This window comes from Amblyomma maculatum, chromosome 2, assembly GCF_055883805.1.
Source record: "Amblyomma maculatum isolate TAMU_Amacu chromosome 2, ASM5588380v1, whole genome shotgun sequence".
Lineage (NCBI taxonomy): Eukaryota > Metazoa > Arthropoda > Arachnida > Ixodida > Ixodidae > Amblyomma > Amblyomma maculatum.
Genome location: NC_139345.1, coordinates 46,150,955 through 46,425,428, shown reverse-complemented (window position 1 = coordinate 46,425,428; position 274,474 = coordinate 46,150,955). Strand labels below are relative to the sequence as shown.

Genomic DNA, 274,474 nt, shown 5'->3' with positions numbered 1-274,474 from the left:
GCAAATAACTCGCGTTGCGCCAACACTAATCTGTGAAACAGGGACACGTGGTTGCGTTGTTCTGGCGTTGTAAACAATGAACCGCTCTTTTTTAATCTGTGTTTTTATCTTGATAAAACTATTCGTAATTTGTTTTGCAATACCCCCATTTTCTCTTTCTTGACTATCTTTTTGCGTAGCACTGCCATTACAACAAACCATAAAAAATGAACAGGCGGCATTTTTATTGGCTTGACAGCTCCCTTTTAAGGCGAAGAGATTAATGAGAACTGGTTAAGAGGAAATTATAGGAGGGAACGCTAAAAGAGAGCTGTTAAAGGCATCTTTTGACGTGCGAGCTTTAAGGACACTGTTCCTCAGAAAATCTGTTGTCAATGTCGAGTTGTCGACGATTTCGCGTAGGAGTTGTGAACGAAAAATCACTGGCACTCATCTGGTAGGTGTTAGTTGGTAGTTAATATGGTCGTACATTGATTTCTGGTTGCGTTGCGTCATGTCACGAGACCGATGTCGTTGGCGAGTTGGCAGGTGCTGCGAGAGGTCGCTTTCTCTTTGAGTTGGGCGAAGGGGGAAGATTGGAATGTAACCCTTGAATTCCGACTTGTACACCTCCCCCTAAGTAACCTGGGTACATTATTTCCGCTATGGTTAAAGCAGGGCTCTATATCTATATCGAGTTGTCTTTTATATAAACTGGTAGCGTACGACTACTTCATAGTTAGTATACTTGAGTAAAGGCTTCCCACGTTAAAGGACTAGCGAATAACGGCCGGCAATGTGCATTTACGCGGACGAGGATCCGCAACGGGAGGCGACATACGGGTGTCATTAACGCTGTCCCGTCTTACGTACCCATTAATGACGGAGCTTAAGAGTACAAATATTTGTTTTATCATAATTGTGCTGACAGTTCTCTTTGAGACTTATTCCATGGAAGTATGATACACAAATCGTAATTCAGTGTTTCTTCAGTATCGAAGAGTTAAAACATAATAATTGTGGACACGTCTCTATATCAATGTCGAACTCAATTTTAATCACATCTCAGAATTGAAAGGGGCAACAGAAGAATTCGAGAATAAGTGCAGTAATAAGTGTTTTTTTTTTTTTTTTTTTTTTTTTCAAGTGAGAAAATGTGTGCTGGTTTCGGAGCACAAAGATGCAAAACCTTTACGTGACACTGAAAGGGGGCTATAAGAAATTCTGGACTAGCGCACTTTTTCAACAGGAAGTTGTATATTGACGCGATATTGCCGCGAACTGTTTAAATCTATTCGTTCTTGTTGGACAGCCTTATCATTGTGATTCTAGCGCGCTTATCGATTCTGTATTCCGTGTTTGTTCGTGCTCGTTGTGGCGAGACGACGCGTTATCATTTTCTTTGCCGCGAAAGATGCGTCGGGACGTATCTCGAAGGTTTAAGCCGCTCTCTTGTGTTTCTGCAATGTTCCAGGTCAGGCTAGTAACATTTGCGGCTTTATTTAGATCTTTTCTCGCCGCCTTTAAATTGAGCGCTAACAAGTGTAACGGTCATTCAAAGTTCGACGATCGTCGAGCACGTTGGTTGCTATCGCCGCCGCCGAGTTGCTTAGTTCTTTTGCGGGCGCAAGTCAGCCCAATGAAGAGTTAAGTTCAGTACCATCACGCCTGTGTCTTCTTTTGGTGTGTATGGCCTTGTCACCACTACATGACAATATATTCGCATATCATATTACTGCATGATAACCAGCACTACATTCTTAGGTCCGCCGTCGGGACGCTTTTTATTTTTTTTTGTTATGTATTGTCGAAAACGCACAAATGTGAAATGTATGCCTACGCTTCAGGAGGTCACATCAATAGTTTCAAAACAGTACTGTAAAATATTCAAGTTCTGCTTCAAGAGCATGCATGCGATGTCAAATGTTGGTAACGATCGCCTTGAGTTACGTTCTACCTCGGTCGCTTTTTTCTTTGCGTGCTTGTTCATGCAGAAACTGCCGAATGTACCTGGCTCATCACCTTGGCATCGAACCTCGCACCCGAACTCGGACATTGCTCACGGTCAGTGGACCTACGAACTTCGAGATAACAACAGTGAAGATATACTTAGAGCCAGAAGGCATACAACTCAATTACTACCACTTCAACCTTCCCTCCGCCACCGTTTCTAACATAACAAATATGTAAACGACTTCTTATGACAAGTTATTCATTTACCTACCATGGCTTCCCGTTCTCAGGTCCCAATAGGAAATTGAAAACGGTGAGCAAAGATTCCGTTATACTTTCCAGAAAAATGGTCCGTTGGGGCCCCGAAAAATTTTACCCGGTCCTAAATGTACTTTGCTTAAGCGTACCAGCCCAGACAAAATTCCAAGCGTGAGATGACAAAAACGCTCAAGTTTCTCCTCGGAAAGCTGCCGTGGAGCATAAATTTAAAGAGAATGAATTGGCAGGTATTGTCACAAACGGAAGAGCCGAGCTCTTCAAGCATTTGCGTACTATTCGTATTTTAAATAAAACTTGAAATTTCTCCAACCAACACTTTTATTTTATAAAACCCGACGTTGAAATTAACCCAACCAGACAGGCAAATCTGTCGAAATGTTTAGCTATGCGTATTTTAAAGCTCTCTTCCTTGATCGGAACCTCAAAACGACGAAGCAGTAAGTTAATGCAACTTGTTTCTGCAGCGTTCGCGAGGAATCGCTCTAAGTGGTGCTGACATTTCTCATCTACCTGTCATCTTATATAACGCATTACAAGAACGTTGCGTACTTTGTTCGGATCCGCACACTCAGAGGAAACTCGGACACCTTCGTAAAGTTTTCTTCATTCAGTTCCTAGTGCTCGTATTTCCTTTCAATAATTTGTTTCTGTTCTCTTTTTCAATATCTTGCCCCCAGATTATTCGTCATCATGATTTATTCGTTTCTCTCTCACGCACTTCTATTTGGCTCTATGTTTTACAGTGATTCGTTCCCATCGCTGTGAGGGAGAGGAGGGAGAGAGAGAGAGAAAGAAATGCTTTGGTTTCTCAACGCTAACAGCCCTACCCTCTATAGGGAGCTCTATAGGGAGCGCCTGCATGAAAAGTAAGTAAGGAGAGAAAGGAGAGGTAGGGGACAGAAACGAGCACCATCGTTACATCAGTTGGGAATTTGCCTGCTTTTCATGATTTGTCCCTTTTTAGCCAGTTCAAATGAATTTACTTATTGAAGCTCACATACGGGCACCGTGCAGGAGTAACGTCAAAGAGTAAATGGAAATCTGTTCTCGATGGTTGCGTCCGGCCTCGCCGCCGAGGCGCGGCGGATCTGCTGTGCATTGGTCGCATTCGCCGTTTGTTTTTTGTATTCGTGGCACTCTATGGACAAAAACTTAGTTGTTTAACTCTGGGTAAACTATAGTTGAATTGCGATAGCAACGGCGGAAACTTCTTTTGCCTGCTACGTTATTCCCCTATCACCCCTATCAGTGTAAGGTGCTACATTATGGGGGACACTTAAGCTCATCCTTTAAGAGTATGACGCGAGAGCGTAAGCTTCCAGCCCACATATAAATGAGAAGGGTTAAACGCTGCTGAACCGAATATGGAGCGAAAGCATTAGCTGACGGTGAACGAGTGTTCTTTTTCTTCGCGGCTGTTCAAGGTCAAACATGGTCCCTTCCCGGACCTAGGGGCTGGCCGAAACCTGGCCTAGTATTGCTATCGCAATAAAATGAATTGCCGGAATGCAGTTCCTGGGCCGCTGGCTTGCACACATTTTCACTCGCCTGATACAATGTTTTTCACGTCCCCAAACGAGCTTTACGAAGCTAAGCGACGCGAAATTTGCATAGCTACCTCCCAATAAACAATCTGGCAATCGCCCATATTTGCCGCGTTCGGATTTTCCACAAAGCTTTTTTACTACAAGAGGGCAAACTGCCTTCACCTGCGTCCGCTGTCTTTCCCAATACAGCAAAAAAAAAAAGAAAAGAAATCGGACAACTCATAGGCATCTGCAACATCTGGTTCCAATTAGGCATTCCCGTCAAAAGGAATACACGTGCGCTAGGACCACAGTGAGAGCCCAATGAACGGCGCTCGTGGACACAATTGATCTTTGCGTACTATTTATTAATCCTGTCCTGACCTCAACATCCCCCCCCCCCCCCTTCCGATAGTGCGCACTTCTACTTGTAAACATTGCCTCTTGCCTTGCCTGCCCTAGAAGTGTTATTACCCCATAAGGTTTTCCACTATTCGCCTTTAGCTAGCCACGTTTCATTGGGCTTCCGGCACGCCAGTGGCATCCTTGTGTCGTTGTCGCACCACATGCTTGAGGGGCTTATGGTGAATTTTTTATTTCTTTTTTTTTAGTAGCTTAAGCGCAACCAGCACAAAGCATCGTTACACGCCATCCTTGTCCAAACAAGTGGTCGAGCGGCTTGTTGCCACCTGTTACCTTGCCCATCCTAACCTAAGTCTGCGGCAGAGGACTTGTAATTAAGATCAAAGAACTTGCATTCAAGCCCGGATTTTAGGCAGGACGTTCTTTCAATGAAAGAGAAAAGTAGGCAAGTTACAACTCTTTATGTCTTTTGGCACCACTTCAAAAGCATCCAGTGGTGGGCCCGCATTAAGCTTTGAAGACGTTTTGACCTCTCATGCAGTAACAAAGCATGCATGTGTTAATTAGAACCAACGATCGCTTTTGTGTCGTGCTATAATGCAGTTTTTTTTCTCATAGCCGGGCAGCTGTATCAGCGATCACGTGCGCGAGGACCGCGTGGACAGAGTGATCAATGTGAATCTGCCATCCTTTCCTTTATTATCAAGAAAAGCGGCCAGAAATATAGCTAAAGCGTTACAGAAGTGTTCTGCTTAATAAGAGTTCTCAGTGGCAGTCCCGGTAATCGTTCTTGAGTTTTCATGCTTTTCCCATTTCGATCATATTTGCTTTTTGAGGGCGCTTTTTTCTCCTTTTCAACTCCCGCTTCAATCATTCCTATTCTTCTCCCATACTTATTCCAACCGCCGCTGAATCCCCCAAAGTGTTTCCTTTTTTTTTTCTTGGCTTAATTAGCCAGTCTCTATTGAAGCATTTGAGGCTGGCGGTGTATGAAGCAGGTGCACCAGACGTGGGAAGAGGGGGGCCTGCCCCAAATCTTGGTTTCTATTTTTTACTTTTTATCTTGTTTTTTATCGCCTACGATTTATTTATTTGCTCGGCCTTTCCTAACTACGCGCGCTTCTCCTGCTGTCGTTTCCTTAAAGAAATAAACGCTCAGCAGGCGTCAGGGCTCGTCCGTGTATGTCCGTCTTGTGCCGTGTGGCCCCCGCATTGTTCATACTTCCCTGCAACGCTCTACCTAGCCATAACTACCACAATGTCGTGGCACAGACTCTGATTACATTCCCATGGCCGCATATTTCAAGCACACTAACCGCCCAGGCGGCCGCGCCAAAAGTCCCCCGGCGTCCACTCGTGGCGCTGCCTTTTCGCCGCGAGTGCTGCCCTCTGGGTTTCTGCATGGTGCCCATACACGACATGTGTTCAGATAACTAGCTGGAACAAAACATTTTCGGCCATCGCCATCCTCATGAGGGCGAACCCTCATGAGAGCATCCTCTCCCTCAAGTCATGAGGATTTGATTCTGTGAGCTGAGGGAGGTTTGGCGCTGAAAGATTCGCGGGGCGAGAGTGAGAGATGGAAGAGGGGGTGAGGTGGGAAAAGGTACAGAGTATGAAGGCGAGGGCAAATGTTCCACAACAAGCGTAGTTTTTGTCGAAAGAAAATGTACGCGGGAACACGAAAGGCAAGGATGACCAGCACTACACTTTCTTTTCCGGTGGCCCTGTGTTGTATAGAAAACAGATATAATGAAACGAGGCACAATGGGTACAGCTAGGCTTTGAATAGAAAGAAAAACATACTAGAAACGGCGAAGAAGCTTGAACGAAAGCCACAAAATTGCCCCGGTGTTCGTGATGAAGAAAAATCTAAAAACCAGCCAAGGGAGCTGCACGAAGTCATCGAGAGCGATGTCGCTGTTTCGAGCCTTACGAAACACGACGGGACCTGCGGACTACGCAGGACCATTGTTTCTGACTGTAATGCTTCCTTGCCACACAGAGAAACAATGAAGACAGCAGGCCCAGGAAAAGGGTGCAGGAAAAAAGTCACAAGAGGAAATAAACAAGCTCACCCAAAAGAGAGGGGATGCGCAGCTGTAGCTTTGAACACGAAAGACCGAGGTGGGGTGACCTTATCTGCTGCGTCCCTGCCACGCGTTGGTTTTCTTCGGCCAGATTTCGCCTCGCCCGGAGTAGCTTTTATGATTATAAGTCGACGAATGAGGTGTTTATTTACTGTCTGGGGAACAAGACATTACATACAGCTTGCATAAATTGTGTAAAATACAGTTCGCAACAAAACCAACGGGAAATACAGCAACAGTAGTGATTTTTGCTGATAAATGTCCGAATAAAATAAACTGCACTTCAACATCCAATGGGTTATTTGCCAGGTGTTTGCAGAAACAGGTATATTTTCTTTTTTTTATCAATTTTTTCTTCGCTGTGAATTGGCGAAAATCATCATATCGTGCGTTAAATATCTTCGGCACGTAATTACAACACAATCTCTTCATTCGGTAAATTCTATAGCCATTAAAGTTTAGTTTTTAAACTTATCAAGACAGTTTTCATCAGAGGTGTTTTAATATCGCTGTTTGAATAGCGTCTGAGTAGTGAGCGCAATGCAGCGAAAGAGTTGTTTCATTTCCAGCATCCAAAGTCAGGTGTGTTCCCATTTTGCGTTAACCTGTTAAAGTCCCGCACCGGAGTAAGGTTCTTTAATGTACTCAATTCAATTTATGGCATCCGTTCTGTAGTCGTAATCAAGAGTTCGACGAAACATCATCTGGTCAAGGGGTGACAAAGAAAATTATAGGGTCACTGACCAAGTCAAAGTAATGAAAACGAAATGACGTTTCGGAAGCCCTACGGCTTCCTTGCTCACAATGGGGAAACCAGACATAAAACATGCGTTTATAGCTTCTTCAAAATGCATCGTATTGATCTTGCATAATCAGAAGGTAGATTCCCTTGCGTCCGATTGAGCGTGTCATGAGTGGTCTGAATCATCAAAAACTCTAGATACAATCATCTAGTAGTGATCCGTTCTCTGGCAAGCACACGTGCCCCGTCCCAACTGATGGCGTGTCCAGTTTCTTGCACATGTTCGGCCAGAGCGTTAGTAGCACTGTGTCCTTTCGCCACATCATTTTTGTGCTGCTGTATACGTTTGCACCAGTTTCCTGTTTATCTTATATAACTGCGGTCGCAATCTGCGCACGGAATCTTGTACACGACCCCAGGATAACTCTTAAGGGGAGGGGGTCTTTCACATTGATTAGCTCGTGCCCACGTTTGCTCGTTGGAACGTGGGCAACTTGCACGCCGTACTTTCGGAATACCCGACCAAGCGCTTCAATAATCTGTGGGATGTAAGGGATGCTTGCTCGTTTTGGCTTAGAGGCATCGGAAACGTCCGAAGGTGGCGGTCGCTGTAGAAGTTTCTTTTTTGTGTTTGCCACAAAGCTTCTTGGATAGCCATTTCTCGTCAAATCCTTTTCGACAGTCTTCAGCTCTTCCTTGAGGGATTTCTCGTTAGAGCACGTGTTTATTGCTCTTTTGTTCAAGGAGCAGACAACAGATCGCTTGTGTGCCATCGGGTGGACAGAATAAAAGTCAAAATAACGACCTGAGTGTGTAGGCTTTTTGTACACGGTGGAAATACAGGCTCGTGGGTTTTCGGATCACACGAGTGTCGGGGAACGATATACAACCATTCACCTCCTCTTCTACGGTGAAATTGATTGAGGCTTATATGCCGTTCAGGTGGTTCAAGAAACGCTGGACGTGTTGTTTCTTTAAGATGCAGTTGGCGTATGTTGATGCAATCAAGAGTTCGTCGAAACATCGTCTGGTCAGGTGGTGACAAAGAAAATTATAGTGTCATTGACCAAGTCAAAGTTTAATTAACACGAAATGACGTTTCGGAAGCCCTGCGGCTTCCTTGTTCACAATGGGGAAACCAGACATAAAGCATGCGCTTATAGCTTCTTCAAAAGTGGTCAGTGACCCTATAACTTTCTTTATGTCACCACCTGACCAGATCGATGTTTCGTCGAACTCTTGATTACATCAACATACGCCAACAGTATGGGCAGCCAGTCATTACAAGCATTCGCCATTTCATTCGTACTTCGTCCAAACTGGCGGCTTTCCGGACGCGTCTGCAATTCAACATGGCTTGTAAGGTTCATCGTGTGACGCCGAGATCGCTGCGTCTGCACCGACCCGTAAGATCTTCGTTCGGACATCAAGGGATCGACAAAGCGGAGCGCCTTCTCGACCAAGCCCGCATTGAAGAGTGCAAACTTGCTCTGAAACGCCTTGAAAACGATGTGTTCTGTGAGAGGCGCCTCCTAGAGCTTGCAGCTCCTGATGTTTTCCACGAAAGTGAACTGACTGCAATCCAAGAAGCCCGCTTGACGAAAGAAAAGAACGAAAGAGCTCGACAAACTCACCTCTGAGAAAAGGAGCATACGGGCGACACCAATGTTTGGGGTACGGAACCTTTCGTCTTACACTCTGACTCCGAGCGAAGCCCAGGTTCTAAGTCACGGACTCACCTTCAGCCAAGGGAAACCACCAGATTCACGAAAAGTGATTTCTGCTGTTGAAAGCGCTGTTCAACTTTTAGACGTTGGTCTCAGGGATGAAGTCCGTACGAAGGCAATAGGCATACCTTCACGTATGCGCAAATCTAACCCTCAGAGCGCTCTATCCCCAGAAGAGCGGAAGTCATTAGAAAAGCTACGCAACAACCAGACGATTGTGATACTACCAGCTGACAAAAGAAATGTCACTGTTGTTCTCGACCGTGAATCTTATAAAGCCAAAATTAAAGACTTGCTGCAGGACCCGACAACTTTCCGCCGCCTAGCCAAAGACCCCACTTCTAAAATTCACAGGGACCTTCAAAAGATGCTTTCAACGATTTTTCAATTTCTTCCGCCGTCACAAAGAAGCCTCTATTACAAGCTACTCTGCACAAACGGATCGGCTCCAGCTATCTACGGGCTGCCGAAAGTTCATAAGGAAGGGGTTCCTTTGCGTCCGAGTGTGGATTTTACAAGGTCACCACTGCAAAGTTTGTCTCGCTACTTGCACAGTATTTTATCGCCTTTAGTTGGCAAGACCGAGACGCATATACGGAACACGTTGGACTTTATTAACAAAGTGAAAAACGTCGCACTTGAAAGCGATGAATGTTGGATTCCTTCGATGTTTGCTACCTTTTCACGAGTATACCGGTTAACCTGGCGGTGGAAACCTGCAAGCTTCGTTTGAACGAGGACTCCTCTCTTGAAGAGCGCACACCTTTCGATGTACCCGACCTATGTAAGCTTCTTTCTTTTTGCCTAGCAAATAGCTATTTCTCGTACGGTGGCAAATATTATCGGAAGACCTTCGGCACAGCCATGGGTGCAGCAATTTCAGTGACGGTGGCTAATCTGACAATGGAAGCCATCGAGACAAAACCCTTGAAACATTCGAGCCAAGGCCTAAATTATTCGTCAGGTACGTGGACGATTGTTTCTGCATCTTAAAGAAACAGCACGTCCAGCGTTTCTTGGACCATCTGAATGGCATAGAAGCCTCAATCAATTTCACCGTAGAAGAGGAGGTGAATGGTTGTATATTGTTCCTCGACACTCGTGTGATCTGAAAACCCACGAGCCTGGATTTCACCGTGTACAGAAAGCCTACACACTCAGGCCGTTATTTTGACTTTTCTTCTGTCTACCCGATGGCACACAAGCGATTTGTTGTCTGCTCCTTGATCAAAAGAGCAATAAACACGAGCTCTAACGAGAAATCCCTCAAGGAAGAGCTAAAGACTGTCGAAAAGGATTTGACGAGAAATGGCTATCCAAGAAGCTTTGTGGCAAACACAAAAAAGAAACTTCTACAGCGACCGCCACCTTCGGACGTTTCCGATGCCTCTAAGCCAAAACGAGCAAGCATCCCTTACATCCCACAGATTATTGAAGCGCTTGGTCGGGTATTCCGAAAGTACGGCGTGCAAGTTTTCCACGTTCCAACGAGCAAACCTGGGCACGAGCTAATCAATGTGAAAGACCCCCTCCCCTTAAGAGTTATCCTGGGGTCGTGTACAAGATTCCGTGCGCAGATTGCGACCGCAGTTATATAAGATAAACAGGAAACTTGTGCAAACGGATACAGCAGCACAAAAATGATGTGGCGAAAGGACACAGTGCTACTAACGCTCTGGCCGAACATGTGCAAGAAACTGGACACGCCATCAGTTGGGACGGGGCACGTGTGCTTGCCAGAGAACGGATTGCTACTAGACGACTGTATCTAGAGTCTTTGATGATTCAGACCACTCATGGCACGCTCAATCGGATGCAAGGGAACCTACTATCTGATTATGCAAGATCATTACGATGTATTTTGAAGAAGCTATAAACGCATGCTTTATGTCTGGTTTACCCATTGTGAAAAAGGAAGCCGTAGGGCTACCGAAACGTCATTTCGTTTTTATTAAACTTTGACTTGGTCAGTGACCCTATAATTTTCGTTACGTTCTGTAGTCATAATAAGTTTCATGTATGGTATAGCCCGACTATCATAATGCTGTATGTTATGACCGACTCACGAATGAGGGGGTTATGACAGCGGTGAACCGGGTTCTATAACTGTTCGCCGAATGCGCTTTCGGGTTCGGCCTCACTATGAGATGTCCGCGCAGGAATGCTTGAAGTTCTTAGATTTATGTATTGTTCGCAAAATACAAGTCTGCTGGAGGTATTAGCTTTTTCAAAAAATAAGTTATTTTAAACCACCAGTCAGCTTATTCCAGGCTACTTAATAAGGCTATTGCAAAGAACTACCTTTGCGGCGCTTGAATAACCTTGCCTATATCAAGTGACAAATAGCGGGGGTGTCCGGCTGCAAACACTGATCAGTGCAGGATTTCCCGATGAAGTGGTCACCGCTCGTTTAGAGGCTCTTGCCAATGACGCTAGGAATGCAGAGGAGCACCGCCACAGTGAAGAAGCGCAAGGTACAAGACCCGCTGCCACCGCTCAAAAAACGTCGCTTATGAATGTGATGTCTCGGTAGCGTTTATTGCACCCCAAAAACTGACTGCCGTGTGCACTATGGTGCTGGGGAAGTACGAGCAGGAATGCAGCATCAAGCACGTAGGCAGGTCCGTCCCGTAGTAGAGTGCTGTCGTTTGCTGGGTACCCCTTTCCAGTGCAGAAGATTGGATGCTACAGAAGTGTCACACTTCAGGTGAACCACGCAGGAGAAAACGCACTAACGGGGGGTGGGCAAGTAGCCGTCCATTGTCGTCACTGCTGTGGTTCGGTTCTGCTTCACAGAACCGAGGCGTGCGCCTGGGTTCCGCGGGGCTCGTCTTAGCCAAGCGCGCTCCTAGTCTCTTGGTTAGGCGGTGACGCAGCTGCAGAGAGCGCACGCGCCAAGCCAGTGGCGGTGGCGGCAGGTGTACGCGGCGATTCACGTGATGCTTTGCCGAGGCTATGGCACAGCAGTGGTCAAACGAAGATGAAATAGCTAGCGGTGGTGAAAGTCGGCTCAACTAGGTTACTAAAGCTTGCTCTTAAAGTGTTTCTGTCTCAATTTGATGCGAAAGAGGATAATTCGGTCATCCTGTGAAGGTCCACCACTGATGCCGTTCGTCAACAAAATAATTATGGGTTCCGGAATTTGTTGACAACGCTAACAACAAGTCAACAAGTCTAACAACGCCACACGAACTTTCGCATAATGGGGCTATTAAGATTCTCGCCTTAAAATGAGAACATATGAATACGAACTGCCGCCTTCCGCGTTCAAAAACGCAGAGCTGATGCATTGTGTCACAGAGAATTAGCCCTCTTGAAGCACGGTGATTTCCAATAATTTGTTTCTGTTTCACCGCTAGCTGCTGTGGGAATCGTGATATAATTATTTATAAAACTTCCCTGATTAGCCGCCAGGTAATGCTTCTTGATCGAAAGCACGTGGACCGTGGGACAATACTATGGACCCAACAGATGCTTCTCACTCCGTGTTTTCCAAGTTTTCTGCGAGGGATACGCATGTATGTCGCTCTCCTTCCTAGCCAGTGACGATGGCGGCGGTGTCCCGAAACGACACGCGCTCGCCAGGAGTAGGTGGGAGAAAAGGCACTTAGCGCTTCCCTCGCTCTCTATATAATGCAGCAACTTCCAAAATCGAGCTGGCCACTTGAAAAACAGTGCATTCCAAACCCGAGGAGAAACTGATTGCTTCTGTCTCTCGAGACCCAAGGAGCAACCGATTTCTTCTCGTTGCGCAATTCTACCGAGAGGTATAAACCGAGTGATATGGTCGGCAGACCTCTTGTCTCTTGCCTCTCCTGCTTCCTGGACTATATACCCTGGAGTAGACCCCCTTCCCCTGGCTTATCATAGAACATTCTTCCGCGGTGTATGCTTTACCAATAGGCTGTGACTTAGCGCACTCTGCCGTTTTCTATGTCATCCGAACCTGCTGTGGCTGCAACTATGCGCCACGGGTTGGGGAAACGTGTCGCGTGCGAACAACGTCTGCTCGTCGCTGGCACGGGAGCTCGCCTTCCCGGCCGGCTGTTAGCACTGTGACCCTAGCACGTAGCGAGAGGGGGAGGCGGTGTCCCCCCCCCCCCTCGACATTCAGACGTGAAATATCATAAGGATGCTGTTGCGGCTTAGTTGGTTTAACACTGCTAAAATAAAGGAAACAGCGCTAAAACAGGACGAAGAGAGGTACGAACAAAACAGAGCCTTTGTTGTGAGTTTCTCACTTCGTCATGTTTTTGCGCTGTTTCCCCTTTTTAAGTGCAAAGCACTCCTTCGCTAGGTCTAACCGGGTTTATGAAGTTGTGCGCGTCCATTAGGTAACCGAGACGGCAAAAGCTGCAAACTTGGACTACCAACTTTCAGTTACAAGAGCTATTCCTGGGCCATGCAGGAACGTTAGTTCGATTTCATTGTGAAGTGGGGCTTTTTATACTACGTTCCTGCCAACGTGAACAACATATATCACAGTCTTCCTCACAAGCATGCCTCTGGCATATGTAGTTGGCAGGCGTCATGACCGGGTGGTCTATGGGATGAGTTGTAACTGATTTGGCCCACATTAGACATTTCGGTGTCCCATTCCCAATATAAGGTCAGAAAATAAATGTGGCTGGAAATCGAGATTTCGATGCATTCGCACAGTTCTGGGTTGGTTGGCGAAGTCAAACCATGTCTCATGTTTTTTTTTTTTTTTTCAGAGCCTCGCTATCCTCGCACGGATATCTAAAGCACCGCCTTATCACGCTACAACTATTCGCAGGTGTTCGCGAAGGCATGGAAGCGATCGCTAATCGAGTCGCGAGCTCCCAAAAATAGCTGTACTTGCGTACACTGCAAGCAGCGGGAAAGGGAGAGATACGGAAACAGCATTCTTGAAGGAAAGGCACACAGAACTAGGGTGTGACCGAGAGTGATACTCTCAGCTAAACAATGGTTCAATATTGGCGTCTTTGTAATTATTTCACTGTTTTTTGAAATATGAAAGAACTGCGCTTAGAAAACTCTCAAGTTTGATGACTGGGCACGTTGGTATGGGTTCATACTTAACCAGCCAAAAGACGAGACACAGCAAAGGACAAGTGTGTGGCTAAGGCGTCGGTTAGCCTTCATTGTAAGGAATTTGACCTTTTAGATAAGTCGTTAGTTAGGCCTTGACTTTCAATTGGCTTTAAATTTTCGTCTTCATCTTCTTCCCTATGTCTTGCATTCCACCGGTTGGGTTGTGCCCGAGCTTTTCGGAAGGAGTCTTCGTTGTTTTCTTCCGATCATAAACATTCAGTTGATAGTCCAGCCTTGTCCTGTCCTCCTCTTTGCTGTGTCTCGTCTTTTGGCTGGTTAAGTATAAACTCTCAAGTGACCTTTCAAACTGAACACGTTTCATCGTCCATTCACAAAACATTGAAACCTGTGGATCGCGCAATATTCGTATGAAATCTTATAACTAGTGCAGTAACCAATATTTCTAAGTCCGCCAGATATCGTCACTGCTGATGCTTTTGCGTTATCATACTTCTACTTGCGTCGTTGAAATATTTAGTCTTCATAACTATCGCAGGTCACAAGAACTAAAACCTGGTTTAGATGGGGGCCTTTTATATGCTCATAAAATTGCTGCGCTGCTGCAGGGGGGGGGGGGGGGGGGGGGGCATAACCTCTGCCCTTTGTGAGGTTGGGAGGAGCAAACTTCACATACCTCATGCGAGCTCATTTCTTTGTTCCAGAAAGTCTCCATGCGAAGGGGCTACAAGGACCGCGTGTCGCGGTTAATTAAAAATCCTGGAGGGCCCTTTTTATTAAATTTTTATAGAATGAGTTCAGATATCTACAGTGTTTAACATAATCCGCTGTTTTTGACATCGCTCCCGGCCGTTACATCATTTCTTCGTGCTTATTTCTCTTTGTTCTGGTTTCTACTGCCTCGGTTTTGTTCCTCCATCCGGTCCGCCAGCACTCTTCAAAATAAAAAGTTGAGACACCTCTTCCATCCGTTCAGCGCATTCCCTCAGTCCACATACGCTGTGTGACCCTCTTTCGTTGCCTCGCTTTTCCTTTCACGCGGCCACTGTTTAAAGAGATTGAAGGCTTTGTTCGTAATTAGTGCCCCTTCTATAACTTCGCCCGTTCTATTAAGCTCTATTCGCAACTTTTACGTACAGTGCCGGTGTACGTCTCGTGCTTCACCAGCTTGGTGCCGTGTCCCCGCATAACTTCTTTACGTGTAGTTCGGTCGAGTAGCGCTTGTAGTATGCAAATGTTTTTTGAGTTGACTTTGGCTCGCAGCAATGGCAACAAATTAACAATATAACTTTCATTTAGCTGTGTGGGGCACGTAGTACGAGGGGAAACATAAAAGCAGTCGAATTATCTGTACACCGATGAGTTCTGAATGTGGGGTCGAAGTCGGGATAAACTTCCACATGTTACGTATTGATTATGTGTCCAGGAAGGTGAGGATAATTAAGTTAATTATTATCTCGGTAAGACCAGTTCGGTTACTTTACCATGAAAAGTATCGTGATGAACCCTGGTCGCCAAACACCTCCTTGATAGTTACGAGCGGTGTAGCTGTCTTATTTCTTAGGTTACGCATTTGTCTCGTTGTTCCTTGGCACTCGAAACTTCGATCGGAACCCAGTTTTGCAAAAGAAAGACTGCGACCAAAGCTATGACAGTTTTCAGTGGGTGTTTCTGGGGTGAGATGTTTGAATGACGTATGTTGTGAGCCATACGTGATGGTAACAATTTTGATGGGCTACCAATTCACGGCCACACATGTTATGATAAATTATGAACTGCTTCCTGCCCAATTCATTGAATGAAGAGTTTGCAATCAGAAGCTTTCAGATGAATGCTAGATTCGGAGCTTGTATTGAACATTACACAGACTCTCGCAGTCCATCTGCGGCTTGTTCTCAATCCCGGAGCTCTATCCTACTTGTTAAGTAACTGTTCCCGAAAAAGTGTTTGTATCAGCACTGGGTCATTACTAGCGAAAGTCTAAATCATTGCCTCTCAGAGGTGCTGCAAATATGCATGTTGGTTAAAGTTATCACAGTAGACCATCATGATTACCTTATGGCCAAACTAGGTAGTAGGTACGTCGACGCGACAGAGTATATGTTGAAGTGAAGGATACAATTAAGCCACATAGAATGCGGGGTTGACGGCTCAGCATGCCTGCACAGTGCACTATGCTCATGAATGCAGAGCGAGACATCTTGAAATGCTACAGTTTGCGAGTGCCCGTGATTCCTAGATAAAATTTTAAACATGTATTTATATTCATATTTATTCTGTCTGCGTCGAACGTTTCACCGTAGCAATTAGTGGCGCAATTAGACACGCTTTGGAACCCGTCGTACTACCGCACAATACAGTCCGCAACATGATCTTCACATACCTGAAAAGCCACACCTGAGGGGTCTTTTGTATCGCACCCCTGAAACGCCTACTCACAGCGGGTTTCTACCTTGACTCATAATACTGTGCATACCTTCACATCACAGAACACTCGCACGAATGCTTTAACGCTGCTTCAGGAAATGTAGCCCAGCACAACGCACTTGAAGCGTGACTGCCGAATCACCTAAAGGGCAGCCATATTAGATTTCCAATGGCGCCACCTATAGCCCGTGAAAGTTGCGAATACGAGCCATGCAAGCCACCACTGCAGAGATATGCTGCCTTCGACGCACTGCAGAAGTCTGCGCGGACGTCATCGGCACGACATCTGCCGCAAGTCCTGCATCAAGTTCAAGTTCTTTTCGACATCTGCATCGCACGTACCGGTACGAAGAAAAGTAAATGGAATAGGCTATTATCTAAAACTTTTAACGCGTTGCATAATTGAAACTGGCAGTTGTGGTATATGCAAACCAGAGGTGGACGCCAGTGCCCATCCAACTGGACCAATGTTGTATTCTTTTATCCAGTGCAGAAGGTGTGATTTTAAATTTAACGGAAAAGCATCTTGCGTTTACTTATGTCCGCACCTGTACTTCAGGCTCGTGTGTCAAATTAATGTTGCGGTATGTGGGGAACGATCTCCAATCGTACCCTTTAACTGCGACAGCTACTCTATAAAGAGATGGCGCTAGCGCCAGCAGTTAACAGTAACTAGTGAGACATGGCAATAAGATCAGGACGACATGATCGCCACAGACGGCATCGTCACTGATCATGATGGGGGGAGGGGGTCTCGTCGCGTGCGAACCTACTGCCGCGGGAGAACTTTTCCCGCATGCTTGTCCCGACGGTTTTGGATATGTCTTCTGTCCTGGAGTGTGCAAACATTCGCCCGTAACCTTCGTGGTGAGCAGGACTACCTAGACTCAGTAGCGTGCCTTATTGATTATTGGCGTTAATGTTATTGCAGCAATAAATGCCTGTTTGTTGGCAGCTCGTGTTGTTCGTTTCTTTCGTGTTCATGCCATGTTCGGCGGATCATGCTCTTGGGAACAAAGGAAGGACACAATGATGCTCCGTTGCTTGCACGACCACGGTGTGAGGCTAGAGGGGTTTTGATCTCTATGTCTCGACTAAGCGGGGAAAACGCATTTATCCACTCATGTAAGCCCACATAGACGAGAGCGGCAGAGTTACGAGATGACGCTCGGCCGCCAAGAGGAGATAGGGGAGAAGGCACATAGCGTGTCTCGACGTCACGGGACTGCTCTAGTCACTCAAGGAACGGTACACTCCAAACGCGAGGAGTAACTGATTGGTTCTCATTCCCGAGACCCGAGAAGCAACAAATTGCTTCTCACTGGGCAAAACCGGGATGGATAAAACCACGTGTTCGCGACAGGAGATGGCCTTTCTTGCCTCACTTGCTCCATAGATTACACTCTAAACGGACCCCGTTTCTCTTCCTGGGCGAAGACCACGATGAATTGGAGAGCTACCCGAACTCTACTTCATCGGATAGAACACTCTTTCCCAGTGTCTGCTTCGGTTTGTGTTACGGTTAATAAACTCTTACATATGGTACTCTGTCATTGCCTATTTCATTCCAACCTGCCGTGGCTGCGGCCCTGCTCCACGGGTCGGGGAAACGGGTCGTGAATGATAAACGCCTACGCGCAGCTGCCACAAAAGCTCCCCTTCCCGGCCAGCTTTGCGTTGTGTGACACCGTAAGCTCAGAGCTTAAATTTTGTTTTTCTGAGCATCTTAACCATTGGATAAGCTTTTGGAGAAAGCGCCTGCAATTCTAGGTAGAGACAAGGAGACGGCTTCGCTATATGGGGATGACCTTCAAGCTCAGCCAAGGTCGAACTGGAACTTTGCCTGTCCACCAAACAATTTCGCTTAGTATAATGTTCTATGGTAAGCTGGTGCATGTGACATGCCTTATAAACCGTTTACGAGAACATAACCAAGTGATCCAGTTACTTATTATGCGGCATAGCAGTACATCAATGTTTCTTGACTCAAATTTAACTTGACGGTACATCGTCGGCATGTATCTTTCAGCAGCTTATTGAGTATAACTGCAGTCAGCTTTTTGTAAGTTTTAATGGGTTATCAATAATTAGTGTCCTGTAATTAGACATCGAACTTTCCGCTACAACATATCCGTATATCTTTGGCCCTTGTATAGCTTATAATTTTCCTTTGTATAATTTTCGTTCACTAGTTGTTGGTATTATAGTTTCCTATAATTAGACTATTGTGATAAAAATGCCCTAGCGTAACTTATGCTACAGCACCATCATGTATATTTCCATAGCTTTTATCAAATTATTGCGCTACTATATTTGCTAGCCTGAATGAATAGGGTTCATTGCGTTTTTTGATTAAACATTGAACTTTATGCTAAAGCATCAGGTCAGGTCAAAAGGTCGACACGAGCAGAATCCAAACGTACATACCATACGGCTAATTATCGATTGTTGGTGTAACCAGAACTAAAAAGATACGACTTTGTTTTCTTCAATATTTGCTTTGTCCGCGGTGATGGTGCACTGGTTGGGCACTCGACTGCTGTGCCCATAGATGTAGCATCGAATTTCAGCTGCGACTACCGCTTTCGAATTGAGGCAAAAGCAAAGCGCTTGTGTGCTGTGCATGTCAGTGAACATTAAAGTACCATCCACTATGGCGTCTCTCATGGCCTCTGTCGCACTGGGACCTGAAATCTTATAAACCATGGTTTTTTGGCACAATAGTGTGTTGATAACTGAAGGCTTTCGTTAATTATCTGAGTGAGGAGCGTGCCTCTTGATATGGAACGTAGAAAATACGCTTTCAACAGCTGGTTACGGCGGCTTTTCTGAGTTAAATGTTGATAAAATGGCGTAGTAGCCGTGGCATTTCCACGGCAATCACATGAACACCACCTGCTGACTGATAATCTAAATGTTCTCGCTCCTTTTTGAAAGTAGGAACACCAACTTTAATACCTTTGAAAAGTGTATTTTTCACTTCGGTCTCTGAAAGCTCAATGCCGAATCTGAAATTTTAAAAAGTGTGCTTGCTTCCGTTGTTGGAAGCCTTCATTTTGCAGTATAGCCTCACGCACTGATATTGATAATTAAAAGCTTAGCATTTAGGTTTACCTACTTGCAAACCGTTTATTGCACTGTACAAAGTATATATTGTCGGCCTTTCAGTGAAACCTTACTGCGGATTCGAGAACAAAGTATTCCTCGCTTCCTTAAAAAAAGAAATCTGTATTGAATAATTCTAAACTCTCCAAAATATGACTGCGCTTGAATTGCAGAATCAAGTCCTTATTTTCTGTTGTGCTAAAGAAGAAAGTAGTTTAATGTAAAATGTATGACAGAGAAGATGGTAGAAAAGCATTGAGCAAAGTTAGACGGCCTTCGGAGTATAACCGTCTTCTGGTCTTACGGGCGCGAGGAATCATGCATTCAGTAAGCAGCCTGACTTGAACAATAATCCTTTCCCGGTGTCCAGCGTGTAATGGCACAGTCAAGCCGTAGATGTTTATTGCGTGGAAAAGGGGTCAGAGAAAGGTTCTTCCCATCGCCAGTTGGCCTATTTTCTGCCAAATAGTCCGCGCCCCAGATGTCGACAATAGAAGAAATTAAAGGCCTTTACTCACGCCAAGATGAAACCCGGGCGATTAGCTCGTGGAAGGGATGGCTACGCTCATGTGAAAGTTGAGCAACTACGGTGCGGCCGATTAGGCTTACTGGCGGAAACTGATTCTTTCTCGACATTCAGTGGCAAGGATGGTATCGGGTAAATTAACTCCCCTTTCCCCCCTAAATTATAACTATCTCATGGGAATGTATCGTAGCATGTGTGTTTAGCGGAATTGTATTTGTGTGTTCTCGCGCTTGATTTTTTAGCGAGCGACCATTAAAAACACTGTGGCCATTCACACAGTAGTAGCTGATTGTTTGCTAATATTGGACTCCAGTAGATACGCTTAAACAGCCTGGTTTGGATATGACGTCGTATTTTAATATATTGTAGCTTGTCTGGTTTTACTAACTAGTTTTGATGCAATATTTTTTAGTGAAGAATAACACCAAAACATGCATCTAGGATGCTCAGATCTATTGAATTTTTGAAAGGTTTACTTCTGATTTTAATCAAGAAGGTACATTTCCTATCGCTGTATTGTTTTTTTCTTTGCTATTTTCGACCATGATGTTGTGCTCTCGGCTGGGTACCAAAATATGTTTTGCTATCTTCGATGTTCGAACAATTCCTTGGGATAGGATGCGTACACGTGCGATAATATGTAAACGGAGCACGCTTTTTTTGTCCAATTTACAATCACGCCTTCTGCATTGGAGTAAGGAAACATTAAATATCCAAGTGAAAGTCCACTGGGATTTACTGCCAGTTTGCACATACCACGACTGCCAGTTTCAATTGTAAAAATTGTGAAAACTTTTAGAAGGAAATAGCGTGCTCCGTTTACTCTTGTCGGCACCGGTGCATTCTATTTTTTATTTCCTAGTTGTGCGTTCACGACCGTCAGCGACGAAAGTGAAATTTAAGCCTGGTTAGTGCAATGCCGTAACGAAACCCCCACCTTATAAACGGCCATTTAAAACCATTTGGCACTGCCAACCAAACTGATAAGTCAATTACTCAAGAGAAATTTTTTTTGTATTTTTGGCGGTTGTTTGAACAGCAACGGAAGCAAGAAATGCTAATGCAGATCTTCGAACTGCTTTATCTCGGTGGTTACGTGGCATCAACGTGAGAAGGCAGACCAAGAAAGGAAAAAGATGATAGACAGCTCGCTTCCGACCAGGGAGAAAAAAATTTGATCAGAGTAGCGCACTACCGAAAAATTAGAACACGTGAGAAAAACAAATTAGGACAATGCTTATGTTTAGCCTTGTAGAGTGGCGCGATAGCTCGTGCCCTTATTACATCACCTCTAATTCTCGTGCTTTGTCATCCTGCCTTCTCTTCAACACTCTAGCTGCCGCACAGCTACTGTTCTTCTCCAACAAAATTATCTACATCTTTCATACGAAGTCTCCCATAGTCGAACACCCCCATATAGGCTCGTACTATTTCCTCAAATGTTTGGTATTTATCAAGAAGTATAGCTGCATTAAGGAGAAAATAGTTTTTTTTTCTGGCTGTTTGCGGCTCGCGCATGTGCCTGGCAACATTTACTTGGCTATAGAAGGACTCAACTGATACCTTTCATGTTCCTAGAAGATTGCTGCCATATGTTGCTGTACATTCGGTCAAACGTTGACCGAATGTACAGGCCACATTTCTGTGCGTTTTACTGTACAGTTCAAATTTTACGACATTTGATTCCAAATCAACCATGTGGCAATAAATTTAGGGATTACTTCTGCATTTATAAACTATATTGAAATGATTTGATATCAACGGCTCCTTTTTACTGTTGGGATATTTTTGACGCTTAGTTTATTGTTTTTTTTTTAGTAAATACGTCATGTGACAAAATACTTCCTCTCCTTTTTTTCTTGTTTTCCTTTTCTCAGTTTGTTCTATTCAATACACGTAGGTGAGCTGCCAGGTCTGTTAGTTTTCCTACAATGTTTCTCAGGCAGCCTAAAGTACATCGCATTTTTCTTTATCGTTGAGATGGAAATGAGTAGTAGCAAAGTTTATGCATTCACTTCTTCCTAGATTGTTCTCCTCTGTTCTTGTTGAGTCTCAGTTCTTGTTTATTTTCGTTCATTTTGTAAGCATTCAAATTTTATCTTTATCATATTGTTTTTTAAAAGATTTGGGAGAGCAAGTTTTGAGGCTATAAAAAGAATTCTATGGGCTTCCTCTGTATGTAAGGCTCCCCATGGAAAAGTTTTGCACACAACAAACCTTTAAATTTTAGTTGAACACCAAAGAGTCGTAAAAGCTCTTTCTTCCGACCGACACCCATCCTTAGCACCATTATTGGCATAGTAGGCTCTGTAAACTATCACTCAATACTAGTGACATTACGTCACAGTAGCATCACGTAATATCAAATGCGCAGCGACGTGCGACATCTGGCTGTCGGTGCGCGAATGAAACATTCTCATCGATGATGCTATGACCTGACTAACCTTTCTTTGTACTTTATTCGAAATACAACGAGCGCCACTAGACTAGCTTTCATATCGTGACGCTTCGACTCAGAGCGGAAGAAGGAAAAAAATGCAGCATTTTGATATACTGAAGTTTTTCACTTGATTAATCATTTATCACGAAGCTTTCAGCTAAGCCTAAATTGAAGAAACAAAGCTAAATAACAGATAATCAAAAATGTTTTTCTAGAGCCTTCTTAGTGTTGTCTTGAATTCAGAAGGAGCCACTTATCAATTTTAATGATTAGCACACAATTTTCAAGGTTTTTAAGGGCACCATGCTCTGGCTTTTTTTCTTGTTTCTATGCCCCGGGATAACACGAAAAATAGAAACAGTATTTTTTTCAAAAATTTCAAGCTTTTTTGATCCCTCCCATTGCTACCCCCAAAAAGAGAAGCCACTTCTTAGAACGATTCTCCGACATTTCTCCATTCGTCTGGTACAATGGCAGATGACGATGCCGCACTAGTACCAGCCACCGGTTTCATCACACATGCCCAAGCTCATCAATACGGGCGCATTATTCGTGTACTGGCATCATTCACTAATCATCCGTCGTTACTATCAGCCAATCGCACTATCAACCATCGGCCGATGAATGAACCGACGCTCATATAACATGTGCCCTTCATCCAAGGCACCCATTATTTTCCGACATGTTTTTCAATTCATCATTGATGTAGAGTGCACTTCTAGTAGATGCGCAGTTCACCCTTGCACTACCTATCTTGGGAAAAATATCAGGTCTGTTCCGGTGGTTGGCATCATGGTGGAGTCACCGCAATCCAACGTTTCCACCGGCAGGTTTTCACTCATTCTCGAAACCTCCTTCCTAAGTTAGGGTACATCGACGGCTTGTCGGCACAACGAGTACAGTAGGTCTTGTGTAATAAACACTACGGCGCTCGAGTTCGGGTATTCGACGGATGCGAGCAGGCATAGTGGCACTCTGTTAGGTTTTGATTGACTCATGAAGAGATATTCTGGATGTTCAGCCCCTATTATTAGTTAAAACGCACTCACAATCGTCAAAGCCTAGCAAAAACCTTGCCTGGGCCAAGATAGTCTCTAAAGCAACTGAGGCGCCAGCCATTGCCGAGACACCGATTCAGTGAGTTGGACGATGGCATGCATAAAAGAATGCAGAAAATTTATTTAAAAAACAAAAAAACAGCAAAGAACAACACAACAGGTGCCTGTAAAGCAGGGCCACTGCTCTATATCGCCTCTCCCGGGTCATTGGCTCCTAGGGCATCCATAATGAATCTCCATGGTAGAACGAGAGACAGATGACAGCTACACAGTATGCAAGATAACTGAAAAAGGGTTGAGAGGGAGCCTCAGTTCACGATCCGAGCATACGTTTCGACAAGGGGACTTCTCTTCGACTGGACAGCGCGGTCATCAATTGCGAGCGTTTAAATACGCTTTTGATTCCGAAGGAGAAAAGAGAAGGAGGGCAAGGGGTAGAAAGGAGCAGAAGAGTGAAACATTGGGTCTAAAACATGTCCAAGGAAACAATCTTTCTGTCCTTGTCTTGATTTTTTTCAAACCTACCCCCTCCTCCCCCCCCCCCTTCTTGGCTTTTCTCCTTCCGGAGCAAAAGCGCATTTAAATCTACGCCACAGATGATGGCTCTGCCGAGACAAAAACACGTCCCCTGTCGAAACATTGGGTCAGCTGGCGAACTGAAGCTAGCCCTCTACCCGCCGGGGTGGTGCAGTGGTAAGACGCCCGACTACTGTGCCGGAGTTCCCGGGATCGAATCCCGGCCTCGGCGGCTGCGTTTCGATGGAGGCGAAACGAAGTGGCGTCCGTGTTCTGTGCGATGTCAGCGCACGTTAAAGATCCCCAGGTGGTCGAAATTACTCCGTAGCCCTCCACTACGGCCCCCTTTCTCTCTATTCACTTTCAACCCCACCTTCATCCCTTCCCTTACGGCGCGGTTCAGGTGTCCACAGAGCAAGTGTGACAGATACTGCGCCTTTCCCTTCCTATGAACCAACCGACACCCACCGGTAAAAATGGGTACATGCGTACCAAGGCCTGGCGCCCTGCTCTTCTAGGGGTGTGCGCTTGGGAGAAGCTCTGTAAATCCCGCTGTGCCCCTGGTGGGTGAAACCCAGTTTCCAACACCTCGCAACCTGCAAAGGTGGTTCATATGTTTGTCTTGGTTCTCACTTTGAGCCTCGGCATCAGCAGCAGTCAGCAGCAGCTCTAAAGAAAGTGACGCATAATGAGCTTTTGCCGCGTTAGGCGGACTTATCGTTGTCCTATGGCAGAACGGATCACTGCCCATGAGTGCAACTATTTGGCACCTATGACACCCTTCCCAATCATTTCACCTCAAAGAGCCGAACACCAGGCCGGGCGAAAACTTGTACCCATTAAGAAACCGGTGGGTGCCCTGTGGCAGCGGGATCGAACCTGGTTCCTCCCGAATGCGAGGCGGATGCACCACCACAAGGCCACCGCTTCGTTTGAAATCCACCGAGGGACACCCACTGGTAAAAACCTCGGCCTGGCACCCAGCTCTCAGGGAGATGAGCGCTTGGAAGAGATCCGCAGACCCCGCTACGCTCCTTTTAGGCCAAAATTGTTTCGAACAATTCAGTCTGAAAAAAATGGTTCGAGTTACCGTGTTTCCCGCCTCGCATTTTTACCGAAGCAGTAGCCTTGTGGTAGTGCATCCACCTCTCATTCGGGACGTACCAGGTACGATCCCTGCTGCTACCGGCTACCCTCCAGTTTTCAATGGGCACAAGCTTTCCTCCGGTCTGGTGCTTTGCTCTTTGAGGTGAAATTCTTGGGAACGGGGTCATAGGTCACATATAGCTTAGCCGATGGGACAGTGATTCGTTCCGCCATCGGACAACAGTACGTCCGCCTCGATCGTTTGGCAAACGCCAATTATGTGGCCCTTTTTTACCGACGCGGTGACCTTGTGGTAGAGCATCCACCTCCCATTTGGGAGGAACCAGTTTCCATCCCTGGTGCCGCCGGGTACCCAACAGTTCTTCAATGGGTACAAGCTTACCTCCGGTCTGGTGCTCGGCTCTTTGAGGTACAATGCTTGGGAAAGGTTGGGTTTAGTTTGTGGGGTTTAACGTCCCAAAGCGGCACAGGCTATGAGAGACGACGTAGTGGAGGGCTCGGAAAATTTCGACTACCTCATGTGCCCTCATATTGCACAGCACACATGCGCCTTGCTTTTCGCCTCCATCGAAAAGCGACTGCCAAGGTCGGGATTCAGTCCCGCATCCTTGAAGACAGTAGCCGAGCGCCATAAGCACTTCGCCAATCCGGCCAGGCCCTTGGAAAAGGGGTCGTCATAGGTCCCAAATAATTGCGCTGATGGGACATTGGTACCTTACTCCATCGGACAACAATGAGTCCGCCTCTAGCGAAGAAAGCCCATTATGCGCTCTTTTCCCAAGCTTTTTGCCCCAAACAACAGAGCACCAGGCCAGGAGAAAGCTTGTACCCATTGAAAACCGGTGAGTGCCCCGCGGCACTCACCGGTACTACGCCGGTAACGTCTGGTCGTACATTGGCCCCGACATTACCAACACCGTACCAACATTGGGCCCAAGATTCTTGCTGCCTACGTGCAGTATACATTACGTTTTTCTCCCTCACCGGTAGCTGAAACGGCTGACCTCACTTAGCGCGCACAAAACTGCCTCGTTATAAGGGGAGCACATTCAGCACCTCTCATGTGTTTCATTTTAAGATTTCTTATTTTAACGCTTGCTGACTAAGTTTTGTTGCCACTGGAGCTGCCAACGTTGTAGTTGTTTCTTTTCGTGGAAAAAGTAAGGCAAAATTGAGAATCAGCCTTAAACCGCAGAGGTCACAATTGAAAAACTTGAAGAAACGCTTTTACAGGCCTTGCAGAGCCAACAAAGAGCTAAATGTGTTTCCATATATCGTATTTTACTTCGGCGCAAAACTGTGGGTCAGCCCTTAGGTCAAGTAGCTCTGGCGCTCTGCCTTCCGCCGACTTGTAGGCTACCCAGGCTTTCGACTGTGCACGCACAAGAATTGGTCAGATATGTGAGCAAACTCAATTTTCGCCTTTACTAGCCGCGTATTCGATTACTACGGTTCATGTCATAGGAAACTGCGCGCTCTATTTACGTGTTTAAAATAGTGAAACGAGCCTCGGAATTTTAGTTTGCAACTATACCTTATACTGCACTGCTCAATTATAAAGTCTCTTCGAAACGATTTCAACGGAGTTGTATTTATTTATTTTTTTTTTTTTTTGCTGTAATGCCTAGTTGAGTCTTCTTAAGCCAGCATGAGCTATAATGTTGCGAAGCCGAACCGAAAGGTAGCTTTATAATAAGGGAGTAATTACTCAGTGACATTCGCTCAAGCGCGGACAAGCATGTCATGGCATCAGCGTCACAAAGATGGAGTGTTATTAACGTTAGAAGAAGAGGAGGATTCGTTAATTACTACCTGCTTTCTATTCAGGGAACTCTCAGTTGTGAGCGGATAATGTCGGTGTAGCCGGAAGTAGGTCGGCCTGAAGGGCCTATCTCGTTATTAGAGGTGGTGTAATAAAAAATAATTAACGCAGGAATGCGGTAACAGAAAACTAGGTACACCAGAGTATTCGTACTAGAATGTACTTGTTTGCTCTTGTAACGTGTAATTAGGCACTTCTGTTGTATCTGAGGTTTCTAATTCCCAGATGGGGTGGATGGCTCTACCTCTCCCTCCTTCAAGATTTCGATATTGTAGGGTGCTCTGTTGACCTGATTTTGCTTTGTAAAGTGAATCCTTTATCCTGAAGTACTTTTACCACATCCATGCATCAAATTAGCGACTCCTGTATTACGTGCGTTTTTCTCTCTCAATTGTGCCGCACACCATAGCGTCCCGACTCACCAGGTCTCTGCTCAAATGAGTCGCCTTTGTCTGCATACAAGGAGACAAAAAGATTACAGGATACAAGGTCACCCCTTTTACGTGACATATCGGGCCCAAACTCATGAGTATAGTGAGCTTCATATGCTCCGTCGGCATTTTCCTCGCAATGCATCATTATTATTATTATTATTATTATTATTATTATTATTATTATTATTATTATTATTATTATTATTATTATTATTATTATTATTATTATTATTATTATTATTATTATTATTATTATTATTATTATTATTATTATTATTATTGCTGAATACTGCGATTTTCAATACATCACAGCAGGAGGGAACAATGGGTATAAATGAAAAAAAAATAGACACCGATAAAGCAAAACAAAGGTTTACATGACAAGTAAATACCAGGGCAAGATTATTAGGATTATTAAATTTAGATGTTTCTCGAACAAGTGTAGTAATTTGTGCTAACATCATTGTTGAGGTTATTCCTACATTGACCGTCCTTCGGAAATAAGAATATTTATACCAAGTAACTAATGAGTTTAATGCTGTAATTGGAAGAGAATGGGGATTCCTAATTTGATACACAGAGGAATAAATAAGGATAATGAAGGCGTTGACGCTGAGGATATTATTAATTAACTGAAAGAAAAAATTTGAGCGACCCGTGCAATTTCTGATGTAATAGAGGGTAAGCCGCATTTTAGGCGGTTACTTAACGCCCGCCTATGTGTATTGCATATTAATCTGGCTGTTTTCGTTTGAAATGTATCTAGCTTTTCAGCATTTGTGGGATTCTATTATTGGTTTAGTATTATTATTACAGGCGAGGAGGCGTGTACCGGAGGTGGCTCAACTAAGCGAGGGAAGCAAGAAAAAAAAAAAGCTTTCTGAGAGCGCTTGCAGATATCTAGCCTGCATGCTTTGTCCAAGAAAGGCTGTCAAAAATTCATAGGCCTGACTACTTACATTTTGTAAATTCATGAAGTAAATTACTACTAGCAGCTTACTGAATACAAGAGGGCTATTTTTAAGCGTCATTCTTAAGTTACACTAAGAAATTCTTTTCGCAAAATTATTATTCAGCACAAGTTGATCTTCCGTTGATCTTACTTTCGCTTACAGGGCGTAGTTGTCAGCATGTGACTTCGCATGTCCTCTTTTGTTGATGATGGGAAAACGGGGTTGCGTGACGCCATTTGCAAAGTAGAATCTTGCGTAGGCGAGGCCTCGTAAAAGTCCCACACCTCACCCTAGCAATTTAGTGTATGCCATCAAAGGGTGTTTTCTTGCTGCTGACAAAATAGTGCTTTTTAAGTGCTTTGACCTTGATTAGGGGAGTGGAGTTTATGTAAATCCAGGCTGCAGGTAACGAGATTCGCTAGCGTTGCACTCAGGCGATAACCAGTTTGAGAGAGCTCACGGTCTGCAGCTTGTCTAAACTGTGCTCAGTTCGTTTCGTGGAAAGCAAGCAAACACAGGCAGAGGTCCGGATGCAAGTATAGGGTACTAATGACATTGCACTTCTCATTTGCATGTGCACCTGACTGATTCTTTGGTGTATAATACTAAAGAGATAAAAGTAACTTCAGTGTGCTCTGTGTCTGGACTGGAGCGGCGACATTCCAAAATATACAAGAACATTGTACTCATGTGGGCTTTCTCACTAGTTTATACACCTCGCTTCGTCCGAGTCTCTGCAAGGATACGTCTCCGATGATCAGGTGATGCAAAGGTTCTGTATGCATGAGTAATGTGGGGCCCTGAAGTCTGCTCTCAGATTTACCGGACACTCTCAACTAAGAATGGTGAAGATTTTTCTATCATAGGGTGAACACCGCCTTAGAGGCGCAAGGGTTCCGTCCATATCAAATGTGTGTTTTGCGAGTTTTCGGGAGCGTGTAATTTATCTGGTCAGTACTCGTAGCAGCATGGCCAGACGTACCTCTTGCATTACAGGAAACAGTGTCTTTGTGCTAGCCCTCTGAGAACAGGAACAAAAGCCCAAACTGTCGCTTGACCGGTCGCAGTGGTTTATGAGTTCAGGAAACGTTGCATGAATGTGATCGCAAATTTGATGATACGCATTTTGTTTAGCCGTCTGAGCATGCTCAGATAGGTCCATGAAAACACGTCTTCTGCTGAAATGCCCTAGGGGAATTAAAAGCCTCGCCATCAAAGGCCAGCATGTAAATGACGATGGCGACCACGTGCGCGCCTCATTTGCGTATACATTCGACTGGTTCTTGAAGAGGATCATCCTAGAGACAAACAAATGCCGGTACTACGCCCCAAGGCAAATCGGAGCAACGAGAATCGATTTTACTTACGGTCCTTATTCTCAGTGTTGTTCTGTTTTCCGGCAGGATGATGAACGCAATGTTACGAAATGAATCATACTGCAAAAGTGCCACCAGAAGAGGTGCGCCTTGCTGCGCCATGGAGATGAGAAAAATTAAGGACGCTTTTAAAGCAAGGTGAATATCACGTATAACAACACTGTGTGTCAAATGGGTAAACGGTGTTTCAGGTGAGGAGACACTTCACAATCAATCAAAAAGAAGCATGAAAGAAAATTAAACTCTTCCTCCAAACGTAATACTGTCCACTGTGAACAGCAGAGACAACTACCGATTTTGCAGGTTCGTCTAATTAAAATATGAGCTGGCTGTGCGTAGCATTCGATGCGCTCGGTGCTTTTACATCGAGTTTTGTATCATTCTTTGTTGCTTCCGCTGGCTGACACTTTTAAGCCTCTTTGCATCACTTAGCGGCTGATCAGATGTTTGCCAACATAAGTCTAGAGGTTGCTATACATGGACCCAATAAAGCAACATCAAAACGTATAGCTGTCACGCCAGGTCTCATGACGTCATTTCTCCGCAGCCAGAGATGAATTTTATTACTGATGTCATATTTTCGCCCGGGCAACCTTGCTTGTTACGGTATTTAAAACTCACAGAAGAAAAGGTGTCGGTGCAATAAATTGAAGATGTTTTAATCAACAATCTAATGAGCGTACTTTAGGGCCCAGTGTCGATGGCAGCTTCATACATTCAGGCGGAATATAACCTGACCAGCACTGACCTCGGATGCCTTGCCGCTCCCGAGTTGCAAGTAGACACGCAACACCATCGGCCACGTGCCATGTTCAAGCCATGTGCATTATCTTGCCATGACAAACACTACCCATGTTTGTTTTCTATTTGCCGCAAGGAAAAAGCATCCATTGAAAACGAAATGATTGCCCCTTGTAACAGCCTTGATTAGCCATCACGTCACTAACAACTGATGCATTCATAATTTATTGATACCGTTCATCGTCTCGTTGAACTCTAAAATTGCGGAATCAGACCCCGATCGGAGTGGCCGCATATCGATAAGCAAAAGGCAGAAAAGCCTGCATCTGTAAGATACCAGTGTAAGCTAAAGAATACTAAACGGTGTAATGTATACCTAACCTCTCCGATACCGTGTTCTGTATGCTCTAAGTTTCACTTCAGGACGATAAACCCCACATGCACCTGCAACGTGTTATAGTTCAACAACGCTTGCACTTGATGCTTTTTCTACCGTGTCGTATGGCTGGTAAAATACATTGCAGTGTAGAGATGACTTTATGAAATGCAGTCCTGCAATTTCCCCCACTCTTACAAAGGCTATATTTCGAGTTATGCGTCAATAGGAGCTCATGAGGCACTTATTTTGCAAGTATCCCAGAAAAAAACAGGCAACTCCCAATTTTTGAAAAGATTACGTTGCTAATTCCAACTGACAATAGGCTGAAATCCTCACTTTCAACATGTTCCTTTACATAACTAATAACGAGACTGAACCTTAAGACAAGAGATATGAAACCTCCCCTCAGCAGCTATTCGATATTTAAAAAAGACAAGAAATGTCTTGAAGTGTTTCGGCGCAGATTGCCAAGAACATTTTAAACACGTTCATTTTGTTGGCGAAAACAATAAACGTATTCAGCTTTCTGAGTTACCTAACATAATTTCTAAATTGCAGTATGATGACTATCACAATTTTCCGCTACGCAGCTGCTTTTGTCGCTTATTCTACAAAGATTTGTAGGTTGCAAGACTCAACAAGGATAATTATTTTGCATGCATAATTTTCTAAATGGCCATTCATCAGAGTTTGGTTCAAATTTATATAAGGTCGTAATAACACAAGGGCTTTACGTTTTCCTGGAAGATGCATCCGTGCGTACATACAGTGCAATGTACCCGTCATGCCCCACCGTGGAGGTGCACTGGTTAGGGCGCTCGACTACAGTGCCCAAAAGATGCAGGGTAGAATCCCGGCTGCGGCGGTCCCTTTCCGAAGAAGGCTAAAAGCAAGACTCTCATGAGCAGTGCGATGTCAGTGCGTGTGAAAGAACCCCAGCGGTCGAAATTTCCGGAGTCCTCCACCACGGCGTATTTCATAGCTTGATTCGACTTGGGATGTTACATCCAATAAACCTAACAAAACCAGCTCTGGTCTAGAAGGGCCGCAGAAACATTTCTCGTCTTTCGAATTCGCGCGCTTACACGTTATTGGTCGGGAGATGAGCCCGCGCGCTTCGGTCGATGGTTCTCCCAAGCACTCGCGCGTTCTCGGCTCGGACGTCAGGACTCAGTTGGAACCGAGAGCGCTCGGCGACAGCTCGTCTCGGAAGTGGATGCCAGGAGCGGGTAGCACGCACGCCTCGTCGTACAGCGAAGGGTGAACGCTCTGGCTTTCGTTCTTCGGTCATCTTATCGGGTGTGCGCTGGAAAACTGCGGAGTTTCTATTTCAGTGATGTCGTGGTAATTCTACAATCTTAAAAAAATGTAATGAAACGACAGTTTCAGTCTTCAAGCGCATTTGTGAATTTATGATTTGTGCTTTTCATGTTACATTTTCATAAGTAGAAGTAGGTAAGTGTTGTTCCCTATTGCTCAATATAGACGGAAGCGGTGCTTTCAAACGACCGAAATCTCTTACTATCGCATTCGTGTTTTTCACGGGACCGGTGACTGTGAACAACAGCAGCGAAAGATGTTTCGTGAAACGTGTGGCGTTTTTAATTGGAATGCGAAATGAACGTAGATACAGATGCTCGATTGTTCCGTAATTGCAGAGAATTCAAATTGTACGTTTTCGTTTCCATCAACGACAGCGAGACCTTACGACCTAGATGGGAAATCGGAAGTACAGTAAGGAATACCAGTGAGTGGGCTACTTAAATCTGGAACTGTGCTGCTTCGCTGAGTTACCACAATATGATGCCTGACAACTTCAGCCTTCAAGAAAACGGGCTGCTTCTGCATCCAGGGGAGAGCATCCAGAACAATTCTTCAGGACCACCCGGTTCGAGCGAAGAATTAGCATTCACCACTCAGGCTCTGGTGCAAGTGATCATATACTGCTTGCTTTTCGTCATCGCTGGAGCCGGCAACGTGCCTGTGTTCATTAGCCTCCTGAACAAGCGACACCGCAAGTCCCGCATCAAGCTCATGATTTTACACCTGGCCATTGCCGACCTGATCGTGACGTTTGTGATGATACCACTCGAGGTGGCCTGGAGGCTCACTGTACAGTGGGCTGCAGGAAATGCTATGTGCAAACTGATGCAGATGCTACGCGCGTTCGGCCCGTACTTATCCTCCGCGGTGCTGGTGTGTATCAGTGTGGACCGCTATTTCGCCGTGCTGCACCCGCTCAAAGTTCACAGTGGTCATCGTCGGGGCAGAATAATGCTCACGGTAGCCTGGAACGTGAGCTTCATCTGTAGCCTGCCTCAGGTGAGTGGGTGCTCTGTGTATGTGTGACGAACTTTAGTGGAAATACCATTCTTTTCTTTGATGGCTACTGAGTGCTCACCGGGGTGATTATATCCCTGCGTCCAACCGCATGTATAATCTGCAAGTTTGACCCGCGAATTACATTGATTGCATAGAAGACAACGATCACGCGCAGAGTTCTAAATAAACGTCAGTTTTTGTTTTACTTATTTTTATTGCAAGCAGATAGCTACTACCCTTCCCGTGAGTGAAGCATACATTAATATTAGTAAAGCAAGCTTGCATATCGGAGCCGAAATATGCAAAATGTGCATTTTTTAAATTGTAGGCTGGGCGCCTCATACGCCTAAAGCGTGGGAATTTTCTTTGCAGCCAACCTTGGTTAATAACACAGAGTAAACGCTGAAAAATATTAAAATCCACGCAAAATGACAAAATTCATTCCCCCGCCACTTTTGCTTTCACGTTCCTGTAAATGTTAACTATTCGACAACGATAGTTTTAACGCATGCATTAAAGGATGCAGAAAAGTTGGAACTCGTCTTATTTATTTTTTATCTGAATACAAGATGGTAAATTTTTATCTAGCACCTTCAATAGCCTGACGTTTCGCAAACAGGTATAGTGTATATTTGCTCAGCTCATTTACATCTATAACAATTAAACACTCTGCCAACTATCCCTTAAAAAATGACACACCTTGGTTTCATTTACTCTTTCCTTACTTGAGATGTTGGCCATGAGGCACAGGGAGAAACGGTGGTAGATGCGGAAGAAACTTAGAAAATAATTATTAGGTCTGTCTCAATTAAAAGTTCGCGAAAGTACCCGACAAAAGGACCATTTTGAACGGAGTAAAAGTTTGGACCAGTTTGAGAAGTATGCTTCAGGCTCGACCGGCTTTGGTCAAATGAGCCATATATATGCAGACGTAAAGTCGTGAGCAAAAGTAGTACAAAACACTTAGGCGGTTGACAGGTCGATAAAACTGTATCTAAACGCCATTAAGCCACAGTGACACGGAACGCGACAGCGACACACACATGCCAATAAAATGGGGCACCGCCACGACTGCTGGATTCCAGATAGCTGGTGCTAGATGGCATTACAATGGAGGCTTTATGAGCTCCGCCATCGGCTAAGTATTGTATACCACTTTTTCTCACGACTGTACGTGGACGCTCGTGCTATGCACTTTGTGTCCGTTCGTCTGTACGTTTTTTTTCGTTCAATTTCTGTTTGGCTTAATTTGGAAAGCTGGTCCGGAAAACAGCTTTGCTTTCACGCGATTTCCGTATCGCGCGCTGCTGTATTACATCTGAGCAGTGTTTTTAGCGGGGTTCTTGGCATATGTCAGAAAAATGTACATGAACGTGATTTCTTACCTCACATCGTTTATCTGCACAACCACGAACAGCTCATGATGAGGGTTTTAAAACGCTCATCGTCAAAACAAGCATATTCATGTAAAGCTCTGGTCGCGATTTCTCGCATCTTCCGTGTCTTTATTTTGAGCTCCAGATGCTTTCACTGAAAGTCAGGTCTCCTCAATACTTTCTCCTCGCAGCGGTTTGGTCAGTGTAAGCGCATGGTCAGCGTGCAATGTTTTCAGCCCTCTTCTTCCAGGCGGGCACAGAAACAAATTTTTGCCGCTCTATTTGTAACAATGGTGATTTGCATTTGTTACCAATTTGTTTCTATAGTCAGGAAATATAAGCTATAATAAAAAGCCGCTTTTCGTCTAAGAAAATGGAACAACCTTGTGTGAATAGCAATTAATTGTAATTTATTTAATTAAAGGTTATCTAACTGGGTCGTTTTGGAATAAGCCGTTGACAAAACAGACAGTACGCGTTTTAATGCTCCGCTTTCAAGTTATCTTCAGTTTGAAATCTTTTTCCAAGTATCATAAAAACGTGTTCTCCAATTACAGACGCCTATTGTTCTCCCACGTTGACATTAAAGAATTTTGTAATATTTCATTTGTATGAAGGTGTTAACGAGACTACGAAAATAACAACGGAACTGTATCGGAACATGAATATTTCCTCTCTTCAATGCATATATAGTTTACTGGTGAATATGTTTACAAAGATGTAAACTTTTTTCGTTGCATTTCTTATGGTGCATTTGGTGCTGACCTTGTGTACTTTTCAATAATTCGATAATACAAGTTATGTGCAAATGTGTCCGGCTCTTGCACTAACACGGGGGTCTTTAACCACCTAAACAGACACCGAGAGAGATCGGTTCCCGTTTTGATGCTGTTTGCATTGCATTATTTATTCTGTGTGGCTTAATGTTTGATTATCACTCGTACCAGTATTTCGTGGAAACGTTTATTGCTCTTCGACATAAGCAATGTTTGGCCACCGATATTTTAAAATAAATACACAAAACGTAATCACCTGAGAACGAAATTAATTATTGTTTGAATATAAATCAACATCTCATCACTTAATATTTAAATTAGCATTAATAAAAGACTAACGTCAGTATTTGTTCAACCTTTCTCAACCGTTCGTGTTCTGCTTCATTCGCTTGGCCATCTGTGGCAATGGATATCCAGATCAGGGCCAGTGCACAAACGAATTGCATCATCCCGGCCTCGGCGGCAGCTTTTCGATGGAAGCGAAAAGCAAGGCGCCCGTGTGCTGTGCGATGTCAGTGCACGTTAAAGAATCCCAGGTGGTCGAAATTTCCGGAGTCCTCCACTACGGCGTCTCTCATAGCCTGAGTTGCTTTGGGACGTTAAACCCCAAAAACAAACCAAACGAATTGCATCAAAGAAAATTAAAAGAGCATAGTGGAGTGAAATATTAGCGGAGTCACGTGTCTAATGTCATAACATTTTGACAATGTTATCAAAGGTTAGGAGCGTCAACTATAAAAGCAGTCAATTTAAAAATAGTGGACAAAAATTAATTATCTTCCATACACTGAATAATAATTAAAGACAGCATCTGAAAAAAAAAACAAGAATACAAAAACACAAAGCGGAAATGAAAAAAAAAAGAGAACAGGCTATTAAATATTTACCAAAAAGATCAATGAAACTTGCAATACGTCACAAGCAAAGTCACAAGCGAAAATCCGTAGCTACACAGAGATACTAAAGGTCATAGAGCATGTGCACGCGCTGGGGGACAGTCTAAAAGCAGCTAAACGTGAAAGCGAAAGGTGCGCGCAATTAGCCTACCAAAGCGCCAATAAGCGTCTCCATAGTATTACCGCTTGCATACATCTTTCATAAGGGAACACAGACTTAACACGTGCGTGCGCGTAAACACACACGCACACGCACACGCACACGCACACGCACACGCGCACACACACACACACACACACACACACACACACACACACACACACACACACACACACACACACACACACACACACACACACACACACACACACACACACACACACACACACACACACACACACACACACACACACACACACACACACACACACACACACACACACACACACACACACACACACACACACACACACACACACACACACACACACACACACACACACACACACACACACACACACACACACACACACACACACACACACACACACACACACACACACACACACACACACACACACACACACACACACACACACACACACACACACACACACACACACACACACACACACACACACACACACACACACACACACACACACACACACACACACACACACACACACACACACACACACACACACACACACACACACACACACACAAATATTGCTTAGTGCGCCCAGACTTGCAGTTTTTGCACTTGCAAATAATAAAGGTATAAAGTGAATGACAAAGGCGTGCCGAAAATGTTCTTTTGCAGATTAAATGCCGTGCTGAAAGTCTCTAAGCATATTTTTTGCGCCTACGATGCCCCAATTATGGTGCAACCTTGAGCTGCAGGATGCACGCGAGTCTTGTTTCTTTCGGCGATTACATACGATAGACGCGAACTGCGGAGCCTTTTTCTCTGCATGAATACAAGATTCTTGCCGCTATGTCAATCATGACAACACCGTATGATGGCAAAGCTGTAGAAACTTGGTAGTGGTTTTTTTCGCCAACATACAAAATCTTACACGCATCAGCCATGAGCAGAATATGTAAGAAGAAAAACGTTTTAGAGCAACACATAAAATGGTTGGTTGGTTTGTGGGGTTTAACGTCCCAAAGCAACTCAGGCTATAAGAGACGCCGTAGTGGAGGACTCCGGAAATTTCGACCACCCTGGGTTCTTTAACGTGCACTGACATCGCACAGCACACGGACGCCTTGCTTTTCGCTTCCATCGAAAAGCTGCCGCCGAGGCCGGGATTCAGTCCCGCGTCCTTGGGAAGAGTAGTCGAGCGCCGTAAACACTGCGCCACCCCGGCGGGGTGCAACACATAAAATGCAGAAAATGGTTGTGTGACAAATGGCAAAAAAGTGAAGTATATTTAAGAATGGAAGTACGATCATCTTTTTGCGGAGGATTTAAGGTTGATTCTGAAAGGAATACAGTTTGCGGGTTAGTAAAAAGGGGAGGGGAAATACAAAATGAAAAGGAAAGAAAGTACAACATCGCTAGAGCAGTTGTGAAATCCTATGGCCGTCGAGGTGTGGAGTATATAAGTTCTAACTACGCCATAATTACTATATCTTGCCTCAAAACCCTTTATTTCATAAATATAATCTACACCAGGTGGCTAAACGAAAAACTGATGAGAGAGAGAGAGAGAGAGTGTGTAATTTAATGAGAAGAAAGTTGGAGAGGTCGACCGGCGGTGAAGAGACCCTGAAATGCTACTACACACTGGGGAAAAGGGGAAAAGGAAAAGGGGAAAAGGAAGTTAAAGGAGAGCTGTGGTGCGATGAAGGGTGATGATGTCATAGTACAGGGAGGTTTCAATTGTGATCCGAGTTACTGAGGAGTTCAAGCACACACTTCGTGCACACCCTTTAGTTGTAATTCCTGGTTGTCCACGTCGGCCATGTCTGCAATCACAGATCCCAATCCACAATCGTCAACTTTTCCGCACTGAGCAAGAATGACTCGCTGGACAGGTGTTCGCCCTCTTGTTCGGCGCGTTCCACAGCCTGTGAAGCCATGACCGCCTCCTTTCCGCTGGTCGCCTTCGGTTGACGCGGTCCCTTTATAACTGCCGCGGCCGGAGCAGCCGTACCTTCCCTAAAGCGGCAGTACCCCTTCAAAAGTGTCACTGATTTCAACCAATATATATGAAATTAGGTAATGAAGCAGAGTTAAGGCGAGAGCCGATCGAACAACCTCCATTACACACATATCCTGTTCCCGTGCTTTAGCGGTTAGGGTTCTCGATTACTCATTCCAAAGATGCAGGATTGAATCCCGGCCACGGCGTCCGCTTTTAGATGAATGTATCCGTGTGCATTCCGGAATTCACTATGGCACCTGCCATAGCGTGAGTCGCTTTGAGACCTTAAGCCCCAGAAACTAAACCAAATCAAATAAGATTTCATGGCAAACCGTCGTAAGATACCACTTGATGCGTAAGGCCGCAGAACGTATATTAAATCTTGGAAATAATTTCTAAGTTAAATAAAGCTTTTTTAGTTGAATGATCTGAGAAATGATCCAATATTTTATTTATATTATATATTATGCTTAATTACTCTCCTTTTATGCCTGACATCAAGTTTAATCGAAGGTTTTAGAAGTGTTGAGAATTTCTAAGCAATGCTGCGGAGTTGTGAAGTTATGGCACTGTCGACCAATCAGAATGTTTCTACACTAGGTTCTCTGTGCCCAGAAATACATTAACGCATACGTGACATTCTTCGTGTACCTTGTGTCAATTCAGAGCTTCATGTTTCTCCCGCTGATTTCTCCAGACTAGGCTTTGATCAACAAAGTCAACGCGCGTAATTTTGTTCAATTCCATTAAGGACAGAATGAAAAAAGAAATAAATTGCAGTAATACGGAACGTTGAGCTAGTTGGTACATGATTGCAAATTACGAGCGCTGCGACGGAGAACAACAACGAGAGAGTAATGACAAGGACAGGCGCTACTATCAACTGAACGTTTATTCGAAGAACACAGATTAAATACTCGCAGAAGACAACCAAAGGCACATGCGCTTCACAGATTTTTCCTAGGTATCCAGATAAACAATCTCACATTCTTGGATGCTTACAGATGGTGAGCTCACGCACGTGTCACTGTTTTTATGGATGTGATATGACTCTGACAGTTCTCTAGTCATTTGATCTTTGTGTCTAAACTTAATTTTGGTTTTGTTAAAAAGCGGTAGGCATTTCTTCCTACTAGGCACATTTGACCCACTAGGTTTATTCAAATCACAGTCCCTGTAATGAAGGGCCAAATTGGATGAGGGGGCACTATTCAAAGAAGTGTTATGCTGGCGCAGGCGCGTATTAATACATTTGCCGGTTTGCCCTATATAATTTTTCCCACATTTAAAAGGTACTTCATACACAACCCCTTCTTCACATGCGACAAAACGCGAATCATGGTCCACTTGGCACACACCTTTTCTTGTTCTACTTTTTTGTTTCTGATCTCTAGCCCTTCTGTCAACAACCGCACAAATTTTGCCCAGCTTATTAGGAACCGAAAATAACACTTTCACTCCATATCTACTGCCGATTTGCTTAAGCCTGTGGGATAACCGATGGATATACGGAATCACTGCATACTTCTTTCTATCGCTATTGATATGGACTTTTGTATCTTCTCTACCAAAAGCCTTAATCTTCTTTATGATTTTATTACTAGCTAGAATTATCACATCCATCGGGAAGCCCGCTAACCTTAACCTTTGGACCTGTTGTTTGAAACTACTATCTATGGCGTGAACACATGATTTTGTAACAGCAGAACTTAAACAAGACACTGCAATGCCACATTTTACTATCTTCGAATGACCTGAATGGTAACTAAGCAAGGGCTTCTCTGACCGCTGTAAAAAAGACCAACAAACATGATCCAACTTTTTTTTCCAATCTTATATCCAAAAATTGAAGCTGATTTCCCTCCGGTAATTCAAACGTAAATTCCAATCCATACCCACAGTCTACAAATGTTTTTAAAACCATTTCCACTTGACTATTGAAGTCCTGAGCTTCAACAAAAACCAGATAATCGTCTACATATCGGAAGACTTTTTTTACATAGTTACCTAATTTGTCATTAATGGATCTGTCCACGTAAGAAAGAAATATGTTGCTAAGAACTGGAGCCACTTTTGAGCCAATGCACACCCCAGATTTTTGTATAAATAGTCTGCCCTCCCATTCAATAAATGTGGATTTAAGATAAAAAGACAAAAGCTCTAAAAAGGAGCCAACCGATACACCGCACTTTGAAATGAATGCCCCCTCATCATTTTCCTCTTCTATACATTTTTTAACACATTGGAGGAGCCTACTATGCGATAATGAATAGAATAAATCCTGCACATCAATACTGAACATGCCACACACACCAGGATTACTGCATTTCAAATATTCTACAACTGCCACTGAATTAGGAACGAGAAATGGATCTATTACGGAAAGCGAACATAGATTACTTTGCAAAAAACTTGAGACAACATGTTGCCAGGTTCCCCGTTCAGTAACAATGGAACGAAAGGGAATGTCAATTTTATGTGTTTTAGCAGAAAAAAATACTTCTAGAAAATTTCCCTTCGTCTTTTTAATGGAGGTGTGCAATCTGTCTAACTTCATTTCTCCTAATAGCCTTAACGCCTCAGTTTTTTGTTTCACGGCACTGGTGCGCACAGGCTTAAAATTCTTGGTGATCGAATCCATAGCTTTCTCACGGAAAAGATTCTCTGGGAGCGTAACAAAATAACCTTCTTTATCCGAAACAACCACACGCATTTTTGCGGACGTCAGGAATTCGATCAAAGGAGCATAGCCCCACCTTCTGATAGGCCCTCCGTCACACTTCTTGAGGGCATCAACACATTCTACAACGCACCTGGGTTGATCTTCTTTCCGGGCTTGACGCGCAATAGTCCTACCAAGAGAAAGTTTTTCTTCTTTTCCCAACGAAGGCTGCACACCGAATTTCGGACCCAACTTGAGGATTTCCTGAAACTTCTTTGGCACCGGCTGATCGCCCAAAACCAAGAGCTTCCCTTCAGAGCCCGGAGACGTTCCTTTGGAGGGTAACCAGGGACGGGCGGAGTACCAAAGGAAGTCAGTGTGCTTCTTCGCTTGTTCGCACCACGCACGGAAGTTCCGCACACGGAGCCTGTTCTTCCCACACGCCACCCAGAGGCAGTCCTTGCTTAGTTACCATTCAGGTCATTCGAAGATAGTAAAATGTGGCATTGCAGTGTCTTGTTTAAGTTCTGCTGTTACAAAATCATGTGTTCACGCCATAGATAGTAGTTTCAAACAACAGGTCCAAAGGTTAAGGTTAGCGGGCTTCCCGATGGATGTGATAATTCTAGCTAGTAATAAAATCATAAAGAAGATTAAGGCTTTTGGTAGAGAAGATACAAAAGTCCATATCAATAGCGATAGAAAGAAGTATGCAGTGATTCCGTATATCCATCGGTTATCCCACAGGCTTAAGCAAATCGGCAGTAGATATGGAGTGAAAGTGTTATTTTCGGTTCCTAATAAGCTGGGCAAAATTTGTGCGGTTGTTGACAGAAGGGCTAGAGATCAGAAACAAAAAAGTAGAACAAGAAAAGGTGTGTGCCAAGTGGACCATGATTCGCGTTTTGTCGCATGTGAAGAAGGGGTTGTGTATGAAGTACCTTTTAAATGTGGGAAAAATTATATAGGGCAAACCGGCAAATGTATTAATACGCGCCTGCGCCAGCATAACACTTCTTTGAATAGTGCCCCCTCATCCAATTTGGCCCTTCATTACAGGGACTGTGATTTGAATAAACCTAGTGGGTCAAATGTGCCTAGTAGGAAGAAATGCCTACCGCTTTTTAACAAAACCAAAATTAAGTTTAGACACAAAGATCAAATGACTAGAGAACTGTCAGAGTCATATCACATCCATAAAAACAGTGACACGTGCGTGAGCTCACCATCTGTAAGCATCCAAGAATGTGAGATTGTTTATCTGGATACCTAGGAAAAATCTGTGAAGCGCATGTGCCTTTGGTTGTCTTCTGCGAGTATTTAATCTGTGTTCTTCGAATAAACGTTCAGTTGATAGTAGCGCCTGTCCTTGTCATTACTCTCTCGTTGTTGTTCTCCGTCGCAGCGCTCGTAATTTGCAATGAAAAAAGAATATCTCAGTTTATGGAGTCATGAGCATACACCAAATGAACACTCATCATCCTCGCATTGTGTTGCAACTTGAGTGGCACCATACCCCATTTTCCTGGGTATTACTTCCTTGAAATAACGTGTTTATTAAACGCAATACAATATTTGTGACCAGCTGACAAATCTATGATTCTCGTTATATTTCGTAGTGTTTAACTTGGATTCAAAATCCTAGGGTCACACGCATGAACATGGCAGCTCTTGCTTAAAAATCTATTTTCTGGAGCTAGTTAGATACTTCGCTTAGCTGCCGTTCAGTGTGATATGCCTCAATACTGCACACCATTGCCCCTTGGTTTAAAGTGATGGCTATGTTTGATTGCTCCAAAAGCCTCTTTGCTTTGGATTCTGGGCTTATCCTAAACTATTACGGGGAAAGCTGGCATACCTCCATAAGTAATACCTACAACCTCGCAAGACTGACCAGAACTCAAACGGAATCTAAAAATGCCTCTACAAACTTCTCTCCTATGGTTTGCACGTCATAGCAGGTTGGAGACACCGCCTGCTGGAGGAAGTTTGGTTAAGCCCTTTATCTAATCGCGAGAAAATGCAAGACACAGGTGATGTAGCAGATCACGTGTAAATAACAAAAGCTTCACCCAATTGAGCCTGTATCGACAGTGAACATGTAGCCTGTACGTGTGCGTAAGCTATACAGCGAAAAAATAGCGGGAATTTTTCGTTACTCGAGAAATTTCAGTTAGCACTTTCAAGCCTTCTCCCGGGTTCCTGTAAGAGGTCATTAACAACGATTGATTTTCCGGCAATAAAGACTAATGCAGGTAAGGTCAAGCACGAGTGCCCTCTAGATACGACGCCTGACAACGAAATGCTGTCATCTTGTCGCTAACAGCCATTTCGTGAATATATATTAGATAAATGGGCCGCGCGTAAAGGAACCTTACAGGTAATGTGTTCTAACACCTCAGGATAAATGTGCCGTGAAAATATTTTCAAGAATTAAGCGTCTTTCGCTACTTCCACTCCATATTACCCGGCTGGAGTAGAAAGAAAGAGGGTTTCTTGAAAAAGGAGTTCTGCCGTTATACTTTTATTATTTTTCTTTTTGAATTTCTTCTGTATATCTTCGTTTACTGTACGAAGTCAGCTATGAAGAATGAGCTTTTTGGCTTTATTTCTGCGCTGTCGCATCTTTGTGTGCATTTTGTAGTTGTTACATGGCATTCTTTAGAAAGCTAAAAAAATAGAAACAATGACCCAACCACACTACACGCAAGGAATAATTTTGTCAATTGGCGTGCTCACCTTCAATAATATTGAAGCGATAAATGCCGCCACCCACCATACCAAGATGCCCCCCACCCACCATTCCAAGCCCCACCCGCTTATAAAACAACTGCTCAAGCAATAACAGTACCAAAAAGCAACAGAAAAATCAAATACAAGAACGAAATTGAAATGTGAGTAACATGAGAACCTAATTTAGATATAATACTGCAAAACAGATTGCGCCTTTAAACATTGAGGTGGCTTATCAATTTGCTCATCGGCCATTGCTCTCCCATGGCATTTTAACACATTCCTCTGCTGCAATGGGAAATATAATATCAGCTAATCGTAGCCAGTGATGTTTGCATTAGATGGGGTAAAAATTATTCAATACTGGAAAAAAAGAAAAAACACAAAAGAAAGTCCCGCAGTTCACTCAATTATTACAATGCTGTCAGTTGTTACAGCTAAATAGATGGCTGGCTCTAAAATTAGTCGGTAATAAACTACTTTAGCCATTTTTTTCTACAAATGCTCAAAGGACATTTTAGCCCACTATAGCACATGGACCTAATCAACTCAGCGCAGGTCGTGCTAATACTTACTGTAAAGCGCCGCATATTTTTCATCTAGCGTACGCTCCATTTCACGGGTCAGACCCGCCGCGGTGTCGCAGTTGTTAATGCGCTCGACTGCTCTACCCAAGGACTCGAGATCAGATCCCGGCCGCGGCGGCCACTTTTCAATGGAAGCAGAAAGCAAGGCACCTGTGTGCTGTGCGATGACATTGCACTTTAACAAAACACCGCTAGTCTAAATTTCAGGAGACCTCCACTACATTCCCTCCCAGCCTGAGTCGCTTTGGTACGTTAAAAACCGCGAACAAAACCACACCGGCTTCACAGGCCAGCTTTGTTTATGTGCAGTTCTATGTGCGCTCGAGGCCCGAGATTTTGTGGCCTCATTTGTAGCCCATAATCCGTTCCAGCCAGAACTAATCGAATTAACTCGGCTCGTGTGGACCGGAGGATCGATGGATTTGACGGTCGACGACGTAAACGCAACCATAAGTTGTCGGACCCAATCTTGCATGATGCTATAAAGAGCCCAATCACTAACAAGAACCTCTCACTCCACGTTTGAGCTATACTATCAGTGCGGAAGATAAGTCAGACGGGAGCACGGTATTAACGGCTTCAGGCGGTAAACGAGCGTGATCACCGGGGCCAGGGCAAGAAGGATAAAATATATAGTTTATGGAGACGGAGACAGCCTGGAACACTGCTTCCCCATTCGCCGGCATTGTCATTTGGTTTTCCCAGGCAGGAAGTCTGTCTCCTAGCGACATGGCATCTGCATTTGTGTGCGAGCAAGATTAGCATCTTCTCTACTATCCGCGATGGAATTTCTTTTTCATGTCATCTGAACCACGACATATAGATCCACACTTTTTTGTGCGATGGCTAGTCTGAAGGCTGGAAACCCACGACGCTTTATTTAAAACATGACAATGAAAAAATACTAATGCATGCTAACTAGGGCGATATTTTTTTGCCCATGTAAACAATTCTAAATTAATTGCTAATACAACCACGAAAAAGATATAAAAGGAAGGCCCCCCTTGTAAAACGTTCGACCGATATACGCGATATACAATATAAGATAAAAAGGAATTAATACACCGACGACAAATTCTTCCTGAAAACAAAATATTTTATCTGTAACTGAAATAAATGGCCTTCTTGGGAGTGCCTGCCCGCTTTCCGATGCATCTGTGGAAAGTCAGAATTTTTTAATCTCTTTTGCTCTGCCGGCGAATCATTTTTTGTCAAAAGTGGAAAAAACAGCAGCTTGTGCAGAACACGGCTGTATTCCAGCAGTGCTCAATTTTTACATCCATTATATTTTATTCGGTCGGTAGATTAAAAACCAGGCTGTTTGTCCACTGTTTGCATCCAGAGCAAAGGGGAGCCATCAGATCTAAAGCGGCGTTTCTAGCATTCTGAGTATCCTCCAAATACTTTCTTTTGGGAGGGGCGACACGAGTGGAGGGGGGGAGGGGGGGCGGTCGGAGATCTTTGTGGTCGCAGAAAAGAAGAGAGCAATTGAATTATCGGAAGGTTGCGGAAAGCAGCGCGTGGTTCCATAGGTACGTTGCGCGACGAACAGATAGCAGCGACTAACTGATGTCGCTGACGCCGCTAGCGAGTGAAGCGAGTGAGAACGGGATTTACGCACTGTGACTCGCTGACAGCGAGCCGGCGTTTCGGCTACCGGAGAGCACCCTCGCTGCCACGCAGAAAGACGGTGTCCCCCTTCTCCTCTTCCTGCATGGCGGCCACGGTGTTCTAAGCAGTCATGTTGTCTTCACTCGCTAGCGGCGGCATCAGTCAGTCGCTGCTAGCGCTGCCTCCGGCTACCCCCCCCCCCCCCCCTTACTTTTCTCGTGTTCTCCGGTTGCTGCGCGTGCTCCTGCCCCCCTCGTTCGCCGCTGAGTATACTCCCCTCTCCTCTTCCTGCGAGGCTCCGGTTGCCGAAGCGCCGGTTCGAACTAGGGGGATGAAAGGGGGGCGGAAGTGGTTACGAGGCTGACGCGGTCGACGCCGAGGCTGACGACGACGAGAAAGCCAGGAACGGGCGCCAAATAGTTGCGCTCTAAAACAGCTTTTGACACAGCTACACGCCGAGATTTGGGATGATAACATAGCTTAAATATTAAGGACGTAATGTTACTGCCGATTTACGAACCGCTGCACTCCAACGCACGTAAATGTGCCGTGATAGGGGCAGATTTGGAATGCTTGAAATATTTGCCTGCAAGTTCTAGTAGTATAAGAAACGGTAATAAATTAATAAGGATATAAGTGCAATAGAAAAGCAGATAGCAAAAAAACACGTCATGAACGATGACAATTGCCTTTTGCTTGCGCGGCAAGCCTATCCGAATCCGCCGTGCAATAAAAAAAAAAAGAACAAATCCCGGCCACTGTAAGAAGTCAAGCTAATGTCCCAGTGAAGCACGTACTTTAGCCTATATTACATCCGTTTGCGCCTACAATTACAAGATATAGGCTGCTAGCATCTGCAGTAAAAACTCATAATTCTGTGACTCGGAATTTGCGCACATGCGTATGTTAAAATAAAATAAAAATTTGTGCGTAAAATACCAAATTCATATCGAACGTTGGGATAATATTTCTGCGGCCTACCCGGTATTTCATTCTCAGCTATTCGAAACGCAAAAAATTATCTTCACGAGGCTGCACGAGGGCTTCTCAGCGGAGCACCTTCCATAACAGGCCCTTGGCAAATAAGGCTGGTGCGAGCTCTCAGTGCTCAAAAGGCTTAATGTGTAGTATTTTTTTATGAGCTTTAAAAGCACCGTTCAAGTCAAAGACATAAAAGAGCTTGTGGTTTAGCTTGTAGTTAAACCTGGAGTTACACGAAAGCAATCTGCGCGGCTACGCTCGGGTTCGGCTTCAAATTATAACGACAATAATTTTGCGCATAGTACTTTGCTCTATCGTTTCAGCTTTATTTATGCCATAGGGAAATCAAGTTTCACGTATGAGGGCCCCTTGCCTCTCGTCGTTCACTATTCTCATACGGGTGTAGAACACTTCTAGTGCTGTGACATCGTCTCTACTTTGAATTGCGGGACACAAAGCGCCGTGAAAACGTTCGAGTAAGCCTTCTGTCCTAGCAACTCGCTGTAGTCGTTTGCCTCTACTAACTACCGAGTTTTCTGTCCTCTTCTGTCTTTTACTTCTTATTCATCATTTCTTCGTTTTCCTTCTACTTCTTTTTCTTTTTCTCCTCTTTTTTTTCTTTTTTCTTCTTCCTGTTCTCCTTCTTTCTTCTCTTCGTCTTCTTTTTCTTTTCCTTCTACTTCTGCTTCTGATTTTTCCTCTTCTTCGTCGTCTTCTTTCCCTTCATTTTCTTCTTCTGTTTCTTTTTTTCTTCTTATATTTTGTATGTCATTTCACAATAGCGCATTTTCAGAAAAAAACACTACCCGTCAACATATAATACAAGAGTATTTAGCACTGAAAGAAAAATACAGGAAATACACAGCATTTTATACACATGGTTTAAAATTAGCACGCTATGTAGGATGTGGAGCAGTACACAACGACTAGGAAAAAACAGTTAGGCTACCTCAGTTTACATCCATTTTTACGGCTGAGTAGTATGCGGTCTGTATGGCGATGAAAAAAAATAATACATCACAGCATAAAGAAGAGTATCATTTACATTGATTTTCAAAGTATACTGACTTCACTTCATCCAAGAAACGCACTCAAACATTAATTGAAGACAATATGCACAACATAAGAATAGCCACAGCACATGGACTGAAAGTGAAAACTTGCTGGGTTCCGAGCCATTTTGGAATAGATAGAATTGAAAAAGCAGGTGCCTGTACTGAATAAGCCTTGAGTCTAGAGATAAAGAAAAATAAATAATCAGACCAACGACGCAATGACATTAGAATGCTGTCAACTAAGAGAAAAACTGGCAGTCTAAATGGAGCGCTGAAGTTAATAACAAATTACACCTGATATAATCTGTTATAACTGAATCGAAGCCTTTCTCGCACCAAGAACGATTCTTCGAGGCCATTTTATGCTGCCTTTGCACTGAACGCAAACACCTAACTCACAGGTTTATCTTTAGCAAAAAACAAAGACAGCAGAATGTGATCTCTGTGGAGGAGCACTCACTGTAATTAACATATGTTTACGCGTAAAACTAGAAAAACTAAGAAAAACACACTTTCCAGTGTTTTATTCTGAGTGCATACTGTTTCACCCTCGTTTGCTTTTAGGACAAAAATTAAATTCTTGAAATACCTTCTGTGTTTACATTTCTAAAAGAAGCCAATATCCTCACCTGCGTATGAGACTTTAAACATAAACATACTTTAATCAACCCTTACAAAATCAGTGTTTGTTTGTAAGGGTTGATTAAAGCTCCGTCTCCTGATGGCTCCGGAAGTTGCTTCATCGGTATGTGTTTGGTCATAGCCGTAAGGTCGCGCCTTACTTCGCCGCCATTTTTCTGAGGCGAGGCATCCATTAAACTTGGCCTCGTATTGACATCTAATTCTTCGTGACTCTGCTCTGCATTATGCCCTCAACTAATCTGATGAAGACGACGACTATACTGACGGTTACGCCGAAAGGGGTCGTTGCGCTGAAAACGTTTCTTTCAATGGAAGATCTTTTCCCCAGAAAACAATTGTAAAGCAAGGCAGTGACTGGTTTTTCTTTCATCCAGAATCTTAAAAGAACATTGCTCTCCGCTAACGTTGCAGAGCGGCTTAGATTACTGATGTTAAGGACTGTTTGATGATATTGTTATGAGTGAATACGCATTGGCGTGACCACAAATAAAGAATTGAAGTGAATTGTCGGCATTTGTTACAAACATGGCAGAGTGTGAATGCGGAAATGCTGCTGGTCCTGTCCTTACCGAGGCAAAACACAAACTCCGAGTTGATTGTTCCTAGCAACCGCATGCCCTGTATGCCATGTCCAGAATTTGGCCATTAGGTGTTCATCTCATATTAAAAGCATGCTGCTACTCACTTAATACATTTCTTTTATTTTGAGCATTATACAAATTGCAAGTTCCGAAGGCGTGTGGTCTCTCAGGTGTACAATCAAGCATACACGCACACACACACAAAAAAAGACTTTGCCGGAAGTGATAAACACTACGCTGAAAATGTGCCTCATCGTATGATGATACGGCCAAATTGTGACGACGCCCGAGGGAATGACACTCGTCTTCCTGCTCGGTTTCATTCCTTCATTTCTACTCTTCCTTTTTTTTGCGTCGGGGACAAGAGCAGCGGGCCGTGGTTGCAATTTGTGTGGACGTTTGCTGCGTCTGCTTCTGTGCGACCTGCTTTACTAGTTTCGCTGCCCCGCTTTCTACTGCAGGCGCTTTATTAGCCACAATATGGTGTGGACACTCTGCTTTACTTTAATATTTTCAGTCGCATTTCGGTAGGTAATTTGCACGTGCCGAGGGGAAATGGCCCATCATTGGCGCATTTTGGAGCATAATATCATCGTAACTACAATTACGGTGCATAAAAGCAAGTTTCATTATGAAAAAAAAAAATGGACCTTCGTGGTACGTTTTTACACTAGATTACATCACTTGGATCCGAAATTTGTGCAGTCGCAATATTCCACGACTTTTAGAGCAAAGCATCATCATAGGGAGATATGGGTACTTTTTTTCCAACTTGCAGCAAATGTCTATTGTAGAGACACAGTGATATAATCATCAGGCGCGCAGGAAGCAGCTCGCGGGGTGTTCTATACTTGGATTATCGCAGGAATAATCGAGTCCTTATTATCTGATATTTTCGGCACAGTTAAGCACACTGGATAAAAAACGGCCACTGAACCGTGATACGTGTTGAGCTCAATTAGATGCATTGGAGCATGAGAGAACATACTCCTTACATAAAACAATGCTCGCCACCTGCAGTCAAATGCCTGGTGTTCTTCAAGCATAACGGCTTCACACTATTGCTTCTGCAAGTATGAGTTTTGAAATGGCGCAGTCACCGACCAGCTCTCTTCAGAGAACTTTCAAAAGAAAACGAGATGGTGTATAAAGGTCGTAAATACCTAAGTTCCGTCTCTGAATTTTTGCTAGGAAAAAATGCATTTGAATGCGGTTGTCTGTAGTTTAGAGCGTGCCCGAGGGCGCCAGAGAGAATTCTGACACCATTGGGCGCTTTTCAATTGGGGTGAAACGCGAACGGCTATGTGCTCTGCGTTGTGATTGCGGTGTAAAGAACCATTGGTGGTCTACATTAACTCGGAGCACTTCACTACTGCTCCTCATCACTCCCTTATAAATCTGATAAATATTAAATGTCAAGTGACCAAAGTCCCAGGTAATCTCTTCCTTTATCAGCAGCAATTGTATTAAGATCAAGCATCTAAGGCAGGTCAAGCTATGTCGGTATGAGTAATTACACTGACCTCTTTTAAAGTAATTCTGCGGCGACATATAGGGCAAAGAAAATAGCAGCGCATATTGTTCGAAATGAAACGACAACAGCAACAAAACCTAGGTGAGAGTGAAATCTAGAAATGAAATTCGATAGTAATTCGATTGCCTGGAAATGCAAGTTTTGAAAGCATCGTGACCATCCATACAGATTGTGAGTCCCAAGGTTTAGGAGGCTCGCTGGAGCAGCAAGACTGCTCGCTCTAAGAGGCTTCAGAGCGTCAGATGAAAACTCATTATAATGCGAAGTCACGGCGCAGTTCACTTTGCGAAGCATTCATGTTATACAAGTAGGTAGCATGACTGTTTTGCATTACAAATTGTTGGTGGTAGGAGACTAGACACATCGTCGAGCCAACTGTATAAGCTCAAGAAACCTTTAAGAAAAAGTGTTTTTTTTTTTTTTTTTGCAAATCACTGGTTTACATGACCCACCTCTTGACGCATCTTATCTGCAAGTGAGGTAATACCGTAGACTAGGGGTCTGAGATGTTTTGATAAATTGAGTAATACCAAATGTTCGGTGTACGTGCCAGTAATACCAAATGTTCAGTTTTCGTGCCACTACAGGTGCAGACGATTGAAATTCTGCCCTAGTATCTCGGTAATCCTAGAGGAGTGCTTGGAAACTAGAATAAAATGCGGAAGGCAGCCCGAGTTGCAAACCGAGATTGCCACTGTTGCTTGGCTTTCATCATCATTCAGGAAAGAATGCAGGGCACGAAGCCGTAGAAAGTATTTGAAAAAGAAGGTAAGGAACGGAGACTGCTAAGTACAACAAAACACACGTTTTGAAGCTTGGAACAGTGATGTGCCAATGTGCAGCATCCCAGTTCGCCAGTGTTGAGATCCACGCATGAGCGAAGCAGTAATTTGGAATGTTGCAGGAGGGCTCAATCGTGTTATGTGAGGTCGCGAATTCTAGGAATCGTGTGCAGACTGTCATCGCCCGAGAGAAGCAGTGGAGTTTTCGTGCTCCGTTGAACGCTCGAAATTGATGAGAACTCTTCGCTTCGTTTAGACACTCAGAAATTATACACTTTATGTTTTAATATCAACAGGCTCTGTAAACCGACACGCACTTGCATCAGAAAAAAAATAAAACAGACTAGTTTGAAACTTGTTATACATTTGTTTTACCTTCTTTTGCATTATCCGCACTGCGTTCTTCTCTTGGAAATAGGAAACGAGTCGCAGGTGAAACCAGCTGCGATATATAAGTGCTCGTAGCTAATGCGAGCAGTAAAGAAGTGGTCGCTGGCGCATTCGACTCGGCTAGACGTTTTCAATATCAATTCGTTTGGCGAAAACAAGGGACTTCGTTGTAGCACTATGCATAGAGATTTGTCATTAAGGCGGTGATAATATTATTCTGAAAACTGAAACCTGACTGCCTTTTCCTCTATCACACACACATAACCTTACACTTTCGCATTATTTTAAATGTCACACTGCAATGAGACCACGGTAATAACCCACCTCATAAGTATCGTAGAAAAGATACTGACAGCTTTGCTGTTCGCGCCCGTGAAGACACTTTTAAAGGTCATATTTTGTCACCCTATATTAGGTGTCTAATTTTACAGTTCCTGAAAATTGATTTCAGTCTGTGTTTTTCCTATTTATCGTGCGTCATCAATTCGCCGTGGCTACCTCAAAATCGCCGCATTCGAATTAAAAACATTTTTTTTCCCCGATAAATCGGACGAGATAATAGAGCCGAAGTTTATTGAAACGGGGCAACTGCAACACAATACGGACGCTGCAAAAGCATTGGGAGACCTATTGACTAGAGACTTATTGAGTAGCGCAAAATTACATGGAAAAAGAAAAGAAAGCGGCAAGTAATATGCCTGCCTTTGTATCGTCGTTTATTTCCTTGCCACATGTTGTTTACCGCTGGTAGAAACTTTGAGGTTTTACTTACGAAACAGCCAAGCTTTATCTACAAATGTTTGGTTTGGTTTTTAAGACATAATGACCCAAAACACCTCAGCCTACGAGGTATGCCGTATATAGGTGGTCCAGAATGTTAGGACACCTGGGGTGCTGGCATCTCACAATACACGTAGTACACGGGCACTTTGTGTTTCCCCTTCATTGAAAAAAAAAAAGGGGGGGGGGGGGGGGGGGGGGGGGAGGGCGTGAGTATGGCTTGAACCTAGCGATAGAGGGAAAGCTGCGTATTGCAGCTGCAGCTGTAGCCTCTACAGCGTCACCTTTTCAATCCAAGTTTTTTTATAATTCTTAATAAATACACTGAAGTAGAATATATTCTGGTTCACTCTAATAATAATAATTGGTTCACAATAAAGGAAAGACGCAGTAACTGTCACACTTGTTCTATGGACACCTGACCCGCGAACTAGGGGAAGGGAGGAAGGTGGGAGTGAAAGTGGAAAGAGATAAAGGGGGGCCGTGGTGGAGGGCGATTCCGACTGCCGGCGGCTGCATTTCGATGCAGGCGAAACGAAGTGGCGCCCGTATTCTGTGCGATGTCAGTGCAGTTTAAATTTCCCCATGTGGTCGAAATAACTCTGCAGTAATTTTTAAGCTACGTTTTGGACAAAGTAAGGCGCCTGATACGTTTGGGTGGACAGTACGGAATTGTGGAGCACCAACACCTAACCAAGTCAAGGTATTGTTTTCATACTTTTTGAATAATTGCACTTTGGTTTAAAAGGAGAGAGGCGCAGTACCTGCCAGAATTGAGGGAAGGGAGGAAGATGACAGTGGAAGTGGAAAGAGTGAAAGAGGTTCCGTAGCGAAGCGCTTCTCACTAATTTCGGCCACCTGGGGGCCTTTAACGTGCGCGGACATCGCACAAAACCAGGCTGCTCCTCCGTTCAAGTCAGGTTCCGGGGAGAGAAAGGTGCAAGCAATATACCTTTGGGTGAGTAGAGACCACGGAATTGTAGAAATTCACACTTAATTAGGTCAAGGTCATCTGAAGGTCCAATTTAGTGCCAGGCGAAGACCGGTTCTACCTACGTAGTGAAGCTTTCACTTCCATTGTAGATTGGTTTATAAGAACGAAAAGGTACAGTACCTGTGAAGGTCATTTAAAGGTTAAATTATCAGACATACGATTGGGGCTCTACCAGGAGTAGTGAATCTTTCGCTTAAAAAGTATGTGGCGCCGCCGGGATTTCCTCCTGCGTTCAAGTGTTCAGCAGTCGAGCGCCTTACCCTGAGGTACCGCCGCAGGGACAGTAAGATGCGGCCGCTTTGGGTAATGCCGTGGGTAAATGAGCTGCTAGGGAATCCAGAAGCCTTATTGACAATTTCGAAAGAGGAATTACGTTTGGCGTGTCTCCTCCTCTGCGGCTCGGCGACGCCCTTTTGCGCAATCGGACCCTATGTCGATAATGGTGGCTGCCGAAGCGTTCCGCATCTGTTGTTCGCCTGACATTAACGGGGACGCGGATGAGAATGAGCAGACGCAACAAAACGCCAACTCTCCAAGTGGGAGCACGGCATGGGGCAATGAAGGGCAAGGGCACGCTAGACAACGCACGTAGCGACCGCTTTTCGTTACGACGTTGTGGCCTCGTATTCCTGTCTCCAAGCTGCATCGATTCCGGGGCGGTCGCCTGATCTGGCCTGGCGGCAGGTTAGTTCCGGTCATCACGCTTTCTGAGCTTGGACAGCTGGTTTTCTTATCGACCAACAAGCTCTGAAAGTGCGACACAGGAAGGAAAAGTTGCTCATCTTGCCGTGCATGCAGCGCAGAAAGCGGTCTCGCCTGAACACAACGAAGACGGAAAGACAAAGCCCGTACGAAAGCAACGTGCAATCGAGTATTCCGGTTCGTGCAATGCAGGTCGATATATCTATATATATATATATATATATATATATATATATATATATATATATATATATATATATATATATATATATATATATATATATATATATATATATATATATATATATATATATATATATATATATATATATATATATATTTATATATATATATATATATATATATATATATATATATATGTAAACGCAGCCAGAAGTGTACACCATCCTTACATACGAAAGCAAAAACCAGGGGAGAGAGAGAGAAAACTTTGTTGTCGGGAGTAGTGTTACTGGGTCTTTGTGGAAGAGCCAAGTGGCCATTAGCTGGTGGCTTGCGTTGACTTCAGCGTGGTATTCGGCGTCCAATTGTATATCGGGGCTCACGTTGCGCAACACTTCCTACCAGGATTCATGTGAGGGGGCTTCTATGAGAGCCTTCGGAGACGGGTCCTCTGAGCAATACCTTAAGATATAATTCAGGTCTGCTTCCTCTCCGCACCTAGCATAGGATGAGCTTATGCTGCCCGTGAATATGCGTACGCAAACCGCAGGGTTGAGGAAGGAGTTCATTTGTAGTTTCCTCCTGACAATATCTTGTTGTCTTGTTAATGATTTGTGTCGTGGTGGGTATACTGCCCTAGAGAATTTGAAGTGTTGTGTAAGGGCGCTGTATGCGAGCAATTCTTCGTATTCAAGTTCCTCATTATTAGGCCTCACCGCTCTGCCGACAAAACCTCAAGAGTGTTGATGAGCAGCCTCACTGCCTCGGTTCCCTGAGTAGCCGGGTGTCCATACGAGTTCTATCTCTCTGTCCACTCTGATATCCGCCAGAATTTTTCTGGCAGTAGGTAATATTCTGCTACGCGAGAAGTTACATATGGCAGTTTTTGCGCCGCTGACAATTATGTCCGCGTTGGTTGTAGCGATGGCTTAAGCGATTGTGGCTTCTTCCGCTTGGTCCGAGTGGCGGGCTTTGACCGAAGCGGCTGATACACATTTACTGACGTTACTTGAAGGCTTAATTACACAGATGGCAAAGGCACCTTCAGCCATATTGTAGCCCGCGGCGTCGGTGTACACCACCCATCGTGATTTTGGTATTTTCTGTTTGGAGCCCTAGCTGTGGCTTTCCTTCTCCCTTCATGGAAGGAGGGAGGCATTTTTTAGCAATTTTTTGGAGATAATTTTGTCGCGCACTCCTCTTGGTAGTGGGCCTGGAATTGGCTTGTGGTTCGGCATTAATTCCCATGTGGTTGAGAATTTATCTGCCTGCTTTAGAGTTCGTTAGTCTTTGTAGCTGTGCTGTCTTATGTGGTGTGATCAGCTCCTATACAGTGTTGTGTATACCAAGTGAGAGACGTTTTTCGGTTGAAGTGTTTCTGGGTAGACCTAGCCCAGGTGCTTCTTGTGAGTCTGTCAAATTTTTTCTTGTCAGATTGAATGAGGCGTAGATAAGGGACTGAGTATTTGAATCGAGTTAGTACAAAAGCACGGATAAGGCAGCTCGATTGTGTCTTTAACGCCGATTTTCATTGCGCCGAAAATTGTTTTCTTGTTATTTTAGTTTAGGGAGGTTTTTTGAGAGAAGGAAATGAGCCGCGTCTGGGGGGTTTCACCTTTTGGCGAATACCTACACGCAAACTGTAAATTGATTTATAGAATATTAAAGGCACAGTGTAAGGCCACAGTGGCCTATTCTCTATGTTTTCGCCGCGCGCGCCGCAGAAAGCTGCGACGGAAATTTCTACCAGCTTCGAGAACGCAGCCAATTGTGCAATCTCTGCCACCGCGCTGCGCCTCCTCGTTGTCTTGAAAGTAGGAATAGGCATTCTATCACGCCCCTTTAGGGCGCCATGGCTCTAAAGACTAAAGGATTCAAAACAATACATGGCGGCGGGCGGAGAAAACATCGTTATCAATTCCCTATATAGATTCTTGCGCGAAAGCGAGTATAAGTACTTATTCCAAAACCAGGCCGTCAAAAATCACGCTTAAATGCAAACGTCGTGAATAAATCTTAGTAAATAGAGGCGGTCAGTAAAATTTAGGCCATAAAGTTTCGAACAACTGTCATGAGGTTAACTTGCAAGATTGCTCTAATAATCGGACGGTAACTATATTAACTCAAAATGAAAGACTTTTTCTTTAAAGTACACACCGAAGTTCTCCTTGTCAACATATGCATGGCTCCATAAAAATATTTCTGGATCTTCTCTTACTACCTTATGTGTGACGCACCTGAAACCACGACATGTTGTGAAATTTATGACATGATTTCCTTTACATGACGCTATATAGCTAGCGGAAGATGCGCAAGTTTGTCCGCAACATTTGGTCTTTATTTAGTTGCTTAGCTATTAGGCTAGTTACATAGTTAGTTGGTTGGTTAAGTTATATAATTAGTTATTCGGTTAGTTTGTATTAAGCTAAACAATTTTAGACATGCGGTGGCATTTGTTTCACATTTCACATCATGACTTAACCACTTTCGTTGCACGCGCAACGTCACGTTATAACATAAATGCTTTAAGGTGGTTTTATTATTGCGCCAGGTCACTTGGCTCCGACGTAATGATCCTGTCGACCAATCGCGATTAAGCTTTGCTACAACGCCGACGCTGGGTTTTGTGTATGCGGTGTCGAATCATAAAATCGACCAACTTCTGCTAGACCGTAAGGTGGAGGCCACCTCACCGTCGTTCTTTCGCCAACTTGAGATGCAGCGCTTGCCGCTTTCGATTCGAGCGAAAATACATCAGCCATACGCGGAGTAGGCAGGACCTTCCGCAGTAATGAAAGCCAGAAAAGAAAGTTGTAGTTGCACGTTAAAAGAGCGTAACGCGCAGATAAATATTCTGCTCACTAACTGCGGTTCCCCACGCGTTCTGTCGCTTACGGCTGCCTGGGGACGTGCGAATGGCGGCTTCTTCAGGGAAGCACACCGCGGATTTCACTCTGTTTCGCTATGCAGTACAAATACGTTCCTCTCTTTATGCTGGGAAACACGTTTCTACAGCTGTTGTTAAATACTTTTTCATCGCGCTCATGAATTCTGGTCTGTCGTGTTCTGTGCGCATAATTCGCTTCATCCCTTATTCTCCAAACTAGGGCAGCGTAGCGATGAGTCTGTGTTGGCAAAGTTATGCAGATATAAAAGCAGCCGTCTTTTATCCTGCTCACACAACGAATACAAGATGGTGAGTTTGTTCCTCCACTCAAAAAGAACAAAATGAGATGGCGGCTATGCGCGTTGCAATTCAGCAACAGCCGCGTGCTCCCAATTGGTATCTTTACTATTTTCTAAGTGTGCAAAACGGCAGTCATTTATTTGTCCCACGCGTATTAACTAACAGTTTGAAGGTGCGCCATCATTCGAAAGACCATGCGACACAAAATAAATATCCGATTTAACAGAGCCGTAATAATGTGGTTGCATAGCCTAGGGCAACGTGTCTAATTAGGGATGGAGGGCTCCTGGACTGCTATAGGTCCTGATTTCCACCTCCCATCTCAAAGACAAAACCTGATTTGACAGCGCTTGTGAATTCGGCCTAGTCATGTACTCTCGTGATGTCCTACCACCCGGAGAACAATCTGTGTACAGCAATCTAACCTACCAACTACCACCTGGCACCGCCAAGTCCACCATTTTCCCTCATGATGCCTACGCAGAAGCCATTCGCGATGGTAAATCTTCTTGAGCACGTGGTCTTTAATGCTATCGCACTAATATCGGTGGAGGTTGCTGTTTTTCAAAGATGGCGAAGTGTGAAAGGCGTTATGTGCTGTGTGAAGTTAGTGTGCAAAGGACTCGAAGCCTGTCTAAATTATTCTGCAGCTGTCCACTACGGCACCTTCTGTTTATGACTTTCTCCTTTCACTTCTCTGTTACATAATGAGGTAGTTACTGTGTCGATCATGAAGGCTGAAATAGTTACAGCACCCATTCTCTTCCTCAAAGCCAAACTGTATTTTCATGGAATTTTCAAGACACCTCTCTTAAGTTTGCGATAAAAGTTATCATTTTAGTTATAACTGTCGAGAACGGTTTAATCTATAATGGTGATGGCGTCCAGACTATTGAACGATAGATTTACTAATCTAGGTACGTACACGGGAACCGCTCTGCTATCCCCGAATGACATTCAAGCTCCTACCAGGTCGAACTGAAACTACGCCTGTCTAACGACAAGTCTTGCCTAATGTAGTGAGCTATGGTGTGCTTTTGTATGGCCACAAGGCCTACTGACCGTTTATGATCAAACGGTCAACTGACCATTTTACTAATTTCGCGTTATTATAAATATAATATTTTAGTTAAGTTGGATTAAAATTGAACTTTGTGGCACAGCATCAAGTAAATATTTTTGGACAGTTTATGGCGGAGTATAACTGCCTTGAATAATTGAAATTTCTAGATCTTGTTGATCGGTATTTCTTATTAAAAATTAACTTTATACTACAGCATCAGGTCATGTATTGTTGGATAGCTGATATGGAGTACGATTGCGCTGCAGTAATTATGCGGCGTTTATGCACCTACCGTTAGTTAGTTAATTGTGAATAAAACTGAACTTTACGCTACAATGCGGTAAAATGGCATTCAAAATATTTCGGCGGCTTGAAGGAGGGTTAAACTTCTATAATGTTTCATGAAGCAGACTGCAGAGAACTGTTCCCTTTAACAAATTCAAGTTGATAAATCGAAGACGATAAATGGACAAGCACGAACATCAGCTGGGGCTTGCCTGTTCCTAAATAAGCCATGCGAAAACAAAGTTCTCCTTGGCTCAGCGTTATTTTTCTTGACAGTTTATCATTGGGAGGCTAACACAGAGTTAGCCATTCTTACGAGTCTTTGTTACGTGTCATTGTTACATGTCTCCATACTATTAGAGGTATATATCTATATTATTTTGATTTTCTTGTCATATCCCTCAGGGCGAGAGACATTATAAAGGGGAGTGGCAAAACCACAAAAATAAAATCGGAAAAATAAAACACGGACGGAAATTTATATAACACCTGAGTATACAATGCTAGTTATGTTTCGAGAAAGGCCTTGTAATGCTTGATTCCGGCATTATCTGCAGGAAGGTGATTCCAGTTCCGTGAGGTACGTGGAGAAAGTGACTGAAAAACATGTGTTGTGTTGCAGAAATATTAACCGACTTTATGAGGATAGTCTGTACGATGGAATAATAAAATGGCTGAGAGACAAGGCAACCGCTCAATACGGTAGGATAGAAGAACTTTTGGCACAATGCGATACTAGGCATTTTTTTGACTAAATAATAGCGATGGAAGTGAAAGACATTTAATAATAGTTATAATTGAATTGCGGTTATCTTTGCTAAGATTCAAAATCACGGAGTTATATTCAACCATTTCGAGAGAAGTAGTATGACTATGATAAGTAGGATCCCATATTGGAGTTGCATACGCCAGTCTGGAGCAAATTAGCGTTTTAAGTAGGAGGGGTTTCAAAGAAAAAGAAACATCAAAAAAGTTGTGAAGTAATCTTAGCATGCGGTTACCATTGTTGATTATAATTGTTCTCGATATGAAAAGATCGGCTAAGTGCAGCCGTGATATGTACGCTATGTTATGAATGTCGTCGGCTCAAATACCTATCGCAAACTAGCCTCCAGCTTGAATAGAAAGTGAATGCTAAATGGGAGACAAATGATATGACGCCATTCAGTGCCATGTAAAGAAGGCTTGCGTCACAATGTTCATTTAAGATGAGAAACCTGACGCCACACAGAGTCATGGCGCTAGTCATGGCGTACGAGCAAATGGCGCGCCAAAGGCGATGAGGAGAGGGACTGTGCCACTTGGGTGTTCGTTATGTATGGCGCCGTTCCACTTGCTGCTTCGATGGCTCGTACAAGCAACGAGGCATAAAAAGGTTTTCGCTCACATCTGGTGATCGCATTTGTACTTTCGCACTGAAAAAAAAATTGAAAAATCAAACGCATATTCTGCAAGCACTCTTGTGAGGAGGAAATCTCAAGAGATGACAACAGCTGATCCAACACTGCACCAATCTTAATCATTGGACTTCACGTCTGGGATCGATGTCGTGTTCTATATGCTACGCAGGCGCCAGCCAATTATTTTCTGACCTTCAATTGGAATGCATCGGGCAGCAGCAGATCCGTGTCCTAAACTTAACTCTGAATATTTTAACCTACAGGAGTGAATCGTGCTCCAGAACTCAGCTTGCGCCGAAGATACGCTTTTTTCTTTGCAGGTATTTGATTAGGCCGCCGGCGGCGACCGCTGCATGTTAGCTTTACTCCCCGATTCCTCCTCGAAATACCTACGCCCCAGAGACGTCTCCATTAAAAGAAAGGGATTCAGTTCTCCAGCACAAGTGCATAGAGCGTTTATAATGCGACAGCGTAAAAGGCTCCGTTTTCGTAGGATTTAGCACTACTGCCGGTGTTCTGAGCAAAAGCGATGACCAGCATGCATCTGGTCAATGATGGTGGAAAGATGACATTGACCTATTTATGAATCGTCGCGCGCACTGTGACGCAGTGTAAGCCCAGCTGGCACGAATTGCTAACACTGGCGGCAAATGTACTTCCCAAGCATAATTTTAGCGCAAAAAGACAGAGCGACAGAAAGCAAAGAGGAATGCGCCCGTGTTCGACTAATCTTTCTGTCGCCCTGTCTTTTTTTTTTCTACGTTAAAAATTTGGTTGTCCAATTTTAACTCCAACTAGCCCAACATTTAACCTTTTGCAGTTCCTTTAAGAGAGGGGGAGGGGAAGGTTTCAAATAGGAACTGAAGCGTCAAGTAACCCACATAACATAATGTTTTTTTTTATTTTCTGGCATCGACCTATGAGAAACTGACAGTATGGTGTTTGTGCGGCCGAGGGAGAATTTATTAGAAAGTACAAAAAAAAAATGAACGCATGCAGGAAGTGGGATCCGAACCTTAACCACCCGAATTCCTCACTAAATGTTGGACTTGTTGGCGTTTTGCTCATAACAGTAGTCAGGAGTCAGCGCTTGTCCTGTGTGTCTATTTGTGAATGTCCACTTGTTAGTGCTTTGAGTATTTCCTCATACAGTACTCTACGAGATGCACTGGGGCAGCATTTGTCTAATCTCCTATTATGGCGCTTGTGAACACGCACAATATTGTCCTACACGCAACCTAAATTCCTACGAAAGTAGGAATTCGAGCAAACGCTGGAGCACCGCAAGTAATAGAGCACACTACTCAAATTTCTGGTGTCTGTAGATTGAATTCGGCAAGCCCCTTGTGAATGCCGTTTATCCTAGTATCTATTTAATTACTTTTCAAGGACAAATTGATTATACTATAAACTTTCCATTGATCTACGCCAGTAAATGAAATAAGCACACAATCCCCTATGCTTTAAATAGCTTTAGCTGCCCTCATGCTTTTCTTTTTAAATACACATGTAACAACAATATATTTTCTTTGGCATGTATTCTTCTTGCACTGCGATTTCAGACAGCCTTTCTGTCCCATATCTGGCTTGTTTAGTAACTTCAAAACCTTCTTGCACTCCCATTCTGTGCTCATTCTCTCCAATTCAGTGATTATTTGGTTTTGCTCGTTCTTATGCTACTCGTTTATACCTCTTTATGTAACCTTTACTTGATGTTGTTTCTTCCTAGAACGCATTGCCAGCACAAAAGAGTATAAGATGTCGGCGCAGCTCAACGTCGTCTAAAAATGTTTTTATTTCTTAGGTTATCACTTTTTCGTTTCTCTCTCAGGCATAGTTTAACTCCGCTATCTCACGCTAGTGCTTTGATATGCACTGAGAAGTCAGAATAACCTTGCCTTCCCTTTCCCTAAATTCATTCTTTTCTTTACTGATTAAGGTACGAGTGCTGCTAGTTGACCGATGCATGAAATGAGACTTCTTCATGCGCTCCCAAGTCAACGTAGCGGACAAAAGTTGATATCGGCATCGTGCTGCGAAGCGTCTTTATAAAGCGTATAGTAGCGGTCACTATGCCAAGAGCTGGAGAGAAAATGAAGCAACATATACCACTGAATAGCAGCTAAACCACCATCTGATGTTCATGGAAAGTCAAACCACATTAATAGGTGCAAAGATGTCAAAAGGCCGGTGACCAGCTAAACACCTGCTTGCTCACACCAGAACCATCATACCACTCATTGTTTCTCTTGGTGCTTTTGTGAGCGTCAGGTAAGACAAAAAGGAAACAGTGTTGGCGCCAGATACATGCCTCCCAAAAATGCGGATTAAATAGCTAAACCAGTAATTAAAAGGCAGGTCGGTCAGTAATTCATTCCAAAAGCAGAGTTAAAGTTATGGTCCTTAAAGCAGTGTTAGTGGAACGAAGCAACTATACGAAACGACATCAACCGTCTTGTCAATAAAACGTTCAAACGTAAATGCACATATTTGCGCCAAGCAGTGTGTCAGAAGTGAAAATAAAGAAGTAAATGGCAAACCATCCCATCAAAATCTGCACATAGTTATCACCAGCTTTCAAGAACGTCCAAGAAGAAGAATTGCAGTATCCAAGGTATTTCCTTGGTTTTATTCAAGGGACAAATACCTCCCCGAAACGTAGCGGATGCTCTCAGAAGATAATCCTTGCAGGACAAATTTGCAGGACTGCTCAGAAGACTGCATATGAGCTGAAAATATGACAGTGTTCATGCCTAAAGCTCATTTGCTGCTCCCCAGCTGTCACGTGAGACGCTGTGCTGTGGCGTGTTCTGTCAGCTTAACTAAATCCCGCAACACGTCTGTGTAGTGGGAGAATCATCGTCTTAACTTTGTTTTGAATTTTATATGCCCAGATTTTGAAACGCTTTCGTTAGCCTCCATAATATATTACCTAAGACAGGTTCGTTGAACTGCTGGGCATTTTGTACTGCTTTTTACTTAATGCCACTGTTGTCTTTTCCATCCGCGCCCTCCGACGTGCTTATGCTAGTCAAGGTGAATTACAAATGCATTCGTAATCCAGGGACAACTACAGGAAGATGGTTACAAGATATGAAAGAGCACTTAGCAATGGGAGAGGGGGAAAGCAGCAGTTCGCAGGACGAGCCAACGTTTCTGTAAGTGGACTCGTCTTCGTCTGGGCAGAGCGATCGTCACTGGCAGGGGTTTAAATACGCTTTTGCTTGAAGGCTGGGAGGTGCAGGGCGGGTGAGTAGAAAGTAAGTTAAGGAGGGGTGTAGGGGAGAGCTGGTGCGGACTAGTGAGGAGAAAGTAGGTCACGGAGTTAATAAAACTTTTTTTCGTCAGTACGTATTTCTCAGCCTGGAAGCAGTGATCCTGCAGTCTGAAAAAGAAATAAAAGCGGCAGTACCAGGAAAAACTACAATTCGCGCTGGATGATTAGTTAGCACCTGTAGCAGGTTAGGTACAGACACACCTTTGTTGAAAAGGGACAGGCATTCCAAAGGGTCCCGATAAGGAATATATTTAGAGGGGGACAATTCTCAAAAGATTTCCGCAATTTTGGGAGAAGACAAAAAACAAACAGAATAACAACATGACAGTGAACCACACCTGCCACGCAAAAAAAAAAAAAAAAAAAGGTTCAAGGGTCCACTAAAGCAGGAAGTGATAAGAAGGAAAGGTGATTTAGAGAAACACGTGCAGTTTATGCTATTGCGGAGAAGCGATAGAGTGTACACGTGCTGTGAATAAACTGCGCATTTACCGCTCTGTGGGGTTGTTTTCGCTACTAGCTATGGTGGAGAGGATTATATTGAATTCATTCCATATTTCTTTTATAGATATATGTATTCTTGCTGGTTCTATTGTTCTATATTTATGGATTAGCTATGCCTTTATATATTTTCTGTCCCTTGCAGATTTAAAGCCTGAATGGAGAATATATGATTTAATTTCTTCGAACTTATGGTCTTTCTCAGTGAAATGCTGAGAAATCGATTTCGGGAGGTTTTTGCCTGTGTCTACCCGATGGCCATTAAACCTTATGTTCATTGATTGCCCTGTCTCTACGATGCACTATTTATTGCTTAAGGAACATTCTAGAAGGTAGACAACATTTGAACATGCGCAACTAAAGCCTGATTTTATGTGAAATGTGAAATCGCTTGCAGTACTTTTAACCGTGGTATCTTTTTGTGTATGATTAGCACGTCTTACATCTGGGTTGAGTGCAAGGATGTGGTTATGTTCGATGCTTGTTGTCGAGTTAAGAATGCTCTAGAATATCTCTGAGGTTCTTATTATGATTTGTACATTACCCTTGGTGCCTCTGGGAATATTCTCTTCAAGTGTTCATTAAACGTTAGCATGAAGAAGTATTTCCGCAGAATACTGTTAATGTTAGGAAGGGCCTTCTGTATTTTGTGTCAGTGAGGAATTTTGGTCGTTTTATGACTATGTCGACGCTCTTTAAAGTGGTTGCTTTCTCGAACGTATAAAGGAAGTTTTAGGGATAGTGTTTTTTAATTAGTGTTGCTTTCAATGAATCTAGTTCGTTTAAGTAGTCATTATTATCGCTATATATTGAAGCGTATAGAAGACGACGCAAAAGATGACATCTGAGACGACAAGCGCGAGCCTGGAAGTGAAAGAAGCTTGAACGCAAGACTTGTTCTCCTAGGTTCTTGTTCTCCTAAGACTTGTTCTCCTAGACTTGTTCTCCTAGGCTAGGTTCTCCTTGGTGTTCTACCGAGACTTGACAATATTCTTCTATGCCATGTCGCCTGTCCTAAAAATATTCCTTGCTTACAATGTATCGGAAGATGAGTGGTAAAATTCAGGTATTGTTGCTGGCTTTCTGTACAAGGAAGCTTTGAGTTCCATTTCCCACTGACATCATGGTGTGGAGATAGTCGACTTTAATTTTCGACGACTGGCAAGTGAATGTAATGCTACTGTAATGATTGTTAAGATGCGAGACAAACGAATGGAGTGATTCTGATTCATGCTGCCATCTCATGAAAATATCAATAATAGAGCGAAGGTATGTAAGTGGTTTTTCTGGACATTAATTTATTATATTGTATTCTAGAACTCCAATGAATTAATTCGCGTAAATCGGCCCGAATGGAGTACCTATGCTGGTTCTAAATATCTGCAGATAATAGTTTGAATCAAAGTTGAAATATGTTAAATTTAGGACTTCTTTAAGGCGCGATAAATTTCAGCGGCATGCGGGTGGTTAATTGTTGATTAACAATATAGACAGGGTGTCGATACCCTAATAGATAGCAATATTAGTGTAGAGTGCCGTGGCGTCCAGTGGGACAAGTATACAGCCATCTGCAAGATTAGTCGTGTTATTAATATGCTCAATTATTCGAAAAAACGTGATTTGTGTTCTGCACAAACGAAGGAAGCTGGGCCGGAAGGTGAGCTGGGTGGTGATTTAGGAATGTTGAGAGATTTTCTGTGGACGTATTATTGTTTGGAACAATTGGCCTTCCTGATATGTACGTGGTAAACAATGCTCCTGCGGAAACCATGTGAATTTTGTGCAGTAAGTAAAATCGACCTGCTTGTTTGTTCGATGGATCAAGAAAAATATAGTCAACTTCCCTGGCGAATAGATCTCCTATTTTATTCTGGATGACTTCACTGACCTGTTTTGTCGGAATGGTATTTAACCTTTCATCGTGGCATAAGTTGCTAAGCTGTCCTCTTTTTGTAATTTTCAACTAGGCAAAATCACTATGCTGCTACCTTTCTCTGCAGGCTTGATAACTAAGTCAGTTCTAGAAGCTAGGTTGTCAAGAGTTCCTCTTTCTTTTATAGAAAGGATAATGGGGTTGCGAGCCAGCTTTGTTGCTTGAATGATTTCTTTGAATACGGATATATATATATATATATATATATGTATATACACCGTACAGGTTTGCGCTCTGCACCAGGAAACCATTTGCTGAGGGCTCGGATTTGGTTAGAGACTTCCGATACATTAATAGGGGTTTCGGCGAAGAATTCCTTAATACGCATTCTCCTCGCGAATTCAGCTTTATCGCGGTGAAGTTCATATTCATTAAATCTATTGTTTGTTGGGCAGAAGCTTAAGCCTCGCCTTAGAATCTGTTTATCACTATTGTTTAGAGATTTAGAAATGTCAATGACGTTGCTATCATCTATGTCCAGTCTTGTAGGTAAATCCAGGCACAGTTGTGAAACTGCACGAGATATGCCTGACTTCCTATGTGTGTCATTATCTACTGAGAGCTGATCCCTCATGAATTTAAGTTGTTTTTAATCCAGAAGGTTTTGTTCTTTCCTTTTCACGAATTCGTTCAAAACTTGATCTCGTCCGCGGTTAGTGTTATTTTGTCCAATTGGTCGGTACGTTCATCTACTTTTTCCTGACAGTGTTGTTTTAATATACCTACCAAAGCTCATGACGCGTCATCTAGAATTCTTTTCCAGCGAATCAATAGTTCATTAGGAGCGTACCTAGAGCGCTCATTACATTAATAATAAGTTCTTTCAGTAGCATAGCTTTTGGTAAATAATGCTTATAGGTATTTAAACGCGATGGGTAGTTAGTGTGATTTTCGGCAAATGTTCTAGCAATAAGAAAAGGGCTACATTTATGCTAGGAGATTCTGGCTCTAGCAGTCAGTCATTTCCTTTTCTTCCGAGTGGACATTCTGATAGGTTCTACGTGTTTAAGGGTGGCTGACTTGAGCTAGTGCTCGTGGTGAAGTTCACTTCGGTGTCCGCCTGGCAACTGGTGTCTTTCCTAAAATGTGTGGGTGTCTGTGTGAAGGTACTGCATTGTGTCTTCTGGTCTGTGTGCGCCTGTTGTTCCAGTGGTGCTGGTTCCACAGCCTCCATTTGTGTGCGCATGTTTCGAGTACTGACATTGGGAGGTCGGGGGCATTCCGGCTCGTTGCCAGTTTCGTATGTATTTAGTTAGTTCGTGCTGGCCAGAGAGATGCCTGTGATAGGTTCACATAGCTGTATCCATTCAAATATGTTCCTCATGGTATACTTGACTTTACCAGTCATCATCCGATTATAAGCAAGGGATATTTGTAGGACAGGCGACACTGCTTAGAAGAATATGTAGCGACGTACGATAATGACTACTTAAACTACATTCATTGAAAGCATCATAAATAATGAAAACTACCTCTATAAATCCTTTAATACGTTCCTAGAGAAAGCAACCCCTTTAAACGGCTACGACTAACTCATGAAACGACCAAAATCCAAAACTGAACGCCAGCCTTCGTTTCTAACAGAATACTCCAATGCCCTTCCTTACATAAAAAAATGCTATTGAAATAACGCTCCATGCTAACGTGTAATGAAAGCCTGAAGAAGAAAATATTCCCCGAGGCACCAAGGGTAATGTACTAACGTAATACAAACCTCAGAGATATTATCGTATTTTCTAAACTCCACAATAAGAAACGAACACAGCCACATTCTTGCTCTCGACCCAAATGTAAGACGTATAATCGTGTACAGAAAGACGCCACAATTAAAATTACTGCAAGCGATTTCACGTTTCACATAAATCAGGCTTTACTTGCACTTCTTATGCTCCTTCTGTCATAAACAGTACATCGGAGATACAGCGCAAGAAGTGATAAGTAATTAAGACTTATGTGTACCGATTTGCACCGTAACTAGTTCGGAAAACAATCTCATATAGCGCTAATTGCACAGTTCATTAACATCACGTGTACACTCTATGCCTCCTCCTCAACAGCATCAGCTGCGCGAGTTTCTCCGAACACATTTCGTTCTTTTCTCTTCCTACTTTAGCTTGCCCTTGAACCTTTATTTTATTTTGTGTTGCATGTGTAGTTCAATGTCCTATTATTATTCAGTTACTTTACCATTCTCCCTTTGCGAAAAGCTTTTGAGAATTGTCCACCTGTAGACATATTCCTTATCAAGAAAAATGTGTCTGCACTGAACCTGCTTTAGGGGCGGTCTAATGGTCCACCCTGCATTGCAGTTTTTCCGGATACTGCTGCTTTTATTTCTTTTTCAGGCCACAGGATCACCTCTTCCAGGCTGAGAAATACGTACTGATGAAAGATTTTTTTTATTCACTCCTTGGTCTACGTTCTCCTCACCAACCCTCTCCTACACCACTCCTTGACCTACATTCTTCTCACCCACCCTCTCCAGCTTTTCTTCTTCCTCAGCAAAAGCGTGTTCATAAACCCCTGCCAGTGATGATGGCTCTGCCCAGGCAAAGAAAAGTCCACTTGTCATATCTTTGCCTCCACCTACGAACTAAGGCTCCCCCGCTACCCTTTTCAGTACTCTTTCAAAAACGCGTCCTTAGGCACTTTTTACCGCTCTCACTAAACTGAAATGTTTTTGAAAACCAGTGCATATTTTCTGCTACCACACTGTAATCTCCTTAAAGAGCGTAAAATAAATAAAATAAAACTTATGCGGAATCTCCCGAGTGGCTCTCAAGACGAGAGCTGTTGTTGTAAATGCGGGATATTTAGTGTGATGAAGCTCGTTCCCGACTGCCTGATTCTGACGTGTCATATGTAAATAGCGTATGTAAATAAAGTCTGTGTGAGTTTTGATTATTTTGTTTTGGCGAAATGCGATTTGTCAAAGCTAGGTAATAAATAAAAAAACATCGCAATGGAGTAGTCGTTTACGCACTCGTCTGAGGAGCAAGGGAATGGAGGTTCGTTTCCTGGCGGTGGCACAATTTTCTATTTTCTGAAGTGCCACCTCTTGAGCAGACATTTTCGGCGAACACTCCAGGTTCACGCCACTCGTGGGCCAAGAAAGGCTTCCGTCTTAATATTCAAACTTCCGCAGAATGTGAACCACGTCTTATGTGCCTTTAGAGTCTCCGTTACTATCTATATTCCAAAGTTAATGCTGACCGCGGCTAGTTTACTACGTGAGGCACAGATGACGCTAGCGAGGTATTTTTAAAACTAAGGTTATTGTAACGTAGCGTTCTTTGCTTTGCGTATGTAGCGCGCCAGCACGTAGAATACGTGAAGTAACGCTACATGTACTGTAGATAAATATGAACCTTCACAAACGCAACAGATTGTAGGAATTAAAGGCATTTACACGAAGAGGCGTCTTCCAGTCGTTCGCTCCAGTTTATAAACAGCTGCCGCACTTCGCGAGTCCGCCTTGCTGAGATATTGCATGAAGGAGCTCAAGAGACGGTGCTTACGTCATGGCTTCTTTGACGGCGGCCGAGGAACCCAGTGGGATTTGTTGCCCTGAGGACCGCTTCGTCAAGCAGCTGTACTTCGGATCGGCCCACAGTTTTCTACCACGCATGCACGGATTTAACTCCCGATGGGGACTTCACGCTCCAGACTGCATTTCGGCGCCTCGAATTCGGGCAGGAAATGAGCTCCGTGCGTTTCAATCCCGTTTCGTGGAAGAGGATGCGCTGACTTCACTCTGTGCAGCAAAATGCTACGAGCGAGACGAAGATCCAAAAGAACTGCAATTTGAGAACAGATAGGGGCTCTACGCAAAGTGCCTCTTTCGTAGAACGCCAGTACTAGCGAGGTTATTTAGGGGATGAAAATGCGGCGAACCTTATGAGCTCAGCAGAAGACACTGCATAGCGAAAATTATTTTTTCTCCGTAAATCACATCGAATACTTTGAACTTGAGACGAAAATAATTAGTTACAAGGGCTCATCCTGGGATTTGTGTAAGAGCATGTTCATCCTAATTACCATCATAATGGCAGTAATTCTCGTCTTATAATTCGTCACAATCATCGGCCGCAATAAATTCAGTGTAGAGAAAAGGCCTATGTATAGGCCTAGTGCTTTTCAATTATTCCCGCCTCGCGCTAGCCGGTACCCTTCTATTCTTACCCCAATATCTTACTCTGAATCACCTGATACCTGCGTTTTAGCTGCCCTCGTATACATTTTTTCCCTCCTAATCCGCTCCCTTACACCAAACGGTCTTCGAAAACGCACTTTCGGATGGACTCTGCTTGCTACCCATTAAAAGCTGCTACGATTTTACCTTTTGTGAAGCTTTACCCTCTACAGACGTACGTGCCATTCTTCGTAAAAAGCCTCTCACGGGTCTGATAAGACTTCAAAATAAATTCTCTTTTTTGACCCGAAGTGAATGAATAAAAAATAAACTGTCTTGGCACGTACTAGAAAAGATAACGGGTTTAGCAGGCTATACATTAAAACACTATAGCCGGTATAACATGTAATAAGAAAGGAAACTGTCGTTGCCTTATCTTCATCACCGTGGAACTGCAACGAGTTAAATTTGAACTTGCTTTGCACTCAGACAAAATTACAAGGCTTCGGACCTAGAAACCTTCAGTGAGTGTCTACAACTTGCGAATATCTCAGTAACCTTTTTACCGTTGTACCAACATCTTTTTTTTATTACGAAAAACTGGGAGGACACTCAGTCATCGCCTTAAGAGTAGACGGAAGCGCCATTTCATTACCCTTTCATTCCTACGTTTATATATAGTGTTGCTTAAGTTGGTTCAGGAGAAAAGGAAGAACGTAGTATTTGTCTCGCAGCCTAAAACTGCCTTTTTATTGTACGCGGACCACATCACACTCTGGACCGCAGGAGGTAGTGATGGACAAATTGGAGTCACCGTTCAGGAAGTTGTGAAAGCGGTTGAAGAATACATAACCGCTAGAGGCCTGAAATATTTTCCCTAAAAGTCCGATATGCTCTCCCTAAAAGTCCGGGCAGATTGGACAAAGAGCAACCGAGAATAGGTCTACCAAGATACTTTGTTGGGCGAGTTGGTACTTATTCATTGTTAATATAAACAGCGCGAACACGAAGACAAAGGACAAGATAAAAGAAAGCCACAGTAACCTCAGTAACTCCTAAGTTTGACAAGGTTAGGATTTTGTATTGCCACAAAGAAAAGATGACGAGAGAGATAGTGGAATCATATTTTATTTCAACGGACAATACGCGATGCGCAAAACGCCGACAACGCCGCCTGTCGCCAAAGCCGCAAAGCGTAGGCGGGCTCGGTCGGGCGCTGTTCATGTCAGCCTCTATGCGCGCGCGTCGTGTTTTCGTCTTTGGTCGCGGTTTAACAGATATAACGCCGCTGTCAATCTTTAGCAATGTCCGGGAAGAATCGCTGCGTAGTTGGTTTTTCGAACAGACATAAAACCTTGCCAGGAGCACGTTTGTAAAGTTTCCAGCGATGCTTCACGAGAATGACGGCGGCCTTGAATCGCGTTTTTTCCACACACAAAGCAAGCAATCGCACCGAATGACATTTGTTCAGGTTAATGCCCTTTTTTCGACGCACTGCTACACGACCAAAACTAATGCCATTTGCCCATTTCTAAAGTATGGTAACTGCGACTGACACGCAAATGTTGGTGCGCCTTCAATACGTTGAGAAGATGACTGCGCTGTAAACGAAAGCAGCCTTTAAATAGACATGAATATCTTGCGTGCCTAGTAACCAACCTGTTGATTAGGACTATCAATTACGAAGTTAGTGGCAGTGTCGGCGGTGTTTGTTTACGAAAGGGCACGGAAGGTGCACAGGTCTGCGCTCGACTGCGAAACGAGTAGGTGTTTCGACGTTTTCGCCAGATCGTTCGCTCGGCGTATTAAGACCCGTCGAAAAATTCCCAAGCTTGGCCTCATCAAGAAAGCATATGGCAAATTCATAACGCTTGCCACATCGGATACCGCGAGCTTACCGCAACGACGCTGCCCGCTAAAGCGGCCAACGACGGCGCTCTGGCCGTGTAATAGGCCCTAGTCGTCGCTATGCCTAAACGCCTAAACGGTTTCGCATCAAAGCCGCAGCTAGAAGCGCTTTGGAAATAGTAATTCTTTTATTATTCCTTCATCAAATTAAGCACTTATTATTCAAGATCAACAGAGCGTGCTTTTCTGAAGGGGGCGAAAGAAATTCGCCGTGTCGGCGATTTGGCGCCGACGGACCGCTGCAGCAGGAGCGATCTGTTCCGCCCGCGCTGGTTGCGGTGGCTGCGGGTTGGCTGGCAGCGATGAGTGCCCGCTTTCTTTTTTTTTTAACGATGATATTTGGCATATTTCACAAACATGACTAGCTGCACAATTATAGAATCACAGTAGTATTTAATGCAGGTGGCATGTTTGTAGTTTATTTTGGGTGTATCTTCTCACAGTCTCTGGTGTCGAGATAACACATTTCCTCGTTGATCGCATTCGGATGAATACCTCAAACTGATTCGATACCTAATGTCGTTTTCATCGAATGTCATTATATTTTCTCGTGTAGCAGCAAACAAATATCATTTTGAACGAAAGTCATTCGATGGAAAAGGTATTAAATTTGCCGTGTGGCAGGGCTGTGTGATAACTATTTTTTCAGTGTTTTCTTTGCACCTTCCGTGAACACTTCTTGTTTAAACTTGGTTGCCTTCGCTGCCCGGAATATACAATGCGCTGCTTAGCCAGACAATATGTAGCGTGCATTGTCATCGCACAGCACACGTTTGCGTTTTGCATTTCGCCTCCACCTAAACATGGGCGGCGCGGTCGACTTCGGTCCCGATAACTCGATCCTCCTCAGTAGCCTGAGCCGCTGCGGCAGGTTATTGCACAGATATTGGCAAATATGCGTTTTGAAACTTGCCGTGCAATTACATTGAACACTAGAGCTAGTGTTCCTGTTGTCTGGCGAGATTACGAAAATAATACATGTCGCTGCACTTGCTTTTCAGAATAAGGGCTCTAGAGCTTGTTATAAAGTTCCCTGTAATTCTGCAGTTGGGTGCGAGGGTGATACAAATAAAATTAAGATGATACTACAGTAATAAAATAGGATATAAAATTTAAATCTAATATGCTCTTGGCTATATAACCTGTGATGCAGCTTTTCAGATATTGCCTCTGCAGATATCCAACTCCCCCATGAAATTATCTACCCGATCCGCCTTTTTGACGACGGAATAGCTGAAATCCATGCTGTACAGGCAATGGTAAAGCGCAAACATGAATAATCTGAACTCTTGCTACAGGAGCCCAATATGCGCTATTTTTCTGAGGCTGAGAATGCTAGTTTGCAAGCTCGCTGGCTTTTCCTGCGGTCGCATCGGTACGAAACCGCTCGCAGTTTCGACGACGCTGCCTAGTTTGCTGTGGCAATTTATTGCATGTAAACGAAGTAAGCGTGTACTATTAAGCAAAGAAAGAACATTGGTTCATAGGTCGAATGAATTAGCGTGGCGTTGTAATGAAAGCGGGGCACTCAAAATGAGCTTCACTTCGTACGCAATCTTGTTGATGCCAGCTGCAGGTCGACGCTTGATGCACATGGAGGCGATGTAGTTTCAGATGGCCGTGATATCAAACACATGTCCAATATTATAAAGGGCGATCCCCTTGCGCACACTGCCACCGCGGAAGTGCCCGCGACACGCGCACAAGCGGCAGATCGCACGCGCGCACCACGGCTACGCTTGCCGCGTGAGGCCCGCCTCGGGTTCCGACGGCCGCCGCTACGCGGCTTTCTGGACAGGCCACCATTGGAAACTGACAGGCCGCCGCTGGACAGGCCGCCATTGGAAACTGACCCTGGCAACGTTTAATGCTAGAACCCTTGCTAGTGAAGCTAGTTTAGCAGTGCTGTTAGAGGAACTAGAGGGCATGAAATGGGATGTCATAGGGCTTAGTGAGGTTAGGAGGCCGAATGAGGCATATACTGTATTGAAGGATGGGCATGTACTGTGTTATCGAGGTTTACCAGAGAGGCGACAACTTGGGGTAGGTTTTCTTGTCAATAAGTATATAGCGGGCAATATAGATGAATTCTATAGCATTAATGAGAGGGTTGCAGGCATCGTAATTAGGCTTAATAAGCGGTATAAACTGAAGGTTGTACAGGCCTATGCACCTACATGTAGTTATGATGACCAGGCAGTTGAAAGCTTCTATGAAGATGTAGAATCGGCAATGCGAAAAGTAAAGACGCAGTATACTGTACTAATGGGCGACTTCAATGCCAAGGTAGGGAAAAAACAGGAAGGAGACAAGGCAGTAGGTGACTATGGCATTGGTTCTAGGAATAGCAGGGGGGAGTTACTAGTTGAGTTTGCAGAGCGCAATAACTTACGAATCATGAATACCTTCTTCAGCAAACGGAAGAACCGGAAATGGACATGGAAAAGTCCTAACGGAGAGACTAAAAATGAAATCGACTTCATAATGTGTTCAACCCCCGCCATTGTGCAGGATGTAGAGGTAATCGGGAAAGTTCGATGTAGTGACCATAGGATGGTGAGGTCCCGAATTAGCCTAAATCTGAAGAAGGAACGCAATAGATTAGTAAGAAAGAAACCCATCAACGAATTAGCGGTGAGGGGGAGGGCAGAAGAGTTCAGAATCTCGCTACAGAATAGGTTTTCAGCTCTAACTGAGGATGGCGACATTACAATAGAGGCAATGAACAATAATTTCAGAGATATCATTATTGAGTGCGCAGTAAAAGTAGGCGGTAGGATAGTTAAAGAGGATACCGGTAAGCTGTCTAAGGAGACGAAAGATTTGATTAAGAAACGGCAGAGTATGAAAGCTTCCAATCCAACAGACCAGATCGAATTGGCCGAGATATCAAAGCTAATCAATAAGCGCAAGGTGGCCGATATAAGGAAGTATAACATGGAGAAAATTGAGCATGCTGTAAAGAACGGGGGAAGCCTTAAAGCGGTAAAGAAGAAATTGGGCATAGGCAAAAACCAGATGTATGCGATAAGGGACAAGGCGGGCAACGTCATCACTAATATGGACAAGATAGTCAAAGTAGCCGAGGAGTTCTATACAGATCTCTACAGTAGCCAAAGTAGTCAGGACCGTAGTGAGATTGGCGGTAGGGAAAAACAGTCAGACGTTCCACCAGTGACGAAGGACGAGGTCAAGAAAGCACTAGAAACTATGAAAAGGGGGAAATCAGCTGGAGAGGATCAGATAACTACAGATTTGCTGAAGGACGGGGGGGATATCGTGCTAGAAAAACTGGCCACCCTGTATACGCAGTGCCTGGTGTCATCGACGGTACCGGAAGCATGGAAGAATGCAAACATTATCCTCATTCACAAGAAAGGGGACTCTAAGGACCTTAAAAATTACAGACCAATCAGCTTACTGTCTGTTACGTATAAGGTATTTACTAAGGTAATCGCCAATAGAATCAGGACAACCTTAGACTGCAATCAAGCAAAGGATCAAGCAGGGTTTCGGAAACGGTACTCTACTATCGATCATATCCATACCATCAATCAGGTGATAGAAAAATGCTCGGAATATAACCAGCCCTTATACATAGCATTCATTGATTACGAAAAAGCATTTGACTCAGTTGAAACCTCGGCGGTGATGCAGGCATTGCGAAATCAGGGGGTAGACGAGCCGTACGTGAAAGTGCTGGAAGATATATATAGTGGCTGCACAGCAACCATAGTTCTACATAAAGAAAGCAATAAAATTCCCATAAAGAAAGGTGTTAGGCAAGGAGACACAATCTCCCCAGTACTATTCACAGCTTGTTTAGAGGAAGTATTCAGAGACTTGGAATGGGAGCAGTTAGGGATAAGGGTAGATGGAGAATACCTCAGTAACCTGCGATTTGCTGATGACATTGCCTTGCTAAGCAACTCGGGGGATGAACTGCAAATAATGATTGATGACCTAGACAGAAAAAGTAGAATGGTAGGCTTGAAAATCAATATGCAGAAGACTAAGGTAATGTTCAACAGCCTCGGGAAGGAACAGCAGTTTACATTAGGTAGCGAAATACTGGAAATAGTAGGCGAATATGTCTACTTAGGACAGGTAGTAACCGCAGATCCAGACCATGAAAAGGAAATATCAAGAAGAATAAGATTGGGATGGAGCGCATTTGGCAAGCACTCGCAGATTATGACTAGCAGCTTACCGGTATCGCTCAAGAGGAAAGTGTACAACAGTTGCATCTTGCCTGTACTCACCTATGGGGCTGAAACGTGGAGGCTAACCAAGAGAGTTCTACTTAAGTTGAGGACAACCCAGAGGGCTATGGAACGAAAAATGGTAGGGGTAACATTAAGAGATAGAAAGCGTGCAGAGTGGGTCAGAGAAATAACTCAAGTTAATGACATTCTAGTGGAAATTAAGAAGAAGAAATGGACATGGGCAGGACATGTAGTGCGAAGAGAGGATAACCGATGGTCGCTGAGGGTAACAAACTGGATTCCAAGGGAAGGAAAGCGTAGCAGGGGGAGGCAGAAAGTTAGGTGGGCGGATGAGATTAAGAAGTTCGCAGGGGTCAAGTGGATGCAGCTAGCACAGAACCGGGTTAAGTGGAGAAATATGGGAGAGGCCTTCGCCCTGCAGTGGGTATAATCAGGCTGATGATGATGATGATGATGATGACGCGGCTTTCAGTGGCGCCCCTATAGGCGCTGCGCATGGCGTATAAGCGGGTCAGCAAGAATTCTCTTGCTCTTTGAAGCAAAGAGGTGTCTTTTTTAAGTGACTTGTTGTGCAGCAGGTGAACCCAGGGGTTGTTTCACGTGATTGTTTCGTTTTCTTCATGTCTTTTTTTTTTTTTTTTTGGGGGGGGGGGGGGGGCTTGGAGTAAAGGGCTTATGCATAGTTGTGAGTCAGCGCTTGTACTGTGGCTTTCTTTTATCTTGTCCTTTGTCTTCGTGTTCGCGCTGTTTATATTAATAACGAGAATAGGTTCTTTGTGCTACTCTTGGCCAGTGGTACCCGGAACAATTCTCAGATGTCAGGATAAAGCGGATATGGTATATATGATGTGCACGCGTCAAGAAATCGAAAATATAAATCAAGAGAAAAAACAAAATAATTTTTTGAGACTCTACTGTCGAGCTCGCAACCTGGCACTTAGGTAGGAATAATTAGACTGGCCGAACATGCCGGCTGGGTCCAAGGACTGCATGGGGCGTGTAGGCAGATAGGTTGGCGCCTATCCTGTATCTATTGGAGATTAAAGTTTTAACACCACCACCACGAATATATTCGATATTTTCTCTTTAAATTGTTTTTTGGGAAAATATAGGTTTCAATAGAATAATTCACTATTCAATGGACACCCCAAGGTGTCAGAGGAGCATACACCGTTGGATCGCATCCTTGTGGCCGGGCAGCCTGCAAAGTGTCGGCAGATAGATGTTAAATGGGAAGCTAAAGGGTATGTCACAAACCCTAACGCTGTACAAAATACTGTAGCATTAAAAATTTGATACAAAATCAGGCGGTTATTTTCTTCGACATCGTGTTTCACAATTTAGGTTATGACTTCGGCTTTTCGGCCGAATGAGTTTTATATGATTCGCATAATGTTATTACTTGAGCTATATATATCATAGACTGAACTGTCGCACTTGAAGCTATGATCTTAGAGCACGAAGGTGACTGCGGCCATACTGTGTTGGATCAAATGGATATCAATATGTTTTACGTAAACTAACCCTTCGTTTTCCTACTATGTTACACTGTTAAACTAAACAGCCCCAAGTATGTGCAAGCCTCGATTTCTTTGGCGTAATTTTTAATCACGAGACAGCCGTGGAGCATTGTATGGTGGTCATAGACATGTTGGCGGGAATGGTCTAAACGTCTGCTTCGAAATATTCGCTCACCGTGATTAGTTACTGCTGCTATAAAATACCAATGAGCTGATTTTTATCCAGTATAAAACAGAGAGCTACAAGCCTCATAAGGTAGGGTTAGCGATTATATTGATCTATATGTCGTAATGTTATTAACTACGAAAAATATCCAGTCATAAATGACTCCTTGCTGAAAAACGGCTACATACGGAACGTCTGGGTACGGAAAAGAGAACTTGTCAGGCGGCGGCCGTCCACTATCGGGTTTATCCGAAATTTCTACGACATTGCCTTGACATAACACAACGTTGTGGAACAGCTCGCCTGATGAAACACTGCTACGCAGAAGATGTTGCCCTAGAGATGATACCTTCCTCTCATCTGAAATCGTTCATATTGTCTCTTCTGCCAGAACTGTACGTTTGAGAGAATCTCTAACAAGAGATTCGAACTAACTTTCACAAATCTGCCTGTATTGACACTTGAGTTCGCAGTGTAATACGGATCAAAAATGAGCAGTTTTTACTTTTTTGAGCTGTAAAGGCAATGGAAGTCGTTTTACAAAGGTTTGATATGGTTGCATGCTGTATGAGAGAGAAAAAGTGTTAGACCGTCGTCTTTTGGTTTAATCTTGTTTTCGCAAGCGCGGTTGGGTATCGCTCTATTTCTGAACAGCGTCTTCTTTTGCCCAACATAGCCTGAAGGATGTACGCTGTCCTCTGCAGAGCCCAGACTGGTCGGCTTCGGTCACCACCACGGCTAAACCTCATATAAAACTGTCGTCATACCCGAGACCTAGGTGCCTGGCATGCTTGCAAGAGGCACTGCAGGACATCGTCTGTCGAGTTACTCTGCCTTTGACACGAAGCAGAGGAGAACACTTCACTCGCTCGCAGGGCGAGCACCAACCTGGCATCCCCTACAGGAGCGGATCGATCCGCTATCTCATATCTCGCCCACAGACTCATACTGACCTTGGTGCTTCTGTTCTCTGCAATACTTCAGGGAAGACGAAGGCCACGGCCATTTCTTAGCAGAGCAGACTTCTGGACCAATAAAGCTAGAGGAGCAAGAAGACACCGCTGTCCCCCTCGAAGGCCATCCTACAGCGTCTTATTTCTTTCGCAAGTTTTCACCCATTATAAAAGATATAAAGATGTTAAAAAGAAACGAAATGTCTTTCGCCTTGCTTAGAGGACGCTGTGGTCAAATATTCAGTGCAGTGCTCTAATTCCTAAAAGCTCGAAGTAGACTACGCTGCCCACACACAACCAGTTTCATAATTAATGCGGCGATATGACTTTTCTGAAATACCATTCTTTCAAGTGTAGCGTTTTTTTTTTCTTGTATTTCATTTCGGCATGATTATTGGTTACATGGACCTTTTCTATTATTACCAAAGCCCACTGTAACCAGTGATCGCGCCTAAATGAAACGGACTACTTGTTTTCGAGCAATTAAGTGTTCTTCATTATGGAGTACAATGATGAAGCCTAGTCTTCAGAAAAGCTTTTTTTTTTTTAAAAACGTACTTTAATACGCACTTTCTTTAGGCGGTAGCTTAAGCGCTGCCATCTCAAGTACTTTTTCGTCGTTGTAAGGAGGCTACTAATGTTGGTAATGCAGAAAAAGCATTAGTTCCTGCCATTTTCAGTGCAGTTTTGACTCTTTTGGTTGGCAAAAACGAGCGCTGCACACGTGGAAATTGGAATGAGTCAATAGATCGTTTTACATGGCTGTGCATGTTGTGGAGCACAAATGGCAGACAGGAAGTTAATCGAGGTGCTAATTTCGATGGCAAGTCATGCTTCCGACTTGTTACATATTAAAATTATCCACGACAATTAAACTTCCAACCGTTTAATGATCCCCAATATAGTATTCGTCTACCCTGCCGAGGTGGCGCAGTGGTTACAGCGCTCGACTACAGTTCTCAAGGACGCGAGATCGAATCCCGGCCTCTGCGGCAGCTTTTCGATGGAGGCGAAAAGCAAGGCAGCAAGGCGCCCGTGTGCTGTACGATGTCAGTGCACGTTGAAGAAGTGTTCGAAATTTCCGGAGTCCTCCACTACCGCGTCTCTCATAACCCAAGTCGCTTTGGGAGGGCAAACCCCCACAAACAAAACCTATAATATTCGTCTTTGCGTGCAACGAAACCAAGCCGCCGCCTTAGAAATAACTCTCCCGGGCTAGAGCGAGCAGACAACGAAATAAATTTATTTTACACTTTATGAAGCACCGGCTGAGAGCAGTAAAATTACTTGTCTTTAGGCATCTGTATCAGAATTTGCTTGCATGTGAGCTGTCGATAACAGCGCTATCAACTATAGGCGTTATTAACTACTCGACTTCTTTTTACGGCTGCAGCAAGCAGGATAAAATTGTTCAAATGGAATTGAAATTAGCACCTTACCTTTTTTTTAGGTTAAAGGAATATCGCCGCGACTTAAAAACGCGGAACGTGTCACTTTTTTTGTACCAGTTAAGGTGATCGCCTGTGATCTTAGTGAAGCAGAAAAAAAAAAACGCTGCAGACTGAAATGTTTCATAATAAATTGCACAAAAAGATTACGTCTATTACAGGTATTGCTGATTTTGCTTTTCTTTTGTACTTTTCATAAGAAACGCTGGAATTTTCAGTATAATCGCAATAATGTAAAGACGGTACATACACTGTATCATTGGCGGCAATAAGGGCTCTCGAAGTTCCTGGAGCTCTGCCGAATTGGGGCGGGTTTTTTTTAATTAAAGCTCTCGTGAAAGGAAGCAAACGGTCATGAAATGCATTTAGTTTCTGTAGAGAGAGTACCTCAGGCAAATCACGAGGTCAGGGAAACCTTATATTAAGCGTACTCGTAGAAGTGCTCGCCCTTATTAGCGCAAAATTGAGATATATTTGACTGCGAAAGAAACCGCGCTTCAAATAATAGCAAATTGCGACTTTTAGAGCGAGTCCTTTACGACAAAAGAGGCAATAATGAAGCTTTCCTCTCAAGAGCAAAATGTTTGAAGCGTGGGCTAGTCGTTAGCGAGGAGCGCAACAATGCCCTCTGAACACACGCTACATATAGCACACGTTGTGGCGGCTCTCTATAGTGTCTGGAAAAAATTAGGGCACGAAGTTGATGCTCATTAATCCACTACGTGATAAAGAAAAATACGCCTTTCACTATCTAAAAACCCGATCAAAAAAACAGCAAAATGAGATCACTGCAGCACCGACGACCTCGTTTAAGCGCTCATTCAGTGGCATAAATTACAAAAAGCCTCATGCGAACGAAATTGCGATTCTGTTGATAAGAGCCTCCGTTACGCGTTAATATTGCGTTTTCAGCGCAGACAGTAAGGAATATTTTTCTCATTAAGATTTTCAAAATTTTACTATTTGCAAAATTTTTTGCTTTATATTATCGCCTCCACTTTTACTGTTTCTTTTGCATAATGCTCTTGCCAGGGCTTCTGCTAGTATCCTCCGGCCCTTTTAGATGGCAATACGCGTAACAGTGGAACCCGTCTATATGAAACCGACTGCAAAACCAGCCCGCTTCCGGGCTTGACCTTGTCATGTTACCAGCACAGCCGCCGAATCGGTCATGCCACGTGAACTCTGACGTCACACGCACCGTCCTCCTATAGCGAATAAGGAACGACGACGCCGATCGGGGCGTTTTTTTTCGATGGGCACTTTAACCGTCGTAAAGGTCATCAGATTTATTAGGAAAAAAGGCCGCTCTCATAGCCCTCAAATTCACAGTATCCTATGCCAACTACGGTGACATCACATTCGCTATGTTCCTAAGTTCCTATCGAAATTTTTGCCGTCTCCTACAGAGGTTGCAGGCCTTTTATTCTCTTCAGGTCCATTCTATGACCCTTATCAAACATCAGTTATCTTGCGTTGGTAATATAACTCTGTGCATTTAAGTGTCTTCTTGAATCTTCAATTTATTTCTTCGTTGTAACCAGATAACAAGATCTAGCATTATTGCTAAGCGATAGTATTATGGCCTGCTCCTGTTGTAAGCGTATGCCTCATGAGCGCTTATATGAAGCATTATATACTAAGCATCCTGAACAAAATTATGAAAAGTCGATAGGGTAAAAAAGGCGAGTTCTTACGATGTGTGCATGAAAGATGCCGATTTTTTTTTTAACTGAGGAATGAGTGTACGGCAAAGTTTTGTTGTTCTGGATGGCATAAAATCTCATTAGAGCGATACACCAGCATCGGCGGGATGAAACCATTTCCATCTGTCAGTAGATGACTGGTGGCAATATAGAGAGATGGACATTTTGTATTTTTTTCTGGCTGGAAAGTTTTCTAGAAATTATGCATTTAAGATTATGATTAAAATTCCATTTTGCACATATATACACCTGTAAGCTCTTGCTAACGGCAGTGATTAAACGTATGTATCTTTAAAATAAATGCAGCAAACGTGTGCGTTTTTCTTTAAGGTTTTTTTTTTTTTTTTTTTCTGGAATGATGGCACGGTATTTGAGGCTTAACATTACGAAGCAAAACGGGCTACGAGAGAAGTCGTGGTAAAGAGCTCCGGGTAAATTTTCACCACAAGTTTACTTGCCTGTCCTCACGTCAAACACTGCACGGGTGACTTACGATTTACCTCAACGGAAAGGTGACTGCCGGAGTCGGGAGCGATTCCGCGTCTTTGGATACAGCCAGCAGCGCTGCCATTTTCTCTGACACGGAAGAAAGCAGCGGCGTACCCTTTCCTCCTCTCACAGGCTGTCGCGGCAGCTGAGCGGCAATATGACAGCGCCTGCGTGATAATGATGTATACACTGAGCCATCACGACTTGGTTGCCAGTAGGATACGACGTTTCTGCACTTAGCGAGCTTTCAAGTCGTCAGAGTGTGCAGTGTTCAGCGCTGCTCACTACTCTTTCTTATATTGCGCAGCAAGTGCGGCTAGCGATGGGTCCGTCGCAAGATGTTTCCCAGGCTGAAAAATAGGACGAATCTTGACATTCATTCCTGTAAGTTAAAACCCTATTTGGCTGGCGCTGAAATGCAAGGATAATGCGTTGCAATAACAAACAGCTTTAAAAAAGTAGGAATCTCAGATAGAATACTCGAAGAAGTGCCCTGTTATTTTTGTTTATTGCCCCCGGCTATTATGCCACTTTTCAGCTAGTGCTGTCACTTTTGTGCTGTTCAAAGACCCGTAGCCTTGCAAGAAGCTTCGTATCAATATTAAATAGGATGTATAAGAAAATCAATTTCCATGTTGTTATTTCTCTTCCTTCTTTTGCCTTATTTTATACTACCCGCTTTTTGTTGCATGGATGAGGAATCTGCCATAGTGCGGTCTTGGTGCAGATTCTCCTATTAATGCTGCTAGCACAGAGTGGTTTATCTGTGTATGGAAGATTTTGTTTCTTTTTAGACGGAAGCTTTGCAAATGGAAGTGACTGAAACAATAGACACATGTGCAAAGAGAAGTTCTGGGGAACCTTTCTTTTATTCCATATAATGACATCTTTTTAAAAAAGAATGACTGTGCGAGGGGTCAGTGATCTTGGTTAATAGGTTAAAAAAAGTCCTCCTATTGCTACGATTTCCGAGGCATAAAAGAACCCGCGATATATTTCGCTTCTAAGAATCCGGCATCACCTTAACGAGAATAAACAACCTGGCACGAGATTTATTAGGAAATGCTTATGTTGTGCTTACGTGCTTTGCACGCTTTCTAAATAATACGTGTAGTAAGCGAAGATGAGAAAACTTGCGCACTTATAAAAAACTAGGATGACGACAATGCCTTGTTCATAAAAGTTGGAAAGGCAATTTAAAGGATATTGTGACTACACCTTGCTCTTGCAATCAAAAGCACGATATTTGAGCCAATGTGCGGCCTATCAGGAGGCTGAGAAACCGGGCAGAAAATGTTTCGATATTACAAACTGGCGTTTTACGGTGTGGCAAAAGGCGTCCGCCCCCCAATTCATCGGAGACGCACGCAAGTCGGCCCCCTAAGTTGTAGCGTAGCATATTATTTGAAATTTGGAGGTTACCTTGAAACTATTGTTAGAGAAACCAGGTTAGAACGTATGAGAAGAAGAGCCTACAGCTGCAGTGAAAGGCTACAAAGAAATGAAGAGCCTAGTGTTTCCGCCTACTTCTATTCGTAAAATGTCGCATGTCACTCCAAACGAAGTAGCCTGCGTACCGATAAAGCGAAATAGTTTGTATGTCCGTTACATTTCATGTCACAGGATAAACATCGCGGGATAATAAAGCAACACTACCAGATTATTCCGATACTGAGACAGATATTTTTTTTTTGAAAGGTCCAAGCCCTGCAAAGCAGAAACCAAAAAGAACGCACAAACGTCCTATCCCTACAAGGCGCGATGCCATCCAACCTGTTATCTGTTATGCTGCACTAGTCATATGCAACAACCGTGTGCCACCAGGTACGAAAATGTCGGTAGTCTACAAAGACTCGTTAACATCAACTTGTACGCTTTGGTGGATTTTATCCTTTTGAATGTTAAACAATTCCATTCCCTGCCGAAAACTTCATTTCTACAAAACGTATTAAAGCTGTATTTATAAATACAATGCCTAAAATTGAATGCCGTAAGCAATGACCACGAAAACAAAACATAATTTCTCCCCATTCCCTCGTCGCTCAGCTTCATCAAGACAAGAAATTAAATGTGAATAGCAGCTAGGCTTCTGTTGAAAGCCCTGACAGACAGCCATATTTTGCAGTGATCTCAATTCGGCATGCAAAAATAAACTAGGTATAGAATATGAGCTCTGCAATATATATCTAAACTTAAGCATACTAAATAAATGATCAGGAATTAAATAATAGACTCATACAGAATACAAAAGAACATGACAAAAGCTGGTCCAGACTTTTTTTTAGCCTGTGTCTGTTATTTTGCCAGCAATAATGAATGTAGCGAGCCAGAACCAATTACCTGACTTTCACACAATTTAAAATCAAATATACCAGGGGCGTATTTCTGTTTCTTCGGCAATCAAGCTATCTCTTCATCGTGCTATAGTCTTCTGCTTTGAGATGTTCCGGTCACATTCCACGTGGTCGGTCATGAAGTTGCGCGGAGTACGGAGTTAATGAAACCTTGATGTAAACAACCTAAATTATGATGCACGCGACAAAGAATGCCTCATGAGTGGTTTGGCCGACTTTTTTATTGTTCAGGCGATTCCGGCTGATTTTTTTTTTTTTTTAAGAATTTTCACGCACGTTTCCTAGACACACGGGACCGCTTTCGTTAGCGCACGTTTGAAAAGAAAAAAAGTGATTTCTTGGCCATTGCAGTATATTAAAAATTAAACTCATTCTTATCGTCACGGGCAATATACGGCCCCTTAAAGTTGGCGATTAAGAACTACTGGACAACCACTGCGGAATTTTGAGTATTGTCTGTACCCCTATTGCAAGCGCTACGGAAACAGTTATATCCGATGCTTTTTCTGGTCTGAATTGTAAACGACAGTTGAAAAGCAGTGGAGTGGAGTATTATTTATGTAAAATTCTGCACAAGGGAAACAAAAACTGTAATTCAAACGCTAGCTCTCGTCCTGTACAATCCTAGTTTGCGAATTCTGTTTGAAAATATTTCAGCAAAAGATTAGGTAGTAATCACTGTAACATTTTGAGACACGCCATGGAAGACGACGTGAAGCTGTGAAGCTGTGCTCTGGTTGACTGACCGCGGTAGTTCACCGGTTCCAGATTACCTTTTCAGTAACATTACGTTACAATATTACACAAAAGATATTAAAACCCGCATGGCTTTTGAAAGTAGAGCGCACTTCTAAGACATTCAGGAGAATACACTTCCCAATCGTATATTAGAAGACAAGTAGGTTTGCACAGTGTGAGGAAGTAAGAAATGATTGGCTATCTTCGATACGTATCAGATTGTATAGACCTTGACCTTCAAATATTTTCAAATAGCTCGTCGCAGACAGATTACAGATTGAGATTATTCTTCAAGCCGTCATTTGTATTTACGGAGACCTTGGCCAAATTTAAGTTTAATGACGCTATTTTGCTAATGCACTGCATTCGTTTCGCACGCTGTTCTAAATGCTTCTTTATACCATAAAACCACAAATGAAAGCTACGCGCTTTGTATCTGGGATAATGGCTTTTACGGAGTACGGTGTAGAAGCCGCTCAGTTATATTTTTCATGTCGCACAGTCATTTTGCAAAGTCCGTATCATTTGAACACACGGTTTTTCTCTATGCCATTATTTTCTTTACAGCCAGTCTGCGCCGCGCACGACTACTACATCTCTGTAGAAATAACGCGTCATGAAAGTATTGAGGCAAATTCACCTCTATCCTTCAATTAGCAACGTTTTCATATAGGAGCTGCTTTATAATGTTTTGTCGGCGAAACCATGCGCATGGCAGTAGCGATGAGTGACATGCCCGACGATGAAGCAAGCTCTTTTGTATATGCAGACATAACGGGGACATTCAAAACGATGCCTTGGACTTCATACCAAACTGCAAGCGATCATGGACATGCTGAACCCGAGAATACCATATATATATATATATATATATATATATATATATATATATATATATATATATATATATATATATATATATATATATATATATATATATATATATATATATATATATATATATATATATATATATATATATATATATCGAAGATGACGTTCTAGGAGAGAACTATCGCTGTTTCACATCGAAGCTACAGCTGGCAGTAGTTTGGAACTTGCTATACCTGATCAGACGAGAAATAACAATTCTTCCAGTACTCTAAGCATAGAATGAAATCCTGGTAAAATTAGGGAAATTCAGTTCCCGCAACACCTTCTTCCGCAAAGCGAACAAAACTGAATAAATGAGGCCCCTGATAGGACTCGGTCTGTTCGGTAGGACGTCATCGCAACAGAAGTTGTTCAATACGTGTTACGTTTTTCATCGGTTAGCGGTGCCAGAGAGCAAGGATACTTCAGTCTAGAGGTTCTGATAAAGCATAACACAAGCTCACTATACATCGCACAATTTTAGTGCGCGTTCGCTGCCGAATAAATGTGCGCAGTCGGGTGCGAACGCGAAAAGCAATGATGAGAATGGCCCTTGGACAAGTTCAACTGGTAGGGATGGCTGCACTGTTCGGTAAATTACCATAGAGAAGCTTAGCTAAATAATGTCGACAATAGTTTTATTCTTTTGCTTGGGGCATCAATGCAGATTTTTAAATACTCAACTTAAGCAACAACTGTACATATTGTGGAGCAACTGAGTACAGCGAAAACATTTGTAACACATTTTAAGAAGCTTAGTGATATTTAGAGCAAAGGCGTCTGTGGATGCCCACTTAGCCTTTTACTCAATGTTAGCGACCAAAGGTGTTAGATTTCCCAAATATATTCCTAGAACCCGGTACCGGATGTGTATCAAGTCCTTGAAACAATTCTCTTCTCTAGCTTTATTTTTTTTATTAACGTCTCGCAATTGTTTGGGCCTTCCGTGGATATATGAGCGTTCGGATAGTTCTGTAAACATGATAAAAAGTATAACTTTAGGGCAAAAGCTTTATTTATGTTTAAATCCCAGCGCCCTGTCTTCGTTCCCATTGAATATTAGTCTAAGTCACACATTAATTTAAAAGAGGTGCATCTGTTGAAAAAATAAAGGCAGACAATTGGGCTCCGCCTGCAAGGATATGCCCCTATAGCGCATGATTAAGCCCTGCTCTAACCAAGCCTTATGCACGCGCGCCTGCGTAGGCTAAGTGTTTATTACCTGACTCGGTATCCAATAGCACTACAAGGTTTAATCTTATTCCACCTTCCTACTTCAAATGAGCATCCCTTCCCTAGTGAAAAAACCCTACGATTCCCAATAACCTCATACAGACTTCTCATAGTAAACTCTTAATAATCTCATATCATCTCATACAAAAATCATTAATCATATGAGAAATATATCACATTGTATGAGATTTGTATGAGTTTGGTATGAGTTTAGTATGAGATATTTGTATGAAATTATTGTGACTCATACGGTTTTTTCGCTAGGGTTTGACAGATCCTCCTAATTTTCAGATTTCATAGGTTCGATATAGGGGGCAAAAGGCTCTGAATAATCAGTGTTCGAGCCACGTCAGATACCGGCTACTACCTGCCAGCGTCATGCTGGTAATTGCTCGCTCACAACGAAGACGAAAGGTTATTTGTGTAAAGTACACCTTAAAGCTACCACCTTAAACATACTTTTGTCACTCTCCTTACACGTGTATGCATCTGGCCATCAAAGAACTCCGCCTTCGAAACGACCTTCTACATGTCAAATTCAAACTCAAATGTCAAATTTGAAACAGTTCTCTTCGAAGAGCTTTAAGAGAAACAGGCAGGGGTGGTGCTGCTACTTCTTAATCGAATTTCATGTAGCGCACTTGCAACACTGTACTGAGTGTAGGCCGTTGCTCCTTTATGTGCAAAAGAATGTTTGTCTTCATTTTTTTCTTGTTCATTTTCTCAAAAGCCTTCAGAGAATTAGCGAGTTTTTGAGCCTATTAGGAACTTGTTATTGTAAACTTCAGTTCCAGTGGAAAATTTACCCAAGCACCATTTTGAGCCTCCGAAATATATCTTCATAATCTCTTCCCTAGGCGCTGACTGAGTTTGCACTGGCTGAAAAGAATTTAGTAGCATAAAATGTTTATTCCCTCAAAAATTAAAGGCCTAGCATGTCAATAACCTGGTCAACCAGAAGACCCTCTTCAGCTCCAGCGCCAAGCTAGTCAAGCCAGGTGGTGAAGGAAGGAGAGGGATTGGACTCCGACGACTGAGGAAACCGGCAAAAGAAGAAACAATAGGATAGGCTCGCGTAGTTGGAAGGATAGCTAGGGCAGGAAGGGTAGGATCGATAGCGAGCGAGCGCAGTCATTTGGATGTGCCAGAAAACACAAACCTCTGGTACAGGCAGGGATGAATATTCGAGAGAGTGGGCACATACACACGACGAGACGGAGCTAAAGATAGACCTCCTTAATGGTGCGGTATTTCGTTCCCATTTTTTCATCGGCTTTCGGCACCACGTATGTGCTCACTACGTGTTCCTGCCTCTCCTGAACCCATTTATTTCACTCTTCCGCAGCACATTCATCCGCTGTTAACCATAGATGTCAGCAAGGCCTTGCATAGTGTTTGCCAGGACCATATTTTGTCCACATTTTCCTCTCTTGTTTCTGGCTACCGTATTTACTCTTATTTCAGGTCCTTCCTCTCTAACCGATCTTAAGGAAACAAAACCGCGCACTCCTAACACATGGACAAAGAAAGCAACGACAGACATGACAAGATAGGCTTGTAAGAACTACCACCTGCCACAGTGCCAATCTCCTCCTGCGACGTGTGGTCACACGGCGCTAGGTCTTCACGAGGCTTATGCGTGCAGTATTTCATTTCATTTCATTTTATTACCCTCAAGCGCATACGCATTACAGAAGGGAGTGCTACATCATATGTATATCATATATATATATATATATATATATATATATATATATATATATATATATATATATATATATATATATATATATATATATATATATATATATATATATATCATATATATATCATATATAAATAAAGACTAAACAATATAATGGAATACATAACAACGAAAACAATCGTATAACAAAGAAAGTAATGCAAGTGGAATAAAATGAAAACAATCATTAGCGGTGAGAAAACAGCATTACACAGTGAAACAACCAAACGCAGAACAAGCAAGCATAAAAAAGGGAAGAACTGAAACGAGATATTAGACAGGAAAATAAAAAGTGTGCCACAAATCAGCTTCAAGATATTGCACCAGCGATGAGCGAAATGAATTGTGATCTTGTATTAATGCGATGTCGGGCGGAAGGCGATTCCACTCTACCGACGTATACAAGGTAGAAACGAATGGAAAAGGATGTTGGTATTGCAAGTGATGATGTTTACTTTGTAAAAAATAGTCGACTCGTGACGAGCGATACAATGGCTGCGAAATCAAAGTATGCCTCACTTCGTCATGATGATAAATTTTGTGAAAAAAGCTAAGACGTGATCTTTCTGAGCTCGTGAGATATGGCAAACATAGCGATAGTTTAGTTTGGTTTGGTTTGTGGGGTTTAACGTCCCAAAGCGACTTGGGCTGTGAAAGACGCCGTAGTGAAGGACTCGGGAAATTTTGACCACCTGGGGTACTTTATCGTGCACTGACATCGCACAGCACACGGGCGCCTTGCTTTTCGCCTCCACCGAAAAGCGGCCGCTGAAGCCGGAATTCAATCCCGCCTCGTTGGGAACAGTAGTCGAACGCCGTAACCACTGCGCCACCCCGACGGGGCATATAGCGTTAGTTTCATTGAAGTTATGCTGCTAGTGCGATTGTAATTGGAAATAAATAAAAGCGCCCAATTATTCTGAACCATCTCGAGCGAGGATGTTAAGTTCGTGAAACCGGATCTCAAACTGCAGAGCATATTCAATCTTTGAGCGTACCAATACTGTGTACATAGTCGTTTTAGTCGAAACAACTGCATTCAAAAATTTACGGCGCCAATACCCAAGCATGCGATAACCGTTATTAATAATGTGATCTTTCTTTCTTTCTTTCTTTCTTTCTTTCTTTCTTTCTTTCTTTCTTTCTTTCTTTCTTTCTTTCTTTCTTTCTTTCTTTCTTTCTTTCTTTCTTTCTTTCTTTCTTTCTTTCTTTCTTTCTTTCTTTCTTTCTTTCTTTCTTTCTTTCTTTCTTTCTTTCTTTCTTTCTTTCTTTCTTTCTTTCTTTCTTTCTTTCTTTCTTTCCTTTACTTACTTATTTATTTGTTTCTCAAGCATTTGCCTAAAAGGAAGCTGAGGCTAAAGGTTCGGTCCCCTGACGCGGCCTCAGCCCCCTGGTACATAATCAGTAAGCATCGAAAATAGAATACTACGGCAGGCTGGCACACAACAGTATCCTTGATCAGGACATAAAAGGGAGGAAAGAAAACAACTGTGATTTTTGTGCGAAGTATGTGCAAAAAAATATATGTATGTATAATATGAATATAATGAAGACACTTAATAGGTACAATTTTACGGTCAGTATCACAGGCATCCAAATCAAAAAACAATAAAAGAAAAAAATATACACAGCAGCAAACCCTAGCTATATCAGAGGGATGAGATTTGTTTTCCACATTTTAAACAATAGGTCTTGTAAACAAATACATAATCAATTACAGGTTACACCGGACAAACGATTTAATCACAATAACGCAATGGTAAGCAAACAAATAAATATATTGCTTCCAGCTGAGGCCGTTAGTAATATGCACACTCAAGTTTTTGTAAGAAGTAACAGTATCTAAAGGAGTGTTTAAAACATAGGGCAGGGATGAGATTAGTGCGCTACACTCGCATAGCTTTACACTTTTTAACATTTAACTCCATGGCTCATGTGCAACCATATTTACTTATAATATTAAGGTTAGGTTGTAAAGCAGAAACATCGGCGGATTTAGCAATATCGCGGTAAATAACACAGTCATCGACGAATAAGTGAATAGTGGAAGTCACATAGTTAGGAAGGTCAATAATATAAACTAAGAATAGAAAGAGGCATAAAACGGACCCCTGCGGTACACCTGACAGAAAGAGTGCTGACCGCGGATTATTCTCGTTAGCAAACTCTTATTGTAGCCGCCCCATAAGAAAAAATTCAATCCAGATAGGAAGGCGTCCGTCAATATTGAGGCACTTGAATTTAAGTAGTAAAAGGTGATGCTTTATTTTTTCAAATACCATAGAAAATGTCTAAGAAAATGCAAGTAGCCAAAGAACGGTTGTCAATAAGAGTTATCATAGAGTTGGTAAAACAGAAAAGCTGTGTCTCACATGATTACGACTTCCTGCAGCCATGTTGCGCTGAATTAAAAAAAAAAAAAAAAACGAATCAAGAAAGCTAGCTAGGTGTGAGCAGATGACACGTGCAAGAAGTATGCATGATATGCTAGTAAGCGAAATAAGGCGATAATTAAGGGGAGATCACTTATTACCGGATTTGTGAAGTGAAATTACCTTCTCCTGCTTCCAGTGTACAGGAAGGGTACCATTATCTAAAGTTTGTTGAAATATGTTTGCCAAGAAAACAGAGGAGTAAATGTATTTTTTTTTTTTAAGGAATCTTGAATTTATTTTGTCAACACAAGAGGAACGGGTATGTCTGAGTGTGTCAATAAGTTTTGCAGTCTCGGTGGCATCTATTGCTACTGGCTGCATATTCATGAAGTCCAAGAATTGATATGTAGGCAATTGAATATTAGATGCAGAATAAACTTTTAGTGCGAACATTGTTCAGTACGGATGCGCAGTCTTTGCTAGGCACAGATAAGCCGTTCTGGTCAAGTAAAAATATCTGAGTTCGTCTGGGAGTTACTTACGATGTTCCGAATTTTCCTATGGTTATTTGTGAGCATGGATGGAAGAACCTTTTTCAAAAAAGTTGATTTTGCAGAATAAACTGCACGAGAGTAGGTGTTAGACGCATTAGTGCATGCCTGCCAGCGTTCCGCATTCTGCTGGTACTTTGCTTCCCGAAATAACCGTATTTTTTGTTACAAAGTAGCTTTACTTATGTGTTATTCCATGGTGTTTGTGTTCAGTTCAGGCGTTCAGTCGTGTCCGACTCTTCGTGACCCTATGGACCATGTCACGCCACGCTTTCCGGTCTCTCACTATCTTCTTAACATCACATAGCTTCATCTGCAATGCCTCGAGAATGCCATCTAACCATCGCGTTCGCTGCCTACCCCTTCTCCGGCGACCCTCAACCTTTCCCAACATCAAATCTTTCTCCAGCGACTCCTCTCTTCTCATCAGATGACCAAAGTAGCTGAGCTTTAACTTTAGAATTTGACCCTCCAATGAGCAGTCAGGGTTTATGGTCGACAATATCGACTGATTTGATCGTCTGGCAGTCCAAGGAACTCTTAAGAGTCTTCGCCAGCACCACAATTCAAACGCGTCGATTCTTCGGCGGTCAGCCTTTTTCACAGTCAAACTCTCGCATCCATACATTACAACTGGAAAGACCATAGCACGGGTTATACGGATCTTGGTTGGCAGACTAATGTCTCTGCTCTTTACTAGGCGGTCAAGGCTAACCATTGCTCTCTTTCCCAGAAGCAGGCGTCTCCTAATTTCATGGCTGCAGTCTCCTTCCGAGGTAATCTTGGCGCCCAAGAACAGAAAATCTGTCACAGCTTCCACTTCTTGTCCATTGATGCTCCAGGACTTGATAGGGCAAGACGCCATGATCTTCGTCTTTTTAATGTTCAGTTTAAGCCCAACCTTCTCACTCTCTTCTTGTACGCGCATCAGAAGTCTCTTGAGATCCACTTCACTTTCTGCCATTAAAGTGGTATCATCCGCATATCTAAGGTTGTTGATGCGTTTTCCAGCGATCTTCACTCCAGCTGAGGACTCGTCCAGACCGGCCTTCCTCATGATGCACTCTGCATATAGGTTAAATAGGCAGGGCGACAGTATGCAGCCTTGCCTCACCCCTTTCTCAATCGGAAACCAATCAGTAAGACCATGCCCAGTTCTGACTGTGGCCTCTTGCCCTTCATAAAGGTTCCTGAGGAGACAGATGAGGTCAATTGGAACTCTCATCTCTTGGAGAGCTTGCCACAATCTGCTGTGATCTACGCAGTCAAACGCTTTCGCATAATCAATAAAGCAGAGGTAAATGGGTTTCTGGAACTCTCTTGCTTTTTCCATGATCCAGCGAAGGTTGGCAATTTGGTCTCTAGTTCCTCTGCTTTTGCGAAACCCAGCTTGCACGTCCGGAAGCTCCCGATCCACATACTGCTGCAGCCTACCTTGCAGGATTTTTAACATCACCTTGCTAGCATGCGAAATAAGCGCGATCGTGCGGTAGTTGGAACAATCTTTGGCACTGCCTTTCTTTGGAATGGGGATGTAAACTGACCTCCTCCAATCCTGTGGCCACTGCAGGGTTGTCCAAATCTTTTGACATAATGTATGCAGTGTGTTAACAGCGTCGTGGTTGAGGTTTTGAAGCAACTCAGCTGAAATACCATCAATTCCGCTAGCTTTGTTCTTAGCAAGGCTGGCTAAGGCCCATTCAACTTCACTCTTCAGGATGCCCGGCTCGAGATCAGTAATCACAACCGTCCTATGTTGGGTTTGCACATCCGGGTCCTTCTTGTACAGTTCTTCTGTGTATTCCTGCCACCTCTTCTTTATCTCTGAGGCTTCAGTGAGGTCCTTGCCTCGTTTGTCCTTTATCACGCCCAGCTTAGCACAGAAGCTTCCTTTGATATCTTTGATTGTCTTATACAGAGCTCTTGTGTTCCTTAATTCGCTGTTGTCCTCAACTGCTTGACACTGTATGTTCAAGAAGGCATTCTTATCTCTCCTTGCTATTTTCTGAAAATCCGCATTGAGAACCTTGTATCTTTCTCTTTCCCCCTTACCTTTTGCCATCCTCCTTTCCTCAGCTATTTGCAAAGCCTCTTCAGATAACCAGTTTGCTTTTTTGCATTTCTTTTGCTTTGGAACTACCTTAGTAGCAACTTCTTGTATTATATCACGAACATCAGTCCACATCTCTTCGGGCTCTTTGTCTTCTAGATCTAATTCTTGAAATCGATTGCTCACTTCCACAGCATATTCTAATGGAATCTGATCCAGATCATACCTGAAAGGCCTTCTAGTTTTCTGCGTTTTCCTCAATCGAAGCTTAATTTTGGCAACAAGAAGCTGATGATCGGTGCCACAATCGGCCCCAGGCCTTGTTTTTACTGCTTGTATAGCGCTTCTCCATCTCTGCCGGCAAATAATATAATCGATCTGATTCCTGTACAGACCGTCCGGTGAAATCCATGTGTACAGGCGCCTCTTGTGCTGTTGAAAATGAGTATTCGCTATTGTCAGGTTGTTTTCTTGACAGAACTCTACTAGCCTCTGCCCAGCTTCATTTGGCTCACCAAGACCGAACTTGCCTGTAATTCCGGATATTTCTTCACTCCCGACCTTAGCATTCCAGTCTCCTATGAGAAAAACGACGTCTGATGATGGGGTGCGGTCTAAAAGGCATTGTAGGTCCGCATAAAATCTCTCAACGTCAGCTTCTTCAGCAGCAGTGGTCGGTGCATAGACTTGGATAACTGTTATGTTGAAAGGGTGACCTTGGATCCGAAGTGAAATCATTCGGTCGTTTTTGGGGTTGTACCCTAGCACTGCTTTGCCCATTCTTCTGTTTACTATGAGAGCGACCCCATTCCTTCTCTTGGATTCGTGCCCACAATAAAAGACATAATGGTCGCCGGAGTTAAATTCTCCCATTCCGGTCCACTTGAGCTCGCTGATACCCAAGATATCAATGTTCAATCTGTCCATTTCTCGCTTGACGATATCCAGTTTACCTTGCGTCATAGATCTTACATTCCATGTTGCTATGTGATATATCTCCTTGCAACATCGGACTTTCCGGTCGCTTCCCGACACATCCACAACTGAGCGTCCTTTTGGCTTTAGCCCAGCCGCTTCATTCGTCCTGAAGCTACTAGGAATCGCCCTTTGTTCATCCCCAGTAACATGTGGGACGCCTTCCAACCTGGGGGGCTCATTTTCCGGCGCCATATCGATAATGGTATTGTGACTGGCCATAGGGTTTTCTTGGCAGGAAATACTGGAGTGGGTTGCCATTACCTTCTCCAGTGAATCACATTTTGTCAGAACTCTCTGCCGTGACCTGTCTATCTTGGGTGGCCCTACACAGCAGAGCTCACGACTTCATCGAGTTTCGCAAGCCCCTCCGCCACGACAAGGCAGTGATCCATGAAGGGGGGTGTTTGTGTATGTATTGTTATCACTTTTTTTGGAAATCTAAACCTCAGGTACATATAAAATTTGAGTAACGAACAGGCCACAGTTATTTTGTACAGAACAATGATCAAAACCACTAAAATAGCCATTAAGAAAGAGTGAAAGTTCTCTATTTATCTCTGCAAAGTTTGCCTTTTTGTAACCTTGCTGAGGCAATTTGCTCACCCTCAGAAAGGTTCTGCAGTCTCTACCTTACACTCCCTTCTTCCACCTTCAGTTTCGCTTTACCGTTAGTGATAGTTCTTACAAGCCCAAGCGAGCATATCTCCCATTCCCGTCCCCACTAATGCTGCTCCCCATGAAATCTTGGCTCCCAACCTTTATATCATCCTCCTGTTCCCGTCCAATAGATTCCGTGTCCCTCATCCCAGTCGTCTTCACGCGCTTCCATATAGTTAATGCGGGAAAGAAGAGACAAGAAAGGACGACGCAACACAGCGCTGCTTCCATAGTTACAGCACGAAAGGCGGGACAAGAAAGGAGAACTCAACAGAGCGTCTTTCATAGTTACAGTGCGGAAGCCGGGACAAGAATGAGGACAAAACACAGCGCTCGCAATCTCGTCACCAACTCGCCCAACAACTTGCTTTGTTGTCGCGCGGCCATGCGCAAGCTTTCAGGCCTCTGTAGCGAGAGCTCGAAGTGCCATGCCTATCTGAGACAGAGAGAAGAAGAAGAGAAAGAAAAAGAAGAAGGGAAAAAAAAGAAAAAGAAGAAGAAGAAGGAAAAGGAAAAGAAGAAGGAAAAGAAAAAGGAAAAGAGAAAGAGAAAGAGAAAGAACAAGAAAGAAAAGGAGAAAGAAGAAGAAGAAGAAGCGAAGTCTTTTACACCCGACGGAGAATGGTCAACGACGAGAGGCAAGGGGTGCTCATACGTGAATTGATACCCCAATATCATAAATAAAGCTTAAACCATAGAGTAAACTACTACGTGCAAAAGCCATGTTCTTGTTTTCAAAAGGAACCTATCTGCAGCCACGCAGATTGCTCTGGTGTAACTTCAGGTTTAACCACAAGCTAAACCATCAGTTAATTTTTTCCTATGGAAGGAACGGTCTACACGATTGTGTCTTTTGTGGCTAAGGGAGGCTAATTTCCAATGCTTCCATGTGAATATTTCATTCTCTGCTGGCTCCTGAAACTCAAACCAGCGTCCCACACATCCACTCTACGAATGCACTTTCCTTCGCGATCTTCACATTTTCCATGCCCTCTAGTTCTTTATCCCAATTTTCCTTCGATTCCGAAGTACTTCATTCGCTTATACTCAGAAGCCATTATCCTCCACATAAAAAAGAATTGCCGATGATTACATTACTTTCTAATGCGAAATTTGAGCGCAGCTCATCAGCTGTTTTATGTTTTCGATAGATTGAGGCAAAGATTTCGAGCAAGGCACGCATGTATAATTACAGACAATTTCTTAATTTTTCAAACGTATTCCCTGAAGAAACACTCCCCTAGCAGTTCTTGATTGTCATGAAAGAAGATTTGTGGTCTGAGAAATGAAGAGAGCAATTAAGTTATCGGAAGGTTGCGGGAGGCACGAGCAGATAGCAGCGACTAACTGATGCCGCTGACGCCGCTAGCGAGTGAAGAGAACGTGACTCAGCGTTTCGGCTTGGGATGCACGCATTGTGATCCCCTGATAGCGAGCCGGCGGAGGGGAGCGCGCGCAGCACTCTGATAACACACGCGGTTGCCGCCATAAAGAAAGATGTTAGGCAAGGAGACACGATCTTCCCAGTACTATTCACAGCTTGCTTAGATGAAGTATTCAGAGACTTGGAATGAGAGCTTTTAGGAATAAGGGTAGATGGAGAATACGTCAGTAATTCGTGATTTGCTAATGACATTGCCTTGCTAAGTAACTCGGGGGATGAACTGCAAATGATGATTGATGACCTAGACAGGAAAAGTAGAAAGGTGGGCTTAAAAATCAATATGCAGAAGACTAAGGTAATGTTAAACAGCCTCGGGAAGGAACAGCAGTTTACGTTAGGTAGCGAAGCACTGGAAGTAGTAGGCGAATATGTCTACTTAGGACCGGTAGTAACCGCAGATCCGTACCATGAAAAGGAAATAACAAGAAGAATAAGATTGGGATGCAGCGCATTTGGTAAGCACTCGCAAATAATGACTAGCAGCTTATCGGTATCGCTCAAGAGGAAAGTATACAACAGTTGCATCTTACCTGTACTCACCTATAGGGCTGAAACGTGGAGGCTAACAAAGAGAGTTCTACTTAAGTTGAGGACAACCCAGAGGGCTATGGAACGAAAAATGGTAGAGGTAACATTAAGAGATAGGAAGCGTGCAGAGTGGGTCAGAGACATAACTCAAGTTACCGACATTCTAGTGGAAATTAAGAAGAAGAAATGGACATGGGCAGGACATGTAGTGCGAAGAGAAGATAACCGATGGTCGCTTAGGGTAACGAACTGGATTTCAAGGGAAGGAAAGCGTAGCAGGAGGCGGCAGAAAGTTAGGTGGGCGGATGAGGTTAAAACGTTCGCAGAGGTCAAGTGGATGCAGCTAGCACAGAACCGGGTTAATTGGAGAAACATGGAAGAGGCCTTCTCCCTGCATTGGGTATAGTCAGGCTGATGATGATGATGATGCCACCATGGAGGAAGCGGGAGGGCGGGGGGAAGAAGCGCGCGCTGCCCCAGCTGCGTAGCTGGTTACAGGGACAACGACGGCGACGCCGACGCGAAACGCCGGAACGGGGGCTAAAGAGCTGCGCTCTAAAAAGTGCGAGCTATCCCTTTCTCTTTGGACAAAATGTTGAAAGAGCAGTCTCCTCACTAGAACCATCAGAGTTTTTCCTCTGTTTTTTTTACTACTGGGTTACTGGAGACATGGAGATTCACAGCAATGAATTTGCCCATGGATCTACTCTACAGCGATAGTCTTTACCAAGCATCGTTTATTCCCAATCCCAATCACTCGGTTTTTCCACCAATAAAAAGAATATGCTCTTCACTTGCGTTTTGTCATAAGGGCTTTCGAGGTTTAAGCCGTAGATGCATACAGTTATGCTTGCTAATACTTCAACAATCATATAATAGGCTCGCTTCTCAGACCTTGTGACTATGTTTCTATTCCATTTCTGGCACTTTTAGGCAGAGCTTGGAGAAAACCAAAAAACGTTTGCAGAATAATTCCAAGAATTCCTGAGCCTAGAGCATTAATTTCTGATATCATAGCTACTTTCTGAACTGCTACAGTGTTGCGGTCATTTCTCAACAAATAAGTAGCGGCTTACCTTATGCGGGTCCCATAAGATGGCGCACTCTACGTGAAGGCACAAGTTTTGAAGCCATAAATGTTTTTCTTCGTCGTTCCGTCTCCTTGTAAAATCTAATCACACGACAATTCTTGTTGCTTCCCTTCTTTTCACTGTACTTCTTTCCAGGCGGCAGCCTTTAGGGATATGAACAATGACTTGGTTTCAGCGGAATTCACTTATGTGATAATCAACTAAATGCCATTCGTCATCATAAATCTACCTTGAGAGTTTTCAAAGCATCCATGAAAATAAACAAGGCAATTCACTCCCAGCCACACTGTATAACCTTAATTCACACTGTCAAGTCTATGCTTTAACGCGGGAATAAAGTACGCTGCTTTTCAGCTTAGAGTTTTGCGCCAAAGGTACAAAAAAAGTTTTTTTTTCTGTTCCTCGCGTTGCATCTGCAGTTCAACGCTGGGCGCGCGTGCACTTTTGTGTGTGCCGCATGTTTTTGCAGAATGTATGCTGCAAGCGCGTTATATACAGCGTAACTTAGAACCTAACCTTTTCACTAACACGTTTCTTCATAAGACGAGGGGCGTAAACAAAATGTGTGCTATACATTCATGCGGCTTTTGAGGCAACGGCGAAACGTTTCAACACGCTTCAAATACAAGCGATGGCTCAGTATCTGACGTTAATTTCTCGCCTCAGCAGATAGATTTGCAAAATTGTTTGCATATCGTTAGAACAAGCAGAGCCGGTAATGGTATTACGAAGTTTGGGGGGGCTTAACTAAGTTTGCGCAGCCGGGGCAATTCAGGGGTATTTTTGCATGAAAGCACTCTCTAACACAGCGAAAAATATGTAGAAGCTGTGCAGACCGGCCCACAACGAGGCATCTCAGGTTTGAGCCCGTGCGCATACTTTTGAACGGACCAACCCGACCACTTCATTATCCAAGCCGCCATAGACACCAGAAAAACTGGGAGAATTTTTTAGTCCTGTTTTGTTATGGAAGACAGACTGAACCAAATATTTCTGAGGAGCAAGTCAAAAGAACCAATTAAGTTTGCTTACGAATCGATTTTTGTGAGATAACTTTGCGGCGAGCCACCGGACACAGATTTTGGAGTATTCCAAAGAATTTGGTACTTTTTTCCTCCAATCCACTCGCAAAAGAGCGAGAAAACCAAACGTTCAGCCACTAATTGTCAAAACAAAGAAAAAAAAAGACAACAGAAAAAGCGACGACACAGTCTGCGCTTTCAAGAGTATGACCTGACAGCATTACTGGCTTTCGTCAGCGGCTCTCCTTTAGTACTCCCGCTCCCATACATGAGCTCTGCTACGTACTTAATAATTGATCCCTTTATCTGCGGCTCTTTTCTCTGAAGCATACTCACTAGCATGCAGTCGTGGGCTACTATATGATGTTTGAGATCGGGAGATGTAGATACAAAACCGCGCTTTAACTAAGCCATACAAACATGGCTGTGTGACCTGGTTCGGGATCCAAGCGTCCTGGAGGGTTCTATTTTCATCTCACCCTCTTACTTCAAAGGCGTTATCCTACCAAGGAGTTCTTAGTAACTCGGTCATGTCATGTGACCTCCTGATGTACCACAGTCTACCTGCCAATCGGTGCCCTGATATATCACCGGTTAACTGCGACCTAGCAGAGGTATCCTCATGATTTCCAGCTCGCATTGTATATTATGAGTGCTATAAGGAAAGCAGAGATAGGGTAGTGCTCTCGTCACTGGGCCAGGGAAGACGATCTTTTCCTTCTTGGGTGGATTTGAAACCAGCTCACGGCAATGTTTTTTTTCGGCGCAGCTGTGGCGCAGTAGAAGTAGCACAAAACGTTTATTAGCCAGGAAAATAAAAGACTGGAGGAAAAATTACAATGGTTGGTGTTTTCATTTCAAATCTCCACTGGCCTTGGCTGCCGCTCTAGCCTGTGCAACGAGTGCGCGTTGCAGTTCAAGCTCCGAGCTGAGCAGAGAGGTCTCCCATTGCTCCTTCATTTGATATGTTTTGATATCCAGGGATTTCGGGCCCTTGCATCCCCATGTGATGTGGTATGTGTCGGACCTATCGTCGCTGCATGGACATTCACCTTTATGGCTATGGATGTAGCGAGGTGCAATACTAGCTGGCTCGCGGCGATGAATAACTTCGGGTAATAAAGGCAACCATGTTTGCTGCACAGCGCGAGAGTTTAGTGTGAAATATTTGGAGCCAGATGACCATCAGGTTTTCTATAGGAAATGTACAGATTACGCTCCTAAAACGTTTTAGTGCGCGGAGAAATCGACATTTTGCGCTCTCGCTTGAACACATCATGACCCTTGGAACCAAAGTATGAAGAATTATGCAATGATGGCGAAAAAAAAGCATTGTTATAAATTCCCGCATAAACGCTTGTGAGAAACAGAATATGATTAGAATATGATTATTCAATCGAAAACCTTGCCCCGCGGGGTGGTGCAGTGGTAAGACGCCCGACTACTGTGCCGGAGTTCCCGGGATCGAATCCCGGCCTCGGCGGCTGCGTTTCGATGGAGGCGAAACGAAGTGGCGTCCGTGTGCTGTGCGATGTCAGCGCACGTTAAAGATCCCCAGGTGGTCGAAATTACTCCGTAGCCCTCCACTACGGCTCCTCTTTCTCTCTTTCCACTATCATTCCCACCTCCCTCCCTTCCCTTACGGCGCGGTTCGGGTGTCCACAGAGCAAGTGTGACAGTTACTGCGCCTTTCACTTCCTGCGAACCAATTTATTATAATCGAAAACCGCATCGAATTAAGCATTATTATTCTGCATAAATTCTAGTTAACAGAGGCGGTAAGTAAAAAAGCCACTAAGCGGCGAAGGAGTCGTTAAGTTTCTTTTGCAAGAATACTATAAGAATAGTGAAAGAAGAAGAAACAGGCGACTAAGTGCCTCCCATACCGGGTCACTAAGCAGAACCAACCCCGCACAAACAGGCTTAATAGTTATGAAGTCGGCTCGCATCAACATTTGATGACCAAGTAAACATCAGAAATATTCGATGAAAGCACTGGATGTAATGTTTTATGCAAGGGAGTACCTGTAGTACATAATAAATAATTGTCGCCAAAAACAAACGTACAAGCATTGAAAGCCGATTGGCAACAAGAATACGAGCATAACGCTGAGCGATCAAAATCCGCTGTCTCCAGTAAAATGTACTTCACCTAAATTAATACAGTGTGGCGCAAAAATGTTTTGGAGCTTGCCTTAGTATTCCACTCCTGCATACAGGGGCAATTTAGAACTCCTTGAACCAAACTAAAAGCCTAACATTTGGAGTGATTCGTCTGAGCGCCAGAGACGATGCCAAAGCGTTCTGTTAGAGATACAACTTTGTCGATGCTGAACTTATCAGCGCTGAAAAAAGCAAGATATCAGCATATGTAAGAAAGTTGACCTCACTTACACAAAGAAGAAAGATTTTATTTACTCATAATATTTTTGAGAAAGTTCAGAGAACATTACTTTGAACATTCCAACATAGTGGCTCCGGGCAAAGGACAAAGAACAGCGGAGGCGTCAGACAGCCTTGCTTCATAGAAGAGGGGTCGGTACGGGGCTTGAGAGATGCCCATTAACGATCAACCGAGTCGAACGATTCCTTTAGCGAAATTGCACCTCTTTCATTACAGCGCGCTCAACAGTCGCTCCTTTCAGGAGAGCAAATATGAATGAGCGGCGAATATGGTCGAAGGCTTCTGTGGGAAGCAGCGCGACCATGAAAGCCGAAGCCTGATTCGAGGATTGCAGGCGCAGTGTACACATTACATTGAATCACGCGGCCCCTCAAGGGGCACATATAATGAGGGCCAGTGAGAACCCAGATTGCGAATTGTGGGCAACCTAATAAACCTTTAGCGAAAATTTTGCAATCAACATGTAAACCACAGCTGTGGAGTAGGGTACTGATGAAGTGGTGTTCTGCGCTGACATCATGCATTTGTCCATAACTTTCTCCGTATAGCGTAAGCATGCTTGAGAGCGTTCAGGAATAGAAAATTAAATATAAGACCGATGATGAAAGTAAAGTATGCGCGTCGGTAAAAAGCAAATAAAGAAAAAAGAAACGTAAGAATAAGAATTAAAACCAGAGACCGAAGATAAAAAGCAGAGTCATATAAAACAAAATAGTGATGCTAAAGAAAAGCAAAAACACAAAAACCTCGCTGACAAAGCAGTAAACTTAGTAATGTTGTGCACATCCGAAAAGAATTGAAATGCAGAACGCTCCAAGCCACAATGGAACTAGGCCTTACATAGGTATTTTATTCAGTGTCATCTATGGTTGGATACTGCCAACCACGATGGTTATTTCTTTGCAGATTATCAGGCCACAAAATAAACAAAAAGTCTTTACAAGACACTGCATACAGTGTATTTAGCCATAATATATGACACAGGCATGGTTTTTACTTTTTAACACGGTTGAGATCTCTGAACTAACCAAATTACAAATGCACACGCCCACCGAACAAGCATTTAATGCGAACAAGCGGTCATAAAGATGAAGAGCAGACAGCGTATATCTTGACAGCATAAGCAGCATGTTTGACAGGTACAAGCTGGCTGCAGACGGAAGTTTCTATTAGAATTTGATGCAAACTTACAGCTGTTGGCTTTTACAGTAAAATATGCGTGTTGAAGCTACACTGCAATATGCTCCCTCTGTAAACTACTAGTCATTATTGAGGATTCAGGTAGAACAAGAGGGAGAAGATGGTTACACGGTATGAAAGAGCACTGAACAAGGATAGAGGAAGGGAAGCCTCAGTTTGCAGGTTGAGCCAATGTTTTGACAAGTGTTCTTGTCTTCGTCTCACCTAGACGAAGACAAGTCCACTTGTCGAAACGCTGCCTCGGCCTGGGAAGTGAGGCTTCCCCCACAGTATCCTTGTTCAGCGCTCTTTCACACAGTCAGTATTGAGCAATTTATTCCACTTTGCGGTATCTGTAGCTAATTGTGCTTTCGCCGATGCAATTACAGAAAATTAGGTCATCTGTAAACTTTTGCAATGACATGAAGAGTGTAATAAAAACTTAATTTGTGTGTAATATTAGGGCGGTAGCTTGCGCCCTTATAGTTGATGCCAAGAATAATTTCTATAGGCATAATTATAGCTTCAGTGAACTCCAAAATATTGTACCGACAAACAGTGCAGCTAGAGAGAGGAAAACGCCACGACCCGCTACATTGAGTACATTCGGCATACCTCAGCTGAGTCTTCCACATTTTTGTTTCATCCTAGGCTCTTTGATTGGATTGGGTTAGTTTGTGGGGTCCCAATGTGACTCAGGCTATTAGAGACGCCGTAGTGGAGGGCTCCGGGAATTCGGGCCATCTGAATTTCTTTGTGTGTGCTGACATCACAAGCGCCTGGCTTTCCGCCGCCACCGGAGAGCGGCCGCCGCGGCCGGGATTCGATCCCGCATCTTTGGTCACAGTAGTTGAGCAGTGCCTTAATCAATGCTCCACATGGCGATTCATAGGTGTTTGAATTTAAGAGTGCGAGAAAAAACAACGTTCAAAAAAACTTTATATGTCTGCTTTTGAGATCTGTTAGTTCTCAATTATTGCCAAGCTGATTTGCGAATGCATAACCTAGTGGTGAGCAGAAAGAAACTTATTTTCTCTCTCTCTTTTATGCGGCCAGAATTTCTCGGTGCCCAAGGTCCTCATACCATGCACAAAAATTATTTATTTGAAGCATACATTACAATCTCAGCTGCGCAGTTACTATAAAAGTTCTATCACTTATAAGATTTCGAAAATATCGAGACTAAACATTAGGCGTAGAAAACATATTTGCCGAGAGTTTGTACAATCATTTAAATATCCGAAAATTGGTTTTGTTGATCAGTTCCCCATATTTATGCTGAACACTTTGGCATTGTGCTTGAACGACGGTCTCCTTTCGTACCAAACCTACTCTCTTCCGCGTCGTGCCAAATTTACAACAGAAACGACAGTCACAAAAAAGCCTGCAGTTGTGTCTGAAGCTGTTTTTGTTTTCTTACGAAGTAACAGGTGAAATAATATAAATATGGATTCACAGCTTTTTCAAGTATGTTTTAAAAGTTTTGCTTTAATAAGCACTGAAAGTGTACTATATGTATACAAGCATGGCAAACCGAAAGTATTAACGAAGGGATATAAATTTTATAATGATTAGCGCTATAAAACGACGCTCCGCGTTATAGCAAGAGCAGGGGAAACTCGAAAGCGTTGTACCCTCTTAAAACACGGAAAATCTTTTGCGTCAGCCAGAACAATTTGCACGCAGTAATGTGTCTGGCACTTTGCAGGCATACATCAATCAGCAATCTTCGAAGTTTGTGCCGACAATGCTTCTAGGTTAAGAGCCCAAATTTTGACACTCTCCTTACCTGAGCGTGGACGCCTCAAGAGCGTCTCGCCTTCTTTGAGGAGTGCTTCGCGAGGCTTCCCTTGAAGTGCCCTTCCCTAGGTAGACACTGCGCAACTTTCCTGCTGCCTTTTATCGCTTCTTCATCGGTACGCACGCTTCCCTGCACAAAAAGTCGCTTTGCGCTTGCGCAGTAAGGCGTCTGTGGCGACTCAGGCGACGCCAATGGCGAGTGGAAATGCGCGCACAGCGAACATTCGGTGCTGCTTCTGCACAGCCCCTCACCTCAATTGTAAACAGATGCATGCTGCCAGGAAAACGATATTTCTCTGTCAAGTCAAGTGCAGCTTTGAAACAAAACGCGTCACATAAAAAAACGAGAGCGCGTAGGAGCACACCTCGAAACACAACTTTGTAAATTTGTTCTCGCTTTATTTACAATTTGGAACGTTATACCTCAAACATTAAAAACACATGCTTAACATCAGACGTATTCATGCGGCTCGTAGTCACTCCGAGCGCCTCCTTAGCCAAGTAGTAGCTAAGGGTGGTTCAAAGCTTAGACGCCTCCCTTAAAGCTCTCACTGAGTTTATTTATTAATTATTTATTTGAAAATACTGCAGTCTCGGAAGACCAGCAGGTGGGAATATACAGAAATAAAGCAGGTCAGCTTTTCAAAAAAAAAAAAAACAACATACTTGAAACAGGAGCTTGATTTAACAGAAGGAACATAAAAGGGATCACACAGCAGCAAATCCAGACCTGTACATTACTGCAATACAAGAGCACAAAATATAACACTACAAAACAATAGGACATGTAAATAAGGGTAAAAACACCAAAACAGTAAAAAACATCACAGCTGTAATGTGTTTGCTACACCACACTCAAAACTTTCCAAAGAAAAAACGGCTGCAGGCAGATTGTTCCACTCTATTATTGTTCGTGGAAAAAAGGTGTATTTAAACAAATTGGTGCGCGCGGTATAAGGGAGCAAATTATGGGCATATCTGTGTCTTACTGAGCGCGATAAAAATGGCTGAATATAATTTTGTGAGTTGATGTTCAGATACGTTTTGTAAATTGCAAATAAAAATTTAAGTCGAGCAATTTTTCGCCTAGTTTCCAGTGTTGGGATGTTATTATCTGATAGAACCTTTGATATAGAATCAGTAGCTCTATATTTAACAAATATGAAGTGAACTGCACGCCTTTGGATCATTTCCAGCTTTTGTTTGTCTTTTACGTAGGAAGAATTTAGACCTCCTCATGACAAGGAAGGAAATAGCTTAAAAGAAGCGTCCTGAAATTCGGCCCTTTATCTCAGCTGAATATGGGCAATTGCCGCATGTATACCGAAGAGCGGTTTCGGGAAATAAGACACCACAAATGCTCCAAATAAAACTTACCGTCTTACGGTTAAGCAGCGTGGTTGCAACACACTGGCTAGCTAATAATTGTAGCGCAAATATTCGCACTCGGAATATTTCTATATGCTGATGAGAATGTAGCTAGAAAAAGTGTGCAGCTGCTACCGAAGCGATGTGTAGGAAAAGAACCTCGGTGATAATTTTACATTGTACGAAATTTAATCAGTAAAATGGTTTCCACGGACTCCGCCTAAAATAATGCATATTATTTGCAAATCTAATTTTCTCAATGCTTGATATGAATCGCACATTTATCCTGGATTTTGGAAAACTGTGATAAAGAGGCGAAAAAACAGCACTGCATAACAGCAATACTTATTTGGGCATAAAACTGAAAATGAGGGAACCACTACTCGTCACTGTTTTCTCTTTTAAAGTCAGTGATTTTTATCGTACGTGATGGCAATTGCGTCCAACCGTCTTAAGTAGCATAGGTGGGCAGAGATTATCGAATGCGCTCGGCTTTGCTTGGCTGTGCATTATACAGTGTAACGACAGGCCAATTACGGCGGTCCCAACATTATAAATTGGTAGTTCATGCAACGATATTCAGTGAATCATGTGAATAATGTGTCCCATGAGATAACGATCTTCACAAAATCAAATAAGGATGCTTCAACAGCATGCTTCTTTAACAAGCCTTGATTATTCGTGTACTCTTGGCTGTCACTCTAGCCTTCGCGTTGACCTTGATAGTGCGCCTGGAAGGCGAATGAAAGGTATAAACACTATATTAGCCTTAAACAAGCGGCGTTATTAGGAGAAAGCAAAGATTTACAATGATCCAATGTCATATTTATTTTATTTTATTTTATTGGTACCCTCAGGGTAAAACATTACAGAGAGGAGTGGGGATAACAACAATAACATTTGAAACATCTCTTAAGAAACAGAATCTTTGGCGAGAATGTTATTAAATTCGGCATATCTGCTTTTTTCTGAGCTCGGCTTTTCTATAATGACCTACAACGCCTGAATCGTGGCGGACGAGACATCGAGTGCTGCCAGTGACGTCAGAACTGGAGTTGAAATCAGCTCTAAGAGCAAAGTGCACAAGAGCGCATTATTTTAGAATTAAAAAGGCACATCATTTAGAGCCTCTCAATGTCCTATTCGCGGCAGTGCATGCAGTGCATGCAGCCCTCGACCAGACGACTTCCGCCGCTACCGGAAGTGTGTCCGTGTCGTAGTGGCCGTCGCGGCTGCAACCAATGGCAACCTGTCGCTATCTGCAACTGTGACGTATGTACTCACGGCCGAATAGTTTCAAATCTCATCGCCACGCGAGAACCGAGCACCCCGCGATTTCGAAAAACTCTGTTCTAAAAAATTAATAGTAAATCGCTGCTTTTGTACCAAGGAGTTGTACCTTGGAAGAATTCTCCGAATTATTTGTTCTACACATTCAAAACGTTTATCAGTGGCTTTTCTAGACATTTTATATTCCTTTTAACAACAGACTCCCGAGGGGCAAGAAGCCTCTGTCTGCTGGCCCCGAACGCACAGGAAGCACCCCTCTACATCATGCGGCCGTAAACAAATCTTTAATGACTTGGTTGAATTCTTGCTCTTTTAATGTATTTGTTGGACATTTAGTACACCTATATTTGTCGCAATCAATAGAGCTACGTCAGTGCGAAGTAAGAAGTGAAAATATTTTTTTTTTGGAACATTAACGCAGTCTACTAGACCTACGGCTAAGCAAGCATTGGTCAATTTTTTGGCGATGGGTGGCCCGCCTGCGTTTGTAATCGTTTCGCTCACAGGTGGCGAATTTTTTTAATCCTCTTACAAATCAAAAACTCCTCTATTAAGCCAGATGATACCTCCGGCTACATTTTGATTTTCGTTGAAAATCTTGCTGCTTTTTTTCCACTCCTGGTTTAGGCACACCCGCTTTTACTGAATGCCGCCAGCTTCGTCTGACCTGAGTCCAAGTGAACGACTTCAAGTATGTGTTGGTTCCATGCATAATTTCGTATAGAACTTGAGTGAAGTTTTGGGAATGCAAACAGCGCGACCTCTACGAAAAAATACTGCATGCGTTCCTGAAGAGCAGAACTAACCAGCTAACAGTGCAAAACGTTTTACTGAGCTGAGATCTATTTTTCAGTACATTTTTGTTATCAAAAAAAGGATAGAAATTTTTTTTTCTCCTTCAGAACATCTCTTTTTTCCTTCTCATTAAAGTTTCCGCATTCCTTCTTGCAGGTTGGTTCTTTCCCATCAGAAATTTAAGAAAGGAAACCGCTATTCGTGCCACTCTGCTTCCAAGCTGGTGCTCTGTTCCTCAAAGCAGTCCACGAATTAAGAAATTAAACTTCCACGTCATTATTGCTACTCAATGTAAAATAAGCCTTGTTTCAAGGATTTAAATATTGAAGAACTAGGCGCTGACCTTCCCGATTTATTATTCAAGTTTTATTTGGACAATGATCACTAAGAGCATTGAAATTTATCGCCTGACTTATCGAGCCAAGGGATGCGCTTAAGTATGCAGTTTGTGCAGACTGAACAGCGCAACCAAACAAATCTAAATAACAGGAGAGTCAGTCTTCTCATTTTGACGTCACCATTATTGTATTTCAACTCCTCGCCGGTACGCAGCGTGGCTTTCATAAACAAGAGAAGTAAACCCTAAGTCTCTGTTTGAAGTATCACAGTGAAGAGGAGGCGTCTTGTTTTAGTCTGACGATTCATTATAGCAGGTTATTTATTAGAGCCCTTCATTTGCACGTGCTAAAAGCGTCTTTGGAGTCTTCAGATCACTCCTTTATGAAGGCGTCACGTCTCACGGTATGATATGCTTGCGTATAGAGACAACGCAGACTGAAGAGCTCAATCTACAAAATCTAAAAGCACGCTGCTCGGTCTTCTGACTTTCGTATTGTCAGCATCGCAGGTACCCTCCTCTTTTGTGGCGAAAGCATCGCTTTCCTAGCCCGCTGAGGTGTACCCAACAACACGAATATGAACTTAACAACGATACCTAACAACTTTGAAGTACCGCGCTGAAGAGAAGGTGTCTCCTTTGTGTCTGGTGATTGAATAAAACACATTATCTATTATAACCATTCATGTGCGCCTGCATGAAGTGTCTGTGAGGGCTCGAGGCCCCTTCTTTATCTCAGCGGCATAGGCAGATAATAAAATCGTTTTGAACTGAACGATAATACTGCATATTTAAAATTTAAGGTTTCAAAAGCAGTCGATAAATCATACCTGATGAGAATTCAATAAATGTAATAGAAACATTGGCTATATTCTTTCTTTCTTTCTTTCTTCCTTTCTTTCTTTCTTTCTTTCTTTCTTTCTTTCCTTCTTTCTTTCTTTCTTTCTTTCTTTCTTCCTTTCTTTCTTTCTTTCTTTCTTTCTTTCTTTCTTTCTTTACTTATTTACTTATTTATTTTTCTTTTTATTTATTTATTTATTTATTTATTTATTTATTTATTTATTTATTTATTTATTTATTTATTTATTTATTTATTTATTTATTTATTTATTTATTTATTTATTTATTTATTTATTTGTTTTTTAGGCATTTGCCTAAAAGGAGGCTGTGGCTAAAGGCTCGGTCGCCTGACGTGGCCTCCGCCCCATGCTACATGATCAGTAAGCATCGAAAATACAATATTGCGGCAGGCTGGCACACAACAGTAGCCTTGATCAGGACATAAAAGGAAAGAGAAAAAACAACAAGAGGGATTAACACGGAAGACTCTTCGCACGGACCCTATCGGCTCTCATTTTTACCCTTGCTGTCCACCAGACGCTCTTTTCGATCCCACACCTGCGCATTGCTTGGGGTTCCCACTCGGGCCGGTTGTGTTCCGCACCTCGCACATGTGATGTGCACCGTGGCCGGTGCCTTTAGTAAGGGAGAGAGCGCGCCCTCAGGTTATTAAAGCTGTACCGGTTGTAGATCAGAGGCTGCGCTCTCAGTGTCGACCACATAGGTCCTATCTGTGTGTCATTCACAGCTGGAAGGCTGTGCCCGCAACGACGTTTTCAGTCTTCTGGGGTGCCATAGTTAGGGTGTCTGACTTACACTGCCGCCTCTGATTCATAACCCCCTTTTCTATTGCGAAAGCAATACTACGCCAGGTCTGACCGCTCGTCGCGTGAGTCGTGGCCCGTGGACCACCCTGCTTCTCGAGTACCTCGATCAGCCTGCCGTGAAATTTAAATTCGCGTTACCCCTATGCCACGGCCAGGAGCTGCCAACTCGGATCACTCCTTTCATATGGGAGGGTTGATATCAGAGTCAGCCTGCCAGAACCGGTTGCATTCTCATTACCCCTACGACACGCAAGCACGTTCATACGGCTATGCTGAAGCGTGACTTTACATGTGGGCTGGAACCTTACGCTCTCGTGTCATACCCTTAAAGGATGAGCTTAAATGTCCCCAATAGTGTAGCACCTGACACTGGTAGGGCATGATAGGGGAATAATATAGTTGGCAAAAGAAGCTTCCGTCCTTGCTTCCGCAATTCAACTAGGGTTCATCATCATCATCATCATCATCATCATCAGCCTGATTATACCCACTGCAGGGCGAAGGCCTCTCCCATATTTCTCCACTTAACCCGGTTCTGTGCTAGCTGCCCCCACTTGACCCCTGCGAACTTCTTAATCTCATCCGCCCACCTAACTTTCTGCCTCCCCCTGCTACGCTTTCCTTCCCTTGGAATCCAGTTTGTTACCCTAAGCGACCATCGGTTATCCTCTCTTCGCACTACATGTCCTGCCCATGTCCATTTCTTCTTCTTAATTTCCACTAGAATGTCGGTAACTTGAGTTATTTCTCTGACCCACTCTGCACGCTTTCTATCTCTTAATGTTACCCCTACCATTTTTCGTTCCATAGCCCTCTGGGTTGTCCTCAACTTAAGTAGAACTCTCTTGGTTAGCCTCCATGTTTCAGCCCCATAGGTGAGTACAGGCAAGATGCAACTGTTGTACTTTCCTCTTGAGCGATACCGGTAAGCTGCTAGTCATAATCTGCGAGTGCTTGCCAAATGCGCTCCATCCCAATCTTATTCTTCTTGATATTTCCTTTTCATGGTCCGGATCTGCGGTTACTATCTGTCCTAAGTACACATATTCGCCTACTATTTCCAGTATTTCGCTACCTAATGTAAACTGCTGTTCCTTCCCGAGGCTGTTGAACATTACCTTAGTCTTCTGCGTATTGATTTTCAAGCCTACCTTTCTACTTTTTCTGTCTAGGTCATCAATCATTATTTGCAGTTCATCCCCCGAGTTGCTTAGCAAGGCAATGTCATCAGCAAATCGCAGATTACTGAGGTATTCTCCATCTACCCTTATCCCTAACTGCTCCCATTCCAAGTCTCTGAATACTTCCTCTAAACAAGCTGTGAATAGTACTGGGGAGATTGTGTCTCCTTGCCTAATACCTTTCTTTATGGGAATTTTGTTGCTTTCTTTATGTAGAACTATGGTTGCTGTGCAGCCACTATATATATCTTCCAGCACTTTCACGTACGGCTCGTCTACCCCCTGATTTCGCAATGCCTGCATCACCGCCGAGGTTTCAACTGAGTCAAATGCTTTTTCGTAATCAATGAATGCTATGTATAAGGGCTGGTTATATTCCGAGCATTTTTCTATCACCTGATTGATGGTATGGATATGATCGATAGTAGAGTACCGTTTCCGAAACCCTGCTTGATTCTTTGCTTGATTGCAGTCTAAGGTTGTCCTGATTCTATTAGCGATTACCTTAGTAAATACCTTATACGTAACAGACAGTAAGCTGATTGGTCTGTAATTTTTAAGGTCCTTAGAGTCCCCTTTCTTGTGAATGAGGATAATGTTTGCATTCTTCCATGCTTCTGGTACCGTCGATGACACCAGGCACTGCGTATACAGGGTGGCCAGTTTTTCTAGCACGATATCCCCCCCGTCCTTCAGCAAATCTGTAGTTATCTGATCCTCTCCAGCTGATTTCCCCCTTTTCATAGTTTCTAGTGCTTTCTTGACCTCGTCCTTCGTTACTGGTGGAACGTCTGACTGTTTTTCCCTACCGCCAATCTCATTACGGTCCTGACTACTTTGGCTACTGCAGAGATCTGTATAGAACTCCTCGGCTACTTTGACTATCTTGTCCATATTAGTGATGATGTTGCCCGCCTTGTCCCTTATCGCATACATTTGGTTTTGTCCTATGCCCAATTTCTTCTTTACCGCTTTAAGGCTTCCCCCGTTCTTTACAGCATGCTCAATTTTCTCCATGTTATGCTTCCTTATATCGGCCACCTTGCGCTTATTGATTAGCTTTGATATCTCGGCCAATTCGATCTGGTCTGTTGGAGTGGAAGCTTTCATACTCTGGCGTTTCTTAATCAAATCTTTCGTCTCCTTAGACAGCTTACCGGTATCCTCTCTAACTATCCTACCGCCTACTTCTACCGCGCACTCAGTAATGATACCTCTGAAATTATTGTTCATTGCCTCTAGGGTAATGTCGCCATCCTCAGTTAGAGCTGAATACCTATTCTTTAGCGAGATCCTGAACTCTTCTGCCCTCCCCCTCACTGCTAATTCGTTGATGGGTTTCTTTCTTACTAATCTATAGCGTTCCTTCTTCAGATTTAGGCTAATTCGGGACCTCACCATCCTGTGGTCACTACATCGAACTTTCCCGATTACCTCTACATCCTGCACAATGGCGGGGGTTGAACACATTATGAAGTCGATTTCATTTTTAGTCTCTCCGTTAGGACTTTTCCATGTCCATTTCCGGTTCTTCCGTTTGCTGAAGAAGGTATTCATGATTCGTAAGTCATTGCGCTCTGCAAACTCAACTAGTAACTCCCCCCTGCTATTCCTAGAACCAATGCCATAGTCACCTACTGCCTTGTCTCCTGCCTGTTTTTTCCCTACCTTGGCATTGAAGTCGCCCATTAGTACAGTATACTGCGTCTTTACTTTTCGCATTGCCGATTCTAGGGTTAACTAGGGTTAACCGGAGCTAAACCACAACTAATTTTTTTTTTCTTACGTGGAGCCTCGAGTTTGGGTGTTGATGCCTTTATTTCTTACAGCGGGTGCTGATCGAGACCTGTACCATCACAAGCTTCGTCCCCGCCTTTGTAATTGCTAGTTTATGGTATTTGAGCAAATCTACCTGTCCTGTGAATGGACAACTTTATATATGCGGACAGGAACTAGCGAAACAACGAAAGCAAAAAATATGTACTTTAAGAAGTAAAAACATAAACAATGTGCAGTAGACTGCCCGTGCTGTTTCAAGTATTTTATAATATAAAAATTAGCACGGCTAATTGTAAGAATAACACGCTTAGATACTCGATTACATTTTGAAGCACACATGTCCTTATTTTGAGCCGACTGTGTTATATTTAATAAGGTACAGTTCCCATAAACACGTGACACAAGTGCAGAAAAAGGAAACGCGCGTGCCTCCTTGAAGCAAGGTATCTGCTTACGCAATTAAAGGGGTGGAGGGTGTAATCCTTGCAATTCATGAAAACGAAAAAGACCTCACAGCCCTTTCTTGGGATACAACATGATGTTATTTATTACTGTTACCCATGTTACCCACCTTCTTTAAGAAACAAATGCAACGCCAAAACTCGAGTTCTCGGGACCTCTTAAACCATAGACATACGAACAAAAAAGGGCTGCAGGAACACTTTACTGCGCACAACACTAGTATTCTATTTTTTTAGCGCGCGGCACTAGTATGCCTACGATTAAGGGCTGCTTAAAACGGAGCCTAGTTGACTAAGCTCTTAGTTCGTATATAAACGACCCGATTGGTTTGTTCTTACATTTTAATCAGCTTAGGAAGCTATCCATTGACCTGCTTGCCCAATTCCACTACCTATTCTTATCGCAAGATACAGAAAACGTAATCGGAGGTCACCTCATTTCTCCTCCACACCCTAAGTGTATTTAAGGTAATTTATGTTGAGTTGTAAAAGGTGGCAACGTGCTCAATATAAATCAACCACTGCAGTGTGATACGTAGTTATGATGTTTTTATGGATATAGCTAATAAATACGCGTAATTTGTGGCTTTACACGTTGGTATTTACCGATGAACGTGGTTGCTTCATTCCTTGTAAACATTGAAACTGCTGCCCAAGCGTGAAAACACTGAGGCCTAATAACTCACGCCCTTTCCTTCTGTCCCATATCCGTATCCAATGTGTGCCGTCCATCGCGCGATCATATAAACACAAAAGCGCCCGAGTTCGCGCAAGGAATTCATGTTACATATTGTTTTAGGTCGGAGGACATATGAGGGTGCTATTATTGCAACGCAAAAGCGCATAACCAAGTGACAATTCTTAAACTCGCTGGGCTATTCAGAACCTAAACACAAGCAGTATAAAAGTGATAGAAAAGTGTCAAAAATAACCACGACATAATGACAATACCAAGCTCACAAATCACACAAAAATCAACGAATTAATTTTCAGCGCTTCATTTTTCCGGCTGGCTACTGACGTTATTTTCAATAAAATGACTGAAATAAACATTTTCCTGCTTGCCCTACAGCATTTGCATAAAATTTTGCTAAAGTTAAAAATGATGGTGCCAATTGATTTCCGTTACAATAGAAACTAGGTACATTTAAAAATTATTCTGAGGTGGAAAATACGATTGCCTATAACCATAACGTATTGGAATATGCTTAATGATGCAGTCATTTTTTAAGGCTTGGAACATGGTTTTTTTTAGCCTCACCGCATATTGCCTGCAGTGTGCCTTCGGATGATAAATTGTGTCTCTGGGTACTTCATTTTCTTGTCCAGACCTCCCACTTTTCCTGCTGTATTGAGGCCACATCTAGACGATGGCTTAATTGCAGGCTCTGCTGGAACGAGCTGTCGCTTCCCGTGAAAGAAAGTAGACACCATCATTGCTATCAACACACGGAACAAACCAGTTCCGCGCAGGGCTTTGCATGTATATGTTAACTTGGCCCTGTCCCTATATTGCGAGCAATTACGTATTCCCATTAGGTGCACGCCTTTACATTAAACATTTCATTTGTTAACGCAACAACAGTGTAGCTGGGCTCAAACCTTTTCACCGAGGGGCATTTGTAACTATGACTAAGACAATGCTTTGCGGCTGTGCGACGGAGTGCTCGGGTTTGTACTGCCTACCGAGTAAGCAACCTAAACCGCCAACGTCCAGTACGCTGCTGTGAATTGTTCAAGGTATTGCGCGGCCTAATGCGCTTGCAGTTGAGCCGTAGGCAGCCCAGCAGACACGGCGACTGCAAGAATAATGGTTTGTCGGCATTTTTCCAACTACAGGCGCTGAGGCTTCTATCCCATGCTTAATTGAAGTGAAAAAAAAAGTCGGACAGAACAACATGAGAATTTCCCCCGTGACGACAACGTATGAAGCAAACGACGCGGTAAGTTATCAGTCTTTCTCTCAGCTTACATATGGAGTGGGAAGTTGAAAGAAAACATTGGAACTAGGGGTAACTATGCATCCCAAACTAAAAGAGGTATCATGAATGGGCGTTTTCCTGACTACAGCAGTGCGTCGCCGTTAACTTCGTGCGATTAAGAAAACAGAGCTGCAGGTTATTTGGCTCAATGCCAGGAGCCGCAGAGAGGTGCCGTAAAACTGCCAGCTCCAAATGAACGTAATTACCAAGGCTCAGAAGAATTCGTTAATACATTTGGGACCACCAGGTCTACTCCTATAGTAATGCGAAGGAAAAAAGGGACTCAGGGATGCTTATGTATTACCCCATCAGTAAACAGATTGTTATGCCGGACAGAGAACCACCCACAAGAGCCACCCATACACGCAGAATGCTCCAAGGTTCTGGTTTTACTTTATTCTTGTTTGCGCTGTCTTCGGTTTGCACCTTGCCTTACTGGGTTTCATCTTCTATTGTAGCAGCATTACCTTTCACTGGATCCTCTTCGTTTTTATTTTTTTGGGGAGCGCTTGGCCTCATTTAAGATCTCTCCCTTTCACGAGGCCAAACTTCCAACGTAAAAAACTTGTGTCCTCTTCTGCTTCTCTTTATTCCTGCTGCATTTCTAGTGTGTTCCTGCTGCAACTTAGCGGCTTTTCACAGAGCGTGCAGTTGGGGTAAAATGGTGATGTTTTCTACATTCAGAATTCCGCCTCTATTCATCGTACCAAGTTCTTCTTCTCTCCCCGCCCCCATATTCCTATTTTCCAACGTTTTTTTTTTGTAATTCCAATTGGAGCGACAATCGATCCCAATTTGCTGAGGACCAATGCTGTTTTTACCGATACCGTTTTGGCTTCTTTTATTTCTTCTTTTTCAAATAATTTGAACAAATGCACTGAAGAATTTCCGGTGATCGCACTATATGCTCCTCGTAATTCAGTAATGAATGAACGCCTTTTTATTGCTAAACTGCTAACCTGGAATTGTAAACAATTGAATTCGTCTTTCATAACCCAACCGCGAGGCTGTGCATTACATGTTATTTTTTCGGTGCGCTTTCTGTGGTTGTGTTCAAATTGGCAGAAAGAGATTATCAGAGAGCCGACCGCCGAAAAGGTCTGCAGAGTGAATGCTGCGACCAAAGTTCTGTAAATGAGAACTTAGACTTCAATAGGTCCCTGTGCGAACATTGCACGATTTTTCTATCGAAATCTTTGAAATGAATTCATGTTGCATAGGCACAAGTCCCAAATCCTCTGCGGCCCATAACTACGGCATCCTTAATAGCCTTAGCCCCAGAGGGACTAAGGCAATGAGGGATGCCGTATATAAAGGCAGTAGGTGATTAAGGGTTTGGTCATAGCCTTAATATCAGATAGAGTAAGGCTATGATCAAACCAATCCAAACTGAACCTAACCGACCAACAGTATTTAGTAGTATAATTATTTTTAGGTATTTTTAGCTATAACTTTCTAACCATTTCACAGATTTCTTTTCTTGTTAGTAGGCTAGCAAACCTTTGAAGATTATCCGTGACCGTTTCAGGCACCCAGAACATAAATAAACGCATTTTCCGTGTGCCTTGTGTCTATGCTCCCACCTCCGAGCATTTCACACCTCTGCACGACGCAGTTGATAAATGGCCTGGGCGTTTGTTGAACATCCTTCTTAAAACAAAACGGATTTTGATTAGAGCCATTTAGTTTAATTCACCCGTTCTGCTGCTAAACCTCATTCACTAGAATGGCCTTTTGGAGCATATCCGGAACACTCGTGATCAAGCTCCGTTAAGAATTTTTTAATAATAACACCTCATTTACTTTGTATAATCAATATTACTCATGCGCCTTAGATTACAAATATTTATGTAATTACACTTCACGCAATACTCTGAAACCTGTGAGAAAACATGAATAAATAAATAAATAAATAAATAAATAAATAAATAAATAAATAAATAAATAAATAAATAAATAAATAAATAAATAAATAAATAAATAAATAAATAAATAAATAAAAATAAATAAATAAATAAGCACGAGGCCATGTGTTTAAAGTCGGCAGCTGTAGAAGCCGTTCAATCACAGCGAAATGCAAGAACAATTTTTGTCAAGAGCATTACTATCACAAACGAAACAATAATCTAGACCTAGATGTGTAGACTAATCTCAGCAGCAACATCGGCTTATGCGCTGATATAAGAGACGGCTTCCTTTGTTAAAAAATATTGCAATGATATTAGGAGATTTTGCAGTCACACATAAGCATAATGGACAAATTATGCCAATTTTATCACATAAAATTGGCTCCGTTGTCGACATTGTGTTTCAAGCAGAGTGTTTTCAAAAAAGGGGTGCATTGCGGTTGAAAACAGCACCAAGAGAGTTTTTGTGACTTTTATACATCTTTCGGAAAGATACATTCGTCAGAATACAGCCTTGTTATTTTTATGCAATGAAGCAGTAGAAAAACATCTGTTTTATGTTTGAGCGTGTTGATACGCACTAGTGCTTCTCGTGTTCCTGGAGGCACTAGTAGGGCATCTGCCTGTGCACCAAGTGCTCTGTGAGCTGTTATCGCTGCGGCGACTGCGTCGGCAAAACAGGAAGAAATCGGCGTACAGGCGCGGACGCGATCCGTGCTTAGACAGACAACAATAACAATAATCTGCAATGAGCCCTACCTCACCGCAACTCGGTGACGTTTATCTTAAGCGATCGAGTCCCTCACGCGGGTTTGGGAAGTGCGACCACCCAATCATCCTTGCCCGTTCAAGTTTTGAGTACTATGAAGGACCTTCTTTATCCAGAGCTGCAGTCGTTAGTTTTCTTTTTTTTTTTTTTTATCACCGATGTAGAAAAGTAATCCCTACCCTCGCGATCCCTTGGTCCAAAAAACTGTCCTCTATCACGGAAAGAAAGCCAAGTTGTAACATTACAGCTCCTGAGAAGCCGACAGTAAGTGGGACGATTCAGCGGGCCGAACAATAACGAGGCCACCTGAACCGCATCAGCTGAGGCCTACAAAATTTGAGTGCCTCTCAAGGCTCGTCTTTCCGAAGCTGCCGCATACGAAGAGTTCGCACAGGCATGGCTTGATTCGAGCCCTCTTTAACGGGCTCTAGGCTTTTTTAGCCCACAGTACAGTTTGGGCAGCCAAGTATATTACGACGGGGATCTATATTGCTATTTCAGACCGTCGTTGCATGTACATAAATGCCCTAACAATGGCTACTGGCTACTGAACTATGTGGTCGTCTCGTTGAGCCTACTGCCCGCCTTTTATTCCTTCTTTCCTCCAATTTCTTTTAGGAAGCATCTATCTGTATTCTATAGAGTCTCGGTGTGTTTGGAAACGTCGCTTTTGATTTATCGGGCTGGACATTTACAGTGCTTGGGTTTGTTTGTTTGCAAAGATTCAAGCTTGAAATTTTGGTTGGTATTTTTATAAAGGCCTTCTTTATTGACCGGTAATGTTATTGGAAATAGGATGGCCGCCGTAAGACATCGTCTCCAGGCTTCCGCTTCCAACGTACACAGCTGAAAGCAGGGATTACAGCAGCCTTAGCGGCATGCGCTACTGCAGGCTCTTATTTGGTTGAAAGCCCGTTGCTCACAAGAACTTCTAAGGGATTGCCGACGACTGCAATATTCTTCGCACAATCAAAGACTGCGAGAGCCTCGGCAAAGATGTAGTTCTGAGAGGCTTTATTTAGTCCGGAAAACGGTCCATGCCTGAGTCAACAGAAAGCATAGGCAAGTTGCAGTTATTGGGAAGAAAGGAAACAGTGGTGGTTATTATTTGGAACCGCGTGTTCATTTTGAGTCCGAATAAGTCAAAGAAAGGGAAAGGACGAATGGTGAATACGGTTACGGTCGAATTTCTGCTTAACTGCGCCGTGTGAGCATTGCGGGGCAGTTTTGCTTTCTCGGTGTTTGCGGCTTTAGCTGTCTTTTTTGTTCAAACCAATAAACCAGCAATATTAAGTTAACATTTCCTCTATATTGAGGTCCACCGAAAAATTCTAGCGACGAATTTAAAGATAATGAAAGAGCTTAGTAGGAGAATGTGATCTGAATAGTGAGGCAGGAATTACACACTATACATGTGTATTATCAAAGGACACGCTTTGTCAAACTTAAGCCTAAATATTTTAGGTCGCCGTCCTCGCGCGTTCGTGAGAATAGTCCAAAGCACGAAAATAGAATATTGGCTGGTACTTGATTCGTATAGCTAAATGATATGTGCTTTGCTACATTGACCACAATTTCGCCATTTCGCCGTGCCTATCCGTGCCTGTCAGGTGCTTTTCATGCCGGTCCGAAGAGCGAAGAAAGAAGTCGTGGGAAGCGGTAGCTGGCTGTTGCCATGGCTCGACGTAGGGCTTCCTCACATTACGTTTGTTAGGAGCTGCCAACTCGGGCCTCTCCTTCGATATGGAAGGGTGCCATCAGAATCAGCGTGCCAAGAGCATTACATTCACGTTATGCCTAGGCCACGCAGCCACGTTCATACGGCTTGGTTAAAGCGGGGCTTTATATGTTGGCTGGTAGCTTACGCTATCGCGTGATCGCGAATGTAGGAGTATAAACAGAGAGAAGGAGGTGCCGTAGTGCAGGGCTTCGGTCCACCGCGCGATAGAGGCCTTCGTCAAACCGCATTTTAGTGGTCAAATGTGCCGCCTATGATGTTAACAAGGCTGAAATCATAAACTATTATGTGAAAAAGCCATGTCTTTACTTCAAGCCGAACCAAAACGTATCCATGCAGACAGCTCTCGCGTAACTCCAGAAACCACAAGCTAAACCAAAATTAATTTTTTTTTCTTTTTCAATGAATATTCAAGTTATCGAAATCGGTCAGGAAGACGCGTCTCTAAAATGTATTTTGTGTTTTTTTGCATTTTTGCATGCAGATATAGGGGTCAAAGAAAATGTTGCAGACATTTAACTCCGCTCTCGCGGTCATAGGCACATTTTCAACTAAACCTAATCTTCTGCCTTGAAATGGAAGTAATAATATCGCTTTAGAGAACCAGAATCTCTTTGGGATTTTTTGAGCCATGGCGCGGCTAAACATCAAAATTCAGGATCGGTTAGAAAAGAGGGTGACGCAATATTTGGTATAATGAAAATCTGTCAGGCGGGTTGCGTCCAACACCACTTGAAAGATGTTTGACATTAAACATTAAGAGGAGATACCACACTATCCTGTGGACTTGTCTATTTCTTCATTACCGTAGCAAACGGCATGTCCGCAGTTTGTCTCATTAAATTTAACATGGCAACGCAGCACTGGCTGCGACTGGTGGCGACAAATAGAAACCAATATTCTGGGAGTAACCCAAACCCAACCCAAATTCTTCAGAGCACGAGTCTTGTTCGTGCCCTTGGCGATTACTACGACGCAATATCTACAGCAAATGTGCATCCACCATTTTCAGCCATATTAGAGAGCATGCAATAAAAACCAAGACTTAATTCTAGTAGGGAGACGTGACTTTTTAAGTGCTATTCATTGTATTCAGGAGACTTTTGGAGATAACGAATAGGAAGAGTGAGAATGGAAGGTAATAGAGAATAACTTAGATATTAGGCATCCTCTGTGAGATTGCCTTCCTATAGGTTATCTAGATGTAGTTTTGTGAATCCTTTTTGTAGACCAATATAGGCAGGCCAAGCATGTGGTGAGTAGACCTTTTATATACGGTATAGGAAATCATTTTGAATAGTCTCGAAAGGGAGCAGCAACTTACGGTAGAAGTGGTAAGGGTATAAGTCTACTTATACTGACAGCAGATCGATAAACAAAGATTGAAAGGCTGGGAAAAGGCAAGCATGCAATTAATTTGGTCAATACTTTTATATTATAAACTAATGTTTATCATCCCCCCTCCAGGAGAATGTCTGTCCCCTGTACCTAACCGGCGTTCCGTTATGGAGCAGGAGGGAGGAGAAAACTGGAAGGGTTCAGCTTAATTAAAGACAGCGCAGCGAACTACGAAAACAGACACGATAAATTTAATGTGAAGATATGGGAAGAGAGCAGGGTGAGAACTTGTAAGAGTGCGAATTGTATCCATGACAAATTCGAAAAGTGAAATGGTCATGAACCTGGAAAATAACTGTGGCCGTTAAAAATGGATTTCAAGAGATGTTAACAGTAGCTTAGGGAGACAGAAATTCAGGTAGGCGGAAGGGATAGAGAATTTCATGTAGACAGTGAGGCCACAGCTTTTTCACAGGAGGATCAACTGGAAAAAAAAAATTGTAGGATAGAAGCTGCGCTTTTACGTCTATTTCTGAATAGAGTTGATTGCTGCAATGAACGGTTCTGCTTGCTGACGAATCCGCGGACACTGTTCCGCCTTTCGAAGTCATTATGCGAAAAAAGCGCACGACACACCTCTAAGCACCTCCGTGCTACGTCACTGGAAGGACGCTTTTCATAGCTCGCTGCAGCTGTTTCTGGCTCCACTTTGAAGGAGATTGTTACGTCCGCATAAAGTCGACTCTCTAGCTAACAACTGCCGCCTCACCCGCCATGGAGCCGCTGCCGCCGCTCCGCGAACGCACACAGATCACTTGATTTGTAGAGTCACATCCAGCGCCGCCATAGGCGATCTCCACAAAATCCGGTGCACCTCGGTATTCTCGGTCACGGAATTATCTGGTGACGAAAGACGCATATGTTGATGACATACACAACACTAACAGCTTTTGGGTTTTCTGCGACTGGGACCCTTACGCTTAGAGAGCAGAGCTAGGCTAGAACAAAAAAAACTTAAAATATTAAAAAAAAGGTGCGGTTTTTACCTCGTTTTTTTTTTTCCTGAGGCATGCAAGGCAGAGAAAAAAAAAAGCATAAAATTTTATGCCATTTGAAAAACCTAGAACTTAATGCTGCTTCTAAATAGAAAATAACATGAGAAGTTTACAAAACACTACGTATTTGTGTTATAACGTTTCCATTGACATTTTAGGTTTAGTTGAAGCTATCCGGCCTAAACCTAGCCTACCTAAACACTTCAACGCTTCAGTATGCAGAAGTGCTGCATTTTTTCCTTCTTTAATGTGCATTCTGTGCGACGTGTGAGGTAAGATTGAGTCTGGGCTATATTTGGTTTTTCACTGCGGCGTTTTCCGCATTAAATGTAGTGCATGTAAATTATTAAGGGCAAGTTTTAAGTCATCTACTGTACACTTTCAGCCGCGCAGAGTGCAGTGTCACTTATATCTCTGGAACAACTATTGAGTTCTAAAAACAAATGACAGCTGAGATTTAATTTCAGCATTTGGTAACAATAACATTATTGTCTTCTCTTATGGAAAGGGCATTGCGCTCGTGTACTCGGTAAATTTGGAAGCACTTTCTCCATGTTGAACCAGAAGCTTGCGCAGCGTTCGCTATATGACCAAAGGACTTCCTGCAATTATTGCTGATCTAGAGAGCGTCTTCCCTATCACGATCAAGTAATGTTATTGCCCCATGGGTTGAACGGAAGATGAATCGTCGCCTCCCACGCATAATTTTTTAGCGGATTATTTCTAGCTCGCTGTCAGCAACGAGCTGCAAGAGGACTTTCGGCTTGCGTCGATATTTACTGCAGGAGGCACTGAACGCCTTAATTGTCATTTGCGAACTGAACAATTGTATGCGAAATGGGGCTAGCATAAATGGAGAATGTCTAAAGTTATTCGCAGATCCTTCCAGAAGTTTTCTTCATAAACCGCTCTGTAGCTGAGCGCCACGTTGGCGAACATCGTTGCCAGACTAGGAAACCTTAATGTTTTCAGCCATGAAAATGATCACTTGTGTCTTTTTTTATAACCAAGCAAATGTGGCGCAACATATTCACAGACAGCAAAAAACCCGGAAAAGAAGTTTGCTGTTTCAATGCCGGTATTAGTCTTGACTGATGCAAGTAACTGATATTTTCGAAATCTTTCTAATATTTTCAGAATACATTTCTTCTTTCTTTCTAGTTTTCAGCCTTAAAAATTTCCGGAAATTTTACATCCCTACATATTCTGTCCCGTAATATGAGAGAGGTATTTTTCTAGCAGTATCAATAGCTTCACTTACGATGACGATCATGACTAAGCACACATGCATATTACCAAAGCACGTCCCATTATGAATGATTATAGGTGGTAAATAGTTTTTCATATTGATGTCAAGACTACTTCACAGAAGAGAACTTAAGGCGTCCACTGCCCTGCCAAACCTCAGATGTGAAGAACTCGTGGGAAATAATATTAGCTACATATGACGTCATTTCCTGAACATCCGATCGTGGACGATAGCCAGAAATTGTGCGTAACCTCGCTTTTTCTCCAAACATTTTGGACAAGTCGCCATGAGCTGTACTGACGGCAGTTTATTTCCCCCTGCCGTTCTTGCACTTTGCTGTGGAAATGCGTGTATATTTGCAAAATCCACCGCAGGCACTAATACCAAGCTACGAGTGATGTTAAGCTGGCCTCATGATTGATAATCGCGGCAGAACACTTGGATAATCCTTCATAACCTTTGCGGACTGCATTTGCGCTCCTAACTTGCAGGGGAAGCCTTGCTTTTAAATTTCACGTCAGCCGTGTTATGTAGTTGCCTAACATGGCTGAGAGGAAATTAAAAAAGCAAGACTTTCTTTGCAAGTTAGGAGCGCAAATGCAGTTCGCAAAGGTTATGCAAGGATCATCCCAATGTTCTGCCGCAAAACATTTCGAATAAAAAAAATGTAGTTGCCTCAGTCATTTTAACGCTGTCAATACGAAACATGTGTGCACCTTGTGCAAAAATGTGACAAACGTTTGACAAATGTGATATTGTATTATGCATATATGTTATATTTGAAATGGGTTTTACTGAGGGTTCAACGAATTATAGTCCTTTGTAAGCTGCACGGCGAACAGCACAGGAACACAATCCGTCTAGGCACAAACCAGCGAGCTCGAGCAGCGCAGCGGCACTTCGTTGTTCTCTTCCTCATGTTTCGTGACATCCGCTCTTGGTTCACTACATATTATATAAAATATCAATAAGGAAGGGTAAAAAGATAAGCTGTTCAGTAAACACAAAACATGAGAGCGGCTGTGAGGTTCGGGTTTCTAAAGAAACCCATGCAGCCGTTGCAGTTACGCACAGCGAGACCCGGGACGCAGAAACGAGTTAATTTGTTCGCTTTTCATAATGCAGTATTCCGTCAAAAGACATAATACTAGGGCACAGCAGTCATTTTTCGGCTTAGGCAAAATGCGAAAAGCTCCCGTGTCATATTAGTGCTCGTTACGGATTTTCAGGGGATAGGACTCTGCCCTCTCCACGATGACAACCTTCCTTCCTTCCTTCCTTCCTTCCTTCCTTCCTTCCTTCCTTCCTTCCTTCCTTCCTTCCTTCCTTCCTTCCTTCCTTCCTTCCTTCCTTCCTTCCTTCCTTCCTTCCTTCCTTCCTTCCTTCCTTCCTTCCTTCCTTCCTTCCTTCCTTCCTTCCTTCCTTCCTTCCTTCCTTCCTTCCTTCCTTCCTTCCTTCCTTCCTTCCTTCCTTCCTTCCTTCCTTCCTTCCTTCCTTCCTTCCTTCCTTCCTTCCTTCCTTCCTTCCTTCCTTCCTTCCTTCCTTCCTTCCTTCCTTCCTTCCTTCCTTCCTTCCTTCCTTCCTTCCTTCCTTCCTTCCTTCCTTCCTTCCTTCCTTCCTTCCTTCCTTCCTTCCTTCCTTCCTTCCTTCCTCATTTCATTCACACTTTCCCCTTTACCTTTTCCCTAAACGCGCTGTTGAGGTGTTCACCGTGAGTGACAGTTAACAACTCCATCTTTTCCTCCAAAGCAATTTTATCAGCATCGATGCACTGCACTCCGCATTTTTTTTATATTGGCGATAATATGTGCTGTAGGGCCTCATTCTTACCGAAAACTGTAATACAAGTCCATTAGGCCGATGTTGAGGGCTGCATAGTTGCTTGTGCGATCCTTCAGGGAAGTCACGAGGGAATTCGAATTTAAAATTTTCGGAGTCAGAGATGCTGGAGAATGTCGGTGAGAGGGTGAAACGTGTCGTCCAAGATATTTCGACACATAATGTGCCACATTCTTTTCTGACACGATAGCCTGAAGCTAGGCGTCAGCTTTACGGTATTACGAAGTGAGAAAGGTTTCCTGATGTAATTTATAGCATTATTTGTCCTGAATGCGTAATAGTGCAAGGTCGAGGTCACTGATAATGGCTGCATTTTTTTTATTTATTCGGATTTCTAACAAAGAAGAAGACGAAGTTGTTCAGTGAGGAATGCTTGACAGCACCATGCGTCGAAATACTTTAAACGCTATCTTTTCTTTTTGCGCACTTTCATGCCTTAATGATTCCCCCTTTTAAAATATCATAACGTAAATAACTACGTGTTCTTTAGCATCGACGTCACAGACGTTCAAATAGTTAGTTGGTTGGTAAGTTAGTTAGTGTTCGTTAGTTAGTTGGTAAGTTAGTTAGTTAGTTATAGTTAGTTAGTTAGTTAGTTAGTTAGTTAGTTAGTTAGTTAGTTAGTTAGTTAGTTAGTTAGTTAGTTAGTTAGTTAGTTAGTTAGTTATTATTTAGTTAGTTAGTTAGTTAGTTAGTTAGTTAGTTAGTTAGTTAGTTAGTTAGTTAGTTAGTTAGTTAGTTAGTTAGTTAGTTAGTTAGTTAGTTAGTTAGTTAGTTAGTTAGTTAGTTAGTTAGTTAGTTAGTTAGTTAGTTAGTTAGTTAGTTAGTTAGTTAGTTAGTTAGTTAGTTAGTTAGTTAGTTAGTTAGTTAGTTAGTTAGTTAGTTAGTTATGTAGGTCTTTATGGGGCAAAATCACAGACGTTTGTCGCACACCGAGCTGAAGAGGAAATACTTATTTAAGAACTGGCTCTTTATTTCTCTGCGCAGTGGCCAAGATTATACATCGGCCACTGCCATCTCAAAGTGCCCAATGAGTACAATTACAAAAGTAACATGATGCATAATCACGTAACTTTTTCCAAGTGCTCTAGCAAATATATCATCCTTGCACACAGCACACGCTGGTCTAAAGTTTTAGCAATGACCGTCTGTCCGAATTCAAATCCCTGGATAATGCTGGCTAGTATGGTGGGTTTGAAATATTAATGCCACCGGGTGCAAGACACCATGGAGTAACGAATTGTTTTAATGAAACAGCGAGAGAGAGAGACTTGACGCAGATAACGTCACTATTGGCTAATTTAACCTTGCTGCTGCATAAAAGCAATGAGTTCATTAAACATTGAGCGATGATGAGTTCGCATGTTTCCCCAGTGCATTCGCTACGATATAAACGAAAAATCGCCTTAGGAAAATTGGTACCTGTTGCTGGTCGGAGAAAAAGTGAAAAGTGATCTGGATGCGTCCAATGCATTTTATTTGTATCCGTGGAAAACTGTCCGGTTTGTCGACGCTTGCCTTTCTGCTGAGATGAAAATTCTTACTACAAAGCAGGTCCCATGTGGGCAAAAGTCTGCGAACGCATTCCAACGTACTGATAAGAATAAAAAAATGAACAATGAATGAAGACGGATTGCATGAAGGCGTCATTTACGAAGTATTACTGCGTTGGCTAGAAATGCTGTAAGGCCGTACCGCCGGAATGGTGAGCTTTGAGATAATTACATGCAGACGGAAGGCAAACTGCACTACACACTTGACGACATTTTCATTGTTCTGGGGACAGTTTCGCAATAAAGGCAGCAGGTTTGTTCTAGGTTGTTTTTGCCTTCTTTGAGCAGCAAAAGATTCATCTGGCAAGGAAAGTACGCAAGGATGCTCAACTCATATTCTGGAGTTGCAATGAAGCTACTTGTGCAGTCACAGGTTCCTCAGAAGTTTGCGAAGTCTGTAAAAAGGTGAGGGGGAAAAGTTTCATTGTGACACAATAAAGATTCAGCCAATAATAATAAAAAATTGATACAATTGAGATCGCCTGGGCTAAATTGTGATGCGCAGCCATGTTGATAAAGGGCCATGGCAGAGACGACTAACCGGCATTTCTAAGAATGTAGTGGGCTCAAATGGAGCAAACAAATATATATTTTGTTCGGGCTCTCGGGCCGGTACCGAACACGTGGCATGTAGAGGCTAGGAAAAATCAGAATGCGAATAAAACGATTGCCGCGATTGGGTGCTCTGAAACGCAGGCAGACATCCGAAATTCTTTCCACGAAAATTGACTGCCCGCTGTCTACCTTTCTCATATTTTGCTCAATGGTAATCCGTGGTTTTCATTCCAACCGAGGCTCGAGAATAGCAAATTAAATCTAAAAAAATCGAAAGGCAAGGCGAAGTTCGAAAAGTTGACCAAGACACTGAATGGCAAAGGGAAGCGTGTGCCACGCAAACGCAGGTTGCAAGGATACCAAGCATCCGCTTCCATATATCTGTGAGCTGATTTCTCTGTGTGGTCGTCATAAGTAACGTCTTTTTTAATTTTAATCTCACAAAGGCAGGAGGCAATCACAGTAAACACTACTATCGTTTTAAACATACACTGCTCCAGACCGCCTTATTACGGAACCGAATGCACCGCGGTCGAGCTCTCATAAAGGCTTGGGCAAGCAAAAGTGTCTTTAAAATGAAAGGGCATTGCACTACAGCGCCCTGGATAAAGCCGCACAGAGTCTATGCTTGCTGTCATTGTTGCCTTTTAATTTGGTCTTGAATGATGGTGTCTGGAATGCTCCGCACAGTTTGCGACATGTGGATGGCATGGGAGACGTCCAATCTACCGTTGTGAGGTAGGTTTCAGCCTCCGGTAATCTAGACCCTTGGGGCCAAAAAGGCACAAGGTAAGCTATTTCGGACAAGAGCACGAAAGCTCAGGCAGGAGTGCACATTTTTTCCACTAAAGTCCGAGTAAGCGCAAACCCTTTGAGCTTGAGCGGTATCATTCTGGAGACGAGATCAAGCGAGTGGCTTGGATTGCACATTTCTGATCTGCTACATATATTTTCCCGTATTGTAGGTTCGGGCGGGAGAACGATAAAATTCTTTCGAAAAAAAAAGTATGAAGAAACAAGCAAACGGAAAAGATGAATGGCAACGTGCGTGCTCATCCAGACTGGTGGAGGGGATGTACACACCTACCTTACCTCTACGAACATTCAGTTCAGTTCAGTCGTTCAGTCGTGTCCGACTCTTCGTGACCCTATTGACCATGTCACGCCACGCTTTCCGGTCTCTCACTATCTTCCTAACATCACATAACTTCATCTGCAGTGCCTCGAGGATGCCACCTAACCATCGCGTTCGCTGCCTACCCCTTCTCCGGCGACCCTCAACCTTTCCCAACATCAAATCTTTCTCCAGCGACTCCTTTCTTCTCATCAGATGACCAAAGTAGCTGAGCTTTAACTTTAGAATTTGACCCTCCAATGAGCAGTCAGGGTTTATGGCCGACAATATTGTCTGATTTGATCTTCTGGCAGTCCAAGGAACTCTCAAGAGCCTTCGCCAGCACCACAATTCAAACGCGTCAATTCTTCGGCAGTCAGCCTTTTTCACAGTCCAACTCTCGCATCCATACATCACAACTGGAAAGACCATTGCACGAGTTATACGGATCTTGGTTGGCAGACTAATGTCTCTGCTCTTTACTAGGCGGTCAAGGCTAACCATTGCTCTCTTTCCCAGAAGCAGGCGTCTCCTAATTTCATGGCTGCAGTCTCCTTCCGAGGTAATCTTGGAACCCAAGAAAAGAAAATCTGTCACAGCTTCCACTTCTTGTCCCTTGATGCTCCAAGACTTGATAGGGCAAGACGCCATGATCTTTGTCTTTTTAATGTTCAGTTTAAGCCCAAACTTCTCACTCTCTTCTTTTACGCGCATCAGAAGTCTCTTGAGTTCCGCTTCACTTTCTGCCATTAAAGTGGTATCATCCGCATATCTAAGGTTGTTGATACATTTTTCAGCAATCTTCACTCCAGCTGAATACTCGTCCAGACCGGCTTTCCTCATGATGCACTCTGCATATAGGTTAAATAGGCAGGGCGACAGTATGCAGCCTTGCCTCACTCCTTTCTCAATCGGAAACCAATCAGTAAGACCTACGAACATTACTCTTGGAAAATGAGTTGTAAACGACAAATGGATTAGAAATTTACAGCTTTCTCGTGGATTGAGAATACCGGAATATTTGTCAATTTGAACCGCGCCAGTCAGCAGCTTGATCGCAGGGCAATGGTTAGTTTTGCTCTTTTCGGAACTTTTATTGGTACGTACCAAACGTGAATCTTCTCACGTAGTAGTTACAACACCGTGGTTAACGGGAAAAAAATATTAAGGGGACATATAACAATCATCTTAAAAATGTGACGCAAATGCGGTAATAGGTCCGTCAGTGGCCTGAAATTCTAACCGCATATGCAGTTCACGGACTCGCGGGCACTACTTATGTATGAACTCACCTTACTAGAACGTAGTCCTCAAATATGCCTGAGCAGTCTAAAGGTAGGGTGGCTGACTTATAGTATAATGGTCTGAAGTTAGATTTCCGCCTTACAATAATTATCTCTTCAACGCAAATTTTTAATTACATACTTATGTGTGCCAATGAAGTTTAGGTCATACGGCGACCTTAAATTGAATGGGATTCTTTTTTTTTCGTAATCACCAAGTAAATAAATGGAAAACTAGCCAGATTCTTCTGTAATATAACGCCCATCTAAATCTCATTCTTTTGCATAAGCTTGGAGAGGAAAGGCGTCCTAGAAACCCCAAGAATTCGTCGCGTAAATCATGTGCCAAAATGAAAAGCGATCAAGATCCTTCTGATGCAGGGATAAAAAATGAGCCAAATTTACTCTGGTGAGCTTCCTTTCTTAGCTCCAGCAGCATAGGACAGACTGCTTCAAACGTTCTTTATTTTTTCCTTCAGTATAAAACGCTACTGTCTCATCCAACGCTAAGAATATCAAGCGATCGGTGGAAGGTCTGACCTCTTACAACTACGATGACTATTGGGATCACTAGCTCTGCAGGGGATGAAAAAATAATGTGTGTCTGCTACAGAGAACATTAGAGAAGTTAGTTGAGCCAATTGGCAGTGTCTTTCTCCACTGTAATAGCATAAGAAAAAAACCTAGGCGATCAATAAACGGCAAACCAAGCGTTCTCTTGTTGCTTCGCGCTATGTGCCCCTCTTCTATTTCACGACTACTAGCGAATTTAGAATGGTATAGGGGAGTAAAATAATTCCCAACTGCATATCATTTAGCTCCTTTACTTTCCCGCTACTGAAGTGTGAACAATGCAAAACATTACTTCCACTTCTTCATATGAGGCAGAAGCAGGCTATTAGTATTTAGGCGCATGATTTTAACTCCGCACTGTGCTCCTGATTAGGCTATTAGTATTTAGGTGCATGATTTCAACACCGCGCTGCGCTCCTGATTACACGCAATGAATGTTCCGTGCTGTATTCACATTATGATCATATTTAAGCATTACCTTCGTAAATATAGCTTAAAACGTACCTAGATACACGTTTTCGTGAACAAAATGCAGTCACATAAAGATTTTGATGCCAAGAAGAGTCCATTTGAGATATCGACAATATGTAAATTTTCAGAACACGTGATTAAATTAATGTTTCGAGCACCTCTAATGCATGAAGCATATAAGAAAAATAGCTTCGATATTTGCGCAGCTTGTGCTGATAACAAACTTTCGCGAATTTATGAGTTTGCTTTTTTGGCAGACTTGGTTTATTAAAAATTTAAATATATTTATTATTACAAAATTTATCTGATGCTTCAATAAATTTTATTTCATTATGGCATCGCAACCCTCTCAACTAGCCTGGATTTTCTATGCATTAAAGCCTGTACAGGGCTTAATACTCTGGAGGTCCACGTAGTATTGTTTTGAAGAGGGTTACGAAGATGCAGGTTTCACCAGGAGAAAAAATTCGTTTCAAACTGCACCCTGGAACTTTGTCTGCAAAGCGTTTCTAAGAATAAAATGGCTTTTTGCTACCATGGGGACCTCAATTCCTCACCTGTAAACAACTGGAAGCAATAGATAACGTATTTGTGCACAGTTGGATGTGTTTTATTTCTGATCCGTGCTACAAAGGACTAGTAAAATGTTACCGCTCAGCTCGTATGGAATTAGATTCTTACCTACAAATAATGGTGATGGTTGTCCTTTTGATTTAGTTATGCTCGTGGGCCTCCATTGTATATGACACTTCTGAATAGCTGGATATCCCTGTGATATCGAGGCGCGGCCTACACGCATGTACAGTCGTGAGCAAAAGTTGTATATAACACACCGCCGTTGACTGAACTCAGTAAAGCAGTAGTTAAACGCCATAGAGCAACAGTGATGAAGACAGCGACAGTGACACATGCATTTGAATACAACGGAGCACCGCCACAATTGCCTCGATCCCAGATAACTGTTGACTGATTGCTTTGTCGACCATAAACCCTGACTGCTCATTGGAGAGTCAAATTCTAAAGTCAAAGCTCAGCTACTTTGGTCATCTGATGAGAAGAGAGGAGTCGCTGGAGAAAGACTTGATGTTGGGAAAGGTTGAGGGTCGCCGGAGAAGGGGTAGGCAGCGAACGCGATGGCTAGATGGCATCCTCGAGGCACTGCAGATGAAGTTATGTGATGTTAAGAAGATAGTGAGAGACCGGAAAGCGTGGCGTGACATGGTCCATAAGGTCACGAAGAGTCGGACACGACTGAACGACTGAACTGAACTGAACTGAACTGATTGCTTTGAAATGCACTTTCGTCATTGGCGGCACTTATATACCACTTTTTCTCAATACTGTATGTTTGTGAAATTATTTGTAAGGTTATTAAAGTATTGAAATCTCGAAAATGTGCCCCGGAGTAGTTATCAAGGTTAGAGCTCTTGGTTGCGGTTAGAGAACTTCAGTGTGAATGAGCCATACCCATAGGAGTTGGTGGCATTTGCTTTTTTTCTCCAATGTATTCTGATATCTATCGAAACTTGATAATAAGTTTTTTAAAAAGGCGGTGGCCTTGTGGTAGAACCTCCGCCTCGCATTCGAGAGGAACCAGGTTCGATCCGCGGTGCCGCAGGGCACTTACTGGCTTTTCAATGAATACAAGATTTTCCTTGACTTGGTGTTAGGCTCTTCTCAACTGAAATTCTTGGGAAAGGGATCATTAACCGAAAGGGCTCCATAATTGGCTTCTGCCGTTAACAGGACGGACTTATGGTCGTCCGGTGGTGGAACGTATCACCGGCCCATCACTGGATGTATCAGATTCGATCGCTTGTGGGATCGAGTCTGGTGCCTCCTGAATGAGAGGCAGATGCTCTGCCACCATACCACCATAAGTCTGCCTCGTGCGGCACGTGCCCATATGTGGCCCTTTCTTTCTTTTTTTTCTTCTTGGTCCCCCCCCCCCCCCCCCCCCATGAATCTTTTCCAAAATATTTAACCCCAGAGGAGCCGAGCACAAGAAACTCTTATAGCGATTAAAGACCAGGGGGTATTCGGTGGCATCAGGGATCGAACCTGGTACCTCTGGAACGCGAGGCGGATGCTATACCACAAGGCACTGGCTTCTTTTTTTTTTCTTTATTGCCGGTCATCACCAACACAAAACAAAACCAACAAAAACGCGCTACAAACAGAACGCTCACAGCTGAGCGGTTACCCCAAGCATGACACTGTTAATACAGAAGCCGGCAGGTTCATACGAGTTGCCTTTGTCAAGTTAAAATTCCTTCATCTCGCACAGTGGCTCGACTCTTGAAATCCCGTCTGGCACAGTGGTCTTCAATTTGTGCATTTCAACCAATGCGTGTATACTCTCGCAGAAGTAGAGCCTTGCAGGGCGGGCGTCAGGGTCACAGTGAAAACCCGCCATTCTGGACCGCCATAGACTGTGCAAGCCTATTAGCATAACCGTATCAAGTGGAATCTCATCATTATTTTCAGTTGGCAGGAATCTAAGCCCGTATAAGTCTAATGGTAATTCTTTTTTAACAGTTCGTTGCAGCACATCCCAAAAATAGACATCCTCCCAACAGTGCAGAAATACATGGTCTATTGTCTCTGGCTGTTTACATATTAAGCAAAGTGAACCCCATGGCAGATAAAAGCCCTTGCAAAGAGGTTGTCAGCAGTGTTCGAATTCTGTCAGCTCGCTTCTCGACAAGGCACTGGCTTCGGTGAACTTTTTTCCAATTCGCAAATAAGTAATCATACACTACATGTTTTGCTTGAAAGCTTTGGTAGTATAAGGGCGCAAAACTATGTTAGAAAGTCGCGCCACTGTCCGTTTGCTGCCGGAACGTAAAACAGACGCAACAGCATGTGTCGTATGGGTTAACTCGCTCTGACAGCACGTACGAAGCACAGAAGGCATCATGAATCTTCAAGACGCGTGGCTGGAGAAGAAATTGCACCTGTATTATTACTCCATTCGATCAAGATGCGCTCATAGCCTAGGCGTTGCACTGAGCTAGAGTGTCTAGAATCCTGACACGTCTCAAGAGATTGTGAATTACCGCGCGGCGGAACTGGGTGAAAGCATTAATAATGCAAGCTGGAATATTTTAGTGTGGCCTTTAAGTAACCAAAAAAAGAAGCATCGTCAGAGCTCTTGGTGTGCTATACGCTATAACATTCATAATATGTGCGCTGTGCTATCAATCGCAAACCAATACCAACGAGCTGAACTCTTCTCGCTTCCTGTCGATGTACCCAAGAATCCTTGTATGGAACATCTTGCATCAGAGACAAGTAAATCGCCTCGAATGCTCGGCACGTGTTCTGTAAGAGCTTCAATTCAGACTCCTCATGGCATTTCTCTGTGGCGTAGAATGAAAAGGGGGGGGGGGGGGGGGGGGGGGCGCATGTGTGGTTCTACGTCAGAAAGGCAATCAACATGCAGGAAATCTGGTAATCATAAACGAAACAGCAAGCAAATTTACCAATTTGAGCTAACTCTTCTTTCTTGCAAAAGAAGGGAAAAATAAAGAATTATCACAGAGAATTTTCATTATCGCCAATACATGTTTTTGTTTTGGGTCTTATTACCTTTTGAAAGAGAGCCATAAAATCATAAAAAGGGAACTTTAATTATAAAACGCCCTAGGAATAGTGAAAGTTGCTGTATGTGTAAAATAAGCTGAATTCAGTAAAAGAAAATACCTGTAAAAAACAGAGCCACTTTAAAACGCTCTTTCTTGGAAATCCCTGAAAGGCGCGCTGAACTGATGAAAACCCGTTTCGGCCTGCCTGCACGGTAAAGATAGCATATCAGTGAGGCATTTTTCTTCTCGGTAACGTTTGAGAAAAGAAATGTTTTCGATACTCTTCGGCGCTCCAAGACATCAGACGCTTTTGTGAAAACAGACTACATGTTGAAAGCACTGTAATCTCCATAAGGCCTGAAGAAAGAAAAAACACTTTATACCGGTAACATCGCGACAAAATAAATAGAATCATTGGTGCTAAAAAAATATTGTTCTTAAACGTTGCACGATTCTCGATAAGATAGAAGATGAGCTTGATGGCACAATTTACTGGAAAGCGGCTGTCTGGTGTATCTGTAAGAAAAATATTCTTGCCAAGTACTGATAAGCTCTGGGATAACTTCAATCTTCCAACTTCGTCCCGTCTTTCTTACGCGCACCGATGCATTTCAACACTTACGGCGCCTATTTCTGAATTCTCGCAAGACAACATATATTTATCATTCGACCTTGAGAAAGCGAACACTGCAAAATATGCAATATGTTGTGTTCAATTTGTTTAATGCTAGGAAAATTTATTAGTTGCAGAGTAACTTGCGAAAATAATGCACTGCTTAGAAATTCATTCATATATGTGCCAAACGAGCCCTCATTGCATTTTTCCCCCAGCTTTTTCTTTCATTACGCTTGAGTTTTATGAAACAATAAAAATACCAACTATCCCGCGTGAACGCCAGGCATATCGCCTTTCATTAATTCACGAGGCTGACTTCGCTTCACAAGAACATGCATGACATCATCTATGCCCAGCCCAAGATTTACCATTGTTTTTCTTTTTTCTTTTAGGGTTGATTCGTCAAAGATCTGACGTCGGTATCGTGAAGAAATTTTCGGAAAAACGTAGATGCGAAATCTTTGCAATTCAGAGTGCACTCATTTTTCACTCTGTTTGTTTGGCATCACATATCCATGGGATAAGTCTTCACCCCACCCTGTCGGACTGAGTGACGCGGCTGGAGTACTGCAAGGTATCCCAGTAGAAACGAGCAAAGGTATAAAATAAGCCACAGCGTATCGAAGTTTAAATCACGTTAATGCTGTAAGCTACCGGCTGTTACGTTTTTAATTGACATCTATATAGCTGGTCAATGATGTTAATGTTAAACTGGTTAGGTACCGGCTGGTATTTTTCATTTTATTTTTATTAAGATAGCTAGTTGAAGGCGATCATTTCAAATGTGTAAGTGGCTTTATTGCTCAGATATGAACAGAAATATTGGTCCGTGCCATAAACATGATCCCACTCGCGTGCTTTACGCGAGCTGGCAATTGTGGAGCGTTTAATAACAGTAACACTGTAGCAAAAACAGCACATAAAATATCAAGATTTCAGTGTAACGGCGTTTCACGTCCGCTACAGTGCACCGCGATTATAGCGCTCTCAAGCGTGATCTGATAGAGAGCTGCCAGAGCCCCTCCTTTTGTGGTGCCCTATAAAATTCCTTTCGTGTTTTTAGGCACCACAGGAGATAACCCCCACCGGTTGTTGACAGCTGCTGACGCTTCTCTCGTATCGAGTAACACCACGAAGCTCGGTGCTGGGCAGCCCAAAAGGCGTGAATCTTGCAGCGCGTTATCAAGTCGCGCGTGAGAGCGCTGTGTTTTCGGCGCATTTGAGCGTACGGGGTATGCGGTCAAGTGTTAGAAACTTCCTATATGTATATATAATATAACATTGTTCAGCCAAGCTCGATACCAGCGCCAATAACTACCTCTATGCCTGGAGGAAAGGCAACTGAACAGCCGCATCTTCGTAATCACGCATCAAGAACAAAAAAAAAAAAAAAAAAGAACTTGGCCCTCAGGTAGGGTCGAAAAATATGTGACCTAATGCAGTGCGGCTTCGGTTCCAGGCTACTGGAGCAACCTTTTGCTGCGCCTGAATGCCCTGGAAATAGCCAACTTTGAGAACCAGTCATTGTTCAGTCACCACCTGAGTTCAAGTGGATGAAACCTGAACTAACTGGGGCTTGCTACACATAGCACATTCCGATATTTTTTTTTTGTTTTTACTTTCATTGTTTGGGAATAGAAATTGTTTGCTAAAGCTGCCACGTTAAAAGTACCTAAGACAAACTATTTTCTGATGGCAGTTAACAGCTTTGGTATTCACGCCAAAATGTTTCGACCTACGTCTTAAGGTATTTTTTAATAATTTCGAGTTATTATGGAAGTAGTGTTAACGATAAAGAAATGCTGCCGCCCTTGCAAAAGGAATAACGACATTCACTTGGTTTCAGTTAGGAAGGAAGCTTTGGTCTCTTATTTTTAAATCTTGATCTATTTTAGCTGTGGCAACCAGTACATGCTCAAGTAACGCAGAAGGAAGTCCTCAAAGCCTTTACGGTAAGTCTTAAGAAATCGATGACGCAAGTATAATGGCACAAAAAGACAGAGCAAATCAAATGAATGGCACAAATTTGTATTCAGGGCAAAGAGTAAAGGGTATTGTGACTTCGCAAAAGCATAGCAAGAAGAAAAAATATAAAATTAGAAATCCTTACTTCCAGTCTTGTTCCATATCACGGAGATATTAGCAGTGGAGAAGCCCATAGAGAACAGCAAAGGGGTGACTTGACAATTTGAAGGAGAAAAAAGAACGCGAGACAATACGATGCACAAACAAGTGAAGAAGGCCTATTTCACCAAACTCTACAGGAAGACAGAGGTTGTCACGACGCATGGACTTCCATGAGAGCCCCGCAAGCAGGTTGCGAATATTGTGTGTATGTCCTGCACCCCATGTTGCGTGCAATACTGAACCTGCAGCACGTAGGCAAGCTTTGTGAACAAGAATATTTGCAGACTTGCCCGTGAGCAAATGCCTGAAGTTCACGACCTATACAAGCCTGGGCTTATCGCCTAATAACAGATTCCTGCATCCCAACATGCTAGACTGTTGCGACTTTGTGAAGATGAACCACTAAGTAGTGAAAGGGGCCACATATCCCTGATTATGGCTCTGAATATACTCGGCCTCGTACCCAAATAACCCAACCAAAATCTTTTAGATTTGAGGACCGCATCTGAGAACTCACAAAGTTCTTCAATCAGACGAGAATACACTTTTTATTAAAACAAAAAATGGCGGCGGCATCAGCATCGGCAAAAATTAAGGCATTGAGCCAGGCAAAAACCATGCATAACGGCGCTGTTACTAACGCTAAAACAGAGTGGTTCATGATTTAGGCGCACATCAAAAGCGAAAATGCACAACTTTGACGAACAGATGCTTTTTAGTAAAAACAGATTTGGCTACCTTTCGGTTAAGAATTAGTTTTGTAGAGCACTCCTTAAGGAAAGCCCTTATGCCCTTTAGCAAAATATCCGGAACGTGGCCGTCTCTCGGAGCAGTGCCAAGTCGATTGGCATAAAGCTTAGTTTACGGAATCTGCAACCGCAACAATATTAGCAACAAAAGCGGTCGGGTCAAGCATCTCTCTAAAGGAAGTTGATTAGCACCTCGCACTTATTGTCCTCGTGAAAATTACGTCCCATTATGCACAAAAAAAAGGCATGAAAAGTGACACGAAGGTTTTTTGTTTGAGCTACGCTATTCTTAATTCCACAAAAATATGTTTTTTTTTTATTTTACGTTGTCTGAAAAAAATTCTTGAATCAAAGCAACTAATCGAATCTCACTACAAGACAAGCAACTACTGCTACTTGTCTGAACCGCTCATTGATCTTCCGCTGACTTGATTTAATCATGCGTTGGGTTTACATACAGAATTATAGCCTCTTTCTGCGGATGAAAAAAAAAAACGGATCAAATCGTCGTTGGGTACTCCTATAGATGTCTATAGCTCATTCACAAAAAACATTACTTACGAATGACCACCCAGTAGTCCCACTTGTTAGGTTTAGCAATGATTTTGATCGCTGGGCTTCAACCACACGATCTGCTGACATCCACAGGCGCCGTCATCATTCCACCTGATTTCTCTCTTAACGACCGCGGCAATACTCTGCGTCGACAATCTAGACAATAACCTGGAATAACCTCCATGAAAAAGAAGAGCGCATGCGATACCTTTTCAGACATGATGCAGGTATGTAGTAAAAAGCTCCATATTGGGGTCGTGCAGAGCGAACTCGCGCGTGAAGCATCAACGTCAAGGCCATCCGAAAAACCTGTAAAAATTCCCACTTTAACCAAGCCGCACAAAGTGCTTGCATGATCTAGGTGTAACCAGTCTGATGCGGGATGTAAAGGACCCCGTAGGTTTTATTCCTATCTGAAAATGATGCCCAAGTTGGCAAGTCCTGCGAATTCATTTATGACAAGCTGTGTCATGAGAGCAGAGAAACCGCGGACACAAAAATGGCGCTATAGTGTCATAGATAGATCATATTTTACTCAAAATGCAGATGGTAGTGCTTCTTTACTCAAAACATTATATTTATTCAACCCTCTCTAATTAAGGCGACGATGACAATGTTCCATCTTGAAGAACATTCGAACACCCGCCTTGTTGGTACCTGAATTGTGCTCAAAAAATCTTGGCCATACCTCTGAAAGGTGGTATTTTGTAGGTGGCATGACAAGACGCTGATTGGTAAGCGGGCTATGTAGCGTCACCGCTCTACATGTGATGGCCCCGTTAGCAGCAACTTCCACCTATTGCCGTTCCTTTCAAATGGGTGAGTGAGATGGGAAGCAAATACGCTGTAACCCTTAGATTTCGGGTCATACGAGCAGCCGATAGACTACTCAAGCACATTCGTGTGATTTGGTCTAGTAGGCGTAAGACTTTTATACTAACGAGTATGTCAGAGATAATACGAACGCAAATTGAGGAATTAATGTTAAGCGGCATTCGGAGCCCATTGATAAAAAGGAGGATGTGCCAAGATAGCTATACGGGTTCTATTAAAGCTGATACGTTAAAAGCGAAGCTTGAGAGCGTCGCGAATTTGCGTTCATTGAAAATAAAGTTATATTTTCATTTTGGAAGGTTATGTATGCATTTATCTTTTTCTTCATTCTCCGTCCAAACTATTAAATAATGTACTCTAAATTCAATGCAATTAAAATGGTGTCATCAAAATGTAGGATATATTTTGATTGCCCGCATTGCACTAAACATACTTTTATTTTGCTCTTCAATGCTTAAGTGTTTTATTTTTGAAGTGGAGTTCAATTAATTATCGTTAAAGATTTTAAAAAGCTAACAGTTGTTTGGCGCGCTTTGCTAATAACACTTGTGTCATCTAGACCTATTCTCGCTTGTCACCATTTGTCTAGATTTTATGTTTAAGTCACAGCAAAACAACAAATGTGGTGTTACATATTAGAAGTATAAGGGTAGAGATTTCAGTCAAGCCCATACCGATGCTACTGTTAGCTAACGAAAAAGACCACATGAACCTGTTTTCTGTGAAGGTGACGCGGTATATCTGTACTAAATATTGCACAAATTTGACGAGAGCTTTCATTTTCTATCTGGTTTGGTTGCGTGCTCATGAGGCATATCGTTGTGAGAAGGTATATTTATAGACCGCTCAGTACTTTATGCATTATAGGAAGCGAGGTATGGGCAGAAAATGCTGCAGAACTTAAGACTTTTAACGTAAATGATTGCGAATGCATTGTGTTGTCACGTGGTGGTGAGAATATTGTCGGAAACAAACGAAGAGACTCATTTGAAACCGGCAAAAACATTGTCGGGCTTACATGTTCTCGCAGGAGAATTAATTATCTCGACGGTGGTGATAGCAGCCAGCACGCTCGTCGATTGTCAACTACAAATGCCCATTCCAATCGTTGGCGCTGAACTTATTGTCGGCAAAGAAACATCTAAATAAAGTCACCAAAAGTAACTAGAGCATGGAACAATGTGGAAGCAGACGCGATTAGCTGCAATCATTCGAGATCCATATCGGCGGATCTTTCCAGACAAAGAAAATGATTAAGCGTGTCCGGTGCCTTTCTGCGTCCACAAACACAGCAAAATGTGCGCGGCATTGCCTGGATCACTCAGCAAGCCACAATAAAAGTGACAACCAAGGCTGTTGGCAGCTGCAAATGAAGATTACAGTAGTTTGCGGCAGTATTCCCACGGGCGAAATATTTTCGAACGCTGATAACGAAATGTAGTAAAGTTGTTTCTGCTAGTATTCTTTCGGTGAGTGTGCAGAGCGGCCGCGCATCCCTTAGCACTGCAGTTAGGGCTGCTTTCGAGTGACCCTCGGTGCGACTGAACCAAAAAATAAGCCGTTTCATGGCGACGCCTGCTCGTTTCGATGTTCCACCCCATTTCCAATGCATCTACACTTGGCGCACTCTGTCTACCCTATTTTTTTTCTTCGGACGGCATCTGCATGGCTGTTCTCTGTACTCTCATCACACCCTCTTCATCTAGACAGCAACTCTGGCTGAAGCTGGTACGACCGCTTCCCTGTCCGCATCGGTGAATCGGGAAGATGGCCAGATGGCGGAGGGCTTCTTATGTTCTTTTTTTTTTTTTTTTTCAGATAGCAATACTGCGCCAGGTTTCGGCCCACCGTGTCGTCCCGGGAAGGGCCACGTTTAACCTTGATTAGCCACGAAGAAGAAGAAGAAAGCTCAGTCACCGGCCGCTAATGCTTTGACTCCACATTCGGTTCAGCAGCATTGAACCCTTCGCATTTATATGTGGGCTGGTAGCTTACGTTATCGCGTCATACTCTTAAAGGATGAGCTTAAGAGTCCCCAATAATGTAGCTGATAGGGCGTAATAGGGGCACAATGTAGGTAGCAGGCAAAAGCAGCTTCCGCTGTTGCTGTCGCAATTCAACAGCGGAAGCTACAACTGCGGCTCTCGTTTCAATCTGACATATAAGAATTTCATCATATTTCGACTGTATTGATACTGTCAGCCAAGACATCAGCCTCATTCAACAGAATAGGAGCGCAGCTGAAATTAATGCCAGTGCGAGCTGACTAGTTAAGGTGCGGACACAAATAAACGGAGCACGATTTTCTGTTCAAATAGGAATTGCGCAAATTATGTACTATATATAAGAAAACATTATTTGTCCTAGTGAAAGCGCACTGGCATCTACTACCGGTTTGCATATACCATGGCTCCTAGTTTCAATTATGCAAAGCGTAAAAAATTTTAGGAGAAAATAGCAGACCCTACTTTTGTCCGCACCGGTACATCAAAGTGCTGACGGCCACTCCGTTAGCGTGAAATTTGTAGGCACTTGAAATGCTCCTATGTACTTGGGGTATCCAAAACGTAATGTCCCTATTTTTCTCTCGAACAGTCCTTATTCAAAATATATTCGATTCACAAATATATGAACCGCATATCTGCTGGACCTATATTACTTTTAAATGCGGTCTCGGTCAGTTCGTATGGGCTTGCACCGCCCACGAGCAAGGGCACGCATCGTTCTTTGTAGCTGTTTTTAACGCGACAACTAGTGTTAATGATCCAGCTCAACGGAAAAAGTGGCGTCAAAATTCTGAGTGGTCGTGATGGGATGTGACTTAGTCACAACGTTACTCTTCATGACGTCGCTTAAAGGAAATTACTGGTGGTCAAGTGGTGGATTTTATTATCTCACCCTGTGGTTGAGAATCAGCCGCTACCCGTATTTGACCGAGGCTCTTTAATTCGACATAATTAAATATCAGTATGTCCAGGAAAGAAGCTTGCTGACGGTTTCTATAGGTATGCCAAGTTACCCTTATATGAAAGTAGGGGAACCATTAATGCTGTCACGTGGCGCTCATGGTAATGCTGCATGCCCTTCAGGGAAGTGGTCGAACTGGCCCGCACTATAATTTAATTCAATACATAACCTCGAAACTTTACTTTTATGAGAGCATTTTTCTATGGCTTGCGGACATGACGTCCGCGATTGTGCAAACTTTGCATACCAATGAAACCGATGCTTCTACCGCGGCAGTATTCGATTCATAGTTTTTTTTCTTTTCATGACTTACACTTTAATGGGCTCAGCCATGCGCAAAGTAGAATAGCTAGAAGTTCTTCAAGAGCTGCGTAGCATTCACATCGAACTCTATACGTTCTTCGCAGTCTTTTTATTTATTTGTTACAAGGCAGCGTCTTCGCGTTGTGTGGCTTATAAAGCTAAGCAATGCTTGGGATAGGCGTCGTACAGATGGAATGCTCTGAACCCTATGTAAGAAGCTGTCTGTCATAGTGCAGAAGATACAGCATCTACCCTCTCCTCTGGTCATGCTCAGACATGATTCTCCGGGGCAATTTGCTTGGCCGGCTGCACCATCGGCAGGAGGCGCGCGGCGCAACCTACCGAGGCAATTAAGAAACAGGCAGCCCATCGCGCCAGGTGCCTGTGTGCTCTGAGGAAATTCAGTCTGTAGGGTATCATACTCGCGGCAAACCGCTATGGTAATGTCAAGCTTTACGAGCAAGCGATCAACACTTCTCAGTCACCTCTTACGCGGTCGCTACCGATCGGCTCTCCGACTACGGCACATCATCGGAACTCCAAATGTGTGAGAAAACATTTTGCCACAAACTCTCTGCTAACTGACTAATGCTTTCGCCGTTGTTTAAAGGTTGGTTCTATTTAGCGCTTTGTTCGCTGCATTTTGTCTGTAACTCATTGCTCCTGCTTTTGACAATACGTTGACAGTGCCTGTATTTGTAAATACTTTATGGGCTTCATTTCAATACATTTGTTCTTTGTCTGGATTCGATTGTGCAATTTAATGAGTCGACCATTACAGCGGTCTTGTCGTTGTAGCTTTTGTAATGGTCTGGTTATTATACGATGGCAATATATCATCTGGATATAAATATGCCTATCTTTACAGCAGAAGTGCCTCTTCTGAATTTAATCCTCAGTCACACACCGACACACGAGCCTCACGGGTTGATCGACCTATCTTTTATTTGTGTCCTCAAACCTCGTTAGAGGGACGGCCGGTAATCGTAAGGGTATTCCACGCCTCGGTTCACCATAAAGGCGAAGATTTGTGACAGCATAGAGATGAGCAACCTGGTAAACAATGCTCGTTGTGTCATGCAGTAACGACATTAAGACATCTCACTGACTATAGAAGGGCTATGCAAGTCCCAGAGTTATTTCGGAAATAAAAGAGAAAAACGTTTTAATGAAGGCATATACATGGCTGGCTTCAAAGTCGGCAACACTCTGCCATTGGCTACATGGTGGGGTATTAAGGTGGATTTTTCTTTTTCTTAGCAAACGAAATCGTTCGGTTTTATTCAGATAATCGAATCATATTTTACTGTTGTTTCTATATCTTATCATTTCGTGGCGTATATACATCGGAGCTGCTGTGTGTTGGAAGGAATAATGACGTTGGTTTGCACGAACCTTCAACCTGACAGTGCGCTTTATTGGCAGCTTTTGCGCTTCAGCAACATTGATTGGTCTAGCATTGCATTCAAGACAAAAGTAATTTGGTGCGTAAACTCCAGATTGGACCCTGTCAACAATTTCTCTCTTCCATACTACATTCCACTTTCTTCTGCGCATCAAAGACTATTGTCGGAAAGCGGGTCGAATAAATTGAAAAACTGTCTTGACGCTCGTTCCGCGTTTTCATCATCATCAACGGCAGCAGCGCCTCCATAACGTAGAGGCCCGTATTCTACAATTTGCAGTGAAGTACAGAAAAAGGGTCATTAAGTCAAAACAAAATTTGATACGTAGGTCAGTGCATATGCTTGCGGGCTGAAGCAGCGAAAAACTAGCTTGGCCGCGGTGTTATCGCTCCTTTTATATTGTCATCCTAAATTGTTCTCCTATCGCATTTTTAAGGTTAATGTTTTGATTGGCTAAGGCGCCTTGTAGTGGTACCATCTGTTTTCAATGTCCGGCGAAAACTTGGGGCAGCAAGCGATAAACGTTCAAATATCGGGGTCATGTCACCTTTAGTTAGCGCGCATTTTACAGTTATTCAAACTCCACTAGAATAGCCGTTGCTAAGACATCGTTGTGGAAAAGCCTTGCATCGCGTAATCTTTGCAAGACAGACTGCTGAACTGCTCGCTTTCCTATAGCGCAATACAAACGGGTCAGAAATGCAACGAGTATGAGTTTCTGCACAGCGGCATGGGTTCGAGCTCTGCCCGGTTTGTGTCTTGTGATTGAGATTTTTGGGCCAATTTTATCGAAACTGATTACCATAAAGTCTAGTCTTGCATTCACCTTTTTCAGCGCCTTCTTGTTACTATTTAAGTGCAGAGAAGTCTTTCAAGTTTCTTCATCTCCGCCATAAGTACGGCAATCGTTTTCGTGTTCCTCTCCACTGATTTTAGTCCTATCAGCACAAATTGCACATTTTGAAACAAAACACCGTCGAAGAGGAAGAAAGGCCTGAATAAGGAACTGTTTCTGTTTGCTACATGGGCTAGATCTACTACTACTTCCTGATGAATTTGAAGAGTGGCTGGATGCACAAAAAGAATAAGTTATGCAGTGTATTAGAAGGAGACATCATATGCGGAGGTAATAAAACGAGAAAACTACAGGATGGCAGATAGCTGTCATGACTACTATATTAAACTGCTACACAATATGATTACGAAAATATGACGACGATATATATATATATATATATATATATAGATTTAGGTTTACCGTGATGAGAGGGTGTCACTTTTCGACAGTATTTCTCGAATTTTATGTAACAGTTGTGAGCAATGTTATACGCGTTTAATTAACAGGTTATCGAGCTGTTTATGATAATTGTAAGCACTCCTGGAGGGGCTGTTAACAATAAGCGCTCCACGAGAGGTTGTTGACGAACGGGGAGAACTTTCTTTTCTCTTTATCACTAGTTACCCTCCTTTAGAACTTAACGAGGTATGCAGACAAAGGACACAGAAATCAGTGCCCTAATGATCTGTGCAAAGGCTGCCTCTCAAAAAATGAAGTTTCACAACTACTAATCTCGGGTTTAAATTGCGCAACTGCTAAAATGGACCACCAGCCTGGCCACTTCGTGGCTTTTATTTGTGAAGCTTTAATTTCAATTATGCCAATACAAAGCATGGGAATATCTAAAGACGCATGGTGAGCACAGCGTGAACATTTAATTGAAACTAAAACATCTTGTCTTTTTTCGGTGATAAATCACACATTCTACCCAAGCCTCGAATTTCGCGAATGCCTTCAGGAGGGCCTTCCCGATGAGGCGCAGGGGATTAGGTGCCCGACTACTGTGGCTGAAGACCCGGGTTCGAACCCGACCGCTGGCGGCTCAGTTTCGATCAAAGCGAAACTGAGAGGTGTCCGTGGGCTGTCCGACGTCAGCGCGGGTTAAAGATCCCCAAGTGGTCGAAATTACATCGTAGCCCTCGAGTACGGCACCTCTTTCTCTTTTCACTTTCATTCCCAATTTCCTCTTTTCCCTTACGGTGCGGGTCAGGTGTCTACAGAAACAATGTGGCAGATACCACACGCTTCCTTTCCTGGCAACCAATTATTACTATTATTCATCAGGCTGCTGAGAATCAGAATTTATTGAACGAAGCCTCACTTCAGCATCACGTCTGATAGGACAAATGCATCTTCTCTGAATGCTTCTCATATGTGTAAGCCTCAATTAAGTTAAAGTTGATCATTTAAATCGTGAATCGCTTTTCGTAATGGGTAAAGCAGTGCGCTAGAAAGAGGAGCCAGCAGAAAAGAGAAATAGCTCTTTTTCCTTCATTGCTTCAATGTATGCCGCTTTCGTGACGAGTTATCGATCAGCTTAGACCCACACTCAGCTCCCCGAAGTGTTGTCGAAATTTTTAAAAATGTGTCACACTCACAGTTTTCGGTGGTCCAAATTTACTGAACCAATTCACGCTGCAGTGCGCCCTATAAAAAGGTACAAAAAATGTCTTGCTTTTAAAAGAAAATTTTTCTCTAGGCTTCACGCTGAATATACTGTGAAAGCTGAAATTTCTGTTGATACTAAGATCCAATATTTGTGTACTTACAACGAAAAACGTACTAAACAACTAAAGTGCTAATGAAAAAAAAAAAAAAAAAACAGAACTACGAAAAAAAGCTGCGGAACAACAGAAACGTCGGACGTTCGCACAGAGGTACAGAATATATATATATATATATATATATATATATATATATATATATATATATATATATATATATTTATTTTTTTCATATTTTTGACACTTGAAATAATATGCAGACGGGCTAGCTGGTTTTCAGATTCAGACGGAATTTTTTAGAAGCACCAGTCTCGTGTGCTTCGTTTTTATTTTTTCTTGTATGTGTGTTTTGTTAGCTTAAAAAATGCCATTTCTGATAGTGTTCTGTAGCTTATCCGACTGGGTATAGGTTGAAATTCAGTTTACTGTGAAACATTTTGTGAAGGAATCCTAAGTGTTAAGGAAGCAGTACGCAAGTCAATCGATGACTATGTAATAACTATTTTTATAATGTGAACGGCAATGCACAACTGCCATCGGGTCAATCGGCGAACTTATAGAGCTTTATTTAAAAAATGCGTTACAATCAATTTACAATCGCAAAACGTAAGCCGTGGTAGCTGATGCTCCCTTCGTGAACCCAATATGGAGACTGCCAACCACCGATTATTTCACTCTGGGATAGGTTTTGCACCGTGCTTGTTATTAGCTCACAGCCGATATATGTTTTTCAGCCTCGCAATTGTTTGAAATCGGGCGCGCTGAAACCTCATTAAGTGCAGTGGTGCCAAAGTACACTATGCTTGTTACTAGAGCGCGACAGCAAGCACACAGGCATTTACCATATTTTTTGTTATGTGCTTTTGTCTAACTTTATTCGTTAATATTGCGAGAGCCGGTATATTAGCCTTTTCTTTTCGATGACAGAACCCCAGAATATCATTCGCGGATTCTTCGGAGGACAACGCAAGGCAAAATTTTCGCAAGTTGAGAAATATTCATAAACGAAAATAGCACGTCTTTGTTTTGCCTTTCCAAGCCTGTTACTGAAAATATCACACGCACGCACTCCAGCGATGGTATACTTTACACGCAGTTGCCTGAAAGGTCTCACACAAACCATATGCCTTGGATGGTGGCATTACAATATTTCTTTAACTCTAAAAACGCCAGCCTAGTTTTCCCTTTTTACCCTGGTTCCAAACACAGTACCGACGGCAAACCGAATGTGGATCCAACGAGTTTAGGATAAATATTGACAGAGCGACGCAAGTCGCCCTGTGCGCCCGTCCGACTACTGCCTCGTCTGACGAAGTTAACAGCCGTTGTCTATTGGCTTCCATACCATGAATAGAAGAGCGCAGTCATATGTGCCCTTGATGTACGGAGACATATTCAGTAAGCGCGTGGCAAATATTACTCGGCAATGGGCCCCACTGGATGCGCAGGTCAAGCCCTGAATAATTTATTAATTAATCTTATTGAGCCACGGCTTGTGAAGGCTGGCTAATTGAAATGCAAAGAAGTCAGCAGTAACGGCTGGTATCCATCGCGTTCCCATTCCCCTAAGGAAGCATATACAACTTTGTCGAGCGAAAGCCTCTCTCTGTGGGTATACTTTATTCTAGGTAGTAATAGTACAGGCGTACTAGAAGCGATTTCTCCTGATGAACCTGTATTAGGGGCCGTTCCAGAACATATTCTTTACTGTCTGGCTGGCGCCTGTGTTTCACTCTGTGCATGTATGTGTCCCCACGTTGTCGTCAATACCAGCTAGTGAATTTAAGCTGCCGGCCTTTTGCAAGAGACGTCCGCAGTAAGCTCATATACAACTCTCCAGGAAAGCCGAATGAACATTGCACATATCGTCTGTCAGTTAGGTGGTGTCGCCTGGACGATCTCGGCCGCCTGGCCACAAAACGTATCTTACGCAAGGACTATGCATTCATCGTCGACCCTCTGTGGCTAACCATTCGGGACAGCCTGCGAGATGATAGCCCACAGGTCATGTCTTTCAACTTGAAAGTCGTGGGTCTCTTTCCCGAGCTGCAGTGGGGCAAGAGGCATTCTCTCAGTTCATAAGTCTGTTCACGTACATAATATGAAAAGAGTTTGGTATAGACTCTTCGCTAGTTGGCGCTCCTGAATATACCTGAGCGGCAGTCACTTTTGGCTGACGCAGTGGTCAACGACAGTGGCCGCCTTAACAAATAAATAGCAGTGTTATTACTACGCCAATAACCATGTGCCTATAAACTCTCACCTAACGTCGTGCGCACATTGACCCAAAGAATGTCGTGTACAGACGGCATGTTCGAAGAGAGTTCTTAGTTTGTCGACTACTCATTTATTATATGCATTTCCGTTTTGTATTAGCGCATTCTTTCCTTATACAGCTTAATATGTATTGTATTAGCCTTTCGTTGGTTTTCGTTATATTTATTTTTTTTTTGAATTTTTTAATTCGTCAAATATGGTCCTTTCTTTCTCGGAAAGGTTGGTTACTTGGTCACGAAGGATTTAATACGTGCGCGGGACGGGCGTGCACGACTGGGCGTGGAGGATATCGATTATATCATGTCTCTGCCTTAACAGGCAAACATCACATATGACATCAAAGTGTTTTCTCTGCTGAGAGTGAGAGCAAATGTTTGTCGACCCCAACAACGCATTCAAGGAGCAGGCTGGTTGCAAAGGGAAGAAACTTGCGTGACTCCAAATCGCTTCATGCAATAAGACCCGCATTGTATCGTACCAGCTAAAGCAACCCCCTTTCCTACGGGTTCTCTTCTAGAAGTGGGCAATGGTAATGGGTATAGGGTCTGACAACTGGCTGAAATGAGCGACTCAGAAAAAAAACGCCGGACTTAGCTCTGCCAAGCCCGACTATGCCAGCAAAACCTTTGTTATTTTTAGTTACGCTGTGTTGCTAAGTTAGGTTAAACTCATAGATAACTTGGTTTGAAAGTGAATCTCGACTGACGACCTAAACAATGAAGATTCTGTCTACTCCCCTTTATCCCCATCCATGACCATGAGCCTTCCCATTAAATAAAAGACATTCAATCAATCTCGATTAAGCAAAATAATACATGAGTTGCTGTGGTTTAGCTCCTGCCTAGTACCTGCAAATGTCAAAGAAACGCACCCGAAGCACTGATTCAAGAGCGCGACTCGTCCATGGCTGCATACGAACCTCAAGAACACCACAGCCGGTCTGGACGACACGAAGCTATCGAGGGCATTTTGAAGGGGGAGGGTGGGCCAGATGAGAGCAGTGGCTATGGAGGGAAAATGACACAGGGGACTGAAAAGCTGTGTTGCATTGTATCGGTCATTGTTGTATATTTGTGTACATGTGCCGGTACGAATATAATTTGAAAGATGTGTGAAGAAGAAGAAGCAGCAGCAGGTGTGCGAAGTAGAAGAAGCGAGGCAACAGTAGGAGAAGCGAGCGCCGCATATGAGGGGCTTTAGCGCTGCAGTCTTTTCTCGCCGCTCGGGCGATGAAGCGTGGCCGCTCTTCAAGAGGCCAGCAAAAACAGCAACAACAAGCGCGTTGTGTGTGCCTTGCATGAAACATGAATAAGGTGTTTCTCCACAAGAGATATATATTGTCTCAAAAGACAAAAAGCTAAGTGCCAAAGAGCCAATGTAGACAATTCCGTATTTTTAAAGCAGGTGCCACACGCGCTATAGCAAACCGCTCATCACACTTCGGCAGAGCACCACTGTTTTTTAATAGAATGGTTTAAAGGTATCTAGGTCAAAAGTTATCATATACCCTCTACAGTGCTAATTTTTCATCCTTTTGGGGGGTGTTTTTGAGCGGAAAGCTGGCGCTTTTCGTTTTGTTATACCTGCGTCCTTTTAGAGCTCTCTTAGTTTTATTGAACCATGAAGTACGTACAAAACAACAAACCGTAAATTAAAGAAGTTTGCATTGTACATCTCAAGCAGCTTTCCTATAAGAGTATGGCTAATGAGGCAAGCAAAAATGAAGCATAGTTTATGCAAAGTCTGCACTTATCAGCAGATATCCTTCAATGCCTCCTTTGTTATGTTAAATACCGCTAACGGTCTTGCACACCATCAATATTTCTCGACGCTAATGTTCTCACATCTCTAACTCTCGCGGAAGTTAGGTCGCTATCGCTCTTAGGCGCTTGCATGACGCAGCGTCTTTCGTGACGAAAATTGTGTATTTCAGAGGGGAGAATAACATCATCATCAGCCTGACTATACCCACTGCAGGGCGAAGGCCTCTCCCACATTTCTACAATTAACCCGGTTCTGTGCTAGCTGCATACACTTGACCCATGCGAACTTCTTAACCTCATCCGTCCACCTAACTTTCTGCCGCCCCCTGCTACGCTTTCCTTCCCTTGGAATCCAGAATAACACATACGTAGCCAAAAGTGAACCTACTGGAGGCCTGTTCACGAGAGAAAGGCGTGTCGCAAGCGGTCCGCAGTGTCACCCACGCACTTCAAGCTGCTACAACACACGCAGCCGTCACGCCTAGTAATGTACCGGTAGCACAGCGGAGAGTTAAAGGCACAGAGGCGCAAACGCGGGCATCAATAACGACGTACATTAACGCTGCGGTAATGCGAAGCGCGGGTAAATGGACCTGGGAATTACACTTTGCGGAGCCCTACCAGCCTATAGCAACCCCTAATAATGTCGCGGAGCTTCTGGCAGCTCTATTTCCTCGCTTTCACTATAGCGAGAAACAATCACGGCGGGGGCAATCTGCGTTGATGCAAACGGCTGCGTATTCTAAAATTTTTCTTTTGTTGCGACTGACGTACTTGGAAAATTGCCAATATTTAATTACTCCGACACGCGCATATATAGTATTAGTTTATTGATCTGGTAGCAATGTTTTTCACCATCAGAAGTGAAACAGAAATTAGATTCTTCCGGAGTGTGTGTGTGCAATTGTCCGCTCATTCATGCACGCCATCCATTCAGCACTGTAATATGCAAGGAATAATATTCTTGCCAAAATAATCTGATAGAGTTTATCTATAGACCACTCGGCGAAAGGAATAAAGAGCACCATTAATTTCTACAATATATTTGTATTTATTGCAATAAAGTCCCTCACAAGTACTGCATCATGACCATCAACGTCTTCGTCTGAAGGCCGAATGTTGTGGAACAATTAGCTACCGGAGAGTATGAAAGAGAATTGAACGATGATTGAGGAACAGCTTCAGTCCTCAAGGCAAGCCAACATTTTGTCAGGGGATTTGTCTTTGCCAGTACAGCGCGATCTTATCGGCGAATATTTCGCATTTTTCCACTCGCAAGGCAAGCTAAACAATAAATTTAAGATTTCACTAAGTTTACTTTAAAAAACGTTGTAGCGGAAAAGATTTGCAAGCTTTATTGTTTCGTGCTTGAAGCCATCGCTTTATTTCAAGGAGCTGACGGTGGCTACAGCCTTCAAGAGCACAAGCTGAACAATGATTTTATGGTTTCACTAAACTCATTTTTGAATGATTTGGAGTGAAACAAAATGCAAGCTTTATTGCTCAATGCTTGAAGAAATCTCTTTATTTCAAGATTCTGACGGTGGCGATAGCCTTCAAGACCAGATATTGCCATGCGCCTCCTTTTTAGAGCCCTATCTCTAAAAGACTACAGGAATACTACAGGACTACAGGAAAGTGACCACAGGAATACAATTATTATCTACGTAATACCCTTAGGTGTAGGAGTGTTACTGAATATATCCTTCCTTTCTGTGGAAGCGGTTCCCATCAAGTCAGCGGTTAATTTATAGCAATAACTTTATTTCCTTTAAAACGCAACGGTCTACTTGATTTCAGATCAAGTAGCGTCCCACGCGAAAAGCAGAAAAGCGGAGAGTTAGGGATAAGTAAAAGGTTGGTGAAAGGAGCACTCGAGACAATGGAGTTCCCTCATGTTGTTATGGAAACCTGGATGGCCGTCACCTACCGTGGTATGGTACGTCTCACTGAGTCGTCAATTGTGGCGGTGGCGGCCTAGTTAGTAGACGACGTTCGTATACGATACGTAATCATTAGAGAGTTTTAGAGTAGAGTGATCCACGATCTCTTGCAATGATCTGCCATCGTGCGTTCCACTGCGCATGCCAGATCTCCTTGACGAAGCTAGATTGCGCCACATGTTGCAAGTAGGATCACAGAACTGCCGCATTAGAACCAATCAGCGCGTACGCACTGGCCGCGTGCAGTAGCAGCTCACAGTGACGGATCGCAGATCGCGCTACGCTAAAACTGCCTGTCATGCGGCGAAGCACATAGCACTACGCCAACTGCGGCGGCGCCACAGACGGAGGAGTAGCCGTTCGCTCACGTTGGATCGGAGAAAGGCATCGCGTGATACTCGAAAGTTCCATGTGTCAGTTACGCAAGAGAGCATATGATGTAGAAGAACGCTGAGTATGCTGTGCAGCATAGCGGCGCTAAGAGGATCCTGTGAAGTGCATCACCAGACAGTGGCCTGTCAAACGCAAAACCAAGTGTATCACTCAGCAGCTCATACTGATCTGCCAATAAAAATACGCTCTTGCTGAATATGTTTATGAGCCCATAAGCTTCATTCTGTTGTATTCTTCAACCAATGTTGCAATGCAATAAGGCAGCGTGCAAGCACTGTGGACTGACGAGAATACTTTTTTTTAGTAAAGCGCAGTTAACGCTATATGATGAAAGGAAAAGGACACTTTCGCCACTACCGCAAAAAGTGCACATCAGCCAAAGTTCAAATCTTCCCGGCAGACATGTGGGTTTGCTATTTGAGAGCAGAATATTCAGAATGTTTTCTTTTTCATTTATTTTTCAAAAATATAAACCGGACACGAGTAACCAGAAATTAAAGGGACCTGCAAAACCTTTAATATACTTCTAGCGAAAGAGTGCGAGGCTTCTGAAATATTGTCGAAATACTCCGGCATCGCAGTGCTTGTTATGCGTGTGTGGGTGCGTTCTCGCGCTAAAGCTGGCCCGCGTGAGTGTGACAGATTCCATCGGAAAACAACAAAGACAGGGTTCCGTATCCCGTGTGATGAAAGGGAATGTTTTTGCAATGTTTTGAAACTGAGTGAGAAAACAAAGCAGAATAGAAGGAGATTTTCTGGGATGTTTTTCTTCACCGACAGCCGTGGGCTGCAATTAGCAATAGTGCGCGAACTAATTGAAAAAAAAAACAACAACTAGACGTTCAAATGTCCTTGAACAGTGTTTCACTAGAGTTAGCCATGGGTAGCAACCGCAGTTGCTACTGCCGCTTCAATCTTGACTCGCTTCGGTGCTTGCAAGCTACTCGGCAACTGGCTATAGTCTGGCTTGTTGTGGCTCAAAGGTATGGGCAGCCTGCGTGGTACAGCTGCAGATGGCATATGCGTATGGCGTGTACATAGGTTAAATGAAGGAGCGGCGCAGATGGAACTTCATGAAGACGACGACGTCTATTGCACAGCCCGAGAGAATGTGCAATTTTACACGAGGCGCGATCGGCTGTGGCGAGCGCATAGCATTGTCGCGCCTGCGCACGACGATGAAGGCTACGATGTTTACTGCACAACGTGACATAGAGAGGATGATGTTTGCTGTGCAACAAGGGCAAAATTGTACCATCCACAGACCTTCAGGCTTCTGCATGGGCGAAGAGAATTACCGCACTAAAACAAAATATTGTCACGTAGCCGTTTAGGCCCGTAACCACAAGGTTGGGTTTTAATGGGGAGTTGAGCTAGCAGGCGCAGAACAGGGTCGGAGCAGCGAGAGACGGCAGCTAACTTCAGCTTCTTCTCGAACGCCACGGGGCACTTCTTCGAGTCCGTGCACGAGACTCTCGATGAGCAGCCGCCTAGCGGCTGCTGTTGTACACGCTACATTACCCCCCTCTCTAAAAAAATAAATGTCAACTTGATGTACTCGAAAGCAGAGATAAAAAAAAAATAAATCAAGAAACATGCGGTAGGCGGTGCGCTAATTTCCTCGCGAAAAGTACGGCTTCATGCGCACGACATGGACAACCTGGGATTTCTGCTGGCGACAAGTAGAAAAAAAGCCGTCCGGAAGCACTTCGTACGTGACGTCGCTCAGCTGACGGAGCACTTTGTATGGGCCAAAGTACTGCTTCAGAAGTTTTTCGGATAGTCCCCGACGTCGAATCGGAGTCCAAAGCCACACTCTATCGCCCGGTTCGAAAGTCACTACACGGTGGCGGTGATCATAACGCTGGGCGTCTCGACCTTGCTGGTTCCGGATGCGTGCCCTCGCCAGCTGTCGCGCTTCTTCTGCGTGTTGAGTGAACTCCTCGGCGCCAACTTTGAGGTCACGGCCGTCGTGGGGCAACATGGCTTCGAGCATTGTCGAAACTTCGCGGCCATATAATAAGGAGAACGGCGTCATTTTCGTTGTTTCCTGTTGCGCCGTGTTGTACGCAAAAGTGACGTACGGCAGGACGTTATCCCACGACCGATGTTCAACATCCACGTACATGGACATGATGTCGGCGAGAGTTTTGTTCAGACGTTCTGTTAAGCCATTAGTTTGTGGATGGTAGGCGGTTGACCTGCGATGGGTAGTGCCGCTTAGCTGCATGACAAATTCCAGTAGCTTGGCAGTGAAAGCAGTGCCTCGGTCCGTTATTATAACTGTCGGGGCGCCGTGCCTCAGGACGATGCGTTCGATAAAAAATTTCGCTGCCTCGATTGCTGTACCGCGCTGGAGAGCCTTCGTTTCAGCGTAACGCGTGAGGTAATCTGTAGCGACGATTATCCACCTGTTGCCCGAATCAGAAATTGGAAAAGGACCCAACAGATCCATGCCAACTTGTTCGAATGGGTATCTTGGCACTTGAACAGGATGCAGTAACCGGCCGGTTTCACAGGTGGTGTTTTCCGTCGCTGGCAATCATGGCATGTCCTCACGTAATGTCGTACTGCGGCCGCAAGGTTTGGCCAGTAATAACTCTTTTTAATTCGGGCCAGAGTTCGAGCAAACCCCAGGTGACACGCGGTGGGCTCGTCATGACATGCCTGCAAGATTTCTTCGTGAAGAGACTCTGGTACGACGAGGAGGTAATCTCTTCCCGTCGGAGCGAAGTTGATCTTGTATAAAACATTGTTTCGCATGCAAAACGATGAATGCGTTCTGGCGAAGAGACGGGGAACTTCTGTAGAGCGCGCTTCCAGAAAATTGATAAGTGGTGCGAGAGCCGGGTCGTCACGTTGCTGCTGCGAAACAGTGAGGGCGTCGACGGCTGCGATAAGGGGGAAGTCTGGTTCTTCGTCTTCCCGCGCAGCCTCGACAGGTGAACGGGACAAGCAGTCGGCGTCGTTGTGCTGACGTCCAGACTTATACACGATGGTCATGTCGAACTCCTGTAGCCGTAAACTCCATCGTGCAAGGCGTCCGGAGGGGTCTCGCAAGTTCGTTAACCAGCACAAAGAGTGATGGTCACTCACAACCCGAAAGTGCCGGCCATAAAGATAGGGTTGAAATTTCATCACCGCCCATACAACAGCCAGACATTCTTTTTCGGTGGTGGAATAGTTCGATTCGGCACGGGACAAAGTCCGGCTGGCGTATGCGATAACTCGCTCGGCACCGTCTTGCCACTGGACGAGTACAGCGCCTAGACCCACGTGGCTGGCATCTGTGTGGACCAGAGTCTCGGCATTCGCATCGAAATGGGCAAGCACAGGTGTTGTCTGCAAGCGGTGCCGTAACTCGTCGAATGCCTTTTGCTCTTCGTCCGTCCAGGTGAAGGTGACATCATCCCGGGTGAGACGTGTCAACGGAGCGGCAATGCGCGAAAAGTTTTCAATAAACCTGCGGTAATAGGCGCAGAGGCCCAAGAAACGGCGAACTGTCTTCTTGTTACATGGAGTAGGGAATTTGATGACGGCTGTTGTTTTAGCGGGATCGGGACGAACTCCTCGATGGTTGACGACGTGTCCCAAGAAAAGGAGCTCTTCATAGCCAAAGTGACACTTTTGTGGTTTTAACGTGAGGCCGGCAGATCTGATAGCCCGTAGCACAGCGGAGAGACGTTGGAGGTGTTCCTCGAACGTTGGTGAAAACACAACAACGTCGTCCAGGTAGACTAGACACATCTGCCATTTAAGACCAGATAGAACTGCGTCCATCATTCGCTGGAATGTCGCTGGAGCGGAGAACAATCCGAAAGGTAGGACTTTGAATTCATAAAGTCCGTCGGGCGTGACAAACGCTGTCTTCTCGCGATCACGTTCATCAACTTTGATCTGCCAGTAACCGCTCTTAAGATCAAGCGATGAAAAGTAGCGCGCGTGGCGCAACCGGTCTAATGAGTCATCAATGCGTGGCAGCGGGTAGACGTCTTTTTTGTAACTTGATTGAGCTTACGGTAGTCCACACAGAACCTTAAACTTCCGTCTTTCTTCTTAACGAGGACAACAGGCGAAGCCCAGGGACTCCTCGATGGTTGTATGACACCGTCATTTAACATCTCGTCTACCTGTTGAGCAATGACTTCGCGTTCCCGCGGTGACACTCGGTAGGGGTTCTGTCGGACTGGTCGAGTGCGGTCGTCGGTTATTATGCGGTGCTTGGTCAAGGGCGTCTGTTTAACCGCGGAGGCGGATGAGAAACAGTCTTGAAACTGAAAAAGTAGCCCGGCGAGTCTGTCCTTCTCTGCCGGTGATAGAGCGGGATTCACATCAGGGTCGAAGTTGGGCGTTTGGCTTGCAGACGTGTTGGTCTCAAGAACAAAGCAGTCGTGGGCTGCTTCTGCGACACCTTCAAAGTAGGCTACCGTGGTGCCTTTAGCGATGCGTTGCCGTTCGTTCCCGAAGTTCGTAATCAGCACGTGAGCTAGACCATTAGTCAGATGAACTATACCGCGTGCAACACAGACTCCATGATGTAACAGAAGCTCTGTGTTCTGTTCGGCGACGCCGGCAGCACAGGACTGGTCGTCGCACCTGACTGTGACGAGAGCAGACGAACGTGGCGGCATAGATACATTCGCGTCAACGATGCGTAAAGGTGCGTGGCGTCGTTCGGAGTCAGCGGTCGTCGTTGCAGGCGTCGAAAACGTGACAGTACGGCGAGGAACATTAATAATGGCCCCATGCTCACGTAAAAAGTCCATGCCGAGTATGAGGTCCTTGCAGCAGTGCGGCAGGATAACAAAAACGGCTACAAAGGCTGACTCGGCGATGGTTACTCGGGCAGTGCATCGTCCGATTGGCGTCATAAGGTGCCCGCCAGCAGTACGAATTTGCGGCCCCAGCCATTCAGTTTTAACCTTGGAGAGCCGATCTGCGAAATTCTTGCTTATTATTGAAAAGTCTGCTCCGGTATCTGCCAAAGCGGTTACTGAGTGTCCGTCGACGAGAACGGAAAGGTCGGCGCTAACAACGTGATCGGCTTGAGGTTGACTGGCACTTTCGGGTTCATGGGGCGGCGGAGGCATCGTAGTCACAGCATCGGGCTGAGTCGTCACGGGAGGGTCTTCGGGACATCGATTCCGTTCGTCAGCAACCTGCCCCCCTGAGGTCGCCGCCTTCAGTTTCCCCGGTGTGGGCTTGGTGACCGGCGCCTCGGCACATGATTAAACTCACGGCGGCCGGGTGACGAGTAGCGCACGGGAGAAGACTGTGTACTGTCGCTCGAAGAGGTTGCACGGGTTGCCAGATATTCTGCGATTTCTGGAGGGCGTTCGCCGACCCGGGGACGCGGGGAATCACGAGCAAAACCCCGAAGACCGAGTTCACGGTATGGACAACGACGGTACAAGTGGCCGGGTTCTCCGCAGTGGTAGCACAGCGGCCGTTGGCGAGGAGTGCGCCAGACATCTGCCTTCCGAACCGGTTGCTGCATGAGGGGGCTCTGCTGGGATGGCGGCTGGTAGAACAGTGGCTGAGGAGCGGACAGCTGCATGACGAGGCTCTGCTGGGATGGCGGCTGGTAGTACGGTTGGTAGAACGGTGGTTGCAAAGTGGGCGGCGGCTGTGCTTCGAAACGAAGCTGTTGCGCAGGAGGCACTGCAGGCCGACGAAGAGCCGCTGCGTAGTTCATAGAACGTGGCTCCGACGGTGACTCAGGCGGTGACAATGTCTGACGTATTTCTTCCCGCAGGGCTTCGGTGACAGCCACGGCAGTCTGGTTAGGCGATCCAAGATTGAACTTGAGGAGCTCCTCGCGAACAACCTCGCGGATCAGCTCACGCAGAGAGTGATCGTCAGTGGACCTGTTCAATGTGGCCACACTGCTGAAGGGCTGACCACAGGCAGACTCTGTGCGCCGGTATCTTTGCTGCAGGGCTTGCTCAATGAGGGTAGCTTCATTTATGAAGTCCGCGATGGTTTGAGGTGGACTCCGAACCAGACCAGCGAAGAGGGGTTCTTTTACGCCCTGCATCAGGTGGCGCAACTTCGCTGATTCTGTCATGTCGGGATCAGCCCGTCGGCAAAGACGCGTCACGTCCTCGGCGAACATGGCCACACTTTCGTTAGGTAGTTGCACACGAGCTTCTAGGAGGCGGCGTGCGCGATCACGGCGGTCGTGGTTGGCAAAGGTTTCCCGCAGCTGCTGGCGAAAGGAATCCCAGTTTTGAAGACTGGCCTCCCTATTCTCATACCAGGTTTTAGCACAGTCTTCAAGCGCGAAATACACGTTGCGCAGCTTCTGAGCCGGGTTCCACTGATTAAATTGCGCCACTCGCTCGAACTGGTCAATCCAGTCGTCGACATCTTCCCCAGTACCGCCATGGAAACTGGGGGGCGTACGAGGCTGCTGAAGCAGCAACTGATTCTGACTTGCCTGGGCCATTGCAGGAGTCTCTAACTGCTGGTCAGCTGGCGTTGGTTCAGGTAGAGGAGCGAATTGCGGCGCCAGACCCCGGAGGCGACGGCTGCAGCGATGAACGGGTGTAGATACGAGCGGAAGCCGGTTGGGACTCGATGAGCGGCTGCGAGAGGCCCGAGACATGTAGTTCAAGGCCTCACCTCCACCAGTGTCACGTAGCCGTTTAGGCCCGTAGCCAGAAGGTTGGGTTTTATTGGGGGGTTGAGCTAGCAGGCGCAGAAGAAGAGGGTCGGAGCACCGAGAGACGGCAGCTAACTTCAGCTTCTTCTCGAACGCCACGGGGCACTTCTTCGAGTCCGTGCACGAGACTCTCGATGAGCAGCCGCCTAACGGCTGCTGTTGCACACGCTACAATATCAACTTTCAATACGCGTGGGTAAATCCCAAAAGCATGTGAACGCACTCGCATTAGGGGATCTCTCAATGTAATGCTCTTGCATGAAACTTCCTACCATATCGACATTTCACGTCTTTCATACGCTCCTATCAAAATCGCACTGCTGGCGCGCTGCCATGCGCGAAGAAACATCTACACATGCACCATTCTCGTGACGTCGGCCACTTTGACACAACCATTATCTCCCTTTATCGCCGTTGAACACACGTCTGGCTTCCTTGACATCATACGTGTCTGTTTCTAGGGTTTTTATTATGAACGCAGAGTGATAGCGGAATGAATATGTAACTGCGTATGACGGTGTCGAGGCATGCGGTGAGATTAAGCAAGGCTAGATGGCGGCCATTGTTGTCCTTCAATGCAATACAAACACTTCGATGTGATTAACAGCACTCATGTGGGAGCAATGTGAAAGCAATTTTTTTTTCAGCTCTGCCTTCGCACAATAGTCATAAGATGGTAAAATTCTCATACATGGCGTTTTGCAGCAATCATGCTTTTTTCCTGTAGGTGATCCAAAGTTCTACATAACAATCCACAAGCAATATTTTTGCATTTTCCAGTTAATAAACCCCTGCGATATTACCAATCGATTCTTGCGCGTTATTTCAATGCATTGACTTTGCTTTACGGCCTTAGGGTGCAGAAAGCACATTTTTATTTCCCAGAGCAATCAAAAGAAGATTCATACCGAGCTATTAGCGGGGTATGACGCTAATGTTCAAGCCTGTAAAAACGACAGTAAATGATACAGAAGGTTTTAGGTCACTTAAACAAGCCTTGATTACCAAGGACTGTGTTACCGACCGAATCTATTTGGTGTGCCGGAAATTGTGATGAAAGCGGGGTCTCTAACATTCGCTGACCGGTGAGCAACTGTCGAATAAATCGTGGAACACATAAATCTTAAACGTGTGTGAGGACTCAGGTTCACCATTTCTCACAGCCATCTGCGCAAGACAAATTCTGCTTTGCGCTTGCGAAAATCTTTTGGCTGCCTTACGACACTTTAGCGGCGTTTCACTCAGCACAGGTGATGGTGGCACAGATGGCCATCTTACGAAACTACTACGAAACATTTCATGATCCTCCATATTCGCTCGACCTCAAGCGAAAAACCTTTTATCTGCCTTCTACCAAAGAACGTAATACACTAGAACGTTTTCAGGACGGCGAGGAAGTGATTTTTTCAAATGAATGCAATTCCAAAACACAAATAATGAAAATGTTTATGTCGATGGCCCGCGCCAGCATGTCCGTCATTGAAAGAAGTATGTAGTTTTGCGCGGGGAATATGTATATAATGGTGAAACTCACACTTGTCAACATTATTGAACATTATTCCCCGATCCTGCCATGACCTCCACAGGGCTAGCAGTGCCAGGGGCGTTCATAAAGTTTGTATTATCGGGATAAAAAAATGCGATACAAAAATGCATCATCAGTGTGATGGTTTGTTTGGCTTGTGGACGTTAAACCCCATACACCCCAGTAAACAGCTACGTTTAAAAGACTATAAGCTGCAATAAGGGAGTAATTACTGACATCCACCCAAGTTCAGCCATGTGGCTACATAGGAATGGTATACAGCTTGATCAGAAAGTTCGTAGAAAGAAAAATTCATAATTCTCCGGGAATCAAACCCAGGACCACCGCCTTTCCGTGGCAGTTGCTCTACCAGATGGTAGGGTTAGAGCGCTATAAGACTATAAGCAGCTTCAGGGGTGCTAAACCGTCTTGATCAATATAAATAATTAAACTTTTTCAATTTTTCAAAATTTTCGGAGAAGGTTGTTTTATTTTTTTTTCAGGCATTCGAAATTTCCGGAAATTTTACATCACGAAACTGAAGTCATGTCACTGGCGTTGCCCTCCATAATGGGCGCGAAAGTACACACTTAAAAAGGGAGTGTACGAAACGCTTACGATGGAGTAGCAGAGTTGGGCTCTTTAGAGCCAGGTAGGTGGTGTGAGGTTCTTTAGATCTTCTGGCCACCTTATTCTGTGGCTTATTCAGAGACAGTAATCTAAATAGACGACCAGACTGACCAAGCTAACAATGAATACTTTTATGTACAGACATGGACGGGACGAGCGTAGAACGAGCAAGTGGGGCGATGACAAAACACAAATTGTCAAAAAGTCACCAAGATGGTAGATGGAGAAGCCGGTGCAGACGCTCCGAGAAGTCAGAGTTTTGAAGGGTCGGTGCAGTAGGGCCTCGGTAAGCCCAACGGAAGGCTAGGCCACCGGACGGGGTCCAGTAGAGGCAAGAGGCCTCGAGTTGCCTTTCCACGGCCGATGCGTCAGGCCTCCCCGACGTGCCTGGGCTCAGCACGGCGCCGAACGCTCGTGCCAGTCAAGAGCTGGCGCCGTGGCACTCCCGGGCCCGACCACCGTTCCGAGCTTCGTGGACGACAGGAGAACAGGACAGGATACGGCCGGCAGGCCCCAGGTCTGGATCCCCGGGTCAGGCCTGGCAGAAGACGCACCGCTCCGAGCTCCTTGGACAGCCGATCGGCTCCGCTGCTCGCCTGTTCTCCCCTGCTCGTGCCTCGCGCTCTTCGAGCCAACCTCCACGTTTTTCTCTTCTTCTTTCTCCTTTCTTCGTTTCTTTCTTCGTCTTTGATATATTATCACATGTTCTTCACAGGTGATGAGGTGCGAGAAAGATGGCGTGAAACCGTGACCTTTCCGCGCAGCACTTTATATATTTACAAACCATCGCAGCTTCTTCACACTCTGATTGTTCTTTTTGGCTATTAGTTTATAGTGCTGGGCAAAGTTTTGACGTTAAGTAAGCAACTTGCTTAAGATACTGTATATAAAATCATTCTTACTTTCGGAAAGGAATAAAGTCAAACTGGTTATCATCCCAGTCTGCCAGATGCCATCACAATGACGTGCGGAGGCTTAGATATTCACACATCTTGGCATGTATGAGGAGCTCATCTCTGCTTCGTCCGCGTTCAGTGAGATGAAAGAAGCTGCCTTATTGCACGCTCTTTTTTTAGAGCGCAGCTCTTTGGCGTCCGTTCCTGGGTTTCGCGTCGGCGTCGTCGTCGGCCTCGTAACCAGCTCCGCCCCCTTTCATCCCCCCAGTGCTAGCAGCGACCGACTGATACCGCTGGATGCCGCTGACGCCGCTAGAGAGTCAAGATAACGTGACTGCATAGAACACCGTCGCCGCCATGCAGAAAGAGGAGGGGAGGGTCCCCCCCCCCCCTGTTCCTGTGTGGCGGATAGGGTGCTCTTCAGTTGCCGACGCGCCGGTTATTTCACGTAGGCCCCGGCACGTCGACGAATACGTGACCACCTTCCCACGGCTAGACCTGGTTCTTGGCGCTGCGGAAGCGAGGGTATCATATTGTTTGCGTCGGCATCGGCGGCGTTGTCCCTGAAACCAACTCCGCAGCTGGGGTTGACTCACTATCGGCGTCAGCAGCATCAGTCAGTCGCTGCTATCTCTTCCCTCCTCCCTTTATCGCGTTGTCCGCTTGCTGCGCGCGCTTCTGCCCCCATTGTTTGCCGCTGGGTGTACACGCCGCCCCCCTCCCCCCTCTTCCTGCGAGTCTCCGGTTGTCAAAGCACCGGCTCGAACTTAATTCTTTTCTTCGCTCCTCCTCCAATGCAACCCCTGTGCGGTGGCAATCAGAGAGCCAGATCGGTGGCGGCGGATCTGTATATGTGCACCGCCCGAGCCGAAATTGCCGCTGCCGTTCTTTGTTAAACGAATACGTGTGAAAAATAAAAAAAAAATTCTGTGATAGCGCATACATGTGTTGCTCGATTTCCTTGCCTCAATCTATCGAAAAGATGAAACAGCTTATTTGCTGCGCTCAAATTTCGCATTAGGAAGTAACGTAATCGTCGGTAATTTTCTTTTTCTGACGCTAGTAGAACGCGTAATGAAGGTTGTCCTTATAAACAGCGAAGTACTCGTGCGTTATATGAAGGCGTATTTGCAAGAAGCGATGGATCGATGGCAGACGTGACAGTCGTTAATTTTTCGCTTCGACGCACTGCTATTGCCTACGCTGCATTTACAATGTGCCTCTAGAACGCCTAGAAATATGTGCAAGCAAAAAGAAAAGCAAAAAATCTCGAAAGACGGTCGCGCTTGTTTCTGGCGAAGCGCCGAAAACTCGACGAAACTTAGACCTCCAGTTTAAGCCAACCTGACCCTTTTGCTCATTTTGTTTCCTCACAGGTGATGATTGCGAGTCTCGAGAGAATACTTGACGTTAGACAGATAAAAAGTTTTGTTATTAGGAGGAGGTACTCGCAAGAATGGAACAAAGGGAAATTTAGTGAGGCTCAGAAGAAGTCTGTGGTGTACACCACCTACTCAGCTGTCGTCTCTAAACAAATTCTTTGAGAAAGAGGCCAACATAACGAATGTAAATTCCCTCTTCTGCGTTGGAGTATTATAATAACAATATAGAAACAAAATGAGAGAAACGTATGCGCGGTCAGAAGTCCCGGGAAAAGGTTACGCTAAAAAATAGAAAAAAAAAATTTAACCAAGGACACGCATGAGTTTTCTAATAGTAATAATAACAAGAAAGACTCGCAAGGTGATCAGAAAGAGGGAAGGACAATAGAGCCCTGCAAGACGTGAGGTAATGAGACAAAAGCATAAGCATTTTTGTTTCTGTCAGATATATTACTGAGATAAAAAAAAAAAAAACATTGAAAAACAGGACAATGACGGTGCTGGTGACAAAAATTAAAAGATAGGACATACCTTCGCTTAAAAGCAAAATGCAATAAAGCCATTTCTGACTTTCTATATATCCTCTCTCTTCTGCGGCAATATTGCGTGTTTGTGCATTGAAGTAGGATGGACAGTTGGGCGAGTTGGTACAATTGCAATTCCACCCACTATGCAAGTGTTTATGCACTTGTCATATTTTCAATTCTTTCTTTCTTTCTTTCTTTCTTTCTTTCTTTCTTTCTTTCTTTCTTTCTTTCTTTCTTTCTTTCTTTCTTTCTTTCTTTCTTTCTTTCTTTCTTTCTTTCTTTCGTGTTTGCTGCGACGTCTGGCGGACACATCTTGTACAATCTCGTGCAATCTCGCTAAACCTCGCGAACAAATCTCGCGGACGCGAGATTTACACCTTGAGCCTCGAAAGGCTTTATTCTAATAAAAGCTGAGCTCTGACTTATTTCTTGAGACACTCTTATTGTAGCGTAGACGCAATATATCTCAGGTGCGAACAGCATGCAACCTATTACAGAATCCATATGGGTACATGCGTTGGGTCCTTCTTGGCCTCAAGTGTGCGACACAATGACCCATCACGTAAACGCACGCCCAGCGATCTGAGTAACCGGGAGGGCGATTTTAATTACAAGCACCATAGCTGTTATGAATATTCAAAGATTTGTTGTTCTGACTCTAGCGTCACAATAAACTTTCTGGCTTACAGCAACGTGGACAGGTTTTAGCTCTCTTATTCTAACTCCTAGCCAGTTCTCAGTTGTTTCAATGTAATAAAAGAAGAATACAATTTGAGCAGCCCCCCCCCCCCTTCTCAGTGTAGTTTGCAAAAAAGAAAACAGAGGACTAAAGAATGCGGCATCATGCAGGTTAAACTCTTCAGCAGCACCGCAGGCACCTGGCTTTACATCAACGTTCGAGCACTTAGCCTGTATGTCGTTTCAAGTAATCAAATGTTTAATTCTAACATTACGAAGTAAAAATTTCCACATTGGAGCAAAGCTCACCTGCACAGACCACGTTTATGGGTCTCGAATAATCTTTAAGGTACAAAGATAAAAACAATAATAATTATAAGGAACACCTAAGCTCCGCCTTTAAGGGTATGATGCGATAGCATAGGCTACCACGCCACAGCAAAAGCACCGCTTTAATCATGCCGTATGAACGTGCTTGCGTGGCCTAGGGGTGACGTAAATACATGGGCTCTGGCAGATTCATTCCGATATCATCTTCTTATATGAAAGGAGAGGCAACCCTACGCCCAGTCGTCACGCGGCCATTTCAGCTGCCAGCTACTGCCTGCCATTCTCGCTATTTCTCTCTTACAACGCCGAAGCCTATAATGACGAATACGCCGTAGCCGAATTTTCTAGTGAACGGGGCCATTAACGCTATTGAGTTGAATCGATGCCACCTAAAGCGCTACTAGAGGCAAGTTTATGATGAACACATACAACTTCCAAAGCCACATCCTCTCCTCCCTGACACCAATCCTGTAGAGCGCTAACAAATTCCCCATTTCTCCGGTGTATATCTACCACTTCCTTCTATATCTGCCTTGTCTCTGTTTAGTCCGTCCCTTTATACAACTTTGGACACTGCTTTTTAGTTCCTCCACAATCTTAAACCACCATGAACTGCCTCTTGGTTTGCCTCACTGGCATCCTCCGTATAGGAGTAACAACAGGTCCTTGTCCAACAGCCCCCATAACGCTAAATTTGCTACCTAAATTATATTTATACCATTGACGACCCTAGCCGATGGAAGATCAAAACCCCACCTCGGGCACTGAAAAATGGAGTCACTGCAACTGAAAAAATTTTCTTTGAGTACCGTGTGTATAGCTTATTTGTCAAAGAAAACGTGGGTACTCCAATTTCTATGTCTGCATCACAACTCGACCGGCAGATAAAGCGTCATTCACTAATTGCCAATGCCACTGTCTTTGAGCACGTACATCTCTACTTGCCACCTGTTGGTAACAATCAAGATGTGGCCTTGGAGGTGAATGAATGGTAATAGTTTTTGACTGCAGGCTCCGATGCCTATATTAATGCGTCAGCTGCACATTACATTTTAACAACATATTCCATTATGAGAAGGGGGATGAGCTGACAATACCTAAATTTGCATGAATTGAAACCTAGCATCGTTCGTGAGCTTCTGCATGACTGCAACATGAGAGGGTTGAAAGGATATCGCGTTATGACCGAAACAGTAAACAATTAACAAGTACGGAAAAGTGAACACTGCGAGGAGCTAAACAGCGTGCGGACATTGCGTTAGCACCCTGAAAAACTTGCTGTCATGGCAACTCTGTGCACATGGCAGTGTAGACTGTAGAGAAAGTGCCAAAAATAGCACATTACGATAATACGACTGCTGTAAATCTAGTTATTTCATTATGATCTTTTTTTAAGCTCTTCCTCAGAACTTGGTATGCGATTAGGGTCAGGAACAAACTTTATTATTCATTAATATTCTAGAAGATACGTTATGGCTTTCGTCTTTTAGCTGGAGAATATCCTTTAAGTCTCCTATCTTAGCCTACTTGTAAGCCTCGCCACATTTTTTTTCACCCTTAAAAGCCGCAATCACAATAATAAAAAAACTAGTCGAAAGGCTGCTATAGCTTTCATTTTGCAATAGAAGTAGGTAAGCATCAGCACAAATTCCACAGAAGGTCATAATTATAAAAACAGAGATTACCTGCCTGTGTAATACGGAATGCTCTTTCAGAAACCAATACTCATGTTTGCATCGGCCCGACACTCAATGACCCTCGAAACATTTGGTTCTCCTGTGAGCGTTCTTTTCAACGAGCCGCTCCTTACATACTGGCTTTTATGCGACTATCTGCAAACTGTTTTTGGTGCCGTTACCTCCAACACTAAAAATCGCCCACGTACCCAATCTCTAAAATGCCACTGTGCATAGTGCAGCATCTGCCGCATGACAAAAATTTGGCGTCAAAAGTACGCTGTGTTGTTTCACTACCGCCGGGCATTTGCGACGACGCCCGTTGAAAGACACTCGCTTCCCACATTTCTGCTCAGTTTAACTTTAGCACAATCCGCACGTGCGTCTTAGGATAGAAAAATATGAGGCTTTACCTGTTGTGTATTTTGATTGCAATCTTTTGCTCAGCTTAATAATATTGTTACTTAGCTGTATTCGCAGTTCGTGATGAGGATGAAGAAGTGCAACAGACTCCGAGAAGACAACGACGCTGAGTGTTGTGAAATCGGTGCCCTCATCAAGGTTAGTTGTGCGGACAGCTTCGGGACTGTAAATCTTCCACGTAACATCTCTCGGTGGAAGTGCGGGGTATAGCGAGGGGCATAGTCTCCGCGGCAATGCCTTTTAATATATGGCCGACTTTATCCTCTCCAGGCATGCCTTGGTCGACTTTGCGGCCTAGAGACAGGACGTCTTGGGTGTAAGTGAGATAAGACTCCGTAGACGTTTGGGCCCGAGAGGCGAGCGCTTTTTTAGCGGCAATGTGGCGGCCAATAGGCTTTCCGAATAGGTCGTGCAGCTTCTGTTTGCAAATATCCCAAGATGTTAGCTCGTCTTCATGGGTTTCAAACCACACCCGCGCGGTCCCAGCCAAGTAAAATAATTCATTCGCGAGCATGAGTGTGGAATCCCACCTGTTGTGCTTGCTCACGCGCTCGTATAGGGCTAGCCAGTCGTCCACGTCGACGTCGTCGGTCCCGCAGAAGGTTCCGGGGTCACGGGGGTGGGCCATTACAACAGCAGGGGCGGCGGCTGTAGAGGTAGAGGCGTCGGTAGTCATCGTGGTGGTTCCGATGTGGCGGCCGCTGCGGAGATCCAGCTTGTGACAGGGGATCGAATAGATTAACCTCCACCACAATATTTTCGACATCGCCCTGAGTGGCCACTGATCCAAGAGGATGATGTAACACTCGACTCCTTTTCAGTGATTTTTTTTTTTTTGCATGTTCGAGAAGCCACACTTCAGACTGTGGCACTATCGGTTGTTGTACTTGCAATTGAGCTAACGTGTGGGTTGAAGGCGGCCCAATATTAAATACCAGCATATACGAGCTATTCCGTGAGAATATCTTCGTAGCCTTGCTAGCTCAATCGCTGACATTACCGTCTGGCAAACAGGCGTATTCCAAGCACACAAAAGTTTGTTTATGAGGTTTAACATGCTAATACCATTTAGGCTATGAGCGACACCGTAATAGAGGGCTCAGAAATTTCACCACTTGGAATTTTTTAACGTGCATTGATATTGCACAGTGCACCGCTGCCTGGATTTCCCTTCCACTGAAAGGCGGCTGCTGCGGTCAGGATTTGATACAGTATCCATGAGTTTAGAGTTGAGAGCCGTAACAACTAGGCCTACTCGGCGGGAAGTAACACAAAAATGTGCAAGAAGATCGCAAGTAGTGGAATATAGTCCTTATTGATAAAGGACAGTAAAAAACGGCAGTGATGATGCGTATCGCCACGTGACGGTCTCTGATCCGGCTTCTGCTCAAGCTCGCATAGCGCTGTAGGCGTACAGAGCTGACCCGGCACGTTAAATGTAGTTATGTCGGCAAGAACCCACCCTCCCAAACGTACAGCTGAAATAGAAGCCACATATGACTCCCACGAGTAAGGAATTTCTAACGACGAAAACTAGAAGACTAGAAATATGCCACAAAAAAAATTAGATGGCATGTTCTGCAGTGAAAATTCCGTAAGTAAGCTTAAAAAACAGTTATCGGATGTCACGAGACAAATTCATATTTACTCTGGCAGAGTTGAACACTGGTGTTTAAAATTTGAATTCCTGAGAGAATTTAGAGTTTGCCAATACTCGTAGCGTTGGTTGTACAAAAATACGAGGTTACAAGAAAATTTATAGTTTTGTTTTATGCGGTCCATATCCGCTATAGCAAAATGTTGACACTTCGCCTATGCATAATCAAAATGAGAGTGGTTAAGACATCGCTAAGAGCAAGTACGAAACGTAGGTATGCGTATGCACTAAATAAGCTTAGGTAAACCTATTAGGCATAGCTGACATTAAGATTAGATATGCTTACGAAGGTGCAATTACAGCCAACATGTGTTGAGACAGCAATGCATTGCTGTAATGTGACCTTACAGGCTTAGCGAGGTTTATTAGTCGCTTATAAAAAAAAATAAGCGCAATCAGTTTTGAATTGGCGTAATTACGGAAGTGTTCTTTCAGACATATTAACACTTAATTTCCCACCTGCGCTTCTTAAATGTTTAATTAGTAATGCTGTGGCAACACTAGGTTACGCCTACAGAATGCGAAAATTGACGAAATTCATCATGCGGGCTAGAAATACGCTGGCACTGAAACTTTGGAAGACATCTAATCTACTTCTAAAGTAGAACGCGGTAGCCTTCTGCAACCTAGCTCTGGGATGAGGAAAGAACATTCGCTTTGTTGCACGTCGTTGTCGCAGGCGGATCGAGACAGCCGGTGCTGCTGCTGTTGTTGCTGCTGTTCCAACGCCTGAGTACTGTGCGTTGCCAGTGCACGTTAATGAACACCAGGTGGCCGAAAGTATCCGCAGGCTTCAGCTACGGCATTCCTAATATCCTGAGATGGTTTCAAACTCAAACTAAACCGAAGGAAAAAATCAGTGTGTGAAACGAACAGTACTGTGTGCCAAAGAAGTGTGAGCAACTGTTTCGCTTGCATTTCATTTGGTAACGACAGAAGGCGTGCCGTTATTTTCCACTGGGTAGTGTGCATAATGATTAGAACTATGTAAATCGCAGTTTGCCTAACATAAATACAGGCGAGGCATAAATATTTTTCGACTTCATAGTACATATTACAGGTTATTTAAGCAATTAATTGGTGATAATGACCCCAGGGATCCTTATTTTCTTTTTTTAAATTTATTTGAGCGTTCATGCAGGGAAATCAGCTGCCCTTATCAAGCAGTGTGGGTCCCACTTGCCACTGAGTATAAAAGACAGTGCTCAGAAAAAGACCGGGATTTTCATTACCTGCCATGTCAGTGCGCTGAAAGGGCAGGTTACGAGGAAAAGCCATAATTTCAGCGCTAACTACTCTAATGCAGCTGGCACGAAATGCATTACGTGCAATCGAACATTATTATTTGAGTGTTTTTTTTTTTTTTCAGGTAAAAAGTAACGAGAAAAAGATTGTAACTCTCAAGAAGGTTATCTAATAATTTGGCACTTGTCCTGTCCACCTTACCTAGAACCGAATCAGCGGACTTGCTGGTAGTTTATCTGAATGGACGCCTCCCAAAAAAAGAAAGAAAAAAAAAAACAATACACGGGCGAAGAAAAAAGGGCGATGACGGGAATGGGAACGTTATCGGTTTGCATTCACTGACCGCGCCTTTTCTGCCTAGCGCGATCCAGATTAGCATACCGGTCTCTGCCACAATGTCCAGTTTTTAAGCTGCTTCTCATGCTCTTGAGCCATTTACTGCACAGACGAGAACGATCGCTGTTGTTTTCTTTTCAATTTTCTCTTCTTAGAAGAAATTATAAAAAAAAAAAAAAAACATTTTTGAAGTGGCACCATCACAAAGCCACCAGCAATGCTGGATATGAAGGAGTCAAAAGTCAGGAGAAGGAAGTGGAAGGCGCGGTCGACTTTTCTTACCTTCATCTCCTAAAGAGAAATTTCGCGCAGTAAAACTGGAATGAACAGCGTTTTTTTCTTCTTTAAGAAAAATGCGAAAAGAAATATTACTATCTGGTTGCTCTTCTTTTGAATTGCATGGTGTCACAATTCTGGTCCGTGTCCGAGTATTAAGGCTCCGAGTCCACAAGATGAGGTGAACGAAAGGCGATTTTATACGCTATTTACAGTCATGGTACAAGGCACACTAATACCGGCCTGGCGGCCGAAAGTACCAGCTACTCGCGACTGTATTCGACCAGCGTTGGCCAGGGAGACTCCGCCACGTCCGTACGGGCGAGCAGCACTGCACGCGACAAAGGTCACGACACTGTTGCCCCACAAACGCCTGCTTTTATAGGCCCCGAAAGACGTTGGCATTTGAATTGTCCATTCCGGAGGCAGGAATTGACGGCGGCCCAATAGCAAGCGCATTAGACTCCCGTCGCAGCCCAAAGGGGGGGGGGGGGGGGGAGGGTTGCACAGTTATAGTGCTGGCGGTCGTTGAGGCACCAATGTATATGGCAACTGCTCTGACGAATCCAGGCAAGACCTACGCCGAGGCTTCTCCTCAGGGCGCTGAAGCCATGCAACACAACACCTTGGCTTGTGAGCGGCATCAAGCGCTCGCCGGCACCCGCTCGGCCACAGTCGTCGACCACTGCAGGATCCGTGGGAACTACTTCTAGATGGCTGATCTGAACAATGGCTTGCCATATCCGATCTATTCCTCTTGATTACGACTGTGAGCAGCTTGCATTTGTTCCCCGATCCACACTGCGCGTTCTTCCTCTCTTCTTTTCGTTATCTTTGCACCTACCATTGTATTTTCTAAAGCTCCCTGCATTTCAAGTAGTTGAACTTTCTTTGATACGCGTAAAGCTTTGGCCCCATAGGACAGTACCTATAGCATTCAAGAATGCAGAATTACTGCTTCTCGTGATGTGACATTGCCTGCCGAATGCACTCTAGTCTATTATAATTATTCTGCACGTTTGTCCCCGGGCCGCATTTTAAGTCTCTCTAGTTCGCCCATTGATCGTTGGGCTGAATATACCTTTGGAGCAACATACGAGTTTAATAGATATTTAGATTTTCTTTTTATTCTCTCCCATAAGCTTTTGACGTTGGTGTCACTTGTAAGGTTATGTGGCTTCGGAGAACACGGAAGTCTGAGCAACCTAGTTTCGCTGTATCTAAGCGTATCCTTACTTAAAAAATATGTGATCGGGTGCAACACTACTTAGAAACTCCCGTACTCTTTGTCAAGTTTTTCACATCTCTTGGTTTGCTGATTGATTGATCTATGTCAGCGTTGGTAGGCACGAAATGTTTTGTGAGCACCGCCTGTACGCGCCGAAAGACACTTTGGTTAACAAGTTTAGAATGAACAAGGTGTTAAGAGGAGATGAGCTTGCATGGCCAGGCTTGAGACACCGAACTGCTCGCGTTTTGTGGCGGATAGCAGCAAGAATGCATGAATGTCTTCATTTTTTGTTTCTCTGAAAAGATATGTAGATATATTTTTATTGATGGAAACAAGAATGGTTGGCGGCTAAATTCAATAAACGTTATTAGTATTATCAAAAGTCTATAGTAGAAAAAACTTGCAAGTGAGAAAAGGTCCATAGTTTGCCATTGTAAAATGCGCTTTGGAAGCGCATTTTAAATGCAAATGCATTAGCTTAAGTCATTTCGCAAATATAGCGTAAACAAAACCATTTTTAGCAGCTTATATTCTCCTCAGGCTTACGTAACTTAGACGGGACATCCTTCAGCCATGATTCAGAAATCCCTCGCCCAGATAATAGTGTCACGTATGCTAGAGCTGCAGCGTTTACTTGAAGCGCAGCTATACGTTTAGCTTTGGAGGGACGTTGTGCCCTCACCCTTGACCATTTTCCACGGCCGACCATAAATAAGGCTGAAAATGCATAGGAGACAAGATGGTAATCACTCGATGATAGGTTTTAAATAAGAGTGCACCTCATTAATTCCGCGCAGACGCCATCATTTGCACAGATTGGAGAACGATGTCACAAAGAAAGAAAAATGTTTTAGTATAACAAGGCAGGAAAATGCATTTACTGAAATCTTAATTTCCTGAGATTATGACAGAATTGGAGTCTGAAGTCTGCTCAGCCTCCTTTTCCTCCCACTGGATCATTGTTGCGCGCCGCATACGACTAGTCTGTGAGGCCGTCGATACTCCGCCTTCAGCGGCATATTTTGGCGGTCGCCTTCTCCGTTTGAAATTGTGGTATACTGTATACGGTAGACAGACACACGTGGTATCGATCTGGGCTTCACGCCAGCCTGATACGCGGAGCCGCGTAGACACGACTTCACCCAGTCAAGCACAGCTTCCTGTTAAAGCCAAAGGCACCATTGCTATCAATAATAACACACTTGTCAACAGCAAACATGCCGGCTAACTCGGCCATGTCACAGAGGTTCGTGACGTCCCACCCTCCAGAAACTAATCAGGGAATTTTATGACAGAGGACGCCAATTGAAGCCACAATTGGCAATGTATGTTCCACAGAAGCAATGTATGTTCACAAATTAAGTCTATAGTACTAAGTGCTGTTACGCCAGCGGAAACTGAAAAACTAATACAGCAGTTAAAGCCAAATGCGGCAAGTGGTTATGATGACATACAAGCCTCGACCGTGAAGTATGTTTCGTCTGAGATTAGCCCTGTATTGTCACATTTAATAAATGTATCTATTTCAACTGGTCTATTTCCAGATCAGCTTAAAATAGCTAAAGTGGTACCTATACACAAAGGAGGAACGCGAAATGAGTTCACTAATTACAGACCAATTTCAGTCTTACCGGTATTTTCAAAGATATACGAAAAGGCTATAAATAATCGTTTGACTGTGTTCATCCAGAAACACAAGATAATCTCACCCTTTCAATTCGGGTTTCAAAAGAACAAGACGCCCGAAGAGGCCCTGCTTAAAGTAAAATCATTAATTATAAAAAATATTGAAACAAGAATGTACACTCTGGGAATCTTTCTTGATTTAAGAAAGGCCTTCGATTCAGTTAACCATGAAACTTTGCTTTATAAGCTCCACAGGTATGGAATTCGAGGCGTTGCATCAGACCTCATTAAAAGCTATTTATCATACAGATACCAATTCGTAAATCTCAATGGAGAGCACTCGGAAAATCTAGAAATAAAACTTGGAGTACCCCAAGGTTCCATACTAGGTCCCACACTATTTTTGTTGTATATAAATGATATAACTGAGGTTAAACACACACCTGAAATAACCATCTTTGCTGATGACACTAGTATATTTTTCACGCGCAAAAATGTGCACGGGATCGAAAAGGAAGCCAATCTTTACCTATCCCAGCTGTCTATCTGGCTCGAGAACAATAGTTTGCTGCTGAACACGCACAAAAGAAAGTTTATACTACTCAAACCAGTTAACAAAGTTTCTAAAGAAAACATTACACTTAAATACAGAATGGAATATATTAATCAGGTGCCTACACAAAAATTTTTAGGTGTCTGGTTTAACGAAGATTTATCCTGGACTCCGCATATTATTCACCTTCTAACCGATCTTTCCCGTGCCGTAGGTTGTATTAGCCGTATAGCTCCTCTTATCCCTCTCTGGCTTAAAAAAGCTTTGTATTACACACTATTTTACTCGCGTCTACTTTATGCAATATTAGTCTGGGGTACCACGACGAAAGGAAATTACGATAGGCTGTTTGTACTGCAGAAACGCATTCTACGTCTATTTGAAAACTACAAATGTAAAATAAGTGACTTGCCAACCCAGCCACTCTTTCTAAAATATGATTTCTTACCAGCCAACAAGGTATATTACTTTAAACTGATGCAAATCATCCATAAAAGAAAGCTGTACACAAGGTACACAGATATATCTCCACATTATAGCTTTCGAACCCTTGCACATAAAACAAAAAGAGCCAGAACCAATTATGGCAAACAGGATCTTGAATATCAAGCAGTAAAATTACTAAAACTTCATGAACACAGGATTGATCTTACATTAACATTTAATTCCTTCAAATTAGCATATAAACCATTCCTAAAGACCACAGAATATATTTATTGAATATAGGTGCACCCATCTGAATCCAAATGATCAGTTTTCGTTTTTCTTGATGATTTTTTTTCCTAACAGTCTATGTCGTCATGTTATTTTCTGTCAAATACAGATCCATATTTTTATTGCATTTTTCTTCTCATCTTCGCGCTGTCACATATTTTCTTATGCGTTTGTTTCACTCCAAAGTGGCGTTATACTGTAAACTGCATTGTGCGTTGATATGTATCTTGTATATCTATTTTTTTTATTTGCTGTATTGTTAATCAGGACATTTCCCTTTGTATGCATCGTAACGTGTTGCCTGTTGCGAGCTGAACATGGGAGACGTGCCTTGTCAGGTTACACGCCTTTTGCCTCGTCTTCCACTTTCACTTGAAAGGAAAAAGTGAACTGAACTGAACTGAACAGTTTTTCTCCTATGAGGTTTAACACGAGGGAATTAAAACAAAATTGCGTATGCATCACAGCTTATGTACACTGAAGAATTTTCGAAGAAGGCGGGTAAAGGCTGAATTCCAAAGGGTACGTTTGCTACCCTGAAGGCGGATGCATTGGGCTACCAAATACGACACTACAACAGTAGGGGAGGCGCACGTCTTTCAGGGACACCATTGGTTGGACGGGGCAATACAGGTATTTGCGTGGCAGGTAGTGCATTGACTTAGGCGCAAGTGGCCAGGCATAGTATAAACATTTATTATGACCTAGACGCCTCATATCCAAAGGGGAATGTCAGGGCATTCAAGTACTCGTTATGTGATGCTCATAACATTCACACGATACAATGACCATTACTTACTATGGTAAAGCAATGCATCCATCAAAAACTTCTGAACAATGCTAGCATAATAGAAAGTGTTCAGTTGACGCTAGCCTTGGGAAATTAATGAAGAATTATTTCAAGAAAGAATTACCACCCTGAAGTCAAATTTATGGCTCCAGCTACAACGTTGTTAATGAAAGCCATTTCGTTCATTCGACTATAAATTGAAACAAAACAGAGCGCAGCGGCATGTTCATGTAGCACTCGAAGCCGTTGTATCTTATGTCTGTGGGTTTTGCGCACGATCTTGTACAAATGTTTTGCATGAATTGTTTTTGATTTTAATACTAGCAAACTGGTTTTTTCAGTTATTTCGTTTATAACTTTATTCTATCACCTATACGTAATGCACCATCGAGGGCTCTCTAAAGCTCTTTTCTATAAAATGCGCTAAAATTATCACCCCCGTAAAGCAGAAACTGAGAACAGCATCAGCAATCTTATAGTTGATATAAAATACGCATTGCCTCGTTTAACTGCTTAAGGGAGAGCATGCCCCCAATCAGTTTGTTACCTGTGCATTCTAGTAATAATCACAATCCCCAGAACTGTTGAGAACCTTGCCTGAATCTTAGCGAGATCCAGGGGATCAGTTAAAAAAAAAATGTTCACAGCGAAGAATTATTTTTATTTCTTATTCATGAGCCCGTCAATACCCTGCCGTTTCTCTTCCACTAAGATAGCAAGAACCAACCAAACAATCAAATTAAATTCCTTTCATCTCGGTCAGCGTAGTAAAGCACGTAAGTAAACATGATAGGAGAACTGAATACCAGTACTTGTCCTTCCGGAGCCAACTTTAGTTTTTTCTCGCGTGTGAGACATTTGTGCTTTTACTAAAAACTACATTCGGTAAAACTTTTTTTACAGATTGAATACGTGCTGTATCAAATATTTTAACGTTCAATAACTCACACGCAGGAGCCTGACCTTGCAGATTGTTTCCAAATTTAACGTGAAATAAAATACCTTTACAGCAATGTTTTTCATGAAACACGCGCTATTTCATGCGATCTTTATCGTTTGTTTTAAAGCATATCTTAGATGAGTTCGGATATGATCATCCAGGACGGAGAAAAAAGCCAGAATGCTGATGAATATTAGAGCACCCATACCTTTTAGGCAAACATACTCCTTTAGTGCAGTGCACCAGAACGCAGATTACTAGAAATAAATATTTGCATTCTTCCGCTCACCTTGTACGCCGGAGAACTCCATAAGAAATATAGAATAAAATCGGGACTGAAGCGTCCCCACAAACACATAATTCTGTGCATCTAGTCGGGAAGGCGGTGCCATTTCACCAACCCTGCAACAAAAGCATTGCTGCAAGTTACTGGCCGAAATCTTTAACCAGTATTAGTCGCAAGATCCTTGAGCAGATGTTGTTTTCTCCTTTAGATCTTTTTCAGAGTGGTGTTCACTTTTGTAATCTGCGCAACATCAACTTCAGAAGTCAGTATTACGTGAAATATATGTCCTCTCATTTATTCACAAATATCACTGATTACTGTATTCTAGATCGCTTGTTTATTCAGTGCTATTATTTTACTTTTCTAAACTTTCGGTAATGCAAGTCAGTTCAGTTCAGTTCAGTCGTTCAGTCGTGTCCGACTCTTCGTGACCCTATTGACCATGTCACGCCACGCTTTCCGGTCTCTCACTATCTTCCTAACATCACATAACTTCATCTGCAGTGCCTCGAGGATGCCATCTAACCATCGCGTTCGCTGGCTACCCCTTCTCCGGCAACCCTCAACCTTTCCCAACATCAAATCTTTCTCCAGCGACTCCTCTCTTCTCATCAGATGACCAAAGTAGCTGAGTTTTAACTTTAGAATTTGACCCTCCAATGAGCAGTCAGGGTTTATGGTCGACAATATTGACTGATTTGATCTTCTGGCAGTCCAAGGAACTCTCAAAAGTCTTCGCCAGCACCACAATTCAAACGCGTCAATTCTTCGGCGGTCAGCCTTTTTCACAGACCAACTCTCGCATCCATACATCACAACTGGAAAGACCATAGCACGAGTTATACGGATCTTGGTTGGCAGACTAATGTATCTGCTCTTTACTAGGCGGTCAAGGCTAACCATTGCTCTCTTTCCCAGAAGCAGGCGTCTCCTAATTTCATGGCTGCAGTCTCCTTCCGAGGTAATCTTGGAGCCCAAGAAGAGAAAATCTGTCACTGCTTCCACTTCTTGTCCCTTGATGCTCCAGGACTTGATAGGGCAAGACGCCATGATCTTTGTCTTTTTAATGTTCAGTTTAAGCCCAAACTTCTCACTCTCTTCTTGTACGCGCATCAGAAGTCTCTTGAGTTCCGCTTCACTTTCTGCAATTAAAGTGGTATCATCCGCATATCTAAGGTTGTTGATACGTTTTCCAGCAATCTTCACTCCAGCTGAAGACTCGTCCAGACCGGCCTTCCTCATGATGCACTCAGCATATAGGTTAAATAGGCAGGGCGACAGTATGCAGCCTTGCCTCACTCCTTTCTCAATCGGAAACCAATCAGTAAGACCATGCCCAGTTCTGACTGTGGCCTCTTGCCCTTCATACAGGTTCCTGAGGAGACAGATGAGCTGAATTGGAACTCCCATCTCTTGGAGAGCTTGCCACAATCTGCTGTGATCTACGCAGTCAAACGCTTTCGCATAATCAATAAAGCAGAAGTAGATGGGTTTCTGGAACTCTCTTGCTTTTTCCATGATCCAGCGAAGGTTGGCAACTTGGTCTCTAGTTCCTCTGCCCTTGCGAAACCCAGCTTGCACGTCCGGAAGCTCCCGATCCACATACTGCTGCAGTCCACCTTGGGGGATTTTCAACATCACCTTGCTAGCATGCGAAATAAGCGCGATCGTGCGGTAGTTGGAACAATCCTTGGCACTGCCTTTCTTTGGAATGGGAATGTAAACTGACCTCCTCCAATCCTGTGGCCACTGCAGGGTTGTCCAAATCTTCTGACATAATGTATGCAGAATGTTAACAGCGTCATGGTTGAGGTTTTGAAACAACTCAGCTGGAATGCTATCAATTCCGCTAGCTTTGTTCTTAGCAAGGCTGGCTAAGGCCCATTCAACTTCACTCTTCAGGATGCCCGGCTCAAGATCAGTTATCACAACCGTCTTATGTTGGGTTTGCACATTCGAGTCCTTCTTGTACAGTTCTTCTGTGTATTCCTGCCACCTCTTCTTTATCTCTGCGGCTTCAGTGAGGTCCTTGCCTCGTTTGTCCTTTATCACGCCCATCTTAGCACAGAAGCTTCCTTTGATATCTTTGATTGTCTTATACAGAGCTCTTGTGTTCCTTAATTGGCTGTTGTCCTCAACTGCTTGGCACTGTATGTTCAGGAAGGCATTCTTATCTCTCCTTGCTATTTTCTGAAAATCCGCATTGAGAACCTTGTATCTTTCTCTTTCCCCCATAACTTTTGCCATCCTCCTTTCCTCAGCTATTTGCAAAGCCTCTTCAGATAACCAGTTTGCTTTCTTGCATTTCTGTTGCTTTGGAATTACCTTAGTAGCAACTTCTTGTATTATAGCACGAACATCAGACCACATCTCTTCGGGCTCTTTGTCTTCTAGATCTAATTCTTGATTCTTGAAATTGATTCCTCACTTCCACAGCATATTCTAATGGAACTTGATCCAGATTATACCTGAAAGGCCTTCTAGTTTTCTGCGTTTTCCTCAATCGAAGCTTAATCTTGGCAACAAGAAGCTGATGATCGGTGCCACAATCGGCCCCAGGCCTTGTTTTTACTGCTTGTATAGCACTTCTCCATCTCTGCCGGCAAATAATATAATCGATCTGATTCCTGTACAGACCGTCCGGTGGAGTCCATGTGTACAGGCGCCTCTTGTGCTGTTGAAAATGAGTATTCGCTATGGTCAGGTTGTTTTCTTGACAAAACTCTACTAGCCTCTGCCCAGCATCATTTGGCTCACCAAGACCGAACTTGCCTGTAATTCCGGATATTTCTTCACTCCCTACCTTGGCATTCCAATCTCCTATGAGAAAAACGACGTCTGATGATGGGGTGCGGTCTAAAAGGCATTGTAGGTCCGCATAAAATCTCTCAACGTCAGCTTCTTCAGCAGTAGTGGTCGGTGCATAGACTTGGATAACTGTTATGTTGAAAGGGTGACCTTGGATCCGAAGTGAAATCATTCGGTCACCAAGTACTTATTTTCGAAGTACCTCAAGTTATCGCTTGTTTATTAAGTGCTATTATTTTACTTTTCTAAACTTTCGGTAATGCAAGTCACCAAGTAGTTATTTTCGAAATACCTCAAGTTCCTGCATGGCTACAACATTTCTACGCAATCGGTCACAGTTGTTTCATCGTTAATATACGAAATTGCTTCCGAAACCGTGTCCACACTTCTATGATTTTACGGTCTGCAAATTGGTTAAATACTATTTTGCCAAAATATTTTGGCATTTATTTCACGTAAGCGCCTTCTAATTTTTTATAAAGACGCTAAAATTGCTTGTATTCAAGTATTTTTAAATGAGATGTGAAAACAATTAGAATAAGAAATTTTACTTTTTAATATCTCTAATGCGTTGCTCTTTATTGCAGTATGATTGATAAATCTCCAGAAATGCAGAACTGACAGCGAAGAACTAGTGGGCGTATGGTGACCTGCATGGTTTCCTAACGGTACAACTGTGATGTGTTTTGAATTGTAGAGCTGTTGTATTCTGCACATTCCATCACAATTACGGCCTCCTGAAGGCTTAGGTTCACCTTCGGGTTTGGAAAATAGCTGGCTTGCGGTTAACGAATCAAATCGTGGATTTTTTCGGTGGTTCAATATATTCATGCACGTTTCCAAAACATTTTTTTGCATTGTAACACAAATTTCAAGTTTGCAGCCGACTCCGCTTATCCCATTCTGGATATATATGTAGTCTCTGTTTTCGAATACATGGGTAAGATCCTGTTGAAGCAAAACTTCGTCGTGAAGCACGCCTGGGCAAGCTACACATTTTGCCGAGAGTACAGTATTCTTTATCGGTCTGACGCACGATAACAGCCAATAACTCCTCGGTTGTCTCTTTGAGCCCACTAGAATGAAGCAATAATATAAAAGTTTTGGCGACTCATGCATACGCACACTGTGTGATTACCGCTTCAACCCGTGAAACCACAGTTAGCAGGGCGTAAAGGGACGATTACAGAGAATGCACACTTTTAGTATGAGATTCTTTTTTCTTTCATTCATCATGCACCTCTTACAGATTCGCCAACAACAGGCGGGTTGCTGGCCTTGAAATGTGTCCTTTTTGCCTATAAGGGAGTAGGACAGAGTCGTCTTTATAGAAGGCCCATATTTATAGAAAGATGTCTTCAGGTTTGCTTTTTCCCTCTGTGCTTAGAGTTCTACTTTGCGCTCTATATCTCTTTACCTCGCGAATGTGTCGTTCTGATGCTCCAAATGAGTGCATATTTTGCCCTCGGACCATTACTTCGGAGCCAAAGTAAGGTGCTATATCTTTTTTCTCGGCTTTCTTGCTGAGAAAATTTCTTTTTCAAGTTTTTAGTTTGGCAGACGGAATCCCTCCAAGAAACTCACCGTCCGCATTGTCCACGAGATGCAGCCGTTATATCCCATGTGTTATCTCGAAATAATTCAGCTGTTTCTTTTATTTTGAAGTGTCGCCTGTTTTGCACTCGTTTTCTTTTCGCGCTGTTACCAGCAGCTGCTGCTGAGACCTCCTTTCTTGTTTCGACAGCCATAACGTCCGGTTCACTTCCGCTTGATCTGGGCATGACATTGACATCTTCTCCCAGTAACTCGGAAATTCTACTCTTGCTAGTATTACATGTTTCCCGCTTGCAAGCTTCACAGATTCAATTTCTCGGAACGAATCCAAGGGAAGGGTGGCCATAAAAAAGGGCCATTGTGACCGCTGTGTTCCCATGAGTATTATTATATATAGAAAATGTGCCCAAGGACAATTTCGATGAGATTCTAGACGTGTATCGTTCAAGGCGAAGCTGCTTGTGTTGATCACAAATTGTCGCGTTGTCTTGAAGAGTTTTCTGTGTGCTGTCGGTCAAATTAGGGTCTGTTGGAAGGTGCTACCAGCTGCTATGAACGTTTTTATGGCGGATATTTCGTCCGAAAGTGCATGGCGGAAATTTGTTCTGTGAAACGTGTGTGCATGTGTGCGTGTAAGTCTAACAATTAGGAATGCTATGAATACACAATAATTACACTGTTCCCAAATCGAACTAACACGTTTTACTTTCCGGAATTGCAGATACCAGCAAATCTCCCACTGCATACGAATATTTTGACTCTCGATACAGCATGCATTTTTCAGGCCACGGAGAAAAATCCGAATCAAACGGCAGGGACTCAGGCTTGACGCTTTAGTAGAACTGCGAAGCAGTTTGATGTCATAATTTATCAAGTTGCAACTCAGAAGTAGGTGATGTGGCAGGTCTTGGCACTGCAACTTCCGTCTCACCATCCATTTTTCTTATGGCTAGAGCCTGTTCCTGTCTACTACACGTTTAACGTCCACTTTCTGCGAGTTTCCTTGCAAGCCGTCCACCTTTTAAAGTGCTACCAATGACGCCTTGGTTGCTGCTTTTTCTGTCGAGTGATGACTTGCACAAACGGCTGCAGCTGACAAGGTCGGGATCGACAGAGGATGAGCGTGAGAGCGAATGTGCGTCATAACTCATCAACCTCCACTCCTGGTCACGTTTCAAGTTAAGAGAGCATGACGTGACCATAGTTCGCTTCGCGAAGGATGTGCAAGGGGTGGCGCTCAGTTTCAAAACTAGGGCTCTTGCGTTACCCCTAACTATATCAGGTGATTTATGTGCGAAACAAGGAATCACTACCATGAAAAATGCCTCGCGTCCCATAATAACGCCCGTAGACGAAGACATGAAATTATTCCCTAATTGCTTTCCTCACACCAATGTGTAATCAATTCGCCCCAATTCGCCCGAAAACCCATTATTGCTTTCATCTGTTCAGGCTACAAACATCTAAAAACAAACTGCCTTCCCACTCTTAAAGCGCGCATCCAGCATTAGCAGTGTTTTGAGAGAAAATATCAATAGGTTGGGAGCCCTCTCTAAACCAAAATCATTCTAGTAGCATTTGTAGCATGTTCCGTTCGTCGTAGTACTTGTTTTGTTCGTGTGCCGAATTATGCGCGCTGCGATATTTCATTAGTTCGTGCTGCCTGCATTTTTCACCATTACCGTCCTATATTATCCTTCCTATCCTCTGGAAAATCTCACGGATTTGAGCGTACAATGAATGAAATGAAACAGAAGAGTAGCATGATATGTGTGCGTTAAGTGGTGGGGGAAACACGAGAGCTTTATACGAAGCACTCGATACGGTCATTACCACTGAGAAAAGGCGATTAGGGTGACAAACGCGGCCATTTGCGGGCTCTGCCTCAATTCTGAGGCAATTTGGCTGATATTGCGTTTACGAGCTCAGATTTGGCTCTCATCATCGTGCCTGCTCCAAGTGTAGCGCTTGCTTGAGCGTGGTTCAATGAACTGAAATCTAGCCGGGCAGGGCGGTAGATATTCCACGCGCTCCTGTTTCTAGCATGTGACCGCACTGTCCATTTGTGAGCTGCACCTCGCTCACCGTTAAGAAGCTCAACCAACGAGTGCACGCCTTCATCTGTGCTTTCCTCCCTTAGCTGTCATAGTTTATTTTTTGGCCTTCCCTTTTCCTCACACTCATTTTCCTGCCCTCGCTCGTCCTCATCCTATCTTTTTAATATAAGCTAGCTCTGCTTCGTTTCTGATCTTCACCTAATGGGCCGTTTCCTTCCCCATCACAATCAGCATTTCAAACGTTCAGGCTATCTTTTCTTCTTTCAGATATGTTGCGACATCAGTCGCTTTAGGCGCAAGCAAATGTTAAGTGCGTACGCTTTTGGCTATTTCAAGCTTTGCGGATCTTCTAAACTGAGTATTCTGAAGCTGTAACTAGCCCCCCCCCCCCCCCCCCCCCCCCCCAGGTTGGTTGGAAGAAATAACAGATGGCCTACACTTATGCTGCATACAGCGACGTATAACAGCTCGGTCAGTATAGTATTTCCTCTGGCAGCTACTAATATGAATTTCGGAGGAAGAATCATGCAGTTAGAACTGCTGAAAAGTACTCTCACAACGTCCAACAAGTATCCACTCATATTTGAGAAGACTGGGCATATCAACTAAAACATGCTCCCGGCTAAGAGTACCACAGACACTGCGATAATAAGAGGGACCACCCTCATCACCATGGTATATACATAAGTTTCAAAGGGGGAACGGCTCCACTTCACGTACAGAAGAAGCTAAGAAATTCGAGCGTACACGCCACGATACGCTATGCTCTAAATATAGTTGAAACAAAAGACCATCCCGCACAGTCTAAACGATAAACGAAGACAAATTATGCGAGGCATAATTCTGACGTGTCAGGCAGTTAACGATGACAAGCAAACATTTATAAAAACACCACGTGCCTAAAATCAGGCTATTTGCGATAATCGTACTTTTTGCGACTATAAGGCCCATCTACTTTAGATTTGTGCTATAGGCAAGCAGTTATGTTGTTTAAGAGAGTGCCAACTTGTTTATTACGTTAGCAATACTGCGCCAGGTTTCAGCCTGTCGCGTAGTACCGGGAAAGGCCACGTTTGACCTTGAGCTGCAGCCAAGCTGAATGCGGCTTTAACCAGGCCGTATGAGCGTGCCTTAGTGGCCTATATGGTTAACGTGAATGCCAGGACCTGGCAGGCTGGCTCTAACATAACCGTCCCATGTGAAACGAGAGACCCAAGTTGACAGCTCCTGCCAACCCACATATAAAGCCCCTCCTTAACCAATCTAATGGCTTCTAATGGCGTCTTAGCTAATGGCATGCCTAACCGATCTGAGAAACAGTTGGTTTTGTGTACCGGAGACTTCAACAAAGACACAAGGAGAGGCAATACTTTCATTAAAGTGGTGACGACAAAGTATTTCCTACAGTTAAACCATTTTCCACTGAGATGCACAACGCAGTAGGGAAGCCGTTTAGACCTTGTGTTATACAGACGTGCAGCAGAAGATGGACACGTGGTTAACCAAATCCAGACCAAGTTTCGTTATTTTACGGACCATCATAGTGTTTTCATTTGGATTAATAAAGGCAAAGAAGACTAGTCGCTCATTTGTGTGCCGTATTTTTACACATAGCTGAACATTTCTAGCTGCACCATGAGGTAAACTAAACGCTGAATCATAAGCGCAGTCATGGAGTTATTGCTAACGCAATTCAACCCGGTTTAACCAGAGCTAAACCACAGCCAATGTTTCGTCATACACGAAATGGAAGCACATAAAACGCTGTTCAAAATATAGCCGGTTCGAATATTGTCTTGTTTAAATGAAGAAAAAACATTTTTTTATTTTCTTTTTTAAATTCCCAAAGGAAATTATCCTGCAGAGATTAAAAACAGGAATATTGAATATGCATTTTATTGTTTTTTTATTCTCAAAAATGTTATCAAATCTAAAACTTGTAACTTCTCGAGGATTGGGAGGATTGTATGAAAGGAGGTATAAAACTAGCATACACACTGCCCCAGTGCTCATGACTTTACTCCTATACTACACCCAAACCGTTCCCCAAAAATGATAATACATCTTATCTTATTACTCTGCTGGTCAGTGCAGTTATAAGGTGCTGACCAGCAGTTTGGTCGACGCTCGCGCTGTATTAAATATTAGGACGGCTGTATAACGAAATGTGCAAGCCAGACTGTCTTTTCATAAGTAAATTTCAACAAAGCCTTTAGCAAAATGAAGACACCGCCATTCACATGTCGGAATATTTTAAACATGTAACTTTTTCAATTACGTTTTACATAACGCCATTTTGTTCTGTAGTACGCTTGGCTGTGCTAAATAAGAACTCTGTAGTTGTCAAATGGACTTATAAAATTTAAGCGAAATATGCATTCTTAAGAGAGCCACACCCAGCTGTTATGCGCTTTCAAAGATACCCGTACCGCCACATCTGCGTCCGTTACAGATGGGCTTTCGTTCAATATAATCTAAATAGGTACCCGATCACTTCGTGATAATCGTTTCAGACTTAGCACAGGGTAAGAGTTCGGCCAGTGGGCAGTGTGTTTGCTCGTTTGGCACTTGTATTTGAGCGCTTCTCCTAATGATTGAGAAGATGTGCGTTCGACTTTGATAGCATTGTTAAAAAAATATAGAATATAACATGTGTGTCAGTATTATCTTCCGTCTCTTTCTATAGACTTGTTTCCACACCCTTGAGAAAGTTTAGAATTTGGGCATTCTTTATCTTGCTTTTTTAAACGACGACTTTGTTCACATATACTATATTTGGTGCAATGTTTTATGTGCTATCTTTCATTTCATGTGCGACAAGAAGCATTTCTATGTCTCCCTGCTGCTTAATCGCCCATTTGTTCTGAAACATTGAAGTGCCTTAAAGTCGCTAAATCAATTATGTTTTGAAAATAATCTTTTTTCAGATGTGTGTAGCCACGACATTTTTTTAGGAATGGCGCCTCGCGCCTCAGCAATATGAGTGACATAATATTGTTACTCCTTCCTTCCTTCCTTCCTTCCTTCTTTTCTTCCTTTTATTCTTGGCACGTAAACTATATTTGTGGGGGAGTGTGTATCTGTAATGTTGCGAAAAGCGCTGTGGGGAGAGAAGAAGGGTGATGTTTCACATGGTGGCTTTGCTCAAAGAGCTGCTCGAGAAAAAAACTTCCTCTAAGCACGACTGCATCGACTAATATCGAAGGTGCAGAAAGCGAAAGTCACAGTTTTATGAGGCTACAAGAGTGAGCAAAGCAGAGCACAGTGAGGGGGGGGGGGGGGGGGAATGATAAAAACCGGGAAGAAAAATACATCGGAAGAATGATGAGGGTAAGGCACCATTTTCTAACCCACGTTAAAAAGGAGTATGAGGTGGAAAAAGCTTGAAAAAATAAGAAATCAGAAGCAGCAAGGCAAGCCCGAAAAAGCACGACTCTAAGGGGCAAATACTATGAGAACTGAAAAACAAAAACGATAATTATTGTCCGCCCGCCAGCGTAATATCATGCATAAGTGTTCGAATTTCGACTGTTCGTCTTCTTAAGGATTTTCCGACCAACGTTAGGAGCCGGTCCACCAAATTACGTGTATGGGTCACATTATTTTGAATGTAGGTCAACGTTTTCAAATTTTGGTTTTGAAAACGTGCAGAGTCACATCTAGAGGTTGGCCAACCTACTTTTCGGATTGGACCTAGTCTAGTATAGTCAAATCATCTCTGATATCATCTTAAACGCAGCCTATTAGGGTAGTGTGGTTGCGGGGGTGTTAGGGCGCTGGCTTGGATTCACTACGCGTGAATTTAAGTTGACGAAGACGACGACATGCAGTGCATAGCCGAGAGAGCAGCCGTAAAATATGCAATCTGACCTGCTGTGTAGATAATCAAGGGAATGTACCATACGACTTATTCATGTTGCTAGCCTCCGCAGCGCATGAAAACCGAGAAATGAATGGTTTCAAAAGCCGCTGACGTGTATGCTCGCTCAGCAAGGAAGGATTTCATTAACAGTGTGACGTTGAAAGCAAGCTATATTATGCCAAATGTGAGAAACTGTAACGGATGCCAGCTTTGATCGAGATGGCTGACATGAAGGCTTTTTGAAACAGATTGGAGCCTCCCTTTTCGCACGCGCTCATAGTGGTATCGCGATTTATTAATACTTTTAACCCACTGTCTTATTCATTATGAACAGGAAATAAAGAAGCGAAATGCACTGGCAGTTACAAAGTTCCTCACATTTCGTGCCACGTGAAATACCTAGACCCGAATCCACTCCGCTTGACGGTTTTCTTTCTTCATCGCCTATTGATATCCTGGCTCTTTCTATGTTTTATGCTCTTGCTATACAGACTTCACACACTACCCCGTCTTTTGCAGCTTTCGCCATGAACTATAGTCCGAAAAAAGGAACGCAAGGAAGACGACAGCGGTGTCAGGAAAGGCTTATTGGAGCCGTGACTAGAATCATAAGTCAAGCTTAAAGTCAGTGAGGTTTAGTTAACTATATTGCTACAGGGAAACTCTTACAAAGAAATCGCTGAGAAAGAAATCACTGAGGACACGGAAAGTACGCCACCTCAGTAGCATAGTTGCAACACCACTTTCTGGCTCTGATTGGATGTTTGGAAACAGTACAGATAAAGCTAACCGAACATATGTGCTCTGGTCGTTTCACGAACCCACTTGCTGTTCAGCGAAAGCTGAGCATCTTGAGCGCAATGAGTGTACACGGTCAGCTCAGGTTCCGCACGTATTCGAAACGTGCGCACCGCTTCTCTCGAAAACATTCGGACGTCCACTTTTCGTAGCCAGTCTCGGTTGGGATGGGCTTTCTTCGTTATCTTTTTTTAACATTGTGTCCTCTTGCTCGGCTCTTTTGATGTGTCTCGAGGGATCCTCGCCGCCTGTTTTCCCTATCGTAAAGTTCGCAGCCCCCGCTACTTCGTAGAAACGCTGGAGTTTTTTGGAACGCGAGAAAGCCCTGCACTTTCTGCCTTTGGTTGGAAGTATTTTCTACTGTGGTTTAGGGGCATCAGCACATTCAGTTCAGCTTGCGTGGCTCCTCTGTTGCAGCTGGCCTGTCGAGAAGCCCTGCATCGCCTGCTTTGTACTGGGCGCCTTGTATTCGCTTGCTGAAGCTTTTTCACTAAACTGCCTTTGAGATGGCCTGCACTCGTTTTAGTTTTAGTTAGTATGCAGCTCACAGTGATTTGGTCGCTCAGGTCGTGGGCCCGCCTTTAGGCAAAACGGTCTTGCTTAGTTATTTTCTGCAATAGCTGCGCTCTGATGATGAAAAAGCCGGGTCTGGCACGAGCCATAAAACACCTCACATTTAAAACCCTGTATCTTTTTCTCTCTCACTCTCATCTCATCCCCCTTGCTTTACCAGTTTGCTTGCGTGCTAACCTTTCTTGCCATAACTTTAGGAGTAAAAATCTCAGATATCTCGACCTCCATGTGTTGCTTGTTTGGTTTGGTGGAAAATGGTGCCTTGCTCTTATAATATTAGACGTTTAAACTACGTGCATTTTTTCTGGCACGGAAAGAGGGTAGAAGGTGCGCGAACCGCATGCAAGTTCGTTTTTGTGAGCTTGAGCGTGTGGTTGTTTCACGGCGAAAAAATATATTACAACCAAGCGGTTTCAGCGGCGCTTTTGTTGAAATGAGCAGTGGATTCAGGATGCTCGAAACAAAATGGAGTAAGACACATCGGTACTTCCTGTCATCCTTTCTATTCCTGGTGTCTAAGCTTGTTAGAAAAACAAACACGGGGTATCTAAGGAACAATTCGTCCAATTAACTTTGGGCGTCCTACGTCGCGATTTAAATGCTTTTCAGCGGGTCGAAATAAATGAATGCAACCGTAAATATTCTTTGTTGCTAATTAATTCGCTGTTAGAAAAAATACTCGCCGGCGTATTCTGTGCCTGCATCTCAGTTCATTAACATGTTGGTGGCATTGATCCTTTCATTTGCTTCGCAGGCTATTTTGTTGACCACCCTAAGCCTCCCTTCTCTCGGCTGTTTTGAAATAAACGCCTACTATGCAGTTCATGCACCAAGTAAGCAAACATTAGAGCAGGAAGATGACTTGAGCCGACAGGATAAACATAGCACACTCGCTAGATTTGGGACTTTTTCACCGCACAACATAAAAGGGGAGCTAACCAGTTGTGCAGAGCCTCTGTAGAATTTTTGATGAACGATAGTTACCGTTTTATGTCAGCGGATTCCTGCAGCTTGATATCAACATTGTTTAATCTAATTAGCTAGTTAAATTTATTGTCGTAACGTGCGCGATTATAAGCTCAGCGCAGGTTTAAGTCCTGCCGGCTTGCCCTAAAGGTTGGGACTTTGCCGCAATCACGTCATTGCTTGATGTCCAGTCGCATTTGTCCCTCATTTTCTTCTGCATTCTTTCTTACTCCTCCAAAGCGCAAGTATCGAAACGAGCTGTCCTGCGGTTACCTTTTTTCTTTTTTTCTAGTATTCCCTGTTCCTCTTCAACCTGGCTTTGAGAGTGCGCCGTTTCCGTTGGTGCGATCCAGGTTACCGTAGGGACGCCCATTTAAACGCGTTGATTTTAAAGACCCTTTTTACACGAAAATATACCATGGGTACTGTCGGCATCGGCGTTTGATTAGTGAGCGAAAATTCGGGGGCAGGTGGTAGTTGGCGGGTGGAAGAACAGTTGACTGAATGGTCGTTAGGTCATGTGAAGCCACGACACCAAGCCGCAGGTTCTGCGAACTTGGACTTCACCTTCGAGATGAGAAGGCGAGATCGGAATAAACCTTTCTAGTACAATTGACTCTCAAGTGAGACGCGCTGCCTCTATGCCACGTAGTCACGTTCATAAGGCTGGGTTAAAGCAAGGCGTTATGCCTAAGTTAGGCGATCTTTATAACACGGTGCTTGCTAATTTATACTAATGATAACTTGTGGGCTAACAGAACCACAAATCGAAGATTTAGTAATTAACCCAGTAGCAAAATGCATGTACGCTAATGAGGACCCGTGAGAGGAGTCGGTAAACAGATCCCGTTATGACTGTTGCGTCGTATCTTTAAAGACGCATCTATGTTTCTTCTAATTTTCAGGATGAGGTCGGCACAGGCCACCTAGTCGGCTTGTTGGAACAAAGGAAGTGTTCTAAGCAAAATTAAATTTAGCTCCTGTTGAAGGCATGCTGCGGTTGTCCTTAGCGCCAGATCAGAGGTCAACCGAAACGAGGACACTGAAGGGAAATAATGCCGCCGCTAAACCGGGGTTTACCGGCACTGAAGATTAACAAAATTTAAACGTTGTTTTAAAGACCGCAATGGCTTCGGTGGAAGACGTGTTCTTACGGGATGGCGTGACGATGACAGGAAGGCACTTGTCTTCAGCGACGAGGGCTATAGCGTAGTGACTAGACGAAGAAGTGTCTGCAGGGTACCAGGCAAAGCAGAGAACCGAACCAGGATTCAGAGCGAGCACAATCGATTATAGCGGCGTGGCACGACAGGAAATCCCGTCCAAAGATAGTAAAGTGTGAGCACCATGGCAACATGACGAAAACGATTGTATAAAGCGAGTCCTGGATCCCGACTCGAGAAATGCACGTTGCTGACGGTTTTCTGAGCTGAGTGCTGGCCATGAGCAAATAGAGTCTTGAAATTGGCGTCGTAACTTTTTTAAAGAGCTTTGGGACCATAATAGAAATCGCTGCGCCAGCGTCGATAAGGGCCACGGCCTGCAGTAAGTAGCGCCCTCTATCAAAACTTGAGTAAGTGATAAATGACGTGTTTGAAAGTTTCCTTCTCGCGAGGCACTAAGGCGACATCGCATCGAATAGGTGGAACGGTTTTGTGGCGAGATGGAATGGCGGCCGGAAAGAACTGGACGGTGTGAGGAAATAGACGACATGATATCTCAACCGGTGCGAAAACCTCAAGCGTTGGAGGCCCACCTTCCGGCCTTCCAGGCCCTTTTCATTCCCAGTCAGGCGCGCTATATACCCCCTGATCAAGCAGGCACATAAGCGGGGCGTTATATCTATGGCGGGTGGTCTTTCTCATACGGCTGTTTGATAAACGTATATGTGGGATAATAGATGAAGAAGTAAAGAGATCACTACTGGCGCGAGTCGCAAAAGAAATGCACACAAACAAGGACCCGCAAGGAAACTTTCAAATGGGATTAGTTATAGCTGTCGCATCATTCCTTTAAAGGTGGAGCTTGATTGTCCCTCTATATTTTATTAATCAAATTACAGTCGATTTAGGTGAATTTTCCAAATCTGCGTCAACCTTCATGTTTCTTTTCGCTGTCGGTTAAAGGTTGCGGTTTCGAACTTTAGGCTTCAGGCAGAGAACGGCAAAATCAGATATTGGTAAAGCAGGGGAAAGGAGAGGCTTGTGTTAGCACACTGTATACGTTTCACAACATAACGCGCTCTAAGAGGGCAATGCGATGGCAGTTAACACGAGGGGGGATTGGCTGATAAATGTTTTTACGCCACAGAAAATAATTTGCCGGTTACAATTTAAGTCACTCTGTTTTAAATGTAACTGATTATAGTGGGCGGCTACAGCCACATAAAAGCAACTTAATAATTACAGAAGAATTGTCGACTGTCATCCCGTAACTGCTTTTCAAAACTTATTCTCTTAGTACAAATTTCCTCAATTTGCAGCAAGGGCGGCTTGTTAGAAATTTTTTTGCATGTGAATTTCTAGTCGGAGTTGTTTTCGAGGTTGTCGTTACTGAGTTTGCAACGTTTTCTCGTGAAGACATCAGCATCTACACTGAAAACTCTATCAGCAAGCGTTAAAGAGTACGGCCATGTTCTCAATTTCGTGTGGTTTTTCGCCTAGGCGAGGTCGTTGGGCGTCGATGGCAGATCTTCGGGCAGTGACGAAGCGTATGACCGGCCTTGCGGTTCTTGAGGCACAGCGCGTGGTTGTTCGAAGTCATCCAGGCGTCGCATTTCCTGGGGATGGAGCGTTGCTCGTAGTGTGGGTGGTAGGGCGCTCAGGGAGAGCTTGTTCTTGTCGGCCTGTGGTTGGGGGTTCTCGCCAGAGCGCAGGATGTCGTTATGGTTGGATATGTAGAGGAATCCCCCAAGGGGGAGTAGATTTCCAATAAGAGAGTAATTACCCATTGACATCCACCCAAGAGCAGCGTACACGGCTATTAGCCGTATGGCTGCGCTAGGGTGGATATCAATGAGTAATTACACCCCTATTAAAGTGGCGTAATACAGCGGTATACTTCATCGCTCGGCCTTCATTCTTCACTATCGTCACTTGCAGAAAGCCGAGTGCCTGCTGAAATTCTTCACGTACGTCCGCGAGCGATGCCACTTGATGTCGCATGAGCGATGGCAGGACTCAACGAAGTTCTTCGCGAACGACTTCACGAATTATCGCACGAAGTAGCCCGTATTATCTATTTGGAGACGTCGGTTTCGGTTAAACAGCTTAGACCCCGGCAAGGTGGTCATATTAGCCAGTTCGTGCGTCTAGAGCCTTTTCGATACTAGAACGAACTTGTCTATCCTTCTGAGAGGATTGCGCACGACTCCAGCAAATAGTTTTTGTTTAGCGCCTCTCGTCACCATCCTTACGTTTTCCCAATCTGCCATTTCAGTATCGGTGCGTGTGGACAGGTTTTCATTCCTTCTGCATACACAAGGACGAACGATCGTTAGGCTGTTGAATGTGTGACTGCAGAAATAGCTCAGCCCTTTCCTTCCGGACATAACTCGTGAACGTCTTCAAGAAATGCTCCTTGATAATATTCCATGTATTTATAGTGAATACTGCTGGCGCTAATACCATACTAGCACAGATCCTTCCAGGGCAAAGAAAACATAACTGAGATTCATGATTTCGTCTATGGGGCTGAAAGTAGCCACATGATAGAATTCTTCCAGCCGTTCTTCACGATCCTCGTCCAGTGAACCGCTGAACGCGACCGGAAAGTGAGGCTGTTGCAGTACAATGGAGGGTGGTGTCGCAGTTATGGTCGCCCTTGGCTTTAAAGATGCCTTTTTGCGCTCGTGTACAGTCTGGTGGCAATCTGTTATTAGGCGGTAGCCCATGGAGACGATGGCTGCCTTTGAGCTCACTTCCGGTCGGATAGGTCTCAATGGTGTTTCAATGGATGAGAGCAGAAAGGAAGTGCGACCCCTGCACCTCCACCAGATGTCGAGTGGTTGTGACAATGCTGCAGGTAGCAAATGAAGAGGCTGGTGTTGCACAGCCTTTATTGGACTGACTTGTGTCCGCTAATGAAGTAAATAACTCGGCGGTAGCGATAGCAATAAGCATGCGCGTCGGACGTCGGATGTCGCACCACGAAAGCTCGTTTCCTACGGCTGTCCGCAGCAACGAAGATTGTGATGGTTAGCGGCAATATCGTACGAATGGTTCGATGCCATCTTATGTCTTCTGTGAAGCGCCGCAATTAGTTGCAGGTGATGCGAAAAGCAGCTGCAGGTAAGGGCGCTGAAAAGCAGAAAAACAATCTTGAAGGCATGAGGCACAGTTTCTGGTATCGAACCATACCAAGGCACGTCCAGTGCTTCGGTAAACGGCTGGTGGACCTCCTGTCATCATCGCGACAAGTCAGGCAGCCATGCCCAGCGCTGTGTGGCCTAACAATTTCACATATTATCACATCGCCACAGACGCTTCATCCCTGTAGCTTTTTAGCACAAAAGTTAAACACCACGGGTAATCGACTACAAAAAAAAATAATAATAATAGGCAGAAAGTAGTCCATTGATTACACAATTGCATGAAGCAGTAATCAATTACAATCAAAGATTGCAAATAATCTGTTACATACAACGCTTGTTGCGACAATAGCATAGTGCTCTCTTGCAGCGGTTGGCGATGCTTATTTGTTGCAGCCGTCGCGGCTTAGAAACTCAGTCTCGACGTGATTTGGCTGCACTTATTATTTTTCCTGTCTGTGAGTCCAGCTGGCTTCAGAAAAACACGCAAGCAACGGCTTATCATCGCACTAAAAGCGGTAGTGATAATGGCCTTAGGACAAAAACAATATTTTCGGTAACGACGTCACAACTTTTTATTGATTTCTGGCGTGTTTGTTAAATAGATTTTTTTGAGCGATAAATTTGTATTTTGATTGTGAACATGAATACGTCAACGCGATCAGAAAAAGCTAGCAATTCAAGCATTTTTACTGAAACCAAAAACTGAACATAGGATGTAATCTCCCACAGCATTTTTTTATGCTCCGCGATTAAAGTTTTACGTATGTTATAGCAGCAGCTCATACATACCAACGAGCGCGGTCGCCGGATTGGTTAAAGGACGCCAAAAATGTTAACCCAATCTGGACGAAGGTGACTAACTCGCACGCCTTGCGAGAATGTGTTGTTTAAAGCTAAAGCCACAATACTATAGTGTCTTTTTGTTCGCCGCGTTGCACCTGCGGCCTTCCTTGGCTCAACAACTTCAAGCCCGCTATTGGCATTAGTGTCTTAGACCCCGTAGAGCAATGGGATCAGTCGGTATTAGGGAACTACGCTGCACGCAACTCCCCTGTTTGCATAGTTTCACATCATTGCTCATGGTTGCCATTGTGCTTAAATCCAACACGTCAAATTTACTTTCGCAACGGCTGAACAAGCGAGCCATCAGGTTAAATGGACAGATGGATAACTCAAGTAAGAATGTATGAGCAGAATAATTTGATCTATTGCATACCAGCACAGCCTAATCTCAAATCAAAATGTTTCTTAACTAGGTCCGTCCCTGTTTCTGAATGAAAGGCTCCTGAGTATACGTATGTACTTCCTGGCATGTCGCTTTGGCTAAGTTCTTTTTAGTAACAAAAATAATGTTTAACGCGTGTATGATAATTTTATACGGGCCGTGTGCATTGTAGAAACAGTGTTCATAATAGTCATCAGCAAATCACTCAAATTTGGTCTCGAGCCACTTGCTAACAGATGTTAACTGCTTTCATGTTGCGAATGTTTCTTCAGCCATGTCACTGAGGCAACATTTGTGTTTTGTTTTATGACGATATTACAGAGCCCTATTCAGAACATACCTGTGCTGAGCCTTGTAGAGTAGCTAGACTAGGAAGCACCTGCTGAACCAAGAGCGCGAATCTGAGATATTTTTACGCGGCCATCCTTACAACATGCGGACGCTGGCGGGAAAACGGGCTAGGTTTTCGATTCGTCCGTTCTTGTTTTTAACATCAGTCGTCTACAAAAAAAAAAAAAATTATAGGGGACACATTAAAATTAAAGCCCGGCTATAACTGAACTGTTTGAATGGGACCTTGGAGTAGCGTGCCAGATTCGGAATCCAAAAGCAATGAAAGGGTAATTCTTATGTCACTTTCTCACTTCAAATGATCAACCCAAGCTTGCAGCTTCTTCCAGTCTTTTGATATCATGCGGTCTCTTTAAGTTATACAAACCATCAAAGAATCAGGGCTTTGTCATGTCAGCTGCCAGCTACCACCTGCAAGCGCCGTTACCGTAATGTTTCGCTCAAAATTCTGACGCCGACACCAGATTTCTTATGTAAAAGTATTTTCAGCGTTATCGAGTTAAAACGGCAATACGCAGCAGCATACCAGCATGCTCTAAACTCGCCGCGCAGACAACTGGCTGCTGCGGTAATTAGGTTGTATGTTGCCTTGAAGGCGTTACCTTAACATCCCGTTACAATAGAGGTTGCCATTAAGACTGACGAATAACTGAATACTTGGAAAGAGGCCGAAATACACTTGATGCCGAGGTAAACTGAATTGTCTCGTTCGAGAAAGAAGACAACGCAGGCGTCATTCTAGGCCGATCTCCCTGTGTGGGTGTGTGGCATTAGGGTTTTGGTAAACAACAACAACAACAACAACCAACACGGGTTTCTGAGAAAAACTGGACTCAATTAGTCCTTCATTTTAGCCCCCTTTTTTTTTCTTTGGTGTTTGGTTATGTGGCGAACCTCGCTGCTAAGTTTTCCGGTCATTCATGCGCGAAGCGGTGATAGAAGGGGCAGCGAACTGTTCCTGCTTATTTACCGGCGCTTTGTTTAGACATATAGGAAACACTATTCGAACGCGCAGCCGTCGCGTTCGATAAGATTGTGTTAATCTCATTGAGGAAGACGCAGTAAGCTTGCCAGCGCCCGCTTGCTATAAGAAGGTTCTAGGGTAACGCTCTTCGTAAAACAATTAGCCTTTCACGACTGCAGAAAATCTTCTTTGCCGAGCTCCTTCACGCTCATCGGGATTACTGACGGGCCTGAAAGTTCGTAATAACAGCTTTCTGAGCAGAGACAGCATGAATGTGCGCTTAAAATTAGATCAATTCGTTTATTTATGTCAGAGCCCAAGACTACATAACATTTTAAAGTATGCAGAAAGTATTGAACAACAAACAAACCATGAATTACCTTTTCGGCTAAAAACTGTATAAAGGTGTTATTTAGTTAAAAAGGTTCCAGTCCGGATATTGCCAGGTGGTGGTGACGATCCCGAAGGCAACAAGAGAAAAGACCGAGGCTGCACTGAAATGAACTCAAATGCAAAATAAATTAAGCCACGCGGCAGCGGCGACAGCGGCAACCGTGCTCGTCGGTCATCGAACTCGAATGCCCGTAGCATTTAGAAACGTTCAGTTAGGAGCTGACGAAGGAACATATCGATAAACCGGCCCAAGTAAACTTAATATGTCAGGAAGATAGGCAGACAGTTATGCTTCACTGCAGTGACTCGGCAAAAAGTCTCGGCGCATCTCCCGATATAAAGAAAGGTGTGAAGCCGCGTCTGGCCACATTAGGTATAAAAAGCCAAACAGCACAATATCGTCGAAAACATAGAATAAAGATTTCAGTGCCGCGATGTAATATATTTACTTCAGGAAATGAGAATACCGCGGCCATCGAACCTTTTATTTAATGAAAAAGAGAGGGAGAGAGAGAGATAACTTTTATTCGTCCAACCGAGTGACTATCCCGCTCTTCGGGGGTTAGACCCGGAAGGTGGGACAGTCGCCTTAGTTGCAGGCCGGTAGTTCTTGGACTCCGGCGGCATCTTCGGCCGGTCGAACAATTTCTCTTTGGGGTCTTGGGTCTGAGCTTCGCAGAAGGGTCTCCCAGGCGTCTTTAGTTATATTTTTAGCCCTGCCTGGTGACTGCACATTCCCATATTATGTGATCTAGAGATCCCCTTTCTTTTAAAGTGAACATAGGTCTGATCGTATTTCTGGCCATATATGGTTGGCAAGAACTGGATTCGGTATTTATTTGTCTCTAGCTTTCTCCATGAAATAGAGAACATAAGTTCTCTATTTCGTTTAATAAACGTTTTCTATGAATCTATCAATCAGAGTTTTTTAACTCACTGCTGGTTTCCTTACTTGCCACATTGAAAAAAAGCGGAGTGAAAGTGAGTCATCATCCGACGTTATTTGAACTACGACAAAATTGTATAAATGTCAGTACCGTTGTTCAAGATAGAAAATACTTGCTGACATTGAATTGCAAGATAGTTTTGTGATAACTTCGAATTATTGAATCAGCCTGGAAATTAGTTAAGTACGAGGTCGGTTGATTTGGAGATGGGGCTTGAAGTTTACATCAATCGCAATCTGGAGGACAAATGCTTGTTTGAATAAAATATCCCAGCAATTTTAAAGATTTTTCCGCGATTTGTATTTTTGTTTTCCACTACAACATATCAGTAAGCATGGTCAACAGAAGAAAATCCAGTTCGGTAAATGCCCTTCTGAAATAGAAATGAAGCTTAACAAACACAAAAAAAAATTTAAGGGAAATATATAGAGAAAAAGTGCTACTTTGACATAAGTAGAAATTCAGCACAACACTCATGTGTCAGAAAAGAAGATTTACTTTACAGAGATGGAATTTTGATCATGTTACGAGTGAGAACTATTTTACCTGGCTTCGCATAAAAAAATAGTTGTGATTTCCTACCTATCGTACTTACGGTATACCTGTATATAAGAAACTCGGTCGAGGCATGGCTTTTGAAAAATGCTGGCTTCATATTTTCCCCATTTTCGAAAGTTGCCGAATGCCAAGTTAATGAGTTGCGATAGTAATGCTATGGCCAAAAAAAGTCACGAATAATGAATGAAAAAAAATCCAACCGGTAAGCTTCGACACAACCGTTAAGCTGTCGCTAATACTCATAACGTGTTAACTTTTTACATCCACTCTGAGGGGGGTTATTGGTTTTGTATAGGTATATATTTTACTGAATTTTGAAAAAAATATTTTTAGGCACAGTGTTTTGCCATATTTGATCTCTATTTGTAATTAGTAAAATTGCTCTTGGCCCTTTCGGGCGCGTAATAAAAGCTGGCATAAAATTTTTATCCGGGAACCGAATTTGCTGCTGCTACGTTTCCGGGACTGTGAAAAAGGCTGACCGCCGAAGAATTGACGCGTTTGAATTGTGGTGCTGGCAAAGACTCTTAAGAGTTCCTTGGACTGCCAGAAGATCAAATCAGTCGATATTGTCGACCATAAACCCTGACTGCTCATTGGAGGGTCAAATTCTAAAGTTAAAGCTCAGCTACTTTGGTCATCTGATGAGAAGAGAGGAGTCGCTGGAGAAAGATTTGATGTTGGGAAAGGTTGAGGGTCGCCGGAGAAGGGGTAGGCAGCGAACGCGATGGTTAGATGGCATTCTCGAGGCATTGCAGATGAAGCTATGTGATGTTAAGAAGATAGTGAGAGACCGGAAAGCGTGGCGTGACATGGTCCATAGGGTCACGAAGAGTCGGACACGACTGAACGCCTGAACTGAACTGAACTGAACTGAACTGACGTTTCCGGTAGCTAAGATCTGCGGCAATCCGTATTTCGGCCTATACCGCGTGAACCAAGTGTCATTCGTCTTGATAACGAAGAACGAAGATGTACCGTAGGATAGAAGAAGCGGTGGATGAAATTACCTTTCAAGATTTTCTTGCACATGACGACATTCCGTAATTTTATTAGAGCAGGCATTTCGTCGCCACGAGAGCACAGTGACAAAAACGTGCGGACTATAATGCATAGTAGGTCCCTTGAAGATTGAATGATAAAATTTGATCGGCTGTGAAATTGAGGAAGTTTACTCTCTACTGATAGCCCTTTTCAAAAGAAGGAAGTTTGCTTGAGAAAAAATCTCAACCTCCAGCTTCCAATGGTCACATTTCTTCACACCATGTGTTCGAATCTGAGAGTAAAAGAAAGAACCGCGCACACTTAATATACGAACTAAGAAATATAGAACAACACAATGCTGTGTCGTCCTATACTTCTTATTCTGTGTCTTAAGGATGCGCTGTTTTTTTTTTCTGTTTTTTTAGAATATAAATTACCAGCCAGCCCTGTGTACCTACCATATTTGCAAGATAAAAGAGAGATTCAACGGGTGTTTGACTTGCGGTCTCAGTCCTTTGAAGAAAGCATTTGAGGAGAACTATCGAGAAAGCAGTAATGTCTGGAGGTGATGCCTAGAGAACTGAAATTAAACAAGCTACAAGTAGAGTTCGAACGCGGGGGCAGCGCGAACAGATCCGCTTTCCTAGCTACTGCAGTAGACCAGTGCGCAATCACAATTTATTTTATTTCATAGAAGCACCACAGCACAATCTGGTTTCTATCATTATTTACCAAGGCCACATCCTAGAAGGCCGGATACATTACAACACCAGCATCATGCTCTCCTTGTGCCCGCACTCCGATTTCCGGGAGACACACACATGCGCCAAGTAAAAGCAGCTAGGCAGAGGAAAAATCTGACATAATCTACTTCCTGCATAAAATCAAACTGCTCGACAGGCCACGACATTCATAGAACGTGTGTAATATGCATTCTGATGCATGCTGTGTATCCTAAGCAGGCTAAAAGTTCCATTAGCACAAAAATGCCATGTGAAACCATAGAATAGCCATGTGAAACCATAGTTCAGCAGGTCATCGCCGAAACCGAACCTCTCGCGTGCTAACCTGCTCGCCTCTCGCACTGTGCTATGCTCGCGATTGTCTTTATAGAAATCAATTCGTGTGGAGCGGATCCAGGAACAGAAGTTCTAGTCAATAATGAACTGCTTCAGCACCGATTTCGCTTTTTAATTAAGTACATCACAAGCCAAAACACCGTCTTGTTTAGGATGAAACTTCAGAGCAGTAAGTGGGCTATCGAGCGTGTTAGCTAACGGAGGAAGTATGTGCCATTTCCCACAGTTAAGAGGTGGCAAAATAGGGAGGGACATTTCATTTTTCCCTATAAACAGAGATAGGTGAGACGCAAAACTTTGAATGAAAGAAACACCCGGTTATCTGTCAACATTTGTAGATAATGAAAGTATAAAATGCATAGCACATTACTACTTTTGCGCAGTCGAAGCGGTATATGGTTTAGATTTTTATCCGCATCGGTAAGATAGATTGACCTAGGTTTAGCCACAAATTTAACCCGGCAGCATGGTCACAAAAATGACGTAAGGTGCATTAAGTTAAGAAAAATCAGTATGCTACTGCACCTTAGTCGCATTTAGCTAAACGTAGTAAATCGGAGGTTTGATGCATTTCAATGCATCTATTATATGGGGAGTTTCGTAAATGATGAGTTTCGCTATGACGCAGTGCACTTGCATACTGCGTTATAGCCGCAGCTAAACATCAAGGAGGTCAGCAGCGCCTTTTGCGTTCTTTGCCCTTCTAATTGTATATTGGGCGTCCGAAAGAAAAATTACTCTGCTCCTGCTGTTGTACGTGCAAGAACACATGACAGAACTGAATGGTGAATAACGTTTAGTTAGCGCGCTTTCCCGGAAGAAAAGATAAAAGCCTGGAATCCAAAAGATCACGCACAAGCGTAATCGAGGTTTAAATGGAGCCCTTACTAAAGAAGGAAGGGTATGTGCCAAGAAAAAGAAACTGAATGAGAGCGGCTGCACGTGCTCAATATTTCGAAAAAAAAAAACGGTGCGAAATGCTCATCTGCTGGAAGTAGAACGACACGAAATTCAGCAGAAAAGCAAAATAGGGAAAGGTGAGCGCCGCGTCACCCAATAGGTGGGCGTCTGAACACCTACCGCTTTCTGAAAAAGAACAGAAGCGCACCTGGACCGAACAATTTCTGAAATGATCCTGGCCTCTACTATGTTCAGAGTGAGGTGCGCTACCTCTCGCTTTAGGGTTTTTGTGGCCTGAAAATCTGCTCAAAGCTGTTACATCGTTACCGAATGAAAGCGTGAAAAAAAAGATTCGTCAAGCGCCTGCCAATGATTCGCTCTGCAAAGCATGGTAAGTTGCCCCGTAAAGCAAGTAGCGCGAAATGAGTGGCAAATGGCACAGCTGCAAATAGTGCAGAGCTAACGCGCGTTAGGAATTATCTTCTTGCGCAGGAGCGTAAATGCCGCGCTGGAGAAGCTTCTCGTTTGGGATGAACATTCGCAGCACTAAAATATTAAAATAAATCACTTTAAGAAGGCAAGCGGGTTGGAACCCAGTGGCGACGCGAGCATATTAGCTTGACTAGACTATACATTAGCTCTCTGCGTTATGACTTAGCCAACCATCCTGCGTGCTTCTCCTTCGTCGTCTTCGTCTACTTGCCGTGGCTGAACTGCCAGCTTTGTCACTCTGCTGCTCCATTTTATCGTCTTATCGACTTATACCTACGCGCAGTTGATCCGAAAAACATACCCGAAGTGAAAAACAATGTGCTTGCATAACGAATTCGCGTTTGTTCTTAGATGCCTCGCTATCGAGAAAACCATGTTGTTAAGGGAGGAATCCTTGGGTTAATTAATGAAAAACCACTTTTTACCCGGCACGGTTGTCAGGTGGCAAAACAGAGAAAGGGGTATCTCCCATTTCTTTTTGTAGGGCTGAAGTGGAAGGTAAGACGTACTGTGGTATAACAAATTATTGGGCAGAGCGAAATTCATTATTATGTTTCCTATTTCTATTTAAGCGGAGTCAAAAGTAAGCATCCTTTTCCATTATCTCCGCATCAATAACGCTGATCGCCAAACATTAACCCACCGAAAGGAATTCATTAGCACAATGACTAAAGGTAAGCAAATTAAAAAGAAGAAACTTGGGTGTGCTAGCTCATGCATCTACGTAAACTTCTGTTTAACGAAGTGGAGCGACGGTCATTATCTGGCTAAGAAGCTCATGCGGGGTTGAATGCGGAGTTTAAAGGGTTTGTAAAATCATTCTTGAGCCTCTTCCATGACTATACGAACTGCGACGCAAACGGCGCACTTAATGACAAGTTGTATTTTGCGTCTTCCGGTTGAATCACCTGAAATTATTGTATAATGTCAAAAATAAGTTAAATGAATCGTGCAATGATAAAACCGGGAGATTCACAAATACGGACTTGCAGTACATGCCGCACAGCCGAATCAGGTAGTCCAGCAAGCAGAAACGTGTTTCGTCTTCAAAAGATGTCCTTGAAACGGCACTTTTTTCAAAAGGAACGCTGTCGTTCAGCGTTGTCAGTACAGGTTGTAAATAATGCAGCTCTTGGTGAAAGAACGTGATGCTGTCGTATGTCATTATGTATGTCACCTCCAACTGTTTTCGACATGCTATCACTTAGCTATAGCGACACCTTGACCCAAGCAAAAATAAGAAAATGAATCGCCTTGACATATATGACTGTCGCTTCGTACACTTTGTGCTGCCTCGCGTCGAGGTGTTTTAAGTTTTCTTTTACAGCAGCATTTCGTCAACATTCTTCTCAGAGATCAGACGTTGTTTAGGTTATTCCGATCCCACGCCGCAATTTACAATTTTCGGCATCGTGCATTCGGCAGTTTTGTTTTTGTTCAGCAGCAGAAAATCATTTTTTTCTTGTATAAAACAATAGGCAGCTTTCTTTTCAGACAATAAACAATGTTTCTTTTTTCTTATGTAGCATTCATTAAAAAAAAAAAACTCAGGATCTTGTAGGTAGTCTTTACTCTTTCTATAATGGCCGAATACAGCACTTCTGTGACAAACGCACACCCTAGACTGGACTCTCGTTTCAGAGGTCTAGCTGCCGTTGGGAGTACATTTTCTGGATAATTCAGCTTTTAGTGGAAGCATGCGAGGCTCTTTAATGGCGTCATGCATGTTATTACTCTGTTTTCGCCATACTTTCAGGTTACTTGCGACAGTTTTTTTCGGAGCAAGGCGGACAAAAAATGGTTATTCCTGTAGATATGGATACCGAATTTTTTTTTACTCCGTGCTCCAACGCTCGGAGTTAATTTTTCTTCTTTTTTTGTTTCATGGAGCGGTATTTGAGAAGCATGCATCTCATTGATGGCAATCGTCTGGATGCAATCTTCTCTTACGATATACATTCGGCAACACTATACTCCTGCCGTTCCGTTTTCATACTACAATCGCTTACGAGTTCGGTTGGCACAAAAGAATAGGCAGTCTAGTTTTCTATGAAGAGAAGAAGCGCTCTGATTTCCATAGAACTGGGCGTCAATTGCAGCAGTGCAAAAAAAAAAAAAAGGAGTGTAAATGGTCTCTATTTTTTCATTTATTTATAATATTGATTGAAAATCACTCATTAGCAAAAAGAACCTAGCAAGAATTTGCCGTCTTCGCGCCAAAACCTCGTTTTCATATCAACTGTGATGCCAAGTATAAGATATGCCTGATAAGGTTTTAACGTCATACATCATTTCTTTCAATCCACAACCATGTCCTTTCACTTTTGAATTTGATCATCGACCTTTGACGTTGACCTCTGAGATTGCAAACACGGCTGACTTGACGACGGCCAACGACGTAAGCGGTGGTGCGATCGGAATTGCTGCACAAGCTGCATGCGTCGCCATTCCGCCTCATCCATACAGCGACATAGCCGGCAATGAGGGGACATTTGTGCCCTTTTGCCGCCGAGCTCGACACATGAGTTCAATGGCGTTCCACATAAAAAAAATGAAGTTTCAGTTTAAGGAAGGATGTGGAAAATCACACCGATGGCAGAAAGAAATAACGAGATACGGATTTTGTGCCTGCTACAATCAAGGGAAGGTTAAGTACAAAATACATTAGTAGTTACGGCTAGGTGGCATACGTCGCTGCCGCTCAATTCAATTGGTTTAGCCTTATCCAACTACCCGTTTGTGTACAAAGAATGAAGCGGCCGTGGTGGCACAGCTCCGGCTGTTGCGGAATTTCTCAGACCCAGAGACTGCGCAAAATGTAAAATGTGGATGAGAGCAAGCACCTGCATGAAACTAAGCGATGCATGCGGAAAAATAAAACCTAAAGTGAAATTGATGCTTCGGAGAATTGGCGTTGAACTGAGGCGGCCATTTAAGAGACAGGTGCCCTTCGCCATCGTCGCTAGGTGCTCTAGTGTCCCCTCTTGTCAGATATGCTTCTCCATGAGTGTGACTCTGATAACCTCCCTGCCTTTCCTCCTCGTCTTCTTCCTCCTCCTCTTTGCTGCTAAACGTCGAAAAAGGTAAGAAGCTTTGGCGAAATGTACGCCTGAAGGACATGAACTAGAATTGTGGTCCATCGATAGCGCAGCGAGGGAAAAACAACATAAGAAATCTCGGGGAAAGTGGCAGTCCTGCGAGAGAATAGCCGGTAGAGAACAACTTCGGAAACTCCCAAAGAACTACAAGCGAACAGTGCTTTTGTACGGATGCATCGGTCTGATAAACGTAAACCCCAGCTAAAGTTTGCTTATTTATTTTAACTGCTGCGTTTGAGTTTCGGCAGAGTAGTATTTGCATAAGTCCCGCAAGAACCCCAACCAAGAGGTGCGCTCATATAAGCATTAGCATTGGACTGATACACGACAGTATCAACAAGGACAATTGTGTAACCTATATATCAAGATTTATATACACCATCAAGCCATGAGTTTAGCAGAAAATTTGTTGAATTTGTTGCATTAGTCGAACAAAGCGACCTGTCCTTCAAGTTTATTTCACTCATATTCAGTGCGTGAAAGAAAGATTATTTTAACACACAAATTTTTTGCAATTAAACGAAAGCAGCGTAAATTTATTTCTATTGAAATAAAGGATTCATTCATTCATTCATTCCTTGTAGGGTAGTCCAGTGTGCTCAACTGACAACTTAAGATTTTGAACAAGAACCTTAAGCTACATAACCTTTTCTTTTCTGAAATAGTTAAAAGCCCCATCCGGGATCACGTCGCATGCAAACCGATGTAGCGCACTATTTGCTAAAAAGAACCTTGCCGCTTTCAACGCCCATCGGTCAAGTACCGCTCCTGTAATGCACGTGAAACGTAATGCAGTTAATTTGAGGGGAACGCTTATATTTAGTGTTGTAAACACAAAGTCCTAATTTTTGTCTCGTGATCACTAGAATGGCACTGATACTGCAAATCCCACGAAAAGCACAGATTAGCCCTTGAAACTAAGGGCAGGTAAAAACAAAATTCTAAAAGCTTTGCCTGGAGCGCAGTGGGTATATTTCGTCTGTATCCAAGTGAAACAATGAAATTACAGCCTACAATTATACACATTCTAAATCATCTATCTGGGAAGTGATTACAATCTGTCTTTCCATACATAAGGCTATATTTTTTTGTGTGTGTGCTGCATGCGCTTCCAGCTTTTTCTAGTCCAGTGCTTGTGTACGTGTTCATGTGTTTGTGATTGCAATGAGAGTGCAAAGCTCTCCTCTGCATCAGTTCCGGTGTGTATGGAAGACATGGGCAGCATGATGATTGAAACAAGTGTCGCAAAGCTTGTGCGAGGGCTTCTAATAACTTGGGCCATTAAAAATATTTACATTGTAGTATGACATCATCACTCTCCTGTCACCCATTAACTATATTTTAGTTCCCTTTTTCACCATCCCCAAATGTAGAGTGGAAGGCCAGGGTCTCTACCGCCGGCCAACGACTCCGCCATACATTTAATTAAATCACTTTTCCTTTCCCTTATTATTTTCTCGTTTTTAAAAGGGGGAGGGGCGGAAAGAGGGCAGGTTTCTACGTTATGTGCAATTTCCCTGTTTGCATATAGCCACCAAGCATATCCGAAAAGTTATGATAATATTGGTACACGTGAATTAGATTGACCTATTTGCCATATATCATTTTTCTCCATCAATCTTTGATATTATGTATCACGCTGTACGTAACTGTTGTTGGAAGCATTAATCATGCCGTATACTTAAACAAAAACACAGCTCATGCTCAGCGGAGTTACTCAAACCGGGGTTCGCGAAGTGACTTTCAAGGTCTGCGAATGCTTCCGCCCGCAAAAAGAAAAGGTCGCGCTATATCTCTGGTCTGGCTAGACAGTTTTGCAGGGTTAAAAGCACGGGAATACAAAGCCGAATTTAGTTTCTCAAAGTGATGGGAAGCCGACAACGACACCAGCTAACTTTAACTCCTTTTCGCGTTCGAAATAACCGGTTTAAGTACTCATTCCATCCACGAACTATTTCCGATTGGAATAACCTCACTAACAATGAAGTGCTGCAGCCATCACTGCCGTTGTTCTCGCAACATATCACCTAGTTTCTTTTTATTGCTTTCGTTATTTCACTGCTGTGTTGTATATGTTTGGTTTTATTATTAATTGTTCAGAAGAGCTTCAACTTGCACTGTAATTATTGTTTATTTTTGCCTGTTTTGTTAAACTCCTTAGTTTGTATTCCCACCCAGCTAAAATCATAACACTGGGATTGAAGTATCAATAAATAAATAAACGAAGAGAGCGAGGGAGAAAGAGGGACGAAGAGATAGAGTGAGCGTCGACAGTGTTTGTTGATTATTGTGGTGGTGTTGAAAACATATAATACGATATTATACGCACTGAAAGGTGTTGTGTGTAGTTTGGTTTGGTTTGGTTTGTGGGGTTTAACGTCCCAAAGCAACTCAGGCTATGAGAGACGCCGTAGTGGAGGACTCCGGAAATTTCGACCACCTGGGGTTCTGGACCAGATAGGTCACTTCTTTACAGTCCCCAGATGGGGTGCTTAGACAGGTACCCGTTTGTCGGTTGCTGCAGTACGGGCACTCTGCGTTAATTCCCTTCGGACCTCGAGGGCACAGCGGTCGCGGTCGGATAAGGTCACCTCCCAGTTCTCTTGTGTCGGGTTGAGGATAGGGCATCAGTGAAACTCGAGCTACGCCTGCGCTGCTGGGCGGAACTGCACTGCAAAGTGTCTCGGGTTACCGGCAAGCGAGCGGCGCGGTATTGGGAGGAGTCGAATTCCTTCTAGCTGCTTGCCTACCGGCGCCGACACGTCGCTTCTTCCCCACGCCCTCTGCAGGTAGCGGCGCACTGATAAGGCTGAATTGGCTTAAAGGCCAGTTTAGCCTAACACAATCCCGATTCAGCGAACTGGTCTCGAAGCTGCGGCAGCAGGCCGCAAAAAAATCGCTGTACAAATCCCCACCCCTTTCACTGGTCCACAAGAGGTCCCGTCAAGTTCATGGCTGAGACCACTTTGCAATAGCATTCAAATGATGACAAGAAAGCATTTTTAGGGAAAAGAAAATCCATTCGGGAGCGGAATAGGCCAACAGTTGAAGGGGCCCTCCCGATTTGTGAATATTTGGCATGTTCACAACTGGGTGTTCAAAACACATAAAAGACGCCTAATATTTTCAGATGATTGTCCCGTATAAGAATACACATATAAACTGACACGAGGTTTTATACTCAGTTTAATCATGTTTCTTTCTCCTTAGTTATAGTTATCCAAACAAAAAGCCTTGAGAAATTTGAAATAATATTTTTAAAATAAAATCTAGAACGCCGGTTAAATTAAAGCTTCTCGCACTAATTAAGCCTCCTTTTGTTCACATGAGCGAAGTGCTGGAGGGCCGCTGGTCGTTCCTTTCCGGAAAACGAAGCCTTAACGTTATTGGTGCTTCTGCCATCATAAATGCCGTCCTGAGGAGCGTTAAAGAAGTAAATAAGAAGCGGCTCCTGCTCTCCACTAATACGAGGCCACCCTGGGGCGACAGATGGTCGGAGGACGCTTGAGAATGGCAGCCACGTAGGCGGGAGACGAGGCAAGAACGAACGAGAACTTATCTGCACTACGCTGCGTGTCTCATCACGGCCCGGGAGTAGGCGTGGCCATTTATGGCGAAAAGGGAACCACCTCTCCAGGAAAGTTGGCGGGAAATTACGCCTCACCGACGTGGCTTTGGGCTCGACAGCTGTGCGGCTGACAACTCCCACGAAACCAATGCATACGCATCTGCTCAAAATGATTTTACTATATGTAGGTGATTTGAGAGTGACGACATCCTTTTCTCCGTCTTGAGACAGAACACGCGAAACGCTGGCATCTGTCCCGAATGGGTCGTCGTCAGAGCACGGCAGATTCAAGTTGCAGGGATGCTTCACAACTTCCAATAAGCATCGGAAAAACCAGCGAGCAGAACCATTGCATCACTGCTCGTTTTTCTTTTTTTTTTTTTATGCCTGGCTTTTGAAGAAGCCCACAGAGAGAAAGCTGCCCAAAATTTTAGTTCGCTCACGACTGTTTCTAAGAGAGCATAGAAAGCATCTCTCTAATAGAACAATGAATAGAAGTAGTAATAAATAAAACTTTGTCATCTTCATTCTCCCAGTTCGCTGGTGTTTATACACTTTCGTAGAAATAATAGATGATCATATTTCGAGTGTTCAGCGTACCGCTATTTATACTGTTCATACCCTGCCACTCAGATGGTTACTATAGGCAGAAGATTAAAAAGTAATTGCTGAATATATATTATCCGCGAATGAGCATTTTAGTTTAATAATAGTACCATTGATCGCGCACCTTAACGCGAGACAAGCAGTGTTTCCTGCGATATTTTAGTGCAAAAGAATTTCACAGAAACATTCAATAAATTTCTGTTGCTAAATATTCCACTCCTCGCCCTTTCATCGTATATTATAATAGAGTAGACTTCCAGCACACTCGATCGTACCTTCACAAGTAAAAAAAAATTGTAACATGAAAGTTCTGTAGGCAGGAAAATATTTACACGTTATTTTTTCACGGTTTGCATTTCTGCTGAACCAAACTAGCAGGCAAATAGCTGCGGAGTTTATTACTTCTTGCCTTTTCGGATACTGAGTGCCAGTACTGCCCACACATGTGCAACAGAAAAATAATCAGCACGCATTTCCACCGTGCAATACGAATTCGGCTAACGTAATATTTCACTGCCAAATTCTTGCACGTTAGCTCAGTCGGGGAACAATACAGTACGTTTTACAAAACACCACCCAATATCTATCGCCCTATGCGGTCAATGTTTGTTCAAGCCATAAATTTCACCAATAACTGCTTTCTGAACTTTCTGCATGTATCGAAGATAACATGCCTGTTTATCCCAGTATCAGACACCAATTTAAATAATTACATTCAATGATAAACTCATTCTTTCATACGTCGCATAAAAGCTTTCTTTGTCGACCATTGTTTGCATTCGGCGATGCAGATTATTTCTTAAGAGGTTAGACCTTGCTACCCCATTCTTGCTGCAACTGGCTGTCTTTCTCCTTAGATGTAACGGCTTCTTTTTCAAAGATTTTCAGTTCATATAATCTCAGCAAATCGTATTTACTACGCCATAAAGTTCACTTATCACTTCCATCAGTTTCTCACAGCGTAAAAAAGAACCTCTCAAGTTGTTGTTTTTTCAAAGAAATGACCTAAAAGGTCAGATTTTCTTTTGCTTACGGAGGCATAGCTTTTGCAACAAATCTCTTACCAACGTTCATGCTTACAACACTTTCAATTTGGCAAAGGAGTCCATCTCACAAACGGAGTACGAGCTCCAAGCCGTTAATTTCTTACCTCTATGGTTGGGCCATTGAAACGCATTTTTGGCAGGGCGCATAATAAATCAGCATTCCTGCACGACATGAGCTTCGATTCGCCTAACGAGTTCATTGTTTCACTGGCCATATATGACCCCATGTGTTTATTTGTCTGTATTATTCAGGAGGCGCAACTGTTTCCATCGAGGTGCAATGAACTGGACTCTTATTTGTTAGCTCAGGGAAATTCATGTGACAATGCCCAATCCATGGAGCGATGGTCGAGCATGCTACATCTTCGGCATGTCAATGCTGAGAAAACGAGACGAGAGTTCTTTCACCTTAGCGTACAATGGCTTCTTGGACGGCTTAGTTGGCCAGTCAGGCATGTGCTGGGCAGAATCTAAGAGCTACATCTAGCTTGAAAACTCGCGAAAATTTTATCGGCCGTACTGCGAGATGCTTTCAAAGCTGTGAGGTATCGACGAAGGTGTATTACGTATGATTTCCGCCCGCATGACATGGGTTCTGCCCAGAGCGCACTCATTACTGTGCCAGGGTTCACCGCTCGCCTGCACGCTTGATTAGAAGGAAGAAATGCGCATTTGATTGAAAGCACAATCATATATTAATAGTAAGCTCCGTTACAAAACACGGCATTAGTCCCGATACTTCAGTACAACCCGTAGCTTTGCCGAAGCGCCCGAAATCGAGGTCGCGGAGTAGACCGCGCACATGTGTTAGCGGTAAAAGAGCAGGCAAACAGGTAAAAGACAGCATGAAGGAAGAAGGTGATTGCGCTGAACTGGCCAGCACTAGAGGAGAAGAAACCAAATCAGGGTCTCCCGACTGTAGATCGTCCGCACCACATATACAGGCGACAAAATTCCATTCTGTCCTTAAAGGGACCAAACGTACAAGGCGTACGCGCTTCATGGCCTGTTTTCAGGGTCCCCTTGGCAAACGCCAGGGAATTTGGGAGGATACCTCTACCTACGTCGCTGCTGCCCGGTTCGATGGCGGCCTTCTCATTCGCTCCCCGTGTGCTACATGGAGCCGAAGCAATAGCTTAGTACTTGACAGAGAACGGCGCAATGGAAACGCGAGATCGATGCAGAAAGAAAGGAAGTGAGCTGGAGTGGGGGACGGTGGTTCTGCGAAGAGCTTCCCTTTGGAACGGGCCAACTGCATCACGGCTCTCCCTTTTCTTTTGCAAAGACCCCGCAGGGGTTACCTAATTTGTGAAGCGAAAGCAGCGCCCGCGCGCTCAGGCCCTCAGGGAGCACAATGTCTACTAAGAAGATGGCGTTTGATTATAGCGTTTTGGCCGCGAACCAGTCTCGGCAACGTAATGAGCCCTGTTAGCTCAGTTGATCGCTTGCAAATGTATGATAGACTGTATTTCCTCACTGATACATTATTGAAAATGGCATTCCAATAAGAACAGTTTGAAGTTGACGGAAAATTATTGCCGTGAGAATCGCACATGAAAGGGAGACAACGGAGAATGAACGGCTGAGAAACTGTTGCTCAGTTAATAACACCCAGAAGAGGAGGACATATGATTGCATTAAAGTATACTCAAATATACCAAACAGGCAATTTTGTTACCTGGATATTACAACTTTTATGCGGCTATGTTGAAAAAGCATATCTTTATTTTCTCCCTGCTATATACTGACATAAACAATTTGAGAATTGCATGTATATACAAATAATCATTATCATCATCATCACCACCATTATAATTACCGTCATCGCTCCTAGAGAAAGAAAAAAGCCTTTCCCAGGTAAGTTCACTGCATTTTGATCAGTGCCTTTTGCTGCGATATGAAATATTTAAATTTCAAACCTCCGCCACCAGCTAGACTTTCCGTTGCATCGCGCTATTCTTGCCTGAACCTAAAATTCATGGGCAGATATAGAACACAACATTTAGTTGTTCACCCATACTCGCTCTTCATCTAGCGCTCCTCTCCGTTCCGACGTAGAACCTCTCCTCGGGCGGCACATTTCACTGTCGCTGTCGTGGACGAAAAGCGCCAGCGCCGCGCATGCCCTCCTTCACAGCATGTTTCCTCCTCTGAACCTACAGCCCATCTGATTCTTCCTGCGGCTCCCTCCCCATGACTGTGCATTTCTCCCTAACATGGTAACTACAGCAGATATTTGTTCCCAAGGTAGCCATGTTCTGGTAGCACGTTCCTCTGCTCTCCCCATACTTTCCTCCTTGACGTCGGCAACCGGCTTCCGGTTACGCATCACTCCACTCACCCTATACCCACATCCTTGTAATGCACATCTCTTTACCCTACTACTACTACTACTACTACTACTACTACTACTATCACGACCCCGAGAACATATTTCCAATAGATGTCATAATGTCAACAGACGTCATAGGCCCTTCAGCACGTGCATTTCTGCGTGTATGAGTATTTGCTTCCTAATCGATAAGAGGGGAAGGGGGCTAGTTAATTAAGCCAGTACTGGAGGGCACAAATGACGGTAAGGTTGAAAAAGTGAAGTGCACCGACTCGCTCTCAGACAGAACGTTTTCGAAAGCGTCACTTATTCCAGATCACTGCGTTATAGGCTCTGCGGCTCTGTACGTCTTTTATCTAACGTAACAGGAATTCCGTCTACCCTTGCACTATATTTATACAAGCAAGAATATCTTGGATAGCTGTCGTGCACAAGAGACCGAGGCAAGGAAAGTAAGTGTCCCATTTGAAAGGCAGTATATAAACCATGTGCCAATGTGACAAGCGCGAAGGTTCAGCGATTGTACTCTTGGTCCCGCAACGTTGCTAACAAAGTAAAAATCAGGTCTCAGGCTTGAATATTGGCAGTGTGGGATCGAGGAGGCCTTCACCATAACCCCTTCTAATAGCACACGCCAGGTGCCACCACCATAGGTAACTAAGCTTTTAAAAAAACGGAGACCCTTTACAGCAGTAAAACCAGATTGAGGGCAACGGATGTTAGGGAAGATCACTCAGGGATATTTTAATTATTTATTATTCACTAATAATTAGCTAACATTTTAATTTGATATGAGGAAAATGATGCCAATCCAGAAGTTGTAGAAACCATGAACCAGTCTTCTTAGCCTGTAGAGTAAGAAACGGCAGCACAAGAGCTGCTCGACACAGTCTGAAACATTGCCGAGTGCATACTAACTTTTTAGCGTACACAAGAGCGCACGGAACACCGCAACAGTTCAGTTACATCGTGTTTGCATAACGTAAGAGTGATGTAGTGTGAGAAGTGCTTAAAAGAGATCAAAGCCCAATCTTATCCACATTTTAAGTGCACGAAGTCAAAGGCCACGTTACAGTTCCGCCTCTGCGTGGGAATTGTGGTCGTAAAAAGCTATAGGAAGTCGAAGTGCTATTTCCAGAGGCGCGGTACCCTGTTTGATATACTGAGTGACCGGCGAAAGTGTTCGAGGTTGGATATGTTATGCGACGTTTTAGTGTTTTTCCTCTGAGATTTCAAGGAACCTGCTGCGTATCCTTTAGAGCAGATGAATTACAATATCTTGGCTGTACTGCACTTGCCCTAACATTTGTCACGATATAGTGACATGAGAATTCTAACCTAAGATAAAGTACATATAAAAATTCGAGAATATTTAGACTTTGCAAGAGCCTGTTAGTACAAATTTTAAACTCCTATTCGAGAGTTTCTTTATATGAAAAACAAATTGAACTCACACTGATGTCGTGAACGATGCTGTAGTAATCTTTAGTCTCTAGGCATCCTTTGAGGGAGCGCTGATTCTACAACCCAAAATTGGGATCGTGTTGTGGCTTCGTGAAAATCAAGCATTAACCTAGGTTGACCAGTCGTAAAAGCCGGAAGCGATTCGCGAGAGCGATCTCAATCGGTTTTTTATATTTTAAGATCTTTCAACATCCAGTGCATTTTCTGTACAAAGAGGCTGTTTCAAAACAACATGAAAGCGTTCTTCCCCTTTATAAGTACTTTATCACACCTCTGTAATTTTCTCATGACTGAATTTGCGCACATGTTACGACGAGTAGAGTAGAACCTAACTATTTTGAATAATTGTCTATATCGGGCACGAAGGTGACCTCCTGAAAATACTGCGTAAAGAAATAAGAATATCACGCAATATATCGATCCGCCGTCTCACTGTCATACGAGCAGCCAATAGCATTGGGGAATGTTTCTCTTTTAACAATGCGAGAGCCTAAACGCCTTACTTGTCATATAGTTCGAAGTCAGCGTAGGCGCTGCCGCCGTTTAAGTTGTGAGCACAAATAACCGGGAACGCATACAGTACGTCACAAAGCGCATACTTCCCAACAAAACTGTTTCCTGTTCGCATCGGCTACTCAACCCTGATACACAACCTTATGACAACGACGGCCTGTCATACCTAGTTTTTTCTTCTTTACCTACTCAGTACGTTGAGCATGCGTACACATCGAGCGCATGCTCGAGTTGAGCAACGGCTCTGTGCACGCGTTCAAGAAGGAACTCATCTTGATCACAATCCCGTTTCGGCATCGGAGTCAGCCGTGAAGTGCCGGCATGACCGATTCCGGTGTACTCTTCTGAGTCTGCTGCGTTATTCAGCGCCACGTGTCCTCGATTGTTTCTTTCACTCTTCTTTCAAAAGCCTCCTGAATTTTGCTGTATCCATCCCCTAGCTTGTAGTTTTCTTCAGTGCGGGCAGGCGGGGGGGGGGGGGGGGGGGGGGAGGGGATGGAGTGAGTGAGTGAGTGAGTGAGTGAGTGTCTTTAATAAGTGGAGTTGACACGAATGCCTACTCAGGGGAGACGAGGAGGATGTCAGTTGCCTGCCTCACGTCCAATCTCCTCCGGAGTTCCAACCGAAACCAGAGTTTGATCGACACGGCATACTTAACTCTTCTGGGTTAAAATGCTCTGAAAAACCTGGGCTGTGCATTGGATCTTGTATCGCGCCTTTACAGGGTGATTGGTGTCTTTATCAAAAACGTTAGTTTTGTTTCTTGTTCTTTTTTCTTACTTTTAGCCTCGCCAGAAAAAAGGGTTAAAAAGTGTTTAGGTATGTCGACGATCGTATGCTATGCTCTCTGCGACGACCAATTTCCAAATTCCCGGGAAGCAGTTCTGCGGGAGGTGCCGTACTTTAGTCACTTACTGGAACCATCAGCTGTCGTCACTAGCTTCCTACTTTGTGTGAAATTTCTGGATCTATTTCAAGCTAGTCTCGCTAAGAAGGCACGCATGGGGAGCACAGGACACTTCCTTTCCGACCTGCTAATTCGACACTGCAGTATCAAATCAAATCAGTTAAGTAGGGTAGCAAGAGCGGAACCGGCATCTCAGAAGGGCTCTCAGGAAGTCCTGCGCTATCATATTGGAAGTTACCTTTCTTCACGACATATGCCGGCTTTCCGGTGTAACACTATAGCCAAACGGGCGAGTTAGTGAAACACGTTGAAGGGCAAACAGCGCAAAAGACAAACACAAGAGCAGTAGAAACCCAAGATGAGCGCCCGATCGTCCTGTCTTCCTTCTGCTCCCGTGTTTTTCTTTTGCGCTGTTTGCCCTTCAATATGTTTCCGGTGCAGGTTGAGGTTTTCGTGGCAGAGATGATAACAAAAATCTTCATGGCACTTCTGGTCCGGTGTTTGTCTTTTGCCTTGTTTGCCCCTCAATATGTTTCTGGTGCAGGTTGAGGCTTTTCGTGGCAGAGCTCATAACAAAAACCTGCAGGCGTGCCACTCCAGAGGAACACGGTCAGCCTTGAAAATGGAGAGAAAAAGAAATGCAGTGACGTTGTTACCCTATGTGCACAACGTTTCTCCTTGCCTAAAAGGCATCCATCGAAATACAGCCGATGTCACGGTGTTCAGCGCCCCAAGAAAATTGAACAGAGATTGCCGACTTGCTAATCCTGACACGCGAAATAAGTAAAAGTCAGTAATAATTAATAAAACACAGCAATTTCTATGATCAAGTGCAGGTTTCAGAGACACCTTTTAGCTGTGAAGCAATTGGTATGGTTTACCATAAGAGTCCCTCATGCAAATATTTATCGCAATAGTACAAGATTTTTATTCATATGAGAAAAACGCATGTCCTGCGCTCGCAGTGAATGCTCAAATTACTAAAAGCCAATGGCCTATATTTATGAAACTAACTGTGAGAACTGCATAATACCGCGTGGTATTTTTTTAGCTTAATTATACATATAGTCTACGTTTTTGATAAGTGGCGAAACTTTGTTCCTGAAGTATGCCGTACGCCCACAACGATTAATTAAGAGTTTCCATATGAAACTAAATGTGCGCGTTTTTAAATAAATGTCAGGTGATTGCGGAAAATACTGAGATACTTGTTTGACAGTGTTGATAGGATTGGTCTAAACTTCAAAAGCGTCCGAACGTTTGTTTGGGAAGGTCACACACAAAAATAGGTCAAACTGTCATTGAAAACTAATTAAGTGGGCTTTGAAAATTATTTGCAAAAAAAGCAAATTTAAAGTACGCCAATGTATAATCTGCAGATATATTGATTGTTATTGGGATCTTAACCCATCTGTGAAAAAAGCTTGTTCAAAAACCTTTTCCTAGAAAATGTCCAAAACATCTGGGTAATGCGCTGAAGCCGCTCTGTAAAGTCTGTACTGAGCCTTGCAAAACGATATATAGTTCAGACAGGTACAAAAGGTATAAAATACTGCTGTGTAGACAAATGCAACGTTGAGCAAGCTTGCGAAACCCTGGGAATGCATTGAAGAGATCACTCCTCAAAACCTTATGCGTATAATTTTATTTTCTTGAATCATGCTACTTGGAAACACGGGAGGATAGAATGACAGACGGCTAACGTCAAACTTACAAGAGTTTTATTAGATGTCGATTTTTTTTTATACAGAGACGAAACCGTATCACAAAGTGTGTGCATGCATGAATGTGATCATTTCCACATTGCTCATTACTCGCATTAGCACTCCTATCATTCTTAATACTTAACTCGATTTCAGTGAGGGCGACAGATAGTAAATCTACTAATATTCCTTTGTATGCTGTAGATATACCAAAAAAGCCCACACAATTTGCCTTTCATTGATATTTCTTGTTGATTTATTAAGTGCAACATGCTTCACAGATGTAGAGAGCAGTTGGTGCGGCAGATCATCGAGGCAGCGCAAATGGCGACCTTCCGTGACCAGTGCATCAGCACGACGACCTTGTCATTAAAGAAGAAAACTGTGATCTTTTAAAAGATGACAGAATTATTTGACTGTTGAAACTTCCTGTGTCAGGTCACATGGTTTGTATGATGTCTCTCGGACGCGCCTGTTGGTTTAGGGAAAATTTTACAGGACGCCCGTGTGTCTTCTATAAATACGATGTTGAAAGTTAGAACCTATCTCCTACCCATGACTATTCTGCGCTGTTAACTTCCAAATACGCGGGAGCTATTGTGAACTACACGGCGCTCCTAAGGAAAACGCCATAGCCCTCTGCAATGCCGCTGTCGTTCTTGTCACTTCCAGACGAATCATGGCAATAGCAAACTGATATTGCTTCCTTCTGACTTTGCCCACGAACGTTTCTGTCGATGTTCACGAGTGAGCACTGGCATACCGTTAAGGCTGGCGAGTGTTGGTAGCGGCGAACATCCAGTTAGCTTGGAGGGAGATACCTTCAGTCAAAGCGTTTCGAAAGGCTGGCATTTTAGCTTTCCCTTTATTATGACTTTCTGCCTCTCCCAGATGAAATAAAATAGGAATTCTCATCCAATGCAATATGACTGAATGATTTCTGCTCCTACTAGAAAGCAGTTTGTTGCACCCGAGTGACACAACAGTAGATTACGCGAAGCAAAATAAAAGACACTATTAATGCGACCATTGCTTCTTGCATGCGGAAATAGTGCATCAGAATGCATATTCAATATATATTTATGTGGTAATAAATATTATATAGAGTTGCAGCAGCTTCATGAAGCCATTCAAACTCTATCTACTGCTATCTCCAACCTCGTTTCTGCACAATCATAAAACATTGTTTAGATAAAAGCACTTCCTTACGAAGACCACGGTTGCATGACGCCTTCTGGGCGAGGATCTTAAATAAGCATTGCGGTCTGCTTCAGGCAAGACCGTATACAAAAACAGCAAGCGCTCACTCATTGAAATAACAAGGCCCGGATCGAAGACGACTTCGCTATTCGCTGTACGAACCTTTTAACTGACTTTAAACTCAGCCAATACAAATCTATAGCACTACGTTCACAAGGCTCTTAAGTAAACGTCAAGTAATAAGCGAGTATTCCTAGCTTTTGCGTTATGCTTACAAAGTTTTTGGATGTGAAGACATATAGAATATATCTATTGGCCGAAGATTATACAAGAAAACATTTTTACCAGTATTAAGCCTCCTGTGGGCACTATACTAAACGACTTCGGGTCCGCGGCTGTCGGCGACCTTGCTATGGTTACCTTCCTATGGTATGCTTATGGTAAGACGATCTGCTCATAACACACTACGAAGGTAAATATTTGCACGCCTGACTGCCCACATAACTGTTTTTCTTTGATGTACAAACGTTTTGTATACGCTGAATATTGTATGTGATGTCTCTTGACAAGGCCTTTTCATAGCTCACCAAAAATAGGCAATAAATATCAGAGCCACTTACCAGCGGCAGTCGGTTCCCTGCAAGAAAGCCGCCACTATATTTCTCAACTTCATCAACGTGTCTCTAAGCAATCCCGGGCATTAATGTCTGCATTATGAACCCTCCAAACATACAGGTATTCTTGCTTACCACTTTGCTTTTAAAGCCTTTTTACAGTTTCAGTTACGGACATGGATGCTCTGAGCACTGTACGCAAGATCCGTTAAGTAAGCATAACAAGAAATATATCGAGATCGAGATTTGTTATGCCAGTTCTCGAACGAAGCATTCAGAAATCTATAAATTAAAAGTCGTTAGGTTGCAGTTGATTCCCTGCAAGAAGGCCGCCATGGTATATTTCAACTTTGTCACTTCTCGTACTGTTCCTGTCTCTAAATTATGCGCGGTTTTAGGTTAACTTATCATCTTAGTGATAGCATGGACTGGCGGCACATTATGATAAAAAATGTGATGGCTTGTCATGGTTTGATTGTTTTGCGTTCGAAATGCCAAGCCTGCGGAGGGAGATGAAAACATTGGATTGAGTCATCAGTGCATTACATTACTTTCTAGAGGTCCGGCGGAAAGCTACTGAGAGGTCACAGGCATAGCCTCCATCACGCGGAAAGTACAGAGAGATAAACAGCAGCTTGGCGATTTAATTCTACTCTAAGGCCAAATAACATGTTGGGAAAAGACTCACCGTTTAAAGATGGAAAAACCAATGCTATTTCTTTAGTAATATTTACCTGGTTAAAAACCCACGGTGGTAACAAAGCATGCACTATGAGGACTGATAATAAGGCAACCACCTTCTTGTAAGTTTAAAAAAAAAGGGTGCTAAAATTGAGTTCCACAGACTCATTACCTCAGACGCTTACAAGTTAAATCACATGCAAATATGTAAAAGCTTTTCTTGGGCTTCGGCTAGGAGGCTTGGATATAACATTCTAGACTCACTGCAGTATTCTCAGGTATGTTTCCGCTCTTTGAAGATCACCCGATAGAGACTTCCTTTTTAGTTTCAGAGACTCGTTCAACAAAAACAGAAGATAATATCGGGCAGAGGCATTACAGTAATGGATTGGCGAACCAGAGGAGCGCATCGAGGCGCGTAAACGCTTTGCAGGAAACATCGCTGCTGGATAGGAAGAGCAAGAGCATCCAATCCTCCCGTAACAAGGAAGTAGTGATAACAATAACGAAAGTCGGAAGGGGACAGCTTCCGGAGAGTCTTGGAGAGAAAACAGGCTTCGGGACTCACATTGTTAAACTGGAATTATATTACCACACTATGGTGTTATAACCCCGGAAGCGTAACGGCCATGTAATAAGGCACCATTTGACCATAGCGATCACTAACAGTGACTCTGAAGTATTTGTGCAAAGGCCCACGACTTTAAGGTAACCGATCTTATCGGCTGGAAGTGGTAATTTAGCTTTCATTAGGAAGTTCAATGGTTAAGCGTAGACAAAATGGTAACGAAACACGATTATTTCTTCCTCACACTCATTACGTGCCTCATTCGTTTACAAGTAACAACGCACGAAGAATTTCCAAATCAGCATGCAATGGTATTCGCGAATTAGAACACTGCAGTTATTAAGAAATAAGCTCAATTGTAACCTTGTAACCAACAGTAATAAAATTAAAAAGTTTTTTTTTTTTTTTTTTTTAAGAAAGAACTTGTATAATACAACGTACAGTGGTGAGAAAACGTGGCATACAAGATGCAGCTTGTGGCGGGGCTCAGTAAAACTGAAATTAGTTCCGCTTAGCAAAAACTTTAAGGAATCACGATAATCGGTGGTGCTCTATTTTATCTATATGCAAGTCTCGCGCTCCCATGGCGCTGTCGCTAGGTGGCGTTTAGATGCAGTTCTCACGGGATTCGCCACAGCTGCGTGCCGTATGCTACTTTTTCTCACGACTGTGCATAACATAAATGAAACAGGGCAATTATTACTCAGGAAGACAGCAAGGTGGTCTTTATAACAAAGGATTCGCTGAATAGAACTTCTCGCGTTGAATTGACTGAATTTCAAGAGTTGGATGCCAGGATCCTTTCATCATATATCTGTTATATGCTGATTTTATAACCAAAGTGCAATTATAGAAGAAGCGCGCAGCGTGTGTTAGAGAATTAACACCAGTTAACGACATTCATTGGAAATAAAGAAAAAACTTGCGCGGGCGTGGCACGTAGTGCGCAGACAGGACAACCGATGGTCGCTTAGGGTAACTATAATTGGACTCCGAGGGACGGAACACGTAGCAGGGGGCGGCAGAAAGTCAAACGGGCGGACGAGGTTAAGACGTTCGCAGAGGTAAAGTGGATGCAGCTAGCACATGACCAGGTTAATTGGAGGAATATGGGAGAGGCCTTCGCCCTGCAGTGAGTATAGTTCGGCTGGTGATCAAGATGAGGATGTATTAGGACGAGATAGTACTCCCTCCGCAGTTTTCAGAACCGCAATAATTCACTAATAATTTGTGCTCCCTAAACAAATTAGTACTATTAAAACATAAAAGCACTGCAGACCAATGAATGAACTATCGGCTTGATAGAACCCTGATATTTTCAAGTGATTTTGAGGGAAGAAGAAGCGGATACTGATGGTTCAGGAAATTCATATGCTGTATTACACTGCTGCGGCAAACGAACTATTTCCCTTCGTGTGCTATACCAAATCAAAACCTTCAAAGATGACTGCACTCTTCCTTTCGAAATTCTTACATTATTCCCAACAAAGCTGTTCTTAACAACGTACTACAAAATGCAACCAACCAATTTATTATGATCAATACCAGTTCATGAAGGTGTCTTGCTTGAAGAGGTGCCATCTTCGATAGTTGAATGATTTCACCAATAAACTGCACGTACTACATGTCAAGTTGCAGTGCGCATCTTTGTGACACATGGCCAAATCAAACAAATTCTTCGATGAGAATCTTTCATCATCATCATCATCATCATCATCATCATCATCATCATCATCATCATCATCATCATCATCATCATCATCATCATCATCATCATCATCATCAGCCTGATTATACCCACTGCAGGGCGCAGGCCTCTCCCATATTTCTCCACTTAACCCGGTTCTGTGCTAGCTGCATCCACTTGACCCCTGCGAACTTCTTAATCTCATCCGCCCACCTAACTTTCTGCCACCCCTGCTACGCTTTGCTTCCCTTGGAATCCAGTTTGTTACCCTCAGCGACCATCGGTTATCCTCTCTTCGCACTACATGTCCTGTCCATGTCCATTTCTTCTTCTTAATTTCCACTAGAATGTCGGTAGCTTGAGTTATTTCTCTGACCCACTCTGCACGCTTTCTATCTCTTAATATTACCCCTACCATTTTTCGTTCCATAGCTCTCTGGGTTGTCCTCAACTTAAGTAGAACTCTCTTGGTTATCCTCCACGTTTCAGCCCCATAGGTGAGTAAAGGTAAGATGCAACTGTTGTATACTTTCCTCTTGAGCGATACCGGTAAGCTGCTAGTCATAATCTGCGAGTGCTTGCCAAATGCGCTCCATCCCAATCTTATTCTTCTTGTTATTTCCTTTTCATGGCCCGGATCTGCGGTTACTACCTGTCCTAAGTAGATATATTCGCCTACTACTTCCAGTATTTCGCTACCTAATGTAAACTCCTGCTCCTTCCCGAGGCTGTTGAACATTACCTTAGTCTTCTGCATATTGATTTTCAAGCCTACCTTTCTACTTTTCCTGTCTAGGATATCAATCATTATTTGCAGTTCATCTCCCGAGTTGCTTAGTAAGGCAATGTCATCAGCAAATCGCAGATTACTGAGGTATTCTCCATCTACCCTTATCCCTAACTGCTCCCATTCCAAGTCTCTGAATACTTCCTCTAAACAAGCTGGGAATAGTACTGGGGAGATTGTGTCTCCTTTCCTAACACCTTTCTTTATGGGAATTTTGTTGCTTTCTTTATGTAGAACTATGGTTGCTGTGCAGCCACTATATATATCTTCCAGCACTTTCACGTACGGCTCCTCTACCCCCTGATTTCGCAATGCCTGCTTCACAGCCGAGGTTTCAACTGAGTCAAATGTTTTTTCGTAATCAATGAATGCTATGTATAAGGGCTGGTTATATTCCGAGCATTTTTCTATCACCTGATTGATGGTATGGATATGATCGGTAGTAGAGTACCGTTTCCGAAACCCTGCTTGATCCTTTGCTTGACTGCAGTCTAAGGTTGTCCTGATTCTATTAGCGATTACCGTAGTAAATACCTTATACGTAACAGACAGTAAGCTGATTGGTCTGTAATTTTTAAAGTCTTTAGAGTCCCCTTTCTTGTTAATGAGGATAATGTTTGCATTCTTCCATGCTTCCGGTACCGTCGATGACACCAGGCACTGCGTATATAGGGTGGCCAGTTTTTCTAGCACGATATCCCCCCCGTCCTTCAGCAAATCTGTAGTTATCTGATCCTCTCCAGCTAATTTCCCCCTTTTCATAGTTTCTAGTGCTTTCTTGATCTCGTCCTTCGTCACTGATGGAACGTCTGACTGTTTTTCCCTACCGCCAATCTCATTACGGTCCTGACTACTTTGGCTACTGTAGAGATCTGTATGGAACTCCTCGGCTACTTTGACTATCTTTTCTATATCAGTGATGACGTTGCCCGCCTTGTCCCTTATCGCATACATCTGGTTTTTGCCTATGCCCAATTTCTTCTTTACCGCTTTAAGGCTTCCCCCGTTTTTTACAGCATGCTCAATTTTCTCCATGTTATACTTCCTTATATCGGCCACCTTGCGCTTATTGATTAGCTTTGATATCTCGGCCAATTCGATCTGGTCTGTTGGATTGGAAGCTTTCATACTCTGCCGTTCCTTAATCAAATATTTCGTCTCCTTAGACAGCTTACCGGTATTCTCTCTAACTATCCTACCGCCTACTTCTACCGCGCACTCAGTAATGATATCTCTGAAATTATTGTTCCTTGCCTCTAGGGTAATGTCGCCATCCTCAGAGCTGAATACCTATTCTGTGGCGAGATCCTGAACTCTTCTGCCCTCCCCCTCACCGCTAATTCGTTGATGGGTTTCTTTCTTACTAATCTATTGCGTTCCTTCTTCAGATTTAGGCTAATTCGGGACCTCACCATCCTGTGGTCACTGCATCGCACTTTCCCGATTACCTCTACATCTTGCACAATGGCGGGGGTTGAACACATTATGAAGTCGATTTCATTTTTAGTCTCTCCGTTGGGACTTTTCCATGTCAATTTTCGGTTCTTCCGTTTGCTGAAGAAGGTATTCATGATTCGTAAGTTATTGCGCTCTGCAAACTCAACTAGTAACTCCCCCCTGCTATTCCTAGAACCAATGCCATAGTCACCTACTGCCTTGTCTCCTGCCTGTTTTTTCCCTACCTTGGCATTGAAGTCGCCCATTAGTACAGTATACTGCGTCTTTACTTTTCGCATTGCCGATTCTACATCTTCATAGAAGCTTTCAACTGCCTGGTCATCATAACTACATGTAGGTGCATAGGCCTGTACAACCTTCAGTTTATACCGCTTATTAAGCCTAATTACGATGCCTGCAACCCTTTCATTAATACTATAGAATTCATCTATATTACCCGCTATATACTTATTGACAAGGAAACCTACTCCTAGTTGTCGCCTCTCTAGAATCTTTAAAGAGAATGAACATTGACTTTTTACGAAACAGCGCTGACATGGCCTTCATTTGCAGCCAACCCGTTCCTAGCTCTGAGCTTCGGATTTTGAAATCAATGACATAACATAAATTTGTCTGCACCCCACAAAATAAAGCGTATAAAAGTTACTTAAGCTTGCTTGCATGTCCACAAAGCCGAGAAGAGCCCAAATAATGCATGCCAATTTTCTCTGTTGGAAAGTTTTTAAATGTTTTGTAAAATTCGTGCAATGTTCTCATCCATGAAAGAGCGCCACACTATAGGTCATGAGGGAAAAAAACCGCCAAGCAAAGCATTAAATAAGTGTAGGTTTGAAGGTCTAAAACTTGGAAAATTCAAAAACCATTATCGAAGTGTTCTCAATCGTTTTAACCACTCCGGATTTTAAAAGAGAAAGCTTTTAGTTCACCCTATTCCTTTCTTCGCAGTGTGTGTCTTGTGCACCGTGTGCGCTGTGTGCGCGTGATTGAGCTTGAACCGGAGAGAAACCACATGGCAACTATGATATCACTCAGCCTGCGTCGCCAGCGACGGCGCCACTGCAGACACCGAAGTGAACGAGCGCTTGCCTCTTCCTAGTCGCGTGACAACCGTCACGTCACTCAGCCGAAGGTATGCCGGAGCCGTAACGCTCCCTCTGTCTAGATAGCCTCCGCTGGTTTCGAAAATGAAGTCGAAGCGCTGTCTTGGCGCCAGCTAGCGGACTTGCGCATAGCTCGGGCAGATGGTTCCATAAGTGCAAGAGACCAAACGGCTGACTGCGTTCTTCTTCGATTCCGCCATATCTGTTGGTGACAAAACCCGGGAATAAGGCAGGTACCTTAAAATTGCGGCTTGAATTGCGGTTAATGCTCTTAGCCAGTGCCGACGGATAGCAACAGCTCCTGACAATTTAACAGAAGCAGTCGTCATTGATAATCCAGGCGAGACGCCTCGAGCAATATCTGCGTCTCAGAGGTTGCGGAGAAGACAAACCTAATCCGGTCATCCAGCGGGCGTAGCTCGCCGAGAGGCTGCCGCACAGAGGCGAAGAGAGGCGGACCGAACGAAATGTACTGCCGCTTTGGCTTAGGTTAGTTGGGTTTCGGGGGTTAAACTTTTGCCTAATCTTTCAACCAACACTGGAACATTGTGTGTTATGCGGGCTTTTTTTTGCACGATGCCATAATCTCCTGTTCAGCGGATGGTTTGCAGGCACTAAGCCCCCGGGATTTGTATTGGCAGATAACTGGCAAGCAGGGCTCACACAGTCTTATATAAGCTTCACATGCAATATAGTTCTCTCCATCCTCTCCTGTTGCCACCCCAAACCAAGAGGATTATTTTAATCTCTAGAACGGAATTTTATCGCAGCGGCGTGAAACAACTGCTTCGCTTCGCTTGCCTGCTAATTAAACGGCCTGGATCTCACACTGCACTTTAGATATCGTCATCTCTATCGCTTTTATTCAGTGCTCGATACAACCCAAGTGCACGAGCACACCATCACTTACACGTGTGAACCAAGGCTCGAACACGTTGGCAGTTCTAGATTACGCTTAATTGCACTAGAACTTACATTAACTTTCACTTGTGTCTTTTAGACTTGATTCAGAGCCTGTTACAAAGCAGGAAAAGCCACGTGCATGACGCAAGAAAGCGATACACAATTTAAAATTAATTTTTGTTCTCAGGCCATTTTGCCTTCGATTTGAGCTACCGAGAGACGGCTGTATATTCATAAACGATTTGAAGCCATACGAAGCATGGGGAAATAATGCAGTTTGATTAATGTTTCGCTGATTTTAATAAGCACAGACTTTTAGATAAAGCGGCCCAAGAAACCATCAGCATCGTCATTAGCCGGACTATAGCCACCACAGGGCGAAGAAATTTGCCTTATTCCTCCAAGTAATCTGGCCCTGTGCTACCCAACTGCATCTACTTAACGTTTGCAAACTTCTTTACCTCATTCGCCCACCTAACTTTCTGCCGCCCTCTGCTACGCTTTCCTTCCCTTGGAATCTGATTTGTTATCCTCGGCGACCATCGGTTATCCTCTCGTCGCATTAGATGCCTTGCCCATGACCATTTCTTCTGCTTGATTTCTACTAAATTCATTAACTCGAGTTAAATCTCTGACCCTGTATAGGAGATAAAATCACAGAAAGTGAGTCAGTAGTGCATAGGTAATGTTTTTATGAACCAGAGAGCTCAACTTGTCGGTGACGCCCCAACATTCATCATTCGTATCACGGTTGAAATCGAAGCATATATTATCCGGAAAAGAAATAAAAATCTTCATTATCCAAGTGTGGTGGGAGAATTCCACCTCATGACAGAAGCGAACCTTGTGCAATTTTGCATAGAATAAAGCGAACATCCAAATATTTAGTGCCTTTGCTCCTCTAACTTTTAACCGGCGTGAATGAATTCAGGTCGTTAACACAAGTCAATTGTGAGATGGTAGCCGAAATGCTACCCCATTCGTTTTACCATTAATCACAATCATCGCCCGCGAATTTAATTTGTGATAATCGTTTCTGACGATCTGCTCATGTGTACAGCCCACTTATCAGGCATACTGCTACTACTAGGCTAGTATACTACCCTAATATTTTCCAATGCTCACAGTTCGGGTCGCTCGGGAAGCGGCGATGATAATCTACAAAAGTTTAAATCGGCAGCCTGAACCATTACAGCGTGTCAGGCCATAGAAACTTCTGAAAAAAAGTTGAACACAAGAAAACATCAAGCGTTATCTGTTGAAAACACGCGTCGGCAGCTGACAATATGGGGCGAGAAAATGGTGAGCAAGGAAGTAAAAATTATTTTATTTTCGATGCTTCCTAAATAGAAAGAAGAATGACACGAAAGGCGACCCATAAATCGTGAAGCATAAGGTTGGTTGGTTGGTTTGTAGGGTTTAACGTCCCAAAGCGACTCAGGCTATGAGAGAATTTATACCACCTGGGGTTCTTTAACGTGCACTCACATCGCACAGCACACGGGCGCTTTGCTTTTCGCCTCCATCGAAGAGCGGCCGCCGAGGCCGGGATTCGATCCCGCGTCTTTGGGAACAGAAGTCGAGCGCTGTAACCACTGCGCCACCCCAGCGGGGCGGCAAAAGGTTCAGTGAACAGCCTCCTCTCTCAGATATTTTCGTTCATTTGGTAAGACAAGGCCAAGCAGATATTGCATGTGCGCTAGTGAAGGGCTGATTTGGTGCACATTAAGAAATTGTAACTCGACAACAAGAAAAATGATGGTCGCAGAATTGCTGCCGTCTTTATTGGTGTGTGTGTGTGTGTGTGTGCGTGCGTGTGTGTGTGTGTGTGTGTGTGTGTGTGTGTGTGTGTGTGTGTGTGTGTGTGTGTGTGTGTGTGTGTGTGTGTGTGTGTGTGTGTGTGTGTGTGTGTGTGTGTGTGTGTGTGTGTGTGTGTGTGTGTGTGTGTGTGTGTGTGTGTGTGTGTGTGTGTGTGTGTGTGTGTGTGTGTGTGTGTGTGTGTGTGTGTGTGTGTGTGTGTGTGTGTGTGTGTGTGCGTGTGTGTGCGTGTGTGTGTGTGTGCGTGCGTGCGTGTGTGTGTGTGTGTGTGTGTGTGTGCGTGCGTGCGTGCGTGTGTGTGTGTGCGTGTGTGTGTGTTTGTCCTGTTTGTTTTCTTGTTTTGGTTGTCTCATGACAAAACCTCAACCTGCCTACTTTTTTGTTATGGTTTGTTCTCAACAGACTGGACCCTGGAATGTTTGTCCCGATAAAATGAAGCGAAAAATGATATACGAAAGAGCAAAACGTAGGTATATCTCCTTTTTTTTTAATATTCTAGGTTAAGCTTTCTGTATGTTGAGTTGAGGTAAACTTATCTGTGATGAAATGAATTCAGGGACATAATACGGTGTCTAGGTATACTTAAAAATGGCATGGTATGTACGATATGTTATCTCCATTAAGCATAATATCAGGAGCTGCGCTTTCGAACCTGAGGAGGTTTAGAGGCGAGTTCAGATGTTCAGGCCCGAGTGGATAGGATTTTGATAGCCATAGAAAGAAAGAAAGAAAGAAAGAAAGAAAGAAAGAAAGAAAGAAAGAAAGAAAGAAAGAAAGAAAGAAAGAAAGAAAGAAAGAAAGAAAGAAAGAAAGAAAGAAAGAAAGAAAGAAAGAAAGAAAGAAAGAAAGAAAGAACACTGATTTGCCCACCCCGAAATTTCGGTGGGCTACAGCCATTATTGAGTGGGAACAATTTGAAATGTTGATTGAAAGTCGAGATTTATACTCTTTCGCAAAATACCGTGTTGGTTACCGGAGCCGGATCCTCTGTTATTTTTATGCAGTTCTGGTTTAAAAAAACATTCAGAAATGAACTGAGTTGTTATAAAAACATTTGGGTGCATTCTTATGTTTTAATTACGAACGAAACTTTGTCGGTCTTGGAGACTACGAAGCATTGAAAAATTTCACTGAAGCGTTAAAATGAATCAACGTGACACTGAAGATATTGTGCAATATTAGTATCCGCCTTTGCAATATTTGTATGTAATTTTGACGGCAATTTCTCCACCGCAAATAGGCACAAGATATACATTATCCAATTTCTTGATAAATGTTTATTAAGAAACGATGTATGTTTAGAACATTGATTTCCATCTTCCACTTTCTTGAGAAGTGTTTAATAAGAAATGATGTAGTATTTACAACATTTATTTCCATCTTCCAATCAGGAAATTCAGTAGGCTGACTAAAAATAGAAGGCACTGATGTCAAACGTTCGTTCTTTTTTTTTTTTTCTGCCGTTGTGGCATCATGAGCATACGTACAATTTTACTGATAAATAGGCTAGATTTGTCTATTTTAAGATATTCCATACAATGCAGCTATAAAAAATATTCCGTTGTGGTAGTGTGGGAGCAAGGTTTCTATGTCACGATAACTTACGTTCACGCTGTGCTTTCCGCTATCTCTGTATCTTGCTTCTCATCTCTCTTCATCTGTATAAATACTGTAAGACCTCCCGAAACAACCAGCCTGCCCAGTTCAAATTTCTTCTCAGGTCCCAGACTCTTATTTGCAACGATGGTTGGCATGTCATTAATAAAGTATGGTAACACAACCTTCGATGGTGAGAAGGACTGTTGGTCAAAGTGTTTGTTCGTATAATAGTCATGTTAAGAATCATAATTCTCGCATTCTTTTTTTTTTTCCTTCTGTACAATGTATAATTTTTATTTGTCTCACAATTTGCTCTGAATATTTGGTGAGCTGTCTAAATACATACTAATAAGAAAGTAACTCACCTTTAACCACAACACTCCTTGGTGCTTTGATCAGATCCACTTTCTAACTTCTGGCGAGATCATGGTTCTTAAGACGCAAAATTAAGCTTCAGCAGCATTAAACATAAAGCGTCCGCAAAAGGAGACTGTCTCGCTACTACTACTAATGCTTTGTCGCATATAAGTCAGCGTTTAAGTTACAGTGATCTTCTTCTTCTTTTAAGGAAATTTAACGGTCATCTTTTGTCGCGTACAGAGGAAGCACACGCGCCTTTCGCAATTGTTTAAGGATGTCAAGAATAACATTAGGAAAACACCTATGTTTTAAATGAGAGAATATTGGATGACGCAGAAACTGCGTGTTGTGTCAATATATTGGAGATAAAGGAACACTGAAGTCTCAAAGGGATCATTGGACGGACAGACTACAATTCTGGAATGTAAGCAATAAAAAGCATGGAAAAGGCTGACAATGGTGGGAAGCGATACGAGAAGAAAAAGAGATAAAGGGAGGGCACGTGTGAAACGTGAAGGAAAATAGCACGCATGTAAAAGAAATTGAAGCAAGGAACGCAAATAAGATAAAAACCAAAAAAGCGTTTTGAAAAGTTAATTACAAGAGGTAGAAAAAAACTGAAACAACACCATTTTTTATTTATCAGCGCTTATTTCTACTAAAATGGCAAATGCTTGAGAAAAGTCAACTGGCAGAAAATGAAAAATTGCCTGTCATAGAGGAATTCGCATAAGTGCAGAGAAAATCAGTTGAATGAGTTGACTGCAAAATTATTTTGAAATCCTTACTTATGCATGTGATCTTTGAGCTATAGTCCAATGAACATTATTCATTAAGAGCTCTCTATGCCAAATTTTAATCTACCAGCACCTGCATTGTCTCTTTGAAGCTTATACAAACTCCAGCAGCGTCCCGAGGACAAACTGGAGCTCCTTTGCCATTGCTCGATGAGTGTTATGTAACAGCTGCAGCCTAAAGGTCAGGCATATATTAGGCGCGCTTTTCAATGCCTCCCGGCAGCGTTCTTTAGTGCACCGAACTTTGTCAAAAGTGTTAGTGCGTCGCGACACTGATTTCAATGCCTTCATTTGAAATCTGCCTCTGAAGCCTCACCTGGGGCCCGGAGTATATCAACTAATTCTAAGCAACTCAGTGCAGCACCACGCGTATAGCTCGAGTGAAAGCAGAGCCCAGTTTATTTTTTCGATGACCCCTCATTAAGCTTCAAGTATGCGCACCATCAACTAGTCTCAGTGATACCTAAAACCTCCTAAATATATGTCCATACAAATATGACATTAAATTCCTTCAATATTCAAAAGAAATTAATAAGGTTCAGTGGATTTGTAAAAAGGGCGTAATATATATCATCCGCCAGTGCGCAACCCTATTAAAAAATAGCGTCTCTTAGATGTACTATCTTAAGAAGAGAATGACGAAAGCCTACCGAGAGGGTGGCAGTTCTTGGCCCTACGGGGTTAGGACGGTAAGTCAACGCCGCTTGTGGCGGGGGCTAGCCAGCCACCGAATTTTATCTGTTGTAGCCCGTCATTGCACTCGCCACTGTTTTGGTGGTGGTCGACGGCTGTTGCTCTGGCGCGTGTCTTTCTTTCCCTCTTCTTTTACATTTCTTCTCTATTTTCTCTTCTGTTCGCACGAGGCAGCGGAGGTGGCTCAGCTACAGAGCCAGTAGCAGGCCCGTTCATTTTCTTTTCCTTCTTTCTACAGCCACAACAACAAGCCTACCCTTCCTATCATTTGCATCACAATGTTTGCCTCGTATCGTCGTTCTTTGCAGCAGGGCTGCATATAGTGGTTTACAGAAAAGGAAAGGCGTAGCATCTGTCCCACTTTCTACGGCAAGTGTGTGTTTGGATCGTCACTCCTGTCACATGGTGTTCCTTCGCGCATGTTCAAAAGTGGGATGGGAGATGGCAGGAACGCTAGACAAGGAGAACACATCTCGCAGAATCTCGCACAGATTTAATGCCTTTAAGGGATGTGCAAATCTCGAGCACATCCCTCGCACATCCCTTGCATACGGGATTTCGTTCCATGAGCCTAGAAAGGTTTTCGCCCTAACATAAAGGAAAGATACTTTCAAGAGCATTCGTAAGGTTGTATGTATTTGTAACGAAGAAGTGCTAACTAGATTTTGCAGTGCGTAACGGTACCGATATAAAGGAAATGTTTGGTTCGCTACCTTTTTTTAACGTACCAAAGCGCCTTAGGTTATCAGAGACGCCGTAGTGGAGGACTCCGGAAATATCGACCACCTGGGGTTCCTTAGCGTGCGCTGACAACGCACAGCACACGGGCGACTAGCTTTTCCTTCATCCAAAAGCAGCTGCTGCGGTCGGGATTCGATCCCGCGTCCTTTGGCACAGTAGTCGAGCGCTATAATCACTGTTCCACCACGACGGCTGCGATATAAATGAAAGGCATGCAGCTTTATAATGCGCCTATTCTCTTTCTTCAGACTAAGTTTATGTCTGTTTATTCAGTTTTTTTTTTCTTCAAGAAAAAGGCAGAGCGCAACGAAAGAAAGCACGGGGCAGTAATCCAATCTATAGCGTGGCTGGTAATCTTAACCAGAAAAAAAAAAACATAAGAAAGGGCTATAAAGATAGAAGAAGATAACGAACAATTAGAGTGAGTGAATTAGATGGTATAGGCTATCCCTTACGGCGACTGAATTCTTATACTACAGCAGCAAAAGCGAAAGGTTTTGCTTTGCAATCGAAGGATGCGGTCGGCCAGCAGGGACCTTGGCACCAGAGAGCGATCCAACGCTTAGACGCCAAAGTGAAAAAATAGAGAAACGAAGGCTCAAGTGGTTGTCTAAAGTTCGAATATTTCGCATGTAATTAAAATCAGTCCGTGAAATATTTATACAGCTGTCACTCGTAGAAAAAGATGGTACGATCAATAAACAAGCTCATACGAGTGCACGACTCTTTCACTGGTTATGGTTTTTGTTCTGCTAGAGCACGGAAACGAACACCTGAATAAAGGTGAGAAAATGAATATTTTTGCCGCTATTGCCAATATGAATTCTTGACTGAATAAAATAAAAGGAATTTAGGAAGCTTTTTGGCATTTGCTTCGAAGAAGTAGGACAAGAAGTAGCCGCCGAGCTTGTTTCTGAGACATGATCCCGTAATAGTTGACGCTGGTATAATTTGGACAGCAGAAGCAGAGCATTTCGGTGGACTATAGCTGTTCGCAGGTTAAAAATGATCTTCGACAGAAAACTAAAGAGTGCCAATAGTGGCGCAATTCGTATATGTGCTTGAGCTGCTAATTGTGTATTGCGTCCTGTAAGCGTAATATTGACTCAAATAGTAACAGAATCGTTGTCAGCGGGAAGTGTTCAGTTTTATGCATGCCAGGTAAAAATGTTCGTTACAGCACACAAAGCATCGTCAGTGAATGGAAGGGGATGGTCATCAAGCCAGTCACTCATATCGGCTCTGAACTGCTGCTAGAATGGATCGGCAAAAAAAAATATATATATCTGTAATATCTTCCAATGTCAATCCTCACTACCTACGCCTCCAGCTTATATGGTGGATTGCGCTTATGAGAGGTGTAGATAATGACACTGTTGTTTTATTTACAATACTCGTTAACATCACTGAAAAGTGATCTTTTCATGGTACATAACGCTCTGTAAGAACTAATGCTTCTTACGCTGCTAACAGACTGGCAGTAACAGAGAAAGGTGAAAGATTGAAATATTAGCAAGATTTAGCAAATGTTGCTTTTAATGTTTGATTTGAGTTCGCACTGGTCACTAGGTTGGTCAGTGAATGCTACTCAAATTCATTTTTGACACTAACATTAAATTGCACACTCCTCGTGGCGGGATGCTGCAGATGTATTGATTGTTGTGGTGCTATCGAAGATGGGAAACTAAAGTAAGACTCCAAACAACATCACGCAGATTAAAACACTGGTTCAGAATTTACGAGTGTGGGACGCATTAACGAATTCATGAAAGTCAGCTTAGGAACAGAAAAGAAATGAAAACAAAAAGATCAATGACACAACCTCAAACACTTTTCTTTATGTGCACTGCGGGCTGAAGAGGAAAGTATACAACAGTTGAATCTCTTCTGTACTCATTTGTGTGGATGAAACGTTCAGGCTAACGAAAAGGGTTCTACTTAAGTTGAGGACAACGCAGAGGACTATGGTACGAAAAATGGTAGGGGTATACGTTAAGAGTTAGGAAGAATTTAGAATGAGTCAGAGAAATAACTTAAGTTACTGACATTCTAGTAGAAATCAAGAAGAAATGGGCGTGGGCAGAACATGTGCGAAGAGAGGATAACTGATGGTCACTTATGGTAACAAATTGCATTCCAAGGAAAGGAAAGCGTAGCAGGGGGCATAGAAAGTTAGGTGGGCGGATGAGGTTAAGAAGTTCGCAGGGGTCAAGTAAATGCTGCTAGCACAGGACGGAGTTAATTGGATGAATATGCAAGAAGCCTTCTACCTGAAGTTGGTATAGTCCGGCTGATGATGAGGATAATAATAATATTACAAAGTAATAGTGATAATAATAATGATAATGATGGCATTGGTGGTGGTGTAGGGCATTCCTGTCAACGTTCCTAACCTTCAGGTCTTTCATTCATGAATCAATGCACCTTTTAAAACTTGCACGCTTGTTCTCGGAGTAAAAAGTAACTGGTTGGAACGAACACCGCACTCTACCTTGGCTTTTATCTGGAGGGCGTTACACGCACATACCAAACGCTCTTCGTGTCCGAAACACAACAGGCGATGGAGCAGAATCTCGTTTGCCACTTTCTATTACCGGCAGCGATCGCAACAGCTGCGAGCTTGATAGAAGAGTGCCTCGAACACCGTAAAACGTGGTGCGCGGCACCGTAACAATATCACGCTCCTGCGATCGCGCTTTTCATGGCATGTTAAAGCCGTTGCCGCCGCGCGTTGTTCAGCCATTTTCTCAAAAGATTAGCTTCACACCACTTTTTGTTTTCGCTGCTCCACAAATAGAATGTATTGCTAGAAGCCTGTCGACAAGTGAAGCAGCTGGTTCAGAACGGAAAATGTTTGGGAGTGTTGGTTCATCGTCACACAAAGCAAAGCGCGAACAACCCTTATGCTCTCCTCACCTCGCCCTTTGTAGTTTTCTTTTTGCGCTTTCCTTTGTTGGAAGCTGCTGGTGCCCCTAGAGATGGTGCGAGTGGAAAAAGAGCTTTGGCTTTTGGGTCGAGATTTTTAAGACAGTTATTAATCTTTCATGGGGGCGTCATCTTATCGCCAATTTCATCTTTTCTGGTGGTTTAGCATACAAAGCAAGCTTTAGAGCAAATATAGAGCTGCATGTTAAAGTGTATGACAAGTCAGACTAGCTGCAGGTTTAGCCGCCTGTGCATAAATTCCATGCAGCCTTAAGTTACGTGCATAAAAAGTTAATTTGCATGAAGGGGGTGCTTCTTCACTGAGAGAGAGAAAGAGAGACCCTTTATGAAAAACGGAGAGCTTAGCCGGCGTTTAGGTTTTGCTGGCATGCTACTTTGCGTGGGAAAAGGAACCGGGGAGAGAAAAAAGTGAAAAAAAAAAAAAAAAAAGTGGTGAGGAAAATAAAATAAAGAGGGGGACAAAATGCAACCATTAAATGCGTTGTAAGGTGCATCGTGGAGTAATAATATAAAATGAAAATGATGAAATGCATAATTCGAAAAATGTGCTTATAGAGTTCACAGCGTGAAATATGCCCGAGGGTATCAAGTAAGGCAAATTTAGAGTTTATCAAGAAGTCCAATTTCTTTCAAATACGTGAATAGAACGTTCATTGCGATTCTTTGCTGCCTTGGGCAGACTAAATGACCTACAACGCCATCCATTATTAAAGGCACTGGGGAGAGCTTCTCCATGCTATGTTCATACTACGCACGCTCGTCAGCGTACGCATAGCCAGAGTACAACGTAACTATTTGGAAAGGAAGAGCTGCGTACCACTTCAGTGGAGGTTTAATTGCAGATTCGATGAGAGCCAGCAGTGTAAAAAGATGCCAAGAACTACTGTGCAAAACCGAAGAAGACTATTGGCCACGATTAATGATTATCGCGATAATGTACTTTTCGCTTTGCAGTTTTACCCCGCCCAACCTCAAAATGCGTGTTGTTAATATCGCATCTGGCAAGAAAGATAACATTAAATAAAGTTAGTTCATCCCATTAGAGGGGGAAGTACCGCTGATGGCAAGTTCTTAAAAATTATTCTTACTTAGATAAACAAGTGTATATTTCTCGCTCTTCCTAAAACGGATACGCACTCTTGACTGCCTCTAATAACATAAGGTGATAGTTCTTGAGTCATTATAAAGTTCCTCCCGGAAAGAATCATGCCTACCGGATCAAGAAAGGGGGGGGGGGGGGGGGGGCACAATGGGGTGAATTCGACATCCTTGGAATTCTCTACGAGACGAAATGGGTCGAAGGAACACCCCGGCGCTGTCAAAGAACGAAGCTCTATAAAGCGTCCGCAAGTAATCATCAATGCAGCGTTTTCGAAGCTTTCAGAGCAGCTGGCACTTCGGCAATGATAAAGCCAAGGAGAAGCGCGATCGATTTCCCCTAGCGGTCGTGCCTGATTAGGCTGGAAAATAATCGATCGCTTCATTTCACAGGAGACTGCGTGAAGTCAGTAGAACGTCAGTAAAACCTGTTCTAATAATGTCATTCCTGAAGCTAATATGCCCCGTACGCGAAAAGTAGGACTTTTTTGTTTTAGTAAGAGGGAGAGAGAAGAAAATGCCGGATTCTATTCGCCTTCATTGTGCATAATACGCATGCAGGAGAATCACAGAGAAAGCCCGGGACTTGCTTCATCTCACTGCGCGGTCGATATTAAGCATTTAAAGGCCGCTCGCTATATTAAGGATCGCGATATTAAGGATCTTGTGGCTTCGAAGGCCACTGTGGTAGTGCATCCGCCTCGCATTCGGGAAGCACCAAGTAGGTCACCGGTACCGCCGATCGCACCCACCGGGTTTCAACGGGAACAAGCTTTCCCCCGGTCTGGTGCTCGACTCTTCTCCGGTGAAATGCTTCGGAAAGGGGTGATTGACCAAAACATTGCGCCGATAGGAAAGTGATTCGTTCTGCCATCGGGCAACCATAATTCTGTCTCGTGCGGCAAAAGCCCATTATGTGGCCCTTTTTCTTTTTGTAACTGCTGCTGACGCTGATGCTGATGCCGAGGCCCAAAGTGTGAACTCGGACGAACATACACACCTTTGCAGGCTGCGAGGTTGTTCGCAACTAGGTTTAGCCCACCAGAGGAGGAGCGGTGTTTACGGTGCTTCTCCCGAGCACACACCCTTAGAACAGCCGAGTGCCAGGCCGAGGGACGCTTGTACCTATTTTTTTCCGGCGAGTGTGCGATGGTGGGTTTTGAACTGACCACCTCCCGCAGCCGAGACGGATGCTCTAACCACTAGACGACGACTGCTCTGCCCAAGTATGCGGGATGTAATCCCGGCCTCGGCGGCCGCTTTTTGATGGAGATGAAAATGAACGCGCCCGCGTGATGTGCGATGTCTCTGCAGGTTGATGCAACCCAAGCGTCTCTCATAGCCTCAGATGCTTTGAGACGTTAAGCACCACAAATAAAATTATTTGATAAGGATCTCTCCCAATCACTCTTGCTCCATTTTCAGTAGAGATTTTAACGAGCCCCGCCGCAGTGGTAGAGTGGTAAGACGCCCGAAATCTGTGCCGGAGTACCCGGCTTCCATCACGACCACCGACGGCTGCGTTTCGATGGAGGGGAAACGAAGTGGCGTCCGTGTGCTGTGCGATGTCAGTGCTCGTGAAAGATCCCCAGGTGGTCGAAATTACTCCACAGCCCTCGATTATGGCACCCATTTTTCTCTTTCTCCATGCACTCTCACCTTTCTCCTTCCCTTTGCGGCGCGGTTCAGTTGTCTACAGAACAAGTGGGACAAATACTGCGCGTTTCCTTTCGTGTGAACCAATTATTATTATTGTTTTAACGAATATACACGGCCTCAAGACAGCCAAATGCTACCCGTCTGCTTCTCCCTACACTTCACTTTAGTTGAACTGATTTTTCACTGAAAATTGTGGATCCTAGAGTGAAACCAGCCACCAATTACAGCTCGTTCGAACGTCGTACGAGACAAGACCCAGATCAGCTGTCACTAAACGCACTAGGAAACATTGCAGCGCGCGCTCAACTTCCGCCGGGAGAAGAGCGATTTGCTGCAATGAAACAAGCCTCGAGCTCACCAAGAACGCGAACAGGAGTGCTCGCTGTAAGCACGCAATGGCGTGCTGTGATTTCTCTTGGCCTAATTGCAGTTTCTCTTTGAGGGAGAGAGAGACACCTACGTATTTATGCCTGTCTAGTATCGCTGGACCAGAACAACAGGCTCAGCTTGATCCCACACTGGTCTTCACGGAAAAGAGGCCGTAAACATGGGGGAATAGCGTACACACCTTACGATGCCTCAGATGGCCTTCTATTGGCACCGCTCGGACCGAACACGCGAGCGAGGCGGTGGAAGCGTTCCGCATTCCCGTCAAAAGATGCCTATGGAAAGAGGACATTGGGGCAACGGGGCGGAGCTGCGGACCAACGACCTTGACAAGTCATTCGGTCACCTCTCTACCGAATAAGGCCGGAGAACTCTTAAGAGGAGAACACCACGATATGCAGGCGGTGGCAGCGCACAGGCAAAGGCAGGTACCCAAGTCTCAAAGCTTTCGTACAGGTAGCGAAAGTTTGCAACAACATTCGATTGGCCTTAGATCAAGATACTGACAAAACTCACTGCAGACCTGATGCCTCTCTTGTGTGTATCCGAATAACCCAGCTTCGTGTCAGCTGCAGTCACATTCTTCCTACAATTTCATAGTCTGATTGGCTCACCTAACTTTCTGTCGGCATGTGCTAGGCTTGTGTTCTTTTGGAATCCAGTCGGTAACCTTTAGAGAAGATTAGTTTTCTGTGTCCCCCTTTCATGCCCAGCCAGTGCCCATTCCTTCTCAGTAACTTAAACTAGAATGTCAATATTTGTGTTTGTTATTCTATCACGGGCGCTAGGAAAATCTTCGCAATACAGCCACCCACTACGAATGCATTCATAGGTTGCGTGAAAAAAATCTCACTCAATCGAAACCTCAGAAATCATGCCGACATTGTGAAATAATACACACACGTGGCTACACGCGGACTCTATTCCGGATAGGCTTAGGCTATCCACGCTGGCGTTAACCAGAGATTCCGAAACGTCCGTATTCTGGACTACCACCTGAATGCTTTCAGTGTCTTAACGTTACAAATCAAATTTGCGTGCCATTGTTGTTACCGCTGTCCTCAATTTAAGCCGAACACTTTTTTTCAGCTGCCACGTTTTTGCCTCATACGTGAGCACCGGCAAGAAATAGCTGTTACGTGCCTTTCTCTGAGGGATTCTGGTAACCAACCAGTTATAGTTTCGAAGTACTTGCTAATTCCGCCACATCCCAGTCTGATTCTTCTTGTCATATCACTTTCCTTTCCCAGTATTGCTGACGTTATCGGTCTTAAGTAGGCTTATTTCCTATCCGCTTCCAGCGCATTGCTATTGTTAACTTCTGTCTCTTTCCGAGACTGTCGAACATGAGCTTTTCCTTAACCTACTGCTCTGTTTTGTCTATCTAGGTCATTAATCACCCTTTACAATCTCCCCATAGATGCTCTAGCAAAAAAAAATGTCATTAGCGAAATTCCTGATCCCAGAGACATTCTTCATCAATCCTTACTTATAACACTTTCGAGTTCATAATTCTAAATACATGCTTTAAGCAAGCGGTGACTAATACTGCCGAAATTTCGCCCTTTGCCTAACACCGTTCCTTGTGAGAGTTTTATTACATTCTTAATGGAGGTCTGTAGATCCTCTGGAGCCACAACAAATATTGTCTATCTAGTGCTTTCGATTTGGTTTGGATTAGTTTGTGTGGTTTAACGTCCCAAAGCAACTCAGGCTACGTGAGACGCCGCAGTGGAGGACTCCAGAAATTTAGATCACCTGGGGTTCTTTAACGTGCACTGACATCGCACAGCACACGGGAGCATTGCTTTTCGCCTCCATCGAAAAGCGGCCGCTGAGGCCGGGATTCGATGCCGCGTTCTTGGGAACAGTAGTCGAGCGCCGTAACCACTGCGCCACCCCGGCGGGGTTCTAGTGCTTTCATCTATGGCTCATAAAGATCCTCATTTCGCAATGTCTGCATGACGGCCGGGGTTTTGATTGAATGAGATGCTTTCTAATAATACATATATGCATGTACACAGGATTTTCCGAATGACTGTTGACAGTGTGGATTTCGTCTATTGTAGAAATGCCTTTACGAACGGCTGTCTGATCATTTGGTGAAGTGAAGTCTAAGGTAGCCTCTAATATATACATGTTACCTTTGTAAATACCTTGTACGCAGCGTTAGCCCACTGAATGGGATAATGTTGGCGTTATAAAAGATTTTGGTACCCATGAGGTGATCAGGCATTGTGTATATAAGATGGCCAGTTTTAGAGTGCAGTTCTTAGGCACCTAATATTCTCTTGAGCGGCGTCGGACTGTCTGACGAATGGCTGCTTTGAGGTCCTAAGGGACGCTAGGCTTATATCTCGCTTTTAAATGTAGGACGCTATCGCGTCCTACACTTAAAAGCGAGATATAAGCTTACCCGGGATAGGATTCCCGTGTAGCCATCATGTTTCAATCGAGAAATATCCCCCTTGGGCAAACGATTTTTCTCTGCCTCGGGTAACCTTCCGTGGTCATACGGAATATTGACGCCCATCAAATCCGTTTCAACTTTCACGCACATTGCCTTTACCGCGCATAGACTTTTACCAATGGGACAAACGAGAGAATTCAGCCGAGGTGTAAAGACAAAAACGAATATATTAAAGCAGCTATATGCAAAAAAAAAAAAAAAAACATTTCTTTCCCACTTTCCTCAACCGACTGTTGTGAAAATCCCTCGAAACGCTCAAAACTTTCTCTTTGAGAAGCAGCCGTTGTCGCAGTACGTACAACACATCTCCCTCCATGTGGTCGACCGAGTTCCATCGGAGGGCTTTCTTCATCTCAATCAATGATTAGGAAAGGATTTTAACTTGACGAGCGAAGATGCTTGTTCACGTTAGGTGTGGTCTATGACTACAGGTACGTGCAAGCACATGGTCTTCGGATTTATTTTTGTGTCAGTAGAGCTCAGAATCAAAACACGTTAAAAGCTGAGCTTAAACCCAGAAGAGCGGCGCAACGAGGACAACCCGAGGAGAGAAATCACAAAACAGGCGTACAATACCAACTGTATATTAGAATCAAAGAAGTCCAAACTTCCTCTTTCGCACACACATGCACACTAAACTCGCATTCCTCTTCTGGGCCCTGCAGATCCGTTTGTTGTTGTTGTTGTGCCCTCAGTTAAGGGCACATACCCTCGAGGTGTATTGGCTACACATGTATTCAGTAGAAAGGGAGTTATGCTGTTAGATATGAGATATGTTTGCCCACCAATAAAAGTTTGTTTTCTCTCTTCGTGTTGCCCTCGCTGCGCCGCTGGTCTCGGTACCATGCACCAATTAGCCACACAAACTGTTAAGCTGAGCTCAAATTTCGAATAACTGAGTGTGAAAATGTCAGTTTATATATATTTTTGTGTCACTATATCTCTAAAGGTTCAAAAAATCTGCCTGACGCTGGCCAGACGTTTTCCTCCTTCGGATGCATTTGAGGCTTTGTTTACTTCGTTTCTGTTGCCGGCGGAACGTGTGAGTGCCCTTCTCTACTGCCACTCTCATTATCATCCTTATTACTTCTGCAACTGCTTAGATCAGAGTAGGTCTCGGCTACTTTCGCTACTTTATCCATACTGGCAAGTGGTACTGCCCTGATTGTCTCCCAGAATATGTCTCTGAAGGGTGCATATTATATACCGATGCATCACATACTGCAGAGCGAGGAGTTACTTCTGTGTATAGTCCCTCTCATCCGCATCTCAACACTCACGTGACATATACCGCGGATACGTGCACCCCTCTGGCACTGTAACTTCAAGCAATTTACAATGCCATACATTCCCTTCCACCAGTTCCTACATTCAATGCAGTTCATCTTTACACAGACTCTCTCACTGCTCTTAAACAGCTTAAGGCCGTTCGACGCACATTCCAAATAACGCAGTCCATACATTTGCTCTGTTCAAAGTACCCATGTCCTATTCGCATACACTGGATTCGCGTCCATGCTCGCGATCCACATAATATTCAAGCGGATGCTATGACGCATATAAACACATCACGCGATCCACCACCTTCACCTCTTCCCCCAGATCCGTTCCTGTCCCACGTTTCCGATTCGCAAGTTCTGCGCCAGCGAACACGCGCTCTCGTTACTCCGTGTTCGCACCCTCTCCCCCGTAGTCTTACTCGGCAGGAGGAGGTGAGAGTGCGCCGGATCCGGGCAGGGGCGGCTCTGACCCCATCTGTTCGACATCGATGGCGGGAAAAAGATCTACCAGTGACTGACAGGTGCCCTCACTATGACACTCCACCTGACGTCTGCGATGTGCGTCACTTGTTGTGGACGTGTCCATCAACGACTCACATTAGGCAACGGATAATCATGAAGGTGGGCCTGCGGTGGAATAGCGATAGTGATTATGAGAAATGGACTATGAACAATCGCTATACTGCCAACCTTCTCGAATACATAAGCGCAACTGGACTTCACTCCTTCTTTTAACTTTCTATCTCCTGCATCCCATTCCCGCTTTCTCAACGTATGCCTTGTGGCAAACTCTTCGACAAAAAAAAAAAAAAAAAAAAAGATATGTTTTTGGTTTTGCCAACTCCTAGCTTAATTCCTTCCGACCACTTTCGAACTACCACCGCTCTCTAGGCTATGCTGATTTTATCCGTATTATACCTCTTTATGTAGGATACTGCATTTATTAATTTTTATAACCCTGGCAGTTGCGTCGTTCTTGCTTGTTATCAAGATTTACCTCTCTGGCGTAGCATAACCAACTCTGTCCTTTCATCAGGTTCGTTACCGGTATAATCTTACACTATACTACCACCTCTTTGTAGTGAGGACGCAGTATTCGTGTATATGAAATTATTGTTCATTGCACTAATTCAATCAACCTTCGTTACAGCCGAACATCAGTTTTGCAGAAAGCTCCTGAATTTCTCTACTATCCTTCTTACCGGTAATTCAGTAATGGACTTTTTCCTAGCTTATTTGTTTCATGCAACTTTAAACTAGACTCTTTCGAGGCCGTACCATATGGTCATCACATCGCTCCCTTCCAATGATCTACACTCGTGCACAATGCCACGATGCGCACTGCCGGTGTTTTTGCTTGCTGATGGTAGTATTAAGGTATTTCTAATTGGTAAATTATGAAGGTACAAGTAACTTCACCTGCGTTTTCTAGAGCTCATGTCATTTCAAGCCACTACCTGCCCTCCAGTCTGCTTGTCGATTACTCTGCCATTGAGGCCGCCCATCTCTACAATATACTCAGTTTCTAAATAACTTACTGCGGATTCTGCGACTGTTACATGATAATTATGACGGGAGGTAGGCGCTTTGGCGTGTGCAATCTTTCATTCATACCTCTAGTTAAGCTTAACTTATATACCCGCCAGCTCGATAATGCTATAAAATTCTTTTATTCTTCATGTATATCCATCCTGGCCAAGAACCCTACACTTGGTTATCTTTTCTCCTCTAAACTCTCATAGCACAGAGCATGCCTTTGACCACCCGGGGTTCTTTCACGAGCTCAGACATCGCGCAGAACCCAGGCGCCAAATGCGGCCGCCGAGGCCGGGGCTCAATCCCACGTCCTTAGGCTCAGCAGCTGAGGGCTTGTGATTGCATGTTAAACATAACGAGTTCGCATGAGATAATAGACGTATAAATAAAGGGCTTAACTATCAAGCGATCGATAGAGTTTATATATGGAAATGAGGATTAATAAAAGAAGGCGAGGGCCATTAACGCTTTTGCAACATACATGTTTACCCACGCCCGCCCAATAATTCATAATGCATCTTTTTGGGAAAGTTTGGCTTCAGTTGCAACTGACGTGCGATGGCTGTGATGCCAGAGACGAGCTCTATTCACGCAAATCAGAACACAATCCGCACGTAAATTTCTGTTTTTTCCCTCGTTTTGCCATTTTGGTTTTTACGCAGGTTTCTTCCAGAGTTGCTTAAAATTAAAAGTAATAAAGAAGCAATCATTTTGCAATTTTTCTGCGCCTCACATGCCCTCGGAGTATCAATTATCTATGACGTCACATTCGTCGTTCGACAGTTTGAACCAGAACAGAAACGACACCAAAGAAAAATTCCTCTTTATATCATCTCTCTCTCTTGCTCTTTCTCTCAATCCCCTTTGATCGACATGCTTTTGAATCCTGTACGCGTTAATACAAAGGCAGAAGAGGACAAAATTTGATACCTCTACTCCTGGCCTCGCCACCCCTCCCCCCTCCGCCTCCCGCCTTAGCAGTTTTGTTTTTCTTTCTTCGCGGGCTAAGTAGTTGAACTTACCTGCTTTTTTTTTCTCATCATTTTAGTTTTCTTCGAAGGTTCAAGCCTAACACAGTGTCGGTTGAACTAAAAGTTACTTTAGCTTTTGCGAACAGCAAAGGGAAATTGTTGGCGCAGTAAGCACAGTCCGATTCTTCTGCACTGCAGTTGTATTTGCATTCCGTTCTTTTCGATTTATGGCTTTTTTACGACAGGCATTTCTGGGATAAATTATTTGGGTAACATAAGCTCCACGAACCCTTTTGGATCCTTGTTCATGGACATTCTCTTCGCCGCTAGCTTAATCTTTAATTCCTTAATTTCCTCCTATCTCACACATATGTATTAGCATACAGTCGTAACATACAACATTATTTCAAAGATCTCTCGACATATATACCAAGTTCTGGTTCAACAAAGACATGAGAACGTGCTCAAGTGGCTTAGGAGTGGCAGGTTCGTATCGATATCAAGGGCCAAAGGTAGGCTTGCCATCTTCGCATGCACGTGGCAGATCCGCCGACCAATCAATCCCTGGCCATGTTCCCTGGCATCTACCATCTTCAAATTAAGGCTCTTGACTCTTCGCCGACAACCTCATCGCCTTTTAGAAAGCATCCCCCAAAGTTTTCGCGTTATATAAGAACGAGAATTCATTGTATTATGCGAACAAAATATTAGTTTTTTTTTTACATCGCTATAACGACTCACATAATTTTCGCCTTAAAGCAGCAAATAGCGCTGGTCTCGTGCATCAATCGAAGATTGCTTTGACAAAGAAAGATCTTTGGGGATTCTCATGTATAAAGCAGTCGTCACTTCTCATTCGTGAGAAGGGAGGAGAGGATCTCAGGCAGATATCCACTATCTCGAAACCTCCGTAGCTGCACGCTGGTGCAAGTCAGGCAGACACATGCGGACCATTTGCACAATGTTACAAGCCCTACAATTACAATCTCTTCAGTACATGAAACTGCCGTTAGAGCTAGGGATTTGCCGCCGATGGGGACAGTGACGTGTATTTGCCTTCAAGGGTGATAAGCTGATACAGCCCTGTTTTGCGCTTTGGTCGCATCTAACGTCTTCCTCTCTCAGCTTGAACTGGACCGGCCGTACTAACCGTTCGGTTCGGTGCTCCACTGACGTCCATGGTGCTCGGACGTTTTTCTTGCTGCAGTGGTTTGCATGCTAATTTAGCTTCAAAGTTTTTGCCCGCTTAACGCTGCCGAGAAGGCAATGCGATGACAATTAGTACACGACGATGATTTTCTTTTGATTTTATAGCTGTTGTGCGTATTTCAAACTTATTGTGGCCTGCAGGACCTAGGTAAAACTCCCAATTTTTTCAATAATTTTACCCTAGAAAACAATATGTTGTGAAGAGGAGCGATGCAATAATGACCTAAATTGTATACGTGCACACATGAACGGCGCCATGAAAAAAAAAAATCTCGTGACTAAATCTGTTCTGACATCGTTCAAAATATGACTATCTTTTGTATTACGTTCTCCACTAAAAGATGGCGGTGGCGGCCAGGATGCCCTAGAAAAAGCAGCAGCAGATAGGTCAGGGGTATGATTGCACCTAATCAAAAAATACTGGGTAGTTGATAGCACCGGCAATATAATCTCAAATGTCGTGCGTGTTTCGTGGAAATAAACCAGCAGGCCACACTGCTGAGTTGTGAGGAGGAAATGCGAAAATCTGTATAATGCCAACCTATAGCATGTTCAAAGGTAGACCTTCAGCGGTTATTATTAACGCGCAATGTGCAGTATTCAAAAGCCATTTGTTGAATGGAATATGCAGCGGGGCGGATACAAGCAGGGAAAAATGTTTCTCATGTACTGAGTAATTATCTTTAATGCATTAATAATTTATGTTCACTGCAATTAGCATTTGTATTTGCATGCGTATCTTTTCTAAATTTGCCCTCGTAGATTATTCTATTTTGTAAAATTTTAAAAATGTGGTTATGTCCTTAAGCATGCACATATAAGCACGCATGCTAAACCGTGGCTATCTGTAAGGGGTGAAGGAGGTGTTGCATATAGCGCTTTGACACACACATACGCGCGCGCGCACACACACACGAATACGCACATGCACACGAACACGCACACATGTAGAGGCAGCAATGGAGGCTTATTCGTATTCACTACTCTGTTGTAACACTCACATGAGGTTGATAGGAGCAATTCAGCGCTTACGCAAGGGCCGCCTCTTCACTCGCAGGCGTTCATCTTCCACGTGATGGAGCACCCAGAGAGGCAGGGCTTCTACCAGTGCGTGACGTTTGCTTCGTTCCCTTCGCCGACGCACGAGAAGGTGTACAACCTGCTCTGCTTGCTGGTGCTGTACGGCGTGCCTTTGGCTGCCATCATACTCTGCTACACTCGCATCTTCTGGGAGATCCAGCGCCAGTCCGAGGAGGGGCAAGGTACGTGTTTACTTGCCTCGCGGTTGCTGAATCACTTGATATAAGGAAAGCATATAGGCCAACGGGTGCCCTATTATTCATGCTTTCTTCGTGTAGCGCTCACATATCTTCATTCAGTGTCTGGCAGAATCCTTTGTTTCGAGTCATTCGTGACCTTCGCGGTTGAAAGCGTGACCCATTTAAATAATGCGAACAAAAAACGTTCTCGCGATAGAATCCGAAATCGGTCTCCTGCAATATTACTGTTCTTCCACAGGCACATTTTTAATATAAAAAAGAATTATCTGCCTTTTCTCACTTGCAAATGAACGACATCTTAATCCTGAAAACGTAAGCAACATGTGTGCCTAGACTGTCCGCACTGGGAATTTTGAGAATTAGTCCGCCGTAAAAAAAAAAAAAAAAGAAAAAAAAAAAAAAAGAAAAAAAAAAAAACGAAAATACCTTTCGCGATATAGTATTTTACTCCCCCACTAATTTATAATTCAGTCATAAAAATGATAATCCTGTTTTCGGAGTTATTAGAGACCTTTCCTTCATATGAAAACTGAGCTATTTTTAAGCAAGAAATGCTTTTAGCGTCTATTGACGGCGACCTTGTGCTGACGTCGAAATAAAAGCGAGGGCCAACATCCGGGCAACCAACCTAAATAAACCACTTCACTCTCTCAGGCATCCGAGCCCTTCCCAAAGATGTCGTCATAGTGCCACGCTTTCGCGTATGTAGAAGACCGGCCGTCGCCGGCGGTCAGGGTGGTAGAAGCTCGAAACGTATGTGAGCATATCTTGTTATTGATTCCGTGAAGGTGTTGCGTCTATGGCATATATGGCCTCTCTCTTTTTAGCAGAGTGTTGCGTAGACGCTCGGCGAGCATTCGAATGCCTTTCTTCTCGTCTGGCCAACGCCTCTTCGTGGCCGCGTACGCATTGCATCGTTCTGCATTTGAATGGCGTCACCGTCACAGCGGCTTTCGGCGAGAAATGGAACCTGATGAAAGAAGAGGTAGGAAGCGTTTTGCGGGAAACGACCTCTGCGAGGTACGCGCCACAGTAGAAGACTGAGCAACTCTGCCAACAACGCCATTATTATGCGGCCGCTCAGGAAGGCAGTTACGGTCTCCAACTGCCAACCGAAATCCGCAGAATTGCAGGCAATCGCTTCGAGGCGACAAGGAAGTCCTGCGAGAGACGCTAGCACGCTGTCTTGTTTGAAGAAAAGCTGTGGTGTGGTGTGGTTTGGCGTGTTGTGTAGTAGTGAGGTGTGTTGTGTTGTGTTGTGTTGTGGTGTACTGTGGTGTGGTGTGGGGTGGTGTGGTGGGGTGTGATGGGGGGTGGTGCGGTGTGATGTGGTGTGATGTGGTGTGCTGTGGTGCGCTGTGGTGTGGTGTGCTGTGCTGTGGTATGGTGTGCTGTGCTGTGCTATGCTATGCACTAAGACCAATCTCAATATTGTGGTTAGTGCCATCTACAACCAATGTGCTATGCGCATAGCACATTGCCATATCAACATTGCGCATACCAACTGCCATCCTACGAAGTTGCACTTCTTCCTTACGGCGAGACATGATTCGTGAAATTTTAGAGCTACAGCAGCATTTATCGTAGCTTCGGGCATTTTACTGACCTTAATTTTTTTAATTTTTCAAGCATTATTTCAGTCGAGGCAACGAAATTGTCTGCTAATATAATTCACTATAAGTGATATCAAGTAATTAGTAACTGTATAAGCAAAAGTAATTATAAGTTATTCGATCATTCTCTTTTCTTAAGAATGGAGAGCCTTCTACTGCAACAGCATTGAATGGGTTAGAGGTTAACACTCGGTTGCCGAACCACATGCAGCATTCTTTTTTCTTTTGGATAAAAGTGGGGTGTGAAACAAGGGTAGCGTTTGTTAGAAATTTAAACTATTTCATCGTGATGTTATTCTTCCGGTACTCCACAGACAGCCAATGTGTATTACTTACGCTTTCTTAAGAAGGAGGAATAAACGTCCCCCTATGTAGCGGGCATAAAAATACATCACTGTCAGTTGTTAATTCCTTGTAAATATCCATCTAAGCACCCCTCTTTCACTTGAAATTTAATCTATAGAGCATGGCACATTCTTCAAACTGGACGTGATGAGCCAGCCATGTCGTCTCTCTGAAGCCGTAGAGCTACGGTGTGGCGGCCTCGTAACTATAAACTGCTTCCTTGTGTTAATTTTTTCTATAGCTTCGAGGATTACCCTAAATTCACTTTCATAAGACAAGCTAGGTACGAATACTATAACGTGAAAAAGGATTCTTGAAAAGACAAAATGCGGAAGATGGAGAATTTTGCAATGCAGCATCAGAGCTTTACTGTTTTCGATTACGTGTGGTAACGCTCTCGAGGCTGGCAGCGCACTCAGTAGCGCAGGAATCAATCTGTGCGTCAGATGAGACTTGCGAGTTAACTATCGCCTTGGCTGAGTTATTTCTGATTAGTGCGCCAGGACTTTAATTGTCGTGGGGTGAGGGTCGGTACTCCGGAACAAGGTAGACGTCCAGAAGCGGAACTATCTCCATCTTGTGTAAGACCGTGCCATTGGAGACCTCTGGGCCATATTTGTTACATTCTACGTTGTCATTTTATCCCCATTCTTTGTATTCCTCGAAGTTTTGCAGATTCGCGGAAGTTAGGGCTGTGGCCAGGCATACATAGGCATTGCCGTGGCCGGCAGTAGACGCGAAACCCAAGCTAACGTTCCCATGGGCGCAAATCGCCGCTGCGTTGCTGCCCGTCATGATGTCGTTAACGAAGCATCATCAAGCACCGTAAATGAGACCGGGCACTTGCCATCTCGGATGTCTTGAGGAAGTGAAAAGAACTTTGCGGGCAGGTTTTGTGCTTTTTTATTAACTAGTTGGTGCCAGATACGACGAGACGGTAAGTGGAGTGACGTAATGCCTGTACCGCTGTTAACATCACTACAACCAGAGTCACCTAAAGATCGACAAGTTGTTGCGTCGAGTTAGCACGAGTCGGGATATTTGCAATACAGACAAATGGATAATTGATTCTTTAAATATAGGAGGCACAGTATCAGACAAGAGGATAATCAGTTCATGATACGGGAGGTTCAGCACCTTGGCAGAGCTACATTTACAGGCTCGAAAGAATGCTATTAACACATCTCGCACTACCTGGTACCTGTCCTCACTTTGTGGTCGCACCATACATTGTCATAAGAGGCACTTTACCTGCTCAGTCAGAAGATGAATAGCGAGGATAATATAGAACTTTATTATAGCGTTATCTTGACAGCTGACTTCGTAGAAATCGCTGTTAGCGCTCTGCAAGCAGGTTACCCGCCCATAAACATTTAGTATCTCGTTGCGATAAAGTTAAGCGATTATTGTGGAGGTGGAACGCAGCTTTAAAATTGTAGATATTGCAGCTAATGTGAAAACATAACATATGTCAAGGTTTTAAAACCTATAAATACGGTAACCTTTATTTTAGTACGCGAAACGCTCAAGGAATACTTCTGTGATTAAACGTGCATACATCAATTAAATGCGTCTAATCGGTGTAGCTATGTAGTCAGACAGGTTCAGTACACATTGCTCGGTCAAGAATAATTTCCATCGCATGGCATGCAGTGCTTGAAATATTTGCTAGAGATAAATATAAACAGTTCGTCAAACAATTGTATTACAAAAGATACCGTAAGAAGGCTCTAAACCGATTTCTTCCAGCTTTGAGCAATCATAGGTGGTTGCAGCGCGACTGAAGGCCTCATTAGACCTTCAAAATCGAGAGTGTCATAAAAAATGAAACCTGGGCTAAATTAGAAATTACAGCTCCTCGTCGATGTGAGCTAACATTAGTTAAACACAACCATAACTGTGGTTATTAGTAAATCTGTCAGCCTAAGTCGCAAAGCGTTTTTAATGATTGAACGAGACAGCTCTCGCTTCCACTTACCGCTCACTGCGCAAAATTTGCAACGATAACGTTTTAAAATTGTTATTACGCTTAGTCTACTTTCCGTTAGCGTCCGGCATATATTACTGCACATGGTTTAAGGTGATGCGGTTTAAGTTCACATAGAAATGGGCATATGAAAATTCAATGGTCCATGTAGGCCCCTCAGATTTAGGCTTGCATGATCCTTCGAAAGCTGTAGTAACGAAGAATGCAATATAAGGAAAGTTACCAAGGTTTATGCGGCTTTATTTAATATTACCATTAAGTGTTCGTTTCTTGCTTTCACATTGTTCCGGTGAAGAAGATCGGCAGTGGCGGGAGAGCAGCCTTCGCGCTAGACCAGCCCTTGAACAATATTTCACCCTCTCGACACGTTGTGCCGTCTTCTTGCTTGTCGCCACGTAACGGATTGGTGGAGGTGTGTGGTGCGTCATCCCCATCCTCACCTAGGACTGTTGACGCTATCTGTAAGCCGTGACCATCGGCAGAGAGCCCGAAAATATCACCGCGCAGCTTCGCTCCAGCCCTTCCTGCCCAGACCAGACCAGCCATAAGTACCGCAGCACACCCCCAGCCCGGATCTGAAGACAAGGAGCACAGACGAACCAACCAGAGCTGAGACCAGAGTAAACACCGGAAGGAGCCGAAGTACCCAAATAAACCGAAGGACATGTACATGCAATCCCCGTTCAACCGCCCGACGCAAACTCGAGCCATTGGTCCCATGGATGCTTTGGTAGCGAATGGCTGAAGAGCTCTAGCGGACGCGCATCACCGAAGCATCATCGTCGTATCGCCATCATGGTGGCAAGCATATCATTCTCTTATATCTTTTCTTGAACGTCCTCAATGTCACGTCACCACCGACTTCATTGAACAGATCGGGACGATCGCTCAGTGGCCCCGACAAGTTTTCCGAAGGTCGGCAGGGGCGCAAGAGGAGCCCCCGCGCTTGGCCAGCCATTAAATCATATTTCACCCTGCCGCCATGTTATGCCGTCTTCTTGCTTTTCGCCATGCAACAATATATATATATATATATATATATATATATATATATATATATATATATATATATATATATATCTATATATATATATATATATATATATATATATATATATATATATATATATATATATATATATATATATATTATATATATATATATGGTTTGCTTGTTACTAATGGGCCAGAGTTAAATTCAAACAGGATGTCACACAACCGATTATCTATTTTATTCCAACAGTTTCAGACGGTGAACCGTCCTTCTTCAAGGTAGAATTCTCAATTCTACCTTGAAGAAGGACGGTTCACGGTTCGAAACTGTTGGAATAAAATAGATAATCGGGAAAGTTGTGTGACACCATATATATATAAAAAAGAAGAACTGAACAAGGGTAAATAGGGTACACCTCAGGTCGCATAATGAGCCAACGTTTCGACAAGTGGACTTGTCTTCGTCTGGGCATGCCCAGACGAAGACAAGTCCACTTGTCGAAATGTTGGCTCATCTGCGACCTGAGGTGTACCCTATTTACCCTTGTTCGGTTCTTCTTTTTTATACCGTGCAAACCATCTTCTTCCTATCGTTCTACCTGAACCATATATATATATATATATATATATATATATATATATATATATATATATATATATATATATATATATATATATATATATATATATATATATATATACATATAAGGGGGGGGGGGGGGAGTGACGTTGTTGTTTTTCAGGTCTCCGCGCAATCACCGTCCTTATCCCTCCAATTTTTAGAATGTGGAGGTAGTTCTGCAGTAACTTAAAAATTTTTTTTGAGGGTTACAGTGGCCCTTTCATTATTGCTTAGGCGACGTCTCAATCCGTATAGCTCGTCCGCGCATGTTGGTCAGTTTCTCTGTGAGGATGCACAACAGTATTATTTTTGAATATTTCTGCCTTGGGGTCAGGAATGTCATAAAATTTTGATCATGGTGTTAGAACAAATGAGGTTTGTGAAGTGGCCGTCCCGTCTTGGAGAGCAAGTGCTACACCGTCGAACGGAGTGTAGCAATATCCGTCCAGATGTTGATGCTGACACAGTCACTCTCGCCGATGCCCTCTCGCTTAGAAATAAAAAAAGGAAATTTGAAATAATTTACGGTAGAGTTTAGGAAAGGCCGTTTGAAATATTCGTGGCTAAATATCAGGCTGGCGTCGCAAGGGGGCCAAATAAGATATTAAAGAAGTGTATTTAAAACATTCCGCTTCAAAAAATGAAGTTGTTAAATTTGAAGAGGCCTAAATAACATATAAATAAAGGTTGAGCATGGTGACAACTGTCACTATCCCCGACCGATCCACCCATCCTGTGCTGTTCCGGTACACTTTTACGCAGGGAGCAGAGTTGCGCCAATATCCGCCATTACGCTCCAAGCTTTGCGGGAACCCTGCCCATTATATGCTAGGAGCCACAATTGCGGCACTGCCAGTGAGGTTCAGTTCGGTAGCTTGCTTGTTTTTCTTCCTTAAATATATAGCCGGTAATGAAAAAGTGAAGTATTCTTTCGCAGAAAAGCATTCTGCTGAACGTTCGCCTCACAAGAGTCAGCGATTTTTTCAACAGCCTAGGTGTAAGGCGTCCGCTATTACGGCGTGCTTCGGTATGATCCTCGCCTCCGCTAAATCTCCAAAGTACCCGCAATACTAATTCAAGAATCAGCATGGCGTGTAAAGCCACCGAAACCATCTTGTATTCGCCGGCAGGGAGAGCGGCAGTACCAGAGGTCAAGCAGATGACGCCAGATACTCGTACGCAGTAAATTCACGTGGTGCCTCAGTACGCAGTAAAGCTCGTACGCAGTAAATTCAGGTGGTGCCTCACGGCGATATGTACATGGGAAGAAGCTGCGCTGTATTTGTGATGTCGGCTGTGCCACATAAAACTGGAACGCTTGGCGATCGGCGTGCAGAAAACAGTCACGCAACTCTTTCCCTGCGAGAGCTTACACAGGAACACACGGCCGCTGCGAGTCCCGGATTGCCGCAAGGAACCCGAGTCAGTTCTTCGTATTCTGTAGTGGGTGTCCGTGAGTTTTCGCACACTCTACACTGTTCCCCTGGCTGACATCTACGCTGAGTAGCTTTTTTTGATCATGGCGCATTCTGCGTTTGTGAGACGGAGATAACTTGCTTCGTGTCTAGCAGCAATGAGGGCTAAACATCCTGCAAGAAAAAAGATTTCGCTTTTCTTCGACACTAAAGGACCACGAACTGCTGCAGCTGAGGCGCCGGGCTATATCAAGAGAGAACCGAGCTCAACAAAAACAGACGACGCTTCTAAAATACGTTTTGAGCCCGACTTTTTGTCGAAAACCTGGAGGTCAGAGTACGATGTGTATGTGCTGCAAGCGTGCCGGAACGCACTTTGTTGTCAAAGGAAGTGGTGCCCTCATCCAAGTGAAACATGTCATTACCGACTCCAAGGGGGCCTGTAGAAATTCTTAGCTGTTTTGGATACCTCGTCTTGCCAAGCGCATCCTGCAGAATTTCTGTCGGTCCATTGACCCTCTAAATTGTCCTCTAATCCGGGCTCCCGGAGATCAGGAAAAATTAGTAAGCCGATCAGGCAGCCCGCGCGCTTTCTCCCTGGGCACTCAAACGTGCTCGGGAAGTATACTCTGAGCCGAACCAATGCCTTATCACATTCAAAGAAATTATTACATATTAGGAGTACAGCCACTGCCGCTGAGCGGACGAAAGGCTCCTTCTCAAAATGTTTACAAATACAATTCTGTGCCCAGAAGTCTTGAAGCACTTAAATACAGTCTTTGATTGGGGCTGCAGCCTCTCTAGAGCGACCTTGTCGGACGTTTTCCACATGGTCTGGGCGTCTCTATCCAATCCTCACCATTCTCAATCCTGCCTAACCCGCTCTTCTAGGGAGGCCTGGGAGGCGGCGCTGATCAGCTGCCGTGACCTACAGTCCCAGAGGACCTTGGTCGCCAGGGTGCGAGCGGCGTTAGACGCCATTGGGGCTCCGGAATAGGCGCTTCACCTAGATTTGTGAGGGCATGCGCCAATAGGGCCTCGGTGCAAACAACTCCTTGTACAAAGCAATAAATAAATGTTTGTCATCACCATCCCTAAAGTAATTTCCTGAATGGCCTACCTACTATCTAAAATCCAAAACCAGAAACGGACCCTCTGAAAGGCATTACCCTAGAGCCGAAAAAAAACACAGAGTGCTCTGAACTACAGATACCTAGAATATACAGGATGTCCAAGCTAAATTTAGCAAAAGGCTAAAAAATGAAACATTTGAGGGGGACCAGAGAAATAGGTGTTTACAGCTGCCACTCATATGGCGCACCGCAGGGAATATTTTACGGCGAAAGCCTTTAATGCCTTATCGTTGTCGTCAGAAGGTTGTCAGCAGAGGTGTCGCGCTTTCGAGAGCGAGAGTTAAAAATAAATTTAAAACCTTGTCTTCCCCGGGAATCCATCCCTTGGATCCTCAGCCCAGCGCTTTACCGACTGCGCCACGCCCCGGATGTTTTTTTTTTTCTTTATTGCCTGGCGTTGGCATACGACATAACACGAAACTCCGATCAAAACATAAAAAAAAGATACGCAAGTCAATATACATGAATGAATGTCGTGATCAGCCTGCGTTAGACTGGCCTCGTCACATCAAAACTCCCGCAGGGACAACAAAGGCTCTACCCATGAGAGCCGTTCGGGAGGTTCTGCTGCCACTTTGTGGACGGTAATAAACTATTCCGTACTCTCTCGAAAATAAATTCGAGCAGGTCTGGCATCCTTGTCACATCGTTAGCCTACCATTCTGGAGCGCCATATACAGTGGAGACCCATAAGCATAATTACGTCAAATGGAACCCCATCCTCATCCTCTATACCTAAATATCGAATGCCGCGCGAGTCTAGTAGAAAATCCTTCTTTATGATCTGTTGTAATACATCCCAGGAATATACCCCTTCCCAACAATGTAAAAAAAAACATCATTTATCTTTACCGGCTGCTTACAGATTAAACAATGTGCTCCCCATGTTAAAAAAACAAACAAAACAAATGTTCCAGTCTGTAAGTTTAAAAAAAAATGTCTTAGCTCCTGATAGAGCTTGCCTTTACTTTACTGTAATACATCTGTGCTAAGGCCTCCACTGTATATGGCCCTGTAAAAGGGTTCTGGGAAGACAATATCCCGCATATCGCGGTACAACTTTTCCTCTTACATCAAGCAAATATTCTATAGAGAAACGCGCTGAAAGAAATTCAATACTCTCGATGAGCTCCCTGTGATATCTATAAAACCTAAACGCTAATTCTTCACCAGCCAGCAAAGCGAATGATGATCGATGATGACTGTAAAGGCACGTCCATAAAGGTACGAGTAAAACCGCTGTACGCCAAAAACGGTGCAAGGCACTTTTGCTCCGTCAAGTTATATTTGCATTCCGACTTGCTAAGGGTTCGACTTGCGTAAGCAACAACGTATTGATTTTCGTCATGCCGTTGTATAAGCACAGCACCCACGCCGATGCTGCTTGTGTCAGTGTGGAATTCAGAGGGAGCTGTGGGGCTGAAATGACGCAGTACGGGCCACGAGGTAAGAATAAACTTGAGCTGGCGAAAAGTAGAATCCCATTCAGGAGTACATTTGAAAGGATTATCTTTTGGCAAGAGGCATGTGAACGGGAAGGTTACTTCAGCAAACTTGAGAATGGAGCGCCGAAAGCCAGAGCAAAGTCCCAGGAAGCCCTTAAGATTTTCACTGACTTAGGCTCTTTGACGCAGCTTACAGCTTCAATCTCGGTGGGTCGGGCCTAACCCCGTCTTTGTCAACCAGATTCCAAAGCACAACGATCTTGCGTTCACCGAAGTGGCACTTCTCAGAGTTAAGCACAAGGCCGCCTTTCTCCATGCAGTTAAGGACAACAGCTAAGCGGCTGCTATGCTCTTCGAAGGTTCTCCCGGAAATCACCACAGCACCTAGGTAACACACACAAAGTTATCACTTCACTCCACGCAAAAGACTGTCCTTAAATCTTTCAAAGGTAGCCGGAGCATTGCATAGGCCGAAAGGGATCACAATAAATTCATACAACTCATCTGGGGTCAAGAAAGCAGTCTTCGTTTTGTCTTTCGGATGCATATGGATATGCCAGTATCCCGACCATAAATCAACAGAGGAAAGGTAGAAAGCTGAATGGAGGCAGTTAATGGCATCATCAACGCGCGGGAGCGGTTAAACATCCTTCTTTGTGACAGTGTTGAGGCGGCAATACTCGACACAGAATCGTCATGGCCCATATTTCTCTTTCACGAGAATCACAGGGGTGGCCAACTGGCTAGATGATTCCTGAATAACTCCTCTTTGCATCATATCACGGGCCTTATCGCCCATTATCTTACATTCTGGAGATGAAGTACGGTATGGCGTCTGTCCTATTGGGTGTGCAGGCCCAGTGTCGATGATGTGATTGGTGCGGGAAGGTGGAATCGTGGTGGCTGATCTCAAGCAAAGTCGAACACGTCCACATATTACATAAGAACTTCCATTACTATTCAGTGGTCGTTGGTGGGTAGTGATTCGTTTATCATAGACTGGAACTGGGAATTGGTAAGATCAGGACGTCTAGTTGAAGGAGCAACACCGTCACTGAACGCGACGATGTGCATAGAAAGGTTTCTTCTTCAAAGCAGGCCAGTATCAAACCACGCAGCAATACGGCAGGTTCGTTAGAAAGGTTGACATTTCAAAGCGTGGCACAGCCCTCGTTTATTCGAACAACGCTGCGAGGCACCAAAATATTCTTTTTCGCGCCGGCAATGGAAGCGAGTTCCACCAGAGCGGCGAAGGCATTGGGAATCGCTCTCGAGGGCACGACTGAGAGGAAGATGGAGGACATCGCCGGAACGACGATATCTTCGAAGACAGACAACGCTTGGGCCGCCCGCGGCGATTCTTCTATGAGGGCCGATCGAAGGCTAGGCCTAATTGATATCCCGGCACTGCTGAAGTCGAGTGTTGCGCCACACTGTTGCAAAAAGTCAACTACAAGGATAATGTGCGAACAACGAGCACCATAAATTCAGTTCTGAACACGTGTCCAGCGATTGGTACATTTATACAACAAATACCAAGAGGAACCAACGATTCTCCCACCACGCCCCGAAATATGACAGTTCTATCCCAGCCAAACATAATTTTGCGGCTGAGGCGGTTCTTAAAATCTAAGCTTATACCACAAACACCGTCCACTAACACTTCGAGGCGGTCATTAAGTATAGCGACAGGTAGAGGAATTGGCAACATCGAGGACCTGGTGACCACACTTCCTTCGGCTGCCCAAGCTAGTTTCCCGGTGGCGGCGAAGAATACGCGGAGTGTCTTAGTTAAGCCTGCGATCGGCGAGGTGTAAAAAAAAAAGCAACTAAGTTTCCCATACGAGCTCTAGGAGTGTGTTCCCATCCTTTGTAATACTAGGAATAAATGCTTCCCTTGCCACCGCAACTCGCACGGGTTGCTATAGCTGGCAGTATACGGTGGTAACCTTACACATGATAGTTTCCAACCGGTAAAGTGCACTCGTCTTCCAAAGAGAGCCCTAAACTGTTCGCGAACAATCCGTCAGAAATTGCAACACGCAGGCCCTATTACCGAGCGCCCGTCTTCCTCCAGAAGCCGTGTCTTCATGGATGTGAGAGTAGCGCATCACATAGCAGAGAATTTCGTTGCGCCTCACAGTAATGCGACGCGACAGCGTTTACATGTAGCGCACCATCTCTAGCGTTTTGTTGGCGGCACGCGGTGTCGCATATTGCAAGCAACAATGGCGTCAAGTTGTAAGTTTTCTAAACTTGATTTCATATTTACTTTATTCATACTAGAGCAAGAGGAAAGCTGTAATAAATATTAAAAACAGCTTATCAAGTGAAATAACCCGAAGCTATTTGAATATCACGCGCATTCTGGTCATGGTGCCCAAAAAAACGCTTGCTCGCTAAGCCTAACAGCTGTCCTATTCCAGAACCTATCTTAATATTTGAGGCGTTTTATCGCCAGAAGTGTGTGGTGCGGGCATCTTCAGATAAATTAAAAGCTTCGTTCATCATTCGTTTGCAGCGAACGCGAGACACAGTGGAGCGACAACGACGAATTGGTGGTCAGGCGAACGACCGCCGCTTCGCCGGACGCCGCCATCTTGCCATTTTTAAGGCGATGCGACGGGGTTTACATGCACGGAGAAAGTCGGCTTACCTCTCTCAATCCTGCCCTGCCTGGTGCATTGAGCGATGCGCTTTCTTGGCGCCTTGCCCATCTTTACATGAACGCGATGCGCTAGGAACCGGGTGGGATGCAATGTGATGCGCTAGTTGTCGAATTCCTGTAAGCACGGCTAGAGTCCCTGCCGCCTACACTGTTTTTAATCTTCTCGACAGCGCTCTGCGGCCAGCATTGCGCTCCGTTAAGATTGGAAAAACCGGACGGGCGGGGGGCCGTTTAGAAATACTCAAGACGAAGACAAATCAAGTAGCCTGGGGACTTAACTGAGGCCATCACGAGATTCGGAGTATGAATAGGTACATATTATGACAGTGGCATTCGCTGTATGCTATTTTTTTAGCTCTCTCATCTCGGACATGCCTATAGTGACATGAGTGTCGCCTCAATTGACAGTTTTATTAGAGCGTAGCTAAGATATACTGTACGGCAAAAACAGCATATTTTGTAGCCGCTGTTAGGTTTGGGGTCGCGTGCTCAACCCACCGCTGACGCCAGTTGTTAGGTTTGGGTCGCGAGTGCCGGGGTAGCGTACCGCTGCGGCGCGCGGCCCCTCGGTAGCGTTGGCCTGGCGGCTCCGTGGACGGCGGACGGCATCAAAGGTGCCAGCAAAGACGAGGCGTCTTTTAACGAAACAACCTTTACTGTAACATCAGGAAGAAACGGGCAGTGAAGCTGACCCGGAGAGATTACAGACACTCTCACACAGCTGGTGTCTAGCGTCGTGCCAACGGCGCGTCAAAGTAGTCTCTGTCCCAGCGGAGTCGGCCGCTGCTTTTTATAGGTTTTCCCGTTCACAGGGAAAGGGTAAACCCTCACAGGAAAGGGAGAGCCAAACATGTTGGTTCACGACGAATGACTCAATCGCAGGTGTTCCGACCTCATCTCCTCCACCTCCTGCAGACAGGAGAGGGCGACGCACTTTCCCTCGATCTCCAGGCTTGGCCAGCTTTGGCACACACACGCACGCACACACATTTGGCGCGTGGCAGGAACACGCTGAGACTTGTCGGCGGGAGGAAGCGTTGCGCGGCCGATGAACGGCGTCGAAATGGCCGATCCGCTCGCGGTTCTGCCTGTTGCTATGCGGTGGCCGCGTCAGCTGTCCCACTTCTCGGTGGAGAAACGTAACAGACTGCCCCGCCGGGGGAGGGAGATCCCGAAGGGCAGGGGACTGCATCCGCTGTCCGGAGGGATCGGGATGTTGCTGCTAGCCGGGATCGTTCAACTCAGCTTCTCTTGAGCTCAAACAGCCTGAAGAAGTCCTTGGCAAGTCCGGTTTCCAAGGCACTCTGCAACTTGTCTTCAGGAGAGATTTCTGACAACCTACAGCATCACAACCACGCTAAAAACTCAACCGGTCAGCCAGCAAGCACGGCACAAACTTCACTAAGTTTTGCCAGACTATTTCCCTCTTATGCCCCCATCTACATTAAAGGGGCAGCTCAGCAGCACTTGGAACGCGTCCACAAATTTGAAAATCGCATTTTCAAAACAGCATTCCCAAACAAAAATAATGCAATGCAATCTGTTCAAAATCCTATGTCAGGAAGAAAAACACCAACTAGTGAATAAAGGCTTCTCACGTTATGGGCTTCGACTTAAGCCATCGGCGTTACCGTTGAGATCACCTTTTTCACTAAAGCTTCGGTTGTCCGTTTCACGGAGCAACCTTACCTTCCTGTTTCTGTGCAAAGAAACGCATGAGCATGAGTCGCTCATTTTCCTAAACAATCTATCCCTCTCCTTACGGGTTGCGCACCAGTCACGCATTTTCTGGGCACGGGCGCATTTGTGCCTTTGGGATAGTCGCTTTCTCTTTCGCGATAGCTTACACTTGTTCCATTCTTTCTCGCGCCTGCCTTTCCGCTTTTTTCTGCGGCAGTACTGGAACACATGCTTTCTGCTTTCTTTTTGCAGTCTTTGGAGTTTGCTCTCCTTACGATGGTAGCATTCTTCCTCGCGCCTGCCTTTCCGCGTTTTTCGTCGGCAGCACTGGAATACTAGCCTTCTGCTTTCTTTCTGCAATCGTTTGAGTTTGCTCTCCTTACGATGGCAGCATTCTTTCTCGCGCCTGCCTTTCCGCGTTTTTCGGTGGCCGGACTTGAATACTCTAGTCCTACTTTCTTTCGGCGCGAGCTCTGGCAAGCTAGCGGTCAACGTTCTAGCGGTAACCGGAGCTAGTAGGACATGGTTGTCGTCGAAGTGGTCAAAGTGCGGCGCTGCGTCTGCATCGCGGCCAGCAGCGCATGACTCACTTTCCGTCAAGTCCGAACGACAACTGCTCACGCCAGCCCTCAAGCTAGGCATTTCCTCTGGCAGCTCGCCACTCACGTTACACGGGCCCTCCGATGAGCCGCATTGCTCAGCGCTAACCGGCGCACGATCAAGCTCATTCGACAGCTGGGGCGCTTCGGATAGCGTGAGGGTCATGTGTGCTACGTCCGCGTTCGCACTGGGGTTGCTTTCGCGAATACAACCTAGCGTGGTATCAGGGCACGAACGATTCTGACTCTGCTCTGGTCGCTCGCTGTCGCCTTCGCAAGTCTCGCTCTCTACAGCGGACGCGCACTCCTCGTCGGTCTGCCCTGGCTGATCACAACTCGCGGGCTGCGCAGTTTCCCTGATCGGCACTTCGTTTTTCTGCGTGCCCTGCTCTACGACGAAGTTGATTTCGGAAACCGAAATTCTGTCATTTCCTAGCTGGTTTCCTTCTCCGCCACGCTCTACACAAGCTTCTGCATTGAGAGGCGGTTCAGTTATTACCAGTTCCCCACTCTCATTTGATGGAACTGTATCTCCTACAGCTACTTGGGTCGGCATGCACTTCACCTCGCTTAACGGCGTCACTTCGGACTTCTCGCCGATTAAGCATGTGCTAACCGTCTCAGCTAGTGGCTCGACCAAAGTAACAGGATACTCTTCTGTTCGAGGCTCGGTCGGCTCGCTACTGCGGTCACCTTGCTCGGCCGCTTCCCCAAGCTGTTTCTCACACTCCGGTGCAAGTTCGATTTGCTCCGGAACTTCCGCACTGTCTAGCCATTCGCTTACAGCGGCTTTCAACTGATAGGCCAAATCAAAGTATGCCTCGTTACAATGTTTCTCGCTCTCATATCTCTTCCGAAGATCCTGAGGCGTTATCTGATATCGTATCAGCAATGACTCTTTTAGTTCATCGTAATTTTTCAAGCGGTCGCCAACCAATCGCTTGATTTCTTCCGACGCTTCAGCGGAGAGAAGAGCTACCAACATCTGCGCCCAACTATCTCGCTCGAAACGTTTACTTCTGCAGACATTCTCGAAGTCTGCCAAATACTCGGCCACATCCTCAGCAATGAGGAACGGTGGCGGACCATCTCGCGGTATTGAACCGTTACACTGAATGGCATTGCAAGCTTTAATCCTTTCCACGCTCATTCTATGTGCTGATATCTCCAGCTGCATCAGTTTCCTTACGCGAGCGTCCTCTTTCTCGAAACGTTCCCTACGTTTCCAATCGAGTGCAATCTAGTACTGTCCAATGCTGAGTAAATGCTCGCCCGAAATGCGCCGCTGATTAGATTGTCATCATCCCTACTATCATCCTCACGCTAGAGAAAGAAAGTTAAGATGCGCTACTCCCGACCCCGGACGTGGCGCAACTGGTTAAAGCGCTCGCCTGGGGATCCGAGGGATGGAGGTTTGACTGCCGATGATGTTTCTTTTCCGATGAGGAGACAGGCCCGGCATAACATTAGCAGTGGCTAAGCTCGACTATGCGATCCTAATCTTGTTTGAAAGTCCAGGTTAGTCTGGCTGTCTAGCTATATTGCTGTTGCATCAAAGACGAGACATCTTCTTCTGGTTCCTTGTTGATTGCTAGATGACGCGGTGAGCACGCAGCGTCCGTCAGCTGCGGCTGTTTCTAGAGAACGGCTCTGTGACTCCTTGGAGCGCGCCACAGCGAAATCGCAAGTTATTGGCTAATGTAGCTTTCGCTATAAAACACCGATATACTTGCACCCTTTTTTTAGAATACTCACAGCCATTGAAAATTGGGAGTATGCATTTGGCAGGCGGTAGCTGTCAGGTGAGGGGCAATGAAAGGTCGGAGGTGCAATGGCGCGCAGGTGCTCCTTTCTCTTCCGGTTTTGGAAGTCGCAGGACGTGTGATTGGTGGGCAGCTGTGTGAAGTTACATGTTCATATGGCGTGGTAGCGATGGTAGGAGCTGCCAGCTTGCTCATTTGCCTTTATATGGAACAGTGATAAGGGACTCTACCACAAGAAATTCTTCTTACATTTGTCTTAAGCCTCGCCGCCTGAAGAAGTCACTAGCACGCCGCCGGGGTGGCGCAGTGGTTACGGCGCTCGACTACTGTTCCCAAGGACGCGGGATTGAATCCTGGCATCGGCGGCCACTTTTCGATGGCGGCGAAAAGCAAGGCGCCCGTGTGCTGTGCGATGTCAGTGCACGTTAAAGAACCCCAGGTGGTTGAAATTTCTGGAGTCCTCCACTACGGCGTCTCTCATAGCCTGAGTTGCTTTGAGGCATGACACCCCACAAACCAACCAACCAACCAATCCTCCGGAAGGTGGTGTGGAAGTGTCCACCTTTTGGAACACGGCGCTATGATACGCCCATTGAAATCAAAGCCTTCACCTGTAAGAAATGTAGAGGGTTACAGGGCATCCCATTTGGTCTAAAATGCGCGAAAGAAATCTGCTACCTCAGAAGAAATAAATAAAAAAATCAGAAACGAGAAATAATACCTCTGTAATTTCTTTCGTTAAGCAATAACATAAATATGCATAATGCTGTGAAAATGTAAGGCTCTCGTGCGTGTGCCGCGTGGATCTCATTACCCTTCCATGATTTTTTGAACATCTTAATGATGATTGTGATGCTCGTAGACCAAACGACGACCATCATTGTGCTGAAAAAAAATAGTTCTCTTTCTGGCAGCCAGATAACGGCACTAAGCAAGAGTTATCGTGACGTCTTCGTTTGCATGCACTGAACGAAAAGTGATGATATGAGAGCAAGCACAACGTTCCTGAAGATGCCTGCTTTTAGCCCATGTAAGAAAACATAAGCAGTAAAAAAATCTTTATTCTCAATGTTTATATACCAGCTGATGCTGTGTCTGTAGCGGTAAGGAACGCGTATGAATGTTCCGTTGAAACTGCTCCACCCACCATATTCGTCCATTTGGTGCTAGCCGTTCTCAGCAATAGGCGCTAGTTCTAAAACATGGCCCGAAACCTGTCCAAGTGCAGGCAAAATTACATTTGCTACATAATTAAATGTATTAGAATTACCTTCGTTGTATAATAGTGTTGTATAACGGAAACTATCAGGTGCTAGCGCAGTGCAGCAAACGCAAAACCACGCGAGACTTCTATCACTTCTACCTTACTTCCTGAACCTTGAGAAATCGTCTGAGAACCGACCAACTGATAGCGATACGGTGAAGTTAATTTTCAATATATCTGTGGATTTCAAAAAGCAGGTGTATTTCGTAATGATGCAATCCTCTTTGTTTATCATTGACCTGCCGTCGGTGTCGCTACAGCAACAACAGGTGGCAAAACAAACAGGCAGTCATTGCCGCCGCTCCAATCAGTGAGAGCATTTATTTGCAAGGAAAGAAAGGCTACATGGGTAGAGCATTCTAAACAGCCCAATTCCACAGAATAATTTGGCCGTATGACGGTGCGTCTTACCACCTGACTGATTATTTTCTCCGTAGTGTCCTCAGTCTGTCACAGATGTAGTTATCGCCAATTATAGAAATTCTTTATGACAAGAAATACCCGTTAATGATTTTATTCATGCTTACGGTGTTTCTCTGGCATTGTAATGGTAAAAGTTGCCAGATGTGCTAGAGATACGCATTCTAAAACATGCGCTCAAAATAAGGTACGTTGTTGGACAAAACTGAGTCTTGCAACCAGGTAGTGGCTTTCGCATCAGAGAGAGAATACTTTGACGCTGACTATAGCCATGCCCCTGCAGCAGTAAGCAGCATGTACCACACAAGGTGCGATTGCTTGAGTTTGTAATACAATATACACTCAGTGTTTTTGCAGAGTATGAATGAACACCTGAAAAACTCGCCAGATGTATCGAAAGTGTCGTTATTCTAAGGCAATCATCGGGGTTGGCGCTGGCCCACTAGTCCAACGAGGGTAATCACTGGCTTCTTTTTGCCCCCACCAGCATGACGTCTTCGACAGCCTACATCAATGGGAGCAGCGGTCAGTGCCAGAGCATACGCGCAGCAAGTTTGACATGCATATATGTGATCGAAAGTAGTCGAGAGTATTGCAGATATTTGGGTACAATGAGGCCAATGGCTCACATTATTGCTTCCGGGCTCAGAACCATCGTTAACAACTAATGCTTTCATCTTTGTCAAAGTAGCTTTACTGTGACGATACTTTGCTGTCATTTTTATGACAGTACCATTCATTTTTATTTTTCTCGCTCATAAGGGTCTACGCACTGCGCTGTCGTCAGAACTGCGCAAATAAATAACGCTGGTTCGGTTTTGTTAAGGGGTTCAATTTCCGAAAGCAACACGGCCTACGAAGCTCCTGTGAGCTCCTGTTACATGTGAGGTCCTGATAATTTCCACCACATGCTGTTTGGCGCGTGCTGAGCCTACATCCTGAAGCAAAACATAAATACCGAGTATTAAAACCGTGTTTCTGTGCAGATGAGGACAGCAGCGGGGCTCAAAGAGGCAGCGAATGCCCGCCTGGACGCTTGCGGCTGCGGCGCTCTGACATGCGCCACATGCTGCGTGCCCGTAACCGGACCCTGCGGCTGACCATCGTCATCGTGCTGGCTTTCTTCCTGTGCTGGACGCCGTACGTGACCATGGTGCTGTGGTACCAAATCGACCCCAGTGGCGCAGAGGGCGTCAACAGCTACCTGCAGTCTTCGCTCTTCATGTTCGCTGTGTCCAACTCGTGCGTCAATCCGCTTGTCTATGGCAGCTACACCAAAAGCTTCAAGCGCATCTTGGGACAGGCGAGTAGGAAGCAGCAGTCACTTTTTGCAGTGGGTCCTAGTCCATTCGAAGGAAAGTGGAATATCAAAAATCTCTTTTGAGTTTTTCGAGAGGCTAGACGGCATTGATGTATAATTAATGTTAAATAATTTGAAACAGTGTCTTTAGCTATAAAAGAAAGAATTGCACGACACGAGGGTCGCTTTGGAGAATCCTGACTAGAATCAGATATTTACAACGAGGCGCCATGTCAGAATAACCCAACCTCCAATGTCAGCCTGCTACTCCTTTTTGTGACCTCGCCGTTACCAACGAGACATAGCGCTCGAATCACTCTTTTTTCAATAAGCTCTGTTGATGACATCAAATTTCGTCTTTTTCATTCACTTTCGTACAACGCCCCGCTGGGGTGGCGCAGTGGTTACGGCGTTCGACTACTGTTCCCAAGGATGCGGGATCGAATCCCGGCCTCGGCGGCCGCTTTTCGATGGAGGCGAAAAGCAAGACGCCCGTGTGCTGTGCGATGTCAGTGCACGTTAAAGAACCCCAGGTGGTCGAAATTTCCGGAGTCCTCCACTACGGCGTCTATCATAGCCTGAGTCGCTTTGGGACGTCAAACCCCACAAACCAACCAAACCAACCAACTTTCGTACAACAAAGGCTTTTTTCTTTAAAAATAAGTCTCTTCTTGAAATTTATTTATTTATTATACCTTACAGGGCCCAAAAGGGCGTTGAGTAAGGGGGGGGGGGGCAAAATAACGGAGTAAGTACAAGAGGAACAATTAGTTAAGTACAACGCGCAGTACAAGGCAAAGAGTAAAAGCAATTCTAGTTATACAGAGGAAGTATAACGACAAGACATACCTCGCAGCGAGCAACAGTTTAGTATAAGGTAAATGAAGAGTGCCAAGAATGCATCGCATGTGCCTAATACACAACTAAGGAAAAAGCAGTATCCATAAAAAATGCGAATTGTTGAGACCACACAAGTAACCAGACCAAAATACATTAGTAACGAGGAGAAAAAGAACTTATGGGGGGGGGGGGGGGGGCGAAGAGGGGGAGGGGGGATTGTATAAGCCATAAAAAGACGCAATGTCATTAAAGAAAATATTTGTGCAGCTGGGAATGGCTGATGATTGGTGATGGAAGCGATACTGTCGGGAAGATGATTCCAAAGAACAATGGCACGTGGAAGGGCAGAGGAACTAAAGGCTTGGGTTGTTCCGTAGATTCGTTTAATGCTATACTCGTTATAGGCGGCATGAAAAGCGTGAGGGTTTTTCGAGGGGCAAGACAGGTGGCCTAGTATTGTGACAATATTTATGAAGTAAGCATAAAATAGCGATGAAGCGGCGAATATCTAATGGTTAGAGGTAGATATCAAGGTTGATGTCGCTTATGCTGAAATGGACCTGAACATCTGTGTGATAAAACGAGCAGCTCTATTTGTCTCAGATTCAAGCATGTTGATTAGGTACTTTTGATATGGGACCACGTAGGTGAAGCAAATGCAAGTTGTGGACGCACAATTGCTAAGTAAGCCACTTTTATCACGTTATTAGGGGTGTTTTGCAATCTCCGGCTTTGGTAACCAAGTGATTTTGAAGCTTTGGTACAAATGGATTGAGTGTGAGTGGCCCATGAGAGATTATGCGTGGAATGAATACCCAAATGCCCGAGACTATATACAGTAGTGTCAATGGTGCACGAGAAATTAGAATTAGTATGCTTGAGGGTGAAAGAGATAATTTTGCATTTAGTTGAGTGGAGTATCGCTTGTCATTTATTACACCAATTTGAAATCATGTTCAGGTCAGTTTGGAGAGCGAGGTGATCATGTATGGAATTAATGTAGCGGTAAATAATGCAGGCGTCGGCAAATACTCATATGGAAGAAGATATGTCGTTGGGAAGTCATTAATGTATATTAGAAACAATAATGAGCCAAGAACACTTCCTTGAGGTACGCCTGATGCTAAATAACAGAGTGGGGAGGTGGAATTGCTACAGTAGTGAACCACTGGCGAAATAAAAGTAAGTTACGAAGCCATAACAGGGTTAAATAATCCATGCACAGAGCAGACAATTTTGATCACAATCACGAATGTGTAACGCAATCGAAGGCTTCAGCGTTATCTAAAAAGGCACAGTCAGTTTGTAGGTTGGCGTTCATGTTGAAATGCAAGTTCGTCGTAAATTCTAACAGTTGGGTTTTACAAGAACAAATATTGAAGCCGTGCTGATTAGACAAAAAAAGAAAGAATTTAGTTTTAGGTGGCAGTGAACGTGGGAATCAAGAATGTGCTCGAGTAATTTACAGCAAATTCAAGTTAGCGAAACGGCCCGGCAGTTTTTTGGTGAATGTATGTTTCCACTTTTGAGCAGTGGGAGGATCTATCAATTTTCTAATCGGCAGGAAGCGAACCAGATGATAAAGATTGCTGATAGATGAGGCAAATAATTTCTCTGGAGATCGATAGAGTGCTTTCCAATATTTTAGAATTAAGGTAAGCAGCATCAGCAGTTGAAGAAACCTAAGATTTGCATTGAGACGAGCGATTCCTTCCGAAGTAATAGTTATAGAGTCCATATATTTATAATCATGATCAGGAACCATGGGTATGTTGGAATAATCTTTCTTTATGAACACTGATGCAAAATATCTCTTAAATGCTTGGGGACAGTCACTCTCCGAAAGCAGTACGTGATCATCATTGCAGAATGGAAACTGGTTGGTAGTACTGTCAGGAGATGTACACACGCCAAAACGTTTTGGAGTTAGATTTTAGGAAGGCGGGTAGGTTATGACAAACATTTTTGATGACTGTAAGATTTCATACAATCGTTTTATTTTGTTAAGCCTCCAATGTAAATACCAACCTGGCCTTTCTGTACAGAGGCTTGTTTTTTTTGTTTGTTTTGATTACGATGGCGATATCTATTACTCCATAGATGAGTTTTATCGTTTGAGATAGAAACCAAGAGAACATATATGTAAACTAGATTAAACATCATATTCTTATAAAGCACGCAGTTAGGTTCGACAGACCTCTTCGAAAATGAGGGCAAGAACATTTGATTAAAAAAATCGTTAAGTGCAATACTTATATTGTCATAGTTGGCTCTATTGTAATAGCGAAGTTTCCTGGATGCAAGACCTTGAAATGGTAATAGGACAAAAAGTAGATTAATGAGCTTATGATCACTAAAACCGTCAAGGTGTCTGACTTCGTTAATCGTTTCAGGCGCATTGCAGAAAGCTAAATCTAAAATGTTTGTTCCGCGAGTAGGTTGGTTAATCACCTGAAAAAATTATATACCAGCATTGCTAGGCCTAACTGAAATATATCGGCCAAATTGACACATATGTGCATGAACGCTTGTTTGTGCAAATATATTTACAAAGTGAGGCGTTCAAAGCATGTCGAAATTCATTGCAAAGAATTGTTGGAAGCACCTCACAAGTCCGGAAATCAGGAAATTGCAAATATCGAAGTTATAAAACGTAGCGCACTCATTACATTTGTGAGTATTGCAATAAATTAGGAAGGGTAACAAGTGCCCAATGTTCCAATCACTTCACCTCCCTTCGAGGCAGGATTGAGACCCAAAGCACAATTTTGTCTCACATGTCTTTCCTTCATCGCTTTCATCACGCTGGTCCATTTGTTATAGCAAATTATAAGAACACCGAGACCGATCCGCTACAGCAAAAAGTAGATTGTGCGTGACTGGACGTAACAGCGTAATTATTGATAGCGCTTGTGGGAATCTTTTCAACCTCGCTTCTGTATAAAGTGAAAGCTGACCTAGTATCCTCGGGGCGAAGCTTGAGTTTAAATTTAGCATTTCTCCCAACTTCTTGCAGGCGTGCTACTGGCTGAGAAAGGTGCAGAGAGGGTGCTGTCCACACTACGCCAAGACGCAAGTACAGGTGCCACCGCCCCGCCCTACTTGCCACGAACCCGCGTTAAGAAAGACAATAGCTGACCCTACAATGGATGTCAAGAAACGCTGTGTCCTGTGTGTCCCTCAGAACGGTAGCGCGCAACCACAGGATCGCCAGATCCATTGCTGTTCCCGTCCACCATCTCTCTGTGGTGCTTATACGTCTACTGCCGAAAACACCGGTGACTGCTCCGTTCTCTGGAAGTCTAGGAGCTACTCCGCCAGAAGCCACACGAAGAGTGCTGTGACGGTACTACAGAACAGCGCTCCCTGCCACGATCGTACTTTTCAAGCTGGACAGAATGTTGTCCGCAGAGACCCATGTAGCCTTTGAAGAGTGTGTGCGTGCTGCTTGTGGTTGCGTTGTGTAATTGTTCAAGGCAATCCTTCCTGAAACGTCTTCGGTTGCCATAAACGACAAAAAGGATTATCGGTCAAATTGGTGTTAGTACAACTGCCAAAGCCTCGAGCTACAGTTTATGTGCAATCTGCGGGCTGTATTATAATGAACGTATTTGAAACGATCCATTTTTGTCGATGAGAACTTTCATGTGCTGAGTCGAAAACTTCATCCCCTGATGAATATTTAGGCCAAGCGCACCAGTTCACGAGGTCTAATCGACTCCCAGTTCCCCGCGTCGTAGTTCTGCCGAACTGTACAAGAAAGCCCGTCGGAGTGGAGTAGATCGAACCCATGAATTTCTCACGTTCGAGCCCGACCACCGGCGGCTGCGTTTCGATCTAGATGGGATATAGAGGTGTCCATGTCTTGTGCAACGTCAGTGCACGTTAAAGATTCTTAGTTGGTGGAAATTGCTCCGCAGCCTTCCTCAAGGGAACTTTTTTCTCACTTCTAGGTTCAATTCACAACTTCCTTGCTTCGCTCACATCGCGGGTCAGATGTCCACATAAATGGTGAGACAGATACTGCACATTTATTTTTTGTAATCGAATAAATAATAATAAATAATAATAAATAATAATAATAATAATAATAATTGCAGGCTCTTAGTGTTTAAAGAGGCCTGAACATATATACAGAAGGGAGGATGCTTATTTAGCTACGCAGAATTGTTGACCTTCCAAAGACGATACCGCAAGTGACAGAGCCACCAGTCAATGTGTACTTCTCTCTCAACATGTCTTCATGTTGCAAATGAGCCCATATGCTTTGTGTGCTGCTTCCAGCAGTCTCAACGGGGCATATACCTTCACTCTATTATTAGTTTGAGCGCCTTATTCCGAAACGATATCCAACCTTCACATGGCGCCACCTCTGGGCACCGTGCATCCCTCGTGCATCTGGGAATGGTGTGGAGAGCTGTATTATACTGTCTCAAGGCTCATATTGCAGGAGCAGGTCCAGAGGAAGTGACAATGTCTGGACCTCGGAGTAAGGGACAATTAGCACTGTTGATCCTGGTCACGCGCCATAGAGTGAGGGTGTCCGATGAGCCCTCTCCACGGGGTCACGCCTTGTGAGCGAGAACATTGCTTAATATCAACGCATTATTGGAATAGTTTTCGCGAACACTGATTGTATTGCAGTTCTTTAGAGTTTTGCAAGTTCTGTGAAGATCTTTAACGGGCACTAACATCAACCATGTGCTGTGCAATGTCAATGAAAGTAGAAGGTCCCCGGGGGGTCGAAATTACTCCGGATCCCTCCATTACGGCGTCAGACTACTGTGCCGAAATAACCGGGTTCGATCCCGGCCGCGGCGGCGTTTTGGTGGAGGCGAAACGAAGAGGCGTCCGTGTGCTGTGCGATGTCAGCGCACGTTAAAGATCCTCACGTGGTCGAAATTACTCCGTAGTCCTCCTCTACGGCTCCTCTCTTTCTCTATCCACTTTCACTCCCACCCTCCTCCCTTCGCTTAGGGCGCGGTTCAAGTGTCCACAGAAACAAGTGTAACAGATACTGCTCCTTTCCCTTCCTGTGAACCAATTCTGCACTACGGCTCCTCTTTTCCTCTTTCCACCTTAACTCCCTTCTATTACAGCGCCGTCAGTTGTCTACAGAACAAGTGTGACAGATACTCGCCTTTCCTTCACTTTCAACCAATTATTATTAGCAGTAGAAGTAAGAAAATTAGGTCTCGGGGGCACACCTAAAAGGTATATTATGTATAGACCAGTTTACATGTGCCTAGTACTGTAACTGACTTGAGAGCTTTTTAAACTTTTTAAAAATGCACTTAAGATCATATACGTGCAGCTTCTTCTTTCAAATGACTCTTTAGAACAGGACCTGGAGTCGCGGAACTTCCTATAGGTCTCTTGTAGTAGAATTTTCAGGCATAGATGTTGTAATTTTGTGGCAGAAAATATTGCAATTTGACGAAAAGTTATGCAGTTGCTTAACGAAAGACGGGCAATTTGCACCAAACTTCCGTCATTTAGAATCAGCAATGTTTGATTTTGAACTTTGATTTCACTTAACAATCATAAACCCTATATTGAAGTGTGTATTCTAGAGTCTTGCAAAATAAAATCTAAAATGAACAAACAGGCAAGATTTGTAGTAGTCACAGTAATTTTTATTTATTGCAAATAGTGCTAAAATACATACAAAATCTCCCAAAAAGCCAGCCAAGGACAGTAAGTATCATTTAATCTAATTTCCCTTAAAGCACTTCATCCTTTAAGTGTTCTAGAGGTATACGATGTGGTGCGTGATAACGGAGCTCAAGAAGGTGGGTGCTGGGAATAGTACTACATTTTACACATAACCTCGGAGCACCTGGAGGACACCAGCGCTACCCAAGTAATTGCCCCCAGATGCTGCTTCCTCGGTGGGCCATAACCTGTTAGGTAGGCTATGGCCGCTCAAATTTCAATATAAAATTCTATGATGCTCCAATTCGTTTATACAAGCAGTGGTCATATCCGGTGTGTGATTTAACAGTAGGCTCGAGGATTTGATTCAGAAGGTTTCAGAACATTTCTGAGATGATGCTCCTGATTTTTATGCGTGTCGCGATTTTTACCCCTGGAGCTGACCTAGTTGCATCCCTTCAGCACTTCAGTGTCCGTAAAAAAAAGATTAACATTTCATACCGAGACTATACAGCCAGAGAGA

The 274,474-nt window shown here is 43.8% G+C and overlaps 1 protein-coding gene across 1 annotated transcript; it reads left to right on the top strand.

The window, feature by feature from the left end:
- The first annotated feature begins 32,377 nt into the window (after positions 1-32,377).
- On the top strand, positions 32,378-272,874 carry LOC146198555 (adipokinetic hormone/corazonin-related peptide receptor variant I-like). The gene is made up of 5 exons (XM_084591931.1): positions 32,378-32,899; positions 247,987-248,191; positions 267,143-267,463; positions 271,313-271,372; positions 272,747-272,874. The coding sequence occupies exons 1-5, from the start codon at positions 32,378-32,380 to the stop codon at positions 272,872-272,874; spliced, it is 1,236 nt and encodes a 411-aa protein (XP_084448057.1).
- The last annotated feature ends 1,600 nt before the right edge of the window (positions 272,875-274,474 follow it).

What these genes read in the sequence shown, in the direction of transcription:
- LOC146198555 (XM_084591931.1), top strand. Translation starts at nt 32,378, where the DNA reads ATGATGCCTGACAACTTCAGCCTTCAAGAAAACGGGCTGCTTCTGCAT. An exon ending in CCAGTCCGAGGAGGGGCAAG is followed by an intron (nt 248,192 to 267,142) that starts GTACGTGTTTAC and finishes GTTTCTGTGCAG; the next exon opens with ATGAGGACAGCAGCGGGGCT. An exon ending in CACACTACGCCAAGACGCAA is followed by an intron (nt 271,373 to 272,746) that starts GTACAGGTGCCA and finishes CTCATATTGCAG; the next exon opens with GAGCAGGTCCAGAGGAAGTG.